The 261,899-nt window shown below is 55.5% G+C and overlaps 13 protein-coding genes and 1 pseudogene across 29 annotated transcripts in view; 5 read left to right on the plus strand and 9 right to left on the minus strand.

The window, feature by feature from the left end:
• The window catches only part of SLC4A3 (solute carrier family 4 member 3), a 12,420-nt gene extending 1,361 nt beyond the window's left edge, over positions 1 to 11,059 (minus strand). Inside the window, exons 1-19 of one of the 4 annotated variants that reach the window (XM_028092198.2) lie at positions 11,009 to 11,059; positions 10,502 to 10,667; positions 9,614 to 9,894; positions 9,338 to 9,448; positions 8,744 to 9,014; positions 7,039 to 7,187; positions 6,681 to 6,861; positions 6,096 to 6,231; positions 5,679 to 5,862; positions 5,127 to 5,226; positions 4,485 to 4,669; positions 3,557 to 3,782; positions 3,155 to 3,373; positions 2,678 to 2,826; positions 2,290 to 2,484; positions 1,612 to 1,830; positions 1,187 to 1,276; positions 544 to 710; positions 1 to 80 (exon numbers count right to left, since the gene is read on the minus strand). The exon at positions 1 to 80 is cut by the window's left edge and continues 174 nt beyond it. In XM_028092198.2, the coding sequence (XP_027947999.1) occupies positions 1 to 80; positions 544 to 710; positions 1,187 to 1,276; positions 1,612 to 1,830; positions 2,290 to 2,484; positions 2,678 to 2,826; positions 3,155 to 3,373; positions 3,557 to 3,782; positions 4,485 to 4,669; positions 5,127 to 5,226; positions 5,679 to 5,862; positions 6,096 to 6,231; positions 6,681 to 6,861; positions 7,039 to 7,187; positions 8,744 to 9,014; positions 9,338 to 9,448; positions 9,614 to 9,894; positions 10,502 to 10,667; positions 11,009 to 11,059 (3,160 nt within the window). Of the gene's footprint in view, positions 81 to 543; positions 711 to 1,186; positions 1,277 to 1,611; positions 1,831 to 2,289; positions 2,485 to 2,677; positions 2,827 to 3,154; positions 3,374 to 3,556; positions 3,783 to 4,484; positions 4,670 to 5,126; positions 5,227 to 5,678; positions 5,863 to 6,095; positions 6,232 to 6,680; positions 6,862 to 7,038; positions 7,188 to 7,658; positions 7,873 to 8,743; positions 9,015 to 9,332; positions 9,449 to 9,613; positions 9,895 to 10,501; positions 10,668 to 11,008 lie in introns of those variants that run through there. The other 3 variants (XM_028092201.2, XM_028092200.2, XM_028092202.2) reach the window with 3 other exon arrangements.
• A 13,356-nt stretch (positions 11,060 to 24,415) lies between these two features.
• On the minus strand, positions 24,416 to 40,324 carry STK11IP (serine/threonine kinase 11 interacting protein). Of its 3 annotated transcripts, none has more exons than XM_028092241.2 (25): positions 40,265 to 40,324; positions 40,010 to 40,095; positions 37,162 to 37,367; positions 36,898 to 36,972; positions 36,520 to 36,615; positions 36,034 to 36,141; positions 35,832 to 35,903; positions 33,586 to 33,712; positions 33,272 to 33,375; positions 33,041 to 33,136; positions 32,857 to 32,898; positions 32,526 to 32,672; positions 32,243 to 32,327; positions 31,393 to 31,674; positions 30,994 to 31,199; positions 30,564 to 30,680; positions 30,286 to 30,463; positions 28,333 to 28,563; positions 28,133 to 28,236; positions 27,034 to 27,131; positions 26,761 to 26,939; positions 26,451 to 26,532; positions 26,178 to 26,248; positions 25,420 to 25,667; positions 24,416 to 24,799 (listed from the first exon to the last, which is right to left on the minus strand). In XM_028092241.2, the coding sequence occupies exons 2-25, from the start codon at positions 40,068 to 40,070 to the stop codon at positions 24,650 to 24,652; spliced, it is 3,165 nt and encodes a 1,054-aa protein (XP_027948042.1). In that variant the 5' UTR covers positions 40,071 to 40,095; positions 40,265 to 40,324; the 3' UTR covers positions 24,416 to 24,649. The 3 variants fall into 3 exon arrangements, with proteins under 3 accessions (XP_027948042.1, XP_027948040.1, XP_027948041.1); XM_028092239.1 differs by having other exon boundaries at positions 30,564 to 30,716; XM_028092240.1 differs by lacking the exon at positions 36,034 to 36,141 and having other exon boundaries at positions 30,564 to 30,716.
• Positions 40,325 to 50,867: 10,543 nt separating this feature from the next.
• LOC114200180 (UBX domain-containing protein 2B-like) lies at positions 50,868 to 52,465 on the plus strand (annotated as a pseudogene).
• An 8,987-nt stretch (positions 52,466 to 61,452) lies between these two features.
• On the minus strand, positions 61,453 to 64,580 carry INHA (inhibin subunit alpha). The gene is made up of 2 exons (XM_028092247.2): positions 64,307 to 64,580; positions 61,453 to 62,285 (listed from the first exon to the last, which is right to left on the minus strand). Exons 1-2 carry the CDS (start codon positions 64,578 to 64,580, stop codon positions 61,453 to 61,455), a joined length of 1,107 nt encoding a protein of 368 aa, XP_027948048.1.
• Positions 64,581 to 65,708: 1,128 nt separating this feature from the next.
• On the plus strand, positions 65,709 to 80,537 carry OBSL1 (obscurin like cytoskeletal adaptor 1). 3 transcript variants are annotated; one of them, XM_028092210.2, is made up of 14 exons: positions 65,709 to 66,729; positions 68,745 to 69,014; positions 69,100 to 69,351; positions 69,470 to 69,772; positions 69,957 to 70,253; positions 71,226 to 71,498; positions 72,690 to 72,962; positions 73,611 to 73,883; positions 76,797 to 77,069; positions 77,727 to 78,002; positions 78,077 to 78,364; positions 78,549 to 78,824; positions 79,602 to 79,871; positions 80,018 to 80,537. In XM_028092210.2, exons 1-14 carry the CDS (start codon positions 65,718 to 65,720, stop codon positions 80,311 to 80,313), a joined length of 4,632 nt encoding a protein of 1,543 aa, XP_027948011.2. In that variant the 5' UTR covers positions 65,709 to 65,717; the 3' UTR covers positions 80,314 to 80,537. The 3 variants fall into 3 exon arrangements, with proteins under 3 accessions (XP_027948011.2, XP_087877668.1, XP_027948010.1); XM_088021542.1 differs by lacking the exon at positions 78,549 to 78,824; XM_028092209.2 differs by lacking the exons at positions 76,797 to 77,069; positions 77,727 to 78,002; positions 78,077 to 78,364; ... (1 more) ...; positions 79,602 to 79,871; positions 80,018 to 80,537 and adding an exon at positions 74,298 to 74,589.
• A 179-nt stretch (positions 80,538 to 80,716) lies between these two features.
• LOC148164667 (obscurin-like protein 1) lies at positions 80,717 to 84,358 on the plus strand. The gene is made up of 7 exons (XM_088021950.1): positions 80,717 to 80,786; positions 81,283 to 81,549; positions 82,303 to 82,415; positions 82,877 to 83,033; positions 83,194 to 83,355; positions 83,666 to 83,770; positions 84,081 to 84,358. The coding sequence occupies exons 1-7, from the start codon at positions 80,717 to 80,719 to the stop codon at positions 84,356 to 84,358; spliced, it is 1,152 nt and encodes a 383-aa protein (XP_087878076.1).
• Positions 84,359 to 86,103: 1,745 nt separating this feature from the next.
• Positions 86,104 to 90,916, minus strand: TMEM198 (transmembrane protein 198). Its single transcript, XM_028092207.1, has 4 exons — positions 90,751 to 90,916; positions 87,884 to 88,459; positions 86,619 to 86,821; positions 86,104 to 86,241 (listed from the first exon to the last, which is right to left on the minus strand). The coding sequence occupies exons 1-4, from the start codon at positions 90,914 to 90,916 to the stop codon at positions 86,104 to 86,106; spliced, it is 1,083 nt and encodes a 360-aa protein (XP_027948008.1).
• A 937-nt stretch (positions 90,917 to 91,853) lies between these two features.
• On the plus strand, positions 91,854 to 97,060 carry CHPF (chondroitin polymerizing factor). Its single transcript, XM_028092206.2, has 4 exons — positions 91,854 to 92,405; positions 93,482 to 94,055; positions 94,574 to 94,753; positions 95,326 to 97,060. Exons 1-4 carry the CDS (start codon positions 92,092 to 92,094, stop codon positions 96,583 to 96,585), a joined length of 2,328 nt encoding a protein of 775 aa, XP_027948007.1. The 5' UTR covers positions 91,854 to 92,091; the 3' UTR covers positions 96,586 to 97,060.
• Positions 97,061 to 97,938: 878 nt separating this feature from the next.
• Positions 97,939 to 120,270, minus strand: ASIC4 (acid sensing ion channel subunit family member 4). Of its 2 annotated transcripts, XM_088021543.1 has the most exons (11): positions 119,647 to 120,270; positions 104,298 to 104,442; positions 104,076 to 104,203; positions 103,706 to 103,868; positions 102,914 to 102,974; positions 102,463 to 102,551; positions 100,320 to 100,473; positions 98,860 to 98,951; positions 98,701 to 98,780; positions 98,262 to 98,366; positions 97,939 to 98,075 (listed from the first exon to the last, which is right to left on the minus strand). In XM_088021543.1, exons 1-11 carry the CDS (start codon positions 120,226 to 120,228, stop codon positions 97,962 to 97,964), a joined length of 1,713 nt encoding a protein of 570 aa, XP_087877669.1. In that variant the 5' UTR covers positions 120,229 to 120,270; the 3' UTR covers positions 97,939 to 97,961. The 2 variants fall into 2 exon arrangements, with proteins under 2 accessions (XP_087877669.1, XP_027947928.2); XM_028092127.2 differs by lacking the exon at positions 102,463 to 102,551 and having other exon boundaries at positions 102,918 to 102,974.
• A 7,750-nt stretch (positions 120,271 to 128,020) lies between these two features.
• Positions 128,021 to 135,219, minus strand: GMPPA (GDP-mannose pyrophosphorylase A). 4 transcript variants are annotated; one of them, XM_028092226.2, is made up of 13 exons: positions 135,142 to 135,219; positions 134,193 to 134,253; positions 133,991 to 134,088; positions 132,984 to 133,087; positions 132,531 to 132,717; positions 132,111 to 132,170; positions 130,870 to 131,000; positions 129,601 to 129,735; positions 129,399 to 129,496; positions 129,177 to 129,223; positions 128,889 to 128,981; positions 128,626 to 128,794; positions 128,021 to 128,322 (listed from the first exon to the last, which is right to left on the minus strand). In XM_028092226.2, exons 2-13 carry the CDS (start codon positions 134,230 to 134,232, stop codon positions 128,222 to 128,224), a joined length of 1,263 nt encoding a protein of 420 aa, XP_027948027.1. In that variant the 5' UTR covers positions 134,233 to 134,253; positions 135,142 to 135,219; the 3' UTR covers positions 128,021 to 128,221. The 4 variants fall into 4 exon arrangements, with proteins under 4 accessions (XP_027948027.1, XP_027948036.1, XP_087877671.1 ...); XM_028092235.2 differs by lacking the exons at positions 133,991 to 134,088; positions 134,193 to 134,253 and having other exon boundaries at positions 135,142 to 135,198; XM_088021545.1 differs by lacking the exons at positions 133,991 to 134,088; positions 134,193 to 134,253; positions 135,142 to 135,219 and adding an exon at positions 135,045 to 135,122.
• Positions 135,220 to 135,936: 717 nt separating this feature from the next.
• SPEGNB (SPEG neighbor) lies at positions 135,937 to 137,765 on the minus strand. Its single transcript, XM_028092152.2, has 4 exons — positions 137,638 to 137,765; positions 137,009 to 137,316; positions 136,244 to 136,385; positions 135,937 to 136,075 (listed from the first exon to the last, which is right to left on the minus strand). The coding sequence occupies exons 1-4, from the start codon at positions 137,763 to 137,765 to the stop codon at positions 135,937 to 135,939; spliced, it is 717 nt and encodes a 238-aa protein (XP_027947953.1).
• Positions 137,766 to 141,105: 3,340 nt separating this feature from the next.
• On the minus strand, positions 141,106 to 195,727 carry SPEG (striated muscle enriched protein kinase). 2 transcript variants are annotated; one of them, XM_088022026.1, is made up of 43 exons: positions 195,349 to 195,727; positions 188,157 to 188,199; positions 187,211 to 187,281; positions 186,538 to 186,627; positions 186,118 to 186,454; positions 182,002 to 183,299; positions 180,020 to 180,163; positions 179,522 to 179,704; positions 170,010 to 170,185; positions 169,680 to 169,768; positions 168,654 to 168,829; positions 165,892 to 166,152; positions 164,676 to 164,834; positions 164,386 to 164,575; positions 164,058 to 164,281; positions 161,542 to 161,661; positions 161,199 to 161,303; positions 160,388 to 160,594; positions 159,875 to 159,998; positions 159,597 to 159,772; positions 157,158 to 157,270; positions 156,542 to 156,710; positions 156,195 to 156,291; positions 155,876 to 156,076; positions 154,508 to 154,565; positions 153,934 to 154,011; positions 153,649 to 153,827; positions 153,094 to 153,120; positions 152,246 to 152,398; positions 152,041 to 152,083; positions 150,933 to 151,001; positions 148,673 to 150,665; positions 148,214 to 148,345; positions 145,460 to 145,576; positions 145,141 to 145,308; positions 144,920 to 145,042; positions 144,598 to 144,765; positions 143,869 to 144,490; positions 143,173 to 143,412; positions 142,842 to 143,065; positions 141,946 to 142,021; positions 141,615 to 141,764; positions 141,106 to 141,298 (listed from the first exon to the last, which is right to left on the minus strand). In XM_088022026.1, the coding sequence occupies exons 1-43, from the start codon at positions 195,725 to 195,727 to the stop codon at positions 141,106 to 141,108; spliced, it is 9,945 nt and encodes a 3,314-aa protein (XP_087878152.1). The 2 variants fall into 2 exon arrangements, with proteins under 2 accessions (XP_087878152.1, XP_027948015.2); XM_028092214.2 differs by lacking the exons at positions 187,211 to 187,281; positions 188,157 to 188,199.
• A 6,764-nt stretch (positions 195,728 to 202,491) lies between these two features.
• DES (desmin) lies at positions 202,492 to 209,739 on the minus strand. 2 transcript variants are annotated; one of them, XM_028092220.2, is made up of 9 exons: positions 209,162 to 209,739; positions 208,067 to 208,127; positions 207,854 to 207,949; positions 207,540 to 207,701; positions 207,240 to 207,365; positions 206,603 to 206,823; positions 205,282 to 205,325; positions 203,493 to 203,575; positions 202,492 to 203,269 (listed from the first exon to the last, which is right to left on the minus strand). In XM_028092220.2, exons 1-9 carry the CDS (start codon positions 209,737 to 209,739, stop codon positions 203,228 to 203,230), a joined length of 1,413 nt encoding a protein of 470 aa, XP_027948021.1. In that variant the 3' UTR covers positions 202,492 to 203,227. The 2 variants fall into 2 exon arrangements, with proteins under 2 accessions (XP_027948021.1, XP_087878154.1); XM_088022028.1 differs by lacking the exons at positions 207,240 to 207,365; positions 207,540 to 207,701 and having other exon boundaries at positions 206,603 to 206,679.
• A 23,844-nt stretch (positions 209,740 to 233,583) lies between these two features.
• On the plus strand, positions 233,584 to 244,092 carry DNPEP (aspartyl aminopeptidase). 4 transcript variants are annotated; one of them, XM_028092221.2, is made up of 15 exons: positions 233,584 to 233,714; positions 234,262 to 234,355; positions 234,440 to 234,528; positions 234,649 to 234,762; positions 235,014 to 235,139; positions 235,359 to 235,489; positions 235,770 to 235,845; positions 235,964 to 236,071; positions 236,824 to 236,901; positions 237,827 to 237,910; positions 238,934 to 239,094; positions 239,502 to 239,541; positions 239,666 to 239,767; positions 243,420 to 243,587; positions 243,953 to 244,092. In XM_028092221.2, exons 2-15 carry the CDS (start codon positions 234,268 to 234,270, stop codon positions 244,001 to 244,003), a joined length of 1,416 nt encoding a protein of 471 aa, XP_027948022.1. In that variant the 5' UTR covers positions 233,584 to 233,714; positions 234,262 to 234,267; the 3' UTR covers positions 244,004 to 244,092. The 4 variants fall into 4 exon arrangements, with proteins under 4 accessions (XP_027948022.1, XP_087877672.1, XP_027948024.1 ...); XM_088021546.1 differs by lacking the exon at positions 233,584 to 233,714 and adding an exon at positions 233,857 to 233,876; XM_028092223.2 differs by lacking the exon at positions 233,584 to 233,714 and adding an exon at positions 233,992 to 234,121.
• Positions 244,093 to 261,899: the final 17,807 nt, after the last annotated feature.

Raw genomic sequence — 261,899 nt, forward strand, 5'->3', positions numbered from 1 at the left:
CCAGGGAGCCAATCAGCAGCAGGTCCAGGTGGAAGCCGGAGCCCTTGAGCAGCCTCCGGGCCTTCTGGCTGACGATGAGCCTGCAGGACAGGAAGCCGGGCTGAGCCGCGGGGAGGGCTGGTGGGCCGCAGGGCCAGGCATGCGCAGTAGGGAAGGGCCGGCGCGGACTGAAGGGCCCTCCCCGGGATCTGCCAGTTTCCTCTGCCAAGTTCCCAAAGTGATGTTCTCACGTCAAAGCAAATTTGGGCTAAAACCTCATACTGTGGATATTTAAGACGCCACAAAAGCCAGATGCCAGATCTCACCATGTTGCGGTTTAACCAAAATGAGACACACGTGAGCATCAGTGGGAGAGCATAGTGCCAGACTGTTGTGAAGACTGCCAAGTGCCACCCTGCACATGGTGGTGGGGACAGATGGATCGCCTGTCACAGCACCGGAGGGAAACTGTGCCCCGGGCCATGTGCCCCTCCCTTGCCACCAATCCCCCTGCCTTCCGCTCCTCCTCAGCCACCCCCACCCAGGGCCCCCCAGCCCTCTCACGCAGTGATTTGTGTCTCCATGAAGATCAGGATGAGAACCAGCAGGGCGGGGACAGCAGCTGCAACCATCATCCAGGGCGGGAAAGGACGGGCACTGCCCAGGGGCGGGATGAACCACGTGCGCTTATGGGGGGACGTCACCGAGAGCCCTGTGGGCACCGTCAGCTTCTGCATGGCAGGAAGGAAGACAGGGTTCAGGGACACAGCCTCCCCATGCTGAGAACCCCATGTAGCAGCTGCTTCCACCAAGCTCTGTGTTCCCAGTACCAGGGCTCCAGGAAACCTGGATGTGAACAGCTTTGGGGGAAATTAGTTTTCCATTTTCCAGAGTCCCTCCAAGGATTTGGTAGAGGACAGAGAATGACAAACTTTCTCCCTGAGCCCCAGGCACACCTGTCATTTGGCCCCCAGCCCTATATCTGCTCACACATAGCCTCAGAACCCCTGGCTGGCCTCATCCGCTGAACCACTCAGCTGCCCGCAGCCCACCCACCCCAGCGTGGCCCCAGCAGGTCACCACTCCACTAAAAAAGCTGAATTCTGCCCATGGTCGTAGCCACTGTGGCAACGGGAACGTGTTGTGGCCTCCCTCCCGAGACTCTGGGGTGAAAACCCCCCGTTGGAGGGAGGTGGGGCTTGCTCACCTGTGTGTAGGTGTCTGTAATCGAGTAATCCACTAGGACCATCACCAGAATGGAAATGGGGATGCCAAAATCCCCAATGATGCGGCGAGCCTTGAGGGGCCAGTGGGGGAAAGGAGCAAAGGAAGTGAGGGTCAGGAGACTAACATGAGGACTTATTACTCCCAGCTCTCTTGGGTCTGAGCTGGAGCCAGAAATCCCCCCACCTGTCTCTCTAAATCCCATGGGTGCCGCCCAGCTCAAGAGGGCATTCCTGGCCTGATTAAACTTCTCTGAAGTTTCTGACCGGGAAGGGCCTGCACAGATATGCTTTAGGTCCATGGGTTGACCGGGAGAAGGAAAGAGCGCCCCCTCTGGAGGGGAGACTGGCCGTGACGGCAGGAACTCCGGGGAAACCCACGGGGGCCCTCCTCTCCTCAGCCACACACCTTGCCTCCCAGGAAGCGGCTGTTCCTGAACTTTCGCAGGAAGAAGGCAATGAGAAAGGTCCCAAGCATGAGGATGAGGGACAGCAGAGCCGTGTTGGGCTGGTTCCTCGGGCCAGGCAGCCCCTCGGTGGGGGGCACAGCACTCCCGTTCAGCTCCAGCCCAGCCTCCAATGCCCCCTCGGGGGGGTAGAATGGCAGCAATGGGTGCTCCGTGAACACCTGCGTGGGTTACAAGGTTGCCCTAGCACTCACCTGGGCAGGTAACCCTAATTTTATCACCCTGATTTCATACGGCTGTGAGGGGAGCGCTGACCCCTCCTCACACACCTGACCAGACAACAGTATCACAGGACAACGAGATACATCACACACGCACACGCACGCACGCCTCTACGGAAGGGGCCCCATAGCGCTGACAGTGCCCCACGCCATCACATACTGGCTGAATCCTGCGAGAGTTCTAACCTGTACCCTCTGGGTAGGACTCCCTGCCCGGCAGCTCTGATCTAGCCCAGGGTGTCCCGACCCCCCACACCCACACCCACACCCAGCGGAGCCCTCCTCCTCGTCCGCTCTGCTCCCAGCGCCCCCTGCCACCCCCTTCATGCTCCCCTCCCCAGGGTGCTGCCCAGCCCCCACCCATGCCCCCCGCCCCCCAAGACCTCTCTGGACCTCCACCTTGTAGAGCTTGTGGAAGGTCTCGTAGATGAAAATAAGCGATATGAGGAAAGCGAAGATCTCCTGGGTGAAAGGTGAGATATAGCGGACCAGGAAGCTGCCTTCAGCGGCCACCAGGGCAAGGACAAAGACCACCAGCCAGAGGCCAACCCACACCCGGCCGGTGAGGTACTCCAGGTCCTGGGCTCGGCAGAACTAGAGGCCAGGAGGGAGGCTGTGGTTACCCGCAGCGGTCGGCCCTGGACGTCGGGCCCCCATGGGATGGGCCGGGGTGGGGGCGGGGGTGAACTCTAAAGGGAGAGGAGGGGAGAGCCTGCAGGGACCCACATCACCTGGGCCGAGAGACGGGACATGGGATCCCTGGGGAGGGGCAGGGGAGGGCTGTCACCTTGAAGAAGGCTTCTTCGAAGACCAGCAACGGCCCTGAGAAGCCAACCACGAGCAGCGGCTGGGCCCCCAGCAGGGAGAAGAGGACCCCAAGCACGGCGGTAGACACAATCAGCTCGGACACGCCCATCAGCCCCTCAGTCTTCTCTCCTGGTGCAGGCAAGGGTCAGCGGGAGGGCCCTGGCCTGGCTCCTTCCACCCGGCCCCTCCTCCTCATCTAGCCTACCTTGACCTGGGGACCCAACTAGAACAGAGCAGCCCCACAGAGCAACAGATAGGTCCTGCTCCCCAGCCCCACCCCTCCCACCCTACCCCCTCCACCCCCCCGCCCCGTCACAGGCTCCCCCACCTTTTACACCCGCCCTGCCCCTTCTCACTTTATAGCCCCCCCCCCTGCAAAAGTGATGCCTGGGATCCCCTGACCACAGACCTTGCAGGTGACCCTGGGTCCCCCGCTCCGGCCTCCCTTCCCCCTCACCTAGCAGCCCCCCGAAGGTGATGGCGGGGCTGAGGGCGGCGAAGTAGATGAACAGTACGGCTGCCACGCACTGGGAGTGCAGGGCGTCTCGCAGGTCACTGGGGTAGTGTGGGTACCGACGCTTCACATCTCGCACAAGCCCCCCAAACACCGAGCCAGTCCGCAGCAGGGGGTCGTCTTCGGGGGTCGCCTCAGAGCCCCCCAGCTCCACCGACAGCTCTGGGGGGACAAGGAGCTGCTGGAGCACAGACCACCCCCTCCTGCTGGGGGGCCCTGGGCTCAATCCTTCCCATCAGGGACCGGAAGCTGGCATCCAGGAGTCAGGGAGTCAGGACAGGCTGGCCTCACGACCTTAGGAGCTGCAGGGGGGAAAGGGGAAAAACGGGCCCCAAAGGGTCTGACCTTTCCCGGGGGCCACATAGCTTCCCTGGGTGGTCATCTCCACTTTAGTCTGTTCACGCTCCCGCCGCTTCCTCAGCAGCTCCCTCTGGAAGGCGGCCACGGAGCGCAGCAGGTCACGGCCCTCCACCTCGGATGGAGGAATCACGATGCTGCCATCCAGGAACTCACTGATGGCACTCAGGAGGTCCTGCCGGTCGTCCGCCTGGTAGGCAGCCTCATGAAACAGCTATGGGCAGGAGAGGCAAGGGCTGAGCCACGCGGAGAGCCCCTGGGAGGGCTTCAGGGAAGAGGTGTTGGGCCGTCACCAAGCCAGAGGCAGGATGGGTGTTTGGCCACATATACAGGTCCAGGCCAATCGTCAAAATATTGACTTATGTCCTCTCTGGCCAGCAATCGGCCACAGCCCTGAACCTCCGAGTGCCTTCTATTCCCCTAGGAGCTTCTAGACTTTTCCACGATGCAACAACTAAAGGGGCAACGCCAGGCATAGCAGGGGGGCCCAGAACCATCCTGACCGGAGAGTTCTCACCCGCTACAGGTTGGTCAGTTAGCGTTTCCAACACCACCCCTAGCTAGAGGACCTTCCTGTCCCAGCCAAGGAGAGGCCACAGCAAAGACCAACATATCCAGCCCTCCCTTTCCAGTCTCATGCCATGTCCCAGACTTGGGGGTCTGGGCTTTTTCTCCCCCTTCAACCACCTCCCCTTCCCACAGCTCCAGCCCAGGGCTCCCTTTTCTCCCCTCGGCCAAAACTCCCTCTACCATCACTCCAGAGTGCTGCCTCCACCCAGAAGGGCCTCTTGCACCCCTGCATCCAGGGCCACCAATGTAGGCAGTGAGCAAAAGGGAAAAAGGAGGGCCCCGGCGGCGGCGGGTGGGGGGGGCGGGGGGGGAGGGACAGGCCTAGAGCACCCAGCCCAGGACCCACCTTGTCAGACATGAGGGTGGCAATGGAGCGCCCAAGCTCGTGATAGTCAGTGCTGGTGTGGCTGGGACCCAGCATCACAAAGAGGAAGCGAACGGGCACAGGGACCTCGAGGACAGACTCCAAGAGCACGGCCTCGTTCAGGCGCACAAAAGCTGCTGCAGGCTGCTCCAGGAAAGGCACACAGCCTGGGGGAAGAGTAAGGCACAGGGCACTGGGCAAAGAGGAGCCGTCCAGGCTGGCCCCGGAGAAAACATCTGGGGCCATCATGTACAGTTGAGCAGGTTGTGTGCTGCACAAAGAAACCCCCGATCTAAAGAAACCCTATTTGTGTATATACTCATATATTTATTATAATTTACCAGTAGATGAAAAGTTAACAGTCTCCGAGAAGGAGTGCTTCTCTTTAATTCTCACAAAAGTGCTCTATGGACTAGCGGCAGTCCAAGACAGCAGAAAACTGGACGGGAAGCAGGCAGAGGGCTGAGAAAGAGCGAGCTGGGGGCAAGACAGACTGTCAGGCAAGGCAGGGACTCGTTGGGGACCTGGTCTGGCCGGGGTTGGAAGAAGGAGCCTGCAGGCCAGAGCTCAGGACGAGCAGAGCACGGAGGAAGCACACACACCCAGGACCCCCTGCCTCCTCACCCACGAGCACAACAGTAGCCTCAGCATCTTCGGGGATCTTCTCCAGCAGCTTCAGACTTTTCCCCCGGTGACTGTCTCCCCCAGGCATGTGGAGAGGCTTCTGAGGACGCAGAACTGGAATAGGGCTGGGACCCTGACCGGAGGCCGTGGCAGGCCCTCCCCTCCCTTGTTCCAGCCCTGGACTCTGCCCTCCAACCCCTGGACCTGGGCCCTGTTTTCTCCCTCCCCAGCCAGGAAAGGGACTGTCAGTGATGCGCCCCATATCGGGAGGAGACCGCTCCGGTTGTGGACCCCTCCTCCCAGCTGCCCACTTACCACCTTTGCCTTATCTTGTTGAAATGGATCCCCTGGGTCTGCCACATCAGCCCACTTAAACCTCCTGTTTCTTTAGGGCAGGGGCCCTCATGCGTGTCCCTTACAGATCCCCCCGCATGCCTCGTATAATGTCAGGCATTCAAACTTCCCGACCCGCTCAGGGAAGCCAGCGGTGGCCTCGAGCGAAACCAGAAGGCCCCTCAGTCCCCCAGCCCGGGTCCGAGCAAGGCGACTGACCTCCTTGGCATCAGGGTCATGAGGCCAGAGTGGGGCTGGCTCCCCCACGTCGTCAGCCACGGTGGGCACTGCGCCGTCAGGACCATGGCTGGGGGTGGGGTGATGATTCCCCAGGACCGAGTTCACACTGGAGCTGGATGGGTTTCGGGGAAAGAAGCCACTGTCCTTGTCATCATTGGGATGGCTATGCAGAGGGCAAAGGGAGCAAGACAGGTTAGGAAAAGAGGCTTTTCATGAGCTGAGAGAGGGTAAGGAAGAACGTTCTAATGACTGGTGCTGTCTGAGCATGAATGAGTAATGAGTTCCCCATCACTGGGGTTATTCAAGCAGAGGCTAGAAAGCCGCACAGAAGAGTCTGTGCTCCTTGAAGGGCACGGGCACTAGAAGGCCCCCCTCCCAGGCCCCCCACCCTGACACCTGTGCTTCAGCAGGAGGGTGCGCAGGACGCTGGCCCTGTCCTCCGGACGGATCTGGTCAGACACAATCATGGTCTCCACCACGAGATGGGCGATCCCCGGCAGAGTGGTCTGCTCCAGGTCCAGGAGGGCAGCTCCTGGGGGGGCACAGTTGGGGGTAGGGTCCCATCAAAGAGGAAAAGCCACCCCACCCACCTTGCTCCCCAAGGGCAGGCAGACGCGCCAAGTGAGTCCAGCACCCAATGCACACGGGCAGATACTCAGTGCCACCTGGCACAGACGAGTCAGACACAGGGATGTGCAGAGGGAACACGGAGCAAAGCCATGGTCCCTCCAAACCCAGGGAGATGAGTCACTGGTTAGTGTACTGCATGGGGACAGGGGCCTACAGGGGCACAGCCCGGCCCCTCCGAGCTTATGGCTCTGCAGGCGGTTGGACTCTACATCTCCAAAGTGGCAGCCAGACCTCGCCTGGGCGCAGGCCCCCAGGGAGTAGCTCCCTAGGGCTGGACAGCCTCCTGCCGGCAGAGCTCCCTGGTCGGTGAAGAGGGCCCGCACCCCAGGGCCAGGCCTGCAGGGCCCCTACCATGGGCGATGGTCCTCCTGAGCTCCAGAAGGCTGCGGAAGGAGAGCGAGGCCACGTGGGGCTTCCCCCAGCGCTCTGTCTCTTCCTCCACATCCTCCTCAAACTTGATCCAGCGTGCCGTCTCCCGCCAGTGGGGTTCCTGGCTACGGTCCAGTGTCAGCTCGTTCAGCTCCACAAACACCTGAGGCAGGTGCCAAGGGTGAGGGTCTGGGGGCCGCCAGGTGGGATCGGCGGTCTTGGAGGCCTGGCAACCAGGCAAGGCAGGGTGGGGGGATGAGGGGGGGGAGAGGTGGGAAAGGGAGGCTCTAGGAAGGAGAAGGGAGGGGAGGCTGCAGGCCCACCCCTCAGTCCCCTGTACCTCATGAGGCCTCCGATCCAGCTTCTTCTTCTTCTTCTTCCTGCGCAGGATGGGGGCCAAGCCCCCGGGGCTGCCCCTCCCAGCCTGCGTCCGAGACGGCTTCTTCACAAGGTGCCGCCGCATCCCAGGGTTGTCCTCCAGCCGGTGACCTGCAGGCAAGGCAGGTTTGGTGGTCTTGGGGGTCCAGCTCGGGGCCTCATGGTCAGAGCCAAGCCCTCCAGCCCCCTGCTCTGGCCAGCCAGGGGCCACATCCACACAACCCTATAAGCCAGCACAGCCACGTCACAAAAACGCGAGGGCCCAGAGAGAGGAAAGAACTACCGCACAGTAACACAGGGGACCACTGGCCAAGCCACTGTAAGAAGGCAAACCCCAACTCAGTCCACAGCCCCGGCTGCCTACCCTCCCCGCCCCCCCCCCGGCCACTGCCTCTCACTCTGGAGCACCACGACCTACATGGCGTCACCAGGCCCCCAATCCTTTCCCTGTGCCCTCTCTCAGCTCCCAGGTCTCCCCCACAGATACACATCTGACGGACTCAAGCAGAGCTCTAGCCCTTCCTCCCTGCTTGCCCCTTCCCGGCCAGCAGCTGCGGAAAGGCCAACAGCCCGGTTACTCACAAGCTGGCCCCCCTGCCATGGGGCTCAGCTGGCCCTGGGTGGGTTCCCACAGGTCACCGTCCTCAAGGTCCAGCACCAACATTTCTAAGTCCTCTGAGGCCAGCGAGTCTCGAGGGCTGGGGGCCGGGGCCATCCAAGGACCCTGGCTCTCCGTGTTCCCAGGCCCAGGGCTAGGTGCCCTGTTGGGCTCTGTGACCTCCTCCAGCAGGCTCATCCTTCTCTCGGTGGCCGAGCCCTCAGCCTCTGCTCCTCCCTGTAGCCCTGGCTCTCCTAAAAGGTGGGAGCCTGGACCAGTGGTCTTTGTTCAACCCGAGCCTCCTGACTCCCCGTGGCCCCAGGCCGGCTCCCTGCTGCTTCCTGCCCCCAACCTGAGTCTGTAAACACGCCCTCTGCTGACCCACCACCCCCACCCCACTGCTGCCATCGGATTGTTCCTGTCCCTGTCCTCAGGCCCTGGCAACTTTCCATGACGTACTGAGCCCAGAGTCCCCACCAACCCCCACCCACACACTGTGCTTCCAAGGGGGAGGGAGGTGGGGTCAGTGGTGCCCCCGGCCTGGGCACAGAGCCCCGTGGGTGATGACAGGTGGCACAGAAACCAGGGCGCTGATAAGATGGAAGGAATGTGCCGCGATCACAGCCAGGCCCCGCCAAAGGTGGTGCGACAAGCCGGGGGCCCCCAGTGTAGGGAGAAGCAGGACCGAGAGAGGGGCTCACCCTCAGGGGGCCGGCATGAAGAAGACAAAAAGAGTTTGCCCCAAGAAGAGGAGCCTTGGGGGGAGGGGGACACAGAGTCTCCAAAGGTCACATGGAAGAGGGAGTTGCCTTATTCAGGGGGTGACTCAGAGCACAGAATCAAGACAGAAGGGCAGAGGTGTCACCAAGGGAAATCTCAGCTCTGGCAACCAGAGAGGCGGCTTGGTGAGGTAGTGAGCTCCCCGTCCCTGGCCACATTCCAGCAGACAGGGATACTGCAAAGGGACCTAAGCGCTGGGTTGGGGAGAGCGCAGAGCTTCTCCAAGGTTCCCCACGGGCGGAGCGCCCATGGGGGTGGGCCAGGGGGGCTGCCACAGGGTGTCACTCACTCTTCATGTCGTCCAGGTCCGCGGAGCCCAGCATCTGGGCCTCCGCCTCATCAGTGGGCACCTGCTGCTCCGGGCCACCCGGGGTGCCCAGGGCACTGCCTGGGCACAACCGCTCCCGCAGGTCATAGCTGGCCGACGGGCTCCAGGGCCGGCTCTTCTCCCCAGCGACTCGGGAGACCCGGGCCCGGGGGCTTGAGGAGCTGAGGAGGCACCATGGCAGCCTTGGACTTGACAGGGAACCACGGTGGAGATGGGCCAAGTTAGGGGCTTCCTTTGCCCTTCCCCAGCTTGGGGTGGGGCCTGGAATAGCCCCCTGGGTGATAGACACAGACTCCTTCTGGGCAGAGAAGGAAGCTCCCCCCCACCCCCCGCCCCCGTCTTTCTGCTGCCTTTATCCCTGCCCTCCTCTCTGGTGACACCTGTCTCTCCTCCTTGTCTAACCTGCGGACAGAGAGCGGATGTGCCCCTCCCGGCTTCCTCTGTTCCCTCTCCTCTCCTCCCCTCTTCTTCTCCCGGCTCAGAGCTGGGACAGTCCCCAGGGTCAGAAGGGAGCCTGCGGCCTGCTCTGGGCTGCGCTGGAGGCCAGTACCTGACTGCCTGCTGGGGGCTCTTGTCAGGGCAAGGGCCCACGGAGGGCAGGGGCTTGCTGAAGGCAGCCCTCCCAGAGAGGCCAGGACTGTCATCCTCATCACTTCCAATGGAGAACTGTGGACAAACCGGAGTGCCCTGGGTCCCTGCACGGGCTCAGCCCCCAACCCACCACACCCCCCACTCCCCCAAGGCAGCCCTGGCCCCCTCGGCTGCATCCTCTTCCCCCCCCACACACACCCTCCCTGAGGAGTCAGCCCACCTTCAGGGACAGACCCCTACCTTTGCTTTCTGTGGGGACCCTGAGGGCGGGAGCTCCACAGGTTCTGCCTCAGATTCCCCTTCCTCTTCCTCCTCCTCCTCCTCCTCCTCCTCCTCCACTCCGGCTCCCCCCTCCTCCTGGATGGGAGGGGTCCCCTCCGAGGGGGGAGCCGAGGTTTTCTCCTTCTTCCTCTTCCTCCTGGTCTGCCGGGCAGAGGTGGGGGGCAGTCGCCGCAGCTTGTGGGGTGGAGGCAGGCGCGCCGAGAGCGGGTGGTGGGTGTGGTGGGATGTGTGCCGGTGAACTGGGGGTGCAGGAGAGCCGGTTGGGGGTCCCCACAGCAGAAGGGGGCCCCTCACCGCCCTAGGGGCACACACCTTATTCTAGCTCAGGGCCTCAAACAAGGGCACCCTAGACCTTCCTCGAGAGCCAGACTCCCCCCAACACCTGTGTCCCTGTCCTGCCATTGGTAAGGCCTGGCAGAGTGGGGGAACGGGAGTCAGCGAGAGGGCAGGTCGTGAAAGGGGGGCTGGGGGAAACGGGAGGACACGCTACAGCAAGGGGGTAAGGCAGAGTCAGAAGGGCTGAGGGAGGTGAGGAGGCAGAGAGAAGGGAGCAGGGCTGGAGGTATGGCAGAGCCCTGGGGAAGGTGAAGGTCACCGAGGGAGGCCTCAGGCCCATCTCCCTACATCTCCCCCTGCGTCTGGGGCCCGGCTCCCCTGGAAGGTGGACAGGCGATGGGTGAGTGAGGCAGGATGACTTAACATGGCATGGTGGCCCAGCACAGCGTCCAGCACAGCGTCCAGCACAAGATGGCACTGGGTGACCAAGCCGGTGGAGAGCACGGTGATGGTGGCAATGAAGGTGATGGTGGTGAGGGCAGCCACACTAGGGGTCCCCAGGCTACCCACACTCAAAGTCCCGCTCGCTGTAGGTGCGGCTGGGCTTCTCAGGGTCCCAGGCCGGGAGCTTGCTGATGAGGTCCCCAAACCTGCTCACAGCCAAGGTCTTGCCCAAGTCATCGTCCTCCTCCTCCAGGTCTGGACTCAGAGGGGGCTCCTCCAAGGGCACCCGGACCTGCAGGCTCAGACAGACTCTCCTAAGGACCCTTGACCCAAGAACGCCCCACATCCACCCCAACTCCAAACCCCGGCTGGGGGCGGGGAAGACCAGCGGCCTCCATCTTCAACGACCCCCTCTCCCTGCGCCCCAGCCTTGGGTCAGCCTCCCAGGAGCCCAGGGCTTGAGAGGAGAGGGGGCAAGGGAACTGAAAAATACCAAAAGGCCCTCCCTTTCCCCCTCCCCTCCAGCCCAGCTCCATCTCTGGATGTCGGGGTCCCAAGGTCGGCCAGAGGACTCCCCTCTCCTCCTTGGGGTCCCTCCCCTCCTCTTCTCCCACCCCCGCGCGCGGCAGTCACCTGGGGTAGGGGGGAGGCGCCCCCGGGCGGCGGGATCACTCCGTTGGCCATGGTCGGGGAGGCGGCTCGGGAGCCTCTCGCTCACTGAGGGACCCGTGACCGGGTTGAGAAGGGGGCGCTGCGGGGGCCTAGCGGGGAGCCCTGTGGGAGGAGGGCGGGGTCAGGAGCCTCGCGCGGCCGCCCTCTCCCCCTCGCCGAGCCCGATCGTCCACCCTCCCAGGCCGAGGCCCCGCCACGCCCGCGACACCCCGGGGCCCCGGCCCTGGCCCGCCGCGCCGCGCCCCGCCGCGCCCCGCCCTGCGGTACCTCGGGGCTCCGGAGCGTGCGGGGCCTGCGCCGGCCGCCGCGCCCCATCTCCCTCCCGCGCGCGCTCCGGGGGCCTGGCGCCGCGCAGGGCCTCACGGCCGTGGGGCGCCCGCGGCGGCGGCGAGCCGGGCCGGCCCGGCGGACGCAGGCGCCGGAGCCCGCAGCCCGGGGCTCCACCTCCTCGCGCTCGGCTCCGCAGCTCCGCCGCCGCCGCCGCCGCCGCCGCCGCCGCCGCCGCCGCCGCCGCCGCCGCCGCCGCCGCCGGGCCGCACAATGGGAGCGGGCGGGCCGTGACTCACCCCGCCCCGGCCGGCCCGGCCCCCACGCGCGGGCCCCCGCAGGACTACCCCTGCCCACCAGCCCCTTCTCCCGGCGCCCCACGCAAGGCGGGGGGCGGGTGCACGGCCCTACATTCCCACAATCCCCAGGTCGCTCCCCCACTTTGCTTTTAGCCTCCCCTCCCTCCCCTCGGGAGCCCTGGAGGCGACCCCTGCACCACCCAAGACCCTCCAACCTGGGGAACGGAGCTCACAGACACCGGGAAGCACCCACCACCTGCCCCCTTGGTCCCAATATGGGCTCAGATGCCTGGCTTCTGCCACCGGGCACCACCCAACATTTGACCTTGGCGCATTACCTCCCCTCCCGGTTTCCCCCTCTGTGGCCCAAGGGGCCTGGAGTAGGAGTGTTCCAGGGTTCCATCCAGCTCTAAGATTCCGTAGCTCAGTTTCCACATCTCTCCCCTCCTCCACTCCCTGGGGTCACATCTCCTTTTCCAAGGGCAAATGTCTTTGGAAGGAACTGCTGGAACCCAATTTGATCCTCTGGTGTCTGGCTGAAACTGGGCACTAGCACAAGGCTACATCCATTACAGCCCCCCAATAATATGTGTTGAAGCCATAGTGAAGCCAGGTCCCTGAATCCTTGGGCAGAGGGAAGAGGATGTGGGGGCAGAACCCGGGAGGGAGCTAATGGGCAGGCGGAGGTGAGCCAGCCAGCAGAGAGGGGTGTGGGGGACAGACAGGGTGCTGGACATCATGGTGCTCTGCGTGGGAAGGAGGTTTAACCCTGTGACCTTGGACATGTAATATACCCTCTCCCACCCCTGCCTGCCCTCATCTGGCTCTCAGCTCAACCCCAAAGAAGATTTTCTACATTCAAAGCCACACAAGGGGAGAGGGAAGGGCAGCTGGGGTCTGTGAACACTGACTGGCTTTGCAGTGCGCGAGACCGTCTCCATACTGGTATCAGCCTTCCCACAACAGAGACACAGAGAGGCTTATTACCTGGCCACGGTCACAGCTGGGAAGCAGGCTGCCCATCCAGCATCAGGGGTGTGTACAAGGTGACTGTCAGAGCCACAGCCATTTAACTGCCCCCCCACACCCCCACTCCCTCACCCCCAGCCACTTACACCGAAAGAAATGTGCTTGGCCTCCCCATCCCACAGGGCGTTGGGAGAACAAAACAAGACAAGACGCCAGGAGAGTCGGCTGTGTGTAAGTGGAACCTGTGAACTGGGCTCCAGAACTCAGGGTTTGAGACCCATCTGTGATGGATCGAATTGTGTCCCCACCAAATGTATATGTCGAAGTTCTGTTCCCGTGACCTTATATGGAGATGTCATAGTTACGTTCAAGTGAGGTCATACTGGGGTAGGATGGGCTCCTTTTCCAATATGACTGGTGGGGTCATAAAAAGGAGAAATGTGGACACAGATGCACACTCAGGGAAGATGATCCCACACCCATGGGAAGATGGAGTCAGCGCGCCACAAGCCAAGGAACTGCCAGAAGCTGGGAGAGAGGCCTGGAACACATCCTTCTCTGGCATTTTTGGAGGGAACACAGCCCTGCTGACACCTTGATCTCAGACTTCCAGCCTCCAGAACTGTGAGATAATGAATCTTTGTTGTTTAAGCCCCTTAGTTTCTGGTACTTTGTTACAACAGCCCTAGCCTTTACGCTCCAAGCCAGGGGGCTTGGTCCCAAGTCTCTACCTTAAGGATTGTTTACACAGGGCCCTCACCTCCTGAGAGATACTCAAGAGCCTTGGAGCCTTTCCCAGTCAGGAACGTTGCAGAGGACTCTCCCCAGTCTACCTCTGACATCTTGGTCCTGCTCATGGCCCCGGTCCCAGGCACAAACTTGGACAGCAGCTACTTGAATACTAAGACAGCCTGAGGAGAGTCCTGCCAACCTGGGACCCCCAGTGTACTGGGCCCTGAACGTTGCCCTAAAAGCGCCACATGACTCACGCCTCTGAGGCCCCTGGCTTCCCCCAGGGAGCCTGCTGAGCACAGGCCCTCACCTTCTTGGACGCCTCAGGCTCCCATCCTCTTCCCAGCTGGGGACTCCCCCACCCAACCTGGAGTCAGCAGCTTTGGTCTCCAGCCTCAGAAGTCCCTGCCCTCATCCCGCAGTCGTTGGGATGATGGGGTGATAGCCCTCAAAGAATCCTTAGATGCTCATGTTCATCTCTCCTTCCAGGGTGGAGCTGGAGGAGATGCTGACGGCCACCAGTTGATTCATGCCAACTCATCCCATTGTTAGACATCAGTGAATGCTTCCATCATGCCCACTCAGATGTCCCTGCCTCCTGGAGGCCTTTCCAGCTGTGTTCTCTGGCACCTGTAATCGTCAGTCCCCAGCACAGTGTTCCTGATGGAGTCTTTATTCCCGTGACAAAAGGGTTTCTTCCATACACAAAGGATGGCCACTGTGTGTGAGAGACAAAGGGGACGGGAAAGGCGACAACAAATGTAGCCGCTCAGAGGACCCCGCTCGCACCCTCCTCCTCGGCCCAGGCTCGCTTGAATGTCCCCACCCTGCATGCGGAGGCCTGGAACGCTCGTCTGACACATGCAGCACTGCCGAGGTCCGTTCTGGATATCCAAGAGCCCAGGAGCCATCCCACCACACCACCCGGATGTGGAGACACAAGCACAGCGTCCTCTGGGGTCCTCACGGGCCAGGAGCCCTCTGCTGTGGGGCTAGCCCTTCCCTGCAATCGCCGTCTTGGGATCAAGCATGTTGGGAATGAGACCGACGTAGAGGATATTCGTCCTCTGTGGCCACCCAAACCTCTGCAAACCCCCTATCCTTTGGTCATGTCCCAGATCTCTCCAAGAACTCCCTCGCAGTTAGTTAGGGCACAGATGCCACTTGGGTTCCACCCAGCAGACTCGCCTGCACAAGACCTGAAATCGGGAGTGAGCGCTGTGCTCCTGTGCGAGCCCAGGAGCGGGGGTTGTGCGGGTCCTCTGAGGGCAGCTGTGGTGTTTCCACTAAAGAAGCTCCACGGACATGGCTGGTCATTACTCCTAGCTCTCTCTTCCTCCTCAAAACACCGCCCACTATTCATTAGTTCCTTGAATAAATTCCTTTCCAGCTTAGAGTGGCTGTTGTCTGCAGCTCAGCCTTCTGACGGAATCGGAAATGGCTCTGAGTCCAGGGCACAGGCTGAGCCGGGACCAGGCATGAGTGGTACCGATACCAGGGAGCTGGTAACAAGCACATGAGAGAATGGCCATCTTTTTTTTTTAAGATTTTATTTATTTATTTGAGAGAGAGAGCACGCAAGAGAGCACACACGGTGGGGAAGGGACAGGGAGAGAGAGAAGCCGACTCCTGCTGAGCAGGGAGCCAGATGCAGGACTCGATCCCAGAACTCTGGCATCATGACCTGAGCCGAAGGCAGACACTTAACCCACTGAGCCACCCAAGCGCCGGGAGAATGGCCATCTTATTAGCAGGCCTGGGCAGTCCCTGCCTCTCTTATTACTATGTCACTCCTCACCAACTCCATTCCTTAAATCTTTTCTTTTTTTTAAGTTTATTTATTTGAGGCGCCTGGCTGGCTCTTTCAGAAGAGCATGCAACTCGATCTCTGGGGATCCTGAGTTCGAGCCCCACCCATGTTGGGTGCAGAGATTACTTAAATAAATAAACTTAAAAAAAAAAAAACAGCCCCTCCATTCCTTAATCTTAATGCCAACACAATGGTAACTTCATTACCTTAAATGTAGGTAGTGCTATCCAGGTTACAAACCACTTTGATATTCATAATCTCATTAGTTTACAACAACCCTCTGGGGTAGAGTGTCTTAATCCCATTTGACATGCGCCAGAGAAAAAAAAGGCTCAGAAAGTTGAAGTGATTTGCCCATGGTCTGAGGCTCTGTAGGCAGCATGGCCAAGAATTGTACCCAGGGGTGGGGTGCCTGGCTGGCTCAGTGGAGCATACATCTCTTGATCTTGGGGTTACAAGTGTGAGCCCCATGTTGGATGTAGAAATTACTTAAAATTAAAAAAAAATTTTTTTACTTAAACCCAGGGGTTTCTGGTTTCATGTGTAATATTTATCCCCAAATATTACAGTGCCCCCCAGTCCCCAACACCATGTCCTAGTACCTTTTCCTGCAACTGTTGAACTTTCCTTGCCATGAGCACAAACTGAAATATACTGCTAACTTTCCAGGTTAATTTTTTAAGGAGATTGCATCTTTGCTACTAGAGGCTTTACAGGGGAGTGGTTAAGCATGAGACATCTGGAGCCAAGTCACCTGAGTTCATAGCCCAGATCCACATGACCTTGAGCAAATTATTTACCCTCTCTGGGTCTCAGATTCCCCATCTGTAAAATGAAATAATGGGGTTGTTTAAAGAATGAAATGAGTTCATCCATGTAAAGTGCTTAAAACAGTGCCTGGCACATAGTAAGGGCTTGATAAATGTTCGCTAGCTTCACTACTATTAGAATCTAAGAGACACAGAGACCTGGGTGGCTCAGCGGGTTAAGTGTCTGCCTTCAGCTCAGGTCATGATCCCAGGGTCCTGGGATCAAGTCCCGCAATGGGCTCTCGGCTCAACGGGGGAACCTGCTTCTCCCCCTCCCTCTGCCTGCCCCTCCCTGTGCTCTCTCTGTCAAATAAATAATAAAATCTTAAAAAAAAAAAAAAAGAATTTAAGAGACACAGTACTGAAAAGACCTCAGGTAACTTAGAATAGGAAAAATGATAAAGTGTACACACATGAAGTAAGTGGACATTGCCTTACACTTACAAGGACAATTTAGTCTTCCAGCCAAACTGAAGATACGAGTCATGCGAATTCCAAGAACAGAGAGAGACCCGGAACAGCTTTTACCTCCACCAGGATAGATTCTGACCCTCCTTGGCCAGTGGACCGGTCTTTGCATTTGTAATCCTCACTCAGCAGACTGAAGAGTTTCTGGAAGGTGGGAGGTTGTGGGCTTAGACCACAGTTGCCATTCAGACTGGCCGAGAATCCCCTCCGGCTGACAGTATCCCCTCCCTGCTCCCCAGAGCTGAGCACCCGGTGCCATTTGCCGTTGACTGCCTTCATTGTGAGTAAGACCTTATTTTTACAAAAGAGATGACAGGGCTTGAGAAAGAGCCCCAAACTCTGGAGTTAAGAGAGGTTAAAATAAAAATAAAATAAAATACCAGTTCAGTGCTTGGCACAGAACAGATGCTCAACAAATGTCATTCTTATTTACTCTTGCTGTTGGCCTGCAGTGGTTTATCCCATTCGAATCAGTGTCCCTCAGTAAACCTGGACTCAGATTTGAAACAGATCCAATCTCCGGAGGGCACTGCCTAACCCAGGTTTTCTCACCCCTGCAGAGCCCACCGTTCAGCTCGGATGCACAGATTCTTTGTGGCTGGACTGACATTTTGACATATAAAACTATGTCCTTTCTCTCTGCTCCCCCAACCACCTGAGCAGGTAGCCCGCTTTGATTTTTTTTTTTTTTTTTTTGAGAATGGATAGGACAGAAGCCCGCATGTCTGTCTTTTATTCACCCAGAGCCAAAATCTCAAGAAACCTGGGGCGATTATAGAGGAGGAAAATGAAAGGGTTAGCAAGACATGCAGTATCTTGGCCAGAAGTGGGGGAGAGGCCAGAAGCTGTCCCAGACCCCTTGTCTTGCCCCATCAGCAAAGCAGGAGGTGCTCCCAAGATGTGGGGGGTGGGGAGAGTGAGGTCAGTGAGTCCTGCCAACCTCAGGGGCCGGGGGCTTGAAATAAAAGATTTCGAAAATGTTGTAAAGCAGTATTTCATGCATACCCAAGTGTGCAAACCGAAACCCACACACTCATTCTGTACTCTACACCAGCTCTGGGGTGTTCATCAGTGGAAAAAAAACCTGACATGGTCCCTGCCCTTGGGCACCTTACAGTCAACAAACAAGCAACACGTAAACTTGTAATTACAAAATATGGCAAGTGCCAGTTACAGGGAATATTCAGGTGGCATAGTTAAGGATGTGCTCTGTAAAGAGGGGACAATGGAGCAAAGACCTGAAGGATACAAAAGAATCAGCCCTGCAATGAAGAGTGTGCTGGGGAAGCTGGGCAAGGGAGAGCCTTCCAGGCAGAAAGAAGAGCTTGGGACCCATCGGGTGGCAGGAAAGAACAGGCATGGAGATTTGGGCGCTGAGGATCTGGATGGTGTTCTTGTGGTAGGAAGTGTTATCCCTAGAACCTGGGGGCACAAGGGGACAGACTGAGGGTCTGCCCGAGGATGGGGGCACCTGGCTTGTTCAATTGGTAGAGTGTGCAACTTGATCTTAGGGTTGTGGGTTCGAGCCTCACATTGGGTATAGGGATTACTTAAAAAAAATAAAATCTTTAGGCGTGCCTGGGTGGCTCAGTTGGTTAAACGTCTGCCTTTGGCTCAGGTCATGATCCCAGGGCCCTGAGATCAAGCCCTGCATCGGGCTCCCTGGTCAGGCTCCCTGGTCGGGCTCCCAGGTCGGCAGGGAGCCTGCTTCTCCCTTTCCCTCTGCCCCTCCCCACCACTCATGCTCTTTCTCAAAGAAAGAAATCTTTAAAAAAAATTTTTTTTAATCTTTTTTAAAAATGAGATAAAATAAAATGACTGAAGGTGAACCAGGGTAGACAGTCTAGAAGTTCTAAGAGGCAATAAATACCATTTAAGAAAGAGAGAAGTCCTGAATGTGAGATCCTGCACCCCCTTGGTGAGACTCAACCTGAGCCTCAGCTTCCTCACCTGTCAAAGAGAGATCATGCTTCTCCCTCAGGGTTGTACTGAGCACAGTAGTGTCCACGGGATGATCAGTCCAAAGAGCAGCACAAAGTAGGTGCTCCAAAATGGCAGCTGTGGCAATACTCTCCCACTGTGGTCTTACCCATTCTGTGTGAGCCAGCTCCGAGGCGCCACTGTCCACTCCCTCACTGGACGGTAAGCTTCTTGAAAGCAGGAGCAGATCTGATTCACCCTTATATTCCACCCTCCCACCTTCTCACAACAGAGCCTGGCCCATTTTAAGAGCTCAATAAATGTCATGGAATTGAAGACAAGTGCACGAGTAATTATAGTAACTAATAAACTGAGGACTGTTTTCGCAGAGGACAGAGAAGTCACTGAGTCCAAGATGATCAAATGACAAAGGATGGGCCAAGGAAAAGCACGCCGCAGCTTGCTCAGCTCACGGGGAGCGTCTGGGGTTCTCTCTGAGGCACACCGGGGAAATACCCACTCATAGAGGGACGAGCAGTAAGATGGAGGCTTTCTTCTGCTGCTTTCAAAGGGCATTTCGAGGCAACCAAGTAGGCTGTAATAACTCACGGGCAGTTTTTGTAAACCAGCATGGATTCGATGCTTGGTGGCTCATACAGACCACCCTGTGCATTGCTGTGCGGCACAGTTTGGTTATCAATTAGTCCCATCCTCGCTGGAGATGAAGGTGCCACAGATCAGCAAGGGCAACTTGCCTGTGGTTAAATAGCAAGCCACAAAACTAAGGCATAAACGTGAACCTTTTGTGCTCAAAACCACTGTGCCTTTTCCTGTATGACCACCACACCACGCTGACTGGTGAGCACACAGATGCATGGTCCTGAGGGCACTGAGAGAGACAGGCAAAGCATAGCACAGCCCTGGGGCAGGATTTCCAGCCACGGCTAACCGGTCTGGGGAGGCTCTGCTGAGAAGCCCCCATGGCATGCCGGCAAAGGAGGAAAGATGTTACCCCTCATTCCACGTGGAAGGACTCATCAGCTATCTCTCCCACTGAGAAAGAAAGTGCCTTCAAGCTGACCTACACCCCACCTTCCAAAGTCTCAGGAGTCAACGTTTATACCACTCAGTTTAGGGGGCGCCTGGCTGGGTGGAGGGTGGGACTCTTGATCTCAGAGTCAGGAGTTCAAGCCCCATATTGGGGGTAGAGTTTACTTAAGAAAAATAAAATAAAATTTAAGAATAATAATAAAAAATAAAAAATAAAAATAAGAAAGTAAATATATCATTCAGTTTTGCCCACTGACCTCCCCCCCAGGGCCTCATCTAAATTTTTAAATATTACTTTTGAATCAAAATACATTCAGGGAGTTTAGAAATATTTTTCAAATAAAAAGTAACAGAGCCTCAATACCATCCCTGACCCCTTCTGCCCTGTTCTCGTCTTCATCCCCCACCACCAATTTGTTTGTCCCTCTGGAATTCATTTATACAAATAGAAGCTAACATGAATATATCCCATCCTACCTTATTTCTACAGAAAATGCAGCAAAGTGCCGTTATGGACAGTTTTAGGGAGTGAATCCTTTCCCTCCACTGCCAGCAAGCCCAAGGCTGGACAGCTGATCCATAAGCACTTGCTTTGGGGCGGGGGGAGGGAAGGCCAGACTGAACGGACAAGTCGATATCTGGGGCAGAGAGTCTGAGAGGCAACTGCTTGTGGACGGACACCTGTGCACAGGCATCAAAAGCAAAGCAGTCCCACTCGCTCAGTGTGGCAGGTGTCAGGAGCAGGTGCATCCTGGCGCCTGGTGACACGCACAGCTAAAGGCCAGATACTTCCAGGGGTGGCGATGGCCTCACCCTTGACGGCTTCCTCAGTGGCTGATACTAGCACCTGTCTCGTGGGTCACCAAAGAGCACCCCCAGGATGAAGGGTACAGAGAACTTTGCTGCATTGTTAAAACAAAGCCATGTGCAGAGAACTTAAGCACAAAGAAATGGAGGAAAGCTCCTCTTCCACTGTTCCGGCCTCACGCCGCTTGGCAAATCATCCTAGAATGACTGCGGGGGATTCTGCCCCATATGGACCATGACCGGACGGGACTTCTGGGGAAGCGCTTACAAATGGGCCTGGCCCCTCTGAAAGGAAACTCCAGGCCAGGGGCTGGGGAAGGGCTCTCTCAGGGCCAGTCCTGGCTTATCTGCAGACAGTACAAAAGTGCTGATGGGGAAGGGGGTGTGTGCACCGCCAAGAAAGTGGACTAATATTTTTGGGAAGTTTTAATTTGCTTCAATTAAAAATTCAGGCCAGCTCTGAGCAAATAGAAGTAGGTGAACTTATTTTCTGAACCTCTGCACCGATCTTTCTGGGCCCCGCCACCCTTGTGCAGGCCTGTCACCAAGGACCCCCCACCCTAGCCAGCATTTCCTAACTGGCTGGTTCCAAGGTGCACACCGCTTCCTCCCCATTCTCCAGCTGGACCAGACCAGGGTCCTGCTTGCGGGGGCGGGGGGGGGGGGGGACCATCTGGCTCCACACACGGGAGAAGCCTCAGGAGAAGCTCGTCTCTGGGGCCCCAGCACCAGCCTTCCCAGGCTGGGTCATTTCCATACACAGGGCTCTTAAGCTAAGTGGCTCTAGATCTTGTGATCAAAGGACTATAAGAAACACTTGGGAAAATGAGATGCTTTTAAACAACGCATGGACCGTAGGAAGGGCTCACTGAGCCATAGCTGTTGGATTATGACCTTCTTCGTTATTTAGAAGTGTGCCCCCATCAGTCCTCCAGGGAGCTCTCAATGGTGGCACCGCCGTCCCCTCTCAGCGGTCCTGGCCCAGAGAAGGTAGCTGCTTTCTTAGGAGTAGTTTATGAGCCACCGGAGAAACCCTCCTGCCCTGACATATGCTCTAATGGGCTCGGCAGTAGTACCTGTGTCCTACTAATCTCTGTCAAGTGAAGGAATAAATAAACCCATCCATTCAGTATACTTATGAATATGTAATGAACGTGTTTCAGGACAGGAACAATGCTGACCCACACGAGGGTCAGAAAAGGCAGCACTGGGGCTCCTGGGTGGCTCAGTCAGTTAAGCGTCTGACTTCTGCTCAGGTCATGATCTCAGGGTCCTGGGACTGAACCCTACATCAGGCTCCCCACTCAGCATGGAGTCTGCTTGTCCCTCTCCCCCTCCCCCAAGTCGTGCACTCACTCTATTCCTCTCAAATAAATCAAGAAACGAAGGAAGGAAGAAAGAAAAAGAGAAAAGAAAAGGAAGAAAGGAAAGAAAAGAGGGGAGGGGAGGGGGGAGGGGAGGAAGAAAGAGAAAGAAAAAAGAAAAAGGAAAGAAAGAAGGAAGAAAAAAGAAAGAAAAAGAAAAGAAAGAAAAAGGAAAGAAAGAAAGAGAAAGAAAGAAAGAAAGAAAGAAAAAAGAAAGAAAGAAAGAAAAGAAAAAGAAAGAAAGAAAGAAAGAAAGAAAGAAAGAAAGAAAGAAAGAAAGAAAGAAAGAAAGAAAGAAAGAAAGAAAAAAGGAAAGGCAGAACTAGGGAAAGGAGCGGGCTCTAACCAATATCAAAGGCTTCTCCCTCCTACAGCCCCACAGTTCCTTCCCCTCCTCAGGATCCAGGGGTGTCTCTATTGCACTTTTGCTCTTGTAGGGCAGGAGGCTGAGTGACTGTCCTCCAGTGCGTTGATTATCTCCCAAACGATTCCATCCTCTGGGGCCCCAGTTTGCAGAGGGCTGGCTGGGTCAAGGATGGAATTGGGCCCCAGGAGCCCAGTTCAGTCTTCTCTAGCCACAAAACACCCCAACCCCAAGCCCCACCTTGGACTTCTCCAAAACAGCTTTACAGTGAGGCCTGACCAAGTTTCCAGAGTACATCCCTCCCCCAAGAACCCTAAGTCAAAGGCCTTTTAGTGGGGGGAAAGGAGTAACCCCAGACCACCATAAAGAAACCACATTCCCCTTGCTCTCTAGGTCCACACCTCCTAAACCCTGTGTTGACCTTTCCAATGGTAACTGACAGAAATTCCGGAAACATGGCAGTCCTCCAAATTCAGGTATGCAAAAATGACTTTTTGATAACTCAAATTTATCCTCGTAACAAACCCCATTTCCAACCAACAGAGAAGTTAATCTGGTAACGTTCAAATCAACTCAGCCTCATCAATGATTTCAATTCAATCGATTCAAGTCTAACTTGATCACATCCCCATTTGGGGGCTGGGCTTATTATACCATCTTCCTGCTGTGTTCCTCCAACGACCAATCGGCAAGCTCTCTAGCATGCTCTCAGCTGACTTCCTTGCATGCCAGGCACCCGCGGAATTCTCTGGGCCCTCTCCCTTCTCCATTCAAGAGAAATCTGGGCAACTAACCTGCCAAGTGCTTCCAAAAGGCCGTCTCCATGTGCTCTGGTGGTGTAGGGAGCATCTGACAGGTCACTGTCCTCCCTAATTCCAAACATGGAGCTCGGCCCAGGGCCCCTCCACCGAGAGCCCCCAGTGTTAAGGGGAATTGTTCCTACACTGCCCCTAATGCCCTTCTCTAAAAACTCTCCCCCTCCCTATTGCAGAGCTCTTGATATCTCTTTATGGTCCTTTCAAATCTCTTCCTACCCTTAGTCCTTCAACTTAACACCTAAAGACTGGCATCTTTGTTCTCTACAGTTCAGAGGGAAGGAGTGAAAATCACCCACGAATTAATCCATCACCTAACATCTCACTACTTCAGATACATATGGTCCAGCCGGCTTGCCCATCCTGGACAAGTGGAGGATTATGCAGGGCTGGGTGGGCCGGGTTCCCTCCATGAGTGGGGCAGGGCTCAGAGGCCCATCAGAGACAGGGAAGGGGAGGCAGTGAGGCTCCCTGGTTTGCAGACTGCCCTGGCTGTGAAGTCACATGAGCCTGGATGCATCACGGCTCCTCCCTTTACTGATGTGACCTTGAACAAGTCATTTAACTTCTCTGAGCCTATTTCCTATAACAAGATGCCACCCCCTTCCCAGGAACCCCATGAGCAGCAGAGACCAGCACTAGGCACTTGGCCCAGCACCTGGCGTGTAAATGCTCCGTAGAGAGTCACCCCAAAACCACACAGCACACTCAGCCAGAGCCCAGCTTCTGGACTCAAAGGCAGCCTGACTTGAGCCTCCAAGGCTCCTTGCCCAAGCCTTCCTCCCAGGGCCTCTCTACACAAACCTGTAGGTGCCACTCCTCCTGCTATGTTCATTTTCAGGTGCAAAAATCAAATCCCAAGTCAGGCTTGCTCAAGTCAGGTGGGGATTTATGCAGTTAAGACCCTTTCCACGGCTCATTGTTTGATTCAAATTAGTTTAAACCAAAAAATAGAGAGGGGGAAAAAAAAAAACAGGAAGGAGTCTCCTTTAGTTAACATAACCTGAAGTCCCAGGGGCACCTGCCTGCAGGCACAGCTGGACCCACGAACTCCAAAGACACCACCAGGACCCAGCCCTGCATGCCCCCGCCCCCGCTCTGCCTCTCTCTGCATGGCTCCGCTCTCAGGAAAGCTCCCCCGCCATGGCCGGCAGCTCCAGGCTTACCCTCTCTGCACCCCTCACGGGGAAAGCACACCTCTTTCTTGGGTGCTCCAGCAACCAAACTGAGTCATGTGAGCACCCCGGAATGGGTCACTGAGGCTGCAGGGACCGAGGTGAAGGTGTGGGGTCCACCCGACCAGGCCACCGAGCTACATGAGATGGGGCTGACAGGAGGCGACCACTCCCTCCACAGCCCAAGTCCACACCCTTTCTCCCCAGACACCCCCACACTGAGCACCAGCGGCCGGATGTCCTCACTAGTGCCCAGAACCAAACCAGTCCAGCCATTTATTCGGCAGCGATTTCCTCATCGGGCCCCCATAACAGGCACGGCTGGCTGAGGCCTGGCACCCATGGGCCCGGGGTCCCACTTGCTCCCATCGGCTGGGGCAGAGGGGGTCTGGAAATGGGGGCTCACAGGACCGACAAGCCTGGGCTGTCCACTGAGGAAGAGCTATGGGCCGGGTGGTTTCTGTTAGAAGAGGTGAAGGAATAGCAGGTGGCCTGAGTGACACACGGAAACTCTCCCCATGGCATCCAAAAGGGAAACACTTTTATTGATACCTGAGACAAAGTGCAAGAGAAACATTCCTACCGACCATGGAGCCTGTCCCCTTGGGCCAGACCAGGCCAGGCAACGTCTCTCAGCCTGCCCTTGAGCCGTGGGTCGTCTGGGGCCTCCCAGAGAAGGCCACAGCCGGAGTCCAGAGAGAGAGCTTCCACAGCCATGGCTCCCGAGGCCAGAGCGGGCTTAGCAGGGAGGCCTCACCGATCAAGCTCTAGGGTCTCTTGGGTCACAGTCCGGAGTCCGATGGAAAACAACTCCTCCCAGGGCTCCCGGATCCAGGCCAGCAGGGCCGTCAGCTGCTCTGGACACACAACACGAAGGGCCCAGAAGCTCTCCAGCCGGGACACCTGGCAGAGCAAGTGGCAGTGAGGGGAGACTCGCGGAGGACCCGCCACCCCTCCTTGCCCCAAGGCCTGCTTCCTTCCCCAAGCCTGTGTCCCTCCACAGAAGACCCAGACTTTGAGCTTCTGAAGCACAACACCTAATGAAGGCACCCCCCACCCCCCACAGAAGGCTTCCACATTTACTATCTTGTTTCTTTAATCCACCCTGTTTTCTAGAACGTAAGTTCTGGAATCAACTCCAAGGAACTGGTTGGAGTTCAATTCCTGGATTGACCACTTGTGACCCAGGCAAACTGGCTAATGCCCCCAAGCCTCGGTTTCTCCACCTGTAATAGGCCTAAGGAGGCTGGGAAGAGCAGCGGGCTGGAACATGGGTGCCCATTCAAATGCAAACGCCAAGCAGCTGCCGGTGGGTCACTGAAGGCCTCCCAGCTAACACAAGCTGGGCCCCAGGTCCGTGGGCTTCCACTGCTCCAACTGCCACCCTCTCTCCCTGCTGCTCCTCCAAACCCAGCGAGCCCCGCATTCCTCACGCCCCACTTCTGTGTTCCTTCCACCACAACTGCCCATCGCAATTCCACACTGCCCCCCCACCTCTCTCTCTCTCTCTCTCTCACACACACCTCATCGTAGAAGACCAGCCGCAGGTCCCCTGGGGCCGTGCGATACAGCAGCACCGAGCTCAAGCTGCTGAGAGGCCACTGCTCCCTGACGTGCACAGAAGGGCCCAGGCCCGAGGGCAGGGGCATCTCAGAGGCTTCACCAGGTGCCGCAGGAAGAGCAGGCTCTGCCTGGGAGCCTGCAGGGTCTTCCTCTAACAGGTACAGGGTGGACAGAGTCACCAACAGAGACACAGGGCAGGTTGCAGGGCCTGGAGGGAAAGAGACAGGGCAAAGCCCAGAGTGGAAAGCCAGAGAGGAGCCCAGATCCCCGGGGCAGCCTCCCGGTGTCACTCGAGAGGGGTGAAACACACCCTGCCAAGGTGGTCACAGAGCAGCCTGTGCCCCTGGAGGCCAGGACTCTCCCTTTTCCAAACTCCAGGCATCTCTAGCCTCCAAAACCTCTGAGGCCCAAGACAAAGGGAACCTGCCCCCCACCCAGCCCATGAGAAAGATCCGCTTGCCTCCTCTGACCGGATTAGGTGGAACAGACCCAGCCCATCTGCTCCCCCTCACAGAAAGCCTGTACCCCAAAGCAAAGGTCTCTGAGGACCCAGGAAACCTGCTGGCCCCACTAAGAGAGGCCAGAAGACTGAGGCTGTCACTGGGGTGTGCCTGAGAGAAGTCCAGATTCCAGAAACTGAAAATGCTACGAAGGCACAGAGAGGCAATGGGGGTACCTAGCCAGGGGCCTGGGGCAAGACAGAGGACAGAAGCCTCACCTTCTACCAGGAACACCCGAAGGTAGAAGAACAGAGGCGGCTCCGAGGAAGAGTCTCTCTCCAGCAAAGGCCTGGGGGGAACGAGTGGTCAGCCAGGGGGTAGGAAATACTGAGAGAGGCAGGGAGGAGGAACCAGGGCAAGAGGTGTGGGCATGAGGACAGGCCGGCCCAGGTGCTCAGGGCCCAACCATGGCTGGGGCTTGCAGAGATGGCCCAGGCTCCGGGAGCGGCTGTCTGGCCACCAACCGCAGCCTCGACCTCCTATTCACTCACCAGAGGCGGTGCTTCGGGGTCACCTCCTCCTCTGTGGCACTGACACTGCTCCTCCAGCTGGGGGGCAGAGCCTGTAAGACATCTGGACAGAGCCAGCCAGGGACAGGGAACCTCAGAGACTCCATCTCTTCTATCCCAACCTCTCCACCTCTCAAGACCTTCCTGACTTCTAGATTTCAGAAACCTCTAAAGGGGATGAGTCCCATTACCTGTCTGTCTCCACCGTGGCTGCTAGACGCGGGCAGCTGTGACCCCTCGGTCCCCACCCGCCCTCCCCGTACCTCCCTTCCCTCTCTCTTCCCTCTCTCACCGGTGAGCTCATCTAGAAAGGCCCGGCAATGCTTGGCATCTCGGGGCAGCAGGACACAGCTGCCTGCCCCAGACGCCCACTCCAGCCGCAGGCTCTGTCCTGCCAGCCCCAGCTCGATGCCGCTCAGGTCGTGCAGGGGAACGGCCAGGGTTGGCTGTAGCCAGCTAGCTGGAGGCCCACTGTGGAGAGGGACGGCCAGAGTGGTGGCAAAGCGTGAGCGGCGTGAGACCCACAGGGAGCCCTGCCCTGTCCCTGACGGCCCCACTGGCTCACCATATCTCCCCTGTCACCTTCAACACATAAAGCCTACGGTCAGACACCACCACGAGACACACAGACTCCCCAGGGTGGCCTGCCAACACCAGTGGCACCTAAGGGGAAGAGGAAAGAAAGAGGGGACAAGGGAGGCGGCTGCTGGGCTGAGAGCAGAGTTACCATGGCCCAACCCTCCCCACTGCTCATGCGTCCGGCCTCGCCCGCCACGCCCCTGCACCCTGACCCACAGGCGGGCTTGGCGGGTTTCCCTGCCTGGGATCGCGCCCCCTCCCACCCACCCTCCACACTCCGCTGGACTACCGTAAAACAAAACCAACTGCCACTCCCCTGCCTCCGGGGCTCCCGCGGCCCTTGGGATCAAGTCCAAACTCCCTGGCAGACACTTGAGGCTGCCCCTGAACTGGCCCCTGCCTGCCTCTTCAGACTCCTCCCAGGGCCCCTACCCCCTCCCCAGCCCATCCCCTGCTGCCCCGACAGCAACAGTTTCTCCCCACTAGCTAGCCCGTCTCAGGCCCCCAACACAGGTGCTGCTTCCTTTCCCCAGATCATCCCCCACCTTCTCTAGAACTCATCCTTCAAGCCCTGAATTAGATCTTAGATCGGCTCCCCAAGAAGGGGAGGCTCCGTCACTCAGGCTGGATCCAATGCCTCAGCCTAATTCCAGCACTTTCCTATCTCATAATCCTCGGGTTTCTCACACCAGAATACAAGACAGATGGCAAGACGGATTTACTCTAAATCCCAGTGTCTTGCAGATGCTAGGTGCTCGCAGAGGGACAAACACTGTGGACTTAAGAGTGGTGACAGGAGGCCCCCTGTGAGTGCCAGGTGCTGGGCTGGGCAGCTGTCCGACATGGGCGCTCACTGACACACCCCATGAGGTAGGCATCACTATCCCCGTCGTGGAGCGCCAACGACAGGCTTTGCCATCAAGGACTGTGTCCGTAGCCACACTGAGTGACGGCAGGAGCTGAAACCAGGCGCCTGACCTGGGGCTTCCAGAGCCCCTGCGCTGACACAGTTTGCTGTGGGGGACACAGCGGGCACTCTGGCCGGGGGGGGGGGGGGCGCAGGGCAGCACCAGGCTGGCACAGACCTTGAGGCAGCACTGGAACTCCTCCTGGGCGTCAGCGAACACCTCGACATCCAGGAAGAGCCGGAGTCGGTGGTCCACAGAGCGGAGGCCGTGGCGCTCAGGGGCTGGGGGCGAGCCGTGGGCCGTCAGCCTGCCCGGGCGACCACCGCACTCTCCCACCTCCCCGAACACCACCTCGGTCCCGTTTCACCCCTACTCACGGGGACTGAGGCTCCAACTGTGGCGATCCTGGGAGACCGGCGCCTGAGATGGGGCCCCGTCAGCCCTGCTGCTATGGTCACTGGGGTCAGGAGGGTCACGGACAGCACTGGCCGTCTGCAAGGGAACTGGCGGCTGTTCATCCTGTCTGTGCTCCCTGTGGCTGGTTCCCAGGGACCGAGCCAGGAGAACCACATGATCACTACCACAGTTTGGACACACAGCAGGAGATTCTGGAAGGAAGGATAAGCACAGTCCCTGTGAACCCCAACACACAGCACCACAATCCCCCCACTGTGCTCATCATGCTCCCCACCCCCTCTCAGATTCACCTTGGCCAACATCTCCAGCTTCCTATGCTCCCCACCATTCCCAACACTCCCCTCCCCCCACTTCCCGGGCAGGCCAGTTAGCCAACTGCTCTCCATCCCAGTGAGGGAGGAGCAAACCAGACCCACGGCCCACGACCTCCTCAAAATATACTCCATCTTCTTACTTCAGGCCTTCTCAGAGAGAACCAAACTGCTCTGGTCCCCTCCCATAGCCTCGGGCTGTCATGTACTCTGAAGCTCCACCAGCCACGTGGGAAGGCCCCAAATCAACAGATGAGGAAGGCAGGTGCCAGGTATGGGTCCAATTCCAGGCTCTGTCACTTAACAGCTGTCCTCTAAGCAATTATGACAAGTCACCTAAGCTCTCTGAGCCTGGTTCCTCCTCTGTAACAGGAGTGATGACAGTGCCTGTCCTATAGGGTCGTCAGGATGGGTGAACGGATCAGGTAAAGAAAGAATCCAGGTTGGGGATTGGCAGCGAGAGAGGAAACACTCTGAGCAGCTACAACGGGCACATGCCGGACCCTCTGACGATAGGATTAAAAGTCTCTGGATCCCAATTTGCAAATGAGGAAAGCGAGGATCCAAAAAATGACACACCCGGGGGGCGCCTGGGTAGCTCAGTCGGTTGAGCACCGAGCTCTTGCTTTCTGCTCCGCTTGGGTCATGATCTCAGGGTCATGGGATCAGCCCCAAGTCAGACTTCACAGCCAGCGCAGAGTCCGCTTGAGATTCTTTCCCTCTCCTTCCCACTCTGCCCCGCTCCTGCTCATACACACACACTCTTGCACTCTCTCAAAATAAATAAAATCTTAAAAAAAATACTGGGGCACTTGGGTGGCTCAGTCCATTAAGTGTCTGCCTTTGGCTCAGGTCATGATCCCGGGGTCCTGGGATCAACCCCCCTGTTGGGCCCCCTGCTCAGCGGGGAGCCCGCTTCTCCCTCTCCCTCTGCCTGCCGCTCCCCCTGCTTGTGCTCGCTTGCTCTCTGTCAGATAGATAGATAAATAGATAAATTTTTTAAAAAGTCATACATTTCAGCACAAATGGTATCGAGAATATTTCTTTTTTCTTTAGGATCTTTAAAGACATTGCTTTTTGATCCACAGTGGAAAAAATCTCTCAATTTAAAGAACAGACTGTGAAGAGATGCATGAGGCACCACTTGATCTCAAGTAGCTTGGAAGGTCCGTCAAGGCAGGACAACCTCAGCCAACTCGCAAAGCATCTTACTCAACAGCCAAACATGCTCAGAGGACAGCACTACACCCGAAACTGCAGTGAAGACTAAGGAACTTTTATGGAGTTTCTAAATTATCAGCCAAAGAAGTGGAAAAAGCCTGCAAGTTATAAAAAAATAATGAGTATGTTTCAACAGTTAAAAAGATTGTATTTCCTGACTTTTAGAGAGAAAAAAAAAAAAGATCTAATTTCTTCTTTTGCTCCTGTCATTTTTTTCTTTTTAGCAAATCTATCAGAGAGTTTTATTTTTCCTCCAGACAGAAGAGTTGGTCCCCACTCCTTCCTTCCCTGGGGTGCCCCCTCTGTATTCCCTCTCTCAAAGCCATCGTCTCTGAAACGGTGGGAGTCCCATGGACAGAAGGTCAAGGGCAAGGCACATACCTGTCTTTTGGAACAGAGGCCTCCAGCCTTCCTCACCGTCTAATCCCAACCTGGGCTCCTCTGGCTTGAACTCATGGCCACAACGTAGACACTGGAGTCTGCCCCGCAGCGGGTCTCTCGCTTCCCCAAGCTCATGCTGAGCCGTGGTGGCTGCTGGGGTCAACACGGCAAGCAGCTCCTGAAACAGGGTGGGACAGACACAGCTGTGAGCGGTGGACCCTGGCCCTCAGCCTTTCAGGCCTCCCCCGGTGCCCTGGCCTCACTCTAGGCCCCGTTACCTGGAGAGCTGCGTGGGCATCGGGCTCCAGCACCACATAGCGACGCAGCTGTCGGTCAGGGCAAATGTAGGAGAAGTGCAGAACAAGGACTGGGGCCCCAGGGAGCGGGTCTGCGCCCTGCGCACAGAGGGGATCCAAGAGATCTGGGTGACGCTGACAGTACAGAAGAAAATCGTAGCTCTGGATGTCATGAAAATGCTCTTGATGACATCCACGCTCTAGCTCAGCAGCCCTACTCCTCAGCTCAGCCTTCCAAGCTGTCTGGGGCCCTGCCTTCACCCCCCACAACTCCCCTGCTCTGCTCCAAGTACCAACGAGAGCCTGGGGGAAACCTGCGACCCAGTGCCTGGTACCCAACAGCTGTGCTGTCCCAAGTGGCTCCGGCAAAAGGCCCAGCACCTCTTCCAGGACCCCTAATGCCGCCGCTCACCTCGAGCACTGCCTCGTGCTCGGTCTGAGGCTCAGGTTCCACCTCAGCTGCCTCCAGGCTCTGGAGCTCCAGCCGTGCCAGGGTCCGAGCTGCTTGGAGTTCCACCTCGAACAGGTGGCCGGAAGTGACCCGGAGAAAGCATTCCCTGCCCCGCACGCCCTCGGGCCCCTCCAGGGGACACACCAACATGGGGCGACACAGTTCCGCTGAGGAGAGACCAGGAGAGCAAGCCTGTTAAAGAAGTGAGAGGTATCCCCGACTCCGCCCCCCCCATGGGGTGGCCCTCCATCCAGAAGGGGTCAGCCGCCCCAAGTGTGGGTTTTCCCAACTCGCCCGGATACACCGCCAGCACTTGGTCCGGTCTCCCTGGCAGCCACTGAATGAGCGCTCGGTGCTCACCTTCCACTTCATCCTGCTCCTCCACCTCGACTTCCTCCCGGGGCTCCGGCAGGAGCCTGACCTCCTCTGCCACTTCCTGCGGCGACTCCTTCTCTGGGGGTGGAGGGCCGGGCACAGACCCTGGGCTCAGGGGCAGTGTGCTGAGGGCAGGGGTCTCAGAGGTAGCCAGAACAGAGGTCCCGGAGGTCTCCAGGTGATTCCTATACTGCAGCCAGTCACAGCCAAACCGTTCCCGGAAGCTGTTCATGAGTTCAAGTTCCCGATGCTGCCGCACAAACCTCCCTGGGCCGGTGAGGGGTGCACGGTTTAGCAAGCCCGCGCCCTCACCACGACCCCCAACGACCCCAGCCTCTTCTGCAACTGCTCCCTGGGGTGAAGTCTAAAGGTGTGTGATGTGATGGAGGGTGGGGATCAGAGGGAGACTCAAGGCTTCCCCTCAGCAGCACGTCCCAAAACACATCCTATGGAACGCTGTGCCCACGCACAAGTCGGAACCAGGCAGCATACGCTGCTGGGGAGATTAGAGATACACGGGAGCGAACTGGAGGTCCTGAGATGTCCTGGGGGGAGGACGCCTACTTAACTCTGGTTAGCCCAGCTTTTCCCATGAGATCCTTTCAGCAAGTGACCTCTCTACATCCCACACAATTCACATTCCTTAAAAAACACTCTGGAAAACGCTGCCCAGGGGTGGTCTCCCTTTTCCTTAAACTAGAAAGGAGGAAAGCCTAAGAGGCCCTCTACAACGCTCTGCTCCACCTTACACAGATTCCCTCCTACCGAGAAGACTGGGGCCGGAGCCTGAAGACAGGACTTAGGGCAAGGGCAGCTGGGGCCACAGAGGACTTACCAGCTGGGGACGGGTCCAGAGTCCGGGGCTCTGGGTCTGTATCGCTGGGTTCCGAGATACTTGCTCGCCTCACACGGACTCGGCTCTGAAGGTGGACACAGGACCGATGCTCTAGAAGAGCCAGGGCCTCCCACCCTGCCGTCCGTGGCCACACCCCCAACGTAACCCAGAAAACCCCACCCACAAGCAAGGATGAGGCCTTTCTCTTCCCAGCCCATCCACAACCCAGAGCCCCCAGAAAGGGACCCAACCCCAAGCAAAGGTGGCCTAGGACACTGTTTACCTTAACCTTCCGGTGCAGATGCTGGGCTACAATGCCCCCTGAGGAGATGCTGTCACTCAAGTCAGGGCCGCCTGAGGTTTCAACAGTACTCCCCGCTGACCAGGGCAGAGGTGGGGCCGAGGAGCCAAGCCCTGAGGATGTGGAGGTCTGGCGTATGACAACGGGAAGGAGAGCGAGGCTGGAGCCAGAGATGTACCTCCGCCCTACCGGGCTAGCCAAGGGATGGGCCCTACTTTGTAGCTGCCCAGAAAGACCCCCACCCTGGGACTTCTGCCATGTCCTCCCAAATCAATCCTGGATGGCCTACCCCCAGTGCTCCCCACATACTGACCTGAAAGTCAGTCAGTGACAAGACTTTCCCATCAAGAAGGAACTGAGCAAAGATAAAAGGGGAGGGGGTGTGTCGGTGGCGGGGTACCTGCCCACTCACCCAGGGCTGGGGTGGAGGGCAGATGACGGGGCAGGGGGTAGGACAGGCAGGACAGGGAAAGCAGAGCGGACAGGAGATCACTCACACCGGCGGTGGCATCCCTGGCGCGGGGTGACAAGTACTGGAAAGTGGCCGCTCGGTGCGCGGGGTGGAACCACAGAGGGTTCCCCTCCAGGTAGAGCTGAAGGGCAGGAAGAAGAGACTTGAGATGGGCCTCGGGCCTCCCTGTGTGAGGAAGGGCACTCACCAAATCAGCCTGGGGGGCAGGGAGAGGCGCAGAGCTGGCCCCCAGGTCCTGGAAGCGCTTAGGACACACCTGGCGGAGCTCAGCCAGCAGCCACAGCGGCGCCAGCTCCCTGTGGCCTTCCAGCAGGTTGTACGCCACATCCAGGTGCCGCAGGTTCCTCAGCTGCTCCAGGCCTGGGGTGGAGGCGAGCAGGGAGGAAGGGCATATGGCGGGGGGAGGCTGGTAAGAGCAGAAAGACCAGCCTGGGCACCTCAGACCTACCGGTAGGCCCACCTAAGGCTCTGGATGCATGCGGGTCCCAGGCTGAGTCTCACACTGGCCCTCTACCCTCCATGTTCGCCCCACCCTCTCCTACTCCCTGGCCCCCCACACTCCCCACTCACCCTGCAGGCTCCGGAGCTCATTGCCTCGCAGTATCAGGGTCTCCAGAGCAGCGCCCGAGGGTCCCATTCTCGGCACCAAACGCAGGTGGTTATAGGAGATGTCCAGATGGCAGAGCTCAGACAAGTCCTGAAAGGGGGTGGTGACAAAGATTTTCTCCTTGACCAGACTCTAGCCGGGCTCCTCTGAGCCTTCTTTTCAAATAGGCCTCAACCTTAGCCTGTAAAGACTGCATACTCTCCGCCATCCTCCACCCGCCCCTCACCAAACGTTAACAAAATTGAACAAATCCTAGCATAGTTCCTAATAGCTCAAGGCCATGTCCTTGGGAAGACAACTCCAGCCCCTTTACCTTCCCTCCTAGAAAAACCCAAGGCTGCCAGGAGAATTTAGTTTGTTCCAGCCAACAGCTGAAGACAGAACCCCTATCTCCCAGCCTCTGTAGGAAGGTAGGAGGCTAACTCTGGCAAGCCCCAGTTAGCAATCCGAGACCCAGACGGATTTCATATGGACCAACACCCCCTTCCTGCTTTTTGTAAATTTCCACTTCCTTGACTTCAGAGATTTAAAACTGACTAGTTCGGTCAAGGAAAGAATCTGCTCAAGTCCCTGCCTTCTCCCGCCCACTCCCTCACTATGCCTTTAAAACATCCAGTAATCTTGGGCGCCTGGGTGGCTCAGTTGGTTAAGCGACTGCCTTTGGCTCGAGTCATGATCCTGGAGTCCCGGGATCGAGTCCCACATCGGGCTCCCTGCTCAGCGGGGACCCAGAGCCTCATCTCTTCTCAGTCTGGCCCCCGCCACCATCCCCAAAGCCAGAGGTAGAGTGAAGGCTCTGAGCAGAATGGCCTTCCCTAGTTGCTGCCTGGTAGACTCCAGCTGTGTTTAAGGCCCGGCTCAGACAGACCCTAGAGGATTGCTTCTCACCCCTGCCACTCTTGACATTTGGAGCCACATAACTATTCCTTATAACAGGCTGTCCCGTGCATCGTAGATGGTTAGCAGCATCCCTCTACCCATTAGATGTCAGTAGTACCCCCAACATCCAATTTTGATCATCAAAGATGTCTCCAGACATTGCCAAATATTCCTTAGGGGACAAATCACCCACTGTCTCCTCCCCCCACTGGAGAAAGATTCCCTTTCCCAACTATTTATTCCTGTAATATGTATATATAGTATATTGTATATTATATGCATATATATTGTATATGCATATATACTATGTATATTGTATATATGTATATAGTATATGTACTGTACATGTATATATGTGTAATATATATTACATGTATTACATATATGTGTAACATATATATATATAATATATAAATATCTCCCTTTTATCTTTATTATTTCATCCTATTTCATCCTTTCTCTACCTGTCTCTTCTGGGGCAGATCTTATTTTCTCCAAGGCAAGGCTGTATCCTGAGCAATGTTACATCCCCAGCACATTGCACAGAGCTTGGCACAGAGCAGGTGCATAACAAGCCCAGTGGAGGGGCACCTGGGTGGCTCAGTTGGTTAAGCGACTGCCTTCGGCTCAGGCCACGATCCTGGAGTCCTGGGATCGAGTCCCACATCGGGGTCCCTGCTCAGCGGGGAGTCTGCTTCTCCCTCTGACCCTCCCCCCTCTCATGTGCTCTCTCATTCTCTCTCTCTCAAATAAATAAAATCTTTAATAAATAAATAAATAAATAAATAAAACATCCAGTAATCTCTGCACAAATCGAATTTGAGTTTAGTTTATGCTAAAGTTTATTATAAATTAAAATGGTTCTACTACTGATTACATACCACAATAGCTTATTACTACCACAATAGCGTATTACTAAAATCCGTTCTCACCACAGTAACTACTATCCAACTTTGTCCCTGACAATAAGACTTGGAGAAGATTCTTCACCATCATCCCCAAGCTACCTTTTCTGAGCTAGATGCTAGGCTAAGTAACATCACACAACCTCCACGACCACTCTAATACCATAAAAGCCAGTACTCCTAGGATTTCTGCTTGACCAGTTAAGAAACTCAGAGCTTAGTTTGTCCCAAGTCACACAACAATTTAGGAGTTGAGATTTGAACACAGGCTTCTCTTACACTACAGCTTGAGTTCCCACAGAGTACTGCCTCCAGGATGTAGCCCTACCTGGGGGAGGGTGGGGGACAGGTCCAGGAGAGAGGGTCAGAGTGGAATGACCACAGACCCAAGTGGTGCCAGCCCCAACCAGCCTGCTCACACTCACCATCAGGAAGCCCTCGCAGTCCTGGACTCGATTGTGGCTCAGATTCAGGAAGCGCAGAGCTGACAAGAGACGCTGGCGGGGGGGGGGGGGGGGGGGGATGGGAAAAGCAGCAGAGAATCAGACACTTCCAGGCAGCCAGCTGGCCCTCCTCCCTAAGGGCTCCCCTGTCTTTCCCAAACCCCCTTCCCTCTGAGGCACTCACCAGGGAGCTGTCTAAGGAAGTCAGTGCGTTGTAGCTGAAGTTGGCAGAGAGCAGAGCCAGCCAGGGCAGGGCAGAGCAGAGGTCACCACCACAGGCTGAGAGGAGCTCCTGAGATAGGGTGCTCCATTACCTCCGCTGTCCCCTCCTCCCCGCTCCAAGCCACCGTCCCCCAGCCATTCATTTGTTCTCTATATACTAAGCTTCGTCTGCAGAGACAGACTGAAAGCAAGCCCAGGGCCCTGCCCCCAGGAGTCTGTTGTGGGGAGAATGCGGAGACAGATACGAGAATACCAAATACAAGATGGCAGGTGTGACCATAAACGTACAGACAGGTACACAGCACTACGGGAGCACAGCAGCGGGGGCAAGGACACTGTCTGAAGGGAAGCGGGAAGCAGGGAAGGCTGCAAAGAAGAGGGAACGGCAGAGCTTGGTCCTGTATGTCCCTCAGAACAGGGATCTGGGCCCAGCCCCCATCCTCCTTACCTCTAATGCCTGAATGCTCCTGCTGCAAATCAGGGTCTCCAGCTGGGAGTAGATGCCACAGAGGCCACGGAGGCAATGAAGAGGAACACCTCGGAGCTGAGAGGGAGGGACGGAGAAAGGGAGGGAGGGAGGGAGACAGAATTTCACAAAAGGCAGAGGCTTCACCTCACTTCCTTCTTTTATGGGGAGGGAAAAGATGACAAATCCAACTATGGTTCAGGGAAGCGTTAAACATAAGAGATGAATGCCACATTACTGCAGAGCAGTGGACACACTCAGGCCTGGCCTGCCCACCAAAGGGGGGCCATCTCTTTCCCCATTCCCAAAAGGTTGCCTCAAATTGGGCTTTGTGTGCTGGCACCCCCCAACACTCCATACCTCCAGCTGCCGAAGGGACTTGAAGGGAAAAATCTTGATGGGCCCAGGGAGGCCAGAACCAGGGATGTGGACCAGCTAAAAGAAAAAAACCTCATGTCACCGAGGCCAGCACACCTCCCTTTCCTTGGCCTCTCCCCACTCACACAGCCACCCACAGCTCTCACCCCATCTCCATCTGGGCCCTGCAGACTTCTTGCACCCATGCCCCCACCCCCCCAGCTCTTGGGCTCTTCATACATCCTACTCCATTCCCACTGCAGCGACCTTGAGTGAAAGAGTTTTCTGCAGCACATCGAAGAGGAACTGAAGCTGGAGGATGACAGGGGAGTCGGCAGGGTGAGAGGGCAAAGCCACAAAGCCTGTCTGGCCAGGGCCCCATGGCCCCAGGTGCAGCTCAAATACGTGGTTCAGCTGCTGCAGGGTGGTGGTCAACAGGCTCAGCGTGCTACAGCCAGAAAGGACCACGTCACCTGCAGGGAAAGGGGCAGACAGGAAGCAGAACATAACAAAGGGGTCTTTCCCTTTATTCTGAGACTCTGTGACCCCAGGATATACCCACTCCAATCCATATGGTAGATTTCCCACTGCTGGGGTCATACTGTCTCCTCCCTGCTCAAAAGTCTTCCACAGCTCCCCTCTATCTTCACAAAAAGTCCTAACTCTTCTGCCTGATGACAGGAGCCTGTGTTCACTACAGCCAACCAAATTTTCCAAAGTTTCTTTCACCATCTGTTCAAGAGAGTCTGGTTTATTCACGGTGCTGGGAATACAGTCACCTTGGTTCACAGATTCCTCATTTTCTGATACATTCCCTTCCACTCCGCCCAGCTCGAGACTATCCTCCTCCAGGCAGGCTTCTCAATGTGTAACACTGCTGCCCTTTTATGCTATAATCACTCACTTTACGTAAAAGTTGGTTGGGTGTTTCACTTTTCTTTTAATTTTAAGTAAACTCTATGCCCAACATGGGACTCAAACCTACAACCCCGAGATCAAGAGTCGTGTGCTCCACCGCTGAACCAGCCAGATACCCCACGTACTTTACCTTTACTTCTCTGACTGCAAAAGTAATACGCACACTTATAGAAATTTTCAAACCATCCCAAAATGCACGTCATAGAAAGAATAACCACTCATTATAGCACTGAGGTATTATTCTCCATCTCCATGTTAAAACTGCTCTCTCTAATGAGACTGTCATCCTTGAGGACATTTTTGATCACCCTGGTACCCATCACTGCACCTAAAAAGTATAGGTATGAAGTAGGCATAGAGAAATATTTTTTTACTATTTTTTTAAGACAATGATAGAGCCGAAACATGTTACAAAAATATTACAGAGAGGTACCCTATATTCTTCACCCAGTTTCCCCCAATGTTTACATTTTATGTAAATATCAAAGTCAGGAAACTGATATTAGTATGTACCTATAGTTCTATGCCACTTTTTTGTCATTGGTGTGGATTCCTATAACCAACATCACAATCAAGATACAAAACTATTCCATTACCCTAAAAATCTCTTGGTACCTCTTATAGTCACACACACACACACCATCATCCCTAACCCCTGGAGCACCAGGTCAGATTTGTGCTGAACAAACTGTTAAATCCTACAACCTTACATGAAAGATGTTCCGTGTGCTAGACACTAAGGATAGATGCAGACAGGGTTCAAAGACTCTCCCCACCCTCAAAGAGCCTCTTAGTGTAGAAAAGATAAAATACTACACAGTTAATAAAACAAGCCAGAAAGTAAAACTGCTCTTGGGTGCCTGGGTGGCTCAGTCGTTAAGCATCTGCCTTCAGCTCAGGTCATGATCCCAGGGTCCTGGGATCGAGCCCCATAGCGGGCTCCCTGTTCCGCGGGAAGCCTGCTTCTCCCTCTCCCACTCCCCCTGCTTGTGTTCCCTCTCTCGCTGTCACTCTGGGTCAAATAAATAAAATCTTTAAAAAAAAAAAAAAGGAAAGAAAGTAAAACTGCTCTAAAGAGATTCCACAGACACCACCAATGGGAGTAAGAGTACGGAGTGTGGGCAGGCGGCTAACATTAATCGGGTGGTATGTGGCAGACAACTTTGTTACCTCATTTAAACTTCATCAGAATCTCCTAAAGAGAAGCACTACTGACCACTCCTTAAAGAGATGGAAATTAGGGCGTGGAGAAGAACACTGACTGAGCTTATATAGATGGTAGGAAATTGCTACTTCTGTCTGATCTGAAATCAGGGCTTGTTCTACCACAACTAATGTCAACCACACATTGAACCACTGTGGCTCCACTGTGCCCAGGAATGGAGAGAAGAAACTGTAGTAACAATAGCTACCAATTTTGAGCCCTTATGTATTATGCAAACATTGTCCTAAATGCTTTACATGGGTTAAAATTAATCCCCACAACAAACTTTTGAGTTAAGTACAATCGCTATGCCATTTTCCTGCTGTGGAAAACTGAAGCTCGGAAAACTTTTTTTTTTTTTTTTAAAGATTTTATTTATTTATTTGAGAGAGAGAATGGTAGAGAGAGAGAACATGAGAGGGAAGAAGGTCAGAGGGAGAAGCAGACTCCCTGCTGAGCAGGGAGCCCGATGCGGGACTCGATCCGGGGACTCCAGGATCATGACCTGAGCCGAAGGCAGTCGCTTAACCAACTGAGCCACCCAGGCACCCTGAAGCTCGGAAAACTTAAACAACTTCGCCACGTCTGGAAGAGTTGGGATTCCAACCCAAGTGCATCTGACTCCAAATCTCGTGCTTTTAACTATACTAAGTGCCTTGCCACAGAGCAATGATTATGCCAGTCCCGGGTCTCCAGAGATTTACAGCCAAGTAAAGATCACTTTCCTCTGAGAGTTTCAGAGAATGCACTGAGGAAGTGGCACTGGAGTTGGGTCTCGAAGGATGGCTAAGGTGTGAAATGTCAAATGGAGCCTGCAAGCAACAGCACCAGAGAAAATAAACTTCAGAGAAGTAAAAAAACAATGAATTGACGCTCGAACCCTCGTAACCTTAAACAGCTGTAACTCTATGTTTCCTAAGGGGGGAGTGTCTCTGGAAGGCAAGGTGCACCCCCACCTTGCCCCAGCCCCAGATCAACCGTATATCCGCTCACCCGACTCCCGCAGCAGCCCCGCGAGCTTCCACACCAGGGAGTCCCGCTGGGCGGTCGTCATGGCCACGGGACGCTGGGGGCAGAGCCTGGGAAAAGAGGAAGCGGAAGAGCCTCAGGTGTGGGGGTGGTACCAAAAGCCCAGGACGTCCGCGCAAACGAGGACTCGCGGGGAGAAAAAAGTGAGAAAGAGAGCGAGGAAGAGCATCCTCCCGGGTACCCTTTCGAGGAGCGTAAGGCCTGGCCCCCCAGACTGACCTCCTGTGTGCTCCTCCCACCAGCTCTGCAGTCCGGCACCTATCAATAATGGCCAGGAAGTCCCGCCCCGGAAGGAAGGGGGGGGTAGGAGGGACAACCGGAAAGCACGGCTGCGCTGCCGGAAGTCACGACCTAAGTCGTGCTTACGTGTCCGACGGGGGCGGGGACGGCTTGGTGCGGACAGGGCGGTCCCTCGGCAGTCGGTCCTGCTGGGGCCCAAAGTTGGGCCCAGCCGTCCCTGCCTCCCCCCCCCCCCCCCCCGCCTTGTGGGCCCCGCTCAGCGTGGGTCTCCAGCTCGGCTCGCCAGGGCCCCTCCAGGCCTGTGAGGAAAACCTGACTCGTTGTTTACAGACTGGGCGGGGAAGCGCTGTTTGGAGCAATGCGATTTTCTCTCAGGGAGGAAAGGACTCGGCCAAAGCGAACACTCGTTTTCCAATTAAAGGAAAGCGTGTTCGCTACATGAAGTTTTTTGGTATCTGCTGAAGGAGCTGGGGCTTGCCAAGATGCCACCTCTGGAGTTAGCGTGACACTTTTTCCTTAATGTCCCTCCAAACTCATTGTTCTTTTTTCCTTCACTAGTGTCAGACTCACGTTGCGATTGGTAATGCCTCACGTGTATCCAGTCTTTTGCTTTTTGTGTTTCCTTTCATAACCCCTGAATCCAAAAATTGTTATTCCGGGTTTGAAAATGAGAAAGCATGTTCACAGAGGCGAGGTTCCCTGCGAAGGTCATTCAATTAGTAACCAACTTCGTCAAGACTGCCAAAGTTTCCTGGTTCCAAGTTCCCGTTGTAGCTTTGACCTGGCTCCCAGTCAAAAAAGGAGGCCAACTACTGAACTAGATTACGTAAAGAAAAATATAGTTTCTCCTTGCAACAGGACTAGGGGCAGCCCTTCCCCAAGCCAGTCCCTGTCCAAGCGTCAACTCCCTACCCCACCGCCTGCTGCCCTCTGTCTAGGTTCTCCCTCCCACCGCTCCCCTGAAATAAAGTCTGGTACCCCGAAAAAAAAATGTCTTTTAACAGAATTTGGTTTTAAAGGAGAGTTTGTTTTTTTTTAGTAAGTGCCTTTTCTACAGAGGGAAATCACAATGAATCCTATGCCAGTTGAGGGTGAGAATATAGTTATCTTTATCTCAAGTTGCAAAATTTGAAGGATCTTATTTTCTACAGTCAAAATATTTGAAATGGCAATTTATGACCCTAAACCACACAATTTAGCGTTTATGGGATACTCTGTGATCTGAGCCAAAATGAAGTAAGTAGAAGCCCATCGTGAACAGCAAAGCAGTAGGGGCTCAATATATTTTTGTTGAATTATTATCCCAGAGCGGTGATGATTGTTGGTCCTTGTTTATCAATCACCTGGAACTAGGAAGGGAGGGTTCTCCCATACCATTTCTGCCAACTCTAACCCTCTTAGGCAAGAAGAGACAGATTGTTTTGAAATTCCTGGCATTACAGAGCTTTGAAATCTGTTTCAGGAGTGTCTACCCAGCCGGTAGATTCTGAGAATTGCTCCATTCATATGGATAGACCCTGTAGCCAGATTTGCTCTACATCACTCTGCTTCCCCAGAAATGTGAAAGTGGGACAAAGAGAGCAACAAAGAAAGATACAGAGGGAGAGGAAAACATCTACTCAGAGAAGCAGCACAAAGAAACTAATCAGTTGTTTCCAGGCCCCCTTGTGAGGCCCACTCCTCCTTCTGCCTTCAGGCTGCAGAGGAGGCCTTGGCCACCTTCCAAAGAATTCCCACCCAACTTTTTTTTTTTTTTGCCTAAGAGTGTATCTCTGTAAATTGCTACCATAAGAACATTGACTAAGAAATAATCTTTTTTAAAAAATTAAAGTCTGAAATGGAAAAAAAAAGGATCCCATTCGCTGAAACAGGAAAAGAAAGAGAGACAGAGAGAGTATACACCTGGAACATTTTGAGAAATATATGAAGAAAACCAGAGAACTTTAAGGACATTAACAATGACCTAAATAAATGAAAAGTCAAAATGTTCCTGATGAGATTTGATATTATAATGATGTCAGTTTAATGCAATTTCCATCAAAATCCCGATGGGGAGATTTTGGAACTTAACAGGTTGATTCTGAAATTCCTCTGGAAGACTCACATGAGCACAGCCAAAACATTTTGAGGGAAAAAAAGAGTAAGAGGCACTAATAGGGGCCTTGCTTTAGCAGTAGCAAAATGTCCTGTAAAGAAAGCAGCAGTAACCACAGCAGCATGGTACTGACAAAGAGATAGACAAAAATGGTTAGATCAATAGAGCACAACACAGGAATAACCATGATTACATGGATTTTTTTTTTTTTTTTTTGCTATATGTGGTAAATTGACTTTAATGACACAAATAATGAGTTGTTCAGTCGTTTGAGGACAATGAGCTGCCCAAAAATAAAAAATGCTTTGGGGCACCTTCCAAGCATATGACTAAAACCTCCCAGCACAGCACAGATCTGGTATTAGAGAGGTCCAGCTCATCCACCTCAGGCTCCACTGCCATGTTAATTGTGTGAGGAGAGCGGTGAAATGTAACCAGCTACCACTGGTAGAACCCCAACTCCTTTCATTTCCCTGAGGTAGCCTCTGCAAAATGCTTGTGATCAACGGGGTAAGGAAAGGTGAGCTGGTTACCAGCTTAAGCAGCAGGGGTGGAGTTCTAGAAGGAAGGAAAGAATCTTCATACAAGAATGACCAAGTCAGAGGCACCTGGGTGGCTCAGTTGGTTGAGTGTCCGACTCTTAATTTCAGCTCAGGTGGTGATCTGGGGGTTGTGAGATCCAGCCCTCCTCGGGCTCCACCCGTGGCGGGGAGTCAGCCTGAGATTCTCTCTCTCCCCTTCTGCTCCATCCCCCCACAACACTGGTGCTCTTTCTCTCCTTCTCCCTCTCTCTTTAAAAGAAATTAATAAAATATTTTTTTAAAAAAATGACATGGCGCCTGAGTGGCTCAGTCGTTAAGCGTCTGCCTTCCGCTCAGGTCATGATATCCGGAGTCCTGGGATCAAGCCCCACATTGAGCTCCCTGCTCTGCAGCAAGCCTGCTTCTCCCTCTCCCACTCACCCTGCTTGTGTTCCCTCTCTGGCTGTGTCTCTCTCTATCAAATAAATAAAATCTTTAAAAAATAACAATTAATTTTTTAAAAATGACATGGGCGCCTGGCGGGTGGCTCAGTCGATTAAGCATCTGCCTTCGGCTCAGGTCATGATCCCAGGGTCCTGGGATAGAGCCTCCCATCAGGCTCTCTCCCCATCAGGGAGCCTGCTTCTCCCTCTCCTTCTGCCTGCCGCTCCCCCTGCTTGTGCTCTCTTTCTCTCTGCCAAATAAATAAATAAAATCTTAAAAAAAAAAAAAAAAGTCAGCTACCAGAGAATACAGAGGTCAGAGTCCTGGTCCCACTTGCTTCTGATACCTTTGGAGCATGCAGGCCCCTAGACTGTTGCCCACAGGAGAAGAGAAGTAACAGTTCCTTATTAAGACATGAGCCATCATCTTAGATCCGGACCTCACTGCTGAGGTGCTCCAGCCTCCTGCAGCAGACCAGATGATGCAGACCTAAAGATGCCTCCAAAATGAAAAGTTCATGCTTGAAATTGAGTTGGGGGTCGGGAGGGTGAAATTGGATGATCTACTTGTTTCATTAACTAGGTATCTTCATGGAGTGGGAAAGGGGGGCAAATGGAAGAGAATGAAGAGGTGTGAATTATCACCTGCAAAAACAGAGTTGTGTTAGAGGAGTTTGCACTCTAGGGGCGTCCATGTACCTGGTACGTACAGCCCCAGGACCCAGTGGTCAGAGGCAGTTCTTGCCACATAAGTTACCACACATTGATTCTCTTGGCTCTGCTACCAGACCTAGCCACAAAAGACTGCCCAGGAATTGGCCTGGTTACCAGAATCAAACATATGGAAAAAATCAGCAGCATTACAGGAGGTCTGGCATGAGAACACTGCATTAGACTGTGACCAAGTGAGCCCATCAGAGCCTGGCTCCCAGAGAGACTGAACACAAGGCACACGAAGGGAAAGCCAGAGAAGCAGAAGCCAAGCTCAGCTTGGGATTAGAGAAGCCAGGGCCTGAGAATGGCTGCCTGAAAAGGAAGCAACAAAATAAGAATATCCCAGTGACCCAGCAACAGCTCGGAAAGCCCAGCCTGGGGGATTTTGCAGTTCTGCAGAAAATGAACTGAGGGAGTCCCTGGGTGGCTTTAATAGTAAACCCAAGGTCATCTGAGAATGCCTTTAATTATTTTCATTGTCTCTCCTGGAAACCTCTGGGATCATAAGAGAAGGGGTTTCAGAAGTGCTGTAAGAAAGATGGGGACCTTGTGGTTCAAGGAAGAGATGAACCAAAAGCTACGTCCCTCACTCAAGCTGCTTGGGAAAGCACAGAAGCCAGCTGGGGAATGAGGATGGACGCAGCTGGGAGAAGAGAGGAAAGCAGCAGGATCCTGGAGAGCAGGAAGGCCTGTGGGCAAAGTCGGGTACATATGTGACCCATGTCTTCCATCCCAGTTCTTCCTGCACACAGGGCTGGAGAGGGGAGGGCCATGGTCCACAGCAGGGGAGGAAGCTGCAAGTGTAATAGCATAAGACCTGCAATGGGGGACAAGGAAAACCAAGAAAAGTTGTGATCAAAGGGCTTCAGGTGTCCAGGGCCTGGGGAAGGGGAAAGGTACTGGCTGCTTTGCAATCTTACTTCAAAAAGTGAGAGCAGCCGGGCACCTGGGTGGCTCAGTCATTGGGCGTCTGCGTTCGGCTCAGGTCATGATCCCAGGGTCCTGGGATCGAGTCCCGCATCGGGCTCCCTGCTCCGCGGGAAGCCTGCTTCTCCCTCTCCCACTTCCCCTGCTTGTGTTCCCCTCTCTCGTTATGTCTCTCTCTGTGAAATAAATAAATAAAATCTTAAAAAAAAAAGAAAGTGAGAGCAGCCTTTCATTCTCTCATTCATTCCACAAACATTGACTGAGCCCTGACCGGGTGCCAGATCCTGTACTGGATTCCCAGGAAATAAAGGAGACAACAGTATGGCTCTTGTTCTCTAGAAGCTGGCGGTACAGTAGAAGGACAGACACCCACAATCACATTTCAACATTGTGTTCACTTCCTGTTGTTGCTGTAACAAATTACACCCAACTTAGTTGCTTAAAACAGCACACATTTGTTATCTTACAGCTCTGAAGGTCGGCAGTCCTAAATGGATCTCACTGGGCTAAAATAAAGGTGTGGGCGGGCAGTGTTCCTTTCTGGAGGCTCCAGGGCAGAACCTGTTTCTTGTCTTTTCCAGCTGAAAGAGGCCACCCACTTTCCTGGCCCCTTTCTATCTTCACCCCCAGCGGTGGCCAATTGGGTTTTTCATCTGACACTAACTCTTCTTCCTCCCTCTTCCAGATTTAAGGCCCCTTGTTATTACATCGAGCCCACCCAGATAATCCAGCATAATCTCCATATTGTAAGGTCGGCTGTTGGGCAACTTTAATTGCATCTGCAATCTTAATTCTCCCTTGGTATCTAGCATAACATTTGCACAGTTTCCAGGGATTAGGACACAGACATCTTGGGGGAAGGGAGGAGGCCTTTTATTCTGCCTACCATCAACATGATGAGTGTTATGGTATAGATAGTTCCAGTCCCAAATTGCAAACAGAATACATGCTGTAGCCTCTCCCTTCCATCCCGGCTGATTAGAAATGAAAACATACAAAAGATATAAAAATAAGTAATATAGGGGCGCTTGGCCGGCTCAGTTGGAAGAGCATACGACTCTTGATCTCGAGGTTGTAAACTCGAGCCCCACATTGGGTGCAGAGATTACTTAGAAATAAAATCTTAAAAAAAAAGTAATATAAATTCATAATCACCCTGGACAACAAGGAGAACCCTTGGTGGACCAGAAGCCATGAGAATTCCCTGAAAGCTGGATGGTGGGTAGGAACTGGTCAGAGAAGAAAACCATGGCCCAAAATGTGCAGAGCAATCGACTGACAGCCACAGGAGTTGGAAACAGCACCAAAATTACTCCAAGGCTCAAAGAGGGTGGATCCTCTGGGAGCTTTGGGGCTCAGAAGTCACCAACAAGGCACTGATGACTCAGGGTGCCAAAATAGGCAGCATCAAGCATGTTAATCACCCCACACTCCCCCTTCTTGTCTCCTGGGGTCGAGAAACTCCAGCAAGCTACCTGCCTCCAAGTGAGAGCAGTAGATATGAGATCATTAGGTGAAAGAAAGGACCTTGTTCCTCATGGCTGGTGACACCTAGGAGGAAGAGGAAGCACCATTTGTAGAACATGAGCGGCCAAAATACTCCCCCATCAGTATATGCCTCCAGCCAGTTATTGACAGTATATCACAAGGTGCACTATGCCATTGTCTCATCCCCCTTTTTGCTAAAGAGCATAGAAATGGAGAGCGCAGTCTAACAGGAAATCTCAGATAAAAGCTGAGTTTCTAATGAGCAATTACCAAACATAAGAAGAAAATCAACATCCTGAAAGAGCTATCAAATCCAGCGTAGAGAAGAACTTTCACACAGTGAAATCGCTCATAGAGCAAGAACAGGACTTCAGAATAATTATAACATTCTTGGAGGCAAAAAGATAACACATGCATTTAGAAAAAATTGAACATGATTATGAAACAACAAAAACCCCTCAATAGAACCACCAAAATGGGCACTGTTTTTGTATCACGCAGTACAAGACAAAATGCGAACATGATTATTCATGTACTTATTTCATATTCAAAATATGAGAAATTGAACATGATTATGAAACAACAAAAACCCTTCAATGGAACAACCAAAATGAGCAATATGTTTTTGTATCACACAGTACAAGACAAAATACAAACATGATTATTCATGTACGTATTTCTATTCAAAATAGGAAAAATTGAACATGATTATGAAACAACAAAAACCCCTCAACAGAACAACCAAAATGGGCAATATGTTTTTGTATCACACAGTACAAGACAAAATACGTTGAAAGGAAAATCTAAGATATATAGAGGACCAATCTAAAACTTTTGATATCAGCTAATAAGAGTTCTCAAGTAGAGGGGTGCCTGGGTGGCTCAGTGGGTTAAGCGTCTGCCTTCAGCTCAGGTCATGATCCCAGGGTCCTGGGATCGAGCCCTGTGTTGCGAGCCCCATGTTGGGCTCCATACTCAGCGGGTACTCTGCTTCTCCCTCTCCCTCTGGCCTTCCCCCCCACTCTCTCTCCCTCTCAAATAAATAAAATCTTAAAAAAAAAAAAGAGTTCTGAAGTAGAAAATACAATGTGAGAGGAAGTTTTTTTTAATTTATTTTATTTAAATTCAATTAATTAAAGTATAGTGTATTATTAGTTTCAGAGGTAAAGTTCAGTGGTTCATCAGTTTTATATAACACCCAGTGCTCCTTACATCATGTGCCCTCCTTACTGCCCATCACCCAGTTACTTTATCCCCCCCACCCCTCTCCCCTCCATCAACCCTCAGTTTGTTTCCTTTTTTTTTTAAGATTGTATTTATTTATTTGACAGAGAGAGAGCACAAGCGGGGGGTGGGGGGAGCAGCCAACAGCAGGAGAGGGTGAAGCAGACTCCAGCTCAGCAGAGAGCCCAACTTGGGGCTCTATCCTAGGACCCTGGGATCAGGACCTGAGCTGAAGGCAGATGATTAACCGACTGTGCCACCCAGGAGCCCCTCTCAGTTTGTTTCCTATAGTTAAGAGTCTCTTATGGTTTCTCTCCCTCTCTGATTTCATCTTGTTTTATTTTTCCCTCCCTTCCCTTATGATCCTCTGTTTTGTTTCTTAAATTCCACATATGAGTGAAATCATATGGTATTTGTCTTCCTCTGACTGACTTATTTCGCTTAGCGTAACACCCTCTAGTTCCATCCACATCGTTGCAAATGGCAAGATTTCATTCTTTTTGGTGGCTGAGTAATATTCTGTTGTATATAGATATCACATTTTCTTTATCCATTCATCTGTCAATGGACATCTGGGCTCTTTCCATAGTTTGGTTATTGTGGACATTGCTGCTATAAACATTGGGGTGCATGTGCCCTTTCAGATCACTACATTTGTACCTTTGGGGTAAATACCCAGTGGTGCAATTGTTGGGCTGTAGGGTAGCTCTATTTTCAACTTTTTGAGGAACCTCCACACTGTTTTCCAGAGTGGCTGCACCAGCTTGCATTCCCACCAACAGTGTAGGAGGGTTCCCCTTTCTCTGCATCCTTGCCAACATTTCTTGCTTCCTGACTTGTTCATTTTAGTCATTCTGATGGGTGAGAGGTGGTATCTCATTGTGGTTTTGATTTGTATTTCCCCGATGCCAAGCGAGGTTGAATGTTTTTTCATGTATCTGTTGGCCATTTGTATATCTTCTTTGGAGAAATGTCTTCTGCCCATTTCTTGACTGGATTATTTGTTCTTTGGGTGTTGAGTTTGACAAGTTCTTTATAGATTTGGATACTAGCCCTTTATCTGATAAGACATTTGCAAATATCTTCTCCCATTCTGTCAGTTGTCTCTTGCTTTTGTTGACTGTTTCCTTTGCTGTGCGAAAACTTTTTATCTTGATGAAGTCCCAATAGTTCATTTTTGCCTTTGTTTCCCTTGCCTTTGGACACGTGTCTAGCAAGAAGTTGCTGCAGCCAAGATCACAGAGGTTGCTGCCCATGTTCTTCTCTAGGATTTTGATAGATTCCTGTCTCAAGTTTAGGTCTTTCATCCATTTTGAGTCTATTTTTGTGTGTGGTGTAAGGAAATGGTCCAGTTTCATTCTTCTGCATGTGGCTGTCCAATTTTCCCAACACCATTTGTTGAAGAGACTGTCTTTTTTCCATTGGACATTCTCTCCTGCTTTGTTGAAGATGAGTTGACCACAGAGTTGAGGGTCCATTTCTGGGTTCTCTATTCTGTTCCATTGATCTATATGTCTGTTTTTGTTTTGTTTTGTTTTGTTTTTTTGCCAGTACCATACTGTCTTGATGATTACAGCTTTGTAATACAGCTTGAACTCCAGAATTGTGATGCCACCAGCTTTGGTTTTCTTTTTCAAACTTCCTTTGGCTACTTGGGGTCTTTCTGGTTCCATACAAATTTTAGGATTATTTGTTCCAGCTCTGTGAAAAATGTTGGTGGTATTTTGCTAGGGATTGCATTGAACGTATAGACTGCTGTGGGCAGCATAGACATTTTAACAATATTTGTTCTTCCAACCCATGAGCATGGAATGTTTTTCCATTGCTTTGTATCTTCCTCAATTTCTTTCATAAGTGTTCTATAGTTTTCAGAGTACAGATCCTTTACATGTTTGGTTAGGTTTATTCCCAGGTATTTGACGGTTTTGAGGGCAATTGTTAATAGGATCAATTCCTTAATTGCTCTTTCTTCTGTCTCATTGTTAGTGTATAGAAATGCAACTGATTTCTGTGCATTGATTCTATATCCTGCCACATTGCTGCATTCCTGTATGAGTTCTAGCAATTTTGGGGTGGAGTCTCTTGGGTTTTCCACATAGAATATCATGTCATCTTCAAAGAGTGAGAGTTTGTCTTCTTTGCTGATTTGGATGCATTTTATTTCTTTTTGTTGTCTGATTGCTGAGGCTAAGACATCTAGTACTATGTTGAACAACCATGGTGAGAGTAGACATCCCTGTCATGTTCCTGAAATTAAAGGAGAAGCTCTCAGTTTTTCCCTGTTGAGAATGAAATTCACTGTGGGCTTTCCATATGTGGCTTTTATGATATTGAGGTATGTACCCTCTATCCTTACACTATGGAGAGTTTTGATCAAGAAAGGATGCTGTACTTTGTCAAATGCTTTTTCTGCATTTATTGAGAAGATCATATGGTTCTTGTCTGTTCTTTTATTAATGTAGGGTATTACATTGATTGATTTGTAGATGTTGAACCACCCTTGCAGCACAGGAATAAATCCCACATGGTCATATTGAATAATCCTTTTTTTTAAGATTTTATTATTTATTTGAGAGAGAGAATGAGAGAGAGAGAGCACGAGAGGGAAGAGGGTCAGAAGGAGAAGCATACTCCCTGCTGAGCAGGGAGCCCGATGCAGGACTCGATCCCGGGACTCCAGGATCATGACCTGAGCCAAAGGCAGTTGCTTAACCAACTGAGCCACTCAGGCGCCCCATAATCCTTTTTCTTTTAAAGATCTTATTTATTTATTTGAGAGAAAGAGAGGGATCACAAGTATGCAGAGCGGCAGGGAGAGGGAGAGGGAGAAGCAGGCTCCCCGCAGAGCAGGGAGCCCGATACAGGGCTCGATCCCGGGACCCTGGGACCATGACCTGAGCTGAAGGCAGATGCTTAACCGACTGAGCCACCCAGGCGCCCCAGTGAATAATCCTTTTAATGTACTCTTGGATCCTATTGGCCAGTATCTTGGTGAGAATTTTTGCATTCATGTTCATCAGGGATATTGGTCTGTAATTGTGAGAGGAAGTTTTATTCAAATAAATAAAAGAGAAAAATGTCCCAGGAAGAAAGAAAACCATGAAACTTCAGTAGGAAAGAGCCCACCAAATGCCAATTTGGTTATAAAACCAAAGTGCAGATCTATTGTGATGCAGTTGCAGATGCCAAGTATGGAGGAAATCCTGACAATTTCCAATGAGGGGGAGAAAAAGATGAACTACAAAGTTATGACCATTGTATTGACAGGAAGTCTCCCATTGAAAAGCAGGGGCAAGAAAAAAAGGGAGAGAATTTTTAAAGTTCAGAGGAAAATATTTTTTTAATGGAAAGAGGCCTTTGTTTTGTATTTTTTTTACATATTTTTAAGGAAGCTCTGTACCCAATGTGGGGCTCGAACTCACAACCCCGAGATCAAGAGTTGCATGCTCTAACAACTGAGCCTGCCAGGCGCCCCAAGAGGAAAAATCTCTTTGAATCTAGAATTACATACCAGCCCAAACATCATTCAGGTGTGAAAATAAAAAGACTTTTTCAGTTGGGAAGGGAGGCTCCAGAAGTTTAACACTTACAGACTTGCTCTGAAGTAAATGTAAAGGAGGCTAGATCAGCACTAAGAAAAAATGAATCCGAAAGGAAGAAGTGAGGAGGCAAACAACAGTGGTAAACAGAGACTTTAGTAAATACATTCAAACTAAAAAGTAGGAAAAAATAGGCAGGCAGGCACACACAGGAAGGAGGAAGGAAAAAAAACAAAAAAGAATAAGAGTGAGGGAGCTGGCTGGAGAGGGCTGGAGGATAAGAGAGGAGGTCTACAGGGCCAAGGCCCCCGAGCACACAGGATTTGCAGAAATTTTTTTTTTAAGTAGGCTCCACACCCAAAGTAGGGCTTGAAGTCAAAACCCTGAGATCAAGAGTCACATGTTCTACTGACTGAGCCAGCCAAGGGCCCCAGAATTTACAGAATGTAATAAGAATGTGAAGACCTGGGGCCCCTGGGTGGCTCAGTTGGTTAAGGGTCCGACTCCTGATCTCAGCTCAGGTCTTGATCTCAGTGTTGTGAGTTCAAGCCCCACACTGACCTCCATGCTGGGTGTGGAGTCTACTTAAAAAAAAAAAAAAAAGAAGTGAAGACCTTGTAAAGAAACCTAAAAACAACCAAAGTGATGATGTATCAAGAAATAAATTCGCCTTGGCAGAATTAGTTAAAAATTAAATGAAATGCAAATCTTCCAAATGTGACAGACCTACAGTTACAGTCTTTAAAAGCACACGCACACCATCTCAAAGGTTTTCCTGCTATTGGAGATATGTTCCCTTGGTTGAGGTGCTGCCCACCACATCAGTCCGTTGTAAGGTTCCATGCAAACGAACATGAGTACAGGGGATCACATATAATTCAACCTTCAACTGGAAAAATTGTGAATGAACTTTTCAAAGAGGCAAGGGAACATGGGACTGTCCCTCTGAATGAAACCTTTGAGTGATGACAAATCAAAGTCATTTGCATGTGGAGGGTACAGAGTGGGGCATTCCTTTCGTAAGCAGTCTGACTACATCTATGGAGAAAATCAGCCACAGGATGTTCAGATTTTGCTTATAACAGTTTCAGCAACAGCTTCAGTTTAGATGATGGGGAGTTGAAACCATACAATGACCCAACAAATGCTGAATTTCTGGAATCTGTTAAGAGAAGGGTGACTCTGCATGTATGCCTGAAATCCAGCAACTTATATTAGAAATCCTTTAATGTGACATTACTGCTGGCAGAAGATTTCAAGAGATTCCCCTGGGACTTCAGTGACTGGCTCATGGTGGCCAAGTGAATTTGGATATGGAGGCTCATCAAGATCAAGCATACCTAAAACCTAGAATAAGGTTCAGGGCTTTTAGTGGAGAAAGGCAAAACCTTGGAAGCCTCACACCTGACATAGTCAGCACACCTTCCTCCCCAGAAGAGGAAGAGAAGTCAGTACTTAATATAGTTGTGCTTGTTGATGATTCAGGGCCAACAAAAATTCAAACCCGGGGCACCTGGCTGGCTCTGTCAGTAGACAATACAACTCTTGATCTCAGGATCATGACTTTGAGCCCTACATTGGGCATAGAGATCGCTTAAAAAATGTTTTCAAACCCTGTTAGCAGATGACAGTCGTTTGATACAAAGATTCAATAGTGCACACAGGTTCCTGGATGTTGGGGACTTTTTTATACAGTCTTGTCCTGAATTTGCTACTTAAGGAAGACTTTATTCTTATGACTTCATTTCCAGAGAGCTGATGAAAAGCCAAGGCCTACCACAAAAAGCCGATATTCTTAATACAGATGATCCTTGAACATTGCAGGGGTTAGGGGTGCTGACCCCTCCCCCCACAACTGAAAATCCAGGTATAACTTTGACTTTCCCAAAACTTAACTACCAATAACTTACTGTTGACTACAGTCTTAATGGTAACATAAAGTCGAAAAGCATGTATTTTGTATGCTGTATGGATTATATACTGTATTCTTTTCATAAATCTAAGGAAAAGAAAATACATTTACAGTACTATATACTATGTTTATCAGGAAAAATCTATGTATGAATGGACTCTCACAGTTCAAACCCATGTTGTTCAAGGATCAACTATACTATGATGCTTCAGCAGCTAAAATAATATCGCTCTTATCCATGAAGTAGTGGGTAGGAAAGATTATGTGCCATATTAATTAATATAATAAAATACTTTCCAGCATTAAAACAATCAAATTATTTTTATTACTTTTATAAAAACATTTTGGTCTTATTCTGTCTTCCAGCCTGAGTACAGATAATATTGGACTAGGGATGGATCTTGAGATTACTGTGTTTGAGTTTTTAGTTGCAGGGCTGGCTTATGGTGATAGCCTTTTTTTTTTTTTTTAAGTAAACTCTACACCCAACATAGGGCTCAAATTCATGACCCCAAGATCAAGAGTCTCATGTTCTACTGACTGAACTAGCCAGGTGCCCCATGGTGATAGCTTTTAAATATCTAGTCAACCCAATTTGTTACATGCTTAGTGTCAATGTAACAACATTTATTTGCAGAAAAATGAACAAACCCCCGTTTTGATGAATGCATTTGGTAGAATTTGCTCTAAAATTTCTTGGTGCTTCACTGATCAGTAGCTATTAAGAAATCTTTTAATGAAATCAAGTTGAAATTTTTTCTGTGATATATACCGAAAAGTATCTGTATTCTGATTTTGAAATAGTTTGATCATATAATAATTATTTTTCCCATTTAGATTTTTTAAAAAGATTTTATTTATCATTTAATTGAGAGAGAGAGAGAGCATGAGCAGGGGGAGCTGCAGGCAGAGGGAGAAGCAGACTCCCCCCTGAGCAGGGAGCCCAACCGGGGACTCAGTCTCAGGACCCTGAGATCATGACCTGAGCAGAAGGCAGACACTCAACCAACTGAGCCACCCAGGAACCTCTTCTATTTAGATTTTATGTATCTTTTTTACTTATCAATTTAGCTAATTACTAGTATCAAAAAATACAATTTGGCCTTGTATTTTATAGAGCTGTGACCATCATAAACCAGAAATAAAAGGACATAAACATCAGCAGTCCTTGAGGATATGTGATAAATATTGGTACTTTATTTTTACTTTATTTTTATTTATCTATTTTTTAAAGTTTTATTTTTACTTTTGTTTTTTTTAAAGATGTATGTATTTTAGAGAGAGAGAGAGAGAGAGACAGAGCCCACACGCGTGAGCAGGGGGAGAGCCAGAGGGAAAGGGAGACAAGCAGATCCCCTCACAGAGTGGGGAGCTCCACAGACATCTCAGTTCCAGGACCCTGAGATCACAACCTGACCCCTGCTCAGCGGGGAGCCTGCTTTTCCTTCTCCCTCTGCCTGCTGCTCCCCCTGCTCATGCTCTCTCTCTCTGCCAAATAAAAAAACAAAATCTTAAAAAATCAAATCAAATCAAGGTGCGGGGGGGGGGGGCTGCATTTTTTTCAAGAGACTCTAGGAAAGAATCACTTCCTTACCTTTCTAGCTTCTAGAGCCTGCCTGCATTTCTTGGCTCATAGCCCCCTTTTTGCACTTTTCCGGCCTTTCTTCCATAATCCCATCTCTCTGCAACAGCCAGGGAAGGTTCTCTGTTTTTATGGACTCATGTGATTAGATTGGCCCACTGGATAATCCAAAATTATCTCTCCATCTTAAAGTCTGTAGGAACCTCAGTCACACCTGCAAAGTCGAGTAGCCTTTGCCACGTTAATTAACACATCGCAGCTTCCTTCTGGTAGCTCCAGGAGAAAACCTGTGCTTTGCCTCTTCCAATTTGCAAAGGATGCTGGCATCCCTTGGCTCGAGGCCATATCACAGCAGTCTCTGCTTCTGGCCTTACATCTTTTACAATTTTGATCTTTTGCCTCCCTCTTACACGGATCCTTGTGATCACATTTTTTAAATAGTTATTTATTTTAGAGAGGGTTAGAGGGCCAGAAGGAGAGAGAGAATCCGCTGCAGACTCCCCGCTGATAAAGGAGCCCGATGTGGAGCTTGATCTCACAACCCCGAGATCATGACCTGAGCAGAAACCAGCAGTCTGACCCTCAACCAACTGAGCCACCCAGGCGCCCCTCCTTGTGATTACATTTAGCTTGCCTAGATGATCCAGAATAATCTCATCTCAAAATGCTTGACTTCATCATATCTGCAAAGTCCCTTTTACCATATAAGATAACCTATTCACAGATTTGGGGGTTAGGACATGAACATTTTTGGAGGGCCATTATTCTGCCTGCCATAGCCTACCTTTACCCCCAAAGTTCACATCCAACCCATATAAACACACCCCATCCAAAGGTGCTCCAAAGCCTCAACCCATGACAGCATCAACTCAAATTCCAAAATTTTATCAGAATCTCACCATCTCGAAAGTCCCAAGTCTCATTATTTAAATTGTTTAAAGTTTGGGTGAGGACTTGGGTATGATTCCTGGGGCACAGTTGCTCTCCATCTGGGCACATGTGAACCTACAAAACAAGTTCTCGGCTGCCAGATATAATAGTAAGACAGTCCTAGAATAATAGTTACAGACGTTCCCATTCAAAAAGCAGAAAAGGGAATGAACGAAGGAGCCACCACTGTCCTAAGCAATGTGGAAACCCAGCCAGGAAGCTAGCCTCTGCCCCGCCCCTCCGCTTGTGCTCTTTTGCTTGTGCATTGCCATTTTCACAAGTGTCCTGGGACTAAAACGTCTTCCTTTTTAAAAAAAAAAAAAAAGATCTTATTTATTTATTTGACAGAGAGAGACACAGCGAGAGAGGGAACACAAACAGGGGGAGTGGGAGAGGGAGAAGCAGGCTTCCCACGGAGCAGGGAGCCCGATGCGGGGCTCGATCCCAGGACTCTGGGATCATGATCTGAGCCGAAGGCAGACGCTCAACAACTGAGCCACCCAGGTGCCCCTAGAGTGTCTTGCTTATCAGTGGACACTGTTTCATCTCCTCAGCAGGGCATATTTGAAAAACAGTGAAGAGGAGAGGCCACGTGGCCATGTAGCATTTTGGTGGATGCACACACTCTGGAACCAGACTTCTGGAGTCCCAATCCTGGCTCTACCACTTATTAGGGATGTGACTCTGGGTAAATTATTTAACCTCTCTGTACCTCAGTTTTCTCATCTGTGCAATGGGTGTGATATCAGTGCATGTCTCATAGGATGGTTACGAGGATTGCATGAGCTTTTACTTGTAACGTGCCTGGCCCATAGCAAGTTCTGTATATGTGTTTGTTTGTTATATAAGTACTTAAATTAACAAAAGAAGATTATTTGGCGTGGGGAGTGTGATTTCTAAGGAAAAAAAAGCTAATGGTAAGACTGGAAATAAAATCAAAGAAAGCGCTCTTCTGGGGACGGCTTCTATCAGGCATTCAGAATGGTCCAGCATTTGACCTACTTACTGTCAGGCTGTCCTACAACACAGCCTCTAACAAAACTAAGCTGTCCCGGACCCCTGGTAATAGAATCATTTACCTTTATACCAAGAAGGTTGGGAAAGCACCAAAATCTGCATGTGGCATGTGCCCAGGCCGACTTCGAGGAGTTCGTGCTGTGAGACCTAAAGTCCTTAGGAGGTCGTCCAAAACGAAAAAACACATCAGCAGGGCCTATGGTGGTTCCATGTGTGCTAAGTGTGTTTGTGACAGGATCAAGCGTGCTTTCCTTATTGAGAAGAAAATTGTTGTGAAAGTGTTGAAGGCCCAAGCACAGAGTCAGAAAGCTAAATAAAAAAAAAATGAAGTTTTTTGAGTAATAAAAAAAATCAAAGAAAGCCCTCAGAACATAAAGGTAAGAGAGTCTCAGTACAACGCATAAGGCATGATAGCATCTGTGGGGGAAAAAGCTGTATCTACAAGGTATGTGTCTGTATGTAAACTCATAGAAATGTGTCTGGCAGGATACTCAGCTCCCTGGAGGGGATGGCCAAGGAGAACCTCAGCATTAATTTCCATATTTGAATCGTTACCATGAGAACATATCTGTGTGTTCTTTGTGAAACTTTTTTTTTTTTTTAAATCAACGTTAAAGGGGCGCCTGAGTGGCTCAGTTGTTACGCGTCTGCCTTCGGCTCAGGTCATGATCCCAGGATCAAGCCCCACATCGGGCTCCCTGCTCCGCGGGAAGCCTGCTTCTCCCTCTCCCACTTCCCCTGCTTGTGTTCCCTCTCTCGCTGTCTCTCTCTCTGTCAAATACATAAATAAAATCTTTAAAAAAAATAAAATAAAATAAATCAACATTAAAGAACAAAGCGCCCAGGAAGCAGCCAGGAAGACTAGCAAGCTCTGCCATCCGGGAGTGAAGGGAAGTCACAGAAGAGATGACATCAGAATTGGATCTTCAAGGAGGCGTTGCCCGAGGGAAAGAGATTGCTGCAGCCGGGGCAGCTGGAGAAGAAGATGACGTGTTTGAGGAAGGATGGGAATTTGTCTGAGCAGAGTTCTGGTGTGTGTGGTTGGGCGGGGAGAGGAAGGGAGGGACAGGTCTGAGATGAGGTTGTGCAGATGGGTTTAGGGCCGGTTGTAAAGGGCTTCTATGCACACAGAGGGGATTGAACTTTGTGGAGACAACTTCTTAAGCTGCTTCAGGGGCACGATCACAAAAGAAGTCTCCTTGGGCAGCCGGGTGGCAAGTGGACGGGAGAGGTAGGGAATGGGTGCGTGGGGACTGGTTAAGGAGGCTGCCGCCCTGCCCCTCGAGAATTGCCCCAGAAGTGACACAAGAGTGTCTGTGTCGGGACAGAGAAAAGGCTTGATTTTAGAGAGAATTAGGAGGAGGCGTCCATAGTACCTGCCTCTCAGCATCGACTCCCCCGTTTTCGTGGTAACTGTATCCTGCTTTGAGAAATTACGTTTTTTCACCTTTAGCCTTTGTGCTTTTGGCTCTGGGCCCCCGGGGTAGGATACAGGATATAAGTCATTGACGCATTCTGTCCCCTCAGCCACCTTTCCTGGAGGAGCACATGATCCAAAGCAGGACAGTCAGGCCCACCAAGACCCATTCTGGGACATCCAGAAGCCAACTCCCTCCTGAGACCAGGTGTGAGATGATGGGAACCTGGAGCTGCTCAAGCCACCATGTGCCCAAGGGAAGGCGAGTCTATAGCTGGATCTTGGCAACATCTTTGGAGCCCCAGATCAAGCCAAACCTTAGCCAGCTGTGGCCACAGACTTCTCACAAGCCAATGCTTTTTTAATTAAATTTAATTTAATTTGGTTTGGGGACGCCTGGGTGGCTCAGTTGGTTAAGTGTCTGCCTTCAGCTCGGGTCATGATCCTAGGGTCCTTGCTCAGCGGGGAACCTGCTTCTCCCTCTCCCTCTGCCTGCTGCTCCCCCTGCTTGTGCTCTCTCTCTCTCCCTCTCTCACTGACAAATAAATAAATAAAATCTTTAAAAAAAATTAATTTAGTTTGGTTTAAGTCCGTTTGAGTTGCATTTTCTGTTCAAACTGACTCAATTAAGAGCATTCAGTGTTTCTAATGATTAGCCCTGGGAACAAGGAGCATCTCTGAAATCTATTGCTCTTAGTCTCATGGTAAGAAATGAGGACAAAAGGATGTCCTTAGCCACTGTCAGGCCCTCTTAGGGAGGGGAGGATGTGTCGTTCTGATTTGCTAAGTTAACAGAATGCAGTAAGGCTTTAGAGATTCTTGAAGGGGTGGCCTAGACCAGTGTGACTCCCAGACTTTGGGATTTCACAGAATTCAGCAGCAGAATTATAAAGACAAATGTTAGGGTCCAAAATTAGAATGCCAAGTGTTTTGTTTTGTTGTGTTTGTTTTTAAAGAGAGAGAGAGAGAGCAGGGGAAGGGAGGGGCAGGGGGAGGGGCAGAGGGAGAGGAAGAACAAGAGAATCTCAAGCAGAATCCCCACTGAATGTGGAGCCTGTCCCGGAGGTCATGACCTGAGCCAAAACCAAGAGTCAGATGCCCAACTGACTGAGCCACCCAGGGGCCCCTAAAATTGCCAAGTTTTAATTTTGTTAAGTAATCATAAAAGAATATCGTATCATAAAATATCATAAAAGAAATACTTTTACTCTCTCACTTTCTCAAACATACACACACAGAGAAAGGATAACTTTCAAATAAAGGATATCCCTTTAAAATGAACACCTCTGGTGGCTTTGTGAAAGACACTACATTGGGCGCCTGGGTGGCTCAGTTGGTTAAGCGACTGCCTTCGGCTCAGGTCATGATCCTGGAGTCCTGGGATCGAGTCCCACATCGGGCTTCCTGCTCAGCAGGGAGTCTGCTTCTCCCTCTGACCCTCTTCCCTCTCGTGCTCTCTATCTCTCATTCTCTCTCTCTCTCAAATAAATAAATAAAATCTTTAAAAAAAAAGAAAAGAAAGAAAGACACTACATTGTACTCACGTTTCTCTCTCTGTCTCACGTACATGAAAACTTTTTACTAGCATTGCCTAGTGGAGAATCCTGTGCCCCTTGGTAGAGTCCCCACCCCTCAGATGTCATCCACATCCCTGGGACAGGGGAAGTCTGAACAACACAGGGTCCCAGACCTAGGAGGAGGATTGCAGATCCCAGGGAAAGGCCTCACTCAAGGCAGGGAGGATCTGGCAAGGGAAGCCAGACAGTGAGAGCATGAAGCTCGGAGAGACTTGAGGAAAATCTCCCATTCCCACCACTGCCCGAGCCCAACCAGCCCTCTCACCAGTCCACCGCCTGAGTAGGGACCCCGGGAGCCCTGAGCACAGACGAGTTGCAGCACTGGGTCTAGATGAAGGTGCTGGGAGAGACAGGAGCCTGTGAACAGGAAGCAGGAGCAGCCTCGCTGGGGATTCACCATCAACAGAGACTGGGGCCAGCTCCGGAGTGAGGAGGTGGGCTGCTCTCTTGTGCCCTGAGGAAGAGTAGCTCCTTCAGCTCAGCTCAAAGAGGGGAAAGACGTTAGCCTGAAGGTGAAGGGATGGGAGTCTCTCCCCTCCACAGCCCCTTCCTGGGGCAGGCACTTACCCACCCAGTGAAGCGGGGTTCGTAGGAAGGAGTCTTTGACGAATCACTGTTAGCATGCATGCGCACTGTGGTTATGCGGTCAATACCAGAAAGTGCTCCAGCTTCCTGTCAGAGGGATCTGAACATCCTCCTTTTAAAGGGAGACTGGATGGAAGCTCCTGGCTGAGAGCCAGGACCCTGGGGCACAGCAGGTGGACAACCAGAGGGAGGGAGAAAGGGGAGAGTGAGCAAAGCACAGAGGAAGGCCAGGGAAGCAAGGCCCAGACAAGGCAGGCAGGAATGGACTGATAGGAGACACTATGGGAAAAGAAAAAGACTCTTTGCACTGGGCTCTGGACTCTAAGCATTTGCACAAAGTGCATACACTGACACGAGAGTATGTTTCTCTAATAGTAGGCTCTGCTTTTCCATGCTTCTGACATTAAGGACTGAGTTAAGGAGTTAGTGTAAAGATACAGGGCACATTAAGGAAACCAAAGACTTTGAGAACCTGAATTCCAGAAGGCCAGGCCTCAAGGAGTCCATGTCAGGAACCAGTGGTAGATTCAAAGGCATCCCAGGAGCCTCAGCAAGTTGAAATCCTCGGGTCTTCATTCTCTCCCCTCTCTTGCTCTTGTCAACTTTCAGGCCCTGCCAACTCATCTGTCTTTGCCTTATTTCCCACCTAAGTTCCTGAGAAACCCAAGATCTAAGCTGCTCTGAACATCTATCTCCAGCGGGTCCTTGAAGACCATCATCTCTGGCCAGTCTACAAATCCCCTGACCTTGAGCTAGGGGTCCATGAGCTTGGGCAGAGAATAGCAGGGGAGCGGCATGAGGTTCCAGTCCAGCGTGGCCACCAAGAGCTCAGAACACTTTGTGTCTTCTCCCAAGTGTTGTGGCTTCCCCACCAGAGGCATATCCAATCACAGCTCTGGAACCCCATGACTTTGAGGTCAAGCGAGGCTGCATGACCTGAGATCCTACAATCCCATGCTCCTGGGGCCTAGACCTGCCCCCCACCATATCAGAGAAGCCAGAGAATGCATGCCAAGTCATATGCACTGTGTTGTTTATTGTCACATGTTACCCATGGGACAGGGGCCGGGATGGGGAAGGGAGCCCTCAGGCAGAGAGGGATGGAAGGAGGGGGAAGTGGGAACCATCCATTTTCTGAACTGTGCCCTTTCTTCCAGCTGTTGATGGGTGCAGGCTTGGCCGCCAGCAGGACTCCCTCAGATACAAGCACAGTGTTGTGTGAGAAGGTTGGGCACTGTCTCATACTTGAAAGAGTAACCGCCATCTGAGGTGGTGCGGACACGTAGAGGCCTCATGGTCCCAGGGAGGGCAGCACAGCAGGGCTGGGCCCCTGGCACCAAAGAAAGGGGTTGGACAGGGGTAGGAGGAGCCCCGGGCCCCGGCAGGGGCAGGTCTGGTGTGGCAGCCAGCCCACAGCCACCGTGACAATAGTGGAAGATGAAACTGGGAGGGTGCACAATCCACCGGTCCCAGCCCAGCTCCTGGAAGGAGATATTGAGGGCCGCTCTGTGACAGTCAGCATGGGCGGCGGGTTCCTCTGGAGGTCTCTGGAGCAGACGCAGCGCGGCCGGAGACCAAGGCCAGGGCAGCGGGGGAGGTGAGCGTCGGGCTCGCTCGCCTCCCCTGGGGGGCTTGGCCCGGCTGTGGGCCACCAGGAAGGGTGTGGCCTCAGGTCGGGCTGAGCAGGAACAGAGAGCACAGCGCAGCTGCAGGACCAGGACAGGGCTGGTCAGCAGAGGGAGTGCAGAGGGGGCCAGGTGCAGCACCGCCCAGCGAGGGGGTGCCTGGCCCAACGACATAGGCACGGCCATGGGGACCCCTGATGACAGAGCCAGCAGGCTTAGCAGGGGCCCAGAGCTATTGGAGGCTGCTTCGCTCTGCCTGGCCAGGCCCGTGTGGAACCACAGGTGGGCTGAAGTCACTTGGCGGCCGCGCGTGTGCTGGGACGGCCGGAACACATATGTGAAGAGGCCGTCCTCGGCCTCCTGGCTCAGCTCTCTAGCAGCTGACTCGACCGCACAGCCGGCACCTGCAGGAGACAAAGGGAAGGGAGAGGGCAGCCCTGACTGGCACAGCCTGGGACCTCTCATCCTCAGCGGCCGGGATACGACGGCAGTTCATCAGCCAGCCACACCCTGACCGCTGTCAGCCTCCTGAGAGAGCTGACAGAGGCTCTCCATTTGTTATTTCACCCTTAACGGACTTAAAAAATACAAGATGTGGCCAACTTCTCTCTGAAATGGTTTTACCAATTAATATTCCATTCAGCAATGTATGTACAGGCCCTGCCCACCCTCTACCTTCACCAACGCTTGGCATCGGTAGACCTAAATTTTTGTTCACCAGTAGCATGAAATGGGATCTTGGATCCTCTTGAATACTCGGGCATTTGTTTTATTCCCCCATATGCCTTCAAAAAAAAAATTTTTTTTAAGATTTTATTTTTAAGAGGCGCCTGGGTGGCTCAGTCGTTAAGTGCCTGCCTTCAGCTCAGGTCCTGGGATCGAGCCCCACATCGGGCTCCCTGCTCCGTGGGAAGCCTGCTTCTCCCTCTCCCACTCCCCCTGCTTGTGTTCCCTCTCTTGTTATGTCTCTCTCTGTCAAATAAATAAATAAAATCTTTTTTAAAAAAAGAAAACGTTTTATTTTTAAGTAATCTCTACACCCAACATGGGGCTTAAACTCACAACCCCGAGATCAAGAGTCACACGCTCTTGCCACTGAACCAGCCAGGTGCCCCACCTCATGTATCTTATATTGTCAGAAATATTGCATGATACATTCTTTAAAACAATTCTACTTTTAGGGGCACCTGGGTGGCACAGTCAGTTGAGCATTTGACTCTTGGTTTCGGCTCAAGTCATGATCTCATGGGTCATAGGATTGAGCCCCGCATGGGGCTCCACACTCAGTGTGGAGTTTGCTTGAGATTCTCTGCCTCACCCTCTGCCCCTCCAGCTCACACACTCTCTCTCTCTCTCTCTCTCCCAAATAAATAAATAAATCTTTTTAAAAATTCCACTTAAAAAAATAGGTTACTATCCGAAAGAAAAAGGAGGGGGAGGAGGGGAAACCATATAACCCAGGATAGAAGGCAGTGCTTTCTGAGAAAGGCAGTTGGCATCCCTCCACTACAGGTCCGCAGACTCTACTAAACACTCATGACTAGGTGAAGGACTGCAGATTGGGACAATACTGTCGTGTGGATTCTCTCATTATAAATCTCACGATTGATCTTTTTTTTAATTTTTTTAATTTATTTGACAGAGAGAGAGACAGCGAGAGAGGGAACACAAGCAGGGGGAGTGGGAGAGGGAGAAGCAGGCTTCCCGCGGAGCAGGGAACCCCATGCAGGGCTTGATCCCAGGACCCTGGAATCACGACCTGAGCCTAAGGCAGACGCTTAACGACTGAGCCACCCAGGCGCCCCTCACGATTGATCTCTTTAGTGGATAAGGAAACAGGGTTACAAAGGGGAAGTGACATTTAACTACTAAGTGGCCAGGCTGGGATTTTGCCTGATCCCAAAGCCACACGAAGTCACTGCGGCACAGGGAGGCAGGAACTCCTCTCCGAGGGAAAGAGAGGCCAGACTAGAAGAATGTCCACCTGGAAGAGGGCTTTACGTGGAACACGGGAACATACATAAGGAGATGAAAAGGGGATTCAAGAGAAAGTAGACTAATTTCCTGAAAATTTTCCCAACTAATCTTACCCCAGCATTTCTGTATCTTCTCAAGTCTCAACTAACTGGGGCTAAAGAAACAAGGTTTGCGCAGGGAGCGAGGCGGGGGAAGAAGGAAAGTTGGCATAAAGGGGCCCAAGCCCAAATATCTCTTTCTAGAGACCCTTGGTCTCCCAAATGAATGTCCCCCAAGTGACTCCTCTGAGCCTCGCTCCATTTCGCTTAATCCTGAGAGGTAAGCATCATTGCCCATTTTCAGGTGACGAGACAGAGACTCAAACCCAGACCTGCCTGGCTCCTGAGCCCATGCTGTATGTACCGCACTGCTTCTCAAAGTCGCCCTGCCGGTGCCCCATGCTCATTACCTGTAGCCGGGAAAAGGATGGCCTGGGAGACATCCTCCTCCTCCCTGGGCTCAGAGCCCCTGCGCAGGAAGCCCCCCGGGGCATGTCTTCGGGGCAGACGCCTGACTCCAGGATCCCCACCTTCCCCGGCCAGTGCCGGAGGCCCCAAAGCATCCAAGAACAGGGCCCTCACCTTGGCCAGGACAAGTGCCCGGTCCAGCTCTGGCCCGTGGCAGCCATGCCCACTCTTTGGGGACAGCAGTAAGAGGAGCAGGAGTGGTAGCTGGGGCAGCATAGCTCACCTAGCCCTGCCAACGGTGAACCCGCACCCTGCCCTGTGTCTGCCCCTCGCCTCCCCACTCTGCCCTCCCCATCCCACCGCAAGTCCTCTTCTACCCTTCTCATCCTGGTCTCCCCAGTCCTTCCCACGCCCTGCAATCCAGAGTGGCCCCTGCCCATGGCATTGAGACCTCCTATCTCTGACGCAGATGTCTGTGGCCCTGAGCCTTATCTCCCACTCCTGCCAAGCATGTGGGGGAGGGGGCTGGTGAGGGTTTTCACCCCGTGCGACCTGACCCACACATACCACCCCTTCCCCCTGCACACACACAGACTCTCTCTCTCTCTCTCTCTCTCTCTCTCTCACACACACACACACACACACACACACACACACACAGAGCCACATCCCAGCACCCAGCACAAAGGTGACATCCGGTGGGACAAGGAACCTGGGAGCTGGGGTCTGCCAGTTCCTAAAAGTGTTATTCGTAGGGGGAACAGAATGCGCCAGCCCCTCAGACCTTCTGGGGCCCCTTTCAACCAAGCAGCTGCTGGGCCAGTCATGGGGGGAAGGGCTGAGGCTGGGGCTAGAACTGGGGCTAGGGTGGGGGGCAGGTGGTCCCGCCTGCTCTAAACTTAGCCTAGAGGAGCCAGTCTGGGCTCTTGTCCCTCCAGCTGTGTCATCAGAGAATATTTTTGGGATTGGCAGCTGCAGGCGCCTCTGCCACTCAGGCCCAAGCCTGGCCGGCGGTTGGGGACCTGGCGGCTGGAGGTGGGAGGGAGGAGGGGAAAGAGGCCCATGCTGTGGGAGGGGGCTGGGAAGAGAGGCTCTCCGGAGCAGGAAGCCAGGCCGCGGGCAGAGGAGGCTGCGGGGCCCCTCGCTGCAAAGGCAAACAGGAAGGACTGCCCCCTGAGCGCCTCGGCTCGGGGCCCGGGAATCGCCGCCGCCGCAGAGCCGCAGCTCCGGGCCGAGGGTAAGGAGACGAACCCGGAGCGGGCGGCTGGGGAAGCGGGGGGAGCTCCGCGGGTGCCCGCGCCCCGGCCCCAGCCGCGCCCCGCCTCGCGGGCTCCCGCCGCCGCCCCCGGGCCTCCGCGCGCCCGCCGCCCGCCCTTCCCCCCGCACCGCTGCGGGCCGGCGGCGACCGCCACGATGAAGGCGGGCTCCGGGGATCAGGGGAGCCCCCCGTGCTTCCTGCGCTTCCCGCGGCCCGTGCGGGTGGTAAGTGGCGCCGAGGCCGAGCTCAAGTGCGTGGTCCTGGGGGAGCCGCCGCCCACTGTCGTGTGGGAGAAGGGCGGCCAGCAGCTGGCGGCCTCGGAGCGCGTGAGCTTCCCGGCGGACGGCGCCGAGCATGGCCTGCTGCTGAGCGGTGCGCTGCCCACCGACGCGGGGGTCTACGTGTGCCGCGCCCGCAACGCGGCCGGGGAGGCCTACGCGGCGGCCGCCGTCACTGTGCTGGAGCCGCCGGCCCCCGAGCCCGAGCCCCAGCCCGCCGAGCACCCGCTGCCGCCTCCCGGGGCCGGGGAGGGCGCCCCGGTGTTCCTGGCGGGGCCCCGGTCCCAGTGGGTGCTGCGGGGGGCGCAGGTGGTGCTGACGTGCCAGGTGGGGGGCCTCCCCGCGCCCGCGCTCTACTGGGAGAAGGACGGGATGGCCCTGGACGAAGTGTGGGACAGCGGCCACTTCACGCTCGAGCCTGGCCGCGCCGAGGGCGGCCAGGGCGTGAGCCTAGCGCTGCGCATCCTGGCAGCGCGGCTGCCCGACTCGGGCGTCTACGTGTGCCACGCCCGCAACGCGCACGGCCACACGCAGGCCGGCGCGCTGCTGCAGGTGCACCAGCCCCCCGAAAACCCGCCCGAGGACCCCGACGAGGCCCCCAAGCCCGTGGTGGAGCCGCTCAAGTGCGCGCCCAAGACCTTCTGGGTGAACGAGGGCAAGCACGCCAAGTTCCGCTGCTACGTGATGGGCAAGCCCGAGCCCGAGATCGAATGGCACTGGGAGGGCCGCCCGCTGCTCTCGGACCGCCGCCGCCTCATGTACCGCGACCGCGACGGCGGTTTCGTGCTCAAGGTGCTCTACTGCCAGGCGAAGGACCGCGGGCTCTACGTGTGCGCAGCGCGCAACTCGGCCGGCCAGACGCTCAGTGCCGTGCAGCTGCACGTCAAAGGTACTGCGGCGCCCCCGGGGCTACCGGGGCCCTGGGGAGGGGCCTCCAGCGCTGCCCCAGAGACGGTGGGGGAGAGGGAAGGCTGACTAATCACATACCTTTTCCTGCCCGCCTCCCGCCCCCCAGGGATTCGGATTTAGTAGGTCTCCAGGGTACCCGGGAACTGCTTAGCAAACCCCCTAAGTGATACTGAGGCCGAGGGTGGAAAATGACTCTTTGATAAACGGCTTTAAGAAGTGACTGATGGACCAACCAAGAGGGAGCGCTTCTAGTCCTAAGGAGTGACTGATGGACCAACCAAGGGGGAGCGCTTCTAGTCCCGTGGATTTCAGCCGCTTTGTTTTACTCCCCTCTCCCTCAACGGAAATCCCATGTGGGGCCCCAACATATAAGACTGATATAAGGAACATTTTATGGGTGTAAATTTCTAGGTCCAGATTTATACCGTGTACTTATAAAGCCCATCAGTGAGAACCAGGGTGCTATTTTATTGAATATACACGTTTTAAGACGAGGCTGCGTTCATAACTGGGTCTCATCTGTGAGCCCTGTGGGCAAGTCTGGGGCTGCAGGCGACACATTGAGAAACTCCTGATTCACACCAAAGGTAGGCTTGAGGGAGGAAACATGCCCTGTTTCGAAAATGCTCTCCAGGTTTGAAAGAAGAAGGTGAACGAGAGGAAATTCCTATTTCAAAGTTGAGTCATCAACAGTATCTCATAAATGCTTACAGTGCTCATAAACAGAAAATTCAGAGGGGGGATTTAAAAAACCACCCCAAACTCCCACTGGAAGGTAAAGCTCTCCGTAATCAGAGTTCATCAGAACTCGAGGGATTATACCTTCATTGGTTATTACCCACCATGTTCCCTCAGAGGAAGAAAAGTTGGCAAATCTCCAGAGCCCTGCCTGGCGCTCAGTCGGGCATGTGGCCCCTGTGCTGAGGTCCGGTGTGCCCCAACCCGCGGGGCCTCACTAACTAACACTATCAGGAAAGAGAAGCCCAGTGGGAAGGCAGAGCTTCCCACAGCTGTGGGACAAACATGCTACTCCAGCGGCCTCATAACTCACCGGTCATTTCCGTCATCATGCTTTCTTCTCGTAAAATGCAGTTTTGAAAATGACTAAAGTACTTTTTTATATATATATTTTTCATCGTACTTTTAAAAATCATTTTATTTATGTATTTATGTATGTATTTTCACCAGGATAATTGTATTGTACCCTTTGATCCTCATCTCCTACCCCCCCCCCCGTAACTAGCAGTTTGTTCTCAATAGTTAAGAGTCTGTTTCTTGGTTTGCGCCCCGCCTCTTTTTTCCCCCTTTGCTCGTTTATTTTGTTTCTTAAATTCCACGTACGAGTGAGATCATAGGGGATTTGTCTTTCTCTGACTATTTCGCTCAGCATTCTATTCTCTAGCTCCATCCATGTGAAAACGACTAAAGTACTTTAAAAATGAAATTCGACTCAGACCCTTGCAGAATTTGTGTAGGGCCCTCAGGGGCCCCAGGGAACAGCTTGAAAATCACTGATGTAATCCAAGCCCTTCCATCCCTTTCCCCACTTTAAAGTCAGGAAACTTGAGCGGCCGACTCTAGATTTTGGCTGCGGTCATGATCTCAAGGTCCTGGGATCAAGCCCCACATCCCGCATCAGGCTCTGTGCTCAGTGGGGAGTCTGCTTCAGGATTCTCTGTCTCTCCCCCTCTCTAAAATAAATAAATAATTATTTTTTTAATAAGTATTTTTTAAAAATAATAAAGTCAGGAAACCGAGGCCCAGGATCACTAAAATGGCCTTGTTCAAGGTGATGTGGTTGATGAGTGTCAGGGTCAGATGAGAACTTAGGCCATCTGACTTCCCTTCCAGTGGTTTTTCTGTGATTCCAGAATACCTGCAGGCCCCGGGAGAAAAATGGCAGGAGCTACTGTGGGTTTAGGCAGTTGATATAAGGAGTCCTTACCCTGGCCGGGCCCCTTCCAGAGCCTTCTTCTGTCTCTCCCCTCTGCACAGAGCCCCGCCTCCGCTTCACCAGGCCCCTGCAGGACGTGGAAGGCCGGGAGCACGGGATTGCCGTGCTGGAGTGTAAAGTGCCCAACTCTCGCATTCCCACGGCCTGGTTCCGCGAGGACCAGAGGCTGCTGCCGTGCCGCAAGTACGAGCAGATCGAGGAGGGCACTGTCCGGCGCCTCATCATCCACAGGCTGAAGGCAGATGATGACGGCGTCTACCTGTGCGAGATGCGGGGCCGGGTGCGCACCGTGGCCAACGTGACAGTCAAAGGTGGGGTGGCCAGTGGGAGGATTCCCCGGGCTGAGGCATGCAGGTGCCCAGACCCCAGGCTGAACGGTTCCCGTGCGTATCTCAGGGCCCATTCTGAAGCGGCTGCCCCGGAAGCTGGACGTCCTAGAGGGAGAGAATGCGGTGCTGCTGGTGGAGACACAAGAAGCTGGGGTCGAGGGGCGCTGGAGCCGCGACGGGGAGGACCTGCCGACCACCTGCCAGAGCAGCTCTGGCCACATGCACGCCCTGGTCCTTCCAGGGGTCACCCGAGAAGATGCTGGCGAGGTCACCTTTAGCCTGGGCAACTCCCGTACCACCACTCTGCTCAGAGTCAAATGTGAGGGCATGAGAGCCCGTGGGCAGGAGGGCGACCAGATGCCAGAGGCGGACTCAGGGTGGGAGGGCTGCAGGGAGGCTGGAGCAGGGCTGGAATGCACACCCTGCCTTTGTCCCAGGTGTCAAGCACAGCCCCCCGGGACCCCCCGTGTTGGCAGAGATGTTCAAGGGCCATAAGAACACAGTCCTGCTGACCTGGAAGCCCCCCGAACCAGCCCCTGAGACCCCCTTCATCTACCGGCTGGAGCGGCAGGAGGTAGGCTCCGAAGACTGGATCCAGTGCTTCAGCATCGAGAAAGCCGGAGCTGTGGAGGTCCCAGGAGACTGTGTGCCCTCCGAGGGTGACTACCGCTTCCGCGTCTGCACGGTCAGCGAACATGGCCGCAGCCCCCATGTTGTGTTCCACGGGTCCGCTCACCTCGGTGAGTCAGTGCTGTCGGCCCTGGCCTGTGGCGGCCATACCCCAATTGGGCCCTCCCCATCCTCTCTCCTCCCTCCCCCAGCCTTTGCTGTACCTTCCGTACCTACCTCTGTACCTTCCGCCTGCACACCCTTGCGCTCTGCCGCCCGTCTGGTTCTGATGGCCACACTCCGTCCCCATCACAGTGCCCACAGCTCGCCTGGTGGCCGGTCTGGAGGATGTCCAGGTATACGACGGGGAAGATGCAGTCTTCTCCCTGGATCTTTCCACCATCATCCAGGGCACCTGGTTCCTTAATGGGGAAGAACTCAAGAGTCACGAGCCAGAGGGCCAGGTGGAGCCCGGGGCCCTGTGCTACCGGATCGAGCAGAAAGGTCTGCAGCACAGACTCCTCCTGCGAGCCGTCAAGCACCAGCACAGCGGGGCCCTGGTTGGCTTCAGCTGCCCCGGTGTGCAGGACTCAGCCGCCCTCACCATCCAAGGTCGGTGCTGGTGGGGACCAGGGTGGACAGATAGATAGGGTCAAGACACAGAAGGCCCATTTCAGCCTACGTGCAATGTAGAGGAGACTCCTTACTATCTTCATCAGCTTCGTAGCCACATTCTCTGGAGCACTTTGTGGTTGATGGAATTCTGTCACATTTGTTATCTCCAAGACACAGACCCTGGTTCCTAGTCCCAGACTGCTTCCTATAATCGATAACATTATCAAAGCAACTTCCTATGTGCTGGGCACAACCCTAATCATTTCACATACATTGTATTCATTAACACGGTTCTCTCAACAGCCCTGTAAGGTAGGCTCTTCTCTTACCCCATTTTACAGATGGAGCAGCTGAGTCACAGGTTAAGTGACTTGCCCAGAATCACCAAGCTAATGAGCGGTAGTGCTGGGTGATGAAGCCAGGCAGTCTGGCTCCAGACTCAACCCTGTGCCACCTGTGGACGGTTCTTGGTGGGCATCTGAAAGTGCAGGGACATGTGGCACTTGCCATCTCACCATTGCCAGAGTTTGTAGGGCCCATCGATGAATTCCTTGGTGCCCAAGCACAGGGTCCAGAGGTGGTCAGCTGCCGGCATCCTAGGGGGAGGGCAGAATAAGAACCAGCAACCAGAGTAGTGTTTCCAGAATGCAAACGGGGATCCCTGACATCAGAGTCGCCTGGAGGGCTAGTTGATAAGACAGATTCCCTGGCCCTTGCATGCGTGTGTGGGGCCTAAGAACCTGCATTTTCAGCAGATTCCCTAGGAATTCTGTACACTAAAGCCGTTGCGCTTGAGAGTTGGTGTGTAAGCCCCAGATGATTTTTTTTTAAATCCCAACAAATGCATTGACAGTGACAGCAGTTGTGTGGCCTGATGGAGGCACCCCACCCCCTGCAGCAGAGAGGGGTGCTGATCCCAGGCAGAGCGTGACGAGAATGCTGCCTGTGCCCACGCCTCTCCCCACACAGAGAGCCCGGTGCACATCCTGAGCCCCGAGGACAAGGTGTCCTTGACCTTCACGACCTCGGAGCGGGTGGTGCTGACCTGTGAGCTCTCCCGGGTGGACTTCCCAGCGTGCTGGTACAAGAATGGGCAGGAGGTAGAGGAGAGCGAGTCGCTAGTGGTGAAGATGGATGGGCGCAAACACCGCCTGATCCTGCCGGCGGCCGAGGTCCAGGACAGCGGCGAGTTTGAGTGCAGAACGGAGGGGGTCTCCGCCTTCTTCAGTGTCACCGTCCGAGGTCAGCAACTGTGGTGGTCTGGGCTCCTGAAGCTGAGGCTGACTCTAGGGGCCACGTGAGCCCCGTCCCTTGGAGTGTCTGCTTGGGGGGTCCCTTCTGGGGAGAGCCTAGTGGGCCAGGGGACATGTATTCAAATTATTCTGTCCTTGCTTCTAAGTCCTCCCTCCACCAACACCCGCCAGCATACTTGCCCTCCTCATACCCTGCTCTGGGTAGGGGGTAGGGAAACAAAACATAAACAAAAGGGAAGGAGAAACGGGGGCTAACATTCACTGGGTACCTACCATGAGCCAAATGTTATACAAAATGCTTCGCATATATACCATTTCATGTAATCTTCACAACTGGGTGAGAAGGAATAGATCTCCAGTTCCCAGAGGAAGAAACTGAGGCTCAGAGAGGTTGTGGGATTTACCCATTATCACAGCCAGCAAACACCATAGCTGGGTTCACACCCAGGTCTGTACTTACCCTCCTGCCTCAGGTGGCCCGGGTCAAAGGGACGCTTTAAGTGCAGTGGTCCAGTGGTTCTCAAGCCAGTCCATGTTCTGGCTGCTTCAGAACCACCCTGGAAGCTTGTTATACATACATATGCCCAGGCCCCCCAGACCTCTAGCGCCAGGCTGTCCACGGTAGAGCCTAGGGATCCACTCTGGGAGGGCAGCTTGGGAACCCCTGATTCAGCTCATCTTCCCACTTTGAGTGGAAATTCTGTTTCAACCCTGTTGCTAGGAGGTCGTCCAGCTACTGCCTACATGCCCCCAGTGATGGGGAACTTACTATCTGTAGAGAGCAGCTGTCTCACGGTGGCACTGCTAAGTCGTTCCCGCCCCCTGCCCATCCTGGGGCCAGTGCTCCAGGGGCTCCCTTGTAAAACCAGCAGCAGGCATGGCCCGGATGGGGCCCATGATGGTGACCTCCCCTCAGCCAAGACAGAGGCTATCTGTGCCTCCCCCAACCATGTCCCCACCAAGCCACCTCTGACCCGCTGGAGACCCAACTCAGGGAGCCCTCAGGTGCCACAGGATCTGCATTGCCTCACCCGCCACGCACTCAGTACCCCACGTTCTTGCTCCAGACACCCTGCACAGCATGGCCTCAACCCTCCCAGGGTCCCCCAGGGAGGAAGCGGTCTCCTCTGTGTGTGTTGGGGGGGGGTGTCTGTGTGACCTGGTTTCTGCTCCCCACCAGACCCCCCGGTGCATATCCTGGATCCCCAGGAGCACGTGTTCGTGCACGCCATAACCTCAGAGTGTGTCATGCTAACTTGTGAGGTGGACCGAGAAGACGCCCCCGTGCACTGGTACAAGGACGGGCAGGAGGTGGAGGAGAGTGACTTTGTGGTCCTGGAGAAGGAAGGGCCCCACCACCGCCTGGTGCTGCCTGCTGCCCAGCCCCCAGATGGCGGTGAATTTCAGTGCGTCGCCGGAGATGAGCGTGCCTACTTCACGGTCACCATCACAGGTGGGGCGCCAGGCAGGCCCGTGGGATACCACCCGGGCAGCTGTCACGGTCTCACCCCCCCGGGCCACTGTCCCCAGGCCCTGCTCCCCTCTCCCTGGCTGATCCCAGGTCCCTCCTTGGTCTGCACCCTGAGGTTCAGTCACCCACAGAAAATGCCTGGAAAATTAACACTGGCCAGGGTGCATGATTCCCAGGGAAGCTCTGCTCTCTCCGTTCTCCAGCAAAGGGGAGCTTGAGGAATGGCAGCTGTATGGCGGGGCAGGGTCCAGGGCAGGTGGGCCCCTGCCCTAGAGGGCTCAGAAGCTCTCAAGAGCCTGAGGGAGGCCCCGGCTCCATCTGGGCACCCAACCCTTCTCTCCCTGGTCCCACCCTCCATACTGTCCCTGTCCCAACCCCGAGAATGTAGCACGTTTCTCCAGCAGAGGCTGCCAGCGTCATCACCACTGTGCCACCATGCCTCTGATGTGCTTTGGTGACCGTGGTCGTGTCTCCAGCTGGGCGTGGCTGTCCGAGCAGCTGTGAGACCTAACCTGAGGGAAGGCTCTCTCCTTCGACACATGGCCCACTCTCCAGGAGGAGGGAACAGGCGCGGATGAGGGAGGGCAGCAGGGCCCGTGGGTCCCAGCCGTGACTGTCCCCATCCTCCAGACGTCTCCTCATGGATCGTGTACCCCAGCGGCAAGGTGTACGTGGCAGCCGTGCGCCTGGAGCGCGTGGTGCTGACCTGTGAGCTGTGCCGGCCCTGGGCCGAGGTGCGCTGGACCAAGGACGGCGAGGAGGTAGTGGAGAGTCCCGCGCTGCTCCTGCAGAAGGAGGACACGGTCCGCCGCCTGGTGTTGCCCGCTGTCCAGCTCGAGGACTCCGGCGAGTACTTGTGTGAAATCGACGACGAGTCGGCCTCGTTCACCGTCACTGTCACAGGTGTGGGCTCACCCCAGCTGCCCCGGGTCACCGGAGGACGGTCCTGAGCCCTTGGGGGAGCTGGCCACGGACTCCCTAGTTAGCTCGCCGGGGAGGAGGGAGGTAGGGCCGTGGGGCCTATACCAAGGCTCCTTGCCCGAAAGACCTGGGGAGGGCGGGGGGGCCCTGTTCAGCCCCTGTTCGGGGGAGCCGTCTCCTCCCCGGCACTGGCGCCAGGAAGAACTGTGCTCCATCGGCTCGTTGGCCGAGTGCTTCCTGCGTGCCGGCCGCTGGGCCCGGGGCTGCGGACGCACGCGGGCTCCGTTCTCCCAGAGCCGCCGGTCTAGCTGGGGAGGCCGCTGGTAACCAGGGGTCGCAAACGGGCAGTCCGTAGGGCCCCATGCAGCCCACAGATGTGTTTTGTTTGGCCTGCAGAGTCTTACCAAAGTCAGGACAGTTCAAATAACAATCCGGAGTTATGCATCCTCTTGAAAAAGCCGAAGACCCGGCGGCTCTGGTCCCGCTTCCCCCCATGGCGACGAACAGCTGGTGCTGAGTAGCAGCTACCCCCATATTGCGGGGCCCGCATTCCTCGGTCCTTGCCTCCCTGCCGTGCCTCCTTGCCTCTCCCCAGACTGCTTCCGCCACTGACCTTACCTACCTGGCCCCTGTGGGCGTTGGAGTTTGCGACCCCTGTGTTAAACCAATAAATGCGCAAATAAATGTACAGTGGACACCTCGTGACAAGTGCCGTGAAGGACGAGAGCAGAGGGCTCAACAGAGGAGAACAGGAGAGTCAGGGAGGGCTTTGGAGAAAGTCACCATGCCACCTGTAGGAGCCAGCCCTGGGTTGGGTCTGGACCCCCCCAGTGGCAAGCAGACAGACATGCTCGCTTCTCTCCAGGAGTGCACAGCCTGGCAGGAAAGCCAGACACGTTAGAGGATCTTAGGGTGTGGATTGTCCGGTGTTGTGATAGGGTGCGGCGGGAGCTCAAGGCCGCGTGGCGGCTGGCCTTGTGCACAGGCAGGAAGTGCCTTCAAACTGGATACTTGAGGCAGGGGCTGAGTTAGCTAAGCGGGGTCAGGTGTGGACTGAAGGGAGAGGGGAGACTGTTCAAAACTGGAAAAGCACAGGACGACTATGGAAGTGATGGGGGTTCATTCAGTGCTGGAAACTTAGGGGCTGCAGCCCATGATGCCAATCCCAGTGTGGGGGCGGGGGGGCTTGGTGGGGGAGGGGCGTTGCAGGGCCTAGGCAGCTCTGGCGGGCACAGAAGAACCCTGCTGGCTTCACTGGAGTGCCCGTCCTGCACCTGGCACTGTCTTGTTGCCCTGTCCCCTGCCCTGGCCCAGGAGTGATGCCTCAGTCCAGGCTGAGCTACTTAGCCCGCCCCCGCCCCCCACACACACTCCCGGCATTCCAGATAGTGCAGCCTGGCACACACAAGCCACAAAGCCAAAGAGGCCTTTCTGCACACGTTCTGTCCTGTAGTGAGGCCCTTCAAGCTCCGGCCAGACATAATGACAGCTACACACATTTCAGCCTACACTTGGCCTCCCCACAAAACACCAGATTCTTCACGGCGAAGTTGACACAAGCACTGCCTCGGCTTTGGGCCAGGGAGAATCAAGTCTGATGCCAAGCTGAGGTCCCACAGCTGTGCAGACCCCCCCGGCCCCATCACTGCACCCTGTCTTCACCCGACTGCCCCCATCACCTCCCCCCACCTCAGGCAGCCACTCCTCTGCAATTTGCCAGCCTTGCGAGGGCCCCAGAGAACCAGCCCGCATCCTCTAGACTCTTAGAACAAGCCGTTAGGGAGGTGGGTGGTGGAAGCAGAGGACTCGAGTGTGTGCTGGTGAGCACGTCGGCCCATGCGTGCCTCGGCAAACAGTGGGACCGGAAAGCTACCAGTTCCTGAGCCTCGTCACTAGGGGGCTAAATGTTAAAGGAGCTCTAAAAGTGTCCTGGAACCTAGAAGATTCTGAGAGACATCCAGGGTGCATGGGAGCACGGGCAGGCTCGGACTCAGTGCACCAGTCACTTCCAGTGTTGACATAGCTCCTTTTCTGTGGGGGAGCGACCGGTTTGGAGCAGTTGGAAATGAACTCCCAGAATCAGTGTTTAGCATCCCTGGGGAATTCTCAGACAGGTGTTGGCAAGTCTTGTGCACAGATGCAAAAATCATTACTGAGTTCCGCCCGCCTTGGCTTGCAATCCCTACCAGTGCTCGCAGAGTCTGAGCCTCCCTTTCACAGATGGCTGTTCTCCCCGCCCCTGCCCCAGAACAGGTGTAGCCAGCTGTGACCTTAAAGAGGTTGGGTAATCACTCTGTGCCTCAAGTTCTTCGTTGGAAAACAGGGATAAAACCATACCCTACCTCTTCGGATCGCTGTGAGGGTTCACTGTGTAAAGTGCTTAGGGCTGTTCTGGAACGTTAGGAAATAGTAAGCATTTGCTATTACAGATCCAGGATCTCTTAACGATTCTGATCTAAAAAAAAAAAAAAAAAAAAAAAAAAGTTAAAATCAAAAGTCTCTTTGCAAGCTGGCTATTCAAAGTCATTTAGTAAAATCTGAGCTTAACTGCTGTGGAACGATTTCTATTCTTTAATTATCATGCTTAGACTGAGTATATCCACAGGTTACACCGCAGAAATGTTAGTGAGGTTGATGGGGCGGGGGGAGGTGCCCCAGAGGGTGCTGGGAGGAGCAGGTATGTGATCTCTGATAAATGCAGCATTTCTGGGATCTGAAGCATTAGGGATTCTGTCACACCTCTGGCCCCAGGAATTTCAGAGAGCAGGCCCTGGACCTCTCACTCCTTGTTATGATTATCCTTATCACTCTTATTATTGTGAACGACAGGAACTTCTTGCTGCCAGGGAGGCCGACGGTGAGTTTGTGACAGCCTGTGATCACCCCACTCTGCAGAGCCCCCAGTGCGCATCATATACCCCCGGGATGAGGTGACCTTGATCGCCGTGAGCTTGGAGTGCGTGGTGCTGATGTGCGAGCTGTCCCGGGAGGATGCCCCTGTGCGCTGGTACAAAGACGGGCTGGAGGTAGAGGAGAGCGAGGCCCTGGTGCTGGAGAGCGACGGGCCACACCGCCGCCTGGTGCTGCCTGCCGCCCAGCCCGAGCAGGGGGGCGAGTTCGTGTGTGACGCCGTAGATGACTCAGCCTTCTTCACTGTCACCGTCACAGGTGGGCAGTCTCTGGGCATCCTGGGGAGCTAGAGAGGCAGGGGGCTAAGGGACAGACATCCAACCTTCTCATTTCTTGCATCTTAGGGTTCCCCCCACCTGCCCCCTTAGGAGCTTTCATTCAGTCATCAAATATTTATTGAGCAACTACTATGCGCTCAGTGCTGTTCTGAATGCTGACAGAGTAGCAAACCTCCAATTCTCCACTAGAATTTGATTTCATGGAGCTCGAATTCTAGTGAGGATGGACAGACAACCGATAGGTGATGATAAGTACACCAGAGGGAAAGCAGGGAAAAGGGGTACGGAGTGGGGGCGACTTAGGGAGGGGCGTGTATTGGGGCCAGCGAGGTCTGCGTCTACCTCTTTCTGCCCATGGGACCTTGGACAAGTCACTTTCCTCTAAAGAGGCCTCAAGTCCTCATCTGTAAAGTGAAGCCAACATCGGTGCTCTCCTAGGGAGCGTCAGGAGTAACTGTGCCAAGAGCTTCAGTACGCTTAGTGCAGCACCTGGCACACAGCAGGTGCGCATGGATGGTAGCCACCCCGGTCCCAAGAGCTGCGCCGGGAAGAGAGAGGGCTGAGAAGCCAGGGGGTGAGTCAGGTAGAGAGGTCTGCTGGCTGAGCCTGAGCACCGCTTCCTCCGTCTGTCCGCCAGCCCCGCCAGAGAGGATTGTGCACCCGGCAGCCCGCTCCCTGGACCTGCAGTTCGGGGCCCCGGGGCGCGTGGAGCTGCGCTGCGAGGTGGCCCCTGCCGGGTCCCAGGTGCGCTGGTACAAGAATGGGCTGGAGGTGGAGGCATCGGACACGCTGCAGCTGGGAGCCAAGGGGCCTGCTCGCACCCTGACCCTGCCCCATGCCCAGCCCGAGGACACCGGGGAGTATGTGTGCGAGACTCGTGACGAAGCTGTCACCTTCAATGTCAGCCTAGCTGGTGGGTGTTTCCTGCCAGCCTGGGTGCGGGTGGGGGTAGTAAGCCCGAGCCGACATGCTCCTCTTTCTGTCCAGAGCCCCCAGTCCAGTTCCTCGCCCCAGAGGCAGCCCCTGCCCCACTCTGTGTGGCCCCTGGGGAGCCGGTGGTGCTGAGCTGTGAACTGTCCCGGGCTGGCGCCCTGGTCTTCTGGAGTCACAATGGGAGCCCCGTGCAGGAGGGTGAGGGCCTGGAGCTCCATGCTGAGGGCCCCCGCCGCATCCTCTGCATCCGGGCTGCAGAGCTGGCCCACGCTGGCCTCTACACCTGCCAATTCACGACAGCCCCGGGGGCCCCCAGCCTCAGCTTCACTGTCCGAGTGGCTGGTAAGTATGGCCTGGGCAGAAGGCCTGAGAGAGCTGCACCCCCAAACCCGTATGAGTCTCCCCCCGACTTCTCTAGCATGCCTCATCCATCCCTCACCCACGTCTCTCGGCATCTTGCTTCCCACTGTCCCTCTAATAGCCCTCGGCCTCTCCCTCCCAGTGACACCCCACTCTGACCCCACAGAGCCCCCCGTGCGGGTGGTGGCCCCCGAGGCCGCCCAGACGAGGGTTCGCAGTACCCCAGGCGGGGACCTGGAGCTGGTGGTGCACCTCTCCGGGCCGGGGGGCCCTGTGCGCTGGTACAAGGACGGGGAGCGACTGGCGAGCCAGGGGCGGGTGCGGCTGGAGCAGGCCGGGGCGAGGCAGGTGCTACGGGTGCGGGGGACACGGAGCGGGGACGCTGGGGAGTACCTGTGCGACACACCCCAGGACAGCCGCATCTTCCTCGTCAGCGTGGAAGGTAACAGCGCGCCCTCATACCCTGTGGGCCCTGGCACCCCAAATACCACACCTCTGCACTGTCCCGGGACCCCCTCAGCCCCCACTCCCCTCCTTGCTACCTCTGGCTCTAACCAAGGCATGCACAACTATTACTGGGACGAGGGTTCAGGCCTCCTTCTTTCAGGAACTGTCTCTATAGAAGGAGGCCTAGCCCAGTGGTTAAAAGCAGGGGCTCTGGAGTCAGCCCACCCCAGTTCCGATCTGGGTTCTGCTTGCCAGGAGGGTGTGACACTGGCAAGTTGCTCCACCTCTCTGAGCCCCAGCTCTGAAGTGGGGAGATGGTGCTTGTCTTATAGGGCTGCGGTGACAGTTAAATAAGATAGGGTCCGGGCGCCTGGGTGGCTCAGATGGTTAAGCGTCTGCCTTCGGCTCAGGTCATGATCTGGGATCGAGTCCCGCATCGGGCTCCCTGCTAGGCGGGGAGCCTGCTTCTCCCTAGGCCTCTGCCTCTCTCTCTCTCTCTCTCTGACTCTCATGAGTAAATAAATAAAACATTAAAAAAAATAAGATAGGGTCCATGATAAATGATCTGTTAGGGAGTCAGAGGCAGACCAGGATTGAGAGGTGGCGGCTAGGAGGGGCAGGGAGCTGGCATCTTGTCCTTTGGGACACCCCCCATGGTCCTCAGGAAAGATCTTCACAATAACTGGGAGATGTACCCCAGGAGAGGATGAAAAAGAGGGAGAGGGAAAGACACAGCCCACCTCACTGCCCGACCCCCCCCTCCCCCGCCCAGAACCGCCACTGGCAAAGCTGGTCTCAGAGCTGACACCACTCACCGTCCACGAGGGGGATGATGCCACGTTCCGGTGTGAAGTCTCACCACCAGACGCCGAGGTCACCTGGCTACGCAACGGGGCTGTTGTCACTCCAGGGCCCCAGGTAGAGCTAGGCCAGAGTGGTTTGAGCCGCACGCTGACCGTCCGAGGCTGCCAGCTCGACGACGCGGGGACCGTGACTGCCCGAGCAGGGGGCACGGCCACGAGCGCCCGGCTCCACGTTCGAGGTCTGGTCCTGATGGGGATGAAGTGGTCTTGGCTCCTGTCCCTGTCCACCCAACCCTGGCCCTAGCAGACCTGTCCGTCTGCCCTGGGATCATCAGCCAGGGAGCAGGGTGTCAGGCTCCATGACCCCCTCCCCCTTCCTCCCCAGAAATGGAGCTGCTCTTCCTGCGGCGCCTGCAAGATGTGCGGGCCGAAGAGGGGCAGGACGTGTGCCTGGAAGTGGAGACGGGCCGAGTGGGTGCAGCAGGGGCCGTGCGCTGGGTGCGAGGTGGGGAGCCCTTACCCCATGACTCTCGTATGTCCATGGCCCAGGATGGCCACGTCTACCGCCTCTTCATCCACGGCATCGTGCTGGCCGACCAGGGCACCTACGGCTGTGAGAGCCACCACGATCGCACCCTGGCCAGGCTCAGCGTGAGGCGTGAGTGTCCTGTCCTCTCCTAATGCATCACCCGCCCCCTGGCGCAGCCTTTCCTGGCTGGCCCAGGGCCCCTCAGACCCCCACCAAAGTGCCCCTCACCACTGAGGCAAGTCAGCCCTGCCTGGCCTCCAGAAGTGTGATCTGAAGCAGCCTGCCCAAAGCAAAACTTTCCTTTTCTAGTGTTTTCTATGTACCCTAGAAGTCCGTGTGGATTTTGCATTCCGTTTCACATGTCCAAGTTGGCTTTGCTGTAAACATAAATATTATACTCCAGAAAGACCTGCCGTGATTATCCCTTGCTCACACGCCCCAGGATACACGGGCCCATTTGGCAAAGAGCAACCCCACCCCACAAGCCAGAGCTTTCTATTAACTGTGAGACCTCATGCAAATTACTTAAACTTTCTGAGCCAAGTCTTCTTAAGAATGGGGCCGATCCCTACTTCAAGGGTCTTTGGGAATGGAGATAACATGAAAAATGCCCACACAGAGCTTGGTACATGATTGCTGTTGCTGATATGTATTCTCTTCTAATTTATTTCATTCATTTAATCACAATAAACCCACGTCTCAGTGCTATTCACCTTGTAGAATTGGGAAAACTAAGGCCCGGAGAGGTCAAGCAGTTTGCAAGAGGTCACACAGCACACAAACTACGTGGCAGAGCTGGGGTCCAATCCCAGCATATCTGACTTCAATTTCTGTGCTCCTTCCGGTGTCACAGAATCCCTCCTCACCCAGACTCTTCAACCCTCTAACCACAGCTCATCCCCTTCATGTGTGCCCTCCCCTAACAGCAACAAGCCCCTCCCCCCAAGTTGGCCTGCTGCGCTCCTTTCTCCCTGTACCCTGGTTCTGGGCTTCTTTCCATAGGAGCTCAGGTTGGGTGTTAGGGGTGGTACAGGCAGGGCCAAGGGGGTGTGTGAGCCCTCAAAACCCCTGCCCAGAGCTGGAGCCCTCATTCTCCCTCTCTCCCCATCTGCCCCAATCAGCAAAGCAGCTAAGGGTGCTACGGCCTCTGGAGGATGTGACCATCATTGAGGGGGGCAGTGCCACCTTCCAGCTGGAGCTGTCCCAGGAGGGTGTGACTGGGGAGTGGGCCCGGGGTGGAGTGCGGCTGCAGCCAGGGCCCAAATGCCACCTGCATGCCGAGAGCCGCACTCACCGCCTGGTACTCAGCGGCCTGGGCCTGGCCGACTCGGGCTACATCTCCTTCACTGTGGATTCCCTGCGCTGTGCAGCCAGACTCACTGTGAGAGGTGCGGATTCTGGGCCCACTGCCTGCCTACTGACTGCCCTGAGTGTGACTCTGCTGATCCCCCTACTGCTTGAGTGTGGCTCCTCTGACCCATCTGATCATCCAGCATGACCCCACTGGCCCTCCGGTCCCTGTGGACCACTGGCCGTGCGGCCACGAACAAGCCTGTGCCAGTGTGGTCCCTTCTGTCTGCCTGCCTGACCGTGGCCCCACAGACCGCCCTGAGCGTGACCCCACTGACCACACCTGCCTGCTGTGACCCCCACTGCCTGCCTCAGTGGGCCCCTCTGGCCCCTCCAGTCCCAGTGATCCACTAACTGCCTAAGGGTGACCCCACTAGCAGCTCTGAGTGTCCCCCCATTTGCCCAGCCCACCGTGTTCCCCACTGACCACACCACCCCTTGCCCTCTGAACCCATCATGTCCCCCACTGGCCAGTGTCACCTGTCCATTTCAGCCAAGTGTGGTCCCCACTGACCATGCTTGCCTCTGGGTGACTCCACTGGCATCTCTGCTTTGGTCGCCCCCCCAGGCCCCTGTAGCCCCAGCATGTCCCCCACTGACACCCCCAGCTGGCCACTCCTGTCCCATAGACTCCTGTGGCCCTGTCGTGTCCTCCACTGACCAGCATCGCACTTGGACCACTTGTCCTAGCACATTCCCCCCCTCACTAGTGGCCTCTTCTGATCATCTCTCCTAAATGTGTCCACCCCTGAGCCCTGTACTCAAGTGTGTCTTCCTTCTCCCACTCGCAGAGGCCCCAGTGACCATTGTGCGAGGGCCACAGGACCTAGAGGTGACCGAGGGAGACACAGCTACACTGGAGTGCGAGCTTTCCCAGGCTCTGGCTGATGTCACCTGGGAGAAGGTCAGAGCCCAGCGTACCTTGTCGGCATAAGGACAGTAATAATAATGCCCCAAACGGAAACAACTAATATTCACTGAAGAGATGTGCCTGGCACTGTGCTCAGATTTACATTTACTTAACACTTAACCCTCTAATCCTTACAAGAGCCCTATGAGGTAGGTTTTGCTATCTCAGTGTTACCGCTAAGGAGCCTGAGGCTCAGTGGGGTGAAGTGCTGCCCAGGGGCAGACAAAAGGGGTAGAGCCCTAACTTCTCCAAGGGGTACACCGCCCCAACGAGGCTCCTGGCTCCTGGCGAGGCCCGGAAGGCTTGGGACAGCCAGATCCCGGCTTGAGAGCCCGGAAAGCACAAACGCGCCTCAAAACCGCTTGACATCAACAGAGGGCGCCGCCGCCTCCCAGGGCCGCGGCTGCCTGTGTCCAGCCGAGGGCACCCTGACCCTCTGTAACTCTCGCCCCTAGGACGGGCGCCCGCTCACCCCCAGCCCTCGGCTCCGGCTCCAGGCCCTCGGCACGCGTCGCCTTCTCCAGCTGCGGCGCTGCGGCCCCTTGGACGCCGGGACCTACAGCTGTGCAGTGGGGACGGCTCGCGCCGGGCCCGTCCGCCTGGTCGTGCGCGGTGGGTTCGGGGCGCTTCCCGGGCTGGGCACCGCTGTGGGCGCGGGGACTGCGGACCCGACTGGCCCGGAACAGACTCCGGTGCCTCCAGAGAGAAAGGCGGGGAGTGGGCGTGGTCGGGCTCCGCCCCGCCCCACCTCACGCCTCCCGCTCCTCCCCAGAGCGCAACGTGTCTGTACTCTCCGAGCTCCGGTCGGTTCGCGCCCGCCAAGGTGACGGCGCCACGTTCGAGTGCACCGTGTCGGAGGTCGAGACCACGGGGAGCTGGGAGCTCGGAGGCCGTCCGCTGAGACCTGGAGGCCACGTCCGCATCCGACAGGAAGGTCTGGCGGACTTTCCTCCTACTCTGGTCCCTTGCTTCCCCGCCCCTGGCTCAGACAGACCCCGCCCTACTAGGACAAGCCCCGCCTCCATCTCGATGGGCCCCGCCCCATAGCCCAAAGAGCCATCTCCCGGTCTTTGCCGGGCCCCCGGCTCTGAGCCCTCGGTCCTAGACCGCTCCTCTTTCCCTTCGGCATCCCAATTCCGCCCAGCCCAGCGCACATTTGCCGCGTCCAAACCGGCCCACCCTCCTCCCTGAACGTTCCCCAGTTGCGGCTCCTGCCTCGCTTAGCGCCTCCCTCACCTCCCCAGGGAAGAAACATATTCTGGTGCTGAGCGAGCTGCGCCCGGAGGACGCCGGTGAGGTCCGCTTCCAGGCGGGACCCGCCCAGTCCGTGGCTCAGCTGGAGGTAGAGGGTAAGCAACTGGGGAGGGACGGTAGGGAGTGGGCATCATCTCCCCCGGGGACTGGCAGGCTGGCAGCTGGTCCTGGGAACGCTGCCTCCCCACCTCCCTTCCTCGAGGGACTCTTCTTCTGGGGAGGGTCACAGAGGGCAGTGCGTTTCCTGGGGAGGAGGAGACTTTGGGGGTAGGGGTAGAGAGGAACTGGCTGGTACCACAGAGATCTGAGACCAGGAGTGGAGGCTGCAGGGGGAGGGAAGATGCGTCTCTCCTCCTGGGGGCCCTGCGTGTCCCTGTTAACGTAAGCCCTCGTCCTCACCCCCAGCACTGCCTCTCCAGATGTGCCGCCGCCCCCCTCGAGAAAAGACGGTTCTCATCGGCCGCAGGGCGGTGCTGGAGGTGACTGTGTCCCGCTCGGGGGGCCACGTGTGCTGGTTGCGGGAGGGGGTCGAGCTGTGCCCGGGAGACAAGTATGAGCTGCGCAGCCACGGCCCCACCCACAGCCTGGTCATCCATGACGTGCGACCTGAGGACCAGGGCACTTACAGCTGCCAGGCCGGCCAGGACAGCGCCCACACACGGTTGCTGGTAGAGGGTGAGTGAAGCTGACTGGGCAGAGGTCAGAGGGACAGGCTGGCTGACCAGGAAGGAGGGGTTGCCTGGGAGCTGGGGGGCTGAGACACACCTACCAGAGGTTTTCCGGGACTTGGGATGGCCAGTTGGTTCTGGGGTGCAAGGGAGGTGGGGAGTGGGGGAGGGGCTGAGGAGAGGAGGGAGCCCTGTGTTCTCCACAGGAACCATTTGCTTCAGGTCAGCTGTTCCCACCTTTCTATGCCCTTTCCTGTTCAGGCTTCTCACTCCCTCCTGCCTCTGGGCCACATCTGTTTCTCTTGAATGCCCCATTTGTACCCTAATTCCTCTCCTTCCCACCTACTGGTCCCTTGGTCTGTGCCCCCCCGCCTCTCATCCCGCTCCTGCTCTCTGCCCAGATGGCTTCTGCCCATCCCAGCGAGCTCCACATCGGTCTGAGCAGAGGGCTCCTGAGCTAGTCCCATTTCCTTCCTCTTCCACATACAGATGCCCCACCCTCCTGCATTTCATGCCTTGCCCCACCCCTAACTGGGGGCTGACCCGTTTTCCTGTGCCCACAGACATCCCAGACAGAGGCCCAGAAAGGGTGGGGCAGAGGGTGAGGACCCAGCTCTTCCTGTGTGGGTGCCCGGGCTCTGCCAGGGGAGAGGACGGTGGTGCCCACTCTCTCCCCAACCCCACGCCGAGTCATTCCTCTGCAGGTAGCTAGGAGGACCGAACCAGGCCAGGCAGGTGCCCTCGGACAGCTTGGAAGGCGTGTGCCCGTACCCTGGGCAGGGGTGGGGGGGGCAGGGGAACCAGAGGTATTGGGAGACAATAAAGTGGTACAGTCCTTTTCCCTGGCTCTTTGTGTGATGTAGGAGGGCGGAAGTTGCCTGGGGCCCCTGTGCAGTAAGTGACACAGGACACCAAAGGCTGCAGCGCTTCCAGTGTAGCCGCTGAAAGTGCCAGCCACTGAAGACCACCACCACTCCTGGCAGAAGCCACACAGTTTGGCACATTTATAAAATATGTAAAACAGGGTGGGGTGAGGGGAGACAGAAGCATGAGGTGTCCAGGGTGGCATGACAGACACCAGACATGCACCGTGCATTGAAGCCCCCTCCCCCAGCCCCTCTCCCTACCCCAGCCCAGAGCAGCACCCCCCACCCCACTCCCCTGCCACTGCCCTCAGGCTGGTGGCTTTGCAGAGGACAGGGGACCAGGGTGAGGGGTGCTGCCGTTTACCCCATGGACAAGGACAAGAAGCCTTAGATGAGTCTGGTTGAGAGGTGGAGCCATGGGGAAGGAAGGCAGACCTCTTCCACTTTGACATGCAAGAGAGTGGCCTGTGGGACCCCAGCGGTGGGAGAGGAGGGGCAGGGCCAACCTTAGACAAGCCCTACCAATCAGAAATCTAAGGCAAGGGTCCCAGTGTCCCCTCCAAGCCCACCCCTCCATACACACACACACACACACACACACACACACACACACACACAGGCAACACGCTCACAACCCTGAGCACACCCCAATGGGGCTCACACCCCGCATCCCTCAGGAGCCCCTCTGGAGCTTGGGAGGAGGCTTTCCCCTTAGGCCAGGGCTAGCCTGAGACAGGTTCTCCCTCCCGGTAGCCAGGCCAGCCCTCTTCAGGGTGGGGAGAGGGACAGCCAAAGGCCACAAGGCCAGGCGGGCTGGGTGGTGGTCCAGCAGGCCTCCCCAAGCTGGCAGAGCTGGTGACCAAAGAGTCTAGGTGGGCAGGAGCAGCAGGACTGCTATACCCGCACGGGGGGCCCTGAGCAGGCCGTCAGTGGCCCCCGAGACCCATACTCATAGTCCGCATCTGTGGGCGAGGCCATGAAGGAACTCAGTGAGCTCCCCGTCTGCCGATCCCGGAAGCTCTGGATGTAGCTCTGTGGGAGAGTAAAGACAGGCGTGAGAGAGGTACTGCAGACCCTGTCCAGAAGGCCACCTCAGGCAGACATCCTATCCCTGCAGCTCACAGCCTGAGACTCAGCCCAGACTGCCTTAGGCCTGGGACCTCACCACGCCCGGAGTCCACAGCCCTGAGACCCTACCCCCTACCATACCTCATTAATATACTCAGGACACCTTTCCCCCAATCCTAGAGCTGGATCCCTCAGGCTCGTTGGGCAGGGGTCACAATAGGTAGACAAATGCCAGGCCTTCTAGATAGTGTGATCAGCCCCTTGGGAAGGCCCAGTCTGGCTGGGACAGAATCTGCCACATTCCCTTCCCCGTTCGGGCTAGAGAGGCTCAGGGTGCTCACCGGGGAGAGGACATCTCCGTTGAAGCGTTTGATGGGCACTGGCCTGCGCCGATAAGCCGGGTCAGGAGGCCCAGGTCTTGGAGGAGCCCGGGAGCCTCTGGGAGGTGCCCGAGGGGGTCTCTTCTTCCTCCGCTTCTCCTTGCGCTCCTCCTGCTGCCGAATCCGCATCAGCTGCACTCGTCGCCGCTGCCGGCTGATGACCACTGTGAGGGGATGGGCAGAGAAGGGTCTCACAGGCCCTCGTGCCTTGTCTCCCCCAAGCCTCCCCAATCCTCCCTACCCGAGGGCTCCAGGCTTCCAGATTCCTTTCATCTGTGACCTCCCACTCCCCCTTCCTTTCCTGGTCTCCCACCTCCCAGATGGGATTTCTTGCGGTTGTTTTTTTCTTCCGAGGGTCATATGGAAGATTCCTAGACTCCTAAGTACTCCCTCTCTAGCTGTTAATCCCTTTTCCCATCCTGAGCGCCAGGTGACTCACGTAAACCAGACGTCATCCTCTCTCAACCAGACAACTACTGTCTCCTTCTCACTGGTCTGCCTTTCTACACTTGCCCTCCCCGATGTTTTCTACCAGCAGCGAGTGAGCATCCCAAACCCTAAATGAGATTATATCCCCCCTGCTTTAAACCTGCAGGAGTAGCACATTGCCTTCCTGGTAAAATCCAGAGTCCTCATCATGGCCCACAAGGCCCGCACAAATGGCATGCCTCCACCCATCACACTCCAGCCCACTTGCTCAGCAAGCCAAGCTTTTCCTTTCTGGGGACCTGCCCTTGCCGCTCCCTCTTCTCTAGCTCTTTGCATGTGGCCTCTTATCCTTCAGCACTCTACTTAAATGTCACCTCTTCCAAGTGGCCTTCCCTGACCACCCTATCTATAATAGCCTCTGTAAGTCACTTGTTCACGTTGCCCTGCATATCTCTTTCATATGACTCCAGAACTGGAATTATCTACTGTTTGCATTCTGTTTCCTGTCTCCCTCCACCTGAATGTAATCCCATGAGGGCAGGGACCTTTTCTGTTGGATCCCCTGTGCCTGAAATGAGCTTGCCACAGACCCCACGCAGCCCCCTATACCTTATTGCAGAATGAAGGGTGGGGCTGAGGTCCTGCCTTGCTAGACCCTGAGCAGGTCAGCTCTCCAACCCTATTTGGCCGCTGATGTGCACAGCTTCTTCCCCCACACCCCATTCCGTCCTTCCCCCTCCCGACCCATCCCCGGCCGCTCATTTCTCTCTCGCCCACCCTGGCCTGTGCCCTCTCACCTTCCGTGTGGGAGTCCCCCTCGGCCGTCACCCGCCACTGCACCAGAACGCCCATCAGGCTGAGCAGGGGCCAAAGTGCCAGCAGGACCCAGCTGCGCCAGCAGAGGGGAGGTACTGGGGCGGCGCGCAGGCGCTCCACCGCATAGCGCCCCAGCAGCAGCAGCTCGGCAAAGTAGTCGGCGGCCGTGGCAATGAGCGCAGCACCGGTCACGGCGGTGGCCAGGGTGGTGAGTGGTCGGGGCCAGCGCAGCGTGAGCAGGGCACAGAGTAGGCCGCCCCCCAGCAGCAGCCCTAGCGGGCCCCACACGGAGCCCGGCTGGTAGTAGGGCGCGGAGCCCAACAGGGCGGCAGCAGCGAGCAGCAGACCGAGCAGCAGCCCAACCAGGAAGAGGCCCACGCTGCGCACCAGCATGGCCACCAGCCCACAGAGCAGCCCAATGCCTAGTGCGATGCCCGCACTTGCCCCGGCACTCAGCTGCGTCTCCAGCACCCGCTCTCGGTAGCACAGCAGGAAGATGACCACCGAGCCAAACAGCAACCCAGTGAGGAAGAGCACTGCCTTGAAGCAGCGGTAACCTGGAGGGGAACAAGGGCTAGTGAGGGGCCAAAATGAGGTCACCGGGCTCCAGGCAGGAGATTGTAGGGTTCATGGATATGGAATCACAGGGGAACCAGGAGGAGGACACTAAGATCAGAGACTTGGGAGGGTCACTGGGGTCCTGAGGGTATCAGTGATGGGACCACTGAGGTCAAGGCAGGTCAGAGAGATAGGTCACTGGGAGTCACTGGGAAAACAGAGAGATAGAGTGATTGAGATGAGCATTGGGTCTTTGAGGGTCAGAGGAGTCAGATAAACCATTGGAGTCAAGAGTCAATCAGTGATAGGGTCATTAGGATCTTTGGAATCAGAGGGGTCAGAGAGATTGGTCACTGGAGTCACAAGGGATCAGCAATTAGAATCATCATGGCCTTGGGAGGGACTGTTCAAAGACATGAGGGATTCAGAAGTCATAAAGAACTTGAGAGATGAGGGTCACACAGGTTCAGAAAGATGAGGTCTTTGAGGGGTCACAGGGCTTCAGAGATATGACATTATTAGAAAACAACAAAGAGAATGGAGAAGCAGGATTATTGGGGCAGGGTTCCAGAAGATGAGGTCATTGCAAGCAGGGGAATTGACAGACATGGAATCATTGAGGGTATTAAAGGGTTTCTGAGAGGGGGTAATATTGAGGCCAGAGAAATGGGAGATCATGGTGGGGGAGGGGCACACAATGGCATCATAGGGATCAAAGTGTTAGGAGTAATAGAGGGAGACAGAGGGTTGGGAGGTAATGAGATAACAAGGTGGTTGGGGATCACTAGGGTCATAGGGTGTCAAAGAGGATTACAAGGGGAAACAGTGCTCATGGAGTTTCAGCAAAATGGAAGTTATACCCATTAAGAGTACCTGGAATGGTGAGGAACTTGTAGATATGAAAAGTTGGGTAGATGGAAGTCAGAGATGGAGGTCAAGGGGTCAGGGAGCTCCAAAGAGAAAGTTGGTAAAGAGGAGATGGAGTTTTAGGACTGAGGGGAGGCATCAGAGTCCAGGAGGCTCTGGGGTTAGAAAGAGGAGTAGGGCATACAAAAGTGCTCAGAGTCCAAGAGCCTGGGAGTGAGGGCATCCAAGGAGGGTAGGGTGGCAGGAAAGCCCAGAAGAGGGAGTGTCCGGTTGCACTGAGCAACTGCAGAGGGAATGGGTATGGGTAGTGGAGGGCATGAGGTGACAGACTCCTTGGAGACCGAGAATGTGTCCTGAACCCTTAGAAGGGCACTTCCTCTTGCTCATTCTGCAGTTGTTCAGCCTCGAGTTTGTGGGTGGAAGGGGAGGGACCATCTGGCTCCCATCCGTGCCTACTACACACCATTCTAGGGGGAGGTAGAGAGGCTGCAGAGCACTAGTCTCATGACACCTCTGCCCAGCCTGGAATCCAGACCTCCGTGCCTCCTTTGTGCTTCTTCCTGTTGCCTATAATGCTCCCCCTGGAGACCCCCAGCCCATCGAGCTTGCTCCCCTCTCTGAAATCCTGTAGCTCTTGCTATAGTCATTGGGCACTTACTCCACTAGCCCATCTAGCACCTTTGAGCAAATTAGAAAAAGTCGTGTCTTCCTCTAGGCAAAGCAGCCCGTGCCAAGGCCTAGAGTTTGGCAAGTGGAGCATGGGCTGGATTTCAGCCCCCAGCTACCTATTCAACTGAACTCCCTTGTACAGTGCCTATCCTCTACAACTGTTCACAGCAGCCCTGATTACTAGAGCCTGCCTTGTAGGCTATCTCCATGTATGTGACTACCATCTAGCCCACCCTAACATGTATTACGGGGTGAATGTTCCAGAAGTCTCTCCCCTACTGGACAATATGCCCTGTGGTAAAGGACTATGTTCAATCACCTTGCTAAATATTTTCAGTGCCTGCCTAGCACAGTGACCCAAACACATCTTCACCACAATAGCTATTATTTACTGAGTGTCTACTATTTTCACAACAACCCTATATGAGACAAATATCATTGTCCCCACTGTTCAGATGAGAAAACTGAGGCTCAGACAGGTTAATGTGCTAAGGTATCACAATTAGTAAGGTACAGAGCCAGTTTCAAATTCAAGCATGCCTAATTAAAAAACCTGTGTTTTCTAGGATCCAGAGTCTAGATGATCCATGAACATGTGTGGGATGAAAGAAAGAGATAACTATTCATGGTGGTGGTGGTAGCGGTGGTGGTGGTGGTGGTGGTGGTGATGTTCTAGAGAAGATTTGGGGTGCCTAGAGAAATAATTTGGGGAAACAGTGGGGAGCCCAGATGAGGGATGAGATAGGGGTCTCACCGAAGAAGCAGTAGACGACTCCAAACAGACAGCACATGATGCAGACGAGGGCCGGCAGTGCCTGGTACCTGCGCTCCAGGGGCTGCTCACAGGGTGCACCCCAGAAGGCATCATCTGGCTCGGGGGGCAGCAGCTGGAACCGCAGTGTCGCCACAGTGCCTGGCATAGTGCTGGGAATGGAAGGGAGTCACCCTCCCAGGTCAGCCTGACAGAGAGGAAGTTGGGGTCAAGGAGGAGTCCTGGGTCTCCACCAGGATAGGGGCAAGAATGGGAATGGGAGAGCCAGGCAAGGACACCAGCGGACAAAGGAGTGGTGCCCAGATCATGCAGCTCTGGAAGCATTTCTGAAGTGGAGCAAAAGACAAAGGGAAACAAAGTGCCTGGCTAAAGGAGGGGCTGGGGTGAAGAAGTTAAAAGGGACACTGGGTTGAGGGAAGAGGAGGGCAGTGTGCTGCCGGTAAGAAGGAGGCAGCCAGGAGACTCCTCTGTGGGCGGCCAAATCTGGGATTGTCCAAGATCTACCTGGGCTGGAGCCGACCTGAGCTTCTGAGCGAAAGAGGCCGTGCAGGGGCCCGAGGGTCCGGGGTTGTGGAGCGCCAGAGGCCCCAGCGGACTGGGGTCCGGGAAAAGTCCGCCGTGCGGGGAAGGGGGCTGCTGGGCCGGAGCGACTGGTCTCCGTGCGGCGGCGTCGCTGCTCCGCCTCCAACACCGGCTGGCACTCCAGTCCCGCGGAGTCTGGGGACTCAGGCTGGGCCTGGGAAAGGGAAAGGAGCAGGAGCAGGGGCTCGGGCTGCCCCAGAGCCGCGGCCCCATGCCCTGAGCCCGCCCGCGGCCTTTGGTGCTGATGGACAGCTCCGGCCTCTGCTCCTGACGTCACTCAGGGCGCACCACCCAGGCAGGGGCGGGCTGCTTCTGACGTCACCCGGGACGCACCAACCACGCCGGGGAGGCAGGGGACTCCGCCCCCGGCATTTCCCTCACCCGCACTGAGGAGGGGGCACTTCCGGGGGGTCCTTCCCCTTTAACCTCCCCCTTCTGCTCCGTCTCCGGTAGCTGGAGCCCGAGACCCCACCCTGGGGGCGGGGACCTAGCAGTGACACGTCGGACAGCGGCGGCCGCGGCCCAGGCTCCCGCGCGGAGCGCTGGAACCCTGCGCCCTACGGAGGAGGATCGGAGCGCGGCGCAGGGGAGTTCGACTAGGGCGGCGTCGGTGGGGAGGGAGCGGGCCCGCCCTCTTGGCCCAGGCCCTCGGATCCGCCCCCTCCCTGGTCCCGCCCCCTCGGAGCTTCCTCTGGCTGCTGTGGGGCTGCTCCGGGGCCGGGGGCCCGCGGTCCCGGCGCCATGCGGGCATCGCTGCTGCTGTCGATGCTGCGGCCCGCAGGGCCCGTGGCCGTCGGCATCTCCCTGGGCTTCACTCTGAGCCTGCTCAGCGTCACCTGGGTGGAGGAGCCGTGCGGCCCAGGGCCGCCCCAACCCGGAGATTCTGAGCTGCCGCCGCGCGGCAACACCAACGCGGCGCGCCGGCCCAACTCGGTGCAGCCCGGCGCCGAGCGCGAGAGGCCCGGGGCCGGCGCAGGCGCCGGGGAGAACTGGGAGCCGCGTGTCTTGCCCTACCATCCTGCACAGCCTGGCCAGGCCGCCAAAAAGGCCGTCAGGTAGGGATCAGCCCCGCCAGCCCCACCCCCTGGGCACCCGCCGGGTCGGGCGCTCCGGGGAGGCCGCCGGAGGCTGGGTCAGGCTCCGGAAGGAAGGGGCCGGCCGGCCAGGAAGTCTTTGGCCCCGATAACTTCCGATGGCCCTGCTTCCCCGGGAGCTGTGGAACTCATCGGAAGCCCTTTCTGGGCCCCGTCCAGGCCTGGGCTGAACTTGCCCTCCTCTGTCATAAACTGGCTCGACCCAATGCCATGGTCCCTCATAGACCCTATTAGCTCCCTGGTTGGGCTGTTGGGTTTCCAGAAATGACTGGTACATAGGGTGGGTGCATAGAGAGAGGGAAAGAGAAAAGAAAAAACTAGGATTTACCTGTTTCTCCTGTTCCTGGGTGGGACACCTCAGGATGAGATTTGGGGAGGAGGGGGAGGTACCCATCCCATTAATGCCTCTGCCCATGAGTTGAAATAATTTTCTCCTAAGTAACCCTGAGTTCAAATTTCAGTTTTGCAACTTACCTTCTGCATTATGGAAGGTAAGTTACTGGAACCCCTGAGCCCCAGTTTGCCCTTGTCCCAAACACACGCAGTACGTTCCTATGCCATAGATTCCTTTACATCATTTGTGTGATGTATTTGTGATATAATGGCATATTTATATAGAAATCAGTATATACGCGGTGTGTGGAATAACTGCTGAGCACTTGGCTAAGCGCTTTGATTAGATACAATCAACCTCTTTTTACAGAGCAGGCTACTGAGTGAGGCTCAGGTAGGTTAAATTACTTGTTCAAGGACACAGCTGCTAAGTGGTGAAACAGAGAATCAGACCCACAAAGTATCCTTCATATCGGCATGGATATTGCCATCTCCCCAAAGCACTGAGTAGGTAAGGCCAATATTTCAGGTAAATCCTCATGACCCCTAGGAGAGAGTTGTTATTCTTATCCTATACATAGGGGAAGAAACAGGTCCAGAGAGGATGTGACCCGCCAGAGCCTATGTATGCGCTCTCCTGCCTGCCCTGTTGTCTTTTTGATAACCTTGTGCCCTCTTCCCCCCCACCCCACCCCACCTCCCAGGACCCGATACATCAGCACAGAGCTGGGCATCCGGCAGAGGCTGCTTGTGGCGGTGCTGACCTCACAAGCCACGTTGCCCACACTGGGTGTGGCCGTGAACCGCACGCTGGGGCACCGGCTAGAGCGCGTGGTGTTCCTGACTGGCTCTCGGGGCCGCCGGGCACCACCGGGCATGGCCGTGGTGACACTGGGTGAGGAGCGGCCCATCGGGCACCTGCACCTGGCACTGCGCCACCTACTGGAGCAACACGGTGACGACTTTGACTGGTTCTTCATAGTGCCTGATGCCACCTACACCGAGGCCCATGGACTGGCTCGCCTAGCTGGCCGTCTTAGCCTGGCAGCCGCCGCCCACCTCTATCTGGGCCGGCCGCAGGACTTCATCGGGGGAGAGCCCGCCCCAGGCCGCTACTGCCACGGCGGCTTTGGGGTGCTGCTGTCTCGCACACTGCTGCAGCGGCTGCGCCCCCACCTGGAAAGCTGCCGCAACGACATCGTCAGCGCGCACCCGGATGAGTGGCTGGGGCGCTGCATCCTCGATGCCACGGGGGTGGGCTGCACCGGCGACCACGAGGTGGGCAGATAAGCCGCTCCGCCGGCACCTCCGGTCTGAGCTTGTGCACTTGCCCCTCAGAGGCGAGGGGGTAGTTGGAAATAATAGCCCTGGGTTTTCCATGCCAGTGCTGTCACTTTCTATCCCTGTGGTTACAGGGGCAAATCACTGCATCTCCTGAAATCTGGTATCCTCCAGACCAATGAAAATAACTATTGCTCGGGGCTGTTCTAAGGATTAGGAAAGAAAATAAGGGAGCCTTGCACATAGTGGGTGTTCAGTGTTGGCTATTATTTTATTTGAGCCCCTGGACAGCTCTGAGATAGGATGCATATGCCCATTTCACAGATGAGCTAGCAGAGGCTTGCCCAAAGTCACACAAGCTCACAACTGGTCAAGGTAGACTTAAACCCAGTAATTCTGACTCCCAAGTCCACAGCAGGTCATAGGATGAGAAGGTGAGGCACACACTGGGGGGTGGGTGGGGAGGCTGTCCCATCACTCCTCCCGTTATGGACCCCTTCCCTTCCTCTCTCCAGGGAGTCCACTATAGCTACCTGGAGCTACGCCCTGGGGAGCATGTGCAAGAAGGAGACCCCCGTTTCCGCAGCGCCCTGACAGCCCACCCTGTGCATGACCCCGTGCATATGTACCAGCTGCACAAAGCTTTTGCCCGAGCTGAGCTGGAACGCACATACCAGGAGATCCAGGAGCTGCAGGTATGGTCTGGGCCCCGGGGATAGAGGAGACAGGTTCTGAGACTTCTCAGAGATCCCAGGGAAATAAAAACTACCACTAGAGGGGCTCCTGGGTGGCTCAGTCGGTTGGGTGTCTGCCTTCGGCTCGGGGCATGATCCCGGGGTCCTGGGATCGAGTCCCACATTGGGCTCCCTGCTCAGTGGGGAGTCTGCTTCTCCCTCTGCCTGTCACTCCCCCTGCTTGTGCGCGTGCTTATGCTTATGTGCTCTCTCTCTGTCTGCCAAATAAATAAATAAAATCTTAAAAAAAAAAAAACTAACACTAGAGTCTGAGAACAAACCATCTTCCCAGTCACTGTTCGTTTCTGCCTTTTCTGAGAAGCTCCTCTGGAAACTTCCCTTTCCACCTTAGGCTGCCCCAATCTGGGGAAAGGATAGGTGGGGGCCCTGGGATAGCAGAGGTTGGCAGGGGAGTGGGGACCCATCCCAAGTAGCACCCATCCAAAGTAGCATCCCAATGGTTGCTTAGTCCTCCAGCAATGTGCTGACCCCCATGGTCTTTGCCTTGCTCATGGTCTGTTTCTCCAACCTAGTGGGAGATCCAGAACACCAGCCATCTGGCAGCTGACGGGGAACGGGCAGCCGCCTGGCCCGTGGGCATTCCAGCACCATCCCGCCCGGCCTCCCGCTTTGAGGTGCTGCGCTGGGACTATTTCACAGAGCAGCATGCTTTCTCCTGTGCTGACGGTTCGCCCCGATGTCCGCTGCGAGGGGCCGACCAGGCCGATGTGGCTGACGTTCTAGGGGCAGCCCTGGAAGAGCTCAATCGTCGCTACCACCCAGCCCTGCGGCTCCAGAAACAGCAGCTGGTTAATGGCTACCGACGCTTTGATCCTGCCCGGGGCATGGAGTACACCCTGGACTTGCAGCTGGAGGTGCTGACCCCCCAGGGCGGCCGCCGGCCCCTGACCCGCCGGGTACAGCTGCTACGGCCGCTGAGCCGTGTGGAGATCTTGCCTGTGCCCTATGTCACGGAGGCCTCACGTCTCACTGTGTTACTGCCTCTGGCTGCGGCCGAGCGTGACCTGGCCCCTGGCTTCCTGGAGGCCTTCGCTGCCGCAGCCCTGGAGCCTGGCGACGCCGCAGCAGCCTTGACCTTGCTGCTCCTGTATGAGCCCCGGCAGGCCCAGCGGGCGGCCCATGCGGACGTCTTTGCACCTGTCAAGGCCCACGTGGCCGAGCTGGAGCGGCGTTTCCCCGGTGCCCGGGTGCCCTGGCTCAGTGTGCAGACGGCCGCGCCCTCACCGCTGCGCCTCCTGGATCTGCTCTCCAAGAAGCACCCGCTGGACACGCTGTTCCTGCTGGCCGGGCCAGACACGGTGCTCACGCCTGACTTCCTGAACCGCTGCCGCATGCACGCCATCTCCGGCTGGCAGGCCTTTTTCCCCATGCACTTCCAGGCCTTCCACCCGGCCGTGGCGCCCCCCCAGGGCCCCGGGCCCCCGGAGCTCGGCCGAGACACGGGCCGCTTTGATCGCCAGGCGGCCAGTGAGGCCTGCTTCTACAACTCCGACTACGTGGCGGCCCGCGGGCGGCTTGCAGCGGCCCCCGAGCAGGAGGAGGAGCTGCTGGAGAGCCTGGACGTGTATGGGCTCTTCCTGCGCTTCTCCAGCCTCCACGTGCTGCGGGCCGTGGAGCCCGCACTGCTGCAGCGCTACCGGGCCCAGGCGTGCAGCGCGCGGCTCGGCGAGGACCTGTACCACCGCTGCCGCGAGAGCAAGCTGGAGGGCCTGGGCTCCCGCACCCAGCTAGCCATGCTGCTCTTTGAACAGGAGCAGGGCAACAGCACCTGAGCCTGCCCCGCACCCCGGAGCCCCAGCATGGCAGCGCCGCCACCCCCTCACCCCACCACCGCCGCTCCTCCCCAGCAACCCGGAGCCACCTACCAGCCTCGCTGGACAGGGCTGGCTGCAGCCTTGGACCCCAGGGCCGCCCGCGGGCCCCCTCTCTCTAGTTTTGTGGGTCCTTGGGCTGAGGACAGGCCCTGGGCGGGGGGAACCTCCGGAGCTGCCCCTTCCTGCCCCAAACCTGGTCTCCTGCGCCCCCCCCCCTTGACGCTGCTGATTCAAGCTGTGGCCTCTTGAGTATTTATGCAGTGCAGTCTGCCTGACGCCAGCCCCATCTCCTAGGGCCTCCTGGGGGCTGGGCTGTAGATGAGTGGTTGGGGAAGAGGGGAGCTGAGAGAAGAAGGTAGGGTATCTCCCAACTTCTCCCTTCTGGACCTGGATGAAGCTCCCTGCCTTTAATAAACTGAGTGTGGACTTGTGATTCTGAGTTTTTCAAAAGGTGGCCTGGGGACGGGGAGAGCTGGCGGGGAGGATGGAGGCCCCCTTGTCCTGGCTGGCTGGGGCCCAGGTTTCCTTTTCCCAGGGATCAAGTCATGCCTGTGCTCCGCCCTGCCCCTGCTTGGTCATACAGGCACACAGAGAATTCTTTATGCCTCTTTATTCTCAGTTTCGTTGGCACTTTATAAAACCAGACCAGAGGCAGAGAGGCCCATGGAGAAGGCTCCCTTCCCCAGCCCCAAGCTTGGCCAAGGTCTAATGGGTCGGCCTGCTCCCTGTGGAGGGGACTCTGAAGGTGGGGTTGGGGCAGGGGGAATTGGGAGCTGGGCCAGGCCTGCTGGGCCACCCAGTCCCCCTGCCAAAAGGGGGAGCTGGGCCTGGAGAGGGACAGGAAGTAGGACCAGCCCAGCACTCCTGAGTCCTGGGGGTTCTCCCTCTCCTGCTGCCATTCTAGGGCTAGGACCCTTGGCTGTCCCTGAATCACCCACCCCCATAGCCCCACCCACCTTCTACATCTGTAGCCCCACCCCCACCCTGTCCTCCCTAAATATATACAAATGTACAGGGGGTCCCACCCCTGCTCCGGTGGTCCCCTTCCTCCACCTCCCTTGCTCCTTTCCTCCCCTCCCCTCCAGCCCTCCTGGGGCACCAGCCTGGGGCTTGGGGGGGGGGGTGGGAGGGTGGACCAGAAAGACCCTTGTGCAAAGCCACTGGTGCCAGAGCTGGTGAGAGCCTGAACTGAGTCCCCACCCTCCCAGGGAACACCGCCCTCTCCCCCTCCCCTTGGGCTGCCCCCAGGCCTTGGGTCCCAGGAGCAGGAGGAGACCTTTGGGGATCCTGGGAGGGGTCCCAGACTCCTGGGTCTTTTTAGACACAGCGCCATCCTAGCAAGCAAAGTCTTCAAAGAGGCCTCCTCGGGGGCCAGGAGGGTGGTGGTGGTTGGGGAGCAGGCCACTGGCTCCCCCGCCCTCAGCACGGCCCCGGCTAGGGCATGGGCTCTGCAAGATGAAGAGGGAGTGAGACATGGAGAATGTGAGCCAGACCCCTGGGCCCCACACAGCCGGGCTTTCCCTGTGCCCTGGGGCAGGGGCTCCAGGGGAGCTCTGACAAGCTGGGTCAGAAGCTGCTGAGGCCGTCAGTCCTAGCAGAGGGCACTGACTGCACTCTGCAGAGCTCATCCTCACCTGCTCCTTCAGCTCCTGCAGCCCCAGGGTGGAGATGCCCCCAGTGGAGGTCCGCAGGGGGGTCTTGGGACGACGCCACACCCGCTTCAGTCGGTCCCAGGACACCTTGGGGTTCAGGGTCGGGGGACAGCAGTGGGCTCAGGAAACTTGGTAGGGGAGAAGGGCTAGGCCTCACTGGGGCCCACCCTGTAGGGCTCGCTGCCCCAGCAAATCCCCAAGAGGACTCCCTAATCCTCCCCACCCATCCCCTTCTCCTAACTCCTCAGTGCCCTCACGCCTTCCCGCTGGTCAGGAGACCCCGGCCCCAACGGCCAAGCTTGGCTTCGCGGCCAGGCCAGCCGCACCGGGAAGCCTGTACTGCCTGCCCGGCTTTTCCCACAGCCTCTCCTCCCACCCTCCATGCCCCCTCCAGGGGGGCCCCCAGGCCCCCACCCCTTGCCTCATAGATGTAGTCCAGGATCTCCAGTAGTGTGAGGATGCTGGCCCCGATGAACAGGCCCATCTGTCCCCCGAGGTCTCCTGGGGAGCATGAGAGCAGGTCAGAGGTACAGGCTAGGCTGATCCACCCCCATGGAAACGGGTCAGGACCGTGGCTCACCCAGCAGGGCTGACAGGCCATAGGCTGCTCGCTGCTCCATGGCCTCAGAGGTCAGGGCTTCAAAAAAGACATCGAGGACCAGGAAGTTCTCCCTGTGGAGACAGGAAGCAGAGTGTCCCTGTGGGGCGGTCCTTCTGAGGAGGCAGCTGGCGGGGACCTGCCAAGTCCAGCAGGTCCTGGTCCGAGGTCCCCTGCCCCAAGAAGCCGGGGACCACCTCCCTCAGACTCCCAAAGGCTGTGAGGGGGGACCGTCCTAGGTGCATGTCTGCCTTATATTTTGAGGGTTAGCCACGGGCCTGGGAGAGCAAAATAAAACTCCTGGGCCTGAAGGAGTCCCTCCTGCCTTCCACTGTAAAGCAGCAAATGACATTCACTCCGCATCACCGCAATACCTCTCTAGAACTTTCAGTGGCTCCCTATTGCCCAGCAGTCCACCCCCAAATTCTTTTTCCGGGCCTCCAAGACTGCCCATGATCTGTACCTTCCTAGCCAGACTGCTTTCTTACCTGCTTCTCTCCACACAGCCACCCCCCCGCCCCCCGTGCCGCTCAGGCTCGTGTCTGTATGATCCCACAGTTCTCTAGTTGGGAGGCCTCCCCCGTCTCCTCCTCTCACACACCCAGGGGCCTCCCCTGCTTCGTCGTCTGCCCCGCCCAGTAATCTCAGTGGAGGCCTGACAGTCGGTATCACACCATCAAATATGGCCTCACCCATACACTGTGGCCGGAGCTTTGTGGTGTAATCGTCTCTGTCCCCACAGGACCCACACCCTGGCACCCACAGGATGCTCAGCATTTGTAGATTGGCTGCAGGGGACCAGACCCAAGGCTCAGTGAGGCCTCTCCTGCCGGCCGGCCACCTGGTCCCTCTCGGTCAGCACAGCATTCCCTCAGTGTGCATTTAATGGCCCCCAGGTTGCTGGGGGAGAAAGACCCAGCAGAGGGCGGGAAAGCAACAGGTGGGTGCAATGAGAGAGAGAGGTACAGGCTGCCGTGGGAGCTCGGAGGAAAGACGTTTGGATCATGAAAGTCCTCCCTGGAGGCGCCTGGGTGTCTTCAGTCAGTTAAGCGGCTGCCTTCAGCTCAGGTCATGAGCTCAGGGTCCCGGGATGGAGCCCGGGTCAGGCTCCGCGCTCAGCAGGGAGTCTGCTTCTCCCTCTGCCTCTGCCCCTCCCCCCACTCATGCACGCTTGTGTGTGTATGCACGCTCTCTCTCTCAAATAAATAAAAATCTTTATTTAAAAAAAGAGGGGCCTCCCTGGAGGTGGGGACACAGTACGGGACTTGGAGGATGGGTAGGGCTTAATTAGAGGAACGGGATTGTGAAAGGCACCCCTGCCAGGAGCCTCCTTAGTAAGAACGATGCAGCCCACCCCCAGGGTGCGCCCCGCACCAGGCCTGCTGAGGGTGGCCTCCGCTACACACACACACACACATACACACACACACACACACACGTACCGGATGTAGGTCTCATTGCGGTTGTACTTCCTTGCCAGGTACCGGGCTGAGCCCCTGTTGGGGATCCTGACCATGGAGATTTCTTTCCCGTAGCGAGTCAGGTTGCAGGGAGTAGGGCAGAAACACGGGCCCTCGGAGCCCCCACCCAAGGAGTCTGCAACACAGAGGCACCAGCTGCAAGGGGGGAGGGCAGGTGGTCCAGAGGCCCACTAGCTGCCGGGAGAAGGTGTAGGGGCTGTCCTGAGGCAGGCACGTCCACGGAGGGGAGGGAGGGGCCTCTACTGGCACTGCCTAGGGGAGACTTGCTGGGGGATCCTTCCTGGACCAGCTTCAGACTACCTAAGAAAGCAGGTGAAGGTAGAGCCCCCCAGCACCCTCCTATAGGCTTATCCTTCTGTGTCCCAGCCCCCTGGGGCGGAGAAGTCCCCATGGCTCAGACGGAGGACACAGCTCATCCATCGGAGCTAATCAATCACACGAGGTCTCTCTCTCTCTCTCTCTCTCTCTCCCTCTCTCTCTCTCTCTCACACACACACACACACACACACACACACACACGGGGCTTGGAGGATGCTGGATGGATTATATGCTTGTTTTTACATATGCAGATGGATGAGTGGATGAGTGGGTGGGTGGATGGACAAATGGGCAGAAAGACAAATGCTATGTTTAATATGCTGGATTTTCTAGGGGCGCCTGGGTGGCTCAGTCAGTTAAGCATCCGCCTCTTGGTTTCAGCTCAGGTCATGATCTCATGGGCCTGGGTCCCTGCTCAGCAGGGAGTCTGCTTGAAGATTCTTTCCCTCTGCCCCTCCCGCCCACTTGTGTGAACGCACATGTGCTCGCTCTCTCTCTCTCAAATAAATAAATCTTTAAAAAAATATGTTGGGGGCGCCTGGGTGGCTCAGTCGTTAAGTGTCTGCCTTCGGCTCAGGTCATGGTTCCGGGGTCCTGGGATCAAGCCCCGCATTGGGCTCCCTCCTCAATGGGAAGCCTGCTTCTCCCTTCTCCCACTCCCCCTGCTTGTGTTCCCTCTCTCGCTGTGTCTCTCTCTGTCAAATAGATAAATGGAATCTTTAAAAAATTAAAAAATATGTTGAAAAAAATTTTTAAGTAAAAAAATACACTAGATTTTCTCTGTTCTCCTCTTCAGATTCACTCTCCACTCTCCACCTCTCTCTGTGCTCAGGAGGCAGGGCTCTCTGCCAGACGCATCAGCTAGACTCCCTCGTCTTCTGGCTTTGGGTTGGGTTGGGCCAATGGAAGAGACCCCAGCAGAGGCAGAGGGTAAGGAGAGGACAGATGCCAGGGGATTTCCTCTCCTGGCTTCCTCTCCACCAGGCTGTGGGTCGGCTGAGGCTGCTCCCCCCTCTTGTGGCCATAGCTGCTGTCCTCTGGGACAGCCACAGGTCTCTGTCTGGGCCTTCCCTTTACCCCCTCGGGCCTGCACAAGTCGATCCTGCCCGGTATTGCTAGTTCTGTGCAGTTTCACCATCCCTGTGGTTCCCGTGTTCCTGCTCTCACACCTGCCCCTTCATTAACCATCCTTGCCCCTTTGGCTGATGCGGTTGGGATGTGGGATAGAGAAGGTCTCGGTGTGGTCCCACCGCCGGTCCTCTCTCTCCCCACGGCCCCACCGTCTGGATGACTGCAATGCCCTCCTGACCGCTTGCCCTGCTTCTGCTCTGACTCCCCCATCCATTCTCCGCAGCAGCTCCGAGTCACCTTGCCTAACCTCAGAGGGCGTTCTTGCCTTGCCTTGAGCCACCATGAGCTTCCCAGAGCCTCCTCCACTCTTGCTGGCTGCCCCCTCCTGTGTTCTCTGCCCTCCAGGCTTGCTGACCTTTTGGTGCCCCACCCCCACACGCTCTCTAGCACAGAACTGCCCCCACCGCCGAGATCATGGCCCTGCCTTCCACCAGTCTGGCTCTTCCACACCCTTCAGGTCTCAGCTAATCAATCACTTCCTCCAAGGATCCTCCCGCCTTCCCAGGTGGAGCTGCACGCCCCTCCCTGGGGCCCTGTAGCACCCCTGAAATTCCCCCTCTGCAAGGACCAGCACCGTGCGTGCCATCACGGTGCCCGTCCACAGCCCCGCGGGCAGGGAAGCTCCATGAGGACGGCCTCTCGTTCCCACTCTCACCTCCGGCACCAGCCCAGGCCGGCCACGTCTGCAGAGGAAGGAACGGATGGATGGATGAAAGAATGAGTGAATCGCAGCCCAAGTGAGACCTATGGACGGATGGTGCTTGCCTTACCCACACTGATACTCAGCAGCGCGTCTCTCCTCAGCCCGAGAGAAGTCCCCTCACTTTCTCAGAGAGGGTGAGCTCATTTGCTGAGCCACGACAGAAGCCCAGCCCTTCACTCCCAGTCCTGGGTTTTCTGCACCCCCCACACCCTGCTGCCTCCACTTACCCAAGTGTCCACACCTGCAAAGTCCTCAGAACCCCTGGAAGTATGGGATAAGGCTCAACCCCGGGAAGAACCATCCAGGGAGGGACTAGGAGGAGGTGGGCCAAGGCAGTGAGGAGAACGGTGGACAGAGAGATGAGGAGGATGATGGAGAGGCAGGGGAAGGGAGAAGGCAGCACGGACCCAGTGTGTGGTCGGCACACTCGATGTAGATATTTGGCGGGCAGATGGTCTCATTGCCTGAAAGGAGAGAAGATTATTCCTGGAGTCTACAGTCCCACCCCCTCTCCCCCACCACATACCCAAATGTGGGCACACACATACACGCACGCACACGTGCACACACATGTAGGTGCTTGCACATCCCTATACACGCATGAGCTTCTACATGCTTGTGCATGTATGCCTAAAATGTCCACATGCATATATGCTTGCAAGCATACGCACACTTGCATGCACACGTATACACACGCATCTGTATGCGTGTGTTCAAGCCCGTGCACACAACCCCCTCAAGTATACAAGCATAAATGTGCACAAGCACATGTATGCTCAGATACATATTAACATGCCACAAGCATGCACGTGTGCATTCTCAGGTGCACACGTGAAACCACATAAAATCTCAAATGGGGCGTCTGGGTGGCACAGTCTGTTACGCATCTGACTCTTGGTTTCAGCTCAGGTCATGATCTCAGGTTCATGAGATCAAGCCCCAGGCAGCTCCGTGCTCAGCAGGGAGTCTGCTTCTCTCGCTCCCTCTGTCCCTCCTCCCCGCCCTCTCTCTCTCAAATAAATAAATAAGTCCTTTTTAAAAATCCCAAGCGCACACGCATGTCCTCACAGGAGGCTAGACCTGCACACATGCTGTGGTACACATGCCCTTGCTCATGCACAGGAGCAGCCTTCGGCCCTGGAGGATCCAGAGCCCGGCAGGGCGGCGGAGGCCGGCGGGAGGGGAGGGCGCCCACCTGGCATGTGCACCATCCGGCAGTGGCAGCGCTGAAGCACGGCCTCCTTCTCACAGCGCAGCCGGCAGGCAGACACGCTGTAGGCTGAGTAGCCCTGAAGCTCAGGCTCCCGGAGCCCGCTCTCCGCCCGGCAGTTGCCCCAGGGCTGGGGCAGATAGGTCAGCTGCGGAGGTGGGGCATATGGCGTCACGCCTCAGAGTCCCCCGGGCTCTCCACTGCCCACAGCTCCAGCAAAGTCCATGGGTGGGGGTGGCGGGGGGGGGGTTGCTGGTGGGCGGTGAGCTTTTGAGGGCAGGGCCGGTCGGCATCCCCTCTGGGCCCAAAGACCCCTGCCCTATGCCCAATTCAGGACCCAACTGGAGGTGCTCACCCGCTGTTCCTGGCAGGACACGAAGGTTTGGAAGCCTGGGGACACACCGAAGCCCAACTGGTGGATGTAGGGGGGCTCCTCTTGGCTATGGATCTGCACTCGGATGCCAGCCTCAAACGATGTCTCGTCTGCACAGTGGACATGGGGACCTTTGGAAACCCATGCCAGGCAGCGCCCAGGCTGGAGCCCCCAAACTGGCCCCCCGTCCCTTTCCCTGCATACTTGTCTCTCTCCAGATGGGCAGGTATTCCTCCTGTTGGATGTCCAACATGATCTCCAGGCCACTGCCCATGCCCCCTGCCCGACTGGGCAGCGAACTCTGTGGATCTGCGTTGAAGGTGTAACACTTCCCATAGCGAGTATAGACCTGCGGGGTGAGAGAGAGGAGGAGAGGAGATGAACGGAGGGGCTAAGACAATTCCTTAAGCTCAAGGTTCCCTGTCCTGTGGGAGGACCATCGCACCCGCCTGGACACCACTGTCCAGTAGCGAGCGGTCTGCAGCCCCGCCTCTTCCCCAAGCAGGATCTTTTCTAGTGACACCCTCTCTTAGATGATTCAAAGGCATCCCCAGCATCACATAGCAATAGCAGAACTCTTGCTACCTTCCCAAAACCTGTGCTCCCCCTCCTCTAATGAAAGGGCCCCACCATCTATCTATCCAGTTTCTCAAGTCAGAATCCCTGACACTTCCCTCTCCCTCACCCCTACATTAGATCCAGCATGTGCGCTGGGCGATTCGACTTCTGAAATCTCTTTAGAATCCAACCACTCTCCTTCCATCTCGTGCCCCCGCCCCCTTTCACCACCATCTCCCACCAGGCCGTGGCGATGGGCTCCTAACTGGTCTGCCTTCATCCATCCTTGCCCCTCGCTCCTGGCCCTTCCCCCACACAGTAACCAGAGTGCCCGTTGTAAAGTGCATGGATCCGATCAAGTCCCTTGCTGGCTTGAAACCCAACATTTCCCAGAGAGTAAAGCCCAGCTCCTTCCCTGGCCTGAAAATCTCCATGCAGTGTGACCTCTCCTGCCACTCCAGCCCCAGGATCTCGCCAGTGACAAATTCAAACTTAATGGAGCACCTTCCTTCCTCTGGCCCTTGTTCGTTCAGTTCCTCCACCTGGAATGCCTCCTCCCACCCCGCCCTTGGCATGGTTAGCTGTCTTTTAAGGCTCTGCTTAAGTGTCCCCTCTTCAGACGCGTGCCCATATACCACACACACATCACCGAGGTGTTCGTCGGTTTGCTGAGTACTTATCAAGACCTGAGATGATCTGGTGTATCTGTTTGTCTCCTTGTCCAGGGCCCATCTCTCCCCCACTGAGGTTTATGCGGCACAGGAGCAATGAGCTTGTCTGGTGTCCCCAGCCCTGGCGCAGTGCCGAGCACAAGGGATGCTTATAAGCAGTTACTGCCGTGCTCAACGAAGCCCCCTTTTCCCGTACGGAGAGTTCCCCAACATGGACACCAGATGGCGCTGGCGCCCCGGAGATGGAAGCCGAGGCCCCGCCGGCCCTAGCTGCGACGGGGCTTTGCGGAGCAGCTGGGCCGGGCCGGGGGGCGGTCAAAGGAGAGGCGGAGGCAAGTTCCCCGCTGCCAGGCTCACCCCACAGAGACGAGCCCCCGGGTCAAACTCATCACAGGCAGCACCTTCCCTGGGGGCAAGAGGTCAGTGCACTCACTCACTCTCGCGCTCCCCCTTCCCTCTCCTTGGGAACATTTCGCACTGGTAAAAGCTGGGAGAAAAAGCACGGGCGGTGTTGGGGAAAAGATATCCTAAATGCCTAGCTTCAGAGAGACGGTGTAGAAGAGAGAGGGGCTGGGTTGGGGGCAGCGGGAGGGAGGCTGTCGAAGAACTGGGGGCCTGGGACATCCTTGTTGGGGAGCAGGGTTAAGTCTCCCATGCCCTAGTGATGCTCTCCTATCACACCATTCTTCTGTCACCCAAGCACCCTGCCTCTTGGTCCTCAAACAGAAATGGGTGCATAACAAGCACGTGCAATTTACAAAACATGGCTACATCCACCCCCACCCTATTGCATGCACTCAGCAACTCTGGTATGGATAGGTTTCATTAACCTGGTTTTTATAGACCAGGAAATGACCACTCAGGGAGGTGATGTGCCTTGCTCAAGGTCACACAACGAGTCAACTAGTCGATGGGAGAAGTGGAATTCATCTGGATGCAAGACTTGAGCTGTTCCCACAACCCATTACTGGGAGCTGCCGACCCGCCAAGCCAGACCCCAGCTCGTTCTCAGCCCCGCCTAGCGGAAGTGAGACAGGTGTGTGACTCCACACCCATCTGTCCCCCTTCCCCTCTTCCTCCTTCCCTTGCACGCCCCCTCCTGTACACCTTCCTCACTCTTTGTTCTGCAGATCCGCTCCCTCTCAGTCCTCTCCTGTCCCACCCCTCCTGCTCTGCCCCTTCTGCTGCTTCTGGGTTCCCGTCCTTGGCCCTGTCTGGATCACCCCTGCCCACTCTGTGCTGGGGCAGGAAGAGGCACGGCTGACAGTCCCAGAGCATTTGCCCTGCCCAGGCACTAAAGCTAAATGCCTCACATGCTCTTTCCAATGGGATCTTCACAACCAACCTAGATCCCACAGATGAAGAAATGGAGGCTCAGAGAGGTGGACTGATTTACCAAGGTCTCCGAGATCAGTGCTTCTCAAACTTTCATGTGTGCCCAAAAGCACCTGGGGACCTTGCTAAAATACAGATTCTGATTCAGTAATGTGTGAGATTCTGCATTTCTAACAACCTGCTGGTCCATGGACCGCACTTCCAGTAGAAAGGCCCTAAATGAACGGGTGAGAGTCCAGTAAGACAACTCCACTTTAGACCTGCGCTCTGACCTGTCACTGGAGAGAGGGGAACCCGGAAATGGGCTGGGCGCAAGACTCTTGGATCCCCAGGGGTGTAGGAAAGACAGATGGGGGGAATACATAATTATTTGACTCAAATCTCAAAGCACGACCCTCTTCCTACTTAAGACCAAAAAGATGCTGGAATTGGCTCTTACCAATGCAGCCAGTTGAGCGTATGCTCTAGTTGAGAGGCTAAACAAGGCATGGGCTCCATGGGGGACCCAGTTAGTGAGCTGCCCCCCCACCTCCATTCCCACCGCCCCCCCCCCCCCACCATGCTGCTCTACTTCGGCTCTCCCTGACCACCAGGAACCATCACAGCCTCTCCACAGCTCAACCCAACCCATGGGACTGTGGCCTCCCTGCAGCTGGGAGCCACAGTTTACCATCTTGGCTGGCAAAGAGCCCAGCACAACTCGTAGAAGGAGGCATGAGGTGGAGGGAAGGAGTTGCAGGCGAGCCCTTCCAAAGGCCCAGTGCTATGGTGCTTTTGATTTATTTTCTCCTTTGAGCCTTCCAGAAAACCACACGAGGAAACTATTGTTGCCCCCATTTAATGGTAAGGAAGCTCAGAAAGGGAAAGTGACTTGGCTAAGGGCTCACAGCAAGGAAATGATGACAGAGATTCAAACACAACTGAGCCCAACACCAAAGCAGAGTTAGTGCTTATAAAGACCCGGCAGGTATTCAGTGACTACAAGACTCTGGTAGGCTCCTGCCCGTGGATGGGGCTCGGCCAGCCTCCCTTCCTGATACTTCCAACGTGTTCGTACAGACACATGCTGAGTGACCTGGAGCCCAGCCCCGTGCAGGGCAGAGGGAACCAGGAAGGTTTTGACTATAGTAACTTGGCGGGGGGGGGGGGGGTGCGGGGAGCGCTTCCTGGCCCCCTGACCTTGAGGCGGTGGTGCAGAACAGTGGTGACAGAGCTCTGGGACTGCTGGCTGTACCCTGCAGGGAATGGGCAGACCAGATTGGCAGGGCCACCTGCACGGCCCAGGTCAGGCCCGACTGCTGGGCAGAGCAGAGCGTTGCCCCGGAGACAGTCCCCAGGCCAGGCAGCAGCGGCAGGGGGAGCTGCCAGCTCCTAAGTGGCAGAAGTCTGGTGGCGGCACAGCCCCCAGCCTCTTCCATGGAGACGGCACGGCAGCTCCACCTCAAGGTCCCCCAGGCTGGTCACTGCTCCCTTCCCCATGGACGGGCCCCGAAGGAGGGTGTGTCCGGGGCCCAGCAACGGAGAGGGGCAGGTGCAGGACCACGATGTGCCTTCATGGGCTGAGGGTCTGTCTCCAAATGACCCACCATTAACGCCTTTGGGCCCTGTTCCCATCTCAGACCCCCACCTCTTCCTTTGATCTGCCCCCCACCCACTTTGCTCTCTGCCTCAGCTCCCAGGTCCACCTTCCTGATCCGAGGCTAAGCGCATGGCCTCCCAGGCTGAACAGCTTCTAGACGGGAGTCTGTGCTGCGTGGGGACTCTTGGACCCCCTCCATGACCTTTACCTGTCTTTCTTTCTTTCTTTTTTAAGCTTTTATTTTTTTATTTGTCAGAGAGACAGAGAGCACAAGCAGGGGGAGCGGCAGAGGCAGAGGGAGAAGCAGCCTCCCCACCAAGCAGGGAGCCCGATGCGGGGCTCGATCCCAGAACCCTGGGATCACGACCTGAGCCAAAGGCAGACGCTTAACGACTGAGCCACCCAGGCGCCCCTCCATGACCTTTTTCTGACCAGCCCTCTACCTGTCCCTCTCAGAGCACTTTACCCTTTCTCGGCCCAGACCTTGGCCTGGGTTTTCCTCCCTAGTCTCTGTCCCCTGATCTTGGTCTGTGTCTCAAGGCCGTTCTCTATTCTCCCGGCCTGGCTGTCCTCGGCGTCTGAGAAATTACCCATCCAGCTTCTATTTCTCTGTCGGTCGCCCTCTGTTGGCCTGTCTGTCACCCTAGCCTCCATCTTCCTCTCCCACTGGCCTGGCTGCCCCCATTCTCTCTGTTCCTTCGACCTCAGCATCTGCATCCTGTTTATCTTTAGCCTGGGTGTCTGGTCTCTGCCTCTTGTCCTACTAGACTTTTCCCTGGGCCTGAAACTGCCCCTGTCAAGCCAGGAACCCCTCCCCAGGTGTGCTTCCCTCCTTCTCCCTGCCCCCCCCCCAACATCAGAGCTTGGGAGAAATCTGTCCAGAGCTCTCTACTCTGAGCAGTGGCTCCTCTCAGCCCCTTGGGTTCCATCTACCCACAGCTCCCATTTCCCTGCAAAGCTCTCCTTGGCTGGCTGGCTTGCATGCGCCCCCCAGCCCTCCCCACCCCTCATCCTCCCTGCAGTCACGGAGCCCACTGGAACCCACGGGGTTAACAGGCAATTAGCAGGGCCAGGGCTCAGAGCTGTGCGGGAGAGGGCCCTGGGCCGCCAGGAGATAAGAAGCAGCCCAGAGCAGCAGAGGCTGGACTAATCCCGGAGCTAATCTGTGGCCTGGGCTTTTATCTTCACCGCCTTCTGGGCACCCTGCCTCCGCTAAGGCCCTGGCACCTCCACCCCCCCACTTTTCCACAGTAGCTTCATCCCCCCCATATTCCATTAGCCCTCCCCTGATGTGGTCCGGCCCCAGGCCTTTCACAGGCCCCTGGAATGAACTCGCCTTAACGCTACAGTGTCCTGGAGTCCACAGGGGGCCGGTGGTGGAAGGGGATGCATCTTCTCTGGTCTTGGACTGTGACTAACACAGCAGGTTGAACAACTCTTGAACAACAAGTTCAAAGCCTCCTGCTTCTCTATCCTCACCTGGGTAGGAAGAAAGCACCAACTCAAGACACCTGGGGTGTCTGTGCTAGTCCTATAAAGGCCAAAGCAGAAGCCTAGGTGTGGCAAGGTACATATCCAAGGGCACAGAGGAAGACGGGGCAAATTCAGAACTAGAGTCCAGTCCCTCTCCCCCACTGCCCCCCCCCCCGGGGGAGTCAGTAGACCCTGGTGCCAGCCTCAGCATCACCACAGCCTCTGTAACCTTGGCGAATAAAGTGATTTATTGACTTCTCTGGACCTGTCTCCTCATCTGTCAAGTGGGAATAGAAATTCTTGCCTGACTTATCTCACGGGGCGATTGTAAGGAGTGCAGGTAAAAGGCATCTGTAAAGTGAAATCATATACCCAAGGCCTCAACGTTAGCAAGAAGAGTGTTGTAGAGACAGCTAAGAACCTGGGGCAGAGACGGACCATTGGAGGTAGTGCCGGAAATGGATACACATAACACAGCTTCTTAACTTGGGGAAAGGGGCACATATTTTGGAGTCCTACAGAAGAGGGTTCAAATCCTGGCTCTGCCACCAGCCTCGGACAAACCACCTTGGGTGCGTGGGCAAGACTGAATATCGCTCCCTGAGCCTAGCATTGCTCATCTGTTAAAGGGAAGTGGTATGTAATGTATGGTGATTAACATAACAATAAAAAATTTAAAGTTTAAAAAAAAAAGGGAAGTGGTGATTTCTCCTCCTAAAGTTAGTTGTGAGGATGAGAGATAAGTTCAGAGTGATGAGTTACCCTAGGGTGCTCAAGGAAGGCAGCGGGCGGTGGTATGGGGTGTGGATTTGTGAATGGAGCTCCTTGCCAAATGGTGCAACTTTTTTCTTTCTCTCTCTCTCTCTCTCTCTTTCTTTCTCATATTGACGTATACTTGACATCGGTGCAGCATTTTGATCTTGGATTCCCACTGGTCCCATTCTCAGGGCAGCATGCACCTTTGTAAAGCCTCTCTCAGCAATCTGTCAGAGTGGAAAACCCCCAGCACCGAGATACGGCTCTCCTACTGACTGGGAAGCAGCACCCAGCCAACAGGCCTGCAGCTCACCCTGGTTCAGATCTGGGCCCCGCCTTCACTGTCTGTGGCATTTGGGTTCAGTCATTTAACCTCTCTGATCCTCCATTTTTTTCACCTGTAAAACGGGAATAATAACAGGCACCCTTCAGAGGTGTCATGAGGAAAGAGATAATCTACACGAATAATAGCAACATCTAACATTTATTTAGTGCTTACTCTCTGCCAAGCATGGACCTAAGCGCTTTACATAAATTAACGCCCTAATCCTCACAGAAACCCTATACAGGGGGTGATTTATCCCCATTTTATAGACAAGATAATAGAGGCCCAAAGAGGGTAGGGGCCTGCCAGGGTGACATCCCACAGCACAGCAGGTGCTAGGCAGTTCGGTGCCCAAGTCTGTGCTTGAACCTATTGAGTGATACACACGGACACGGTGCCCACCGATAGTAGGTGCTCAAGAGATGGCAGGTGTTCGCACAACAGTCATGTCCCAACACTATTCTTTGAGCCTGTGCACTGTGTCGGGCACCGTGGATGGCCCTAGGGATGATTCAGAGAACCAAACAGACGGTCTCTGCCCTGAGGGCCTTTGCTGTCTGACTGCAGAGGGATTCGTTCATTCCAAACGTGTTTATTGAGCCGCCTACACTAAGAGGCAGGTGAACAGCAGTGGGGAACAAAACAGACCCGACCATCACAGGTATAGGCAGATCATTACTAGTTGTGATTATTGCTGTGATGGGGGGACCAGCACAAGTCCTCTGACGGTGGGACAAGAGCTGGAGTTGGGTTGGGGAGGAAATCTTCGCAGAGCAAGCCCACTCACCCCCCGCGGGAAGGGGGCGATCGTGCCACACAGCGGAGACAGAGGAGGACGCCCACCTCCCAAGCAGGCCTGGCCTCCGCCCGTACCACACCCCCACAGCCACCCAGGGGCTTTGCAGAGCGACTTCCCCCCCAAGGTTGAAGCGTTCCCGCTCCAAATCGGAGCAGTGTTTGTTCAAATGTAAATGTGTGAGCTGTGGTGGAAGGGAAGTAGGGGACGGCCGAGGCCGCGTGACTCCAGGCTGAGCTCGAGCTGGGAGTCCGTAGAGCTTGGGGCCCGTAGCCGAATGCGATTATTCCAGGCGTGCGCCGCGTTTCCACGGGAGAGGTGAGGCGCGGGGCCCCCCGCACGCAGGTAAACAGGCAAACCTGTTCCCAGGTAGCGACCACTTAGGCCTTACACCCTAGAAAGTCATTTTTCCAGGCGGGAATATTTTTAATTGGTAGCGAAGCCCTTCGCTGACATTGCGGCCCCTCGATGCAAAGTTACTCGTTAGAGTTGTGTTGGCACGGCGGAAAACACACCCGCGGCCGGGCGGGAGCTCCGGGGCCGAGACCCAGAGGGTGGCGGCGGCGGCGGCGGCGGCGGCGGAGGAGGGGGCGGCGGGTGGGCGGGGGTGCGCCTCCCACCCCCCGCACCGCACAGCACCCCGGCGTCCAGGCCAGGCCCACCCGCACGCACCCAGGGGGCCGCACCCACCGTCGCGCGCTCCCCGCCGCCCCCTCCTCCTTCCCAAGGGGCAGGCATCCATCACCGCGCCCGAGCGCCCTCCCTCCCGTCTCCTCCGGGCGCCTCGGCTCTCCTCCCTGGGTTGGCCTCATTTGCATTCCTCCAGCTCCCGACTCCTCGGCAAAGTGACCTCCGCACTCCCTCCGCGGAGGGAGACACCACTGCCAGCCGCGCCCGGGGAAGGCCGAGGGGGCGCGAGCCCGGCCGGCGGGGCGGGGGCCCGAGGAGGCGGCTCTGCGGGGGGCAGCTGGCGGGCTCGCGAGCGGCGGGAAAGGCCTTGGGGCCGAGGGGCGACTCCGACTCCGATGGGATTTGAACCCGCGACCTCAGATCCCCTGCGGGGCGGGAGTGGGGACGTGGAGGCCAGCACCAGGCCCGCGGAGCTGCGCCCCAGAAACGGAACCCCTGTTTGGAACCTGGGGCTCCCCAAAGCCCCGTCCCCACCCCACCCCCCCGCCCCGCCACTGGAGAGGGGCCGGCCCTAACGGGCAGTCGCCCAGGGGGTCTCCAGTCCCGCTTGGGGGCCTGAGGAGCCCCCGTCCCAGCTCCCCAGGCCCGCCAAGGCGCCTCCCCTCCCCCCGTTTGGTATTTACACCTTTCACACATTTGTAAGCTATTATCCTGTCCACGCTTAGTCACCGCTGAGCCAAGCGCCACGGATTTAGCTCCTTTAATCTTTCCTCCTAAATCAATCCTCCATTTCCCCTTAATCATCCCGTGGCTCCTCTCTGAACTCTCTCGCTGCTGCCTCGCCCGCTGCAGCCCATGCCTGTCTCTGGAACTGCTCCCCCTCCAATCCCAAACGGGTGTCCCAAGGGCATGGGGAACATGGGGTGGGGGGGGTGGGGTAGGTTGGATTTCCAGGGCTGCCGACCCCCTGCTCGGGAGCCAGAAGTAGCGCAGACACCCCCCCACACCCCCCACTCTCTTTCTGGAAACACACAGCACTCTGAACCTTCTTGTCTCCACCCTGCCGGTCTCTGTCCTCCTCCCACCTTCCCACCCCCATTCCTCTGGGTGGCTCCAAGACCGAGGTCTCTGTCCTCGGTGCCGGCTGTCCCCACCCCCTCTGCCCCAGGGTGCCTGTCCATCTCTCCCGGCCACCCTGTCTCCGCCCTGCATTTACTCCTGCCCAGTGGGACCCACTGACTCAGGGGCCTCAGCCTGAGCAGCCCTGAAGCTCAGCACTCCTGGTGCTCCCTGGGATGCTCCTGCCTCCTTGCGGCCCATCCCTGATCCTTTCTGCCCCCACTAGCCGGCCTGGCAGAGGCCCCGCTGCCAGCCACAAGAGGGAGCAGATTCCTCCCGGGAAGCAGAAGGGTAGGGGTGGGGGTCCCGGAGGGAGCATGGGTAGGGGAGAAAGAGGACAGGAGGGTGTTACTGGGGCCATTTCTTCAAATGCTAATCAGCATCTTCCGGCAGTGCCACAAGAAGCTGAGCTGATAATGAGCCCAGCTCGGGGCTGATTCCTGATTAATGAAGAGGCCACAGGGCTGCTGAGTGGGGCCGGGTGGGGCAGGTCCCTCCTGGCCCTCCCCGCTGCCCTTGCAGACCGGTCCTCTGTAACAGTAACAGCCCCTGCCCTTGGATGCTTGGCCACACCACTCAGATGCCCCCCCCCGCCCCCCAACCACCAACTCCACTGGCCAACGGGAAGCAGCCAGACTGAGAGCACCCCCTCCAGGAGGGCCTGAGGGATGGCAGCCAGCACTGGGCAGGAGCTGGGGAGAGCAAACACTGGGTTCTGTAATCCCAGAGTCGTAGGTAGCCCTTGTAGTATTTTTTTTTTAAAGATTTATTTATTTATTTATTTGAGAGAACGAGAATGAGAGAGAGAGAGAGAACACATGAGAGGGGGGAGGGTCAGAGGGAGAAGCAGACTCCCCGCTGAGCAGGGAGCCCGATGCGGGACTCGATCCCGGGACTCCAGGATCATGACCTGAGCCGAAGGCAGTCGCCCAACCAACTGAGCCACCCAGGCGCCCCCCTTGTAGTATTTTTTTAAATCAGGAATATTTTTATTAAAATGATCAAGACTTGGGCTTCCCTGGACGACCCCTCCAACACACGCACGTGCGTGCACACTTGCGCGCGCGCGCACACACACACACACACACACACACACACACACACCCCACTGGGCATCCCTGACCATAGGGCCCTAGTTAGCTGGGGCTGAGGAGCAGCTGCTCCCCTCAGGGATAAATGAGCTTCAGTTTTGCTCAGACCCCACCCTTCCCTGCTGTGTGCCCTCCCTGACCTGACCTGCCTGGCTCCTTAAAGGCAGGACCAACCCTGAACCAGATGTTGAACTAAATGTTCTTAAGATTCATGCCTCAGGAGAGGACAGGAGCAGATGGGGACAGAGGGCTGGACAGAGGGTGAGGCTAAGAGGTAAGCTTGTCTGCCTGGACCAACCTCAATGGGAAGCCCGTCCCTTCTTGAGTCAAGGGGATAAGGGGCAGCCCTCAGCCCCTCTGGAGCCAGCAGCAAAGGTATGGAGTTGGCATGTTCTCGGGGTAGCCCTCCCACAACCAAGGAGGCAGGGCAGAGATGATCAGTACTGGCCTGACCACACCAGGGAGGGGCACAGGCTCAGGAGGCAGCTAGGACGGAAGGCAGAGGACTGCCCAGGATCTGGCATGGGGGAGCCAGGGAGTGCTAGAGGGCCTCCCCGCTTGCTGCTCCCCCTGCCTCAGAGCTGTCCTGGCTGGCAGCTGGGGTGGGGCTGGGAGAGGAGGGAGGAGGACAGGGAGGGGGACTGCCCAGCTGGAAGAGGCCTTGTCTAATTGTGCCTGATTAGTAGAGAGGAAGAGAACAGGGCGAGTGATTAATAGTCACGGCAGTCACCAGCGAGTGGGGAAGGAGAGCTGGGAGGGGGAGGGAAGTCTGAGAGCCATGGAGCTGTGAAGTGCCCACGGGTCCCTGGTCCCCTGCCCGCCCAGGGACTGCCTGGACCCCTGACGACCCCACAGAGAGGGGCCAGGTCCTACCCCTGCCTCCTCAAGGACTCTCCACCTTCCCCATGCCTCAATTTTCCAGACGATAGAATGGAAGAGAAAAGACCAAGGTCATGTGCTGCACCTGGGAAAAAAGGTCTATTTGCTCATGTGGTGTTTCCAGACACCTCGATGTCCCCAGACACAGACCCTAACCTCGGCCCAGATTGGAGATGGTGGCACTTCCAACCAGAGCCCACAGCCACCACCTCACATCCTTGGACCCCAGTTGGAATTCCTAGCCCAGCCCATTCTGGCAGTCTGAGCCTCGTTCCTCAGACCACCGAGAACTACACTGTCCAAGATGGTTGCCACTAGCCACATGCGACTGTTTGAACTGACCATTCATTTTCCCTGTCACACCAATCCCCCGTCAGATGCTCGATAGCCAGTGTGGTCGGTGACTACCCTACTGGACTGCGCAGATCCAGAACCTTCCCCCCATCCCAGAGATGTCTGGTGGGAGAGCGCTGATCTGGAGAGTGTGTGTGCACACATGCACGCGTGCATGGATATTTGGGAGGGGTGGGTCGCAGGGCAATGCTGTAATAGTGTAGGGGGAGGGTCCGGGCCTGAGGGTCGAGACAGGGGGAAGGCCAGGTGGTGGCCAGTGGCAAAGCTGCCGACACAGAGGTCAGAAACAGCAGCAGTCAGGTGAGAGAGCCGACGCTTCCAGAGACACATGCACCACCAGGCAGCGTGCTAAATTCTTTGCAGCCATCTTTTTCATCCTTAAAACTGCCCAAATTTTTTAGGTTCTACTATTGTATTTACTGAATATAGGACCCGCGGTAACGGAAGCTTTTTGACTTCTCCAAGGCCACACAGCTTGAAGGGGAGAGCTGAGGTTCAAATCCGGGCTGAGAGGAGATGCTGAATTTTAGAGCCACCCTAGCATTTTACAACTAAAGAAATGAAGCCGAGGGAGAAAGAGTGATTTCTGGCTTCTAGTAAGCGGGCAGGCTGAGAGCAAGCCGCAATGGGGAAAGTATGGTTGGGGCTTGGAGCACCAGGGTGGGGGGGAGCAGATGGTGGTGGGAATTGGGAGGAAGGGAGAGAACATATAGGTGGTGAGAGCAGGAGGCGAGGTGGGAGTGGGTGGGTGGGGATCAGACTAAGGAGGGGGAGGGGGAGGGGAGGGGAGGAGGAGAAGGGCCCCTGGGCGGAGGGGAGCATGGGTGGGGCCAAGAGCATCTCCCCGATCTCTCCCTTTCTCTCCAGACTCCCCAGACCTGCCTCATGCCTTGAACCTTTCCAGCCTTCCTCAGCCCAGAGTGGCCTCTCTCTCTCTCTCTCTCTCTCTCTCTCTCAGGCTCTTACTCTTCATGTACTTCTTTTGGCAATTAATCCTGGCACCTCATGACACCGCTTGCATGGCTGGTTAACTCTTGCAGGGTTGGTTAAGCTTCTGAGTGTCCCTGTCTCTGCTCCACCGCGAGAGTGTAGGCTGCTTGAGGACAGGGACTGGGGACTGGGGCTTCCCTTCTTTGTTCTCCCCCACGCCACCTAGCAGGCACGGAGCAGGCACGCCAAGCTCCATGTTGACTGGGTGAGTGACTGGGAGTCAGTGAGGGGGTATCAGGGAGCGTGGGGGGGAAGCAACTGCAGTGGTAAGGGAAGCAGGAGAAGCAGCTTAGGGGACTGGGGGAGGGCGCATTACCCGGAGTAAAAATAGGCTGGAAAATGTGACATTTATTAACTTGGATTCTGGAGGAAAGGTCACAGCAGAGTGGGGAGTGGGAGGGAGGAAACAGGGAAAGCAACAGAAAACACATCGCAGCCCCTTACCCAAAGCCTGTCACTGTCACTGACCATCTCACCACCCGTGCCCGGGCAGATTCCTCGCCACCTGGTCCCTGTACCCGTCTCCCTACCACTGATCCCCAGCATGAGCTGCATGTTCTTACCGCAGGGCCCGTTGTGGACCTCCTGTCCTCAGTAGAGACCCCATGTCTTCCTCTCCTACCCCTTCTCCAATCTTGCCCCACAAGACCCCCCCCATCTTGTCCACTGCCACAGATTATGGACTGCCATCCCAGCCAATAATCCCAGACCTGTTGTATTTGCAGCAGACTCAACCCTAGAAGGCCAGGTCCAAGGGAGAGTTAGACTCAGCAAATGGGGGATGGGGTGTGGGCAGAAGGGTATGGCGTCTAGACTGGGTGGGGGACACAGAAAGCAGGATCCAAAGGGGAATTCCTGTCCCCCAGTGCTTGCTTTGTCCCTCCGCTCTTCTCAGGCATGCCGCAACCCCAAAGCTGAAACCCACAAACTTCGCCTACCCTCCTCACCCTCCCCTCTGCAGCCCCAGAGTATGAAAAGGCCTGCGGACGGACGTCCACCCTCCTCTTTAGCCATCCTCAGGATTCCCTGTTCCCATAACCTCCAGGCACCTCCTCCTTTCCTAGAGCCAGGCAGGAAACCCCTGCTTCCCTCCCCTTACCCATCTCTCCCTGCTCCCTCCTCCCCTCCTTCCCACTGAGGTTTCAACACACTTCCCCTTTCGTTTCTACCCCCAACCGGGGCCTGAGATGCAAACTCCCGCTCAGGGACACAAAGCTCCCATTGATTTCTGCCCCCACAGCACCTGCTGAGACTGGGCTCTGTCTGCCCCCCCAACTTTGAGGGGTGAGGATGTCAGGCAGAGGGGCCCCAGGGACCCCAAAGGCCACATGCACACTTTCAACACCTCACCTCCTCCTTGGGGACTCCTGCAGTCCTGGGTTTGGGAGCAGTGATTTTTTTCCTAGAAGAGGGTATGTAAGCCACACAAAAGCCTGGCGCCCCCCAACCCAGCACTATCCCTCCTTCCTGTCCCTTCCTCCATTCCTACCCAACTGCACCCGCATCCCTTGGCAGGAGGACCCAGCGGCTGCAGGCATGGGTGGTGGTGAGAGGAGCCATAGTAGGCCTACTAGGGGCATATTTCCTGCCGATGCTGAGGCAGTGAGTGAATGGGAACCTGGGCCGGGGGCAGCTGGGCTGGAGGAAGGCAAGCCCCCCACTCCTGCTCCCATCTCTGGGGCAGGCCACTGGAGGCTGGCTGGAGTGGGCACCATGTTGATGCCATGTATTTGCATATGCACTGGGTAGTGGTGACAAGGCTGCAAACACACACATGTACACGACACTGGGAGTCAACTGTGGACTGGGGACAGGCATCCCAAGCACCAGGGATAATAGATACCCCGTGACCATGGGTGAATGGAGCACTGACAGCACACGAGACACGCCCCCCACACTCACACCTGACTATGGGAGGGCAGCCTGAGCCGACACGCCGATCCCAATGAGAGTGTGTGTCTGCTCACACACGTGTGAGACATGGCACCAGCAGCCCCCACGTGGGGAGCAGGGATTGAGGTAGACAGGGTGGGGGGAGCATCAGGAGAGGGGGCGGCATCCACAGTGTGGCCCTGTCCTCAGCAGCTAAGTGAGAGCTGGGATGTGGGCATGGGGATGAGGAGCTCTGGGTGTGTGGGTGTGCAGGTGTGCTTGTGAGTGTAGTGACAGGGACACTGAGTATGCGAGAGGCAGTGCAGGAAACTGTCCCCAGCAGCAGGGGTGTGTGTGTGTGCGTGTGCGCGCGCGTGCGTGTGCTGGGTCGCAGCGAGGGTGAGCCGTGCACACAAGAGTGAATGAGTGATTCTCAGTGTAAGAGCCAGAGCCGGGCAAGGGAACAGCAAGACCCAGGAAACGGAGGGAGGGCGAGCTGGAGAAGCTGGAGGGGCCGCATGAAAGAGGGATGTGTGAGAGAGTCTGTGAAAGGGGGTGTGTATGAGAGACACGGAGACAGAGAAGAGACACTGGCGCCCAGTGTACCCGAAGATCAAGACCGTTTCTTCCAGCCTGCCGGTCGGGCCAGCTCCCCAGGAGGCAGCCCTGAGTCCCTCTCTTTGCTGGAGGCCCCCAGACGCCCTCTTCCCATCACCCTCATCCAGTGGGGAGAAGAATCCAGTAGCCACAAAAGGAAAAGGGAACAACAGATAAGTGGGGGTCAGTTTCCCCTGCCTTGGCCCGGTGCATCCCTTCCCTGCAAGCTGCCCGGCTTCCGGGTCCCCCGGGCCCACTCCAGGCCCCCCGGCCCCAGACCTGGGCACTGCACCACCAAGAAGAGGAGCCGCCGCAGCAGCAGGGTAAGCCCCGAGGAGTGTCCCCTGCTCCGTGGCCGGGAAGCCCGACGGCAACACCCGGGCTCGGGGGAGACACGAGGCCAGCCTCTGGTGGCGGAAGGAAGGGAAGCCCTGTGGAAGATGCCCCTGTGCACCCCCCCTCGCCCCCCCGCCCCCGCCACCAGCCTCTGGCCACCCCAGGCCGGGCGTGCCAGCTGGCAGGACTCACCACGGAGAAGTTGCTGGCGGAACAGTGATGCCCACTGAAGTTGCAGCTCTTGAGCATGTCGGCAAGCTGGTGGCCAGTGCGGTTGAGGATGTCTACCATGTCGGGCTCCGGGTAGCGCAGGCCGGCGGCACGGTGCCCGTCCCGGTCTTTGGGGGGCAGCCCCGTCAGGTTGGCCAGGTGGAAGATGTCGGCGTCGCTGAGGGCCGAGTGCCGGAAGCGGTTGATGTTGCAGAGGGTGACCGCCGGGAAGCCTGCCACTGGGGCTGGGGCGGCAGGGTCCATTGCCACCAGGTGAGGCCGGGTCAGGTAGCCCCGGGCCAGGCCAGCAGCCTGGTACAGAAAGGCGGCCAGCGAGGTGAGTAGGGCCAGTGCCCACAGGGTTCTGCGCAGTCCGTGGGGGCCTGGGCCACAGGCCCGGCCCAGCCCGTGCAGAGTGCTGGTGCTGGCAAAGGTGGCCAGGTCCCGGGGGGCTGCTGTCCCCTGTGCAGCCCCCAGGAGGCTTTGCTCATCCCCTGCCTCCTTCTCCTTGGGTTTCGCATCCTCCTCTGCAAATTTGATTTTGCACACAATCTCGATCGGCATCTGTCCCCGGCTGCTGGGACTGTGGCCGGAGCCTCCCTGCCCCTGTCCCTCCCTGGCCAGAGGGCCCCCCCCCCCAGTTTCCCTCCGGAGTGGCGGCGGTGGCAGCGGCCGCTCTTTGAAACTCAGGGCAAGCGGGAGGAGGACAGGGACAGGGTGGGGGCCCGAGGTGGGGGAGTCACTCCCACTCCCAGCAGCTCCGCAGCCCTGCCGCCGCTGCCTCAGCTGCTGCTTGTCTCTCTCCTCGATCGGCTCCTTGTGGCTTCCTTATCAGCACCAGCACAGCTGTCAGCCCCTGCGTGTGTCCCTGCGAGCGAGCGAGCGAGGGAGTGAGCACCGCTCCGCCACGCCGCGCAGCCCCAGCCGCGCCGCTCAGCATGTGCTCCGGAGCCCACCCCGTGCTTAATAATTCAGGACATGTCAACAGCGCTTCACCGGCGCCTCTGGCAGCAGGAGCCAGGCCAGGGGCGGGGGGGGGGGGGGCAGCACCCCCACAACCCCACCCCTCCCCGGGCCCAGGACAGGGATCCCTGGGCCCCTGCCCCAGACCTCGTCGGGCTGCCCCCCCCAAACTCTTGCTACAGCCTAGGCACTCGTGGGGTCCCCAGACGGCCCCACTCCCAGGCCACCCAGGGAAGACATCTGCACCCAGAGGCCTCGGCTCCTTCTGCCACTTTTTGGGACCACACCCGGGAAGGGTCAGCCAACTCCACCCCCCACCTTCCTGACTCCTGACTCCAGCACCCAGCCACCACCTGCCCCCACTACCCTACTCACGGCGGCTTCCAGAAACTCCTTGGCAGAGCCACTTGTTAGAATGAGGGAGGGGAGGGCAGAGGAGGGCAGGCAGGACAGACAAGGGGACCACGGTGACGCCACCAAGATGCTTGGCTTCCCTGGAGCTTTGCTCCCAACTTCAACACCCCCCCGTGCCCCCGCCTGCCCTGGGACGCTGGCCGCCCCCCCCCCCGGCCCCCCAAACTCAGTCACTCGCGGGTCTGGGACAGGACGCCCTGGCTGCCTTACACATCTATGGCCATTTGGCTGATCCAAACGTTTCTCAAATCCCTTGCCAAGCCGGGCTGGGGGTGGGGGGAGTGTGTGGGGTGAACAGGCCAGGGGGCAGAGACCAGGTATGACGGGTGGGGGAGACGGTGTGGAATGGAGGGAGAGGGAGAGCCCACATGGGGATTTGGGAAGGAGGAGAAATGTGCGGGCTTGAATGGGAGGGAGTACTAGCCCAGAAGCAGAAGCAGAAGCAGGGGGTGGCCGGACTGAAGGGCAGGGGAGCCCTGGCCTGGCTGCTGGCTTGCGGAGGGGAAGCAGACACGTGGGTTGTTCTCACAGGCAGGGGTGGGTCCCCAGTTGGCAGCCCAGGAGGAAATGCCTTGGTGCTCCCAGGGTGGAGTGGTTACAGTGAGCAGCTTGTGTTCTGGGGCGGGGGGGGGGGGGGGGGCGTGTGAGAACGTGAGCCCTCCCGGGGGAGGAAGCACTTGTCCCCCAGACGAAAGGGGGGACTGATTAATCGGGGTGCTAATGAGCAGCAGGGAGAGGAAGCTCAGAGGGGCGGGGGAGGCGGCTCCAATCGATCCGAGCCGCGGAACCAGCAGCTGAAAAAAAAGTGAGAAAGGAATCGATCTGAGGGAAACGGCAGCTGCTGGGGATTAGAGCCCCAGGTCCGCCCGCTGCCCAGAGGCCACCCCTCCCCTGCGTCAGGCCTGCCCCGCCAGTCGCAGCCCCCACCTGGACCCAGAGGAGGGGCCCAGGGGCGGCTACCCTGGGGAGCAGGGAATCTGTCACTGCCCACCTTGGCTGCGAGGCCAGGCCAGGTCAGGCCTCATCGGGCACCGCTCACCCCAGCATGGAGCCAACCAGCCCCGGCCATGCGTGGCACCCTGCTGGGGTGGTCCCCAGCCTCTCTCCAAAGTAGCTTCTGAGGTGGGGGGGCTGCGGCTGGGCTTCCCCCACAAGCAGTCTCCCCCCAGCTGGGAAGAGGAGGCCCCTGGGGTAAGGGCTAGGGCTGGCAGCGTCCTAGAGGGAAAAAGCGGGGAAGGCACGGGAAGCAGCCACTGAGTTAGCCCTCAGAGCCTCCAAGTGACCACAGACAGTGGCCCCTACCCGGGCAGCCCCCTGCCATGCTCTGCCCTCCCTGCTAGATTCCCAGACCCTTTAGTGCTTCCGCCCCACCTCCTCCGCTCCCAGCCTCCCCCCCTTTCTCCTAGTATTGATTTTTCTTTACTGGTTTTTTTTTTTAAGGTGATTTAATTGCTTTTTTAAGGTTACTTCAGTCTGGGACTCTGCCAAGAAAGCGGGGAACTGCCCCCCGAGCTCTCCCCAGTACTCGGTGCTACCCTGCGCTCAACGCATGTCCCTAAATTGCCCTGAGATCCACCGGGATCACGGGGTCAATACTCCCCTAATATACTGGTCTCCATCATCAGCCCAAATCACACCTTCTTTCCTCCGGAGGGCATGGTAGGAAGCCTCTGAAGGAATGAAGTTGGGGGGTGGGTGGAGAGAGGAGTTCCAGGCCACTCGGAACTGGAACAGCAGTTCACTGCACTCACCCCCCCGCAACTGCCCCACAGCCAGCTGTCTCCAATTGTCCCCAGGTCCCCATCACCCAGGCTCCCAGACCCCTAGGAATCCGGTTATGCTTGGTGGGAGCCCCCTCCCACATCCCCTCCGCCCATCCTGCACCTCACCCTCCAGTCTCTTCTGTCTCCTCTGCCCCCCTGTCCCCCTACACCCCCTTCCCCTCTGGCCCCCCGTCCTTCCCCCCCCCTCCCTCTCCCCGCTTCCCTGCTTGCCTCCCTCTCTGCCCGGCTGCAGTTGGGTGATAATCTCCCTCATTTAGCCTCCCGGCTGCTTCCCCGGCTCATTGCCCAGCTGGTCCCTGGGGCCCGGCCCAGCTTCTTCCCCACCCCCACCCCCAGCCCTGCGCCCAAACTCCCCCCACCCCCTCCTGGCTTCCCCCACCTACTCCCCTGGGACCAGCTGCCCCTCTGCAGTGAGCATCCGGGCCAAGCGAGGTTGGTCGCGACCTGAGCTGGGTGTGAGCAGAGGGGGGAGGGTCTGTCAGGGACTCGGGCTAGGAGTGGGTGTGGGGCACAGGAGAGGCACAGGGGTGAGGGGGCTTGCAGGGCCAGGCTTCCTCGGCTCTCCAGTTGTCCCCATTCCCCAGATTTGTTCCCGGTCCAATTCTCCACCCAGCCCCATGCCCCAGAGGTGAACGAGGCTTCCCGATGGTGGTGGATGGAGCGGCAGGCAGAGAGATTAGAGTGGCATCTGCACAGCCAGACAAGGCAGAGAGCCTGGGAATGGGGGACAGAAGGGTGAGGGAGGAGACAGGGAGGGCAGGAGCATTCTGCCAGAGCACCTGAGGAAGTGCAGGTTTTATTTGGGCAAAATGCCTCAAAGGCAGACCCAGAGACCTCCCATGATCCAGCTTGGGGGTTCCAAAGGAAGCCTCCAAGGTCCTTACTGCACCCAGGCTTTTGGGACTTTGCCTTTTTCCCAGCAAAGCCCCCCTCCTCCACCCCCGGTGCACCGTCTGCATTTGCCCCTTCTCACCTCCCTTCCTGGGTGGCCCACTCATAAACGACATGACCCCCAAACTCCTAGCATTCTCCTAGGGAGAGTCCCCAGCCTCCCGCTGCTCCCAGAGGACGACACCTCCCGGCCACCCCTCCCAGCCAGACACCTGTCCCAGCCCTGGCTCTGGTGCGGACCGAGGGATGAGCTAGTGTGGGGCAAACGTGGGCGGGAAGGGACAAGGATGGGGGGCGGAGGCCGGGACTGGGCCAGGCCTGGCTGGTGAGCGAGCAGCGGTGACAAACGGGCTGTGCGGGGGCCGAGGGGCGGGGGGGCGGACGGCGGCTGATTTATCTGGGTTATTTATGCCGCGGACGAGGCAGGAGAAGCGGTTAATGAGAGTTCCAGCGAAGGGGGGTGGGGAGGCCCGGACGTGATCTGAGGCAACTGAAGAGGGTTAGCGTCCCACTGCCAGGCCCTGCCCCCACTGCTGGCCAGCACTCTGCAGCCCCTACCCCATCTTCGGGCCAGCCCGGCCTGACCCCTTCCTCTACGGGGGATGCCCAAGCTGAGGCCCTGGATCACTGGGGCTGAAGGGCACCAGGTCCAAGATCGAAGGGCAGGCGACTGGAGGAACTGAGGAGAGGACCAGAAAGGGAAGACGAAAGAGGGAAAAATCTTGGCGAGGCAGAAACTGCCCAAGTCCGTGGGGCCTTCAGGGGGCGGTTGGGGGAGGAAGGGACCAGTGTGGGAGTGGGTGGGCACCCGGCAACCTCAGAACAGAGCCTGGAGAGAGGGCAAAGGGCACTGGGGTGCAAATTTGGTGTCGGTCAGGAGCCATCCTGGGGGCCTGAGAGGCAGAGACATGCTGGGAGTGGGGGTGCTGGTCAGAGAGAAGAGGGAGCCAGGAAAGGAGGGGGAGAAGATCCAGAGAAGGAGGGGGAGAGGGCTTTGCAGCAGTGAAAGCTGCTGGGAGCAGATAAGGCGGCTGAGCAGCAGGAGGGATTAAAGCTCTGAGGGGCAGGGGCGGGGGCGCGGCGCGAACGGGGGTGGGGGGCAGGAAGGAGAGGGCCGAGGGCAGGACATCGGGGCCAAGACGAGCAGGAGAAATGAGGGCTGTGAAGGGGGTAAGATTAAATCGGGGGCCCAGAAGGTGGCTATCGCCTGGCAAAGAGAGGAAAGAAGGGGCTCCTGATCATCTCATGGGGGTGGGGACTTTCCCACTATTGGCGAGCCCCCATGCCCTGCACGTGCCAAGGGTAGCAGAGCTAAGCAGAGGGGTGCACGGCAGATGGGGTGAGTGGGAATGGCAGGGGCCGGCCCTGGGAGCCTGGAACCTCCGGGATACAGAACGGAGGGCACGCAGCGCCTCCTTGAGGTGGCAGATGGAACACCGTCACGGGGAGCCACAGTCAAGGGTGCTCTGCCAGCCGGTGCTGGGATGGAGACCCCATCACAACCCAGTGTGGCAGCAACCAGTGTTTCACAGGGGATTTCTTTGTGGGGAGCAGTATGGGCATGGAGGGAGGGCAGTGGCTTGCCCAGGCTCACGGCTCAGACCCACAGCCCCTTACCACCTCCTGCCCTCTTGTTCTCCAAGCCTCCCAGAAAGGTGTGCTCCAGAAGGGGGAGGCCCCTGCTCCCTCCTGAAGAGTCGAGGTGGCAAAGGCAGCAGAGGGGAGCCCGGAGGGAAGGAAGGGGAGGAGGAAGAAGGGGCGGGGGGAGGGGAGCGGGGGTGGCAGGCGGGGCAGAGTAATTGTGTGTTTCTCAGTTCTCCTGTCTGCACAGGAGGGAGCGAGTGTGGTGGTGGTGGGTGTAGCTTCGCCTCGAGGAGTATGTGTCTGCTGGCAGAGGTGTCAGTGTGTCTGTCTCAGGGGTCTGGGCTCTCCTCGGCCCCCGCCCTCCCCTCTGTGTTTTTGGGAGCGCGGCTCTGGGCACACCCAGCTGTGCTCCGTGCTGATGCGGCAGATGTGGCAGGGCCCCAGCTGTGCCTGCTTCCCGGAGGGGGGGAGGGGGCCTCAATCTGCTCCCCCAGTAATGGCTGCTGAGCGCCAGGGGGAGGGGATGGAGATGGGGGTGGGACTGGGGCCCAGGTCAGCCCTGCCAAAGGGACAGGAGGGAGATGAGGGCCCTGCCCCCACTCCACCCCACCCCGGCCAAACTCCCCCCAATCTGTTCTTGGCTCAGCTTCTCCCCCTCGCTGGCTCCTGAAGCCCATCCAGATTTCTCTCCAAGCTCAGTCCCCGTCCCCAGCCCTCCTCCCATCACCCCATCCAGCTCGGTGCCAGGGATCTGCCCCCCTCCCCAGCCCCCAGCTTGCTCCCCCTCGCTGATTTTACAGAATAATCTTTTTATGGAAACCTAAAAAAGCACTAATGGCAGGAGCGCACCCCTCCCCCGCATCCCTTCCCCCGCTCATCCCCCACTTCCCACCACAGTTCCCTTGGTTCTCCCTTCTCAAACCCTTTGGGGGCCAGCACCCTCCTACCCCTACAGGGCCATTGAGGACCTAGATGTGGCAGAGAAGTGGGCTCCCACATCCTGGGCCCCAAGCTGTGCCCTCAGAGATGGATGGGGTACTAGGTCCTTCCCGGGGCAGACAAGGGCTGGAGAGGAGTGGAGGGCATTATGACTCCTCAGACGGCCCCCCACCTCCACGGGACCACACAACAGGGACTCTGCCAGCCTGGTGGGAGGGGGCGTGTTAAAAGATCTCAGCTACACTAGCCAACCCCCCCACTTCAAACACTGACCCTTTCGCCTTCCAGTGCCTCTCTCCACCCCCACTGGGCCTAGGAGGGGGGTCCCGGGGGCCAGGGCCTGACACAGACTTATTGGATTTCACGGTGTTTTGCTGAGAAAATAATTAAATTATCATATTTATGATGGAGTTGCCATGGCCTCTGCCAACCACTTGGAACAGAGGGTCAGGACTGGGGGGAGGGCAGGGAAGGGACCCAGCTCCGGGCCCCACAGCCCATCCCTCTCCCGACTCCTTCCTCAGGGAGTTGACCCCAGGCCCAGAGAAGGCATCTGCTGGCCCCTGCCAACCCCATGCAGATTATGGGAGGTCTGGGCTGGAGGCAGGGACAGGGAATGGGAAAGAGGCCGAGTCAAGGCAGGTTGTAGGTCAGGACTGCTAAAACCCAGCTCCTTTCACGCACGCTCTCACACAGCCTGCAGGGCCTGAGGAGGCTGGGAGGGCACCCCCAGCCCAATCCCCGCATTACCCTCAGCCCAACTCCTGAGGAAGCACATCTTCCTAACTGCCCAGCTATGAAGCTATGAAATCCTGGGCTCTGTCCCAGACCCCGGTGCTGGTAACAAGGTCCCGGCACCCTGCCGCCTGCCACCCCCGCCTGCTGCCAGGACCACCTCCTCCCTCCCACCCACGCCCTGCCACCCCCATTCTCTTTGGGTAATTAGATTCCTCTCAATTAGCAGATTACGATCATTACCAGCTCATCTGGCAACTAAGCTCCGCACCCACAGCTGGGGAAAGGGGGGCACCAAAAGGGGGCACGTGGGGGTCATGGGCAAACATGATAGATGGCTGGGTTTCTCTGGGGCTTCAGGAACGTGGAGAGGACCGAGACCTCCCAAAGGGCCGAGTCAGGGTGATGGGAGGTGGCCAGGGACCCTCCCCTCCCAGCACAAGGGGCTCCCACTGCGCTTGGGGAGGGCTAGGCACCAGCTTAGGTCTGCCCCGCCTGCCAGGGGAGTAAGAGACAGACACCAACCAGGCCTCGGGCGGGGAGAGCCCCCTACCCCGCCAAAAGCCAGGCTAGGAGCAGATGGTGCTGGCAAAGCGGAAAACAGGCTGGGGCTGAGCTGGGCAGGAACTGAGAAAAGCAACCACCAGGTGATCCAGTAGCAGGCCTGTGGCTCTCAGTCCCTGAGCCCACTGCCAGCACCCCACAGCCCAACCAGAATCCTGCACCCTTCCTTTCAGAATTCTTACACTCAGAGACCAAGCCAGGCCCATTGAAGAGGAACAGGAAGGCGGGCAAGCCAGCAGTGCTGGGGTAGGGGTGAAGGCAGGGGCCAGACAGGCTGGGAGCCTTGGGGGCCCTCCTCCCAAGCAGAGCAGTGCAAGAGGCTAAAGGCAGTGGGAGGGAGAGATTTACCAGGGCTCCAGATTCATTATTCATGAGCCCGCAGCAACGACTCCAATTTAAATGCTAATGTGGGGGGGCCTGACTCAGCTGCCCCCCTTCCACCCTCACCCCCAGCCCAGGCACAAGCAGGAGTCCGCGCTGGCTCCAAGGTTCACTGGGGTTTATTAAGGAGTGAAGAGGGAGGCCAGGAGTTCCCCGGCCACCCACGTTGCTCCTGGCACGTGAAAATCCCGCCTGGCTTCCTCTGGTCCTTTTGGACAGAGGCTGGCCATGCAGGCAGGAGCCTCGTGGGGAGCGGGCAGGAGTTGGGAGTTGGGGGGGGATGTGCCTTCTGGCAGTCCCCCTCAGAGGATGATCTGGTTGGTGAAGCTGCGGCTCAACTCCTTGTGTGGCAGAACAATCGAGTTCAGGATGAGCACCTCAGCAGGGATCCGGACACGGCAGCCTGCAACGGGGACATGAGGGCACCAGGAGGAAGCCGTGGGGAGGGGAGGCCAGAGGCAAGGAGCTGGGACCACTGCCATCGGGGAGGAATCCCTCCCTGCCCATCTGTGCCCTGGCCTCACGCTCCCAGTGACTCACAAACAGGGCCTGGCACACAGCAAGCACTTTGTAAATGTTTGCTAAAGGAATAAACACAAGCAAGCAAGCAAGCAAGCGCGCATGCACACGTGTGTCCAATCCCCACAGGGGAAAGGCCGTCACCTGTGGAGCTTTTCCACAGCCCTAGTCCCCTCGGAAGCCGTACCTAGGATGGTGATGGCAGGTAGCAGCTTCCCATCCTTGAAGAGGCTCTCACTGTCCATGTGCGCTCGGGGGTCGTTGGGATTGGGGTCATTGGGGGTACCCTCCACACGGGCCCAGCGCCCCACAGTGCTCCCCCAGCCCACAATGGTGTGCAGAACACATGTGTGCTCCTGTCAAACACAACAGTGTCAGGTGAGGGAGGAGAAGGGGCCAGATGCAGAGCCCACGGGGCCCACCCCTCCCAGCCAGCCGCGGGGTGCCTACCTGCAGCGTGGCCCCATGGAGGACGATGCTCTCGCGGAGCCGCACACCCTCGCCCACGGTCACCCCCTCCCCAATGGAGACGTTGGGGCCCAGCTGTGGAGAGGAACAGATACCATAAGCCCTGGAGGGCCTTGGAGAAACCCGAATCCACCCCCTTCATAGAACAGGTAGGGGGGAAGGGACCTGCTTGAGCCTGTACGATGGGTGATGACAAAGCAGAGCCTCGCACTCTGAGCTCAGGGGCTCGGCGCCATCCCACCCGTCCTGGCAGCCTAGCCCCCCACTTACCACCGCCGACGGGGCCACCTTGGCCGTGGGGTGGATGTAAACATTTCCTAGAAGCAGAAAAGAGGATCTGGGGGCAACTACCCCACACCATACCTGGTTCGGGGTGGGGGGGCACAGGGACTGGAGCTTCACCTCTGAATCTGAGGTCAGGAGTCCTGACTCAGAGGGCACAGGGGGCTAGGGTGGGGGGTAAAGATGAGGAAGGGGGGCAGGGGGCTGTACCTCGGATTCGTGGACCCCCGGGGGCGTGCTTGGCCAGGCGTTCTGGGTGAGTGAGCTGGTACTGGCCCAGGTAGAGGCGGGAGGCATAGAGGGCTGAGCTGGCGGGAGCCACAGAGCGGAACGGGGGATTCAGGGGCCAGCAGGTGCCTACCCCCTGAAAATCTCAACTCCCAGGTGCCCCAGCCACCTCACGTAGCCATACCCTGCAGACTTGATTTGGCTCCAGATACCATCAGTGAGGTGGACGTAGATCTGGCCCTGCCCAGCCAGGGCGGAGAACACATCCTGCTCCAGGCGGATGGTGCCTGCCCCGGGCCACAGGCCTGAAGAGTCCTCCCTGGCAGAGAGGACATGCGGACATCAACTCCCCAGCTGAGCCCACCCGGGAGGCCAACATGGTGTCTCAGGGATAGGGATCTGAGGGAATCCCACCCCCTCTCCAGGCCTGGCCAGATCTTCTCCAAAGGGATGCTCATGTCCCAGGAAACTCTGCCAGTGCCCTTACCCACGTCACCCTCCCACCCCTGGCTGGGGTGCAATCCCAGGGGACCCCCAGGCATGGACCCACACCTCATCTCTGCCCCAGGTCCAGGGAGTTCGCCCGGACATAGCTTCCCCCCCATTTTCCTCTTCTCCTCCCCATCCACTCCCCCAAACCCCACCTCGGGTCACCCTCCCTCTCACGGGATGGAATGAAACACAGACACTCACCCCAGAGGAAGACAGCTGGTGAGGGCAGAGACAGTCACAGAAAGAGAGGGGGAGAGGGGAGGGAGGGAGAGGGAGGGAGAGAGGGAGAGGGAGAGAGGGAGGGAGGGAGAGAGAGAGACAGAGAGAGAGAGAGACAGAGAGAGAGAGAGAGAGAGAGAGATGGTAGAGATGCCAGCTCAGCAGAAACAGACAAGAGGCCAGGAGAGATGGAGAGAGAAGCAGAGATGGATGGGAGTGAGTGGGGGCATGAGATGGGGACCCACGGCGGGGAGGGGGGCGGGGAACAGGTCCGGGGCCTACAAGGATGACCTGGGGAGGGGCCCGTGGCCAGCAGGGCTCTGCGGGCTATGCTGAGGGGAGCCTCAGCCTGACAGTGTGGGGTGTGGGTGTGGGGGTGTGTGCGTGTCTCTCCCTCTCTCTTTGCATGTCTCTGCACCCAAGCGCGTGTGCGCCCAAGTGTGCGTGTTGCCGTCTGTTCTGAAAGACATCTCCGGGACACTCATCAGGGCTTGAGAGAAATGGACCAGAAGGGGAGTGGGCCGGCAGTGACAGAGGAGGAACTGGGATGGCTAAGGAAGAGGGACAGAATGAGGTTAGAGGGGAGGGGACCGGGAAGGCTTGGCTGGGGATGACAAGTGGAAAGGAAAAGGGAAGAGGAAGGTGAGCAGGTGGAAATGGAGCCTGCAGAGCCTGGGGGCGGGGGTGCTCTGTGATTGGTGGGGGGGGACTTGGGGTTACAGGGCCATGGGGCCCGCCTCACAGTTGCCCATCCTGCTGGTTTCGCTGGAAGACATCCCGAAGGGGCTTCAGGGCTTCCGGGGAAAAGAGGTAGATGCCACAGTTGATGACGTCACTAACAAAGGTGCTAGGTTTCTCCACATAGTGCAGGACCTGAGGACAGGGCAGGCTGGGTCCCGTAGAGGGAGCCCCCCGCCCCCCCCGCCCCCATCCCCTAAGACCTTCTGACCGCCAGCTACTCCCTGCTGCCAGGGTGGTCTTCCCAAAATGCACAGTCACTGCCCTTCACCTTCAAGGTAGGTCCCAATTACATGCCTTTTCCCTCCCAACCCTCCCCACCTCCCAGCACCCCCAGCACACCATTCACTGCCATTGCACGTCTGTGCCTGGAATGCCCTTTCGCAGTGATTCATCTGGAAAACTCAGCTTTCAAAACCCAGTCGACCTTGCCACTTCCTCTGGGAGCCTGCGCTTGTCCTGCCCTACACTGAGCTTCTCAGGTCTGGGCACCCCTGGCATCTGGCCACACCTCACTGTGGGTCCTTGTGGCATTTGCCATGGTTGACTTTTGACTGTCTTTCCCATTGACTGGGGGGGTCCTGGGAGGGAGGGATTCTATTTCTTTGGCTCTGTTTCTTTCACATCTAGCTAGTGCCTAGTATAAAACTTAAAAAAAAAAAATCACACATATTTATGTGTGTGTGCCTGTTTAAGTGTATTTTTAATACTAACGCTTAAACAAAGAAAAGGGCTGTGTGAAAGTCAGTCAGGCTCAGGGGCAGGAAGTTGCAAAAACAAGGACCAAGACCCTCTGCCTTACGGATCCCGCTCCCACCTCTGGAATTCTAGAGGCGCAACAATACTGTTTCCTGCCTCTGTGCCCTTGCACATCCTGTTCCCTCTGCCTGCAACGCCTTCCTGTCTCCTTCTTCATCTCCACGAATTTAACTCAACTCAGACTTTGCCTCCTCCAGGGAGCTCTCCCTGCCCCCAGCCAAGCAAGGCTGGTGTAGGCCTCCTTTCGTGTTCCCATAGCACACAGCGCATACATCTATCACGGCACTGCACCCATGGAAATTAACTGTTAGCCTTTGCTCTTTGCCAATCTCTAGAAAAGATAGAAGATGAACAGCCAAGGGTATGCCCCACCTGGTTGACAGCACTGGAGCCCACCCAATTGACTTCTAGCATTCTCTAGAGGCAGAGGAATGGGGGCATGATGATACAGAGTAAGAACCCAGCCAGCCCCGTCTCTGCTCTTACCTCGTGTGTCTGTGGGTTCTCTACAATGCAGCCGTAGTTGAGGGACTGTGTCCTGTTAGCCTGAAAGACAGACACACCAAAACAATGAACCACCTGCTCTAGGGCAGCAAGGTCTGTTTTCTTTCTTTCTTTCCCTCCCCTAAAGCACCTGGCACGTATTTCTGCCACTGACAGGCCTTCAGCAGGGGGAGAACTGACAGCTGCCCTCCCCCTCCTTCCTTCTGAGCAGCCAAAGGGCTCAGGGTCTCTACCGCCGCCGCCTCCTCCTCCGCTACTTGCTGGGATTTCTGGCACATTCCCCTGTTGATGCCCATTCCCACTCCAACTCTCTGGGCTGCCCCTGCCTCCCCGACACTCTGCATTCCAGGAACGTCTCTGGATCACCCCCTTTACCCCCTCCAGCCCTCCTGGCCCCCTCACCGTGGTGCCAAGGAGCAAGAAAGGGTGAGGCTGGTGTCTGTAGGCATCCAACATAGCACTCAAGGGGAAGTCGGAGCAGACATCAGCGTTGAGCACAAAGAAGGCCTCAGGGCCCCCGGCCAGGATCTGGTCCCGGAAATGGTAGAGACCACCTCCTGTGCCCAGGGGCACAAATTCTTGCAGGTACCTGTCACCGGGGGACCCCAGAGCCAGCTCAGTGAGATGAGAGGAGGCAGACAGCATGAGCCTGGGCATCTGACCCCTCCTGCTCCCAGAAATACACCTGCCTGAGGCCAATATACTCAGGGATTCAGAGATACCCAAATTAGACCCCTCCTGGTATATAATGGTGAAGTCTGCCAGATACTGACTCAACCCACTCACCAGAACTCTGAGGCCTCGGGCACTGCCCCCACACCCCATACCCCACATACGGCACATGTGCACAAACACCTGATGGGGAGGTTAAACTCCTGCTGGGCAGCCTCTAGAAATCGGGTAAGGGGCTCGTCAGGTTGGTAGAAGCCAATGAGCAGAATCTCCTGCATCCCAGGGACCTGAGAGCAAGGGAAGAGGTTGGGAGGAAAAAGAACATATCTGATAGGAAGGAATGTTGGGGGAACCCCTGGTACTGGCCCAGGAGTCCAGAGACCATAGTTTTGGTATCAGCTGTGGGTACTCACTTTACCACCCTGGCCTGTGTTCTCCTCCAGACAAAGAGGTCTGTCCCTGATCTTTCAATCTTTTATGATTTTGTTGTTCCCCCGACGCCATCCCCACATCTGAGGATCACCCTAGGAAAGATCTTGCCTACCAAACTGCATGAAAAGATAATCCATTCATTTTCCCCCATATTTATTATCTGTCAATATGAGCTTGAGATCAGCATGAGATAAGGGTACCATTTATCAAGTGCCTACATTGCACTAGGCACTTTACCAACATCATCTCTAAGCCCTGCCGCCCCACAAAGTAGGCTTAATCACCCCATTTGACCAGTAAGAAAACTAAGGCCCAGAAAGGGCGAGGAATTTACTCAAGTAAATTTACTCTCCAGGCAGAGACTGGATCCAGATAAAACCCTGCCAGTCCCAATGCCTAAAGCAATAAAGAAATTAGCTCCACAGTGAGCAAGGGTTTGAGTTCTGTGTTTTGCTATCATTCAGGTTCCTCAGGCTGTTGCTTTAAATGGTCTCTAAGATTCCTGCCTGATCTCGCATTCCATGCTTTAAAAATAGGAGTGAAATCTGAACAAGAAGAGGCCAGATGAGAGACCAGATTAGCGAAGACAGCAGGGCAGCTGTACTGCACAACTCCGAGGGACACCATTCACACTGTCATTTATAAATGGCAGTCCCTGGAGTTACGCCTGGTGTGAACAGGACATGGTGGGGGGGGAGGAATACAGCAGGAAGGAGATGAGCAGGAAGTGAGGTGGGAGGGGGAGCCTCTGGGGTTACCTGGGCACAGGCCTCAATGTGGTGCTGGATCATAGGTACCCCCGCCACTGGAAACAGGGGCTTGGGCACCTCAAAAGACAAAGGCCTGAAGCGGGTCCCTGAGAGAGGAGAGAGAAGCACATTTCAGCTTCCTGCCTCCCTCTGCCTCCATCCCCCAGTCATTCCAGCCCAACCTCCCTACCCCTTTCCCTGGGCTCCTCACCCTTTTGAGGGCCTCCAATCAGGATCACAGCTTTGAGCATGGCGGCAACTGCTACCTAAACCTCAAGTCGCAACAGAGAAATCAGGCTCAGATCTCACACCCCAGCCCAAGAACTCCACTCACAACCCAAGCAAACCCCAAACTCCAAAGAGCAACACTTAGCCCTCTCACAGGATGTAAATCCAAAATTCAATATAGTCCCTCCTTTGACACAACACCTCACAAATCCCATACATCTCAAACCCCAACCCAGATTCCAACTGGCCTTAAAACTCCACAGCGATTTCTCCTAAATTCTGAAATTCACACCTCACAATTTGATCCAACAGGCTTCCCTCTGGCTATAGACACATTCAGCAAACTCAGAAACTCAGCGACAGATCTCTTAGACCCCAAACCTCAAAAACCGGAAACCCCAAGCCCACTGATTCCCAATTGTTACATTCTTATGCTATAGATGTTAAGGCCTGAATGCCAACAGTGAACCCTGAATACTGAATCTCAAATCCTGAGTGAGCCGCAGATATTTAACTGCGATCCTAAGAATGAATCCCAATAAAGTAACACTGGTCTGCATCTGATGCATCCCAAGTCCAAGCAAAACCCTCTATAATATGCTGAATTTGAATTCTAAAACTAACCTCTAAGTGCTGAACCCTGAATCAAAAGACAGATTCCCTCGGCATCTCAAACACGGAATCTACCCCCCTCCCCCGGGTCCCAATATTGGCGACAAGTCTGAAACTCTGGATTCGCAGGATTGATTGCTGACCCTCTGAACGCCACAACTGACTCCGTCTAATAAACCCTAGCCTCGCGTAGCCAGGGTTTGTGGGACTAAAAAGAACGGACCTCCGAAGGGCCAGCCGGGACCTCCGAGCAGCCCTCGGTGTAGGGGCCGTCTCCTGCCCTCTACCCCTTTCGCCACCCCTCCATCAGCAACCTTTACCACTAGCTCTCTTTATTCCAGCTGTCGTCCGCTACTGCTTGCTCCTTCCGCGCACGTGTCTTCTCGCGACTCGCGAGAACTCCTTCGCTGAGTATGCCGGGAATAGTAGTTCTTAAGAGCCTGTCGTTTCCCGTAGCCCTCCCCCGTTCCCCCCCCCACCACGCGCTTCTAACTACAAGAGAGGGGGGAGGTGGGACTTATGGGAGAGCAAGGGGGCGTGGCCAAGGTATCTAGGAGGCGGGGCTAAAGAGAAGAAGCTGGGGGGCCTAAGAGGCAGAGGCTGGAAGCTGAGATTAGGATCTTGAACCGTCTGGGAATGGGCCCAGGAGTAGCGGCTGAAGTGGGAACAGGGTCACAGGGAGAGGCGGGCCTAGAGACGAGAGGGGGTGTGGCCATCCGTGAGATGGGCGTGGCGAGGACGCCAACCGCGGCGAGTGGCTGGGGCCTGAGGTAGGCAGAAAAAGAGAAGGCGGAGTCATAAGCTCCTCGCGCGGTCCCACTGGGAAACGAAGGAGCTCCGGACGGTGAGAGAAAGCTTATCTCAGATTTACAGTCCGTAACATAAAGCACTGAGCCAGGCACTCTCCAAACATTCCGACCCCAACATTCTGTGACCTTGGTGTGTGGGTCCGGAGTAAGCGTGGGTGCGAGTGCAGGGGAGAGGAAACGGCGTCCCCAAAGACCAGAACACGCGGAGGGTCAGAGAGAGCAGCTTTATTAAGCAAGATGGAGGAGGGTCGTCGGTCCCACCCACCCCGGGGCTTGGAGCCAGGGCGAACGGTCCGAGCGTTCCTTTCAGGCCACGTCCACGCGAGCAAAGCTCTGGTCCATGCCCAGGCTGTTCTCCACGTACACCTCGTACTTGCCGCTGTCCTCGGGCGTGGCCCGGCGAATGGTCAACGTCGTGGTGGTACTGCCGATCTCGAAGAACACCCTGGAAGGGAGAGGGGGAGCAGGGAGGGCGGGCCGAGGTCAGGTTACAGGCGCCCGGGGCCAGGCTGGTTAGCCAGCTCTGGTCCTCAGCTCGCGTTCCCCGCCCCCGGCCCACTCTCGCCAGGGTTCTGGGCCCCGTTCCGCCCCAGCGGCAGGTCCCCGCCCTCGCCTGTCATCCTCCTCGATGTCCTCCCCGTCCTTGGTCCAGCCGACGTCGGGCGCAGGCTCGCCCATGATCTCCGCGGTCAGAGTCACCGTGGTGCCTTTGCGTGCCTTAGTGTTATCCGGTCCCTTTTGAATCTTCGCAGGGACTAGAAGAAGGGAAAGGGCGTGCGACCCAGTGAGGGTCCTTAGGGGTGAGGCGGGGCAGAGGCATCACTTCCCCAGATCCCCAGATAATACCCCGCCCTCAATATGAGATGGATTTAAACTCCTAGTGTGACGTTGGGCAAGTCTAGCCTCTCTGGGGCTTCATTTCCTCAGCTGTTAAACCGGACTAGTAGCTGCCCCTGCTCCTTTCCACCCCGGGATGGAGGATCGAAAGAGATACTATGAGTGAAAACCCGGGAACGTTTACATATCTCGGTACCCTGGATGGAGACAATTCCGAGGACTGAACATTGCCCTGGGGCGGAGCCAGGAGGCCCGGGCCCTAACCCTGGCTCTGCCTCTGGCTCCCTGTGACCTTGGGGCCCTGGAGTGGAGTGATTGGAGCCCATAGCGGACTTCTCCGTCTTGGGGGGGAGGGGGACGGGATGGGATCCTGAGGCAAGAAGGGCTAGCCAGCCCGCGCGCCGCCGCGCCCCAGCCTGTGCCCGCAACCCCATGGGGACTCGGCTAGGCCCAGCGGTGAGAGCGCGCTGGCTGGACCCCGCTGCCGCGCCGGGAGGCGGTGCGGCTCTCAGTGGTGGCGCCGCACCCGGGGCGCGCGTACCTTCCACGAGGATGCGCGCCGAGTCAGAGCACTGGCCGAAGGGGTTGGTTACACTGATGTTGTACTGGCCCAGGTCGGCCAGCTCGCCGTCGCGCACCACCAGGGCGACTACGTCAGGGTCCTCGAAGACGTAGCGATACTTGGGCCCGTCGCGCAGCTCCTTGCCGTCTTTGCTCCAGCGGATGAATGGGTCCGGGAAAGCGGAAATGCGGCAAGTCAGCTTGGCCGCGCTGCCCTCGATCAGCACCACGTCCTTCAGCGGCTCCAGCACTCGTGGCGGCCCCTTCTCGCGAAGCTCCTTCCGGGACCTATCCGAGAGCCGGGTCAGGGCCCAGAGCTCCCACCACGCGGATCTGGATCGCCCGCACCAAATCCCCTGCCCGCCCCCTCGGCCCGCTAGAACTTTAAATGTGGGGGTGGGTTGGGAGCGAGCCTGCTCTTGAATTGTTACCCTGATGAAATGATTTGCTTTTGTCGGCCATCCTTCCACACCTCGCCAAGCGCTCTCCCCTAAGTCCAGTGAACCCAGCGGTCCATAACACTGCTCAGCTGCCACCCACCCCCACGCAGCAGTGCGCTTTCTGCCGTTCTGGCTCCCCTCCTCCTGAGGGCTCCGGGCTCCCCCTCACCTGTGGCCCCGGTAGGAGGCCTGGATGCGAATGGCCGCTCTCTGGACCTGGGGGTCGTTGATATCCAGGGTACATGCCGGAGGTGGGGCCTTAGCGGCTGTTTTTTTGGCGGGAGCTGCCTTGGACATCTGGGGAGTGCAAAACAAACATGGGGTCTAGGCTGACACAGAGACTTTGACTTTCAGCTTTTCCCCTGTCAATTCAGAACATCCTGGGGATGGGAGTGTCTGGGGCTGGTCTGAGAATAGGGACTCACCGTGGGCGGGTTGACTTCGGGACTTGGGTCCACTAGCTGGGAAGCAGGTGGGACAGAGCACTTCTGGAAGGCACAGTAGGGAAACGGACAGGTGCTCAGCCCAGGGCCCTGGTTTTATACATCGCTCCCCTCCTTGCCTTGTTTGGCTTGGTTGCCCCAAGCCCCCCCCCCCCCCCCGGGACCCCAGCCCCGCCCCATGACCTAAGCGGGCTCCTTATTTAGCCTGAGGATGTTTGGGATGCTGGCTCAGCCGCTGGGGCAGGCCCGAGGGGGAAACCCGAGCAGCTCCGGGGTGCACTTCATGTCAGCACCCGGACAGCTGGGCAGCTGGATGCGGCCCCATCCCCTCCCAGGGCAGGGGGTAACCATCCCACTCCTGGTAGTACCAGACAAGGGCCCAGGCTGGCAAGAGATTCAGCTCCCCACTGGGGCAGCTTTACACTCTGGTCAGTCCCCAGACAGTTGGACAACATGCCGTTGCCAGAACACTGTTGGTTAAAGGGTGCAAGTGTTTGTGGGGGTGCCCTTGAATGAAGCCAGAGTAGCGGGGGCAGGGGAAGGACTTCACTGTCCATCCAGCCAATTATGAGAGGGCAGTGTGGCCATCAGGACCAATCCGGAAGCACTTGCTCCCCTGGCCCCAGGAGTCCAGGCTTGTCATTTCTGCACTGTGCCGCCTGGCGGTAAACTGAGATCAACCTAGAGGGGACGGTAAAGATTTTTCGGAACAGCATCCCCTCCTACCACCTCAGTCCCGCTCACTTCCCTCCATGTGACATGATACGGTCTGACTGGGCTGCGTCTGACTGTGCCTGGAGATCGGCATTAACACTGACTCCCCAGTTCTAGGTCTGCCCAAGCCCCTTTTGGGTCGTAAACCCAAAAATTGTGGATAGGGGCATCGGACTGCCTGGGGGAAAGGGTTTAGTTCACCCCTCTGGGACTTGCCTGGAGTCCAGGCTACCCAACCCAGGGCACATGCTTCCATGCCTTGTAACTGCCCGCCCAGGTGTGGAGCACTGTCACCTTTTGATCAGAGCAATTTTGACACAGTTCTGCTGACATAAATTACCTTTGCTCCTCCGGGTTTGGAACAAGCAGTTCACGTGCCATTTTCAATGGAGATGGGAAGGGAGCTCAAGATCAGAATGGGGATGGGAGAGGAATTTTACCATTTATCAAGATATGAGTTCAGGCACCTCATTTTTATATGAAAACACTGGCGGTGAGTAGGGAATTAAAGATTCTCACAGGCAAACTGTATATCTTCATCGCTAAAATGACAGGTGGGCAAGACGTCTCTCTAGTCCCTTCCAGCTGGCTTGAACACCCTGTTATTTTATGATGATGGGGCTTGCCTCTTCCCTGGGGTCCTGAGAAGCCAGAGAGGCTGGGCTGGGCTGGGTTGGGCAAAATGTTGTTTGGGCCACAGCCAGGGGGCCCTCAACCTCAATCACAGCACACCAGGGCTAACCCTCTTGGCTCATGGTTCGGAGGAGACTTTATTCCTTTCACTTTGCCAAGAACAGAGTTTCCAAGGTGCGGAGAGGTGGTAAACAGCCTCCCCTGGACACAAGAACTGGCTTCCCCCTCCCCTCCACCTCTGGGCAGGACAACTCAGTTGTAGACTCAGTGACCATTCTGTGGTTCTGCAGGGAAGCAGCTAGAGTCAAGGAGCCTTAGCACCCATCAGACTCCCCAGCATGCCACGGGGACAAGAATGTTCAGGTTGATGTGTCCCTTGGCTCTAGGAAGATGCTCGACTGTGGCCCCATCTCAGCAGACACACCAACCAGAGCGTCGTGCAGCTGGTGGCCCACGGCCCTAACACAAAAGCATGGAGTTGAGAGGCTGTCCTGGTTTCTTCTGTGGCACTTCACGCCATCATCGCAATCTCGCCAATCATTATGACGAAACCCCTTCTGCTCCAGGGGCCAGGACCAGAGCTGGTCTGTCTCCAGGGCAGAGTGAAGGAGGCTGAGCCAGCCTTGGGGTGTGGGCTGGTGCCTTGCAGGGCCCAGCATCCTCCAAGTTGCAATGACAGAATATGTGAAAAGAGGTGGGGGCCACCAGAGTCTGGTTAGATGGTAGTGGTGGAGTCCTGCCAGGACTCCAGAAACTTTAGGAGAGGCAGAAGTCCCTCCTCCCTCTAAGAATAAGGGAGAGGTGGGGCCCAGGAGGGTCAGGGTCAGGAGCCATGGTCTGAAGGTGCTAGCTGTTACAGCTCAGCTCTCATTGGCCAAGAGAAGGCTGAAATGCCCCTGTCCCAGCACCCCCAGCACCCTGTACCCCCAGCCATCCCTCCCCATCGACCACACGTAGGTCCCGCTGCTTGCCGTTTTTATTTTCCTTGTGACAGACAGACAGACAGCTGCACAGACAGCTGGATGGCTGGGGTGGGGGGGATGGTCAGGACAACATGGGCAATAGGAATTGGATGGAAGGGAAATTTCATAAAAGTCAATAAATAAATAAATATGAATGGGAAGAAGGACGAAGGCCACAGAGGGGTGGTGGGGACACCCTGGGGCCAGCACGGAGTGCTCAGAGCTGCCTCCCCTGGGACAAGAGGAGGACAGGAGAGCGCTGGTTCCAGTGATCACTGCCCCCAGCCCCCAGCCCTCCAGGTTCTCCTTCTGGGGATGTTGGCAGCTACCCCACCCCACTCCACCCCACCCGAGTCCTCTCCTCTCCCTACCCCCCCTCGCTGCCCTCCTTCACATGCTGGTTCCGGCTCCCTATCTCCATGTCCTGTCCCTGCTTCACCAACACTCACTCCCAGCCCACGGCCCTGGATACCCTGGGCTCCTTCCTCTTCCTCCTGTCCAGCTAGTCACACCTTTCTCAGTCGGTTCTGCCCCAGAACCTTCCTCGAGTCTCCTCACCCTATCCCTTGGCTTCTTTTCCTGATCTCTTACCTATGCCCTTCTTGCCCCTTTTCCTGCTTCTCTGCTCCCGCGCCCCCACCCCCACCCAGCCTGGCCCATGGGTCTCCCCCTCTGGCTCTGGCCAGGGTGGCATCAGCAGAGCCAGCGGGGGCGGGGGGGGGGAGCCCTGTCCCTGCAGGTCCATGAGGTAATAGCCCGGCTGGATGTTGCTGCTGGTGGTGTCCGAAGCCCCGGGCCCACCCGGCTCAGGACGGGCCCTGGAATGTCCCGCAGCCTCAGCGGAACCCCGAGTTGAAGCCCGAGGCTGGGCTGCGGGCCGAGCCGCTAGGGGCTGCCTGGGTAGGAGCGGAGCAGCACCTTGTGGCGGGTGGCAGCCTCGGCCCGGCGGCGCCGCTGCTCGCCCAGAAACTCCTTGAGCCGGGTGGTGGTGAAGGTGAGCGTCTGGCGGCGCAGCTTCATCAGGTAGGCGTCCTGCAGCCACGGGTGAGCCAAGCAGTCCTGCAGGGAGGGCCGGCTCCTGCCAGGCCCAGCCAGGGACCGTGAGCCTGCAAGGCTCTGCCCTCCCACAGACCCAAGTCCCCGTCCTGGATTCCTGACCCTAGGCGAGGGATCTTGGCCAACTCTGGAATGGGGAAGGCGATTCTGCCTACCTCACGGGGTTTAGAAGCATCAGTGGCATGTAGAACAACCACTTAGGGGTAGTAGTGGTGGTGGTGGTGTATTAGCGGTGGCTGGGGAGGAAGTGGGGGGATCTTTGGCTCCGGGCTTGGCCCGGGCAGTCTGAGGCGGGGGATGGGTAATGCTGGGGGCTTGGCAAGTGTGCGGCTACTCACCAGGGATGTGCTGAGAGGACCTTTCGCAAGAAGAGCGTGGCGCTTTGGGAGGTGTTGGGGTATAGCTGGAAGGCATCAAAGCGGCCCCCCACAATCCGAGCCTCTGTTTCCTGGGGGTCTGGCTCATAGAACGGGGAGTGTCCACTGAGCCTGTTGTGGAGACGATCCAGTTGACACATGTGGACAGAAGGTCCACACACGGCCCCAGGGGGACATTAGTGTGGGGGTTCAGAGGGGCTCAGTGCTCTGGGCTGGGCACATGCACACGTGTGTTGGGGAGGCTGTGAGGGGGAGAGGGTATAGGCGGAAGGTGCATCCCAGGGGCACTCACATGATGTAAGTGAGTACGCCCGCTCCCCAGATGTCCGTGGCAGAGCCGATGGGTTCTCCCTTCACCATCTCGGGAGCTGACAGGAAATAGAGGCCAGGCTGAACCAGCTTCCTGATGGCAGGGGAGCAGGAGAGACAAGGGAGGCCCCTAGGGGCTTGAGGAGCAGGCCGGGGCCCAGGTCACAAGACCATGGATCCAGCAGGCAGGAGGGGAGTGGGGGTGGCCCCCAGGGGGGAAGTGGGCCACCTGAGGAATCAGCCCACGTACTGAAGGTGGGGTCCCCAGAGCTGCAAAGGAACTGGGAACGGGGGTCACTAGCTCCCCCGGATCAGCTCTGAGGTAGAGCACCCATTCACAGAGAACATGGCCAACACCAAGGTTAGGAGCCGTGGAGACCAGTCTGGCTGGCTCCAATCCTGGGCCCGTCCCTTCTAGCGACGGGATGCTGGCAAGTACTAAGCCCTCTGGCTCTCCCATTTCCTCATCTGTAAAGTGTGTCTTGTAGAATAACTCGGAGGAATAGAGTTAATGAACATCAAGTATTTAGTAGGTAGCTAAATGGTAGCCGGTTTACCTTAAGTATATATACTAGTAATGGATTCTCTGTCCAGTTTTATCAAACCCTGGCTCTAGCATTCATAACTGATATTGGACGAATACTTAGTCTCACTGCACCTCTATTTTGTCTGTAAAACGGGGATAACGTTATGCCAATCTCCAGGGCTACTGTGAAGATAAATTGGGGTAAAAAAAAAAAAGGCACGGAAAGGACTGAGTTCACTGCTTGCATACAGCAAGCACTCACTAAATAGCACGTAAGTGAGTGGAGGGGAGTGAACTGCTGTCCCCTCCATGAGTAGCCCAAGGCCCGACCCAGGCCGCCACGGCGCCCTCACCCATGAACTCCAGCGTGCCTGTGCGGTGGCCGAGGGGTCGCAAGGCCTGGGGGTTGTAGGGCTGGGCACTGCCAAAGTCCACAATCTTCAGGGCGTTGTCGGGAGCCAGCAGCAGGTTGTCGGGCTTGATGTCCAGGTGCAGCACGTGGCGGCCGTGGAGGTAGTCCAGGCCTTGCAGCAGCTGTACCACATAGGTGGCCACGTCGTCCTCCGAGTACCGGAACCTGGGCGGGGGGGCGGGGGGCGGGCAGACGAAGCAGGTGACATCCCAGCTCAGCTTCCCCTACCCTCGCTCCCAGCTCCCCCCAGAATGCCCAGTTCCCCCACTTACCGGTCGCTGAGCCCACAGAGGAGCTCACGGTTCCCGCAGCTCTCGGCGATGAGCACGAGATAGCGCGGGGTGATGTAGGCCTCGTGCAGTGCCATGAGCCGCTCGTGGTGCAATGTCCGCAGCACCTCATATTCCTGCAGGACATGCCGCTTGCCCTCGGCCGCGTAGGGCACGATCTTAGCCACAAACGTCCGCCCGGTGGCATTCTCCCGGCATGCTCGCACCACCCCGAAGCGGCCCCTATGTGGATACCACACGCTCAGAGGGAAGGAGCTGGGGAAACGGGGACCCCAGGGAGCAAGTATGCAGTGATTCTTAGTGTGGCCTCTGAAGTCCAATCCTAGGAACCTGGGTTGGAGTCTCAGCTCTGCCCCTCACTGGCTCTGTACCTCAGACAAATCCCATAACCTTTCCAACCTCGGTTCTCCCGTCTGTGAAATGGGTGATGATAATAGTGCCATCTCTCTCTCTCTCTCTCTCTCTCTCTCTGAATTGTGAAGAGTAAATGACATCATATGGTTAAAGAGCTTAGCACAGTGCTGGCAGAGGAGATTTGAACTCAGCAGTGCCAGGCACCAGATCTCAGCCCCTCCCCAACCCTGTCCAGGGCAGTCTGGTCTTCTTTCTGCATCCCCGTGTTCCCTGCATGCCACTCGCTCCCCCCTCGGTCTTCCTTCCCCTCCTGGACCCACTTGCCTGGCCTTCTCCTCCAGGAAGGTGTAGGGTTTCTGAGGGGGCCCCTGCCGAAGAGTGGTGCCCTTCGGCCCAGGAGAGCTGGGGGGACCACCCACAGGGGAGCTGACCATCTCCTTGGCCGGGCTGAGGCTTCGTACAGTCACCTTGGTGGGCTCAGGAGGAGGCTCAGGGGCTGGGGGTTCGGGGGCCGGGGGTGCAGACACAAAGGAGGTCACCATATACAGGGGGGTAGAGGAAGACGCTGGTTTCACCCCTTGAGGGGTGGAGGCTGGGGTTGGGGTCCCAGTGTCACGGACGGAAGACTTGGGCTCACTGGGGGTGGCCTGGGCACTGGGTGGGGTGGGCTCTGCTTGCCGGGCAGGCTGCAGGCCCCTGTGCTTTCGTGGGGGGGTTTGGGGCGGTGGACCCACAGCCTTGAGTGAGGACAAGGCCTGGCTGGAGGGCTTTGGGGGAGATGAAGGGCTGAGAGCGGCTGGCTGAGGGGCTGGGGCAGTGGGAGCGGGAGCTGGGGTGGGGGTCAGCGATGGGGCCAGTGAGGTAGGAGAGTGAGGAGGCGGGGCCCTGGCTGGCCCTGAGGTAACAGGGGCGTCCTGGTGAGCAGCAGTTTGCAGAACTGAGGAATCTAAGTGAAGACAGAGAAAATCATCACCCTGGTGCCCCGGGGGGTAAAACCAGGGTGCTCAGAGACCCCTCTGTTCTCTGGCCACCCCCCTACCTCATCCCACTGACCTTGCATGCCCCTGACGATGACCTTCTCAGAAGGGTTGCTGAAAGGCCCTTGCCCGGCACGGTTGGCGCAGGCCACACGGAATCTCACGGCCACGCCGACTGGCAGGTGGGCCACGTTGTAGTAACAGTCGGGGATGCCTGAGCTCACAGGGTGCCAGACAGACTCCCCTGTGGGCGGCATGGGGGAGGGGCTGAGGCCACACAAGGGGTGGCCCAAGCTCCCAGGGCTATCTGTGAGGAGCCCAGGGAGGTCGATCGTCTCCTGGGCTTGTGCGCCTTCTGCCTTCAGCCCCCTTCCCCCACAGCCTGCCCTGTCCCTCACCATCCACCCGCCGCTCCAGCGTGTACGTGCAAGGTGCCCGGCTGTCTCCTGGCTTCCAGAGCACCAACGCCGTGTCCTGGTAGGTCTGGGGCACCTCAGGAGGAGCTAACTTTCCTGGGATGCCTGGCAAGAGGAGGGGAGCCCCAGTGAGCTTAGGACCCTTCAAACCCTACCCCACCATGGGCCATCACTGCCCCCCTGAGTCCCTGCCCCAGGCTCACGGGCCACAGCCACGGTACAGGAGCTGGTGATGCTGCCCAGGACATTGGTGGCTGAGCACTCATAGAGCCCAGCATGTCGCTTGCCCGCCCGGGGGATGCTCAGCAGCTGCCGTCCATCTTTGCAGGACACGATGATCACCGACGGCTCTGATCGCAGGGACTGCTTGTCTAGGGGCCGGGAGGAGCACAGGGGGCTGCTGAGTGAGACAGCATACGTGGTCCTCCAGGCCCCCCCCCCTCCACGTTGCCCCCTCGCCTGAGCATTCCCTGGCCTTGGGGCCACTTGCCTACCCCTGCTCTGAGAGAGAAGTGTTCTTACCTTTCATCCAGGAGATGTGGGGTGTAGGGCAGGCCGCCGGCAGGCAGAGCAGGGTGGCTGCCTCTCCCTCCAGCAGCACCTGGTCCTTGAGTTTGATGTGGAAGACTGGGGGGAAATCTGGAGGGAGGACAGAGGTAGCCATGGGTCAAAGGGAACCCTGGCTCATGGGCTGTGGAGGGACGGGGGCTGTGGGGGTGAGCTGGTGCTGCCAGCAGGGAGCAGAGGGAAAGGTTGTCTCTTCCCAGTCGAATGTGGGAAGGAGAACCCCACGCCAGGCCTTCGAGAATATTCTTTGGGGTGAGTATCACTTTCCCGGGGTGTAGAACTATGTTTTCCTTTCGTTGACTATGGAAGATGCTTGGGAGCTCCGCCGTATGTTTGTAAACCACTCGGAGCGGGGCCTGGCACTAAGTGTTCTATAAGCGCTGGTTAAGTAAAATAAAGACAAATATGGAAGCACTCTGCTGATTAAGATTCTGCGATACCCACTCCCTCTGAGGCACCACAGGGCAAGTGACAGGAGCCAGTGACCTGAGCTGAGACTCCTGGGATTGAACAACACATTCAATCAAAATGTGTAGTCTCCAAAGATCTAAAGTCAAGGCAAATTCAGGGCACAGCTCCGAAGTGTGTCAGCCTCCCCGACCCCTCGTCCCACCCCACCTGGGGTCTGGGGACACGGTCTTAGATCTCAGACATACTCCTTCAGGTCAGCTAAGTAGTGAGAGCTTCTGCAGGGACAAGAGACTGTACCTGAGTGACCCTGGACCATGTTTTGTCTGTAAATTGAGGAAAACGGTAACACGAAGCTCCTAGGCTTGCTGTGAGGATTGAGAGGCATGTGAAGGGCTAAGCACGTGTCTAACATATGACAAGTGCTCATAAGTGTTAGCTTTTATCGTTGATGTGCCCAGGCGAGGAGCTAGGGACAGACCCCCCCCAGAGAAAGGGGCTCTTTCAGCAAAGCTGGACTCCCAGCCAGCTGGTGAACGCACACATGGCTGGGCTGTGGACGGGCCAAGGTCTTCCCTCCACGGCAGCCCCCACTGTGGCTCCTTGCTGTTATGAGGATTTGCCTTCCTGCTCCCTGGGAAGTCTCTTTAGAAAAATCCCAATCTGGACCAAGGCCCTGGGGGGGGGGGGTAAGAGGGGCAGAGAGAGCTGAGGGGTCCATACGCCTGGGAGCCCCAGCTACTGCCTGTCTGAGGAACTGGGAGGGAGTGGAGGTGAGGATAAGCTGGGCAGGGGAGGAATGCTCAGTTAGAGTGAGTATCAGGAGAGCCAGCGTGACGCCCCCAGTTTCACGCTATACTCCAGTGTTCCCCAAGGAGGGATCCCACACTGAGGCTCCAAGGACGCAAAGTAAATATAGTTTCATCCGTGGCCGCCTCCAGACCAAGTGAGGGTACTGGGTAGGGGGGAGAGAGAGGGGGCCAGGAGACAAGGTGGAAGGTGACCCTAGTTCAGCCCTGCCAGTCCCCCATTCCCCCAGAGGCCAGCCCTAGTTGATAAAGTGGACAGGGACAGCCTTCTTCCTGCAGGGAGGGGGGAGAGGTTGAGGTAAGGCGACACTGCCTCGGCAGGAAATCCGCTGCACAAGCAAAATGGAGCTGGGAGAGAAGCCCCAGTGGGAAGGAATCAGCTGTCCCCAGGCCTCGGGGCTGGCTTCTCTCTCTCTTTCCTCGCCTGTTCCACCCCTGCCCCCACGGGCTGGCCTCCTGCCCTCCTCTTCACTCGCTACAGCCCCTGCTGCCTCGAGGAAGACGCCCTAGCTCCCCTGGCCAAAGCTGGACACGATCACCCCAAACCTAGCTGAGGCACAGCGGGAACAGCGCTGGGGAGTTTTATTAGGAAACTGGGGAAGAACGGAACTGGTGGCTGATAAAGATCCTGCACACAGCCTGGCTTGGAGGTCCTGCTCCCTTCGAATGCTGGTCTGGGACACCTGGCCCCCTGAAGCCTTTGCCTGTGCTCCCTGAGTAATGATCCCTTTTCAGGTGGGGGACTGGGGTGGCCCCAGGTGGAGAATACCTCTCTCCCTGCACACTGGGGCAGAGAAGCAGGGCAGGGTATATCCCAAGTCCCTGCCCCCCCTAACCCACCCCTCCCGCACACAGCACCTTCTGTGGCAGCAGGGAGGAGGGGGAAGGATAGCAAGGGTATTCAGGGCTCTGGAGGAATGCAGGATTGGGGGCAAGGTCCAGATTGGGGGCCTCTGGGCTAGGAGACAAAGAGTGTCTTTGGGTGCCCATTCCAGCATACACACATGTGGAGGGGAGCTTTGGGCGGCAGGGGAACCCTAGCCTGGTCCTTCAGAACTACATACAATTACAGAGACCTTTCAGGGTCTCTCAGGAGGGAGGAGGCCAGCCAAAGAAAGGCAGGTGTCCCAAAGCCACCTCTAGGGTCTGGCTGCAGAGACCCACACAGTCCAGCTCTCTGGCCCCTCCACGTACTATACCAGCTCTGTGACTTGGATGAGCTCCTTAGCATGGCTAAGCCTGCTTCCTCACCGGTGACATAGGGACAGTGGTAAGAATAGTTCCTAAACAACGTGGGAGGGTTCAATGAGGCGGCGCTTGTACCACGCTTACGAGGACACTCAGCATCACCAGTTAGTTAGTGAAGTTAGTTAATGCGATTATCATTGTTGTTTTCCTGATTCCAGGTCCCTTCCACTACTGCCCGGGCTCCTCCCAGCTGTGACTGCCCCTGGGGCGGGGAGGGGGCTACTCACCGACTGGCATCTATTACCTGACTCGCTGCGCACATACTGGTGACCCAAATCCTCCTGGGCACTGGCAGAAAGGTTTGGCTGTGATAACCCCTTGTCCTTTCGCAGCCGAGAGAAGCCCCAGCGCCGCCGGCTTCGGCTTTCCCCAGGAGCTGTGAAGACCCAGACCCGTAAGCACTCTCGCCCACCCTCCCTTGCGGCCCGCGGCCCAGAGAAGCCAAGAACTTGTAGACCACCCCCCCCCCCCCCCGGGCACCTTCCCCTCCCCCGCCCCCCCGCCTCTGCCCCTCAGCCTCCCTGCGCCCAAGCCCTGCCAAGTCTATCCTCAGGGCCTCCAGCTCCTTCTCCCAGAGCCCCTCTCCAGTGCGCCCACTCTCCTCGGTGCTCTGCACCCGCCACCCCAGCTCCGCACCCTCACCCCAGCCAGTCGTGTTCACACATTCACCTGCCACGCCCCTCGGAACCCCGCGCTCCCTCACCTGAGGAGCCGGACGTGGCGCTGGCCTCGGAGCCCAGCGACTCTGCGGAAGGAGTGCTGGCGCCGGCCTGGGCCGCCAGCTGGTTGTGCGGGAGGCCGAGGCGCCGCAGACTCTCGCCCTCCGACGTGGCCCTGCGCAGCCGACCGAACAGCGGCGTGCTGCGGCCCGACGCGCCCCCCGACTCCTCGCTGCTGCCGCTGCGCTGCAGCCGGCTGGACAGCCGCTCCAGCGTGGAGCTCAGCCGCCGGCGTACCGCCAGCACCGGGGAGCCCCGCGCCGAGCTGCCGCCCTCCGAGCTCTCCCCGTCCCCCGCGCGGGCCTCCCAGGCCGGGTGGCGCTGCGCCGGCGGGGTCCGCCGCAGACGCTGGGACAGCGACAGCGAGAGGCGGCGGACGAGGCCCGGCTCCCCGACCGCCCTGAGGTCCTGCACGGAGCGGGAGCGCTCGGGCCGTCGGACCAGCTCCAGGGGCGTCCCCGCTGGGCTGGGCCGGTACATGCCGTCCTCCTCCTGCGCCCCGCGGAAGGGGCCGCGCTCCTCCGAGCGCGAGCGGCTCAGCAGTCGCAGCCCCCGCGACAGGGGCGACTCACGGCTGCGCTTGAACTTGGCCTCGAACACTGCCTCTGACTCCAGGTTCTCGATGCTGCTGCTGAGACTGCTACCTGGCCGGCGGGGCACTGTGGGGGCCCGAGCTTTCTCGGCTAGCACGGGGTGCGGCGCCCCAGCTGTAGGTGCGCGCTTTTCCAAGGCTCCTGGAGGTGGGGAGGCCACCCGGGCGAACACCGCCGGGTGGGGCCTGGGCTCCGAGGGAGGTGCCCCGGGGCCGTGCAAGGGGCCTTGCGTGTGGCCTGACAGCTGGAGCGACTGCATGATCTGGGCATAGGGTGTGTGTGGGGGTGCTGGGGTTTGCGGAGCCACCGCGGGCTGTGTAGGCTTGGGGGCTGGGACTGGCTCTAGCGTGGACTTTGGGGCCTTGTCTTGGGCAGGCTGGGGTGCCAAGGGCTGTGGGGCATCGCTGGGTGTGGCGGCAGGAGGTTCCAAAGACTTGGGGACACTGGATTTGGGGACACTGGGTTTGGAGGCACTGGGCCTCGCAGGGCTGGGTGGCTGGGCCTCGCTGAGGGCAGACAAGGAGGGAGACTCCTGTAGCCTGCGGGCCCCAAGCCTGGCCACAGGGATCTCGAGGGGCGCCCCAGCACGGCGGTGCCGGCCCCGGGGCTCCGCCTCACCCTGCGAGAAGCTGCTACTCTTCTGCAGGCCCCGTGTCTCAGGTGGGGGCTGGTGGCGAGGTGCTGCCTCGCTGGACGCGGCCCGGGCCAGCCGGGGATCCCGGGCACGGCCCCCCAAGCTCTCTAACAGGGGGCCCCTGAGGCCACTGACCTTACCATCCTCAGGGCCTCCCCGCAACAGCCGCTGGCGCAGGGCCTGCAGCCTCTGGGCATATTCGCCCTCACCCAGGCCTCCCCGGGTCAGGCGGGTGGCCCCCGGGCTGGGGCTTCGGCGCTGCGGCAGCTCTACAGAGGCTGCCTTGTGCAGGCCCCGGCCCGGCTCCCTCGGCCCGGCCCGGGGCAGGGCGCTCTCAGCAGAGCTGCCCCTCCGGAGCTCTCTCCGCTGGGGGCTGGACCCAGCTTGGGGCTCCCGGCCTGGGGAGGGGAGGGCCTGAGGGCTGGGGGCCTCCTGGTCCTGAGAGGGGGCCCTTCCCTGCTCCTGCCAGTCCATGGGGGTGGCAGCCCCAGCCTCTGGGGTCCCCAGGGCCTCATCTTCAGTGGGAATGTCGGTGAGGGACACCCGGGAGCCTGAGAACTCGGGCTGCAGCGGCCGGGGCACTGAGGGCAGCTCCTCTAGCTCTTCTTCTTCAGAGTCAGAGGAGGATGAGAGCCCCCCGCTGGGGGGTGGTCTTCTGGGTATGGCTACCCACACCCGCTCTGGGGGTGCCCGCAGCAGCTCAGGGATGGGGCGCAGCACCAGGTGGCACTTGTAGCTGATCTGGGAGCGCTGGAGACAGGGTACTGGAGTCAGACCTGAGAGGGACCCCTGGGGCCAGACTGACCCACGCAAGCCCACCTCAGCCCCCAGGGAGAAGACCTAGGGTAGGCAGAGGGTCAGGGAACAGGAGTGAAGGTGGGGGCTGAGAGAACAGAAAGTGGATGAAGATAGAGGAGCAGAAAGCGAGGGCACGTGATAGAAAAACGACAGGGTTAGAGAGAAAAACTGCAGAGTGAGAAGGTGGGAGGCACAGAGGGAGGGCCGGGGCCGACTCACCTGCCACCTCCGCCGGGAAAGGAACAGCTTTAAGTGATCCGTGCTCACCTCTGCGCCCTTTGCCCGTGTCTGCAAACCCAGGAAAGAGGGCCTGAGGAAAAGTCCTCTGTCAACCTGGACCCTCAGAGTTTGGCAGTGGAGAGACAAAGTCCACAGGAGGGGACAGAGGACTGAGCAGCATGCAGTCTGGGCTCCTGGGGTCCCCTCCCTCTCAGATCTGTCACAACTCCCACAGCCAAGGTGCCTGTGTATGGACAAAATCCCTGAGCCTACGCGGAGAGGCAGAACATCAGTGGCTCTCGGGGTGCGCTTTGCAGCTTACATTAGGGCTCAAGGCCCTGTCTGGGTACACTGGCTGTTCTCAGGAGCGTGTGCTTAGGCCCCTGGCCTGGGCTCTGCTCCCCAGCTCACCATCTGTCCCCACGGCAAGCCAGCGTCCCGACATCTGGAGCTTTGGTGGGCCAGACCGACACGGATGCTTCCCTCAGCCACCCACCCAGGCTGTCCTTTTCAGAGCTCATTTATGATCCAAGAGCCCAGGCTCATACTCCAAAAGACAGACACCGGAATGACCTCAACCTTCAGTTGACCCAGCACAACACTCAATGGATGGTTTATTCAGTTACTCTTTCTGGGTCATTTGCTGGACCTCACCCCTCTGCCTGGCATTGTCCCCTGCACTGGTGGAGTTTGAAGATGAATGAGTGAGAGTTCTGGCCTCACAGAGCTCAAAACCAAGAGGCCAAGCCAGCCAGGCTACCCACCAACCACAGTGCAAGACAGAGGTGGATGCACAGGAGTGAGGAGGACCAGGGCTGGTCTCGAGAGGCAGGTAAAAGCCTGATGAGGACCCCCTCCCCGGGATGGGGGATGCCCAGACCTGTGCCTTGGAGTCCATGATACCCCAGCTTGAGCCTCAATTTCCTTATCAGCAAAATAGGAGTAATAACGTCTTCCTTCACAGAGCTCTTGTGAGGCTAACTGACCGTGTGTATATAAACTGTCTATCGTGACTACTGCACACAGTAGGCACTCAATAAATGGCGCTGTTAACAATGTTCCCTCTCCTCCCACCTCTTGTACCACTACCTTGCAAGACTAGACTCACTTTGAACCAAGGATGTTCTAGGGTCTCCTCTGCAGTCGGCCTCCTGTAAAGGAATGAGGATTCAGTGAGCCAGCCTAATAAATGGGAACACAGGGCCAGCAAGGAGTTGGGAGACTGAATGTCTAAGGGCAGAGGCTGGGGCAGGAGTGGGGGCTGGCATGAGGGGACTCTGCCCTCAGGGGGCTCCTCAGGGCCCTGTACTCACAGCCGGTCCTGCACCAGCACTTTGATGAGGAAGCCCCGGGCCTCCCTGCTCAGGCTCAGAAATGTGGTCTCCTCGAAGGCCACGTTGTAGTTTCGAATGTTCATCAATGTTGTCCGATCATTTTCCCCAACAAACGGGGAGATTCCCGTCAGACTGCAGAGGAAGAGGGGGCTGGCATGAGAGGTGGGCCGGGTCCTAGGGCTGAGGCAGAGGCTACTGAGGGATGCCAGGGGCTGGGGACAGGGGAAGGCCCCCAGGATTATGGGGAAGGCAGAGGTTGGGTGAGTCTGAGCAGAAGGTAGTCTTTCAGACTCTCACCTGTCCTGCCCGCCCCCACCCTGCAATAGGTAAGGAGGCAGTGCTGTCTTGAGAACTGGACACCCAGCTCCCTGCCCTGGGCCCACGCCTTAGAGGACCTGTTTTGTCCCTCCAGTCATGGCCTGTTCCTGAGATGAGGAGTCTGTGCCTAGGGGATATGCTACCCCGAGCCTGAGCTTCCCCATTCTAGTGCGTGCTCTGTACACTCAGGGCCTCACAGTCCCCTGCCTAGATGGCACTAAGCCGGTGCTGTCCTCTCTCTGTCCAGCCTCCCAAGCAGGCTGCCAGCATGCCTGCCCCTTACGGGTGAGCATGGTGGTAGAGAGAGCTTAGACTCGCAGGCTAGGGCAACCCCCCCCCCCATTCATGCATGAGGCCCCTTGCAGTGCAGGAAGGAGCAGGGGTGTAGAAGAGAAAGGGTGGGCTGCAGTCCCCAAACTGCTCTCCCGTCCCAGGCTCTGCAAATGTTAGGGGTCGGCCTGCTAGGAGATCATTGGAAACTGGGGTCCTGAGTGCAGAGGGGTCCTTACCAGAGGAAGGCAACAACGCCCACAGGCCTGTGAGGAAAGGAGAGTAATAGATGGGTAAGTGGACAGCCCACCACCCACCAGAAGGGAGCAGTTTTCTCCCACCATTAACCTAGCGAGGAGTGGCCTCACTGGGACAGATGGGCACAAGGATGCCTCCTCCGGGAGGACTCTCAACCAAGAGGTCCTGAGGTCCCTGGAGGAGTCAAGGGTCATGGCAGGGCCAGCCCAGGAAGCCCACAGGAGTCTGGGAACCAAGGGGCTGTGCGTGCCTCACTGCAGGGAGGCAAGGTGGCTACAGAAGAGAAGGCCCCACGCCTAGGGGAGATCAAGAGCCAAGGCTGGACAGGGCTAAGACCTTGAGTGACTGGGTCAGTTTTGATAAGGGGCAGGTAGTAACATGGCCAAGGGATCCCCGTGAGCTATGCCACGGACCTACTGCCAGAGAAGGAAGCTGGGCTTGGTGAAGGTCCTCTCTGCCAGTGAGCAAGTCCCCACCCGGCAGGGCACTGAGGGAAGCTGGCCCAGTGTGCCAGCCCGGTGTGCCAGCATTATTACCAGATGTCGGTAACTCCAGACACAGGGGTCTGATTGACGATCTCGGGGGCCACGAACTCAGGTGTGCCATACTGGCAGTACTGGGGCTCTCCCGGAGTCAGCTCCTGGGCATTCCCAAAATCACAGATCCTCACCTGCTCTTCACCCTCTGCACCATCCCATACCATCAGGTTCTCAGGCTGCAGAACGCAAGGGAACGCATGGGAGCTGAGTGAAGGGGGGAGGATGGCCCCCTGCCTGCCTCCCACAGGGGCCGCCTGCTCCCCATCCCCACCTGCACCTCACCTTGACATCCAAGTGCAGCACATGGTTCTGGTGCAGGTAGCATATTCCCTCTAGCACTTGCTGCATGTAGGCCCGGATCTGTGGAAACGGGAGGCCCAAGGTCCATGGGGAAAGGGTAGGGTATTACGTTTGATCACTGCCAGAGCAGTGGCAAGAGGTCAGGCCATGCCTGAGAAGTGGCCTTCATATGGCTGGTGGAGATGGGTAAAACACAGATTTGAGGTTTCTGAGATCTAGGGCCTCCGAGTACAGCTGCACAGGTTGCACACAGCACAATTATAGGAGGGAACCATTTACATTATAATAAATCGAGCTGTGCAGTGCACAATTTATACAGCACTACATGGCAGGACAGCAGTGAGACTGAATAGAGTCTAGGTGGGGCTCCTTCCGAGAGAAATGTCTGGGGAATGTTTAGGTGAGGAGACTGGGAAACAACAGAAGTAGGGGCCACCACTTCCCCTGGCCTATTCCTGGCACAGATGGCAGGCCCAGGACCCACTCCCTCAGTTCTCAGAGCTCAGGTGGGTAAACACAACTGCCCAACCCAACCCCTACCACCCACTGCCCTCACCTCAGACTCACACACGGTGGGTTTCCTGGCCATTCGCTCCAGCAGCTCCTCTGTGCATCTGTGTCCCGGATCAAGGAGAAGAATGACCAGTGCCAACTTCTGGGCCCTCCCTGGGCAGTGCCCTCCACCCCTAGAGCTCAAGTCAGATCCCAGCTCTGCCGAGTTCTCCTTCCCCTTCAAACACATCTAACACCAGTTCCCAATTGTGTCTCCACCCTTTCCCCCTCCCCTCCGCACTGCCCCCCCTCCCCGTCATCTGGGTGCATAGATAGGACCACCCTGCTTGACCTCTCATTTGCTGCAGGATTTCAGGCAAGTCACTCAACCTCTCTGAGCCTAGGTTCCCTCAGGAGTAAAATGGGGATGACATTTCCTCTCAACCACCCTGTTAGGTATTTAAAAAGATCAAGTTAGAGCAGAATTTTGTTGACCATGGATGGACCTTCCTGTCTCTATTTCAGAACGACCCAGAAGCCCATGACAGGTAACAGCAGGGCATTTTGCTGAGGTCTGGGTTCTCCCAGTGCAGACTGGGAGGCGGGTATGAAGGATACGGTCACCCTGCTAACGGGAGGGACAAGCTGATCACCCAGCATCCTTAGCACAGTGTGCCTCTGTTTAACCAGAACCATCATAAAAGGATAAAATCCATCCTTTGTGAAAACAACCTCCCAAATACAATAGTGCTGAGGCTCATCTGAAAAGGGGTCACTTCGAATGTTCGGATATACTGTACTGCATTTCGTGCACACACCTTTCGTTAGTGGTGTGACCTTGGATGAGTTACTTAAACTCTCTCTACCTCAGTTTTATCATTTGTAAAATGGGGATAATAAAAGGGGCACTTGGGTGACTCAGTCGGTTGAGCGTCCGACTCTTGGTTTCGGCTCAGGTCATGATCTCAGGGTCGTGGGATCGAGCCCCGCGTCAGGCTCTGTGCTCAGCACAGAGTCTGCTTGGGAGTGTCTCCCTCTCCCTCTGTCCCTCCCCCATCTCTTTAAAATAAATTTAAAAATCTGAAAAAAATGGGCATAAAAAGATTCCATAAGATAGGCATACACAAGGATTAAGTAGGTTAATAGTTGTTGAATTCATAGAGGCTGCCAGGCACACACCGAGTGCTATGTAAGTTTAAGCTAAGAAAAGGTGGTGGAGGGAGGGGTGCTAAAAACTGTTGGTTTTTGCAGAAGTCTCCAGACTCTACTCTGTAAAGTTCCCACAAGATGCCTTCAGAACTCCCAATTGTCCATGGGAACGTTTCACAAAAGGTGTTCGGCTCCGCCTGTCAATGGGACCACTTTGTAAAGTGTAAAACATGTTGCTGATCGGCCCACGTGTCCCCTACGCACCCAGCCTATCCCAGGATACAGCTCGGTGACAATGACCAGTCCCCGACGCCTCTCAAAGGCCTCATGGAAGTAGAGGACACAGTCATGCTGGAGCCGGGCCAGCAGCCGGGCCTCTCGCCATGCTGATGCTTTTGGCTTGGCCTGGCTGGGGATGAACTTGGCTGCAAACTCCAGGCCGGAGCTTCGCTCCACCACGCGCCGCAGGTAGGAGAAGGCACCCCTGGGTGATGACACAGGGAGGTGAGGGGCTCGTGGTAGCCCCGGCACTCCACGGCCTCCAAGCCTCAGACCCAGGCCCCCTCTGGCTCCCAGGCACCGCACCCCTCCTAGCCCCACACCTGCCAATCTCTTGATGGATGTCGTAGAAGTCACTGAGTCTCCTTCCTCGCTGTTCCTCGGCTTCCCTGGCCCCCTCTACCTCCATGGCTGTCTGAGCTGGAGAAGACATGCTTGGTGTTAGGTGGGGAGGGCAACAGAGGAATGAGGGCACAGACAGGGCCAGGCAGGGCAGATGGAGGAGACAAAACAAGGGCAAGAATGGTGGGGGCCCAAGGTGGGGTGCCAGGGCTGGAAGATAGGGGTGGTGTAGGAGCCAAGGGCCTGGTGAGTGGCTCCTGGCCCGGGGCTCACGTCACCTTTCCCGAGAATAAGTGCTTTGCCCCCCTCCCCTTGCATGCGAGCGCACCTGAACGCACAGCCAACTCGGCTTTGCAGGAGACTTCCCCAGCCGGGTTCCGAGCGGTGCAGGTATAGACACCTCCATCCTGGGTCCCCGTGCTGAGCACCACCAGGGAGCACTCGTTCTCTTCATACACGAAGCTCACGTGGCTACTCTCAGTCAGCAGCACCTCATCCTGCAGAGGTGGCCGTCACCTCCAGCCCAGGCCTGGTCCCAGGCCTGGGACCCACCTTTATCTCCATGCCAGAGACCCAGTTTCATCCCTACCTCAGGCCCCGGAACACTTCTACCCCAGGGCCCAATATTATCTCTGTCCCAAGGGCCTTGCTCCCTTCAGCAACCCCAAATCAGCTCCACTTTTATCCCCCACTAATAGCCCTGCACCCCCCCATTAGTCCCCTGGTTCCTGAAACACCCACCAGCATCACACAGAACCCTGGGTCCCACTCTCTGCTCCTAGCCACACCTCTGACAACACCTTTGTTCCTCTCTGTCCAGGCTCCCCTCCTCCTAAGGTGGCCAAGACTCCTCCTGTGCAGAAATCCCTCCTCCCTGACCTCCAGGCTCCCAGCCAGCCCCATGCTAGAACCCCCGCCTCCCCAGGCCTTTGTCACCCTCTGACCTTGTACCACATGATGTCTGGCAGTGGTTTCCCCTCAACCACCACAGCGAAGCGGGTGGTTTCCCCGGCCCCCACCTCTGCGTCCTCCATGATGGACTCAAACCGAGGGGCCTCTGAAACACACAAGGGTGAGGGTGGGGAAGACAGGGCAACCACACTGGGGTCACGAGGTCCTGCCTTCCCAAGTCCCTCTCCAAACCCTCCCTCAGCAACTGACTCAGGCAGAACACCAGACACCCCAGCCCCACTCCCCAACACCTCCCAGAGCCCCAGCACCCCACCCCCTGAGGCTCTCAAACTTGGCCCTTGGGAACACCAGAGTTCCTAGCCTGGACCAAGTTCTCTCCCCGTATAGCCACACGTGATGTTCTCCAAATCTCAGAAAACCAAAGCCACAGGGTGCAGCCTTGCTTTGTTGGATCATCGGCGTTCATTTGCCAGCTTTGAAACCAGGAGATTTTCACACACACAAAATCTAGATTTCCTGCCTCTCTGAAAAATCAGGATTGGCCACCCTGAGAGCCTCTTCCCTCGCTCATTAATGGGCTGGCGCAGAGTGGCTCGATGCTGCCCTCTGTGGGTGACCGCCCTTTTGCACAGCCCTACCTCTGGCTTTACCATCCTGGGCCCTGCAGGCAGCTCAGGCTGTGACCCTGAATTAAATTCACCGATGGCATTGCCTCTATCTTGATGTTTTCTCTCTGAATCTTATTTAAATGTTTAAGGGGGCTTTTACCAGCCGGGAGATGGCAAGACGAACAAACAGGCACTGATTCTCAGCTTAGCTCTCCCACATGTGACTGTGATTTCATTCTCTAAGCATATCATTCGGTCATGTTATTTCCTGGCAAAGTGGCTTCTAATTCTCAGGATGGAATTAAATACGTATTCCAACATGCTTTGTGGAGGAACCTGTGACTGCCCAGTGCCCCGCCTCCTGGGCAGGTTTGAGGATCTCAGCTTTAAGAAGAGTGGGAGAGAGCAGGCCCGGAGGGATGAGCAGGGGTGCTGGGCAGGGACCGCCACCCATCACTGGCATCCAACCTGATTTTACACAGATCAAACGGAGTGAAGAAGACACTACTGTGGGGCAGATATGGGAGAAAGAGGCCATTCCACTTGCCCTGCCTGGGGGTTGGGGGGAGGGGGTGTTGGGCACAGTGAGTGGAGCGTGTAGATCCAAGCCCCGGCTGGGACACTGTCTCTCTCTCTGTCACTGACGCAGCCAGGCTGGGCTACAGGGCTCTTGGTGGCCAGGGCCTCCCTGAACCCTAGGGCTCTTCCTATATCTGGGAAGAGAAAGGAGTCCTGCAGATGGTATGCTCAAGGAGCAAAGTGGCAGGCTGAGTAGGAGGTGCCAGGGGGTGTGGGTGGGGGAGTAGGTGGACCAGGGGGGAGATGGGGACCCGGATGATCAGTGTCACCCCCCTCCCCCCGTCTCCATCAGGGCCAGCAGGGCTGCCCCATCTCTTCCTCACACACCCTACTGCCACTTCTCTTCTGCTTTAAAGATCCCTTCCCACCCCCCCCCTAGGGATCTGGTTTCCAGTCTAGAGGTGGTGGGGGGCTGCTCAGTGAAGGTGAAAGAACTGGAAGGTTTCAAGTGAACTTGAACAGTTTTTTAAAAACACCAGCAAACGTACATTTATCCACCATATGATTGCCTGCGCTCACTAAAATGTCACTTTCTTTGCATTTGGTTGAAATTGTATCTACTCAGCAGGTAACACTGTTTAGCTCATGCTGATGTGAAGTTCTGAGTGGCAGTTACAACTGTCTAGAGTTAATTAACAAACCGGAAAACAAGACAATTACTACTTAATGCATGCCACCGGTTGAGAGACTACGTCTTTAAAGGAAAAATTATACAAAGTGTCCTCACTGCAAAGGTTGGGAGGCTCTGTCAAAAGGGCTTGTGCAAAAGGGCGTGCAAGGTCCCCAGAGCTGGGGGTCTGCTGATCAGCTGTGCTCACTGACAGTGGTCTCCCCATGCTTGTTATATTTGAGGTCCTACATTCTGTTGTGTTTAACACAGGATGCAAAGAGCACCCTCTGGCTCTGGAGTCGGGCACGCATCTAGGCTTGAATCCCAGCTCCTGTACTTATGAGGTTGTGGGACCCTGGGCCTGTGACTTAGCGTACTCTCTGTGCCTCAGTTTCCCCATCTGTAAAATGAAGATAATAACCAACCGCATCTTGCTGGGTTATTGTAAATATTCCATGAGGTGATACATGGAAGGGCCTTTGCGCTGAGCCTGCCACGTACTAGGTGTGCTCAGTAAGTATCTTATGAGTACTATCTCTGTTACTTCCACTAGCACTGGTATTCTTACAGCCGTTTGATGGACAGGCCAGACGGGGGTGTGTGGCCCTGGGGGCATGAGGAGAGGGCTGTGGGTCTCAGAGGGCGGAGAGGGAAGAAGGCCCGCGGGCACCCACCTGCCAGCTCCAGTGTGACCGAGCAGGCCTGTGTGCCATGGCGGTTGCGGGCCGTGCAGGTGAGGGGCCCCACGTCTCGGCGGCTCACCCGGCAGATCCGAAGACAATACTGGTCATCATCGGGCTGGCTCAGCTCATACACCCCTGCCCGCGCCTCCAGGAGGGCCCCTCGACAGCTAGGAGACACACGACAGGGAGGTCACCCAGGATCCGGCCACAGAGGGGTCAGACCAGGATGGCCACAGCTGGGGAGTGAGGCATGCCAGGCGGGGCCCCACCTCCTCCAGATGACCTGGGCCTCCACATGGTTGAAGGTGACTGTGACGCTGGTGGGCTGTCCCTCCACCACATACACGACGTCCGGCTTGTCCAGCACGGCGGGCGCCTCCTCCAGGGGTGGGCCTGGTCGGAGGAGAGCACAGGATGATGCTGGGCTGGACACCAGGTCCTTAGCACCCTCTACGCCTTTAACCCTCCCAACCTCCACCGGAGCTCCATTTTTGCAGATGAGGAAGCTGAGGTTCAGAGAGGTTCAGCAATTTGTCTAGGGCATGCAGCCAGGAAGGCTGGGACTGCGCCCCCCAGCTTCTCCGATCCCAGAGCCCCAGCCTTGCCCACCGTGCATGCTGCTGTCAGGAGGAAGAAGCACTCGGACTGGCTGAGGTGGCCCCCAGCCATGCTGTTCCCACCAGAGCTAGCAAGTCCAGACCAGCACTTGAGCCTCCACCAGGAAGACCCAGTTCCCTGGCCCCGCAGCCTCCACACCACCCCAGAGGAGGACCCAGACTCACCACGCTCCAGGAGCTGTGCAGGCTCGGAGGGGGGCGAGGGCTTGCTGCTGCTCTTGATGGTGGTGCTGAGGACCCGGAAGATGTGCTGGACCCCCTTACGCAGGCCCGTGGCTGCCCACCCAGGCTCCCGCAAGCCCGTGGCCAGCGCTGTCCACTGGTCCGAGCCCAGAACCTGGTGCTGCACAGTGTAGGTCAGGGCGTCTGGGTCTGGTGGGGAAGCAGCTGCTGGAGGTGGGCATTGCTAGGACATACCCCCTTGCCCACCATTCAGCTGGCTTAGGACCTAGAAACTCCTCATTAGTCTGCTCTGAGGACTGGCCTCAATTTCTCCTGTTGCTTCTGCCCACCCCCCATCTGCTCTTTCCAAACACTGGCCCGGCCAGCCATGCTCAGAGCCAACAAGACGCCAGGCATGGGGTCCAGCTACAGACACGGAGGGAGGAAGCTTAACTCATATCCCAAGTCCTTGCTACCCCCTGAGGTGGGGAAACCGAGGCACAGAGCAGGGAGAAGTCATGCACAGGGAAGGGGAGGGCATTCCCAGGATCATGACCCAAGCACCCAGTCCTCCTGAGAAAGGGAACGTGGTGGCCCCGTTGTGGCCTCTCCTGACGCGCAGCCACGGCTTTATCCACCTTGGAGAGGAGACCGGCCAAGTGGCTCCTGGCCATGTTCCCAGCACTCCACCCACTCTTACCGACCACCGGTACACTTCTCTGGGCCTTGCCCCCCAGCCTGGCTCCCTCGGTGCCCCTGCCTGAGCCTGCCCACGTTCCATCCCCACCCCACAGCCCTGTGGGGCCTGACCCACCAATGGCCATGTCCAGACTCCTGGGAGGGTTCCACGTGAGCGTGATCATCCTGCCAGTCACAGCCACCACCTGTGGGGCGCCATCTGGGGGGCCTGGAACCACATCTGAAAGCCACAGGTTGGAGGTCTGCCGTGTCCCTCAGGGCCCAATGGCTCCGCAGGATCACAAAGCCTCAGGACGGTGGGCTGGGGGCACAGCCACAGGCCCGGGGGCAAGGCCAGATGGCTCCCCAGGGTCCAAGGGGAAGGGAGCTGATGTGGAGGCCCCTCCCTCACCCAGGCCCCCGTGGAAGGCCAGAGGCTAGGCTGTGGATGCAGCAGACCAGGAGGGTGCCTGCCTCACCTGTGACATAGAGGTGGGCATAGCACGCAGCTTTGCCCAGCTTGTTGGCAATGACACTCTTGTAGACACCAGCATGCTGAGGTCCCACAGCAGGGAACACCAGGCGATGGACATCCCTGTCTGGGGGTGTGGGGGGGAGACAACAACACTGGGCCTGAGCCAGGAGGATACTTTAAGGGGTGGGCCCAAGCCACCAGAGGCCTGGCCCTTTACCCCTACCAGCTGCAAGGAGCAGACAAGGGGGCAAGAGCAGGGCAGACAGCAAGAAGCATGTCCACCCCCCAGCAAAGCCGAAATCCAGGCTGCCAAGCCTGCACCTGCAGGCCCGGCCCCTCTTGCCTGTCCCTCCGATGACTTCTCCTCTTCCTCCCCCACCACACTGAATCCCCCTCTGAGCTCCTATCCCGTAGACCGCCCCTCATCTTCGCACCTCTGGGGGTCACACCTCAGCATCAAAGTGCTGACCAGGTTTTGTTTCGAAGGCCCCTCCCTCAGTTCCCCCTCCGTCCGCACGGCCATTGCTGGTCCCACCTGCAGCACAGCGCTCATGACTGCCCTCCACCGGCGCGGGCCATACTCCACCAACGGCCCCGCATGTTACCTCTCGACGTGGAAACCTTAAAGGCACCTCCTGCATGTGGGCTAGCATCCAGAACCCTCAGCCCAAGGGCCCATCCAGCCACGTCTCCTGCCCTTCTTCCTGCTATTCCTCCAACCCTGACAAGCCTTCGGGTCCCTGCACAAGCCACAGAAGTTCCATCTCCAAGTTTTTGCTCACAGAATTCCTCCCTTCTGGAATCTTCCTCTCTTACCCAAGACCTCCTCCTTCAAGACACAGTTCAAGCGAGCGCCAGCCTGGGAAGCCTCCTCTGCACCCCCATCCCTGACTGCCTCCCCAGGAACTCCAGCGCCAGGCCCGCACTGCGTGGGGTGGCCCTTCCTCTCTACTTGCACATGCCATGGCTGCTTAAAGACAGAGCCAACATGTCCTGTCAGGCCCAGACCCCGATGCCTTACACGTAGTCACTCCCAAGGATGTTATATTATAAATGATAGTAAGAGTCGTCTGTTCTGTGCCCAGTTGACGCCACCTACTTGACATGCAGTTTTTTCCCATACTCCTTTCAACAACCCTGCAAAATTATCCTCATTTTACCCAGGAAATCAGAGACATTAATGGATTTGTCCAAGGTGACACAGCTAATCAATAATGGAGCCATGCCTTGAACTTGCTTCCCTCTGATTTTGAACTTCCTTCTTGATGCTGTGATCCCTAAATGATGATAAGGAGGCCATCCCAGGCGGGGACCTGTCCTCCGGCACATCTCGGCCAACCTCAAACACCCCTCCCGTCTCCGAGTGGTTATCTCCACATGGAACAGTCACCCATTCATTTATCTCCACTGACATTATTTATAAAGGAAGAGAGACCAAAGGCTGCCACCGACCCCAGATACAGAGAGGGGATGCCAGCTCAGCTCCTGAGACAGACACCCGCCCGGGGCTCAAGCAGAATGAGAGTCAGGGGAAGGGTCAGAGCCACAGAGGAGGCTCTGGAGAATGGGGTGGGAGCGTGGGGCACAGAGGTCGGAGGGCAGCCTGCTTAGGAGGTAGGCACCAGAGTCAGAGGGTCTGTTCCTGCCTTTGGGCAAGTCACGGTCCCTCTGTTAAGTCTCCATTTAAGTCCCTGTCCCTCTGTATGTCTCTGTTGCCCCGTTTGCAAACAGGGATACCGGTACCTGCCCTACAGGCCCTTGATGAGGAGGCTGAGCACAGGGCCAGGCACTCACAAAGTGCTTAAGAAAGGTGAGTTCCGTCACATTGCAGCTGTAAGAGGAACCCATCACGAGACTCAGATCCCTTCGAGGATGGAACTGAGACACTCCCAAGAGAAACAGTCCCAGCGGAAAGCACAGGGTCCCAAATCCGTTCCTCTGTATTGCTCCCCTGGCTCCTTTACTTTACTTGTTGTTGTTATCGACCCTGGCCAAGCAGACTTTCAGGGCCAAACACTGCCCACACCGGCCTTTTCACTGAAATTTCTCCAGGAAGGCATGAGCAGCCCTGCTTTATGAACAGGCAACAACAACAGCAGGAATAATAAGATGATCATTTACGGACCACTTGCTATTTGCCAGGCCCCACTCAAAGTGCTTCGTACCTATTAATTCTAATCTAATCTTATCATGAGCCTATGGCAGACGGGGAAACTGAGGCACTGAGGGGTTCTGTAACCTTGCCCACAGTCCTGCTGCGGGTCAGCAGCAAGTTGTACTGCCTGTCTAGTACGTGCTAAGGGGGCCACCCAGGCCCAGAGTGGCGACTCCGCCGGTGGGGCTGCACAGCTCAAGGAAGGAGGCCCTGACTTCATAGCCCCTCTGCGCCCCCTCCCGCAGGGGCCCCATCCCTGAGCAGGCTAGAAAAGGAAGGCTCAAAGGCAGGGAGAGGGTGAAGGCACTGCAAGCGAAGAGGGTGCTGGAAGGGACACTCCCCAGGGTTCCTCCCTGGACACATACACTGTGTCATACGCCGGTCGTCGCTGCTCTGGATGCGGTGGCCATTGTGGAACCAGCTGATGGTGGGGTAGGGCAGGCCGGTCACCTGGCACTCCAGCATGGCCTCCTTGGCCAGGCCCACGTCCAGATCCTGCAGTGGCCTCAGGAAGTCGGGCATGGACAGCCGCTCCAGCTCACCCTGTTCCGGCTCCTCGGGGATAGACGGCATCTTCTCTAGCTTCGAGCTGGAAGAACGACATGGCTGCCCAGAGGCCCGGAACAGTGCCCCCCACTGTGGGGCCGGGGCACCACGGAGGCAGCGCCGGCCACCCCAGGAGCCCTGCCGTACCTGGGGCCGGTGGCGGCCGTCCGGGGCTCCTCCACATAGAGCTGGGCTGAGCACTGGGCCTGGCCGTGGGTGTTGGTCGCGCTGACCGCATACAGCCCCTCGTCCTCACTGCCCACGTGGGTGATGTGCAGAGAGTGCAGACCCCCGTCCTGCCGGAGCCGCAAGTTCTCGCTCTCCTCCACCGGGCGGCCTGGGGGAGGAAGTGGCAGGAATGCAGAGCGCTCTCAGTGAGGGGCCCTGCCCTCTGGGCCTTAGGGGTCTCCCAACATCTGCAAGGCGGAAGGCCATACCAAAATGAGTCCAGGTGACCGAAGGCGGTGGGGTGCCGCTGATCTTGCAGTCAAAGTGGGCTGCGCGGCCCTCCAGCACCTCCACGTCCTCCAGCAGCCGAGTGAACAGGGGCGCCAGTGAGGGCTGCACGGTCAGCCGGGCGCTGCAGGTCAGCTCGTCTAGTGGGGAGAGGTCAGCACTGCAGCAGGGAAGGCCACGGAGTCCCAGGCACCCCAACCCAAAGGGCCCACCTGCAGACCGGGCAGGAAAGGGGGACTGGGCCCAGGGCAGGAGACTGAGCAGAATCCAGCGAGGTCCCCAGACACTGGAGCGAGGCAGTGGGCAAGACCCTAAGATCTGGCCTTCTCAGGAGGGTGGAGGTTGGCAAGGGTGGGTGGCAGGGAGGCCACGGCGGCTGGGACCACAACGGGAGCCCCTCCTCATCGCCCCTTGCCCACTCAGGATGCTCAGCTCAGCTCTAGGAGAGGGGCCTGCAGGCCAAACCTGGTTCCTCCTCCACACCTTTCCCCTGCCCTTGGGGAAACTTTCCTCTGTGCCTGCGTGGTGCCCACCCCCCCTCCCACCCGTCCCAGACCCAGAGCAATGCTCCTTGGCCCTAAGACACCACCCCACAAAACGTCTTCTGGGGTAAATAAGAACCCCTTCTAGCGACCCGATCCTCTCCTGCTTACAAAGACTTCCAGTGTCACCTTAGGCGCCCATCACCACGAGCTGGTGAGGCATTATCTCTGCCCTTCAAAGGAGGATGGGGAACAGGTCAGAGATGTCATTCATAATAATAATGACTGACATTTATTAGGTGTCACCCTTTGCCAGGCTTGTGCTGTACTTTGCTCATTACATACATTAGCTCATTAATCCCTCCGGTCCCCCTAAAAGGTAGCTCGTCTCATGATCCCTTTTTCCAGATGGATAGTCTAAAGCTCAGAGAGATGAAGTGACTTGTCCAAAGCCAGGTGGCTGTCTGTGGCAGGGCGGGAATTGGAATCCAAGTCCGGTGGGTTCGCTAGACCACGGTGGACTGGCTCCCTACAGGAACACCAGCTCACATGGACACAGAAGGCACTTTGTGCCAGGTGCCACTCCACAGGCAGATTTTATCCAGGCAGGTGGGCTGCCTGATCTTATTTTTGCACCCGGCTCCTACACTTTCAGCCCCCTCCCTCTGGCTCTTGGGGCCCCCATGGCAGCCCCAGGGCCTGAGTGGGCAGTTACCTTTGGCCGTGCTGAGCTTGCAGGTGTAGACACCACTGTCGTCCTCATGCACAGATGTGAGCAGCAGCTTGCATTTCCGGCCATCGAAATGCATCTTGCATTTGAGCAGAGCAGGCTGCAGCAGGCGGCCTCGACAGAGCCAGTCTACCTCCACGTCGGCAGGACCCGCCACCAGGCACTCAAACAGCGCCATCTCCCCGGCCCCCACGTCCACGTCCTGCAGGGGGGCCAGCACGGCCAATGACCGGCTTTCAGGATGTGCTGGGGGGAAAGCGGCCACAGGGGGGCACGCGTGGAATAGAGACACAACGAGGCGAGGGAGACACACACACACACACACACACATAAAGAGACAGACAGATACAGAGAGAGAGATGCATTTTGTTCCTTTGGAGACAGGGAAAGCCCGCCCGCCTGGCCGGGACAGCAAGGAGCTCCAGGGCCTGGCTTCAGGAGGGCCACCCAAGCTGGGCCAGGGAGGGTGAACTCAGGGGAAGTAGGAGGGAATCGAGGGCAGGGTATCTGAGAGGGCCACGGAGGAGCAGAGACGGCGGCGGAAAAAAAAAACAAAAACACAGCACACCAGCTGGGTACAAACTGGACTTTATTTGAGCTAAGAAACAGCTTTGTTCAAATATCTCCACACCCACGACAGCAGGCCCTTACTCTTTGGCCAAGCCTGGCTAACACCCTCATTCCCAGACAGAGCATCCCGGGCCCTGACAGTGAATAGGGGAGCCCCAGATGAGCCCTAAACCTGCCCAGAGCTGGACTCGGTCAGGCCTCCTCATCAGCGTAGGGCCCGAGGGCCTCTGGCTTTTGGTCTCTTGTGAAATAGAAAGTGTTGTGCCATTTGAAACCCGTTTCTGGAATGGTGAGTGCCCCGTCCCCTGTTTCATGAGTCTCTTGTCAGCAGCCTCCTGCCTCCCTAGGCCCCTCCAGCCTGTGGGTGCCATGCCCTGTCCTCTCCCACTCTGCCTCACCCCACACCAGCTCAGAGGCGTCCTTCCCTGACTGTCACAGACACACAGACAGACAAACAGATAGACAGGGCCTGTAGCAGCGGTGACACATGCGCTCGCTGGGTGCTCCCCTGCAGGGAGAGACCAGGGGTGGGGGCAGGTGTCTTGATACCCTCATGGCTGCCCCTTCCTGGCACTCAGTCCATGTGGGGGCTCCCAGCCTGCCCAGCCGTATGTCCGCTTGGGGAGGAAGGGCCCATAGGGGCCCGTGGGCTATCCCAGGATGCTGCATGGGGTGGGAAGGGGATGGAATGGGAGGCTGGGAGAGGGGTCCAGGCCGGCGGGCCGGCAGGGTCTGTGGGCAGGAGGCAGTGAAACACAGCGAGGTCCGAGAGGTGCCTGAGACAGGGGCGCGGCTCGGAGGGTAGCGGGGGGGAGCGCAGGCGGCCCCCTGAGCTCACTCGCCTGTGTACAGACAAAAACCTCAGTCAGCAAGCGGCAGGTTAGTGCAGCACACACGCACGCACACCACGCAGACCTGGCTAGGGCCCTCTGCACGGAAAGCTGCCTCTGAAACCGCCAGGGTGCCCTGCCACTCAGCTCCCCCAAGATCAGCCTGCGGATGGAGGCACCGGCAGCCAGCCAGAGGCCGGGCGGGTCTCTGGGGTTCCTGGACAGGCGGAGGCTGTGGGCAACCAGGGAAAGGGCATTCACGGGCATCGGGGGCACCCGAAGCCTAGGGGATGTCAGGAGGAAGCCCAAAGAGAGAGAAGCACTGAGACGTGGGTTAACACAGAGAAGCAGGGCAGAGCCAGACCCCAGAAGGGAAGGAACAGGCCAGGGAATGGGGGCCGGATTTGGGTGCAGGGAGAGCTGAAGGACTCAAGAGACCAAGGAGGTGGCAGCCCCAAGAACGGGAGGCACAGGGCAGGTAACTGAGGCAGGCAGGGCCCGGTGGAGGTGACCCTGACTATGAGGGTCTGAGCTCCAGCAGGGGCTGGGGGTATCCTGCAAAGCTTTCTGAGCTGGCCTCTACCAGGAAGGGAGGGATGATGGCTGAGTGCAGGAGCTAAGGAGGGGTTCCCAGCCCTGAGGTGCTCACCGGGAAGGGTGAAGTAGAAGGCAAGGTTAATGGCCAGCCCTAGGGAGGAAAACCACCAGCCCACCAAGAGCAGCCTGGCTAAGGCCTGCCTGCTATCCCCGTTGCCTGAAAGGTCCCCTGCCCTTCTGCCCCAACTCCGCAGGGGCCTAGCCCTCTCCACATTCCACGGTCCTGCTCACCCTGGCACCCCTAGGGTCCCTACAATGATTCAAGCCCAAGTCACCCCAAGGGCCCCTCCGAACGGGTCCAGCTATCAGACTCTCCCCACTGCCACCTCCAACCACAGCAGCTTCTGCACAGCAATGGGATGGGTAGGAGGGTGAAGGGGCAAGAGGAGAGAGGCGGGGTGGGTGTGAGGGAGGAGCCTGGGAAGGGCAAGGTGACAAAAGCTTGGAAGAGTGTGGGGAGAGGACAGCTGGTGGCAGGAAGCAGGGTCTCTCTCTGGCTATCATCAGGGACAGGTGTGATTGAGCACGGGGAAGGCCATACTGTGTAGTAGGCTGAGCTCTGAAAGATTCACCGTGTGCCCTTGAGCAAGTCACTTCCCCTCTCTGGGCCTCAGTTTACTCAACTACAACATAAGCGACCAACTACGGGATCTCTAAGGCCGAAAGTTGGCATCTGAGCAAGGATGAGGCAAGGGCTAGGGCCGTAGGGCTGGGGTGGGGGGTGGTTCATGGAGAGTGTGAGGCACTCACCTCTGACCTCCAGGCGGGCCTCACACTGCCGGGCACCATACTCGTTAACCGCTTTGCAAGTGTAGAAGCCAGCATCGGCCCGCTCGGCGGCCAGGATCCGCAGCCGGCACAACCCACCCTCTGCCTCCTCGGCAAAGCGCCGCTGGTCTGGGCGCACAGGCTGCCGGTTTCTCAGCCTGTCAGAGGGACAAGAACTCAGTCTGGGGGCCCAGGTCCTCACCTGTCCTTGCAGGCTCCTCACATCGTCTACCCACTTCCCAGATCTGCCCCTGGGTTTAGGGCCAAGTTTTCACCCCGACTCTGCCATCCCACCCCTCCCCCAGCAACTTCCGGAACACCTCTGCCTACTTGGATCTTACCCTTCTTGGAACCTAACCACAACTATTCAGCTCTTAATTGTTCTGAAACGTCTTTGTGTCTTATTTTTATTATTTATAATGAACAGACAGCTTTGCCACTTCCCAAAATGAGTAAGAAATAACTTACAATGTTAAAAAAAAAATCACATAGGGGACTAGACAATTAATCACAAATGAAAACTAAGACCCAGACTAATAAAACCCCAAGCAAACAGTAATCAGGGTTCCAGGCACCCGGGATAAAGCACTGTAGCCAAGGCCCCCCTGTAACCCCTGGTTTTGGCCGCTCAGAAACAAATTGTTATGCCCGGGCCTAGCACAGGGCTGGGCACAGAGCAGGCCTCGAAAATCACCCTGCTGTCACCTGACAGGGGTGGGCGAGGGCAGCCTTCTCTAAGAGATGACTCCTGCCCATTCATCACCAGCTGAACAGACAGGAGGACTTTTGCTACCCAACCCCCCCACCCCCACCAGAAGGAGAAGCCCCGAATGAGCCTGAACAAAGGGGCGGGGGGCATGTTCAGGGAGCGGCACCACTGGACCTGGGATGAGACCCCTGGGCAGATCACAGGGAAGTCCACAAAGGGTCCACTCCCCTCTCCCCAGAGCCAGGCCTCACAGGGCCAAGCCTGGAGCAGGGCAAGCTGACAGGGGTGCTGCTACTCACCAGGAAACCACTGGTTTGGGCTCCCCCTGCACACGGATGCTCATGGTGACATCTTGGCCTTCTCTTACTGACTGGTCCATAAGTGAGACCTGAAGGGGACCCCAAAGTGTCAGGGGAGACAATCAGGGCCCAGCTGTGGCTCCTGGGGGCCAGAGGATTCTGGGCCAGAGGCTTTTTGCACACCGGGCTGCCGGAGGCTGGCTCCAGATAAGAAGGGTTAATGGGGCCAAGCTCTAGGTCTTGTGCGAACCTGGTGTGGCCCCAAGAACAAGGGCACACATGAAGGAATGGGGGTGCCCAGGGGCTGCATGCTGGCTTCAGGGGTCTGACCTTGAAAGTGGGGGGTGCCTTGGAGCCCGTGTCAGAGGAGCGGCGGTTCTGGCTAGGACTGAGCTTCATGGTGGGGGTGCGGGGCCAGGTCTCTCCAGGCTCCGGAAACTCCTCTGGGGGGCTCAGGTATTCCTCGTCAGAGGTGATGGGGCTGCTGAAAGGTGATGTGGACCCGCCTGGAAAAGAGACAAAGGAGAGACAGTGGCACCGAGAGAGACGCCAGAGGAGGAAGGGGGGGACAGAGAATGAGAGAGCTGGGTAGATCAGCTCCAGATCAAGGACCTGATAAGGTCTGGAATGATCCACACAGCCCAGGAAGTAGGCCAGCCCTGACCTGACTTTACTTCATGGGGCTCCTACTTGCTTGCTGTGTGACCTTGCTCAGATGTCTCTTGTCCCTGAGCCCCTGAATCCTGCTCTGCCCCAAACCCTCCTAGCACTGATACTGTTGAACTTCCCAGTAGGAGAGCCATAGCAAATAGCCTGCGACAAGGGATTCAGGCTGCAGAGGGGCCTGAATGTGACACTTGAAATTCCACTGGAGCAGGGAACCCACATTCCTGGCATGGAACTGTAGGCTCCTAATGCGGATGGTCCCCAGAGTGGTATAGCCCGGGCACCCGTTTCTTGGGTGAGCTGGGCCTGGTGCAGAGGAACACACACCTCAGACAAGCCCCATCTGGGCAGTGCCAGGGCCAGTGAGGCGGCACTGTCCAGCCTGCCCTTCCCCCCCTCCCTTCTCAGCTTCCTGCCCCAGATACCCCAGAGGCACCTGTGGGCCCCAGCCCTAGAACATGGACACCCAAACTCTCAGGGGAGGGAAAAGCGGTTTGAGTCACCCACAGAGGGCAACTCAGACTGGGGACGGGGAGGGGGGCACCAGTGTTCGCTTTCGGGGAGGGGTGTCCCCAGGGCCCTGACGCCCTCCCCTGCAACTGGCCAGGGGCCCAGCCTCACTGAGCTGGCTCCTATCCGACTACCAAATACAGACATGAATCCGCCACAGCCCCCTGGTCCCTCCTCCTGGTTCCCCCACCCCAAGCCCCTGTGGCCCGGCCCCCCACAGGGCTGCACCCCAACTCACCCGAGACTCTGCACACAGACCCCAGGCTGCGCCTGTCCTGAAGGCTCTGCCCTGGCACCAGGCCCTCCTGCTGCTTGCCCACTGCCCACCCCACCCAGCTCCCCAGGGAGCAGAAGCCCAGCCTGCCCAGCCCCACTCACTGCGCTGACCCTGCTGAGGCTCTCCACCGAGGGCCTGGGGGAGGGGAAGCAGCCTGAGGAGGGGAAGGAGGAGGTGGGGGCCCGCCAGGCAGGGACAGGCTGGGTGGCAGGCAGGCAGCTGGCTGGGAAGGTGGTGCCTGCTGAGACCACAAGCAGCCCGGGGCCCTGGAGCAGAGGGGGAGGAGCGGGGAGGGGCAGAGCAAGCGCGCGGCCTGGCTGTATTTAGCCACCCTGCTCATTCCCAAGCAGCAGGATCTGCCTTTTCTCTCTTTACAGTTTCTGGACCCTGACAAGAGCAAAGCCCCCTCACTGGCGCCTCAACTCAAAGTGCCGGGGCCTCAGTCCCAGTGGGAAGACGGGGTAGGCCGTATGCCGCAGCACCCAAGATGCCTGCCCTGAGCCGTTCATTCCGACAAACCCACCGCATGAGGCACTGATGGCAGATGGCCCTTGGGATGCCCCCTGTTCTGACCAAACCACCAAGATCCCCACATGGAAATGTGCTGACAAGCCTCAAATACTGGAGCCAGGCCATACCCTCTTTTCTCTGGTGCTGAGAATCAGAGAACTGTCAGGACCTTCGGCCTCCTTCCCAGAAATACCCCCCTCAACTTGATGGGGCCCCAAATCCCACCTCTGCCTCCCCCCTACTGCCATGGCAGGTTTGGCCCAGCACCACCCAGGGGCACTGGGCCTGCACCCACCTCTCCTCCTACCGGCTCCGACAGGGGCACCTGTTGGCAATGGCCCCTTACCCTGTCAGCCTCACCAGGGCCAAGGATCATGAGGCAGGGGCTGCTTCTAGTAACGCCCCACAACTAGCAGCCATCTGCACTTGGGCTGGGGAAGGGGCTTGGAGATCAGCAGCAGAACAGGGGAGCTGCTGAAGAGAGGTCACATGGCCTTCTCTCCCCCCAACTTTTAAAAAAAAATCTATTCATCTATTATTTGAGAGACACAGAGCACATGCGCACACGTGACAGGGAGGAGCAGATGGAGAGGGAAAGAGAGAATCCCAAGCAGATTCCCCACCAAGCGCGGAGCCCGACATGGGGCTCAACCCTGTGACCCCAAGAGCATGACTCAAGCTGAAATCAAGAGCTGAATGTCCAATCGACTGAGCTACCCAGGCGTCCCCCCTCTCTCTCATCACCCTCCCCCACAAACCAAGGCCACATTCCCAAGCTATGACCTGTGTTTCCCAGCACTGCCAGTAAAGGAGGAGGGGGGACTGGCTGAGGAGGGGGGGCCACCATTCAGGTTGGCTGTCTTGAGGTGGAGGTGGGGAGGCAAGCCCAAATGGCATTTGGTGAACATCTGTCTGGGGCTTGGCCACCAGCTGATGCTGAGACCACAGGCATGGCTCCTGGAGGCAGGAGCCCCTTCCCTGCCATGGAGCCTGGTGACCACCAGGGTCACCAGGAGGTTGGATGGCGCTGCAGGCCCTCACACCCCCAGGGAGGGAGAGCAGAGATTAAAGCAGATTGGCAAGGTTTGCCGGGAGCCTCAGAGACCCCTGGTGGTGGTTGGGGGAACTGCACTCTGGGGGCAATCATGAGAATCAGGGTCCTCAGGCCCGCTCAAAGGTGGAGGATCTGTCTCCAGCTCCCAAAACCTCTGGGGTTCCACACCAGGCCCTGGCGCTACCCCACTTTTTACTAGCCCCACCACCAAAACCATCTTTGTAGCCAGTCCCTGTATCTCAGCCCTGCTCCACCCACAAGCCGGGCTCTCACGGTGGGAAACATCCTTACACCAGCCAGGAAGTGGGGAGCAGGTGCCCCCCAAACCTAACATGTACATACGCCCACCATGTGAATGCTGCCCCTACACACCCCACCACCCCTAGAACATGCTGACTCTGCACGTGTGTGGCCTTTCAACACCGCTCCCAGGTCGGCCTCACTTGAAAATACAGGTGTAAAGGAGCCCTCAAGGTGTGTGTGAAGGGGTAGGGTGGGGCTCTCCCTCCCCAGACCAGCACATTCAGCTCAACACCGGTCCCAACATCCCTTGAGACATTTAAGGGTACACAGAGTCGCAGCCACCTACATGAAAGGCCTTCTACACCAGGGCTTCTCACCCACCTACATCAGGACCACCTGGGAGCCTATTTAAACCATAAAGTCCTGGGCTTCACTTACTCTGACCTGAAGAATTAGATTTCCTAAAACGGAGGTCAGGAAACTACATTTTTAGAAGGCACTCCAGGTGGGGCACCTGGGTGGCTCGGTCGGTTAAGTATCTGCCTTCGGCTCGGGTCATGATCCCAGGGTCCTGGGATCAAGCCCCGCTTCGGGCTCCCTGCTCAGTGGGAAGCCTGCATCTCCCTCTGCACCTTTGCTCCTGCTCTCTCTCGCTCTCAAATAAACCTTTTTAAAAAAGCACTCCAGGTGATTCTTATGTGCATGAAAGTTTAGGGACCCCTATGATCCTCATGGGAAGAAGACGACCCTAAGAGGTGAATTCCATCTTATCTGGCCACTAAACAAACTTCAGGGCAGGGTTCTGAACCTCAGAGGTCTGGCTCCACAGCTCAAGTGTACCATCTGGCCTCCCATCTTGAGCAAGGTCCCTGACTCAACAGCAGGGATTTTCAAAGTTCACGGTGCATCGGGATGGAGCTTAAACCCCAGACTGCTGTGCCCCACCCCCAGAGTTTCTGATGCTCTGGGTATGTTACTGCACATCTCTAACATATTCCCACAGTGGTGCAGATGTTGCTGGTCTGGGGACCACACCTGGAAGACCGCTGCTCCGGGGACTTCTTGGCTAACTCAACCTCCTCCACTCTTGGGCAGATCTTCACTAGTACCCCTTACAGATGCGTGTCTGGCCCAGCCTCTGCATGTCACCCAGGTTGTACCAGGGGCTGGGAAAGTCACACAGATCTCTACCCCCCACACACAAACCACTACCTCACACACAATCCTGCGGTCCACATAGCCCCGGACCATCCAGAAAGGCCTCCAGGTATGGCTACAGGGGCTAAGAAGTGGCCAAAGCACGGTCATGATTTCGGGAGCCTTCTGGCTGGTAGGGATGACAACCCCAATACATACACAACTCGAACAGTGAGCAGGAATAATAAGGAGGCAAGAGAAGGGCAGATGAGGGCCACAGAGAGCAGATTCCTTTGGGCTCAGGGAAGACAGGGTAACTGAGGGAAAGAGTGGTATAGGAATTAAGAGTTTGGTTGAAGCAGAAAAAAAAAAAGGGAAAAAGTCTTTCTGGAGGAGGAAGCTGTGGGAGCAAATATTCAGATACAGCAAGAACACGCAGACAATTGTAGCTCAACATGCTGGCCACCGAACTGGGTAAAGCTGAGAGTTAGAGTGGGTGCCTCCCACTGCCTCAGCGACCTCCAGACACCCTCAGGTCGTCCTCAGGTCCGGACAGTGGAGGCCAGCTTCAGGAGTGGGGCCTTCATTCGGAAGGTGAAGGGGAGCTCCTCGAGGCTTCGGAGGGAGGGAAGGGGTGACACGTGGGCGTTAACCAGCTCGCCTGCATGGCCCGGCCATTCCCAACCCGCGTTCCACAGGCGCTGTCTCCAGAGGCCATTCCTCTAAACGTCTGCCGTGGTTGCGCCACCGTGGAAGACAGCGAGGCCGAGGAAAAGGGAGATGCGGGCCGGCCTGCAGCTGGAAACGCACCCGTGCCACCGTGGGCATCGCCCCCTCCAGAGGAGAAGAAGAGGTTTCTGTTTTGGTTTCAAATGGACAAGGAAGCAGAGAGAACTTGCCAGCCGGCCTGACCTAGCCATAGAGACAGTTAATTCCCCATGTGTGCTTAGGTGGGGTTGCTCCGCGTTGGATAAAGCACTGGCACCCACAGGAGATTAGGTGCCTGTTCTTCTGACAGGCTGAGCATGATAACCCCCACTCTGAGGGAGAAGCCTTGGGAGACACCCCGCAGGGCCAACCTGCTTCTGGAAGACGGGAGTCGGGAGGAAGGGCTGAGTCTGGTCAAGGGACCACGCTGTTTTTTTCAGATGCTGTCCAAACCTCCTTCAAGGATGGGCAGCAGGATCATGTGGCATTCCAAGATGCCCCCCATCTGTCAGCAGCTCCTGCCTTCACAGGGAAGAAGCTGTAATTCCGCAGCAGCCATGGCCAGGAGAAAGGGCAGGGGCACATGCTGGTGCCTTTCCTTTTATTCTCTGGCCCCCCATAACCAAACTGTTCAGTGTCAGTCATATGGGGGGACCAGAATGAGTTTGAAAAGCCACATCCTTTGGCCCAAAGGTCTTCAGCTACATCCTCATTCCCACAGAGCCTCATAAATCTTACCAAGTAAGTAGCCCAGGGGTATACGGACCCTCACCTCACAGAGGAGAAAACTGTGGCCAGCTAAGGAAATGTGAAGAGGCCAGGGTCTCAGCTGCAAAATGCTAGAACCCTGGCTTCAAATATACAAGATCTGTGCTTGAGGGAGGACTGAAGGCAGCAGGATGGAGCCCTGATATCCCCCTTCCTCCTGACCAGCACCCAAAGGGCCTCCTGTCAGGACCCAAGGTGGAGGTGAGCCGAATGTGCTCCCACCAGGCATGCAGGGAGACAAAGCAGGATCACAGCCACAGTGGAGATGAGGAGTCCAGAGAGGAAGGACCCACCCACAGAGGGCATCGGCAATCTCTGCCTCCCTCCCCCCTCCACCTCGGCCACCCAGCGTGAGCTCATGAGCACAATTCTTCCTTAACCCTGAACCTCTTCCAAGTAGCAGGGAGGGGACAGTAAGGAGTGACGGTTTGGGAGACCCAGGGACAGGGCTTCACATCATGATCAGCCCCCAACCGGCCCTCTGCTCCTAGAGCTGAGCACCCCAACAGGCACTAGCCACCTGAGACTACTTAAATGCATATTCATTAAAATGGAAATAAAAGAAAAATCCAGTTCCTTGGTCACACTAGCCACATTTCAGGAGCTCAACAGCCACACGTGGCTAGTGGCTACCACACTGGACTGGGCACATATGGAACATTTCCCCCATGGCAGAAAGTTCTACTGATCAGCATTTCTCTAGAGCAGTTTGCTGAAGCTTTCCAAGTCTTAGGAACCTCATGCGTAATGTGGGCATAATAACAGAACCTACCACCCAGGGCAAGAGTAAATATGGTAACCCAGTCAACACAGAGTCTGGTATGTAGGAAGCGCTTACTAGATGCTAACTACTCATCTTCTTTTCATCTGTCATCCACCTAAGCTTATTTGCTTCACACGTGAGTATTTCCAGCACCCAGAATCACCCGTTGCTTACAACGTCCCTAGGCAGATTATAAGTGCTCAATAAAGGTTGCTGGCCTTGGGCTAGTTCCATGCCACTTCATTCTCCATGTTTCTGTCTTCCTATCTGTAAAATGGGAATATCACCACCTATCATGTCCTTCTCCAAGGGACAGATATGGGGTGATGTAGCTCAAATAAGAGGACAGGTGTGAAAGGACACTCTCCAGAGAGATGCAGAACTTGGCAGCCAGGCTGTATCAGTAAATGCTTGTGTGATAGATGTGGGCAGCTAAGAATGCTCAGCTTCAGGTAAGCATACCTCTCACACTCCCCAACCACCCGTCCCAATACACACACACCCTTTGGGAGAACGACTATGGCCTCAGCGGAAGTACTCAGTGGGCTGGCTGGGACAGGCTGGAAGGGGCCTGGAGCTGGGGGGTGATGAGAACCAGACCCTGCCCTCAAACCACAGTGCCTGAGTAATGGTGTAATGGGTATGGGAATGGGTAACTGGACAACTAAATTTGTCTAGTTATCCATTTCCTCTTCCTGTGGTTCCCAACCAGGAACTGAGATCTGTGGGCTCTCCAAAGCAGGCCCTTTGGGGGTGGGCACCCCAAGAGGGCACTGTGCAGCCAGCCCTGGTTTTTAGGGCTCTAGTGTGGGGGATTAAGGAATAAGAAAGGGGGGGGTGCCTGGGTGGCTCAGTTGTTAAGCGTCTGCCTTCGGCTCAGGTCATGATCCCAGGGTCCTGGGATCAAGCCCCACATCGGGCTCCCTGCTCCGCAGGAAGCCTCCTTCTCCCTCTCTCACTCCCCTCTGCTTGTGTTCCCTCTCTCGCTGTGTCTCTGTCTGTCAAATAAATAAATAGAATCTTAAAAAAAAAAAGGAACAAGAAAGGGAGGTGGTTCCAGGAGGCCTCTTCCTATCAGACACTCTCTCCCTCGGCTGGCTCCCCCGCTTCCTGCCTGCCCCCTGCCTGCAGCCACACTGCCTGACACCCCTTCTTAGCACCCCCCCCACTCCGCACACAGTCCAGGCCCGAGACCCCCGCCCCTGCCAAATGTCTGTGCCACCCCCTGGTTCCGCCCACTCCGCTGCTCTCCAGGTCCACTGGCCCTGGTCCAGCCGCTCCGGACCAAACAGTGCCTTGTAGGGGAAGAAAGTCTGCTTCCGCCAAGAGAGCCCTGGGGCGGAGTCAGCATGACTTATGGGGGCTATTCTCTGGGGGCAAAGCCAAGTGCCACTGCCTAATGCGATGAAGCCTTTCTGGCTCCCCAGGGTGGGCTGGGGGGGGAAGGCACAGACACGCCATGATGGGCTGAGGGCCGAGAGGCTGGGAAATATGGAGGAGCTGGGGCCGCAGGCCTGGCAAGGGCAGGGGAGGAGTCCCTAAGACAGTCTGGACAATGAGCAGAAAAGGAAAAGGCAGCTTTCTGGAGCCTCATGGAAACCTGGGCACAACGGCACCCCTCAATAACGCTAACAGCTAACATTTGTCTACAGCTTGACATAAATCCCATTCACGCATTTGCTTTTGTTCAAGAGGATAGTAGAATTATACAAATGAGGAAACTGAAGGGCAGGGAGGTTCAGTACGACAAACAGAGCTCCCAGTCTAGTGCAGACAGCTGCCTTGCCCCAAGCCTCCTTCCCAACCTTAAAAGGCTCCCAAATGGGCCACAAGCCAGTATTGGGGCACCCCCCCCAACCTCCTTGCCAAATCTCAGCCCAAGCCAGGTATTGACCAGAGTCCTGAAGCCAGCCCCAGGCCCCCTGAGGAGAGCTGGGAGCTGAGTCACAAGCCAGATCCCAGAGGTGATGGAAGGACGGAAGCATGTCTGGAGGGGACGGCATGATTCAGCGTGGTGGGAGGGGCGAGGAAAAGGAGAAAGACTAAAACACAGCCTCCTGGGAGGGGTATGTAAGCTACGGAAGATGAAGGCCTGCTGTTCTGCAAAGGCAGGTGGGTACAAACAAAAGGATCAAAGGCAGGACTGGGGCTCAGGGGAGCTACCACCAAAATCACCCTTATCGTGAAGGTACAGAAGTCCTGGGCCCACAGCAAGACAGACTCTGTAACCTCCTATCATATCCAGTGAGAGAAAGGGACGGAACAGCGTGGACTGCTCCCGGTCCAGGCACACCCAGCCCCTCCAGCTGCCTCTCTACATCCCAATGTCTTTCAGGGCCCCTGCGCCTCTCAATCCAGCACCCCATAACACTGACCCACTGCTTGATGCTCCTCTGCCCTGCACTGTCCTCCAACCTAGGTTCTCTGATTTAGCTTGATGACCCAGAGCTAATATCCTTGCGGGTTGAGTCTGTGTCTTTTCCTTCTGGAACCCGCCCCCTACCCAGCCTCACCTCCCCCGCCCCCACTGCCCAGGATCAGCACACTGTCAGGCCCAGCAACCTGAATGGGCAGAACTAGCCATGCACACTGACACCAGTCCAGCCCTACCCTGAACCTGAAAGAAACTGGGCTTACACCCAAAGGAAGCAGTCCAACAACAAGTGAGAGCTTTCGTAAAAATAGAAAGCAAGGCGGCCTCAGTCACAGCCATCTCCAGAGAGGTGCTCTCAGCTACCTTCTCTTCAGGGCTTTGGGTTCAACAGAAGGACCAAGGGAGTGGGGAAGGGTTGTGGCACTTAAAAGCATCCTTTTTACTGGGTGGGGGAAGGGGTACCCTTCTAGAGGAAATGACCTCAGAAGGCTCCTGATGGCTTTTAAGCCCTTTGAGCTGGGAGATTCTTTTTCGCAGAGACTCAAGGAGAATTTGCTTTCCCCACAGGACCATTTTCAGGGAAATGCCAAGGGAGGATGGCATTTAGAGGATGCATGAAGACAAATTTCAGAGACTTCATGAATTGGCCTGGGGTGTGCCTTTGGGAATCTGGCCCCCGCTCTGAGGCCGGGCCACTTGGAATGCTTCCAGCAGAGCAGCCGACATGTGAGAACGGACAGTGCATGCGGGCCGAGAGCCTGAGCTCTAGGCACGGGAGTGGGACGGGTCACTGCTCATCCCACCCGGGACCCGGGGCCCACAGGCTCCCTACCAGGTCTCACGGCCAGTGCGGCGGCACAGCTGGCCTGACCCAGCTCGTTGGTGGCGGTGGCTGTGTAACTCCCGGCATCAGCCGCCCGGGCCTCCCGGAGCAGCAGGGTATGCCGCTCGCCCTCAGCCCGGATGAGAAGGCGGCCATCACTGCGCAGAGCAGACCCATCCCTCTGCCAGGACACTGTGGGGAAGGAGCGGTGTGACTGGTTGCCATGGCCCACAGCAGTCCACTGGGGCAAATCTCCCCTCACCCCACACAGAGCCCAAACCACTCTGCTCCCCACCCTAGGGAATCCTGAGGACTCCCCCGCCCCCGTCCCAGCCCACCCCATTCACAGAAGCCCAGGCCTGCCCTCCCCTCTCCCGGGGGATTCTGAGAAAGCTCCCGAAAAACACACACAGGGGACGGGCCAGCCCCATGGAGCAGATGTCCCTCCTCCCCTACCTCCCCCTCTCTGTGTCTCAACCATAGCCTGGGCCCAGTCCTGGAGCTCACCTTGGGGTGGGGGATTGGCAGTGATGATACACTTGAGCAGCACATCTGCCCCTGGGGCCGCCACCACATTCTGCAGGGGGATCTCGAACACAGGGGCCTCGAGGGGCTCTTCTCCAGCGGACACATACGAGTCATCCGAAGACTCTGCCGGAGACATGGGTGACAGGGTAAGGGGACACGGTCCCTGTGGGGATGACTCAGGGGGAGAGCGGATAATGGTATCCTCGGATCTTAGAAAGCCAAACCCAGGGAGAAGGGCTTCTAGAAGGTGGTGGTTGGGGCATCAAGGGGTCTCTCTCCTGAATGTCCTGAGACAGGGAAGAAAAGACAGGGGGCGGGGGGCGTTCTCAAACAGGACAGGGCAGCCAGGACTCTACATTAGTTTGGCTTCTCAACTTCAGCCACAGTCACTGTGGTTTCTGGAGGAAGGCCCGGACTGTGTCGTGCGTGTCTATACAAATCAGTCACCACGGAGGGTAGATCAGGCCCTGTTTTATGCAAGTGCTCTTAGCAGCAGCGCAGATACGACCAGCTTCCAGACAGTACAAGCAAACAGCAACCCAAGCCCTAAGCAGTAATACCGCCGTCACAGGGCAACATGGGGTAAACGGTCAAATAAGTTTTGGATTCAAAAGAGTGAGCAGCAGGTGGGTCCAGTAGCCATCTGAGAGCCTCATGAATTGGCTTTGATCCCGTCCATCCACCAAACAGTAACACTGCATTTACCGCACGCTAAGCTCTGTATGAGTACCAGGGAGACAGCAAGACATAAGAAGTGCTTACAGGAAGCTTGTGCACACAAAGACATCCTAAAGCTCCACAGTAGTGGATCCCTCTGGGTACTTTCCAACTCTGACCTCCTATAAGCTAGACAAGGTACAGTCTGGTAGGTAGCCAAAGGAGCAGTCAGAATCCCAATTACGCTGTTTTCTAGCTCCATTACCTTGGACAAATTAGATAACCTCTCTGTGCCTCTGTTTTGTTATCTGTAAGATGAAGCTGATAAATAACATCCAACCGCTTGCAGAGGTGGCATACAAATTTAAATAAAATAACGCCCCTAAGAGCCTGGGACACACAGTGCCTGTGTTGTGCTATGTAATAATGTGGCTAATAGGATGATGGGCAGGTACCTAATTATCTTTAAAAACTTTAAGATGGTAATCCTTAAGTGAAAAATAAAGTAATTCTGATGATGAAAAATCCAAGGTGGTAAGCGCAATGAAAGAGACCCTGACCAGGTGCCCTGGGTGCAGTGAGCAGAGGCATCTGGCCTGGGAAGCATCAAGGGGTGGGAGCAAACCGAGGATGGCTTCCTCTGCCTCCATCCAGGAGTGGACCCCAAGCTGGTGTTCAGGGTGAGCAGAATTAGGAACAGGGGCATTCTGGCTGGTGGCCACCATCCACAGGAGGACTAGGAGATGACACTCAGGCTGGCATGTGCCCACAGTCAGCTCAGCCATACAAGGACTCAAGGATGGAAGAGAGGCTAGCTTGAAAGACTGGGTCCGATCTTCGCGGCTACGGATGGGTCAGGGAATAGTCCTGGGATGGAAGCTGAGTTGGCTGGACCAAAGCTCGCCTCTACCCGGGACCTGACATTATTTACTGAGATGGGTTTCCGTCTCTTCCCACACAGAGTGGTGGAGTTTGGAGGAGCTCCTTAGGTTTCCACCACTGCCTTCCACCATGGTTAGATCCTTGACCCAGCAGCCCAGTGGACCCAGAGCACCTACAAAGGCATCTGGGCACCTTTGCTCAGCTCCACTCAGCCTCCACTCAGCCTCCACCACAACACACTAGCTCGCTGCCTCACCAGCAGGCAGGTTCTAGCACCAGGACCTTCACAATCCTTCACTCTAAGTGGAACCTGGGTCTATAGCTTCCCTGTGAAACCACACCCTCACAACTGCCCCGCAGCTCTCCCCAAACACCCTCCCACCCAGCTCCCAGCAACTTCTCGGCCCTCCCCAAGGCCTTACCCAGCTCAGGGGAGGTGGGCCGGGCCCGACGACCTCTGCCCTGGCTGTGGGCACCTCGGCGGTCCCAGGCCCCCCAAGGACCGTCCTCCTCGGGCCCTCTGCGCAGCCTCTTCTCAGCCTCAGGCCCCGCCCTGTTCTTCTCCAAGGTCTGAGGCACAGCGGCACTCTCCTGGCCTGGCATGGCCCAGGGCAGGAAGCGCACGGCCTGTGCTGGGGGCTCCCGCTTCCGACCCGGGTGTGCTCTCGTCCTGGCCTCAGGGGGATCCGTGGCGGCAGGGGGCGGCACGGGGCTCCGGCACTCCTGGATGGCTCTGCCCCGGGTCAGCGGGAACTGGTCCCGGCGCTTAACCTCCTGCTGCGGGCCTTCCCCCAGCTCCGTCCTGCCCGCCGGCCCGCGGCTCCTGGGCCTCCCCTGCTCGTCCCCGGGCTTCCCCACGACGCTCGGAGGGGGCGGCGAGGCGGCGGGGCTCTCGGCCCGTGGGGTCTTCGGGGTGGAGGGCTGGGAGAAGAGCGGGGGCTCGCCAGGCTCTCGAGGGGACGGGGCGCGCTGCAGCGTGGCGCGCAGGGACTCGTGCGAGCGCACCAGCTCCTCCCGCGACGTGGAGCGACGGATGCGGCCCAGCTCCTGGGCGAAGCGCAGCTCGAGGTCGGAGGCCGCGCTGCGCTGCCGCGTGCGCTCGTCCAGCGAGGCCGCCTTCTGCTGGAAGAGGCGGCGCCGCTCCGCCACGCTGCCCGTGGCCCGCAGCTCCTCCTGCGAGGCCCCGAGTGTGTCCCAGGGCGCTCCGCCCTCGGACTTGGGCTGCTCCAGCGAGCGGGCCTTGCGCAGGGGCACCCATGGCCGCAAGGGCGCCGGCGGTGAGTCGCTGCGCTCCAGGCTGCGCCGTCGCTCCTCAAAGAACTGCAGCTTGTCCAGGATGCGGGAGCCGGCTCGCACCAGCCTGGGCGAGCGGCCCAGCGCCGACAGGCGGCCGGAGGCCTCGCTCAGTGGCGTCTGGGGCCGGGACTCCGCCGTGCCCGCCAGCGAGGGCCCCGACGACTTGGACTTTTTCCCTTGCTTCTCTTCGGCGGTGGCGTCCTCGGGCAGCACGGGCTCCTGAATGCGCCGGTGGGGCGATGTGGGGGTGGCCGGGGGCTGGGCGCTGAGTCCCGGCGGGGGCCGCTTACCCACCCGAGGGGACGGTGGGGGCAGCAGTGCGGATTTGGAGGGAGGCGGTAGGGCGGGGCGACGAGGGGCTTCACTGGCCGGCTGAGGCTGAAGATCAGGCTCCTCCCTGTGCAAGCCGCTCTGAGGGACACTGCTGCAGAACCAAGACGAAGAGGGGTAGAAGATTTAGGGGTCTCCCCTCCTAGACCTTCAGCTCGTGATAGGAATTGGACGGTGGGGCATGCTGGGAAGGCTTGGGGGTGACATGGGTCAGACCCTCTCCCCCCTCCCCAGGAAGGAACAGCCAGAGCAGGTGCTGGGGAGAGGTTGGCAGCCCTTGCACCAGAAGACTGGGCTGGTGGCTGGGCCCAAGTACAGACTCAGCCCCTGGGGCTCTGGCCAGGCCCCTCCCCCCAGCCCCAGAAGCTGGGAAACAGCAGAAACAGAACTGAGCGGTGAAAGAGAAAAGAATGAGCTTAGGACCCAAAGGATGAAGTGGTGAGGAAAGGCAGGAGGGTTGGATGGGGCGGGGCCCTCTCAGGAATGCAGCCTCCCACTCATTCCTGTCCCCAGCTGGCCCCCACAGCCCTGCCCATCCTCAGCAGGAGTACCCCTAGAAGAATAGGCACTAGCCTTCTGGGAGCTGATGCCCTATCTCAGGGACTACCTAGCACCTGAGGTGCTTCACCAGACCTGAGACCCTCACCAGTGAACACAGCAGGTGGCAGCTGAGGTCCCTGGGGTGGGAGACTAGAAGAGCCAGGTTCTCCTTCCCTTTGATCAAGTGCCCCTACCACAGGCCTTTGACTTTGTCCTGCCTCTGGGAAAATTACCTTGAGTCCTTTGAAACCACGCTGCCACCTCTGCCCCACCCCACCCCCAGCGCAGAAGCTCCCCAAAGGGGTATGCTCAGGAATAACTCAGCTCAGAAATAACTACTGCGTGGGCCTGGAGAAGGGGTGTGGGAGAAGAGGAAGAAGGAAGGAGCTGGTCAGCTCAGAGTACCCCTCTCACCACAGAGCTTTGCTGCCCAAGAGCTGGGCCTCAGTTTCCTCCCTCTGGACTCTTGGGGGACACATCAAGCAAGGAAAGGAATCCGAGATATTAACATCATACCTAACACGTTAGAGAGAGCTTAATAAAAACTCAGGAAATGGCTCACTGAATCCTTACTGGGGGCCAGGCATGTACTAAAGGCTTAAAATGCATTCATTCCTGTCATCCTCACAACAGTCCTCTGAGCTAGCAGCTGTCTCCATTTACAGATGAAGAAACTGAGGCTTAAGAGGTAAAGTGACTCACCAAGGTGACACGGCTAGGAAATGGCTGGTGCCAGGATTGAAACCCAGGCAGTCTAACTCCTGAGCCCTTATTCCCTCCAAATGTCTAGGATTCTGAGGGCACGGAAGGGAGGAGAAATAGGGTACTGGCCACAGCAGAAGTTCTAGGGGTGCCTGAGTGGAAGGCTGTTTCGGACTACCTGGGGCAGCCACCCGCCCCCCGCCCCTCAGGCCCCACCTCTGACTGGGGGGGGGGGAGAGGGGTGAGGTGCAGAATGGCAATCCACAGTGCCCTGAGGGAACAGAACCTCAGCCAGCCACCTGCGGGGAGGCAGAGTCTACTCTGGGGGAAGGACAGCAGAGTCCCCGTCCCCGAGGAAAGGCTTCTGGGAACTGGGTTAAGGCTCCTAGAGAAATCCGAGAGAAATCGGGGACAGCAGAGGAGGCCTCTTGCCAGCAGTTCTGAGTGCTAGGCCAGCCTCTGTACCACAGACATCACTAAGGAAATGGGTTCCTCAGAAGTTGCCATAGCAACTCCAGGCTCAGGCTGAGGCCTGGCAAAGGAAGGCAGGGAAGGAAAAGGCAAGTCCAGGGCTCAGGAGCGCCTGGTTCATGCCAACCACATAAAGCCAGGGAGCCTCCCCTGCCCCAGACCTCTCCCCTGCCTACCACTAGCCACCCCAACCACCTTCAAAACAGCCTCCCCCCACCAGGCTCCTTTTCTCTCCTCCATGATGGTCCCCCCCACACACACACACCCATACCCATCACAAGCTAGGTCCCTCTCAGCTCCCCAAATGTCCCCCCAATACCTCCATCATCAGCCACTCCCCTCTTCTACTATAGCACTCCCTCTTTTATCTGCCAGCCCCCAAATCTCCAAAAAGGGCTCCAAAGCCTCACTCCAACACCTCTGCTCCGCTCTGCTCAGGCTCCTCGCCACCCCCTGCCAGGACAACCTTCACCACCGCCCTGCCCCGCCCCTGCACAGGCATGTCCCACCAGGCCCTCACATGCTCCTGGCCTGCACCAGTCCCAGCCCTCTGCCTCTACCCCAGCCCCTTGACTCCAGCCCTCCCTGCCCGCCCCTGCCTCCCACACAGCCCACATCCTCTTGCTTTCCCAGGCCCCTGGCCCCATCGACTCCCTGACCACCTCATTCTCTTCTCTCTCCTGGCCACGCTCATGCTCCCTTGCTCTCCTGCTCTCTCGGGAGCTGCTTTGCAGAAAGCTTCCATTCCTCCCAGAAAAAGGCCCACATGGGAACAGGAATGTACAGAGAGAAGAAAAGGCAGCAGCTGCTGAGACAGCAGGCACGGAGGGGGCCCGGGGGGGGGGGGGCGGGGAATCCTGGGGACAACTGCAGCCCGAATGGGCGAGGTGGGAGAGGGCCCCTGGGAAAGCGGAGATCTTGGAGGGGATGAGGAAGGGACAGAGGGGTCCACGAGACCATGGCGATGGCACAGGTGGGAGCAGGAGGCTGTGGGTGGTGACAGCACAGGAGGAGGGAGGATGCGGTGTGGGAGGACAGAGTAGGTAGCCGGGGCCAGGGTGGCAGCAGGGGCGGTGAAGTGCACAGAGGGACGGATGGTGCAGGGGAAAGAGGGGTGGAGGCTGAAGGAGTGGTGAGGGGCAGTGCGGGACGGCATGGTGAGGCGGAAGAGTGCGGGCCCGGGTGAGGCCATTACTTACACGTGGATGGAGAGCGCCCGTCCTCTGTACAGACTGAATGCGCTGCCATACAGGTCACTGGACACCGAAAGGCTATCCTCTGACCCCCAGCTTGCGCCCACCAGATTAGCTCGAGACGCCCGCACCAGCGGCTCCACCCCCAGGTGCCGTGGCCCGGCCCCGGTTGCCTGTGCTTGCCTTGGGCTGCCCGGGAGGCGGCGGGAGCCACCCCTGCTGCCCGCTTCCTGCTCCAAGACCGTCTGCCCGCTGCCCCACCAGCTCACTTGCTCCTCTGACGTGCCTGTCACGGAGGTCGGGGGTGTGTCCAGGGAGGTGCCCACCAGGGTGTCGGAGCCCCCTAGAGAAAGGAGCACGGTGAAGCCCAGGCACCTCCTGGGGGAAGCCTGCCCGCCTGCTCTTGGAGCAGCCCAGATAGCTCACCCGTGGGGGTGCTGAAGTCCCCGTCATCCCGAAGCTCCAGGCGCTGGGTCCCCTGTACATCGCTGATGTCATCCTCGCCCGTCTCGGAGTCTAGAGAAGAAGGGGTCTGTGTGGGCAGGGCCCTCCTCCCTCTGACTCCAACTCTTCCCCGTGTCTCCTCCCGCCTCCCCCGCAGCAGGCTCCATCTTACCCACGGCCGGGGCTGCCACACCTATTTTCTCCCCTCTCTTATTACCCCGCTCGTCCCCACACCCATGCTGGGCTGCTCAGGCCAGTCCTGTGGCTTCACCTCTGAGCCCCTGGTGACTCACGCCTACCTCCTTGGCCCTTGAGGCCACCTGCCACCGCCCCTCCCAGCCCCTTGCTGGATTACCAGGGTCTCAGCCCTCCCCATCCTGGCCTGTCAGTTACAGCATATCTCCTGTGCAGCCCCCAAATAACAAGATCCTAGGTTCCAAGCCTCTAAATTTTGGGTTCCGGTACCCCCAGGAACAAAGGGGAGTCACCTCAGAGTTGTACTGTCAGGGCACTCGACCAACCGCAGGGCCAGCCTGTCCTCCACCCCAAACCAGCCGGAACACATCAGGGTGCAGCTGAGGCAGGGTGAGGAGAGGCCAGGGTCGGGCAGGGAGGAAGGGGGAGTGGAGGGCTAGGGCAGGAGCCAGTTTCCTACCGTAACTTTGCTTTCTGCAGGAGCGGAAAACTTCGCTTCCATAGGAGCAGCAGGAGAGAGACATGGACAGACTGTTATCAGAGCGTTTGTGGGGCAGGGCATGGTGGGTAGGCAGGACAGAGGGGGCATGAGGGTGCCCAGTGCCCAGAAATGCCCTGTGGGGATGGGCAGGGGAAGGGAGTCACCTGGAATGGGCAGAGCATCTCTCATCCTGACAGCCTGCAGGCTCCCACTGTGCCCAGCTGGGGGGGCGCACATGCTTTGACTGGTTATTCCAACTACCCCAGTGATTCTCTACCTTTGGCCTCTTACTGGTGCTGCCACTGGTCACGCGCACGTGCGCGCACACACACACACACCTGCTTGTGCTCTGCCCAGTCACAGACCCAGGCCCCCCATTAGGAGTCAAGCCCACCCTCTCTTAAAAAAGATTTGCTTTGTGCTTTGACCCTTCCTTGCAAACCAATCCCCCCCACCCCGACCTGTTCTGAATCATGATGTGACAGGTATGCTCTTCCTGATTCTGTTCTGCTGAATGGTCCTCAAAAGTGCCCAGTGATTAGGCTACAAGCCAAGTTTCCTGGGCATATTTTTAACTTTCCAAGATTCTAACTGGTTCTGTGCCTCAGTTTCTCTATGAGTGCCATGACAAGCAGGAGCCATATGCTGGATGCCGAAGCATGACAGTGAGCTCATCCCCACTCGGCCCCACAGATGGAGCGCCCTGAGCCGAGGCCCATGGTGGGATGTGCTAGTGAGATTCTCCCCCACCCCTTCACCCCACAGCTGCAGGGTACAGGGCACCTCCTTGAGTGGGTATGGATATGTTTTGGGGGATCCCACAACCCATGGGCTGTCTTCGGGGCCTGGGCATGAGGCATGAAGCAACATGGACCAAGAGAAGGAGTGGGCATGGGCTAAAGAAGGGAGCCTGTGGTCCACGCACCATGGGTGAGTCGGCCAAAGGCCCGGCGGGAGTGGCCGGTTTTCTGAAAGAGAAAAGCCAGAATGAGTTGTTGAGAGGAAAGCTCACTCCTGCTGTCCGTTACCTCCTCCCATCTAAACCTCTATATTAAACAGAAACTCATTCCAGGGGCTTGCGGAGGGGTAGGAGGGTCATGCACAGAGCCGCCAGCTTCCTGCCAGCTTCCCCCTGGAAGGAATGTCTCCACTCTTCCCTGCCTTTCAGCCCTCCTAGCAGGAGCTCCAGGCTACCCAGCTTGGCTCTGGGGAGGAGCAGAGGAGGAAGAAGAGAGAGGACAGCAAAGCTGCGGGTCAAATGCTGGGAGTCCGGGGACAGAGGCTCTCAGGACTGGGGACCTGAGCGACTCCCCAGAGATAGAAGCTAGGAGACAAGACAGGAGGCTGACTGATGTGAAGGAAGAGATGGGGGTGGGGGATGCTTGGATGACTGGAGGGACGAGGACACAGATTCCTGCTGGGGGTGGGGGGGTGGGGAGGACAGATACCTGAAATAGGTGTCAAGCGGGCAGGGAGGGTGATGGGGGAGCAGAGGGCAAGGTCCCCCAAGGGCCAGAGCCTCACGAATGCAGGAAGGAGGCCTGGGTACGCCGAGGACAGGGGAGGGCTTGGGGAATTTATTGAGCTCGGCGCGGATCCCTGTGCGTGGCTTCCAGGAGCTAGGGAAGATGGAAGGCTCCAGACTGGGGGGCTGCGGAAAGCCGGGGCGGGAGGCCGGGGTTGGACTGAGGCGAGGGGAGACCAGGAGGCAAAGAAGCCAGTGGACACTCCACGCCAAAGCTGCGGCGGGGGCCTCCCCGGGGGGTCGCGGGGGATTGCGGACTACGGGGCCTGGGCTGGGGGTGGGGGGGGCGGTCTGCCCTTCCGCGCGGGGAGGGCCGACGCGCTCTGCCCAAAGGCCGGGGAGCCCCCGGAGCGCTCCCGGCCGCGGCCCCCCGCGGCGGGGTGGGCCGGGCGCGGGCCCGGCACCCCCTCCCCCGGGGCCCGGCAGCGGTGACCCGCCCTCCCTTGGGGCGCCCAGCCCTTCCCGCCCCCTCCCGACACCGCCCGCCCCCGGAGCCCTCACCTGGAAACGCTTCTTCACCCACAGCTTCTTCATGGCGGGGGAGGGGGCCGCGCCGGCGGCCGGGCGAGGAGGGGACGGGCGGGGGCGGGGCGGAGTCGGAGGCGGGGCCGGGGGCGAGCGGGGGAGCGGGCGGGAGCCGGCGCCGGTGGCGGAAGGAGCCGCCGGGCGGCGGGAGCCCGGGCGGGGGGAAGGCGGTGGCGGCGGCGGCGGCGCCCAGAGCCCGCCCCTCCTCCGCCGGCCTGCACCCCACCTGGCGCCCCTTCCCTGGCCTGCTCCCCTGCGACCCCCGGGGCGGCGCTCTCCTGCCTCCGGGTCCTCCCCACCCCGCACCTGCCTCCTGGGCCCTGGGCACATGGGGAAACTGAGGCACAGAAGGGGGTGCAGCGGCCCCTACGGGAGTTCGGGCCACCGTCTCATTGGCAGCCGGACGCGGCCTCCACGCCACCCCCACTCGCCTCCCGCGGGGCCGCTCTGGAAGGTCAGCCGCATCTCGACTTGCTCACTCCACAAACATGCGCGCACTACACTGTGCCAGGCAGTAGCGAACTCGTCGCGGCCCCGAACGCGCTGCAGGGCCACAGCGCCGGGTGGGGGCGCCTAGGTCACACACTGGGCAAGGGCCCTGGTGGGTGGGGGCTCCATGCTGAAAGGAACCAAGACTATGAAAACCCCCAGGTTCCTCGGGAGAGCCAGAGAGGGCCCTAGAGTTTCTTGACGGTGGGTCCTCTGTCCCTGCCCCCTGGCGCGCACACACACACACACACACACACACACACCCCAGCTAAGATGCCCAGAGGTACTTCTATTAGTCACAAGTACGACGCACCTTCTCACTCACAGGTGAGCATACTCACCAAACTCTCTTTGTCCTCCTCCCATTCAGCACCGTGCCCGCTTTGCCACCGCGAAACTCAGTTCTCCCCTCCCTCCCCCCAACAATCATTATAACTAAGTTTCTTAAGCATTTACTAAGTGCCAGGCACTTTATAAATGTTCCCTCATTCACAACAACCCCTTATGAACACTGAACTGGCTCCATTTAACTGACAAGTGACTGAGGCTCAGAGAAGTCCTATCACTTAGCTAAAGCCACACAGGTTCGGTGTCTCTACTGTCCCCTAGATCCAAATCCCCATCCCAGCATACTCAAGTAGTGCCACTCACTGCTATCAGTTTTTACTTGCCTTCTGAAGTTATGTGAGTTTATGGGCCCCCTTTTTTTTTTTTAAGTTTAAGGTCGTGTCTCGTACATTCTGGGTGCATACAGGAGGTCCTGTTTCCCAGACCCCCAAAGGCAAATGTCGCACATTCGGACACATGAATGGGGATGAGCACTGAGAGCATACACGTGTGTGTCCAGGTCGGTTCTGGCCAGAGGACCCTGGACACCCACAGGCGCTTTCCCTGCCCACCCCCAAATACACCCACTCGCAGATGGGGGAGCTGAGTGAGGAGAGGGGTAACTTGAGCCCCTGTTCCCTAGGAGAATCCGAGGGGCTGGCACATTCCATAGCAAAAATAACCAATGGGCAGCGGGCGTGAGTGACGGGACAGCTGGGCCGTGGACAGGCCTGTGGGATTCTGTGTTCCTGCTCTGGGTCTGCACTGCTCACCCCCACAGGGCTGGCCTGGGGCGTGCTCGCAGGGTGGGCCACCCCCAGCTGGCCCGAGATTGTCCTCTTTCCCTCTCCATGGCTGGCAGCTGTGCCCCTCTGTTATTTCCCCCCCTTCCGGAGAAAACCCGTCTCATCATGCCATGCCTGATCTCTCACACAGACCCTCCTCTGAGCCAGATGGACCCACTCCCGTCCTCTTTGCTTTCTCTCTTTCCTGCCTGGAAAGTCTAATTTCTCCCTTCCCCCACTTTGCTTATCCTGCTCTGCATTTCTGACACACGGTGACATTTTTACTTATTTATTGTGTTTATTGCATGTTGTCTATCTCCCCTCACTAGGATGTGATCTCTAGGAGGACAGGAACCTGAGGGATCCCCCTCTCATGTAGTCCCTGATGAGGACTGGGCATGAATGGATGGCAACACTCTCCCTACCCCTCCCCAACTCCATACTAGTTTCCTCCTGGCTTTTCATCCAGATATTCCAAGTTCCTGGTGAAAAAAATAACTGCTGAATATCCCTCAACACAGGCTCTGGTGCATTCCCCACCTTTTCCTTGCCTGAAGAAGCCCTCTCTCCCTGTCTCTAACCTCTCCTCTCCATGCCCTGAAGTCCCCAGCACGGTTCACGCCTATCTGTTGACCTTTGGCCCTTCGGATTGAAACCAGAGTCTTCTGGACTCTGGCTATGAAACATCCAACTAACATGGCGAGCACTATCAGCTTGCCCCTTCTCTCAGCTGTGCCCTCTCCTCCTTACCCCCTGCCCTTTAGGCCCCCACCCCGCCTCAGCCACACATGTCCCAAGCGTTGAGGATGGCACTTGGTCTGGTCACTTGATTTGCACATAGCTCCTCAGCCCACACAGGTGGGAGCCTGATGTTTTGAAAGAGAGGAATGCCCACCTATCTTGGGAGACTGGGCCAGAAGATGGCTTTGGGGATGTGGTTGGGAGAAAGATGGTTAATGATGACAAATCCTGGCCTTAGTCTTTCTGTGCTTCTCTCTTTCTAAGGACAGGCAACGTGGACCTGAACTGCTACAGATCTGGCTCTGTCACCTCAATTAGCTATGTGACCTCAGGTAAATTCCCTCTTGGAACCACAGTTTGCTCCTATGTGTAACCATCACTACAGTAATCTGGGATTGGAAGATTAAATAATGAAATGGGGTGCTGTACCCATGTTAAGGGTTCTACAAGGAGCCTGCATGTCTGCCGGCTTCACTATTCCTATGCCTTCTTCATTTCTCTACCCCAAATCCCACCCTTCTATGTCCTATCCTCCAGACTCTCCAGTCGGCCACCCATCTGTCTTCTCAAGGCCCCGGCCTCCCCAAGCCAGGACGATATCCCTCCATCCTTGAGCGAACATCTGAGGCTTCAGGAGTGCCAGGAACCTTAGCATCACCCTGTCTTGCCGAGCCAGACAGCAATCCCAGCCAGGAAGCTGCCTCCTTCTGCAGCCAGGTCCTGGCTGGGCTTCCTCGAGAACCCTGAAGCCCTCCTGCTGTGGATCCCAACTGAGAAAGTTTTCCATGAGTGAGTCTGAGCCATGCTGAGCTGCTTGCCCAGCTGCCCCTGACCAAGACCTGGAACTGGGCAAGTACTGGTGCGGGGAGGGGCAATAGGAGGAGCATGAAGCAAGGCTCACGCAGTCAGTCCCCCACCATCACCAAAGTAAAGCCCTGCCCTCCCCCAAATCATGTGGAAGGGGCGTAGTAGTTAAGCACGTCGTTCTTTGCAGCAGGACAGACCTCCTTCCATCCCCGCTCAGCCACCTTCTACCTGTACAAGAAATGTCGTTTAATCCTTTGTACCAGCTTCCCCAGGGTTGCTATGGGACTGAGATGATATGTCAAAAGATGTGATGGTGTATCACCTGCCACACAGTAGCGTGTAGCTATTCACAACATTTTAAATTACTACTAAGAATTATCACCAATTAATAGTAATTACAAGACTGGTCTTGGGATAAAGATTTCACCAGTAGGAAGAAGTTCTCAAATGTGACTTGCCACGGCGCAATCCTCTTCTTGTGTTAACATGACTGTCAAAAGACCCCAGATCCAGTCCTCACCACACCCAGGGGCCTTCTTAGCCCACACCTCTCAAATATGCTGTTCCAGCAGAGCAGCCTGGAGATGGCCTTCCTGGCCTCTGTCTAGATATGCCCAGCCAGCATTCAGCCCTGCTGATTGTGCTACTCGGCTTATAGAGGGACTGGAGAAACACATCTTGCGGGGAAACACAGCCCTGCTGGGGGGGAGGGGGCCTAGTCTCCTGTCACTCTCCCCACTTTGGGGGAACCTAGCAGGTTAGGGGGCTCCTCCCAGAAAGAAGGCCTGGGCTACTCTCCATACAATGGACAGCTCCCCTCCCTTTCTTTTCTCTCTCCTCCCTCCAGGATTCCTTGAGTAGGGTGGAAACCAGGAGGGGTGGGTTCTTAATTCTGGGGTAGCCATAACTAGCAGCATGTTTTCTGGCAGATCTTCCTCCGTTCTGGACCACAGTGTACTCGCGTGCAAAAGGACGTGTTTGGAGCTGCGGTTCTCTGTGGTCATGTCAACTCGAAACAAAACATGGCACTCCTCAGGGCTTCCTCATCCTTCCCTAAAATCTCTCTCCCTGGGACCCCTGGGCGACTCAGTCGGCTCAGGGCTCAGTCGGTGAAGGGGTTAAGTGTCTGCCTTCAGCTCAGATCGTGATTTCCAAGGACCTGGAATCAAGTCCCACATTGGACTCCCTGATCAGCGAGGAGCCTGCTTGTCCCTCTGCCCCTCCCCCCGCTGCTCGTACTCTCTCTCAAATAAATAAAATCGTCAAAAGAATAAAATTTGTTTTTAAATAAAAAAAAACTCTCTCCACCAGACTGTATTCTTACCAATCCATCATACCCTTTGATTTGATTTATGTTCTGTTTTCAGTTCCCTTTGCTCTGCGAGGACCAGAGCTAAGATCCCCAAGGAGTCTGATCCTTCCCCAGCTCAGAGCTCTGCCAGGATGGGTCCCTTCCCCTGACGCCAGGCTGAAATGGCCTGTACCTGGCCAAGTACAAAGCCAATCAAGAGAAGCCAGCCATGACTCTGTCTGCCCCAGGCTTGGCCACAGGGAGTCCAAGGAACCTGTGCTGAAGACTGTAGGAGGGTGAGCAGGGTGGGGCAAGCGAGAGAGGGGAGGTGCTGACAGATGGAGGCTGAGCCCGTGCTCCATCTCTGCTGCACCTCCACGCCTCCTTTCCCCTCCAGCTACTGAGGTCCTCCATCCTTGTGCCTTCTCCTCAGCCCCCAAGGATGTACCCCTATACAGCACCACCCAGCTGGAGTGAGAATTCCCTCTTGAAAATGCCTGGGACACACTCAGTGATCCCCAAGCTCTTTGCCACCTCCCCAACTGCAGCCTGCTTCCCCAGAATTTTGGTTCTCAAGACTCAGTGAGCGCAAGGCTCTGTCTGAGGCCTAGAGAACAACTGGCTGGCTTAGAGGCTGAGAAAATTAAAAAGGAAACCCATACACTGACCCAAGGAGAGTCTGCCCAGGCCTGACTCCCCATACCAGGCCCAGCAGGACCCTGAGTACCAGGCCTAATCTTGGTCCCCTCTCTTCTACCTCAGATCATCGTTTGTCTCTTCACACATGAACCTGGCACTGTACTCTGACATGGGCAGGGGTCAAGCACCAGCCTGAGCAACCCCCTTCCATGCCTTCTGAATCTTAGGCAGACATGGCCCAGTGGCTTTCCAGACCAACTCCACAAAGCCCCATCCCCTCAACTGTTTGTACCACCAGGCCCCTCCCCAGCCTGTGAAGATACACACACACACACACACACACACACACACACACACACACACACACACACAGAGATTTGCATATGGATTCTCATATACACTGGGGAGCCCCCAGCCCTAGCTCCACCTCCTGATGCTCTGTACCCTATTCATACTTGTCTACCCACTGGTTTCCTCCAACCAGCCTGGTGCCGATCACACCAACGTGCCCCAGCAATGGCCTGTGAGGAGCTCTGACCCACCCCTCAACATTGCAGTGGGACCAGGGGAGCTCGCCCCTCTTTCAGACGTGTGCAACCCTGTGAGGTGTTTCAAGTTTGTTATTGGAGCTGATAAAGGCGATTTTCCCTAGACGATCTCCTCTCTCTCCAGGGAAAGGAGGAGGCCTTTCACTGTGGAATTCCCAGAGAGGCCTGAGTGGGGCTCAGGTTTTGCTTACCAAATGCTGACCCTTGACCTCTGACCTGCCTGTGGGGAGCCCCTCTCCTTTGACACCCCTTCCCGCCCCCCCCAAACACACACTTCCCTCTCGATTGGCACCTCCGGGTCCGCCTGGCTGAGAAGCCAGAGCACCTGGGAAGAAGGCTGGATGAACCAGGACCTCCCCACGTGCCCCCTCCCCCAGCAGCCCTACTGTGGTTCTGAGCACCCCACCCCACTGAGTGGCGCGCCCCCGCCTCCCCATTACCTCCAACCTCCAGCACTGTGAGAACAGCCTCGCAGGAGGCCTGGCCCCGCTCGTTTTGGGCCCTGCAGCTGTAGACGCCGGCGTCCCGCGCCCCGCAGCTCCGCAGCCACAGGCAGCTGGGCTCAGGGGCCGGCGCGGGCAGGGGCTGCCCGTCCCGGAACCAGCTGAGGCTGGGCTGGGGCGTCCCGCTCACCGCCACCCGCAGCCGCACGTCGCCGCCCGCCAACACCGCCGCGTCCTTCAGGGGCCGCAGGAAGGCGGGCGCCCCGGCCACCGCCCCTCCGCCGGCCCCCACCTTGGCTCGCTTGGGGGGTACCCCGGGGCTGGGGGGTGCCCTCGTGCCCGCGTCCCCGCCTCGCGTGCCCCGGGCTTTCTGCATGGCCTCTGCGAGCTGGGCTGGAGGGGGTAGGTCTCTGGAACCGGACGGCCACGGGGGCACCCGGGGGTGGGGGGGGATGGTGCCCTGGGAGATGAGTCCTGGGGGGCCCGGTGCCCTGCCTTCCTGCTGCCCGCCCGCCTTCGGCCTGTGTTACCCAGAAGGTCACCAGGGCGGCCGGCGGTTGCGCCTCGGGGGCTATTTTTAGGCCCCCCGGCTCGGGTTGCGAGTGAGCAGTGGAGGGAGGGGGCAGCAGAGGAGGGGACTTGGACTCCAGTCTGCTCCTTCCCACTCTCCAGGAGCCCCTATCTCCAGCCCCCTGCTCCAACGGGTCCCTGAAGACTTATTCCAGGTCCCATCCCCTAGGGTGCCCCTGCCCCCAGCCCACTCAGGAGTCTGGAGTTGGGTTACTCCTGGGCTCGATCCCATTGTGCTTCCACCCTCTCCTCAGGCTTCTGATTCCCAGCTGGGGGAGAGGGAGAGGAGGTTCTGGAGGACATGTCTGAGAGGCAGATGGAGAAGCAGGCCCAAGTGGAGGCAAGCAGAAAGCCAGGAAGAAGGACCAGTGACCTCCCCCAGCCTCCATGCCAGCCTGGTGAACTGGGAGCCTAGGAGCAGGGAGCTGGGTGGATTCAGGCTCCCAGCTGGCCCTGCCCTTACTTGGTGGGTGATAATGAACCTCTCTCAACCTCCTGGTTCTCATCTGTAAAAATGGGTAGTGGAAGAAGGGTTGCAACAGGCAGAGAAAGGTGGAAAGGACATTCCAGGCAGAGGGAACAGCATGACCTAAATCAGAGCATGATGAAAGTAGATGACATGTTCTAGAGTCAGAGAAGTTTGGATGGATTGAAGTACAGGGGGTTGGGGTGAGTGGAGGTGGTAGTTTTGCTCGCTAAGATGGCAGTGGGCACCGCTGGAGGGTGTTAAGCAGTAGGCTCACATGGTCAGAGCTGTGTTTTAGAAGGATCCCTCTTGGCAGCCACGGTGCTGAGGGTGAACTGGAGTTTGGAGGCCAGTTACAGTGTGGTTCTCAAAGGATGGTGCCTGGTCAAAGTGCAGACACTCAGGCCCCACCCCCCAGAGACCCAGGTGTGTAGGGAGGGCTGAAAGGGTCCAGGAATCTGCACATTTAATAAGTGGCCCCAGGTGACTCTGAGGCTTCTAAGGGTTGCACTTTGACAAACATCAAGATAAGACATTACTGCTTTTTACAAGTTCAAGTGAGGGGCGCCTAGGTGGCTCAGTCAGTTAAGCGTCCGACGCTTGATCTCAGCTCCCGTTCTGATCTCGGGGTCATGAGTTAAAGCCCCACTTTGGGCTCCACACTGGACGTGGAGCCTACTTAAAAAAAAAAAACAAAAATAAAATAAAAGTTCAAGTGAGACTTGTGAGGGAGCATTTCCATATACTGACTGGTGGTGGTCACACGAATCTACAAATGTGATAAAATTGCACAGATAGAATTACACACACATGCATACACACTAATGAGTGTGAGGAAAACTGGTAAAATCTCAGGAAGGTGGATGGACTAATGGCAATTTCCTGGTTGTGATATTGTACTGTAGTTACGCAAGATGGTACCATTGGGGAAAGCTGTATTGTTTCTTATAACTCCATGTGAATCTACAGTTATCTCAAAATAAAAAGCTCAACAAAAGTTCAGGTGAGAGATCTAAGCATGACCTTGAGCCCAGAGGGGTGAAGCCTGGGAAGGCAGAGAGGAGCCAAAGGAGGAGCCCTGAGTCATCCTGAGGTGGAGAAAGGTACTCTCAATGTCACCTCATCTCCCCCCCTTCACTCGCAGAGACCAAAGTCAAAGCGTGCTTGTGTGTATGAATGCAGAGGGTACAGAAGAGACCATTGAAGCTCTGAATTATGTCCATGGGGATTAAAAGCCTTGAGGAATGAAATTTCTTTGTTGTTTGCATGCATTCAAACTTACTCTTTGTGCTGTTCAGTTCTTCGGGTTTTGACAAATGCAGAGAATCGTGTATCTTCTACCTCAGGACCATACAGAACATCACCCCAAATATTTGCCTGAACATCCCCTTTGTGGTCAACCACACCCCCTCCACCAACCCCTGGCAACCACTGATGATAAATTGAAGTTTTACACATAAATGTAATTCTAAAAGGTAAATATATGGGGGAAGGCTTCGCAAGCAGACGGAACATCAAGAACAAAGGAAGAGACTATTTTGTTTTTTAATTTTTTAAAGATTTATTTATTTATTTAAAAGAGAGAGCGTGTGCACATGTGAGTTGGGGAGGGCTAAAAAGTGAGAATCTTCAAGCACACTCCCTGCTGAGCATGGAACCTGAGGCAGAGCTCGATCTCAGGACCCTGAGATCATGATCTGAGCCAAAACCAAGAATCTGACACCCAACTGACTAAGCCACCCAGATGCTCCGAGACTATTTTAAAAAACAGTAACCCAAAGCCATCTAGCACTGGACCTCAACAATCTGCTCAGAGTGCATGCAGTAGGTGGTCTATAAAGCTTGGTTGGTTGGTTGGTTGGTTGGTTGGTTGGTTGGTTGGTTGGTTGAATACATGAACTGTGTGGTCTTGAGCAAGTCACTTAACATCATTAAGCTTCAGTCTCTTCATCTATAAAATGGGGTAGCTCAACTCAGGGTTTCTTCATTCATTCAACAAACATTTTTGAGTTCCTCCTCTGTGCCCAGCACTGTTCTAGGCAGTAGGGATGTAGCAGTGAACAAAATAGACAAGGATTCCTGCCCCTGTGGGAGAAATGGAGCAGGGCAAGGGAAATGGGAGTGTGGTGGGGCGTGGACTTTCTAATAGGGTGGTTTGGAGCCTCACTGGGAATGACTGAGCCAGTCTTAAAGGACTGAGGAAGCAAATGGTACAGATGTCTGGATAGGACTGCTTCAGGCAGAGGGGGGAATGTGCCCGGGAGGCTCCTAGAAGAACCAGGGGGCCAGTGGGGCTGGCAGGAGTGGTAGGGAGGGTAGAGACATGAGGTCAGATGGGTAGCACAGACCAGATAGCCTAGCATCTTGTAGGCCATGGCACTTCTATTCCTAGTGAAAACGGGAAGTCATCTTGGAGGATTTTGAGCAGAGGAATTACATGATCTGACTTAGGTTGTTGTGATGGCTTTAAATTATTATATTAAATATTAAAATGAATATTAACTATTTAAAAGGACTGGCACAGGGCCTGGAACATGGCTTGTGTATCTCCTGGCCGAGTGTCCGGAATGGGGGCATCCATTGACGTGTGCTCAGGGGTGTGTGGGCCTGGGTAGGGAGGGCACTGGCCGTGCGAGTCGCTGGCGCCCTCTCCTGGAGGAGCCCGCACTAGCTGTGACCCTCGGAAGCCATCCAGCTCTGGCCAGGCCCGCCACCCAGGGCAGCTGGCTGGCGGCAGGCATTCATCTGTCCCTCAGAATGGGCCCCATAGTGCCCTGCGGCCTGGCGCCTGGCTGGCTTTGTGCTGCCAGTCTGCCCTGCCTCGCGATCACAAGCCTATGGTGTCATGGAAAGAGATCTAGACTCCTGGACTCCAGAGGCCAAGGAGCCTGGGGCCTGGTCTTCTAACCACAGATAATGCTGTGTGACCTTGGCAGTTCAGCCCACCTCTCTGGGCTGTGAGGAGTTTCCTGCGGGTCATAATGATGCCCCGTGCGCCTGGCACATGGTCAAAGGTCAGTAAATGTTGGTTGGATCAGTGAATGAAGTGGGGGCTATCAGCCTTCCCAGTAAATATTTAATTTAGAGAAAAGTAAATAAAAGCGCTCAGTGGGTACTCATTCAACAAGGAGTTAAATATTTAATGAGCACCTTCTATAGAGCAAGCACTGTCCCGGGCACCAGGGAACCGGTGTGAGTAAAACGATGAAAACCTTCCCCTTTGTTGGCTGGCATTCTGGTCCTGAACCAGAGGTCATTGACGTATTTGCCTAAGTGTCCTGGGCAAGCAGGTGAGAGGAGGAAGAGGGAGGGGCCGGTGGGTGGGAGGTAAGGTCTCAGGGGTAGGGAGAAGAGGGAAGTCAGAGTAGACAGAGAGGGCAGGACCGTGTCCACTGAGCCCTGGAAGGGCTGGGGGACTGGAAGGCTTAGGGACACATGTGCCTCCATAATCCTTCCTACCTCACTCCTCAGGTGGGATCTGAGTTGGTCTAGAAATGGGTCCCCTGGGTCCAGTGAGAAGTGACTCAGACCTCTGTGAGCTCTCTTCTTTCTTCGTGATGTTCAGAGTCTTAGAGGACAAGACACCAGCGTGTCCCAAGGAACAGGGAGAGGTTTTGCCATGCCACCATGGAGGTGATGGGGTGCATGTGTACGACCACATGGAACCCAGATCTTTTTTGGCTTATTTTGTCCATTCTTTGGGAGCACCATAACCATGTCTCCTGCCCTAGAGTCCCTGCCTCACTGTCCAGCTCCCAAGGAGATAGGCAAAGCAGAGGACTTAGAGCCAGAGGACTTCTACTTAGGGATTTTTTTGGTTTTGTTTTTTATTTATTTTTTTTAAGATTTTATTTATTTATTTGACAGAGAGAGACAGCGAGAGAGGGACACAAGCAGGGGGAATGGGAGAGGGAGAAGCAAGTTTCCCACGGAGCAGGGAGCACCAATGCAGGGCTCGAGCCCAGGACCCTGGGATCACGACCTGAGCCGAAGGCAGACGCTTAACAACTGAGCCACCCAGGCGCCCCAGTTTTGTTTTTTGAAAGATTTTATTTTTAAGTAATCTCTATGCCCAACGTGAGGCTTGAACTCACAACCCCAAGATCAAGAGGCAGACACGCTCTACCAACCGAGCCAGCCAGGCACCCCGAGAACCAGAGGACTTCTAGTCCCAGGAAGCCTCTGCTCAGAGAATGCTTCCCCACTGGGGACACAGGGTGGGTCTGAGCCTCCTCTCTTTTCTGAACAAGTGGGTAGTAGTCACAAGAGACCGATGTGTGCTGAGGAGGAGGGCTTTCTGACTGACAGAGCTATCCCCAGCTCCAAGGAGTCAGGAGGTAGTGTGTTCTCCGACACCAGAGACATTCAAGCAGAGCTTGATGACTGCTCATCAGAATGTTAGGGCAAGCCTGGGGAGGCGACTTCCGGGTTGTGGGCATCACTCCCTGGGGGACTTGCCACCTGACTCTGAGAGTCTAAGATTTCTAGATTCTTTCCACTTTAGTGACTAGTCTACACCTAAGCTTTTTTGGAGGGTAGGGATGCCTCTAAGACCCTCCCTGACCTGTGCATCCCTTTATCCTTTATGGGATAGATGAGCGAGCGTACTCATTTAAGGGAAAGAAGAAATTGCTGAGAGGCTCCTGAAATTACTCAGAGATAACGTACACCACCTCGTATCCACCCGAGCCCAGCCTCACCCAAGCATCTCTCTCACAGAGAGACTGGCTCAGGTTCCAGGGCCCCCGCTAGGCTCAGGAGTAAGCCCCTCACCCATCCCTCCTCTTATATCCCAGGGTGAAGACACTGCAAATGCTACTTCTAATTTCACTTGGAATTCCACTATGGGTTGATTGGGGGTAGTTCTGAGGTTTGCAGCGTTCATCCCACTAGGGTGCTAGGGGGAAAGAAATGACCACGGGTCACCAGTGGTAGAGGGTGGGGACCCTGGGTGTGCCCATGGTGCTCCCCAGGGAAAGCTGAAGAATACCACAGAGAAGGGGGCCTTCTTATAGGGAGGAGCTGCTTAACCCAAAGGGAAGGGGCAATTTATGAGCAAGGGTAGCATCCAAGGAGAGGAAGAAAGAGACACCAGAAAGCCTTTGGAAGTTTCTGGAAAAAGCCAGTTAGGAATGTCAGACTAGGGAATTTAAGACTAAAGCCCTATTAGGTTTTGGAATTTTTTTTTTTTCCCTTACAGACTGTCTGAGTTTACCATGTTTGTGATCCCTACCCTCTTTTTCTCTCCTTTAAAGAGTAATCTCTTAAATCTGTGAGGACTAACTTGAAGGCCGAAGCCTATATGGATCCATCAAGTTTCCTAAATCTCGGACCCATCTGGAATTTATTTTTTGGAAGGACTGAAAAAAAGACAGGCTTCACTCCTTCCCCACTTGGCTACCCAATGGCCCCCAAGCACATATGGAATCATTAAGCGTTCCCCACAGAAACCTTTAACATACCTGTGTTAATATTTTGTTCCAGGATTTCCTCTTTTTTTTTTTCATATGTCCTACATTCTCCTCCCCTATGCTTACCAAATTCTCCCCAAATTTCCCTTTGGTATTTTCCTTGAGATTGCATTGCATTGAAAGTCTAGGTTAACGTAGGATGAAATGATATCTTTAGAGTCTTCTTCTCCAAAAACAAGATAGAACTTTCTATTTTTCTTAACATTGTTATTTTTCCTGAATCGGCCCTTGTCCGTAGAAGGTGCTCAGGCAGATTTAATGGGACAGGGCTGTGAGCTGCTTTGGGGAAGGGAATAGGAGAGCCCTACTTCAGAGCCCGTCTGTGTCTGTCAGAAAGAACAGCAGGTGGTGTCCCTGTGGCCTGATGGTCTGAAGCTGGGGTAGGGGGCCCCAGGGGGGCATTCCAGGAATTGGGGCCTAACAGGAGGTATTCAAAGCTCCCTAACAAAAGCCCCCTGCCCCCCCCCCACCATAGGCCACATACACACAGCAAGGCTGGGAGGTTCTGGGAACAGTAGGCGTGACAGGCCCTGGGGGACGGTCTGAGTGGGCAGGAAGCCAGCACATAGTCCATCTCAAGGGGCCCCCAGAGGTGATCAGGCAATCAACACATCCAGGGACGTGCTAGGCTAGTACTTCTCTTTTTATTGTTTTTGTCCAGAGCCCCTGCTGCAGGGGAGGGGCAGGCACGGAGGGGGGCACCCCTCCGCTTGCCTGAGACCGCTCTCTGCCTCTCACCTCTCCTCTCCTCTCCAGCATCTCACCCACCCTCTCTCCTTCTGAATCTCCTGCTCCCACATCTGGCACCTTCGGGGGTTCCCTCTTGCAGCCCCTGCTTTCTAAGCCCACCCTGGGGAAGGTAGGGACCTTGGGGTCCATTTCAAGCCCCCATTCCCACAGGGGCTAGTCTTCCAGTCACCTGCCCGGCTTGCTGGGGTGGCTGCCCTGTTTCTCTGACCCAGGCTAGGGAGTAGGGAGTGGGGAGGTCTATAGGTTCCATCCCGATCCTGTGGGGTCCCAACGCCCTGCCCTGGGGCCCTCTCCAAAGGCAGAGGCTAGGGCCTGAGGTCACAGAGGTGGGAGGGGACTGCTCTCCCCTGGTTCCATGCTGGCTCTGCAGCTAGGAGCCAGGCTCACTCATTTCCAACATCCAGGACTCAAATAGCTGGGGCTGCCTGTGCCTGGACAGGGGTGGGCCGTGGCCCCTGTGGGGGCCATGCGTGGTGGTCGGTGAGCAGGGGTCAGAGGCTGTGAGGGGAGCACTGTGGCTGGGTGTGGGTGTGGTGCCCTGGGATGGAAGGAGGCTGGCTTCAGGAGGCAGTGAGGACAGGGGCAAGGATGGTCTCTGGTGGCAGAGGGACCTCTGGCTTTAGAGCACCTCGTGTTGCTGCTGTGTAGCCTCACTGACAACCTGGGGAGGAAGAGAAGCCCAGTCCAAAACAGTGTTGGCAGGAGAATGGAGCCCCAGCCCTGGGTTGCGCCCCCCCCCCCCGCCCACTCCAGTGTAGCAGGAGCCCCTCTCCCTCCAGGCAGGGCCTTGAACCAGCACAGCTGGTGGAAGGCATCTGGGTGACAGCCTCACAGACATACCCCAGAGCCCCCACCAGGCTAAGGGAACCAGGCAGATGGCTCACCTCCCCATCCCGGGTCTCGATGGTCTTGATCATCACCGTCTTCTTGGTATGGACCTCAGAACCCCTTTGCTCCGGGCTTGTTTCTGTAACAGATCCATCCACACACTCCGCCTGACCAGGTCCAGGCCTGGGCCACTCCAGGGACTGGGAGTCCATCCCTGGTCCCATGGAGTGATAGCTCAGAAGACTCCTACCCCCTCAAGATGGGCCTATTACTTTTGCAGCAAGACTTTATAGCCTGCCCTTAAGCCCAGCACCCAGCAGGTGGCTCTACAGACGCTGGGGACAGTCCCATGGCTGAGATGGGCTCAGGAGCCAATAGATGTGCTCCAGCTATGAGCTGATTCAGGAGAGTGGGGGACCCCTGAGGCCCCAGGCCACCCAACGTTCCCACTCCTCACACATTTCTTCACCCCCTCTCCACCCCCGGGGTCCAACACAGCCTTGTGTGAATTTGTACCCTGACAGAACCCCAAACCCAGTCCCAAAATACTGTTTTGGAGGACCTCATGGTACCCAGCCCCCTTTAAGAGTCCAGATGAGGGGCACCTGGGTGGCACAGTCGGTGAAGCATCCAACTCTTGGTTTTGGCTCAGATCGTGATCTCAGGGTCATGAGCTTGAGCCCCACATCAGGTTCCACGCTCAGCACGGAGCCTGCTTAAGACTCTCTCTCCCTCTGCCCCTGCCCCCTGCCCTTTCTCTCTCTCTAAAATAAATAAATAAATCTTAAAAAAAAAAAAAAAAAGAGTCCAGATCAGTAAACAATGTCTTAATGAAAGGGAGACAGACAGGAGTCAGTTACTGATTCACTATGCCGGTGACCAGTCCCTTGCCTCTCTATGCCTCAGTTTCTTCGCCGTGAAACCCTAGCAACAATGCACTACCATGGCCACAGAGCCATTGATTTGAAAAAGCATTAAGCGGTTTCAATTGCAAGGCTCACACTTGGGTGTCTGCATAAACTCCTGAAAAAAGAGGTTCTGAGTTTTGTAGGGTGGGTCAAATTTAGGTCCTGGGGATTATGAGTTTGGTGTTCATAAATCACCTCAGCGAGCAACCAGCCTGTGATGAACGTTGTGACTCGGCGGAGCACAGCGTGTATTTTTCCCGATGGAAATGAACATCGAAGACAAAAAAGGTTTGATCTAGGAAAGGCGACACTGCCAAGGACTCTGACTTGTTTTCCTAATGTATCATTATAGCATGTTTTTCTGCTCTCTGGGGTTGGAAAGCCACTCGATCTGCATATTATTAATGTCAAAATGGCAGAATGCCCTAGGAGCTCGTTCTTTTAATTGTTTGGCTTTGCTAAGGTTTGGCTTCATTTTTTTTTTTTAAACGTGCATCCAACATCTTGCTCCAGCAAACTGAATGTGTTCAACAAGCAGCTGGGGGGGGGGTGCTTGGCAATTTGCCAGACAATGGCTGGTGGGTGCCTTGTAGCCCAGGGTGTGTGGCTCTAGATGCTTCTGCTGCCAGACCCCCAAGGACACCCCTGGTATCTTCAGAGTTTGGGTATATTGGGAATAGAAGCTGTTTGCCGATGTTCAATACTCCCAGAAGGTGCAGGGGACATGGTCAATATAATATAATACCATGAAATAAAATAAAAAGCCCTCTCTGTTAGAAGGTGCCCCTACCTAAACTTTCCCACCTACCTGCAGCAGCCCCCTTTCTCTTTCCCAGACCCCAGCTTCCATCCCCCCTCCCTGGTTGGCCTTGGGCAGTGCCCATGCTGGACTCCTGCCCCCTGCCACCCCAGCATCCACCTGCCAACACGCACTTACCTCGGAAGTTTAGAGCAGAGAAGGTCTGGATGGGGAGGTTGATCCTGAAAGGGGAGAGATCAAGCCCCGGAAGGCTTAGGGCCCTCTATCTCTCCCTGTGACCACCCATCAAAGCCTGCCCCGGTGCTCACTACACGCCACTGTCAGCTGTCCCTGTCCCCCACTTTCACACTGCTAAGGGGTCAAAGGGCAACTCCAGCTATCCCAGGAACTGTCCCTTCCGGGAACTGTCCTGTTCCATCTCTGACCTGCTGGCCTGACATCAGTACTCCCGACGCCCCTGCCCTCTCTAGTTCGCCAGGATCTCCTTCTTCAGGCACTGCAGGGTATATGGATAACAGCTATAGGCCACATCCATCACGTATGCCCACCCTCCAGCCAGGCTGGGGACCTCTGGCCCAGCCATGGGAGGGCAAGTTCCAGGGTAAACGCCATCCCCATTTATGCCTAGTGCAGGGAAAATGCAACACATCTCGAGCCGCCTTAAAAGGTCATTATATATGTACATGTAATTCTATGAAATCTGACCTCTCTCTATGTGCAGGTCTGTATTTAAACATGCCTGCTGATTATTTTAAACTTTAGATATTACTGTTTTTATGAGTATCAATAAGCATCATTTTTTTTTGAGTAATTGACCTGTTTTAAAACGAGGTTAGGTTTACCTACAGTGAAATGCACAGATCTTCAGGATGCAATTCAGTGAGTTTTGATCAGTGTCTACATCAACGTAACTACCAGTCTAAATCAAGATACAGAACATTTCCAACACCCCAGAAAAGTTCCCTTGCATTGCCTTCTAGTCATATGTCATTTTCAGTATCTAGAAGTGAGTTGTTCTGAGCATGTCATGCTATCTTTTCCCGTGAGCTTGTGTGTGTGTGTGTGTGTGTGTGTATGCATCCTTGGGCACGAGTCTCTGCCCTCTCCATCTTAGCCTGTGTCCGAGGCTCTCTCTTTGTCCCTCTCTGCCCCCTCCCTTTCCTTCCTCATCATTCCCCACTCTGCTTTCATCTCTCCCTTGACTGGCAGGAATATTTTATTACTGGTTCCTGAACATGGTTTTATACTGCCGCTCTTAATTCTGAAGGTGGGTAAGGGAATAAATACTTCTTTTTCTCTTTTTATAGAAGCTATTAATTAAATCACTTTTTACCCAGGTGGCCTGGGTTAATTCTCTGCAATTAATGGTGTGGTGGCCTCTTGTATAAAATTATTTCCAGATCTTGCTAAGGTGATCCTGAGCCCCTCTCCCCTCCTGCCCCTGGGGGCAGGAATGGGCCCCTGGGCACTCCCCAGAATCCCACCACCGGCCCCTCACCGGCTTTCCTCGCCCTCCAGCAGCTTCCGGTAGGTGGCAATCTCCACGTCCAGGGCCATCTTGACATTGAGCAGGTCCTGGTACTCGCGCAGGTGGCGGGCCATCTCATCCTTGAGGTGCCGGATCTCTTCCTCCAGACGCGCAATGTTGTCCTGGTAACCGCTGGCCTCACTAGCAAAGCGGTCTTCCATCTCGCGCATCTGCCTCATCAGCGAATCGTTCTGCAGGACAGCGACACCCAGGTCAAGGAGAGGCATGGAGGGGTGGGCACGAGGGACCCAGGGTGGTGAAAGACACAGCCTTGGAGCTGGGGCGCAACCCCAGATGGTCAGGTCCGGGAGTGGGCACGCTCTTCTGAGCTAGGGAACCCTGAACTCAAGTGAAGTCTTCTCTGGAAATCCAGAGAATAGAAGCGATAAAAGGAAGCATCCATGTCTTTTCTCTCCACCATCCCCATCTAGGGGACCCCTGATTCCTGAGAGTTCAACTGAGAATCCACCTGTCTGTTTTCGCCCCTGTGAGAGATGTGAAGAGCCAGAGGCCCAGAGAGGGTGTGTGATGGGAACCAAGGTCACGGAGTGAGAGTGTGCGCTGTGGGCCGGAAGGAGCGGGCCGGGTGAGGCAGGCGGGCACTCACAGTGCCCTTGAGGGCGTCGATCTCACAAGTGTAGGACTGGATCTGGTGTCGGTACTCCATCATCTCCTGCTTGGCTTGGCGCAGTGCGTCGTTGTTCTTGTTGGCTGCCTGGGTCAGGTCGGACACCTGAGGGCAGGGAGGGGTACCGCGATGAGGAGCCTGCGGGACGCAGGCAAGGGATGGCAAGGGAGCCTGGAGACCCTGGCTCACCCTCCTCCCCACGGAGAGAGCCACAGGAAGCACCTCCAAACAGGGATGGCGGGGGACAGAGGGGCCAGGCCCCTGGGCCAGGTTGCCCACCTTGGACTTGTACCATTCCTCAGCTTCTGAGATGTTCTTAGCCGCAATGGTCTCATACTGAGCCCGGATGTCCCTGAGGGCTGCGGTGAGGTCCGGCTTGGACATGTCCATCTCCACCTGTACCTGCTGTTCCTGAAGTTGAGCCTGTAGCTCTCGGATCTCCTGCAGGGCACAGCTGGGCCTCAGTAGTCTACCAGGTCCCACCCACACGGCACCCTCACACCCCGGTCCCCAGAGCCTTGCATGGCTCCTCCCCCTTTCCAGCTGTTCTCACCAGGGTCTAAGGACCCTGAGGAGGAAGGCTGAAGGCATACCTCTTCGTGCACTTTCTTAAGGAATGCGATTTCCTCGTTGAGAGATTCAATCCTGCGCTCCAGGTCAATTCGAGCTAGAGTAGCCGCATCCACGTCCTAGGAGCGGTCAAGAAAGAGGGAGAGGGTCACTGATAACCCAGGCAGGGCAGGGGGAGACCAGGGGCCACCTGGGGTCAGAGGGGTAAAGCTGCTGGGGGACCAAAGAGGGCTCACCGCTCGGAAGGCAGCCAAATTGTTCTCTGCTTCTTCTTTCAACTGAATCTCCTCTTGCAGCCTGGCCAGAACAGACAGATGGAAAGAGACAGTTGGTGGGGATAAAACTGGCCGTGGGGATGGCCAGGTGGGGCCTGCCCAGGGAGTGGGGCTCAGGACACCGGGAGGAGGCCTGCCTACAGGGTAGAGACAAGAGGCCCTGCCCACCCAGGGAGGGGACAGGAAGTGGCCCAATTTCTTCCCCAGAGCCACACCCCGGAAGTCTATGTCCCCACCAGATTGTGACCTCCCTGGGATTAGGAACTGTATCTATTCTATGCACCTCTATGTTCCTGGTTCGCAGCCCCAGTCTGGCCCACGTAGGTGCTCAATTATCGTTTGCAACCCCGGGTGGTAGGACAGTGATTCTGCTCACTTGGGCTGTCAGAAGCAGGACCCATGAGTACTTGCTCTATTCTTGTTGCCTTTTCCTACTGGAAGCCTGGTGAAGCCCACCATCAGGCCCTCCAAGCTTTCTGGGGGCTGCAGCTAGCTCCCTCCTCCTTCTTCTAGCTTATCCATTCCCTTTGTGGAATGGCACAGCCTCAGCCTGGCCTAGAGATCAAGATCTGCTCTCTACCCACCTCCCCCAGGGCAGATCGCAGAGGAGCTGAGAGCTACCACTTAGATTCCCCACCCCCTGCCCTTCACAGCTTGCCCCAGATTTGCCTTGTCTCCTATCAACCCCCTCCCCTCCCACCCGGCGACTGAACCGGGGCCTCCTCCCTCCGCTCATCTGCCTGTCCCCCATCGACACCAGCCTGGAATCTTAAAGTGCTTTTAAGGGGGCTGTCCACAGGGCCCAGGTCTCCCATTTCCACCCCGTGATGTCCCCAAGAAAACTCCTCCCTTGCAGAGTGAGAGCATGAGGGAGAGACCCGGAGTCCATCTCCCCTCGGGGGACACCGGTAGATGACTCTCTCCCCGCCCGGAGGTAGGAGAGGGTTGCTGGCGCCCTGGGGGAAGGCAGGCCCTGACAGCTGCGCCCCAGTCCCGTGGCCTCGCCTCCCGCGCCCAGCCCACGGAAAGGGGGTTCTGGGAGTGCCGGGTCCTCACTTGGCCTTGAGCCGCTGCAGGTCGTCCAGCAGGTTGTCACGCTCGACGTCCACGCGGGCGCGCTGGTTGGTGAGCACCTCCACCTGGCGCCGCAGCTCGCGCAGCTCCTCCTCGTAGATCTCGGCGACCCGGGTCGGCTCGCGGCCCTTGAGCCGGTTCACCTCGGCGGCGAGCGCCGCGTTCTGCTGCTCCAGGAAGCGCACCTTCTCGATGTAGTTGGCGAAGCGGTCGTTGAGCTCCTGCAGCTCCACCTTCTCGTTGGTGCGCGTGGTCAGGAACTCCTGGTTCACCGCGTCGGCCAGCGAGAAGTCCAGCAGCTCGCCCGCGCCGTAGGAGGAGGGCGCGCGGGCCGACCCCAGCCGGCTGGCCCGCAGCGCCCCCAGGCCCCCGGCCCCGCCCGACGTGCGCGACACTTGGTACACGCGGGACGTCATCGAGCTCGAGGAGCCCTTGGTGCCGAAGCCCGCGCGCGGAAACACGGGCGAGCTCAGCGGGGAGGCGAGCGGGAAGCCCCCCGCTCCGCCGAAGGTGCGGCGGTAGGAGGACACGCGCTGGCTGGACGAGTAGGCCTGGCTCATGGTGGCGGCGCGGGCGAGGCTGGGCGGCACGGAGGGGCGGCGGGCGGCGGCCGGCTGGAGAGTGGATGCGTCGAGGGGAGACAGGGCCCCTTAGCCGTCTGCACTATTTGTATCCCTCCTGACATCAGCCCCCGCCAACCCCTCCCCTGACAGCTGCAGGATCCCGCTGTCCTGCCAGGAAGGGCGGCCGCTGGCGTGGGGGCGGGGAGACCAGTCCCCCCCCCCCCCCCGCCCCGCAAGAGGCCCGCGCCCCTCCGCCGGGGGGAAGGGGCCCGTGAGAGGTGTGGGACAGGCTGGAAGACCTAGGAGGGCAGAAGATGGGCAGGCCTGCCAACCCCTTCACCCGGGGCACAGAGCATGTCTGGAATCCCTAGGCAAGCCTCTTTCAGCCCTTGGGTGCCGGCCTCCTCCTGGGGGGTAGTCAGGGGAGAGAGTGGGGGAGAGGTTTCCACTTAGTTCGAGGGTGTCCCTTTTGCTCTGAGGAGAGACTTTGGGTCATTTCCTGGAGGAACAATGCCTAGTCCCAAGAAAAACTCAAAATCACTTCCCTGCCCCCCCAAAGATTGTCTAGAACTGGCAGAGGGTTGGGAGGACTCAGGAAAGACAGGCATCCACCAGGCCAGGCCAGAGGAAAAGGGTCTCTAGGCAGTCAGGGAGGCTGGGAGAGTACCGTGGGGGGCAGAGAGCAGTCGTGGCCAGAGCCCGCCTGCTCAGATATGTCCCCTGGTACCAGGACTCAAGCCCTGAGCCTCAGTTTCCCTCTGGGCTAGTGCAGGCCCTTTTCCTCCCCCTCTTTGGGGTAGGGCAGAGCCTCGAGTTTATAAACAACAGGGTGATTTCCAGAAAGGGCCCAGCACCCTCTCAGTTTCCAGTTACTATGTACTCTCACCCCCACACACCAACTTCACCTGGCTTCTACCCCCTTGTGCCCACCCCCACCCCTTCTCTGATTCATCCCCCTACTCACATCACCCACACCCACACACACCAGGGGTTTGTATTTTGTCAGGAGCCATGTGTCAACCCAGCCATCTCTCTGTCAGCAACAACTGCCAACCCGGCATACCAGAGCTGGTATTTATAGAGGAGAATGCATCAATCTGGGAAACAGGCCCACAGGAGAGGCGCTCTGGGGGGTGAGGGTGGGTACCTGAGGAGGCCTGGGTGTCAGATGGCCCAGGCAGGTTTGGGGTGATAAACCCCAATCACTTCCTGCCCCCATAATGCCCCAAGCCCCCAGCCAGAATGGAGTCCCACAGAGGGCTTGTCCAGTCCTTCATAGCCTTCTTCCTACCCGGTACAAGGTACTGGCTGACCCCTGAGGACATCCCCACTTCTCCACGAGCACTGGCTGCCTCCCTACGCACTTTGCAGGCCTCTCTTAGGCCTGGCCCTTTCGGAATGCCAAGCTCTGAAGTAGAGTGCCGGTCCTACCACAGCTCTGCCATCAGCAGCAGTCAAGTGCTTCACCTTTCTGTGTCCTCCACCGTCAAGGGGAAGGGGTCAGCCTTGCCGTGTCTACCCTACAGGCTTTGAAGAGGCTCGAATAACAATATGCAGGGGCACCTGAAGCTGAGGCAGTCTGACTCCAGAGCTGTGCTTCGCCCCGCCCCCTGAATGGATGTGAATATGCCAGGTGAACTGTAAAGGACTTTGTTACTGCTGTCTTCTCAAAGCCTTTCCACACTAAGTATCTAATTTTTATCCAAGAGACAGGCATATGAGGTAGGTGGGGAGTTCCAGATATTCTTATCCGGGCTTCCAGTCAGTGCAAGCTGTTGTGTTCTGGTTATTTTTGTGTCTTGTCTCCCCAACTAGATTGTAGGCTCCTGGAGAATTTTAGAGACCATGTGGATCCTTAGCATATCCCAGGCAACAACCATCCTTGTTGTAGTTCCAAGTAGCCTGCAAGCTTTCTTTCCCATTCCCTTATTTTGGTAACAAAGGCTTCACACACAGAGAACACTCAATGGGTGGACAGATGACTCAGTTCCCAGCCAGTCTTATCAACTCTATCCCTCGGACTGCAGTGATTGGCTCAAGGGGTGACCTGGACCCAAGAAGAGCCAATCAGAGACCTTCCCTGGAATTTATAGATGGAACAGGGATTACTCAGCGGAAGCCTGTGGCAGCCATGTTTCCTGCCCCGTGGGACATTCTGGCACTAGGAGGAATGGGAGGTCAGCACACAAGGAGAAGCAGACACACCTGGAGAGGAGAATGCCAGGCAGGAAATTCTCAATTCCAGCTCCCCAGGAGCCCTGGTCTGCAGCTTTACCCTTGACTTTGTGAGCCCCGCCCCCACCCCCCACCCCACCATGTCCTTCCTGACTTTGGGGCCAATAAACTTTTCCTTTTTTTTTTTTCCCCACTTAAGGCACTTGGTGCTGGCTCCTGTCACTCGTAGCCAAAACATTCCTGACCAATCTCTTGTAGGAGACGGTGCACCCATTTCCACACTACTAGGGAGGACAGAACATTTTTGGGAGTCCTCTCTGTGAACCGTCTCCAGACCACATAAGGAAATTGCCCTTCGGACCAGCCCAAGGCCTCAGTTCGTGGTGAAATGAAGCAGAAAACAAATAAATAAATTGTCACTTATTCTCTAGTCAAAATCAACATCTACCAGACTTGGCTCTGAAACACTTGGGACTGTTTCCAAACTTCAGTTCCAACCCTGAGAATCTGCTACCATGGAGGGCAGCAAAACAACACCCCAAGGCTCACACAGCAGGTGAAAGAGGAGTGCTCCAAAACACGTTCTGAACTGGGCAGCACCTCTGGAGTCAGACAGAGTTTCACCTCCCCAGGGGACTACTTACAAATGGACACACAAAAAATATTAATAATTTATCTGGATGGAAAATGGACATGGCACATATTTCAAAGGGGTCCCATTCTGTGGGATCATATGCTTTTCACTCCGGTGATCGTATGCTTTGGTGCACAACACATTTTCATCTTGATGAGTCCAACTTACCTATATTTTTTCTTTTATTGCCTGTGCTTTGGTGTCATATCCAAGAAATCACTGCCAAACTCAGTGTCATGAATTCTACCCACTATGTTTTCTTCTAAGAGTAAAAGTAAAGTTTCATGTCCTTGATCCATTTTGAGTTCATGTTTGTATGTGGTGTAAGGGAAGGGTCCAACTTCATTTTTTACATGTGAATATCCAGTTTTCTCAGCACCATTTATAGAAGACTGTCCTTTCCCCGGGGAATGGTCTCAGCACCCTTGCTGAGATCTATTTAGTCGAATGTGTGAGGATTTATTTCTGGGCTCTCTGGTCTATTCCATTGGCCTGTATATCTGTCCTCATGACAGTATCACACTGTTTTAATGACTGTAGCTTTGTAATAAGTTTTGAAATCAGGAAGCGTGAAGCTTTCAACTTTGTTCTTTTTCAGTATGGTTTGGCTATTCAGGGTCCCATGAGATTCCATGTGAATTTTAGGATGGATTTTCCCATTTCTTCAAAAAATCGTTGTGGGATTTTGATAGAGATTGCTTTGACTCTGTAGGTCACTTTAGGCGGTATTGACAGTTTAACAACAGTATGTCTTACAATCAATGAATATGGGATGTCTTCCCATTTATTTGTGTCTTCTTTAATTTATCTCAGCAATGTTTTATAGAGTTCGATGAACCAGTCTTATGCCTCGTTGGTTAGGTCTATTCCCAATTATTTTCTTATTTTGATGCTATTGTAAATGAAATTGATCATGTGGGGTTTTCCCTTCATTCTGTAAATGTGGTGTCTTAAACTGATTGATTTTCATATGTTGAACATCCTTGCATTCCAGAAATAAATCCCACTAGGTCATGGTGTATAATCCTTTTAATATGCTGCTGAATTTGATTTGCTAGTGTTTTGCTGAGAATATTTTTACATCAATATTCATAAGGGACATAGGTCTGTAGATTTATTTTCTTGTGGGTCTTTGTCTGGCTTTGGTATCAGGGGAATGCTGGCCTCATAGAATGAGTTAGGAAGTATGCCCTCCTCTTCAAATTTTTGGAAGAGTTTGAGAAGGACTGGTGTTAATTCTGAAATGTTTGGTAGATCTCACCAATGAAGCCATCTGGTCCTGCTTTTCTCTTTGTTGGGAGATGTTGAGTCATTCTTCTTAATATCTTCATTTGTATTTCACTGTACAGATTTGCCATAATTTATTTAGCCGATTTTTAATTGATGGACATTTATACTGTTTCCATTCTTTTGCTATGATAAACAGTGCTGCTATGAACATCCTGGGGACACAGTTTTGAATTTATAAATTTTGACAAGCTATTTTTAAAAAATAGTCACATTATTTTAAGGTCATGTTCTTCCTTGAGCTAACTGGTGTGGGAAATGGGAAGTTCCACTAAGATGGACCATTTCATTCAGCACTTTTCAGAAGAAGGGACAGTTTATATACTTAAGTATGCATTACGGTGTCCTGTACACTGGGTGTTATCAATACATTTTGTCGAATCAATTAAAGAAGAAAGTCAGTCCAGGGGGCGCCTGGGTGGCTCAGTTGGTTAAGCATCTGCCTTCAGCTCAGATCATGATCTCAGGTCCTGGGATCAAGCCCCAGGTCAGTCTCCCTGCTCAGTGCAGAATCTGCTTCTCCCTCTCCTCCCTGCTTGTGCTCTCTCTCACTACCTCTCTCTCTCTCTCTCAAATAAATAAATAAAATCCTAAAAAAAAAAAAAAAAAGGAAGTCAGTCCTACTTTTGCTTGAAATCTTCCTGGATTACCTGACCTTGGAGAGTCTTGGGAACTTGTGGTTAGAGGTGACTTCAACGATCACAAGGACAGCCTGTCCAATGTCCTTACTTCTCAGTTAAGGTTGAAATATCTCTGGTGACTGTAGCAAGCCTGGGTCCAGCTGGGAACTCAGTGTCTCTAGGCTGCCCATTCCATTCCACTAAGAGTCATTGAGTACCTAGCACATCTCTGTCATGGGACAGTGGACAGCTCTGGTATTAGAAAACATTTCCTTAAGGGTGCCTGGGTGGCTCAGTCCGTAGAGCACAAAGCTCTTGATCTCAGGGTCTTGAGTTCAAGCCCAATATTGGGCATGGAGCCTACATCAAAAAATAAAATTAAAAAATATATATATATATATATTTCCTTATATTTGAACCCAGACGATGTGTCTCTGCTAAGCCACTTATTCTAACCTGGGAGCCAAGCAGAGCAAAGAGAACCCCACCTTCACAGACCAAATATTTGGGAGCAGTAGTCATTCCTCTTGGACACTTCGCCTGTTTCCCCATTTTCACTCTCTTCCTTCCCTGAACTAATGAACCAGCAAAACCCAAACTCATCATGACCTCCAAGGCTCCATAGGACCGGCCCTGTCCAACTGATCAACCTTAGCTCACTCACTTCCCCTTTGGGCTCACCCCACTTCAGCCACACTGTCCTCTTTCTATTGCATGACCCTGCCAAACTCTTTCCAGCCTCCAGGCCTTTGCATTTGCTGTCCCCTGGCTTCCCCTATGCTCAGTGTTTGGGGGGCTTATGGATGCCTAGGCAGATCTCTGAACCTTCACAGAGGGCTCCCTAGAACACAAGGGCCCTGGGTACCCATAGGATGTCCCAGATCCCATAGATGTCTCAGAAGGAGGGGGGCAGGTGACTGGCATTGGTGGGTGGCTGGGGTGGGGACACTGACCTGGCCAGCATGGGGCATTTGGATTGAGGAAAAACTGAAAGAGGTCACAAAGGAGAGGACCAGGAGCAACTCTCCCACCTTGCCGTGTCTGGGAGCGCCTCACCTGCCCCAGTCTGACCCCGGGATCCCCCCGGTGTGAGGCAGTCCTGATGCCTCCCCACAGAGCACCCTCCCTCCACCCACTGATCCCTACCTCCAGGGTGGGCTCTGCCCTGTTCTCCAGGGCCCATCCTCCTCCACTTTCTGTTTCCCAGCCAGGCACCTTGTGCTTCCATCCCGATCTGGGCTGGGCCAGGAAGCGGCCATTGCCTTAGAGCCTTGAGGACAGTGTGGCAGGTGTGAACCCCGAACCATGGCTCTTGCCTCAGCTTTAGCCCTTGGTAGGGAGGTAGGAGGCTCAAGCAGGGGGGTGTGGGTGAGGGGTGAGTCTAAGATATGGATGCTCATCCTGGGGGTTCACCCACAAATCGTCTGTGGCGCCCTGTCATCCCCTGTGAAAGGGGATCAGGCCAGGTGGCCTCTGAGGTCCCCTCAGCTTCTGACATCCTGAGTCTCTGGGCCAAGGGAGTGGGAACAGTGAGTGGTCCTCAGCTGAGGCCTTTGCTCTTGCGTGCCTCCACGCCTCAGTGCTCCCAGAGCCCTCCTCCCAACAGCCCCCTTCCCCACTGCCCCCCCACCCATTCCTCTTAGCTCTAGTGGCTGCGTAACCTCCACAGGCTGCTGAGCAGCCCAGAGTGACTGTAAAAGGGAAGGAATGTCCAGAGGCAATTGTTTCTTCCTGATATCACCAGGGAGAGGTTGGGTTGGGGGGCCCAGCAGGATGGTGGCGTCAGCATTCTCCCTGAAACTCATCTCTCTCCTGCTGCACTGCTCACCCCCTTCCCCAGGCTGGGCGGGCCATCCACCCCTCATCTGTCACCCTCTGCCTCTCATGGGTTTAAGACCTTCAGGCCACCATCTCTCTCCATGTGACCCCAGACCTCTCTCTGGGCCCCTAGCCTCACCGGCGCCCCCACTCCATTCTCATATACCCCTCCTCCACCTCCACCTCATCGCCCCCACACCCCTGACCCAGCTTCTTCCCCGGGGAGGCCCACAGCCTGGCTCCAACCCCCGCCTGCCCCACACTCCTTTTACAGACATGGAACGCTGCGGGTTTTCTGCCAAAGTAGGAGAAGTCTGAGGCCAATCTCACCTCCTCCCAGCCCCCAACTTCTACCAAATAGGACGCCTTGAAGCCTGGATGGGTTGTGGGGCGGGGGGGGGGGGGGGGGGGGGGAAGGTAGGGCTGAGCTTCAAGGGGAGGGGCTACTGAGATGGCGGAGGTGAAGGTGCCTTGTGGACTCTCAGCCTCCTGGACGCTTCAGGTGTTACTCGCATCAGTAAAAGATGGAAGAGCAGAGGGATGGGGACTGAAGTCAAGAGGGAAGGAGAAGGGGCTTCGGTAGCATTAGGAGAAGTCTCCGGGAAGGCATCCTGATAGAGCAGCATCTGGCTGGGAGTTGGGAGGCCAGAGGCCAGGGCCAGCTCTGGATAAGCTGTGGGACAGAACTGAACATGTCCCTTGACTGGGGCTCAGTTTCTCCTTACTTAAAGTGAAATATCCTGGACATTCCTCCCTGCGCTGACCCAAGGAGAGGAGTGAGAGAGTCCTTTTTCTTCTGAATTGAAGCTTCAGTGCCTCCCTGGGCAGCCTCGCTGGGAGCCTCTCTGCTCACCACAGACTCACCATCAAGGGGGACCCAGATCTCTGGCCCGGCCCCAGGTTGGCCCCCATCCCATGATGAGACGTGGCTACACTAGCCAGCAGAAATGGGATCTGCTTCCTCCTTAGACATATGCTCTCCCCACCCACCCACTCTTCCCAACTGCCAGGGGCTCCCATCTTCCATCTCTCCGGGCTCCCCTCCCCTCATCCCCGTGTCCTGCCCAACAAAACAAATGATGTCCCCCTGCCCTGCACCAGCTCTCAGGGACTCAGCTGTCCCCGCACATTCCTCTCCTCAGCACACCAGCCACCTCACACAATTCCCAGCAGTTTGTAGGGGCTACCTCTGAACTTCTCCAAATGGCACCCAGTTCTGAGCCATGTCCTGAAGAGACAGAGACTCAAGGCAGAGGAGCCCCCTTTCCCCACACAGACATGCACCCCCACTCCCAGCCTAAACCCCTCACAGAACAGGAGAAACGCTCTTTGACCAGACCGGGGTGTATCTGGGGGGAAGAGGGGAAGGGGTCTGAGAACCGGGGTGGAGGCTGTCAGGGCGAGCCGGGAGCCCCTGAGATGGGGTCAGAGGGCGCACTCGGCCCTGCTCCCACCTCCATGCGGGGAGATGTCACAGGTTCCTTCACCTGCCCACGGATTCACACCCTGGATAGCCTCTGAAAGCCTAACTCTAATCCCTCTGCTGAAACGCAAGCCCCTTATTTCTTTCTTAGAACTTGACCCAGAGAGAGAAAGGCAGTTTCCTCTCTTCCCTGAAAGTCTGTCAGGTTCCTAGTGCCATCACTCAGCCTCTTTCCCTGATTCATCCCCATTCCTTTCATCTTTCCTCATAGGCTTTTTTGGTTTCAGCCCCTCCAGTTTGGCCATATCTCTGCTGTCCTGGGCCCTTTCCAGGTTTCCTACATCACTCTGAGGCTGTGGAGTGCTTTAAACAGGGACTAAGCAGGCTGGCAATGACCTCACATGGCCACTATGCACAGTTGCTATCTATAGCCTTATAGGATCATCCTCCTCTTCCTCCAACCAGCTGAGTCACAGTCATCTTGGGGTCCACTCAGACCCCAGGGCCCTCTCTGCCAGTCTAGACCACAGCCCACCACAGCACTGGGAGCTGTTCTAGCTGCTGAGTGGGATGCTTTATTCTTCAAACCATCCAAGTACACAATGAAAGTGAGTCTCGGGTTCCAGAAGATACCCCTTCTCGGACCCTCAGTGTTTTTATAGCCCCAGGCCTTCATCCTTCTATCTTCTCACATCTGTCCAGATAGCCGGCCAAAGGCCAAAATTCCATTTGACCCTGCAGAGGGATAGGTAAGGAGTGGGGGTGGGGATTTGGGAAGCAGCTGCTGGACCACTGCCTGGATTCAAATTGGATCTATCACTCGTGGGTGAGTTACTTCACCTTTCCGAGCCTCAGTTTACTCATCTGTAAAATGGCTTCCCAAGGTTGTGAGGATTAGAGAGACACAGTGATTGTACATGGCAGGTGTCCAGAACACCATGTCTAGTATACAGTAGGTGCTCCATAACTGGTCGTTATGTGGGGCATGGTATTCTGGACACCTGCCATATGCAATCACTGTATCTCTAATCCACACAATATTGGGAAATAACCCCTATCCTCATTTTATAGTTATGGATACTAGGCTCAGAGAGGTTAGGGAAGTTCTCTAAGGTTGCATAGAAAGTAAAAACAAAGTCTGGATTTGAACCTTAGTTGATGGCTCCTAGAAACCCAGCTCATGTCTCTGTGTCTCTAAAGCCTTCCCGCAGATTGACTTGGCAGGCTCGGTTCTAGGTCCTTCCTTTTTTTAACTCAGCCCTATCCAGGGATCTCTGCGGAAAAGTCCCCTGGCTAGTGGGCAAGTCCGGCCCAACCTTCCACCCTGCTCCTCTCCCCAACCCCACTCTCCTCAGAAATCCGACTGGGCTTGGTTGGGGCAGGTTTTAGGGAGTCTGGCATCCATCCCATAGGACCTGGGGGCGCTGAAGTTTTCCCATCTAGGGAATAAAGAGGTCAGTGGGGGCCACTCTGCCCTGTGCCACCAGCCAGGCACCGGGGCTTCCCTGCCAGCCAGAGAGGATCCCCTGAGTGCACCCTGGCCCCAGACTGCCCCCAGCTGGCCTGGGCACAGGCCTCCGACAGCACCATGCACAATGCAGTCCTAGAGAGGCTGCTTCGAGGACTGGGACTAGGGGCTGGGCTGGATCCTGGGGTCCAGGGTCATCTGCTGGGGATTCCCACTGCTCCAACTCTCAGGCCCCAGAGCCACCCAGAGATATTCCAGATATACCCCCCTTCCCAAATTTAAAGATCCTGAGAGATAACAATTTGTCATAAACAGAGCTCTGGAGTTTTTCTCCCCACCACAGCAGTTAGAACCCTATCCCCCAGCTGTCCCAAAGAGCCTCCCTGATGCCCCCTCCCCAACCAGCCTCAAAGAGACGGGCCAGGATCTCCTTCTGCCCTTCCCCAGGCTCCCCAGCCATCCTGGGCACCAGAATAGCCCACTGACCACCTGCTTTGGGAGCTGGGAAGGGCCCCAGCCGGTGCTGCCAATCAGGCTGGGGGAGGGGGTTGGGAGGAGAGGAAAGGGCTACTGGGGCTGTGGGAGTTTTGTGCTCCTCCGTTTTGTGCAAAGAGCTCTCCACCAACACCCTCCAAGCAACAATACCCCCCCCCCCACTTCCCAGCCAGGGTAAGGCTTGGAATCCCAAATACCCTCTCAGGATGGGGCTCAGGCTGTCTCTACCCCCAAATTCTTCCCCTTCTCTGGTCTCTGCCCCCTTCCCTTCCTCTCCAGGCCATTCCTCCTAACCCCCTCCCCACCACACACACCTCTCCCTTCAAATCTGTCTCCACCTCCCCCGGGGTCTCCGCCCCTCCCCCTCCCCCAGCTCCCTCTGAGTGAGGACGCCCTTGCTTGCTGACCCCACATTCCGGCCTTGCTGGGGTCAGAAGGGCTTCCTGCCTGTTGTGGGATCCCTGCCCCCAGCCTTAGCTCCCGGCAGCCTCTCCTGGCTGGCCAGCTGCTGGCCCTCCCGCAGTCCCCTTCTCCAAAACCTCCCCCCAGCCCCAGGCCCAATTTAGCTCCTTTAATCTCCCCTGTAATCCAATGCGACCGTTTCCTGAGCACACACTGCACTTCCCAAACGCCAGTCCCTGGAGAGGGGCGGGGGCAGGGTGGCCTCAGCTCTTCCCTGCCCCGGAGCACCCCCACCCGATCCCAGCACCCCTGTGGTGCCTCCCTTCTTCCCACCCCTAGGAGGCCCCAGGGAGCTCCTCCTGCGCAGGCCTCTGCCGTCTGTCCTCCCCGTAGCCACGCCGGGACACTAGCCTGACTCTTCACCTCGATTTCCCACCTCTGGGCCTTAGTTAACGCTCTGCCATGTGCCTGGAACACCCTCTCCCGCAAAGTGCACTTCTTCCCGAGGAACTCTTACCCCTCCCCTCTCAAGGCCAGCTCCAGCCTGAGTTCCCAAATTCCAGACTATAGACTCTGGGACCAGACTGCCTGAGTCCCTAAACCCGTCTCTGTTTCTTACTGGCCACGCGACCTCTCTGAAACTCTTCTTTCCTCGTCTGTAAACGGGGACCATAACAGTGCATGCCTCAGAGGGTGGCTGTGAGAATTAATTTAATTACTTTATGTAAGTAAAGTGCTTAGAACAGTTCTGGGTAGATTGCAAGTGCTATTTAAGTATTAAATGAAAGTTGTCTTTTCCTTCCTCATATTACAATGACCATTTCCTCCAAGTTAAGACACCCATGGACTGTGAAACACTTCATTTATTTAACAACATCATTTCAGGGGGGAAAAAACGTTACCATGTGAAACGTACAAATTGTAAGTCGTCTTCCGATTTCATGTCTGTGTGAATTGCTCAGTAGTGGTGTCTATGGCATCTATTTCAGCCAGCCCCCTCTTCAGTCCCGTGGGCATTCATTGTTGGTTTTTTGTTTTTGTTTTTTTCAAGTAACCTCTATGCCCAAAGTGGGCCTTGAACTCAAGGCCCTGAGATCAAGAGTCACATGCTCTACCTACTGAGCCAGCCAGGCGCCCCTTGCATTTCTTGATTATGGTTGGTACACGAGGGCTTGGATTCAAGTTCTTACTCCCAGACGGTATTTAGCTGAGCAAACTGTTTTTCCTAAACAGCCAAGATAACTCAAGTGTAGTGAATGTTAAATGAGATGATATATATTTCAAGGCGTTAGCACTGTATTGGATATCCCCACAGGAGAACCATTACTGTGGTGATTTAAAAAAACGTTTCTCTCCAGAGACGTGAGAGGTGGGCGAGAGCTAGTATTCAGGGTCGAAGTGCCCTCCAGTGGCCATAAGGGAAAACTGCAGGCTTCCTGAGGAGCCGGGGGGCCCGTCCTTTGTCTGTCCGGGAAGGAACTCAGCCCCACCCACCACCCCCCAGCCGGGCTTATCCAACCCTCCTGGAATTCCTCACATTATCTTTCCTTTCCCAGAGGCCTTAAGGGGTTTAATAGGTTAAGAGACCAGGGGCACAGCTTTAGCCCAGGAAGGTCCATAGCCTGTACATAGACTATTTCTCAAAACTTATGGGCCCAGAGCTCTCTCTGGCAGGGAGGTAGGATGGTGGAATGCTGGGCTCTGGGCATCAGTTCTCCTCTGACTTGGACACTGGTATCTGGCCTGTGAGACACCCTTCTTGCTGCCCACATCCAGAAATCTAGCACAGAACAAGTATAGCCCTCCCTCCTTCCCTTCCTTCCTTCCTGCCTTCCTTCCTTCCTTTTCCATCAGTATTTGCTGAACACTGGCTGTGTACCAAGCTTCACGTCCTAGGTGCTGGGGTTAAAAAGATCAATCCAATACAGACACACACAGCTGCCAAGAGTTGTTCACAATGTCCCAGACACCACATGCAGAGTTAATCCTTGCATTTGAGTGTTTACAGCTTCTCTGTGTGGCTGAGTGGGAAGGCAGAGGCAGGAATATCAGATCCAGGCTGCCTGATTTCCCTTGATGAAATATGTCCAGAGTGGAAGCTTTGTCTGGGCAGGTTTGGGGGCTGACTTCCCCCTCCTGGGCCACACTGCTCCTCTGAGAAATCCTCCCCATCTCACACATTGACCAACTCCCCAGCTCCATCTGCCTCGGGGTTCCTGACCTCCCCTCCCTTCCCCCGCCATTGCCCTTTGCCCAGGGCCCAGTGCTAGGGGTCAGGGAGGGCTGGATAGGGATTTTACTTACCTGAGACTTAGCATCCAAGCCCAGATCTCTGGCCACGTCTGGCCAACTCCCCATGGTCCAGGATTGAGAGGAAGGAGCCTTACTCTAGAGTCATTGCATGCAGGGAGGGGGTGACTGGAGGCACCCAAGGTTCATCTTTTGGGAGGATGACAGGAGGGGGAGGAAGAACTGGTGGGTGGTGTGTGCATTGTTCCTGGGACTCTGTTGCCTCCCTGAGCTGTCACCTTCCCCCCTTCCCTTCATGATCAAACTTTTCAAATGTCTTCCCATCCCTTCCCACCCCGTTGCTAGTTCCTAATAGTCCCATTTCCTTCGAATTCTTCCCAGCTGCCTCAGCACAGGCTACCGGTCCATCGTTGGTGCCCTCCACTCCTGGACCTGTCTAACAGAAGTGTAATGAAAGCCACATATGTCACTTTAAATGTTCTAGCAGCCACATTTTTATGTTTTTTATTTACTTTTAAAGATTTTATTTATTTATTTGAGAGAGATAGAGAGAGAGCACAAGCAGGGGGAGAGGCAGAGGGAGAGAGAGAAGCAGGTTCCCCACTGAGCAGAGAGCATGATGCGGGGCTTGATCCTGGGACCTGCAGATCATGACCCGAGTTGAAGGCAGATGCTTAACCATCTGAGCCACCCAGGTGCCCCAAGCAGCCACATTTTTAAAAGGTAAAAGAAACAGGTGAGGTTAATTTTTACTTTTTAGTATTTTATTTATTTATTTGAGAGAGCGCACATGCAAGTGAGGGGAGGAGCAGAGGGAGACGGACAAGCAGACTCTGGGCTGAGTGGAGGGGCTCGATCTCATGACCCTCAGATCAGGACCTGAGCCGAAACCAAGAGTCGGATGCTTAACCAACTGCACCACCCAGCCACCCCAAGGTGAGATTAATTTTAATAATAGAGTATTTTAAGCCAAAGTATCCAAAATTTTATCATTTCAACATGTAATCAATATTTTAAAATTGAGATGTATATTTTTTCATAAGCTGATGTGTATATTATTTTATACATGTGGCACCTCTCAATTCAGACTTAGCCATACTCCGAGTGCTCGGTAGCCCCATTGGCTGGTGGCTACCATACTGAGCAGTGCAGTTCTAGAGCCTTCGTTTACTACTTGGCTTACACGCTTTTATTATGTGTGGTTAATCGTCTCATCCCCATGCGTCTTGGCTCCCAAGGGAGATTAGAAGCCCCTCCCCGGGCCTGAGTCCCCAGTTCATTCATCCCGGCCTCTCCCGTGGCACCTTACGGTGGTGTGCCCCCATCAGGAGGCCCTCCAAGCATGTTTGTTGATGGGAGTGAGCGTTGGGGATTGATTTTGTGGTTTAGCTCTGGCTGTAAATGGTGTTTTATGGATTGCTTCTGTAGATGCACCCCGCTGCAGTATCAGCAGAAACAAGCAGCCGTGCTTGTCAGCAGAGGCAGAGACAGAGGCCTCGGGGCAGATAGGACTCCCTGAATCAGGCAGGGGAAATCCTGCCAGACCACAGCCCATTTCTCTGGCTTAAGAGACTGTCGTGGGCACAGCGCAATCCTGTCTGCAGCCCCATCTCCGTAGACCTGGGATAGAGCCCTGGTCGGGGTGGATGACACAGAGGATGCGGCTCCAGCATCCCACCACCACCGGGCTGGGAGCTCCTGGGGGCAGAAAAGGAGTTATTCAGGTCGACAAGAGCCAGACCCACAGCAGATGTACAAAGCACGCTTGTCGAGTGACTAAAGGACTGGCTGGCGAGAGCCAGTGAAGCCTCTCGTTCATATATTCATGCACCCGAAAAACGTTTGTGGAGTATTGGCTATTTATCAGGCCCTGTGCTAGGTACTAGGGATTCAGCAGCGAAAAGCAGATGTGGGCCAGGCCCTCCCGGAGCTTACCTTTGGGGGCAGGTGGGGGCCAGGAAGCAGGATAAATAAGTAAACCATTGCCAATGAACCAATGAGCACCCTGACCCAGGAAGGGAAACAAAGGGGCCCAGATAGAGAACAAGGGTGGAATTCTTCAAGTGAAGAAGAAAGTCTGTCTGTGGCTTCCTGGGGTACAGGACCCTCCCACCCCCAGGTAAGGGTCACCGTGTAGACATTGGCACCTAGAGGCTAGCCTGAGGCTCAGCGCTGTTGAGGGCATTGCTGTTTCCAACTGCATTGATGATGTCACAGTGGGCCCTATGGGGACAGGGACTGAAGACCCTGGGCCTTGGAGCAGAGGGGTAGAGGTGGGGGGGGTGGGAGGAGTGGGCAGAAAAGGCAGTAGGGCCTCCCCAGGCGTCTATCCGGCCTCTGGCAGACCCGGTCCGGCTCGGGAGCTGGTGAGCAGGTGACCATGGCGCTCAGCCTCTCCGCCACGTCCATTCCCAACAACTGGCTCCCAGGCTACCCTGAGGTAACCAGGCCTGCGTTCTAGGTCTGTCTTGGGTGGGAGTGCCCCAGCCAGAGCAGGGCACCAACCTGTAAGCCAAGCCTTGTCCTAGGCATTGGGAGGGATGATAAGATGAGGGAGATCCAGCCCCTGCCCTCAAGTTGCTGACTAATCAGACCCTACGCAAGAGGCTTACCAGATCAATACTCATCCTCTCTCGGCTAATTTTGGAGGAACAGTGTGCTAATTGTTGGTGGACTCATTCCAAACAACCCTGTCTGGTCCCCCAGCTTCTCTGTGTGTTGCCCCACAAGGCACTGTCCTCAAGGGCGGCTCACCCATTGGCACTAGTGTTTTTGAGACTCTAGACTGTGTTTCTCAAGGTGATCTAAGGACAGAATTTTCAGCATGGGTTAAAAATGCACATTCCTGAGCCTCAGCCCAAACCTTCCAAAGCAGAATTGTCAAGTATGGGGCTCATGAATCTGCATTTAAAAAAAACACTCTAGGGAACTCTTACCCTAAGCACTGCCCTGGTGTTTTTCAGTTTTTGGTTTTTGGTTTTAGGGTTTGTTTGTTTGTTTGTTTTTTGCCCTGGTGTTTAAATACCTCCTACGGTTCCCCAGTCTGGCTGACCAGGGTGGATCAGTTTTTCAGTCTGAGATGGGGGTTGGCTTTGATATTTTTATTACTGATGAAAAGCCATGATTCATAGGCTCCTGGTGGCTGGCTGTCAGTTTGGAAGCAATCAGAGGCCACTAAGAACAGAATTCTCTATCTTTTCGATCCATCTATACCATCTATAAAAATGCTTACCTGAGCAGACACTGTTTAAAGGCCATTAAAATACCAGACATAGAATAACCCAGTCCCTGGAACTTTATAGACATATTTACTCAAACCCAAGTGCTTGCAAAAAGTAAATAAAAGGGAAGCAAAATGAGCAAGTACCCCTAGAAATACAAACTGAAAGTAAACAGCCCTGTTCTCTAAAATAAACAGGACAAATCCAGCGAGGATTAAATGACCTCTAGTCAGACAGGCTCAAAGCCAGAAATGCCCCAATCCTGGCTCCAGGAGGAAGGAGAGGGGAGGCCTGTCTCCATCACCTGCGGGCGTGTGCCGGGATCACTGCCTTGGGGGTCAGGGCCAGGCCTGCAAGAGCAGACAGTATCCTGGGGGGTATGGGTGCTCCCTTGCCCTCCCTGCCAGCCTGAAAATTAGGTCAGGGTCTGAAAATCAGGTTTAAAGATCGAAAAGTATGCCCTAAAAGCCTCTGATAAAATGCACATCTCCTGGAGGTGTAGAACCTCAAGTTACTATTATCTGCCATTTATTCCTGAATTTAGCGACCATTTATTTAGCACTTGCTGTGTTTTAGGCCCTGAGCCAGTCACTAAAGATATCCAGTTAAGTAAAGCATAACGGGTGCCCTCACGTTGCACACCGTTTACTATGAAAGAAACAATAATAAATGGTAACATTTATCGCTCACTTACGATTTGAGGAACTTAATGACAAGCACCCTCCAGTCACTTTTTAATCCTCATAACAGTATGGATCTCATTGACTCTTCCTAACGTCAATGCAGTTACTACTGTTGTCTTTCCCCATTTGACAGACGTGTCGACTGAGGCTCAAAGTCTGTGGTGTAACAATTACCCCTCTGAAAGAAGAAGAAGAAAAAAAAAAAAAAAGCCCTGATTTGTAGTGTTTGCTGATCTCGGGAGTGTAAATCCTCCCAGGCAGGTTTCAAGCTACCAGCCCGCTGTCCCTGAATGTGGAGTTGGAAAGAGGCAGGGGTGTGGGCTGGCTCCAGCATCCCCATTGCAAACAAGGCTCACAGCTAAGCACAGCTCACAGCTAAGGAAGTTCAAGACAGCACTTGAACCCAGGTGTGCGTGATCCCAAGCCCCAGCGCCTAACCACTTTGTTACACTATCAGTAACCTTGGTGAGATCATTGACACTGGAAAGGGATACATCTTAAGACTGAGGTGAAGTGCCAAAAGTTTACAACGGTCCATAAAACCTCTTGGCTGGTTAATATCCTGTGCTTCCTCTATCTCTGTTTTTATCACCAACAGGGGCAGTTGATTTTCTTTTGAGAGCCATCTACAAAACTTCTGAATTTTAAATAATTATTCACAGGAGGTTGCAGTACGGAGAGGTCCTGTGTACTTTTCACCCACTTTCCTTCCATGGTCCCATCTTAAATAACTACAGTACAATATCACAATCCGGCAAGGGACATTGGTAAAAGGTATGTGGGTATTTCTATGCCCTGTTATCTAGGATTGCCAGATTTAGCAAATAAGAATACAGGATGCTCAGTTAAATTTTGTCTTTTTGAGTTTTGTTTTGTTTTAATGAAAGTATAGCCCATGCAATATTTGGGACATATACTTATACTAAGAAATTATTCTTTATCTGAAATGCAAATTTAATTGGGTGTCCTGCATGTTAGCTGGCAACCCTCATTTTATTACATGTGTGGAGTCATGCAACCACTACCCTAATCAAGATAGAGAACTCTTCTGCCACCACAAACATGTTCCTTATGCTACTCCTTTACAGTCACATCTATCCCCCCCACCCTCCCTAGTGGTTGCCCGTGGCAACCACTAATTTGCTCTCCATTTCTGTAATTTTGTCATTTTTCCCACTTAGCATAATGTCCATGAGATCCATCCAAGTTGTTGCACTTTTCAATACTTTGGTCCTTTTTATTGCTAGGGAGTATGCTCCTGAGGGCAAATTTTCACAAAGAATTTTTTTTTAAATCTTATTCATTGGATAAATATTTATTGTATCACTACTATGTGCCAGGTGCAAACAGGGAGCAGGTGACGAGCTGGTTGCAATCAGGGTTGGGTTTTTGCCAGGCAAGTAAGGAAATGCAGAGTGGCAAGGCATGGGCATGATTAAGACAACTGAGTGGATGACACGCTGGGTGGGAAGGAAGCAGAGCCTGGCGGGGGTGCGGGGGAGACAGGATCAATAGTTCATAGTTCTGTGCAGGTGAAGAATTAATAGAGTTGGGTGCCTTTTTCAGAAGGGTTTCTTATCTCACCCCCAGTTTATTTTTTGTTTAAATATCAACATCAAAAGAAACATTCCGTCTACTTTCCCTTCCACACTTAGACACAATTTCCAAATCAGAAGTAATACATTTTTACGGGGGCATTTTTTTTTAAGTTTTTATCTATTTATTTATTTGAGAAAGGGAGAGAGCACACAAGCAGGGTGAGCTTCAGGCAGAGGGAGAAGCAGACATCCTGCTGAGCAAGGAGCCGAAGTGGAGCTCAATCCTAGAATCCTGAGATCATGACCTGAGCCGAAGGCAGATGCTTAACCAACTGGGGCCCCTTATGCGGGCATTTTTATTAAACTGAAGGTTTTAGGGATAAATGCTAACCAACAAATTGCTTACTAACTCAATCAGGGTACACCAGAAAACAAAATTTGGGTCACACAAAGTACTTAAAGATCATCTTTCCACCTGTTACTTTTTAAATTTGCTATTTAGTTTTAAAAGTAGGTAACATGTGGATGGATATAGGAAAAAAATTCAAAAAGTGCAAAAGGATTTATAGGAAAAGAGAAGCATTTGTCTTACCACAGAACCTTAGTCAAAATTTCTCCTTCCTAGAGTCAGTTACTATTTCCTTATAACCGCTTTTAACCATATAAGAATATATATGTGTGTCTGTGTGTTTATACACAAATGGAGCATACCATAACTGCTATTCTGTACCTTGTTTTTTCATTTAGTGTATCTTGGAAATTGTTCCCTATCAGTACCTATAAAAGTGCCACATTCTTTTTACCCATACAGAGTACTTTTTTTTTAAGATTTTATTTATTTATGAGAGAGTGAGAGAGAGCGAGCCAGGGGGAGGAGCAAAGTGAGAGGGACAAGCGGACTCTGCGCTGAGTGCAGAGCCCCCCAGGGGCTCTATTTCAGGACCCCGAGATCATGACTTGAGCTGTAATCAGGAGTCCGGTGCTCAACGGACTGAGCCACCCAGGTGCCCCTAAAGCCTCCCTCCTAGAACATAACATTGAAATTACAATCTTGCCGAAACTGCTCACCTCAAGGCATCCTGGGATTTGTAGTTCTTAATCAGTTGAGTCTTGCACGGAAAACGGAACTTGAACAGAATACGTGTTAGAAAAAAAAGTGCCCTTCCAACAACACTGTAGAAGGACATACTGTACTGTATCCATGCACGCTCCTATCATGATGCCCAGAGGCAAATTATTTATACATTTAAACAACCAAGGTATCTACCAGCAATGAGATACCCAGGGCTGTCTTGGTATCAGGAAATCAAGATCAGTTGAGCAGACAGGGACAGTACACACACACCCCTCCCCCCCCCACATACACCTCTTCCTTACACCATTGCTTTGGTCTTTGGTATCTCAAATCACTGTTTTGTTTTGTTTTTTTTTAAAGATTTACTTATTTGACATAGAGAGACACAGCGAGAGAGGGAACACAAGCAGGGGAGTGGGAGAGGGAGAAGCAGGCTTCCCAACGAGCAGGGAGCCCGATGCGGGGCTCAATCCCAGGACCCTGGGATCATGACCTGAGCTGAAGGCAGACGCTTAACGACTGAGCTACGCAGGTGCCCCTCAAATCACTCTTAACAATTACGTGACAAATTACTACTTAGGAAGCTTCTGTCACATACCAAGGGATCAGAAGGGACATATATATCAAATGAACACACACTGAAGTATGTGTCACCAATTGCTATGGTAACTTACAGGTATTTGCACTTTAATAGTTGTTCAGCCAAACAGAAATGAATGATGGTAGCCTTGTAAACATCAGCTAAGGACTGGTGGGGAAGATTTTCTCAGCAGGCTGAGGACAAGAACAATTCTCAGAAACATTTTTTGGATAGCTAAGCTCCCCCCTTGACCCTCCCATTTCATAACCAATACCATTCCACTCTCCAAACCTGCTTCCATGCATTTCTATATATACATACATAAAATCCAGACATTTAGCTCATTATGTGAGTTTTACCAATGCTCTTGCCCTGTAAGTACTATTCTGGAAATTGCTTTTTTTTTTTTCACTCAATATATTCAGCACTTTTTTCCTATGATAATACATAAAAATCAACCTCATTGTTTTTTTACTGCCACATGGCACTCTGAAACGCTGTGTCTCAAACTTGAACTTGCATTCAGATCATCTAGGGATCTTGCTAACATGCAGATTATGATCTGATAGGTTTGGGGTAAGCCTTTGGGTTCTTTCTGCATTTCTAGAAAGTTGCCAGGTGTTGTAGATGCTGCTGGTCAAGAAATCACACTGTGAGGAACAAAGATGTAGAGTATGAGTGAAGCTGTGTGTTAGAGCTCATTTAGACCAGCCCATGAGAAATGACTGTCAAATTTCCAGGAATTTTGTGATCCTGGTGCTAAACCTAGCCATCATTAAAAAATTCAATTATGTAAACTTACAATAAATTATATTGCAAACAGATAACAAATACTCAAAAATCATCACTTTCCTAGGTATTTTACTATCAATCTATGTTCTCTAGGTTATTTATGTCTATAATGTCTGTAGGGTACAAATCTATACAATGGCATGCTTTTGTTTGTCTCCTCCCAACTCCACACTCAGTTCATGTTGGCAGCTTGGAACCAGCCCCAGGGAGTATTTACAGCACAGAAATTGGTATAAAGGCATGCATTTCCCCAGGTCTTCTCCCACACTTCATATTACCAATATTTCTCATTTTTTGCTAATCTGACAAATCAAAAATGGCATCTCATTTTTAACTTGCATTTCCCTCATTACAGTGAGACCAAGTCTCTCTTATACTCATTCCTTGGAATTTATTTATTTATTTTTATTATTTTTAATTTTTTTTATTTATTTGACATAGAGACAGAGAGAGAGGGAACCCAAGCAGGGGGAGTAGAAGAGGGAGAAGCAGGCTTCCTGCTGAACAGAGAGCCCGATGCAGGGCTCGATCCCAGGACCCCGGGAACATGACCTGAGCCGAAGGCAGATGCTTAACTGTCTGAGCCACCCATGCGCCCCTATTTATTTATTTTTAAAGATTTTATCTATTTGAGAGAGCACAAGCGGGGAGGAGAGGGACAAGCAGACTCCCCGCTGAGCAGGGAGCCCGATGTGGGGCTTGGTCCCAGGACCCTGGGATCATGACTTGAGCCGAAGGCAGACCCTTAGCCATGTGAGCCACCCAGGTGCCCCTCATTCCTAGGAATATAATAGTATTTCTTGTTCTTGTAAATAGGACCCTTTTACTAGTATATTTTCTGGTTGATTATTGCATGGGAAAGCTGATGACTTTTAAAATCAGGCCACTCCTCCTAACCAGTTCAAATAGCTTGTTGGTTTATATTCTTAGAGGTTCTAGGTAATCAAATAATCTATAAGTAATGAGAAATTTCACTTTTCCATGTATATAATTGTTTTGCTTTGTGACACCAGCTCTGACTGCCACGTTGACAACCAGCAGTAAAGTTCACCAGTGTCTTACTTCTGACTTGAAAGGAGCACTTCTGTATTTCCCCACTAATTTGTGCAGTTACGTCTTTATCCTTTCTCTTTCTGGCTTCTTTTTTTTTAACATCTTATTTATTTGAGAGAGAGAATGAGATAGAGAGAGCATGAGAGGGGGGAGGGTCAGAGGGAGAAGCAGACTCCCTGCTGAGCAGGGAGCCCGATGCGGACTCGATCCCGGGACTCCAGGATCATGACCTGAGCAGAAGGCAGTCGCTTAACCAACTGAGCCACCCAGGCGCCCCTCTCTGGCTTCTTCTTCTTTTTTTTTTTTTAAAGATTTACTTATTTATTTGAGAGAGCGAGAATGAGAGAGAGAGAGAGTACATGAGAGGGGGGAGTGTCAGAGGGAGAAGCAGGCTCCTCGCTGAGCAGGGAGCCCGATGCGGGACTCGATCCCAGGACTCCAGGATCGTGACCTGAGCCGAAGGCAGTCGCTTAACCAACTGAGCTACCCAGGTGCCCCTCTTTCTGGCTTCTTAAGGGGATTTAGTTTTGTTTTTTATCAAGAATGGATGTTCAGTTTATCCAGTTTTTACTTTCACTTTCTAAGTAACCCATTCTGGTGATATTTGAATCTCTCACATTAGCATGGACTCTTTTTTTGTACTCTGAAGAGCATTAATTTTTTAAGTTAAGTCTCCTTCCCTTATCCATCATACCCATTTCAGCTCTTGTTCACTGTCTGTGAATGTGTCCCTTCCCCACTAGCCAGCCTCTGGCTCTGAGAGGAAAAGAATATTCTCTCCATGACCCATTCAGCACTGAAACTTTATACCTAATGACATTTCAATGAACGGTTAGGGAATGCCATGAATTTACCCCACCACCTGTATATTCTTGAACACCTGCAATACCTACTCCTGTGAACTGAGGGCCGCTGGGCCTTTCCCACAGCTCCCCACCTCCTTCCCAACATTCCTACCCCCGTATTTAAAGGACAGATTGTGCTGTTGACCTGTAATCCCTGGAGTGCTAACACCCCTGGTTGCTGGGCCATTTTGGACCCCGGGGGCCACCAAGAGTCCTGATCAGAATCTATGACTAGGTGGGTACCTTGGTTTTTTAAATTGCTACTCACCACTCTTGACATATGAATATTGGGATTGTCTCCAAGAACCTGTGCAGTTTGTTTTATTTTGTCCTTTTAACAAGTGGAAAGAGTGCAGACAGAAGTCAAATTCTAGATGCATCCAAATGGCTGTGTGATCTTGGGCAAGTCATTACTTCTCTGTCCCTCAGGCACTTCCCCAGGAGCATAACACTTTCCAAGGTGCATATGTAAAGGGCCAGAAAAGATCTGAGAGTGGCTTGTTCCAGGTCCCTGGAGTCAAATTAATTGAGTCCAAACCCCACCTCTGCCATTTACTGCCCTGGACAAGTGATTCGTGTCTGTACTTGGTTTTGTTCATGTATAAAACCCGGACCGTGAGGGGCGCCTGGGTGGTTCAGTTGGTTTAGCGTCTGCCTTCGGCTCAGGTCATGATCCCGGGGTCCTGCAATCGAGCCCCGCATCCGGCTCCCCGCTCTGCGGAAGCCTGCTTCTCCCTCTCCCTCTGCCTGCCGTTTCCCCTGCTTGTGCTCTCTCTCTGTGTCAAATAAATAAATACAATGTTTAAAAAAAACAAATAAATAAAACGGGGACCATGAAAGTACAAAATTGACAGAGCAGTTGTGAAGATTAAACAGATAACACGTGAAGCCTTATCATAAAGCTAAAGCTCACCGTGAGCACTCCATGAACACTAGCCCTGTTGCTTTTATTATCACAAGGGTGCCTGTGGAGAGAGAGAGCACTCTGTACAGTACTCGTCGGACCAGGTGAGCTAGCAGGGGCGAGTTTTATCTCGTACTCTCCGACCCGGGGCAGGCGGGGGGGCGCGCGGCTCGCGGCTGTCCTAGCACCTCCCGGGCAGCAGAGGGCCCCCGCCACCGCCGCGGACAGCGAGGGCGGGGCGGGCTGCGCGGCCTAGCGAGAGGCGGAGCAGACGGCGCGGCGGGGGCGGGGCGGGCGGGGCGGCCTAGCGAGGGGCGGAGCAGACGGCTCGGCGGGGGCGGGGCGGGCTGCGCGGCCTAGCGAGGGGCGGAGCAGACGGCGCGGCGGGGGTGGGACGGGCTGTGCGGCCTAGCGAGGGGCGGAGCAGACGGCGCGGCGGGGGCGGGGCGGGCGGAGGGACCTAGCAAGGGGCGGAGCAGACGGCGCGGCGGGGGTGGGACGGGCTGTGCGGCCTAGCGAGGGGCGGAGCAGACGGTGCGGCGGGGGCCGGGGCGGGCTTAGGGGGCGGGCCGAGCACGGGGGCAGGGCTAGCGGACGCGGGCCCACGCGTGGGGCCGTGCAGGTGGCTGTCCACGGCCCACCCAGCTCTAACTCCGATCCCAGACCCGGCTCGGAGCCGGCTCAGGCCTAAGCTCAACAGTGCGCTGAGGTGAGGGCTGTGCCTGACCCAAAGCGAAACCGAAAGTCCGGCCTCCGTGACCTGATCTTCCTGGGGTTGGAAAAGGGTGGCCTGCGAAAGACTGGGGGCGTGGGGGGGTGGGGTACTCCCCGGCCAATAGGATTTTGGCTCCTTGGTGCAGGCCGGCTCTGAGTTAGGGGCCCTCTTGAGAGTTTGGAGCTCGGAACCCACGGGGATTTCTGGGCTGGGCGGGCACGTGGGGGTGGGATTTAGGGGGCCGGGCTGAAGCTCGAATTAGGGGGCGGGCCGTCTTGGTCGAGCTGGGCGGGGAGCGCTGCTGGGGTTTTGATACTTTGGCTAGAGGGCTGGAGCTTTCAGCGGAAAGAGGTTTGGCCCGGCATCTGCGTCTGTCGGTGGGAAAAGGGGCGGAAGCAGAGGTCTGAGCCTGGGAGCGATCACTTCGCGGGAACGGGGCTTGTGGGAATGGGGAAGGTGGTTTCCGGGGCCTGGATAATATAGGTCAAGGGTCCCAAACCTCGTAGGAGTCTGAGCAGCCCCCCTACCCCGCCTCCAATAGGTGGCCATGACCGGTAGAGCCCGCAAAGAGGCGGTGCAGGCCGCGGCCCGGGAACTCCTCAAGTTCGTGAACCGGAGCCCCTCTCCTTTCCACGGTAAGTGACCACCACCAAGGGGAGTGGTGGCCGGTGTGCCTCCTAACCGGCTTCCATCGCTATGCAAGGGCTCTTTTTCTACAGCCGTGGCCGAGTGCCGCAGCCGCCTCCTCCAGGCTGGCTTCCATGAACTCAAAGAGACGGAGAGCTGGGATATCAAGCCGGAGAGCAAGGTACGTTGGGTGGGGTGGGGACAGAGAAGCAGGTCCCTAGGCCGGGACTCAAAGTCCTTTGTGCCGGCCGGCTAGATAATCCAATCAATCTTACCGGCCCCCCCCCCCCCCCCGCCCCAGTACTTCCTGACCAGGAACTCCTCCACGATCATCGCTTTTGCTGTGGGAGGCCAGTATGTTCCTGGCAATGGTTTCAGCCTCATTGGGGCCCACACGGACAGCCCCTGCCTCCGGGTGAGGAACTGGGGCTGCGCTGGGGGAGGGGCGGCATCAGGGGAATACAGGGCAAAAGGGAGTGGAGAGGTACAAATTGGGGGCTCTATTCCTGCAGCAGGGGGAGACTTGTCGCCCCCTTCCTCCACACTTTGGGCCCTTCTCTGTCAGCGATATTCTTTCTGTGTTCCTTCGCCTCCGCCCGTCTGTCTCACCTCCAAATCATGCCATTTGGCCTTCTCTGACTTCTCATTCCCCATCTTCACACTTAGGTGAAACGGCGGTCCCGCCGCAGCCAGGTGGGTTTCCAGCAGGTTGGCGTGGAGACCTATGGTGGTGGGATCTGGAGCACGTGGTTTGACCGGGACCTGACCTTGGCTGGACGCGTCATTGTCAAGGTGGGAACTGGGGTTGGACCTGGGAGGTTCTCACCTTCAGCAGCCTGAAGATTGACTGTGACCTTCCTTCAGGATACCTGTGGAGAGCCCCCCCCCCAGGGAAGGGGGAGTGGGGCAGTCTGGGTTTGAGGATCATGTTGGTTAGTCTGGGTGAAGTGGGGGTTTTAACCCGTTGTGGTTGGGAGGCGCCCTGGTTTGACCTGGCCTGGTGGGCCACAGTGCCCTACCTCAGGCCGGCTGGAACAGCGGCTGGTGCACGTGGACCGGCCGATTCTCCGCATCCCCCACCTGGCCATCCATCTGCAGCGCAATGTCAACGAGAACTTTGGGCCCAACATGGAGATGCACTTGTGAGCCTGGGGCAAGGGCCGTGGTGACTGGGAGGGATGGCTGTGGCACCAGGTGATGGAAGGGGCCCCGGGGGACCTGGGACCCTGCCACCTCACGGTCGCCACAGCCAGGTTCTACTCTCGGGACCCAGCTGATGATGTCCAAGGGCCTCATAGCTCTGCCATTTGGGAAGGAAACTGGAATCGAAGGGCAAGGGCAGTTTCCACTGGGAGATGCCCAAGCTCAGGGGTGCCGTGTCCTCCGGCTCTCCCCACGCTTCCCTCACGTGTCCCCCCACAGAGTCCCCATTCTTGCCACAGCAGTCCAGGAGGAGCTGGAGAAGGGGACTCCTGAGCCTGGGCCTGTCAATGCTGTAGTAAGAGAGTCCCCTGCTCACAGGAAGGGGGGAGGAGAGGGGGAAAGGACTGATTCCCTGAGAAGGGGAGGAGGGGAAGGGCAGACCTTCTTCCTCCCAGCATGCTTCTGCCCTGCAGGATGACCGGCACCACTCGGTCCTCCTGTCCCTTCTCTGCGCCCATCTGGGACTGAGCCCCGAGGATATCTTGGAGATGGAGCTTTGCCTTGCTGACACGCAGCCTGCGGTAGGGAATGGCTGCCGGGACGCATGGGTGGCGATCGCGGGGATCCTGGCCTGCCCCAGCGTATCCCCTGAAGCACTCACCACCTCAGCTGGTCCCCTGGTTCCTCTCACCCCTCTTCTTCCCAGGAGACACCATGTCCCTCTGCCTCCAGGCCAGAGGTTCTCAAAAGGGCACTTTTCGTGCTCCAGACCTGCCTCCTTGGATGCCTGCGTGGGCCCTGGGAATCAGCCCCTCCACAGATTTCTCCCCTCCTAGGAGTTTCTGCTGCAGGTGGTCGCTGTGTACTTTGCACCCACCCTGGCCCTGCACCTCTGCGGGCAGAAGGCCCAGATGCGGCCCCCCTTTCTCTGGAGCCTGCCCTTGAGTCCCTCCTGGTTGCCCACAGCAGGAGATTATGAAATCTTCGGAGGTTTTGTCCTCTTTGAATGCGCACTGTTTCTGGGCTGGTCTCGTCTTCTGTTTATTTCCTGAGCTTTTCTTGCGTCCGTTCAGCTCCCCCCTTTTCCCCGTCCCACGGGAACTGGTAGGAACCATAGATGGCATCCTCCCATCCCTCACCTCCTGCCCAGCTCCATTCCCCGTTGTCCGCTCAGCCCGACCCAGCAGGATCCCAGCGCCCGAAGCCGGGGGACAGGGCGGGGTTGCACACAGAGCCAAGGAGGCTCGCTCAAACCCAGGCCTTTGGGAGCAGGGAGAAGCAGGTGAGTTGGGGTGGAGGGTTGAAGGTTGGGCCGACTGTCCTGTCTTTCTAGGTCCTGGGTGGTGCCTACGAGGAGTTCATCTTTGCCCCTCGGCTGGATAATCTGCACAGCTGCTTCTGTGCCCTGCAGGTGAGCAGCAGGGGTGCCCCCAGGCGGGGCACACTGCCGGGAGAAGCTGTGGTCGGGGGACTGCCTCAAGGCCCAGCAGGTCCTAGGAGGGCCACTGGCCACCTCCTCCGTCTGCTGGCGCTCGGGGGACTGTGGGGAGGGGCCGGGGCTGAGGTAGGGGAAGGCGGAGAGGCCAGCTCAGGCACCACGGGGTCTCCTCACCTGGCTCCACTGCTTCTCTTTTATATTAGCCTCTGCTTCCGGGGAGGGGCCTTCGTGTCTCATGAGACAGCATCACCCTCCTCCCTCTGCTCCCCCTGCCCTCCAAGCTTACGCCCACCCAGCCTTCTGTCTGTGCCCTTGGGGTCTCCGTGGGGCTGGCTCTCTTCCTTGTCCCCGCCTTCTTTCCCTACCCTAGTCAGTTCTATTTCTTTCTTTCCTCTTGCCCTCTCTCTTTTCATTTCTCTCTCTCACACCCCGTCCTATTCTCGGAGACAGGCTTTGGGCCTTAATGGAGACCAGGGCCGAACCTGGGACCTATATCAGCTTCTGCAGCCCAGCCAGCTGTGTCCCCTTGATGGAGTCCCAGTCACCTCTGTGGACCTTGATCTTTTCACCAGGGCCAGTTAGTTCATGTGCTCTGTGTGCTGTTTTTGACTTCCCAGGATTCTCCACTCTTCTCCTCCATTTTATTCATCTTCCTGCCTTTCACGTAGGCAGGTAGGGGAGCACACCCAAAGGGTGGTTCTCCCAGCCCAGCTGAAAGGTTTCCCTCAAGCCAGCCAATGCCCTAAGGGACAAAGGCCGGTCAAAGGCCCAGCCCGCTTCATCCTGCCTGTGACGACAGCAGGCAGGCAGGCCGGGAGCGTGAACCTGCCAGATGTTGGTGGGCAGGGTTATGGAAGAAGGAGCAGTTAGGAGGATGCTCTTGATCCCCCCCAAACAGGCTTTGATTGACTCCTGTGCGGCTCCTGCCTCTTTGGCTGCAGAGCCCCATGTGCGCATGATCGCTCTCTATGACAACGAAGAGGTACGTGGAGGGCCCTGTGGAGGGTCTCTTCTGTGGAGGGGGTCCCCTCTGTGAAGCTTCCTGCAGCCAGCTTGTGCCAGGCACCCACCGTAAGCCAGGACTGTTCTGGAAGCCACAGAGATGGAAGGCCTATGCTCCCTTAGCACTTGGTCGCCCTGGCTCAGCATGTATCAGCTTCTAGAGGTGTGAGCATACCTCCCGTGTGCCACATGGTGAGCTCCTCGAGGACAGGGACTCTGCCCTTCATCCTGTAGCCCCAGGCCTCAGCGCATGGTGGGGCCTCGGTCTGTGCGCTCCCGTGAGGTGCGCTCTTAGACACTGTCACAGGGCCTGAACGGATGGGTCCTTCTCTCTCCTGGAACTGTACGGGTCAGAGTGAGCAGTTGAGGACAGGTCTCTGCTGTCCTGAGCGCTTGGCTACCGTGTCAGGATGCAGGCCGGCCGGCTGTTCCCGCTCCCGCCATCCTGTCTATACCGAGTGAGGAGGACGAGAGGAAGGGGCAGAGGGAGAGTGCACGCCCAACCTTTGAAGGCGCAACCCGAAGGGGGCGTTCCTCACTGCCCGTGTTCCAGGGAACACCATGGGCATGGCCCTGTTAGCTGCAAGGGAAAGCTGGGAGTGTCCTCTCTAACTGGGTAGTCCTGTGCTTAGCTACAATTTGGGTGTTTTCCTGTGCAGCATAGCGTGGATAGTTCTCGATCTCTGTTACATGCATCAAAGACGATTGGCCGGTGTGGTGGGGCACCTGTGTGAAGCCCCAGGTGTGAGGGTTGGGGGAAGAGGAGGGGGGGAAGGTGCAGGAAGCCCACAGAAAGTGCTCTTTCTGCCCCAGAGATGACATAGGACTAGTTCGGCCCCAGCCCACCCTCAGGTTTTCAGGCGCACAGTGTTGGGGAAGTTGCTGACAACACCCCTCATTCCTCGTCCACTGAGTCAGCAGGGTCTTGGGCACCAGTGGTGATCCTGGGTGTGGGGCCCCTTTCCCTGAGCCCAGACCCCAGAGCAGTCTCTGCTGTCACCAGGTGGGCTCCGAGAGCGCCCAGGGGGCACAGTCATTGCTGACAGAGCTGGTGCTGCGCCGAATCTCAGCCTCACCCCAGCACCTGACGGCCTTCGAGGAAGCCATCCCCAAGTCCTACATGATCAGCGCAGACATGGCCCACGCCGTGCACCCCAACTACCTGTGAGTCTACTGGGCCAGGCCTGCAGTCCTCACAGCTGGAGACCCGAGTGGAACCTGCCTTCAGGCTCAGCCCCAGCCCCAGGGCCCCAGCCTCTCCCCCCTTCCCCTTCCTCCTCATTCTGGCCAGAAGGTTGGTGGCTTCCTTTTGAGGACGCCAAGACACAAATGGGTCAAAGTCATGTAATGCCCAACCCAGGTATGTTGAATAGACTCTCTCTACAGACTTCTTTCCACCCACTGCTAAAGGATGCCTGGGACACTGTTTGGCATGGCCCTCAGGTCCTACCAGGCTGGGTGGGAAAGAATGCTGTGGTGCATTAGTGATGTTTCCAGGGCATAGCTAGAGGTGGGTGTTGGGAGACCCACCTCCTGTTTGCCATTCACAGCCTTGACTCCGTCTCTTATAGGGACAAGCATGAGGAGAACCACCGGCCCTTGTTCCACAAGGTGAGATGCACCTGTTTCTCCTTAGGGACATGAAGGCCTGGCTGGTTCTGGGCCCCGTCTCCTTCCCTGCGGGCCCATCACCCATGAGTGCCTCACCCTCGCTTCCTGGTTTCCCTCTCCCCAGGGCCCTGTGATCAAGGTGAACAGCAAGCAACGCTATGCCTCGAATGCGGTTTCGGAGGCCCTGATCCGAGAGGTGGCCAGTAAGGTCGGGGTGCCCCTGCAGGTGAGGCTGGGCCCTGCCTGGGAAGACGGGGTGGAAGGAGTGGGACTTGGGGCATAAACAGATGATGCGTCCCCAGGGAAGTGGCGGGGGCGGGGGGCGCCTGGGAGCCAACCGTTGGTGGCTGGGCTTCCAGTAGAGCGAGAAGAATGGGTTTTGGATCTGGGCAGAGCTGGAGTCAGTGCTGGGTGTGCTGTGGGGCTAGCCCCGTGACTGTGGACGAGGTGCTCCATTTCTCTGGGTCAGTTTCCACACCTGTAAAATGGGGCTGATGAGGAGGCCTCTTCTGCTGGGTTTCTGTGAGACCTGAAGATACAGTGTGCTCGTGACGTGAGTTTAGTCCTGCTCTGTTCCCATCCAGCTCCCTGTGTTTCTCTTCCACACCCTGGGCTCCTCCGTAAGTGAAGTTCAGGGCTGGGGAGACTGGAACTGCCACCTGCTCATTTTCATTCTTGCCGTGGCAATGGCCCACGTCGTCAGAAATAGGTGGAGGTAGAGCTGTAAGGGACTGGGGCCCAGGGAGTCCAGTGACACACAGCAAGCAGGTCCTGGTGGGTCAGGGCATCCTGCCTCCCGGCTCAGGGCGTTGTCTGCCACACAGAGCCCCCCCTTTCCCCATGTAGACCTGAATGTTCCCTTCTCGGGGAGGCCTCTCTGAGGAAGTGACACTTGGAGCTGAGACTTTAGAAAGAAGCAGCTGTGGGTGAGTCTGCAGGGAGAGCATCCCTGCAGAGGGAATAAGTGCAAAGGCCCCAAAGGGCACAGGAGTGCGCTCGGCCTGTCAGGAGGGGACAGAGCCGGAGTGGTAGAGGCGGGGAGAGAAGCCTGCCCAGGCCAGTCATGCAGGGCCTCCTAGGCCATGGAAGGGGGTCTGCATGTTCTTCTAAGGCAGTGAGAAGACATTGGGGAAATTTTCTTTAATTAAACTCACAGCAGAAGCAGGACATGTGTACTTTAAAAAAAAAATCAGGAAACACAAATAGAAATAAGAAAACATGAACCCACAGAAATTTGTGTATATGCTTCCAGATTTTTTCTATGCATATACTTAACACATGTTTTATAAAAAGTGGAATCATTTTGAATATATTGTTTGCTTTCTCCTCACTCTGTATTCTCTAAATTCTTATTTCAGTACACTTTTGTTTCAGTAAATTTGTGCCTAATCCTAACGCACAGATCATTTTTTTTTTTAAGATTTTATTTATTTATTTTGACAGAGAGAGAGAGAGAGACAGTGAAACAGCGAGAGAGGGAACACAAGCAGGGGGAGCGGGAGAGGGAGAAGCAGGCTTCCCACCGAGCAGGGAGCCCGATGCGGGGCTCGATCCCGGGACCCTGGGATCATGACCTGAGCCGAAGGCAGACGCTTAACGACTGAGCCACCCAGGTGCCCCCAGATCATTTTTTTTTTAAAGTAAGCTCTATGCCCAGCATGGGGCTTGAACTCACGACCCCCGAGATCAAGAGTCACATGTTCTACAGACTGAGCCAGCCAGGTGCCCCCAGATCATTTTCAGTGTTCCCTAGTTATCCCCAAAATATTCTTTACAGACTCTTGTTCCACCTGAGTATCTAGTTCAGGACCGCATGTTACATCTGGTTCATATATTGCTTAAATATCTCATAGTGGAGTGCAGCCCTCACCACCCCCTTTTAAAATAACGTCGATTTGGGGCACCTGGGTGGCGCAGTCGGTTAAGCATCGGACTCTTGGTTTCGGCTCAGGTTGTGATCTCAGGGTTGTGAGATCGAGCCCCGAGTCGGGCTCTGCCCTCAGCGCAAAGTCTGCACAGAGCCTGCTTGGGATTCTCTCTCCCTCTTCCTCTGCCCCTCCTGCTCGTGTGCTCTCTCTCTCTCTCTCTCTGTCTCTCTAAATAAATAGATAAATCTTAAAAAAAGGTAAAATAAAATAACATTGACTTGTTGAAGAAATAAGTCTCATTATCCCACATGATGTCTCACTTTCTCGGTTTGTCTGGTTGCTTCTTTGTGGTGGTGTTTAGCTGATGCCTCTAGGCCCTGTATTTCCTGTAAATTAGAATTTATGCCTGAAGGCTTGATAGATTCAAGTTAGACATTTTTGGCCAGAAGACATCATGACTGGTGTGTCCTTCATGTTACATCATACATGTATTATCTGGGTGATCTGCCCTTAGTGATGATATGATTGAGCACCTGATTGGGGTGCCCTCCAAACCCTCCATCATATAGGGGCTTTCCTCCTCTGGCTGGACAGTAACTGTGTCAGTGATGAGTTCTCTATAAACCGGACACCTAACGGTTTTGACACCCATTGACAATCCTTGCTGAAATCAATAATTTCATCCCTCCAATTCATCCCTTCTATGAGTCATCCCTTCTGCAGATATTAGCTGCTATTCTTCTGAGAAGCGGAACTTTCTCCCCATCAACTAGGGCTATTTGGTGATCATGAAATGTGGTTTCTACTGGAAAGACCAGATAAACGCCCATTCTTTCCCTTTAATAACCACTTTTCAAGGCGAGGTACGTTAATAGCCACTTCAAAAGGTGACACATAGGGCTTCTTTTCTTCTCCTTTTTCTGACATTAAATCAGATTTTCATTGGTTCAGTGTGGATCCAATGCACTGTAGTAATTTCATTTTATTTTTTAAAGATTTTATTTATTAGAGCAGATCCGGAGGGAAAGAGAATCTCAAGGAAACTCCCCACTGAGCACAGAGCCTGACACGGAGCTCAGTCCCACGACCCTGAGATCACGACCCAAGCTGAAATCAAGAGTCAGATGCTTAACCGACTGAGCCACCCAGGCGCCCCTGTAGTCACTTTATTTCATCCTCAGATAGTCATAACTTTGACCAATGGGAGTCCTTTCGATACGTGTCCTTTGACAGGACTCTCAAAAGTTTTCTTGCTTTCTGTACAACAAGAAATTGCAGGCTCATCTCCTTCATTTCTCTCCCCAGACATGGCAGCTTTGGAAGGATGGTGATTTTGGAGACTGTGGTCTGACCCCCTGAGTGTCTGTTGTTATCATGGGGGGGGCAGTGCTTTGGGGTCACTTCTGTTGACATAGCTAGAAAAAAATATGTTTTGAAAACCATGAGTTAATACTATAATTCTTACTCAAAAAAAGTAATAGTTACTACTTAATTTATCTGATTTTATAGTTCTGTTTTTCCTCACACTGAAAATCTTAATATCGTACATCATATTATGACTTTCTTATTTATTTTTTTACCAGAATATAAAGGAAATGGTTTCGGAATGCCAATAGCAGTATTTCTAAAAACACTAAAACTGCTGAACGATTGTTCTTTGTGTGTGTTTGGGGGCGGGGAGAGAGTGTATGTTAAGCAAGAGGCTGATATAAACGGCACATTTTTTTTTTTTAATTCCCTCGCCTGCTATGGATTCTTAATGGAAGGCAAGATGGGGGTAGCCGGAATGAGGGTGGCGGTAGTTCAGACGGAGAAAATGGGACCAATGCAGAATATACTGTCCTTTGGGCCTGCCATTTAATGTGGGCTTCCTGTTTTCATTCTGGTCACATACACTCCCTGAGGGGGCAGAAGCAGGCCCCTGCCAGCCCAGCAGTTCTTAGGCAACTTCCTCTTTGGGTTTAATGAGCAGACACTGCTTGCCGTTCGAGCCTCTCCACCCTTTCCTAGGATCTCATGGTCCGGAATGACTCTCCCTGTGGAACCACCATTGGACCTATCTTGGCTTCTCGGCTGGGGCTGCGGGTTCTAGATTTAGGCAGCCCCCAACTGGCCATGCACTCCATCCGGGAGACCGCCTGCACTTCAGGAGTACTCCAGACCCTCACCCTCTTCAAGGTGACTCCTACCTGACCCATCCTCGCGGCAGCCGGGCTCACTCCTCCGGTGCCCGGATGGGTTGCTGGGGCAACATCACCATCGCTAGGTCTCCGGCTTGGGTGATGGGAGCTGGCTGTCTTGGGGCTACCATGTAGGAGAGGAAAGGTCCCTATTCTTCTCCAGGCCCAGGGGCCCTGATCAGCCCCCAGAGGATAATGAGAGGACAGAGAGGGGGGACGGGAGATGGCAAGACTGGGAAAGTTGTCAGGTGTGGGTGAGCACCGTGCCTCTCTGGCTGGGCCCTGTGTTGGCGGGAGGTGTGCCGCGGGGCACCCCCAGCTGGCCTCCACTGATTCCAGATCCCATGTTGCTTTCCACTTTAGGGCTTCTTTGAGCTGTTCCCTTCTCTGAGCCGTAACCTCCTAGTGGATTGAGGCCTCTTGGAAAGACTTCTCTTGCACTTGAGAAGTGGTCAGCTGAGCTGAAGCTGGATTATTAAAGTGGATTTCTCACTCAGACTCAATCTGTTGTACTTGTTTGGAAACCACAAGGGTGGGAGTTGAACCTGGCTTTGACCCCTGAAACCAGAACAGAGGGGCTAGGGAGGGGGAGGTAGAGGAGGCCGCAGCTCCTGGGAGCTGATGGAGGCCTGAGCTCGAATCTCTTTTCCTCAAGGCCATGCCTGAAGTCAGCGACAGGTAGGTGGGTCCACAATTGGAAGGTCCCTTCTCCCATCCCTAGTCCTCTTTTCTGGGAAGTGGCCTCAATGCTCTTCCATTACCAGAAGAGTCCAGGAGCCCTTCTCAGTGCTGTGAGGTCTGCACACCCAGCGCGAGGCCCCCAGATCTGCCCTGGGCAGCCCGCGCGTTCCCCTCTCTGCCCCTCAGTCTCGTTAACTTTTATAAGCAGTTTCTTATTATTCAGTGTTTTTTTCCTCTGATTAACAATTTCCCCCGGTACATTTCTCTCTTCTCCTTTCTCTTTTTTCCTTCTTCCTTTCTTCCTCTCCCTCCTCCTCCGTTCCCTCCTCTTACTGCCCCTCTCCTTGTGTTTGTTCATCCCCCTTCTTTGCCTTACGGTTTGCCTGATTTGTGGCTTCCCCCGAGAGCCCCGGCAGTATTTCCTGTTAGTGCTAAGTGTGCTGGTGACAGACAAATGCTGCCGTGGGACGCCGTAGGGTTACGAGGCTCTGGCTGGCTGAGGCTGGCCTTCGGAGGCACGCTGCTTTGGGACCGAGCGCCCCCTAGTGTTGGTGGCCTAGGAGTCCCGCAGAGCAGAGACCAGGTGGCAGCACCTGATCACCTAAGTCTGGAGTATTTTCTCAGTATGCCGTAAGCATGAGATAGGAGTATTTTTATTTCCTTCCTTGTCCTTTGGTTGAACTGGGTGATTTTTGGAGGACGTATGGCGATATCTGGACTCAGGCAGCCACTGCCATCCCATGGGGACCGCCTGTGCTGTTTGTAATAGTAAAATGTGGACGGTGTTGGTAGAAGACACTGCTAGTAACCCACCCCCGTCCCTCACTTTGATCACTTGGGTGGACTTGGCCCAACTTCCACCTGCCAATAGTAGCACTTCTTTCCCCGGGGGACGTGCGTTTGCTGCGTGACGTTTCCCACTGGAGGCATTTGGAAGTGCTAGGAAACATGCTCCCCACCCCAGAGACTCCAACCAGAGACTGTCAAGACTCTTAAGAAGACCCCAGCTCCCTCACATCTGGGAGATCATTCTGACATGGGTAGTTGACACCGGCCCCCTGACCCCAGCAGAATTAAGCTCCAGGATCAAGCCCGGTAACAGGCCCCTTTACTACCCGCCCTCCCTTCCTTGTCTCGCATCCCCACGCCCCTACCGGTGTTTCCCTCCACCTCCCAAATAAACTCCTTGCACTTGGATCCTCATCTCAGGTCTGCTGCTGGGGGAGCCTAAACTAAGCTAGTGTTCCTTTGAGAGTGGGAATAAGACAAGGATGCCTGGTTTTCTATTTCCAGTCAACATTGTACTATTGGTCCCCAGCTTGGGGGTAAGGTGAGACGGAGGATAAAAGGAACACTGAAAGGGGAGGAGTAAACTTCCTTTTGATATCATTTGTTACATAGAAAATCCAAAGGCTATATTACTTGAATTAATAAGAGTTTATCAAAATAGCTGGCTGAAAAATCAATATACCAAAATTAATTCTATTTCTTTAGACCAGCAATGAGTAACAGCTAGAAAATGAAATTTTTTTAAAAGGACAACTTCCACAAATCATAATAATCAAGTACCTACAAATAAGCATGAAAAGATTTCTATAGAAAAAATTATATGAAAGGAGATCCAAATAATTTGGAAGATAAGTGTTATTTGTGGATGTGAAAATCAATATTGTAAAAATACTGGTTATCCTCCAAATTGATAAGTAGATTCATTGCCATCCTAATAATGCTCCTCTCTGCTTATAAATAGTGGAAGTTGACACATGGATTCTGTCATATATATGGAAATAGCTAAAACAATTTGAAGAAGACAATCGCCTTACCAGTTATCAAAGCTTATTACAAAACTGATTAAGACAGTATATTAATTGGTTCAAGGGTTGACTGACCAGTAGAACCAACAGAGGCAAGTGAATATCTGATACTTGATTTATGATGAAAGTGGCAACTCAGATGATCTTTTCAATAAATTGTGCTATGAAAATTGAATATCCATATGGAAAAAGTTGGAACCCTCCCTCCCACAATACGCAAAATCAATTGAAAATGGATTTTAGATCTAAATATAGATGGCAGAATAATAAAGCTTTTAGAAAATATTAAAGGAGAGTTTATGATCTTGGTTAGGGGAAGATTTAAATAGGATACAAAGAACACTATGCATAGAGGAAAAAATTGACATATTTGACCTCATTGAAATTAAGACATCATTAAGAGGATTAGAAGGCTTATTTGCAACACATGTAATTGACATAGGACTCATATTCAGAGTACATAAGACCTACGATCAGTAAGAAAAGTCATATATCTAAAAGAATGGGCAACGGGGCACCTGGGTGGCTCAGTCGTTAAGCGTCTGCCTTCAGCTCAGGTCATGATCCCAGGGTCCTGGGATCGAGCCCCACATCGAGCCCCCCTTTCCCTGCTCAGCGGGAAGCCTGCTTCTCCCTCTCCCACTCCCCCTGCTTGTGTTCCCTCTCTCGCTGTCTCTCTCTCTCTCTGTCAAATAAAACAAAATCTTTAAAAAAATTAAAAAAAAATAAAAGAATGGGCAAAATACTTAAATGGGCACTCCATAATAAAAAGCCATTAAATATATGAAAACATGCTCTACTTCATTAGTCATCTTAGAAATATTGGGTTGAATCGCGAAGTTATGTTTGACCATTTTGACCTACAAAATGGCTATTTCATAGGGTTTAATCTAATATAAATTAAAACCATGATATGTCACCGCTGTGACATGTCATTACCCATTATGATATATAAATTTTTAAAATCTGACAATACCAAGTGTTGGTAAGGATGTGGAACAACAGGAACTCTCATACAATGTCAGTGAGAATGTAAAGTGACAACAGTTTAGGACATCAGTTCGGCATTAGCCTCATTGACGCAGCTACTCTAGTCCCTTAGACCTCCTCAGTAAAAGTGAGGTAAGGAAACGGAAGGACTCCGTAAACTGCTTTTTGCTCCTTTTCCTGCTTCTCTTCTTGCTAAGACTGTACACCCACTTTGCACATGCCGCATAAGGCAAACAGCATATGTCCTCCCTGTAAGGGACAAAGAGTTAATGATTTCTTTAGAATAGCTAGCATCTAAGGAAGGACCAGATGAGAATGACCAGACGAAGCCCTCCTATGCATATTCCAGACAACCCACGCTAGACATCTCAACACCAAGCCCCCTTGGCTCCAAGGAATAATACCTGGGTCCTTGTCTTTGTTCTAACCGGTTCCTGGATGCTGGAGAGGACATGTACACTGCGCCACACTCCTCAGTAAATACCCCAGATCCCAAGCAAAGATGAGAATCTCTCTCCTTTCCTTTCTGAGTCACTCAGACACTGCATCTGTATCTGAACTCTCTCTACCTTCAACAAACTCTGCTTTCATCTCCTGCTGGCTTGCATTTGATTTCTATCTTGCATGCAGCCAGAAACCCTCTTGGCTGGTCCTGTAGGGACCCTTTCTGGGTCCCTGGCCCCCACCTGCTGACATCAAAAGCATTTGCATGTGCACCAAGAATATTCATAGCAACTGTTCCTAAGATTCCCAAACTGGAAACAACCCAAGGGTCCATACACAATACAATAGATACTGGGAGATATCCCAGTTTTGTGGGGGCTGAAACATACAATTTGGGGACCTTCTTTAAGTAGAAGAATACAAAATTACAAATAAAAATTTAGTATGAAAGCAATTATAAGAATGAGGACATTTAAGGAAGAATTATACGCAAAAGCCACATGATCATCTCAATAGATGCAGAGAAAGCATCTGATAAATCCAACATCCTTTCATGATTAAAAAAAAAAATTTAACACCCAGAAATAGAAGGGAACTTCCTTAATCCGATAAAGGGTATCCATGAAAAACCCACAGATAAACATCATACTCAGTGATGAAAGACTGAAAGCTATTCCCCTAAGGATCAGAAACAAGACAAGGATGTCTGTTCTCACCAATTTTAGTCAACATTAGAGCTTCTATCCAGGGCAATCAGGCAAGAGAAAGGTGTAGCTAGAATGAGAAATATAGTATAACAAATTACTTTTGCAAATCATATAAAAACATTTGATCATGTGAACACATTGCTAGGGCTCCTCCCAGAGCCTTGGAGGGGATCTGTGAAGATGAGGACCCCCAAAGCTGGAGGTTCCTCAGCCTCTGAATCGTAGTGTAAAGTTATCACACAGTGGAAGACTATAAAGCAATGAAAATGAATACAGTACTGTTTATTCAATGTTATGGGTAAGTCTTTAAAGTATAATATTGGGGGGGACGCCTGAGTGGCCCAGTTGCTTAAACATTTGACTTTGGCTCAGGTCATGATCCTGGGGTCCTGGGATTGAGCCCCATGTTGGGGTCTCCGTTCAGTGGAGAGTCTGCTTCTCCCTCTTCCTCTGCCCTTCCCCCCACTCATGCACGTGAGTGCTTTCTCTAAAAAAATAAACAAAATATAATATTGGGGTGCCTGGCTGGCTCAGCCAGTAGAGTATGTGACTCTTGATCTCGGAGTCGTGAGTTTGAACCCCACAGTGGGCATAGAGATTACTTAAAAAAAATCAAATATATGACGCCTGGGTGGCTCAGTGGGTTAAGCATCTGCCTTTGGCTCAGGTCATGATCCCGGGGTCTTGGGATCAAGCCCCATGTTGGGGGGGGGTCCCTGTTCAGCGGGGAGTCTGCTTGTCCCTTTCCCTGTGACGCTTCCCCTGCTCGTACTTACTCCCTCTCAAATAAATAAATAAAATCTTAAAAAAGTACAATATGTTGAACAAAAGCAGTCAGCACAAAATAATACATATTGTAATTTGTGAGTTGAATAATGTCTCCCCAAAATTGCTGTCTCCCTAGAACCAAATTGGAATGTGTCCCAATTTGTAAATTGGGTCTTGCAGATGTAATTGGTTAAAGTTCTTGAGAAGAAATCATCCTGGGTTAGGTGGGCTCAAAATCCAATGATTAGTGTCTTTATAAGAGAAAGGAGAGGGAGATGTGGACATACAGAGACATAGCAGAGATGCTGTCACAGGCCAAGGAGTGCCAGGAGTCCCCAGAAGCTGGCAGAGGCAAACAAGGATACTCTGTTGAGCCTTTGGAGGGAGCATTCCTCTGCCAACACCTTTATTTTGGACTTCTGGCCCCAGAAGTGTGAGAGAATACATTTTTGTTGTAGAGGGCAAAATGGAGTCTCTCACGTCAAGCAGGTGCCTGTGTCAAGCAATGACACAAGCAGATAAGGTACTGATACCAGGAGCTATCTCTGGGACCAGCATCAGCCGACACCCCAGAACTGATAACGAGCGGAACCAGAACAGGTCTGCGGAGACCCCAAACCAATGAAATCCCTTTAAAAAGGGGAGGATTTTGGCAGCAAACTGTCAGACCCTTCAGACCTGACCCCTCTATGTCTGACCACTTAAAAAATGCAATGGCCACCAAAGCCTCTGCCCAATCGATCTCCAAACAGAACCGAGATCCTTCCCTGCTTGCACATCAGAAGCAGTCAGTGCCAAGAGCAGACCCGGACCAGACAGGACCGACGCCTTATCTCAACTGTGCGCCCCACAGACTGACTTCACATTTGGTTCGTTCACTTCCTGCACCCCCTCCGTTATCTTATTTGTTGTGTGGTTGGTCTTCTACCTTGCTCTGTGCATTGTGTAAGAAGCCGAGTTTAATCACATGGTGAGATGTCACGGAGTTTGGAATCCTGACCCTGCTTTATAATTGCGATTTAACTTTGCTTTATGACTGAATAAAGCTGACATTGTGGAAAGACACAACACGTGTGTGCGCCTTCCTAGTGTGCTCATGACATTTGTTTGAAGTCACCAAGCTTGTAATTTGTTGCAGGAGCCCTAGGAAGCTAGTCCACCATATAATTACATTTCTAAACACCACTCTTTAGAAATGTGTGTTTAAGTAACACAACACACATCCATTGTTGCACAAGGACAAAGATAAGGAAGGGAGTTATGCCCCCAAAGTCAAGAGAGTGATTAACTTTGGGGGGAAGAAGGGGAGATGTAACCTGGCAGGAACAAGGAGGTGTTTCTGCGGGTACTGGCAGCGTTCGGTCCCTTGGAGAGCACAACATGGCTGTTCACACTCTAATAATCTGTTGAGCTGCACCCTTATGTCTTATCCACTTTAGTTTATTTGTATCACTTTTCACAACCATCAGGTAAAAATACTCATTAAAAAGGGGGGGGGGAATGGGGGCACCTGGGTGGCTCAGTCAGTTAAGTGTCTGACTCTTGATCTCAGCTCAAGTCTTGATCTCAGGGTTGTAAGTTCAAGCCCTGTGTTGGGTTCTACACTGGGCATAGAGCCTACTTAAAAAGGGGGCGGGGGGATCATAAAATCCTTCAAACACAAAAGTTGGCATTAGACACATTCTAAATTGAAAGAGGAGAGGAGTTCCTCTAAGATGATTGGGGTATTAGATGTAAAGAAATGCCCCCTTCTTGCCCAATAAACCCGAGAAGCTCAGGATAGGCCCTGGGCAGAGAGTAGATGAGAGGGTCAGTGGGGGTCTCCTGGAAAATCCCCTTCCCTTGGCCAGGGTACCCTTGCTTCCCCCAGGGGTTGCTGCTCTCCACTGAACTCAGCTTCCAGGGACTGGAGACCACCCTTCCTTTGCTCCCTTGTACACAGCCTCTTTTCCAGATTTCCACCAGGGATGATGACATCCTCAAGGGGAGAACCTGTTCCCTGATAAAGGGTCTTACAGACCTCAACACAATGATATTATCTCCTTCCCTAGATATCCACGAGGAGGCATGTTAATGGAGCCCCATGCCTTGCTCATTGTGCTCCCTCCCCACCCCTCCCAAATAACGCGCAGACAAGAAGCTCCTGTGGAGCCTCCAAGGCTGAGTCCAGCTTCGGTGAGGCTGCCTCAGGGCTCCCCCTTTCCCCATCAGGGTGAGCAGCCTCTGTGCTCTGGGACTAGCTGGGGTCTCTCCCATCTTCCCGATGAGCTGTGAAGCAGTACTCCTGAGTTCTGCTCTTGATACTCCTGCAGACCAGGCCTGCCCTTCTGGGTTTCAAGGTTTCCCACCCACCGTGGGGCTTGGACTGTGGTCGGAGAATCCCAGGAAGGCTGAAGCTGAGGTGGAGCAGAATTCCACTCCCACCATGTCTGTATAGCATGCGCTGTTCTCACATCCAACATCGCCATTCCATTCTCACGGCTCCCTCATGGGGTGCCCATCTAACGGATGAGAACACTGAGGCAAAGACGTTTCATACCTGTCTCTGGACCCAGAGTGCCTTTTATTTGTTCAACAACTATGTACTGAGCATTTACTCTGAGATCGGTCTGGAGCTAGATACTGACATGTCCCCCTCGCTCTCACAACTACACTCCAGTGAAGAGGCAGAAATGAACAAGTCATTATAAATAGCGGTGTGTGTCGGGGAGAAGAGGGGTAGAAGTGAGGCAGAAATGATGCGAAGGGAGAAGAAATACACCTCTGAGAGGGTGGTATTGATGCTGAAACAAAGGGACAACCGTGAGGGCAGGGAGAGAAGGAAAGAGTCTGCAAGAACTCAGGGGTTCATGAATGCAGAGGAAGCCAGTGTGGCTGGAGCATGGAGAGAGAGAGAAGGCAAAGACCGGAGAGGGAGGGGAAGCTAGGTCATGCCATCTCAATTTTTGTAGCCCTCTGAGGCTCCGCTCACCTGTCCATCTACAGGCTGTTTCTTGGCCCGAAGACTCTGCTCTTACCTGGAAGTCTGTGCCAAGGGTGAGTGAGACCCAGACGATAAAGAGCAAAGGGCAGAGATGAAGGGAGAGCTGATAACCGGGAAGGGGGAGGGATCTGAGAGTGAAGGTGGAGAGGGTGCTGCTTTTCTGCAACCCCGACCTCCTTATGGCTTTTGGCCAATGTCCCTGCTAATGCCATTCTGTGCCCTTAGAGGGACAGGGCCAGGTGGGAATGCAGCTGGCCAGGTCCCGGCAAGAAGTCATCAGCCTGGCCTTCCAATACTGGCAAGGTGTGCTCCAGCGGCTGGTGCCTCAAGGTGAGAGCAGAAGAGCTGATAGAGAGAGACCAGGCTGTCAGGTGTAAAGGTGGGGGAAGGATCCCCAGCTTGACATGAAAAGCACCTTCCACAAATTTCTCTGCCTGAAACTTTCTCATCATACTCACCTTTGGAGCCTCACCTGCCCAGATCCTGAGCGAGACAGGGTTGGTGGTCTCCCAGCCTTCGTGGGGAAGCTGTTCTCACTTGCCTTCTTTAGAGGAGCATAGTAGAGGCGATTAGAAGTCCCTGGAAGAGGTCGGCATCCATCTCCTTCGGACTAGCCCCATACCCCTCCCCACTGTGCTATTCAAGTGCTCAGAGCCAGGGATCATGGGGTCTCCAGTCAGACCCTCCCTCTCCCCCCACCCTCCACCATACACACATAGTCCAGATTCCAAACGGGGATGAGTAGGCAGCTCAGAGTTTATGGCATATAGAAGCATGACAGATGGAGGGGGAGAGCGGGAGGGGATTCCTTGGGGGGCGTCTGACCCTTCTTGAAAGCAGGGTTTCATGGTTGTAAGGTTCTGAAGGGAGATCTGCTTGGAGTTCAAATGACTGCTACTGATGATCATGGTGTCTAATGTGCAAGTAATGCCTTAGAGCTTTAAAAACATTGTGTACATCCTCAACTTCATTCAGTTATCCTACTACCGTTGTTAAATTCACATTTGACCACTTACGGCACACCAAGCACCGTGCTAAGAAACTTACATGGATTATCTCCTGTAATTCTCTCAACAATGGTTCATCATTTAATGGATGAGAAAACTGAAGCTTGGCCAATTTAATTAAGTTGCCCAGGGCCACAGGAGTAGTAAGAGCAGAGATTCCAGTGCTGAGGGAGGCAGAAGGCAAACTCCTGCCCCCCAGCCAGTCTCTGGATCCCTCCAATGCCCTGTGGTCCTTATGCATTTGGGGGAAAGCAGAAGTTCTAATCACACTCTGGTTTCTGGGGTGGCCCATCCAGCCATCCCAAGTGTCACCTCACACTCCACCCTTTCTCCCTGCAGGACTGTTCTGGAAGGATGATGTTCCTCGAGATGTGAAGACCCAGAAGATGGAGGATATGCCCAGGCTCCATGCCTCAGAGACCTGCATGAGGGATGCATAGGCAGCCTTTTTCACCAAAACCACCACGCCAAGGTGGGTGAGGCCTGTGGTCTGTCCACACTGCACATGACCGGTAGACAGAACAGTTGCGAAGGAAAGGAGTGTCAGGGCTGTAGGTAGGAGCCATCAGAAGTCCAGTGGATAGAATGAAGAGAGCACCTGTCTGATTTCAGCCCGAAGCAATCCCATGATACTTTGGTCATGTCTACAAAGGGAGGGGATTGGGACCCATGGCTACTACTTGGTATCCCTGGCTTAATCTTTGTCTTCTAGGGGCAAGGGCAAAGAGAAACTCTGATTGCTGTTCCCTAAGGTGAGGGGCCCTCAGGGACTTTGAAATTCTTCGTTTGGATCCCGTCTCTTTCCCTCTGGGCCTTTTCACCATTTCCTCTTCACCTTTGACTCCTGCCTTCGTTCCCCTCAGAGCCCAGTGACCAAGGTGAACAAGGAACAATGCTTGGTCTCTGAAACGGTTTCAGAGGTCCTGAACCAAAAGATGACCAACCATGGCAAGGTCCCCCTGCAGGGGAGGGCCTGGCCTTGTCCAGGAAGGCTGGGCCCACCCAGGGCCTGTTTATAGAGGGAGGCGGGGTGAAGGAGGGAATAGACATTGGTTGATAAAGAATGAAAAGACTTCACTGAGGCCGATGGAGAACCTTCTGGAAGAGAGGGCCTGGAGGATGGAAAAGAACAGAGGTTCCAATACAGAGCCCGCCCAGTCCAGGCTCTGCCACTGCCCGGCTGTGATCTTGGACACATTCCCTAGGCTCTTCAAATCCCTTCTTCTACATCTGCAAAATCGGAATGTTAATAAAGGCGACCCCTCTGGTGTTGCTGTGTGGATTAAAGACAACATATGAAAAATGCCAGTGGTTGCGGGATTGAGGGGAAATTCTCCCTTTCCCCACTGGAGGGCGCCCCCACTTTCTCTCTCACAGAATTTATCACGGATTTCAGCAACTGCAGGATGCAGGGGCTGGGGGCCTCCAGTGGCCTCTTGTAAGATCAAGCACAGGCACAGAGCTTAAAGGGCCTACAGAAATCTACTTGGGAGGTCTTACAACTTAAAAGAAATATGGGCTCTCTGTTTTTCTAAGAAAATCTTGAGTATGACATGACCCTAATCCTTACCTTGCCCATCCATCCATCCATATCTATATATCTATGTAAATTTCTCTTTCTCCATACACACACATACATACATATATACATGTATATCTCTATATATAAATCTAAAGCTATGATCCCAATGGGACAAGAGTACCCAGAACCACTCCCATTCAGCTTCCCCCTTGCTCTTCTCTGTGGTGTGGAGGAAGTCACCTGCGGAAAAAGCTCTCAGGCATCCCCTTGGTCCCTTGAGCTCTTGGGAGCCCAGGTAAAAAACTACTCACCTCTTAGTTATCATTCATCTTTAGAGCTGAGAAACTAAGTGGGCAGGGCTGGAGCAGAACCAGACCTGGTCTCCTGACCCAACTTTCCCCTACCCCAACCCCACCTCCTTTCTCTCCAGGGCCGCAGGAGACGTTGAGCTGCTCTGCACATCAGACTTCTCCACACTAATGATAGCCTGAGGAGGTGGCATTTGAACTTTGACCTAAATGACACAAGGAAGCAGCCTGGGAAGATCTGGAGGAAGAATCCCCAAGGCAGAGAGAATGACAAATACAATTGCCCTTAGGTGAGATTGCAGGGTCCTTCAGAGGAGAACAGACAGCAAAGCATGTGGCAGGAGAGCGGCCCAGGACTACTCAGCATTCAAGTCTATAAGACAGGATTTGGGTTTTATTCAAAGTGCAATGGAAATCATCAGCGAGGGAAGGGCAATGTGATAAATATTTTATAAAGATACAGTGATGCTGCTGGAAGATGGATAATGAAATGGACAGGAGTAGAACCAATTCGAACTGTTTGGGGCTGAGTTGTCCAGGTGGGATCTGGTGGTAGCTTGGAAAAGGCTGAGGTAGCATTGCTGGGAAGCTCCGAGCTGGACTCCATCCAGAGGCAGCCTGCACCTCAAAGGTGCTCCAGCCTTTTACCCCTTTCAAAGAAACTGGTCCTCCTGTCTGTCACCATGGCAGCCAGGCCTCCTTAGCTTGGATTGGTTGCTGGACCACATCGTTGGTCCTGTGACTGACCCCACGATGGGGGCCGGTTGCCATGGTTCTATCAAGCGTGCAAACAAGGAGCTAACATTCTCCTTCAGGCCCAGGGGACCAACCAGCCCTGTGTCTAATGGAAAATCCCTGGAAGGAGGTAAGATTAGAGATGGGGACCAGGGAAAGGCCTGTAGTCTGACAGCACCTGAGTCCCTTGTCTCAGGCCTTATTCACATCAAGACTGCTATGGAGACTTGCTCGCTCTGAATTTGGTGGGGAGGAGGGGTGGGGAAAGGAGTCACAACCCCTGCCTCAGAACATTCATTGAAAATTCCTTGTTTCTTCCCATTTTAGGCTGTTTTTGAGCCATTCCCTAGTCTGAGTCATGAGTCACGAGTCACAACCTCACAGCTGATTGAGGGCTTAGGGGAAGCCTCCCATCCCCCACACCTTCCCGGTGCTCTCAAGAAGGACAATTTCAGGCTGATCCAAATTTGGATCCAAATCCAAAGGAAAGCCGATTTTCAAGCAAACTCTTTCTACAGACCTGTATGGAGGCAGAATGGGTAGGGTTTAGACCTGACCGGAGCCTCTGAGGTGAGAGAGGTGGGATCAGAACCCAAGGAAGGTTGGGGTATGGGATTCAGAGAGCAGAGCCCTTGTTGCCCCCAATGCCTGGGTTCCAGTCCCTTCCTTCTCCCCTCACAGATCATTTCTAAGGCAGATGAAAGGCAAGAGGGAATCACAGCTGGAGGGGTGGCCAGCCACCCCCACCCACAGCCTTCAAATGTGTCTTCTTGGTCTCTCTTATATCTGTGGAAAGAAAGTCTTCCCTCCAGACCTCGGGTCTGGCAGGCCTGGGACCTCGCTCTGCCTGTGAGGTTCACGGTACCTTCTGAGCATTAGGGTCCCCTACAGAGCAGTCATGCCAGCCTCAAACCCAAGAATTCACACAGAGAATTCTGTGACTATAGGCTTTGCACATTTAACATTCTGTTACCTGTGGTCACTTTACCCCTGGGAGAAGGGGACCAGCCACCATTGTTCAATCCAACCAAACTCCAGACATCCCATGCCTCAAGCTTTATATTTCTCAAAGCCCTTAGCTCATTGATCCTCACAAATGGGAGCACATGGGAAAGTACCAAACCTACTGTCTGTTCAGGCTGATGTGACAAAATACTATAAACTGGGCAGCTTATACACAACAGAAATTTATTTCTCACTGTTCTAGAGGCTGGGAAGCCACTCGGAGGCTCTGGCAGAATCGGTGTCTGGTGAGGACCTGTTTTCTGGTTCATAGACAGTGTCTTTTCACTGCCCTCACAGGGAGGAAGAGGCAACAGATCTCTCTGGGATCTTTTTTATAAGGGCACTACTCCCTTTCATGAGGGGTCCACCCTTAGGACCTAACCACCTCACAAAGGCCCCACTTGCAAATACTATCTTATCATTTTGAGGGTTAGGATTTCAACATGTGAATTTTGGGGGGACACAAATATTCAGATCATTGCATCTACCTACTTATAGAACCCAGGGAAAGTAAGAGCCACTCCTCTGATAATATAGGCTTAACCATGCTGCCAAAGCATGTCCTAACCCCTGCATCTGTGCATCTAAGGACAGAGCTAAACCTAATGCTCGACTCATCACATTTATCTATGTCTGGTTTTTATGAGTTAGGTTGGCCCCTACCACGTACCCTACTTTTCCCTAGCATACATTCACTGTGTCTGGCCACCACAACACATGGCTCCTGCCTCTAGGCAACTGAAGCTTAGTCAGGGAAGTAAGTTATACATATAACATATGAATGCGATAGCTATTTATTGAACAACTGTGTAGCAGACCAGTAGATGCCCTGCTTCATATCCCCTGGCCCATCTCTGAGTTTGCCTGTAGCTGCAGGTAGGCCATATCTGTACGCGCCAACAGCTTTCCATCTCAAGCTGGGACTCTGCTTCTTGTCCTGTGGGATTTCTGGAATGCCAGGGGACTTGCCTACCTGTGCTCAAGACAGCTCTGAGGTGTCTGGGATTTAACACCCCCAGAGGAAGCTCTCAACAGTTAAGGATGGAGTTTAGTGGATAAATACCCCAGCAGATCCGTCCCTGGTGGGGAAAACCTGAGACAAGTTCTACACAGATCCTCAGAGGTCCCCAGTAGGGCTCATTCCCAGTTGCCCATGATGATGGTGAATTTTATGTGTCAGTGTGACTGGGTGAAGGGATGCCCAGATAGATGGTAAAACATAATATCTGAGTATGTCTGTGCGAATGTCTCTGGAAGAGATCAGTATTCGAATTAGTAGACTGAGTAGAGAAGATGCCTTCACTAATGCGGGTGGGCATCATCCAATCCACCAAGGACCCAAACAGAACAAAAAGGTGGAGGGAGGGTGAATCTGCTCTCTGCTTGAGCTGGGACATCCATCTTCTCCCGCCCCTGGACATCGGGGCTTCTGGTTTTTGGGCCTTTGGACTCAGATTTGAACTTATGTCATCAGCTCCCCTGCTTCTTAGGTCCAGGGATGCAGCATTCCTGGTTTTCTGCTTGCAGAGGCAAACTATGGGATTTCTCAGCCTCCATCATCACGTGCATCCTTTACTTCCTCATTTGGGGTTATTGAAACACTTTTCAGTATTTGATTTTAATGCATCAATTGTGTTTTTTATTATCTTCCTATACTTTTTAAGTGGTTGCTCTAGGCATCTGAGTATACACATTTAACTTTCCAAGGTCTGCTTATAATTGCTGTTTTACGGGGCACCTGGCCGGCTCAGTGAGTAAAGTGTGTGACTCTTGATCTCGGGGTTGTGAATTTGAGCACCATGTTGGATGTTGAGATTACTTAAAAATAACATCTTAAAAAAAAAATCACTGTTTTACCATTTTAAGTGGAATGCAGAGGTCTTACCAGCATATGTTCCTTCCCTCTTCCCCATTTATGTTGTAGCTGTTGACTAGAATCAATTACATCTACATACATTGGAAACTCTATCAATGTTAGAACTTTTGCTTTGAACCATCAAATGCATTGTGAGTAATTCAAAAGAGGAAGAATAGCCTATAATGCTTACCCAGATAGTTCCCATTTCTATTACTTTCTCCATTCTTGATGTTCTGGGTTTCCTTCTGATATCATTTCCCTTTTATCTGAAGAGCTTCTGTTAGCAATTCATTTAGAACAGGTCTGCTGGCTACAAATTAGTTTTTCTCCAACTTTGTTTCACCTTCGTTCCTGAAGTATATTTTGCTGGGTATAGAATGCTGCGTTGACAGCTTTTCTTTTACTACTTTAAAAATGTTATTCCATTCCTTTCTGGCCCCCGTGGTTCATCATGAAAAATCCACAGTCATTTGGACTATTGTTCTTCAGTAAGTGATATGTTGTTTTTCTCTGGCTGTTTTCAAGATTTTGTCTTTGTTTTTTAGTTTTTAGAAGTTTGATTATGATGTGTCAGGGCATGGATTTCTTCAAGTTTCTCCTGTTTGTGTAACCAAGCCCAAGTTCATCTGCCTGACACAAGGCAAAGGCCAATCAGTCACTGAGACATTGAGTATGCAGCAAGGAGGGGGTTTATTCAAGAGGCAGCCAAGTGAGGAGATGGAAGGGCAAGCCTCAAATTTCCCTCCCCAAAGGGGGAGAGTCAGGGATTTTTAAAGGCAAGCAGAAAAGGGTCTCGGTAAAGGAGAAAGAAGCTTCATGCCCCAAAATAAAGGAGGTTAGAGAGTATTATGTGAGGCAAAATAAGTCAGAGAAAGACAAATACCATATGATTTCACTCATATGTGGGATTTAAGAAACAAAACAGGTAAGCATAGAGGGGGAAAAAAAGAGAGAAGGAAACCAGAAAACAGACTCTTTACTATAGAGAATAAACTGAGGGTGTCTGGAGGGGCAGTACGTGGGGGGGTGGGCTAAATGGGTGATGGGTGTTAAGGAGGGCACTTGTTGTGATGAGCACTGGGTATTGTACGTAAGTGCTAAATCACTAAATTCTACACCTGAAACTAATATTACACTGTATGTTAACCAATGAATTTAAATAAAAACTTGGAAAAGAAAAAAAAAGGCAGTTACTAAGTAGGAGACGTTCATTTCATTTTGCTCTTTCATTTCAAAGAGGTGGCCATTGGTCCTGACTGGTTCTGGCCAGCTCCTTACTGAAAACTTGGGTCTCTGCAAAACTAAGTCAACACTTGGTTATCAGGGTGTCAGGCAAGGATGTTATCTTACAGAAACAGGGTGCCAGACCCATTCCCAGAAGAAGTTGCACCTGTGCTTATCTGCCCCATTAATCCTTTGGTTGCTGGTTTCATTTGGAGTTCACTGAACTTATTGGATCTGTAGGTTTCTGGCTTTTGACAAATCTGGGAAGTTTTCAGCCATTATTTCTTCAAATATTTTTAATGAACTACCCCTCTTCTTCTCTACTTCTGGGACTCTAGTGACATGCTTGTTAGACTTTTAGCATTGTCCCACAGGTCCCTGAGGCTCATGGTTTTTTCCCCCAATGTTTTTCTCTCTGTTGTTCTGATTGGATCACTTTTATTATTCCATCTTCAAGTTAACTGATACTTTTTTCTGTATTCCTATTCTGTTATTGAGCATTAAGTTTTTAATTTTGGTTATTGTATTTTTGGTTCTAAAATAGCACAATAAGTGAATGAATGAATGAATGAATGAATGAATGAATAAATAAATAAATAAATAAATAAATAAATAAATAAATTAGCACATTAGAGGAACAAACAGCGCAGCCAGTGGTAGGAAATGCAGTTGGAGAAGTAGGCCTAGAACTGGCTATTTGGGACCTTGCAGTTACTAGCAAAGAGTCTAGATTTTATACAAAGAGCAGAAGAAAATCACTAGGGGATTTTAAGGAAATGAACAGAATGATGTGATGTACAATTTTAAAAGATCACCCTAGGGGTGGCTGGGTAGCTCAGTCAGTTAAGTGTCTGCCTTTGGCTTGGGTCATGATCCCAGTGTCCAGGGATTGAGCCCCACATTCAGCCCTCTGCCCAGCAGGGAGTCTGCTTCCCCTTTCCCTCTGCCTGCCGCTCCCCCTTCTGGTACACACACTCTCTCTCTGTCAAATAAATAAATAAATAAATAAATAAATAAATAAATAAATAAATAAAATCTTTAAAAAATAAAAAATAAAAGACCACTCTAGCACTGCTGGATAATGTATTGATAGAGGGCCAGAGTGGAACCGACAGGCCTGTTAGGAGTATTGTTTTGATCTAGGGGACACTCTGATAGCTTGGACTGGGCAACTGCCTAGAGCTGAGTACTTCCAGCTGGCCATGCACTCTACCCAGAGACATTCTGAACCTCGGGGGACGGGGGGGAAATCCAGACCCTCATGCTCTCCAAGGAAACATCTTCTGCCTCCTGTCACCATGGCAACTGTGCTTCATTGCCCGGATTGGTCGCTGTGGTGGTGACATCAGCAGCACTAAGTGACTGATCCCCACAATGAGGACTGGTTGCCATGGTGCTAAAGTCTGCATAAAAGAATCCGCCACTTTTCTCTAAGTCAAGGTCCTTGACTAGCTCTAAAACTATGGGGACATCAGGGGAGGGAAGAGAAGATCAGATATGCGATCCAAAGGGGACGCTGGCTGTCAAGCAGTTGCTAAGTCCCTATGCCTCAGGACTTGCCCAAATCAGGACTGCTATTAGAGCCTATTATTTATTGGGGGAGAGGGGGTTTGTGTTGCAGATGGGAAGTCTTCCACCACATATACACACAAATTCCAAATCCCATGTTTCCTTACACTTCAGAGCTTTTTAAACTGTTTCCTTCTTGAGCAAAACTTTGTAGCTGATTGAAGCATCCCTGCATTACCAGCTAGAGGGGAAGTTGTAGGACAACGTGCTTCTGGATTTTTAAAGTGGGTTTTTATCAAAACTCCTTCTGTGGGCTTGTCTGGTGGCAGGACAGGTGGGCTCCAACCAGAGCCCCTGGAGTAAAATATGTAGGGGCAGAACAGAGAAGACATTTGGGGTGGTGATGGTGCAGAGGGTAGCCTGGTTTCAGATCCCTTTCTCCTTCCAGACATCATTCATCAGGTGAATGCAAGGCAGCGGAGGGCCACAGCTGAATTGCAATCCTTCCTTATCCCCCCTCCCCCCACCACAATTTCTGGTGATTTTTTCCTCTTGGGAAAGGAACTTCCTCCCCTTGAACTCCAGGTCTAATAGGCCTGAGAACCTGCTTGGTCTTCTGAGGTTATTACTCCCAGCTTTAAGGTGCCTTGCAAGAACAGCAAAAAGTGCAGTAGCAATGCCTACATAAGCTATTATTTTGCTAGCTATTTCCCTGGCAGTTTGAAATCTTAGAAAGGAGAGAGAAGCACTGCCAC

Source organism: Eumetopias jubatus, unplaced genomic scaffold, assembly GCF_037043125.1.
Source record: "Eumetopias jubatus isolate StellerSeaLion01/CBP00866 unplaced genomic scaffold, mEumJub1_p1.0 scaffold_3, whole genome shotgun sequence".
Classification (NCBI taxonomy): domain Eukaryota; kingdom Metazoa; phylum Chordata; class Mammalia; order Carnivora; family Otariidae; genus Eumetopias; species Eumetopias jubatus.

Excerpts from the sequence above, each read along its gene's own strand:
- STK11IP (XM_028092239.1), bottom strand. The coding sequence starts at position 40,070 with ATGACGACCGCCCAGCGGGACTCCCTGGTGTGGAAGCTCGCGGGGCTG. Across the intron at positions 31,675-32,242 it reads TCTGGACCCGTCCCCAGCTG|GGAGGTTTGTGCGGCAGCAT; the intron begins GTAAGTCCTCTG and ends TCACCGGCCCAG. Across the intron at positions 27,132-28,132 it reads AGTTCCAGTGCTGCCTCAAG|GTGCCACTGGTGTTGGCAGG; the intron begins GTCTGTGCCAGC and ends TCTTCCCCTTAG.
- INHA (XM_028092247.2), bottom strand. The coding sequence starts at position 64,580 with ATGCTGCCCCAGCTACCACTCCTGCTCCTCTTACTGCTGTCCCCAAAG. Across the intron at positions 62,286-64,306 it reads CATCCTTTTCCCGGCTACAG|GTGCCGGCTGTGCGGTCGAG; the intron begins GTAATGAGCATG and ends TGTCTCCTGCAG.
- OBSL1 (XM_028092210.2), top strand. The coding sequence starts at position 65,718 with ATGAAGGCGGGCTCCGGGGATCAGGGGAGCCCCCCGTGCTTCCTGCGC. Across the intron at positions 66,730-68,744 it reads CGTGCAGCTGCACGTCAAAG|AGCCCCGCCTCCGCTTCACC; the intron begins GTACTGCGGCGC and ends CCCTCTGCACAG. Across the intron at positions 69,773-69,956 it reads CCACGGGTCCGCTCACCTCG|TGCCCACAGCTCGCCTGGTG; the intron begins GTGAGTCAGTGC and ends TCCCCATCACAG.
- LOC148164667 (XM_088021950.1), top strand. The coding sequence starts at position 80,717 with ATGGGGCCGATCCCTACTTCAAGGGTCTTTGGGAATGGAGATAACATG. Across the intron at positions 80,787-81,282 it reads AAATGCCCACACAGAGCTTG|CAAAGCAGCTAAGGGTGCTA; the intron begins GTACATGATTGC and ends TGCCCCAATCAG. Across the intron at positions 83,356-83,665 it reads CGTCCGCATCCGACAGGAAG|GGAAGAAACATATTCTGGTG; the intron begins GTCTGGCGGACT and ends TCACCTCCCCAG.
- TMEM198 (XM_028092207.1), bottom strand. The coding sequence starts at position 90,916 with ATGCCAGGCACTGTGGCGACACTGCGGTTCCAGCTGCTGCCCCCCGAG. Across the intron at positions 88,460-90,750 it reads AGTCGTCTACTGCTTCTTCG|GTTACCGCTGCTTCAAGGCA; the intron begins GTGAGACCCCTA and ends GTTCCCCTCCAG. Across the intron at positions 86,822-87,883 it reads GGGGGACTCCCACACGGAAG|TGGTCATCAGCCGGCAGCGG; the intron begins GTGAGAGGGCAC and ends ATCCCCTCACAG.
- CHPF (XM_028092206.2), top strand. The coding sequence starts at position 92,092 with ATGCGGGCATCGCTGCTGCTGTCGATGCTGCGGCCCGCAGGGCCCGTG. Across the intron at positions 94,056-94,573 it reads GCTGCACCGGCGACCACGAG|GGAGTCCACTATAGCTACCT; the intron begins GTGGGCAGATAA and ends TCCTCTCTCCAG. Across the intron at positions 94,754-95,325 it reads AGGAGATCCAGGAGCTGCAG|TGGGAGATCCAGAACACCAG; the intron begins GTATGGTCTGGG and ends TCTCCAACCTAG.
- ASIC4 (XM_088021543.1), bottom strand. The coding sequence starts at position 120,228 with ATGCCGATCGAGATTGTGTGCAAAATCAAATTTGCAGAGGAGGATGCG. Across the intron at positions 98,952-100,319 it reads CGCAATGAGACCTACATCCG|GGAGAACTTCCTGGTCCTCG; the intron begins GTACGTGTGTGT and ends CTGTCTCCACAG. Across the intron at positions 98,076-98,261 it reads TGCAGGAGCTGAAGGAGCAG|AGCCCATGCCCTAGCCGGGG; the intron begins GTGAGGATGAGC and ends TTCATCTTGCAG.
- GMPPA (XM_028092226.2), bottom strand. The coding sequence starts at position 134,232 with ATGCTCAAAGCTGTGATCCTGATTGGAGGCCCTCAAAAGG. Across the intron at positions 128,795-128,888 it reads TCCATGGGGCCACGCTGCAG|GAGCACACATGTGTTCTGCA; the intron begins GTAGGCACCCCG and ends TGTGTTTGACAG. Across the intron at positions 128,323-128,625 it reads ACCTGCCATCACCATCCTAG|GCTGCCGTGTCCGGATCCCT; the intron begins GTACGGCTTCCG and ends TCCCCGTTGCAG.
- SPEGNB (XM_028092152.2), bottom strand. The coding sequence starts at position 137,765 with ATGTCCAAGGCAGCTCCCGCCAAAAAAACAGCCGCTAAGGCCCCACCT. Across the intron at positions 137,317-137,637 it reads GCCTCCTACCGGGGCCACAG|GTCCCGGAAGGAGCTTCGCG; the intron begins GTGAGGGGGAGC and ends GCTCTCGGATAG. Across the intron at positions 136,076-136,243 it reads GACATCGAGGAGGATGACAG|GGTGTTCTTCGAGATCGGCA; the intron begins GCGAGGGCGGGG and ends TCTCCCTTCCAG.
- SPEG (XM_088022026.1), bottom strand. The coding sequence starts at position 195,727 with ATGCAGAAAGCCCGGGGCACGCGAGGCGGGGACGCGGGCACGAGGGCA. Across the intron at positions 187,282-188,156 it reads CTTTGGCCGACTCACCCATG|TCTGTCCATGTCTCTCTCCT; the intron begins GTGCGTGGACCA and ends CTCTGATAACAG. Across the intron at positions 161,662-164,057 it reads CGACCGGCGTATGACACAGT|ACAGGGATGTCCATCGCCTG; the intron begins GTATGTGTCCAG and ends CCACACCCCCAG.
- DES (XM_028092220.2), bottom strand. The coding sequence starts at position 209,739 with ATGAGCCAGGCCTACTCGTCCAGCCAGCGCGTGTCCTCCTACCGCCGC. Across the intron at positions 206,824-207,239 it reads TCGACGCCCTCAAGGGCACT|AACGATTCGCTGATGAGGCA; the intron begins GTGAGTGCCCGC and ends GCTGTCCTGCAG. Across the intron at positions 203,576-205,281 it reads CTCTGCTCTAAACTTCCGAG|AAACAAGCCCGGAGCAAAGG; the intron begins GTAAGTGCGTGT and ends GATCTGTTACAG.
- DNPEP (XM_028092221.2), top strand. The coding sequence starts at position 234,268 with ATGACCGGTAGAGCCCGCAAAGAGGCGGTGCAGGCCGCGGCCCGGGAA. Across the intron at positions 234,763-235,013 it reads CGGACAGCCCCTGCCTCCGG|GTGAAACGGCGGTCCCGCCG; the intron begins GTGAGGAACTGG and ends CTTCACACTTAG. Across the intron at positions 235,490-235,769 it reads CCCAACATGGAGATGCACTT|AGTCCCCATTCTTGCCACAG; the intron begins GTGAGCCTGGGG and ends GTCCCCCCACAG.